The 250,249-nt window shown below is 50.2% G+C and overlaps 6 protein-coding genes, 2 long non-coding RNA genes and 1 other non-coding gene across 34 annotated transcripts; 6 read left to right on the forward strand and 3 right to left on the reverse strand.

Annotated features, from left to right (window-relative positions):
- Window positions 1–7,149: 7,149 nt before the first annotated feature.
- Window positions 7,150–92,889, forward strand: SPTAN1 (spectrin alpha, non-erythrocytic 1). Of its 14 annotated transcripts, XM_009188080.4 has the most exons (59): window positions 7,166–7,284; window positions 9,975–10,025; window positions 21,132–21,371; window positions 22,836–22,961; window positions 29,030–29,170; window positions 29,552–29,698; window positions 31,337–31,470; window positions 31,643–31,787; window positions 31,866–32,020; window positions 32,626–32,761; window positions 34,456–34,557; window positions 35,679–35,816; window positions 36,883–36,993; window positions 38,197–38,274; window positions 38,412–38,567; window positions 38,798–39,002; window positions 39,512–39,693; window positions 40,006–40,249; window positions 40,445–40,567; window positions 41,448–41,665; window positions 43,871–43,963; window positions 45,375–45,509; window positions 47,762–47,910; window positions 49,267–49,326; window positions 50,456–50,654; window positions 54,929–55,033; window positions 55,485–55,508; window positions 56,906–56,941; window positions 60,685–60,732; window positions 61,455–61,546; window positions 62,158–62,302; window positions 62,414–62,595; window positions 65,625–65,724; window positions 65,874–66,071; window positions 66,154–66,300; window positions 66,901–67,004; window positions 67,149–67,311; window positions 67,712–67,726; window positions 69,728–69,859; window positions 70,436–70,573; window positions 71,716–71,820; window positions 73,942–74,150; window positions 75,955–76,075; window positions 76,299–76,420; window positions 77,079–77,211; window positions 79,406–79,504; window positions 83,233–83,392; window positions 84,012–84,088; window positions 84,695–84,904; window positions 85,316–85,612; window positions 86,626–86,738; window positions 87,170–87,187; window positions 88,370–88,432; window positions 89,556–89,610; window positions 91,353–91,549; window positions 91,657–91,710; window positions 91,798–91,944; window positions 92,030–92,177; window positions 92,439–92,889. In XM_009188080.4, the coding sequence occupies exons 2-59, from the start codon at window positions 9,993–9,995 to the stop codon at window positions 92,562–92,564; spliced, it is 7,533 nt and encodes a 2,510-aa protein (XP_009186344.1). In that variant the 5' UTR covers window positions 7,166–7,284; window positions 9,975–9,992; the 3' UTR covers window positions 92,565–92,889. The 14 variants fall into 14 exon arrangements, with proteins under 14 accessions (XP_009186348.1, XP_009186353.1, XP_009186344.1 ...); XM_009188084.4 differs by lacking the exon at window positions 9,975–10,025 and having other exon boundaries at window positions 7,150–7,284; window positions 92,439–92,793; XM_009188086.4 differs by lacking the exon at window positions 88,370–88,432.
- Window positions 92,879–150,149, reverse strand: WDR34 (WD repeat domain 34). The gene is made up of 10 exons (XM_031654773.1): window positions 149,691–150,149; window positions 145,085–145,210; window positions 99,949–100,197; window positions 96,109–96,218; window positions 95,483–95,640; window positions 94,881–94,990; window positions 94,315–94,482; window positions 93,911–94,143; window positions 93,448–93,605; window positions 92,879–93,208 (listed from the first exon to the last, which is right to left on the reverse strand). Exons 1-10 carry the CDS (start codon window positions 150,147–150,149, stop codon window positions 92,970–92,972), a joined length of 2,010 nt encoding a protein of 669 aa, XP_031510633.1. The 3' UTR covers window positions 92,879–92,969.
- On the forward strand, window positions 144,017–157,619 carry SET (SET nuclear proto-oncogene). 2 transcript variants are annotated; one of them, XM_003911226.3, is made up of 8 exons: window positions 144,017–144,726; window positions 152,095–152,152; window positions 152,785–152,927; window positions 153,575–153,678; window positions 153,771–153,884; window positions 154,848–155,018; window positions 155,115–155,261; window positions 155,861–157,619. In XM_003911226.3, the coding sequence occupies exons 1-8, from the start codon at window positions 144,615–144,617 to the stop codon at window positions 155,882–155,884; spliced, it is 873 nt and encodes a 290-aa protein (XP_003911275.1). In that variant the 5' UTR covers window positions 144,017–144,614; the 3' UTR covers window positions 155,885–157,619. The 2 variants fall into 2 exon arrangements, with proteins under 2 accessions (XP_003911275.1, XP_003911274.2); XM_003911225.3 differs by lacking the exon at window positions 144,017–144,726 and adding an exon at window positions 150,192–150,622.
- Window positions 157,620–164,138: 6,519 nt separating this feature from the next.
- PKN3 (protein kinase N3) lies at window positions 164,139–181,567 on the forward strand. Of its 4 annotated transcripts, none has more exons than XM_003911223.4 (22): window positions 164,139–164,323; window positions 166,715–166,955; window positions 167,145–167,290; window positions 168,077–168,188; window positions 168,260–168,387; window positions 168,586–168,769; window positions 173,745–173,891; window positions 173,971–174,080; window positions 174,191–174,334; window positions 174,738–174,813; window positions 174,888–175,056; window positions 175,256–175,358; window positions 175,492–175,559; window positions 175,866–175,929; window positions 176,062–176,153; window positions 177,454–177,630; window positions 178,949–179,011; window positions 179,162–179,238; window positions 180,332–180,474; window positions 180,556–180,663; window positions 180,849–180,929; window positions 181,040–181,567. In XM_003911223.4, exons 1-22 carry the CDS (start codon window positions 164,300–164,302, stop codon window positions 181,250–181,252), a joined length of 2,670 nt encoding a protein of 889 aa, XP_003911272.2. In that variant the 5' UTR covers window positions 164,139–164,299; the 3' UTR covers window positions 181,253–181,567. The 4 variants fall into 4 exon arrangements, with proteins under 4 accessions (XP_003911272.2, XP_017805042.2, XP_021782833.2 ...); XM_017949553.3 differs by having other exon boundaries at window positions 180,849–180,885; XM_021927141.2 differs by having other exon boundaries at window positions 180,332–180,663.
- On the reverse strand, window positions 181,515–184,790 carry ZDHHC12 (zinc finger DHHC-type palmitoyltransferase 12). 4 transcript variants are annotated; one of them, XM_017949554.3, is made up of 5 exons: window positions 184,634–184,789; window positions 183,093–183,229; window positions 182,662–182,739; window positions 182,302–182,468; window positions 181,515–182,181 (listed from the first exon to the last, which is right to left on the reverse strand). In XM_017949554.3, exons 1-5 carry the CDS (start codon window positions 184,731–184,733, stop codon window positions 181,866–181,868), a joined length of 798 nt encoding a protein of 265 aa, XP_017805043.2. In that variant the 5' UTR covers window positions 184,734–184,789; the 3' UTR covers window positions 181,515–181,865. The 4 variants fall into 4 exon arrangements, with proteins under 4 accessions (XP_017805043.2, XP_021782835.2, XP_003911273.2 ...); XM_021927143.2 differs by having other exon boundaries at window positions 181,515–182,153; window positions 183,093–183,394; XM_003911224.5 differs by having other exon boundaries at window positions 181,515–182,153; window positions 184,634–184,786.
- A 32-nt stretch (window positions 184,791–184,822) lies between these two features.
- On the forward strand, window positions 184,823–191,436 carry LOC110741358. Its single transcript, XR_004178020.1, has 2 exons — window positions 184,823–185,254; window positions 189,795–191,436. It is a non-coding gene; the product is annotated as an uncharacterized LOC110741358 (long non-coding RNA).
- ZER1 (zyg-11 related cell cycle regulator) lies at window positions 190,069–233,397 on the reverse strand. 6 transcript variants are annotated; one of them, XM_031654617.1, is made up of 16 exons: window positions 232,526–232,874; window positions 216,304–216,555; window positions 214,662–214,812; window positions 214,017–214,453; window positions 213,522–213,698; window positions 212,313–212,427; window positions 212,023–212,169; window positions 211,522–211,689; window positions 202,363–202,578; window positions 201,585–201,626; window positions 201,320–201,439; window positions 200,560–200,675; window positions 199,417–199,605; window positions 194,933–195,030; window positions 193,690–193,792; window positions 190,069–191,674 (listed from the first exon to the last, which is right to left on the reverse strand). In XM_031654617.1, exons 2-16 carry the CDS (start codon window positions 216,459–216,461, stop codon window positions 191,617–191,619), a joined length of 2,295 nt encoding a protein of 764 aa, XP_031510477.1. In that variant the 5' UTR covers window positions 216,462–216,555; window positions 232,526–232,874; the 3' UTR covers window positions 190,069–191,616. The 6 variants fall into 6 exon arrangements, with proteins under 6 accessions (XP_031510477.1, XP_021782836.2, XP_031510475.1 ...); XM_021927144.2 differs by having other exon boundaries at window positions 211,516–211,689; XM_031654615.1 differs by lacking the exons at window positions 190,069–191,674; window positions 193,690–193,792; window positions 232,526–232,874 and adding exons at window positions 193,799–194,023; window positions 233,295–233,397 and having other exon boundaries at window positions 211,516–211,689.
- Window positions 210,254–210,357, forward strand: LOC116270177. The gene has a single exon (XR_004178103.1). It is a non-coding gene; the product is annotated as a small nucleolar RNA U13 (small nucleolar RNA).
- On the forward strand, window positions 232,116–242,694 carry LOC110741359. Its single transcript, XR_002517431.2, has 2 exons — window positions 232,116–232,493; window positions 242,391–242,694. It is a non-coding gene; the product is annotated as an uncharacterized LOC110741359 (long non-coding RNA).
- The last annotated feature ends 7,555 nt before the right edge of the window (window positions 242,695–250,249 follow it).

Raw genomic sequence — 250,249 nt, forward strand, 5'->3', positions numbered from 1 at the left:
AACTCTTGACTTTAATCACTGTACTGTGGTTATGAAAATGAGTGTTCTTATTCTTGGCAAATATGCCCTGAGGTAAGTGGGCATGATGTCTGCAACTTATTTATTTTTTTGAAACAGTCTAGCTCTGTCGCCCAGGCTAGAGTGCAGTAGTGTGATCTCGGCTCACTGCAACCTCTGCCTCCTGGGTTCAAGCGATTCTCCTGCCTCAGCCTCCTGAGTAGCTGGGATTACAGGCACATGCCACCACGCCTAGCTAATTTTTATTTTTTTATTTTTTTGAGACGGAGTCTCGCTCTGTCACCCAAGCTGGAGTGCAGTGGCGCGATCCTGGCTCACTGCAAGCTCCGCCTCCTGGGTTCACGCCATTTGCCTGCCTCAGCCTCCTGAGTAGCTGGGACTATAGGCGCCCGCCACCGCGCCCGGCTCATTTTTTGTATTTTTAGTAGAGACGGGGTTTCACCATGGTCTCGATCTCCTGACCTTGTGATCCGCCCGCCTCGGCCTCCCAAAGTGCTGGGATTACAGGCGTGAGCCACCGCGCCTGGCCTAATTTTTGTATTTTTAGTAGAGATGGCGTTCCGCCATGTTGGCCAGGCTGGTCTTGAACTCCTGCCTTCAGGTGATCTGCTCACCTCGGCCTCCCAGAGTGCTGGGATTACACGCGTGAGCCACCACACCCAGCCAGAAATTTATTTTCAAATGATTGGGGGGAGGGGGATATCTATGTGTATACATATATATGTATACACGTGTGTATGTCTATGTGTATGTAGACAGCTGTATGTGTGTATATATATTCAAACATAGAATAATAAAGCAACCATGGTAAAAGGTTGACAAATGGGGGAATCTGGGTGAAGGGTATATGGGATTTCTTTCCAGTATTCTTGTAACTTTTCTGTAAATTGGAAACTATTTCAAAATTAAAAGATACGCCTCTTTTCGCCTTGCAAAAAAACATGCTTACAATTCTGATGAGGTGACAAAATCAAGCTCTGGAACCTACAACCCTGAAAACAGGACCCTGGTGACTAAGGTTACCTTGAAGTCATCAACCTGTAGCAAGGATGGAATGTTGACTCTAAACAGGTTTTCAAGAGAGGTGACTTGAAGGCAGAATTTTAATTCAATCGAGAATGTGATTTAAGCACCTGGAGCACTTGAAGGGTTGACCTAAAAGTTATAGGAGTGCAGAGGATAGACTTATTTCATCTAGTCTAAGTCCAAAGGCCTGAGAACCAGTCAGCTGATGGTTTAAATCCCAGAGTACTTTTCTGCAGGGTTCAAAAAAAGGGTTTGGCAGTCAAATAAGTTTGGGAAATAATATGTGTGTTTTTTTTGTTTTTTTTGTTTGTTTGTTTTTAGACGGAGTCTCGCTCTGTCGCCAGGCTGCAGTGCAGTGGTGCGATCTCGGCTCACTGCAACCTCCACCTCCCGGGTTCAAGTGATCCTCCTGCCTCAGCCTCCCGAGTAGCTGGGACTACAGATGCGTGCCACTACACCCAGCTAATTTTTGTATTTTTAGTAGAGATGGGGTTTCACCGTGTTGGCCAGGATGGTCTCCATCTCTTGACCTTGTGATTTGCCCACCTCAGCCTCCCAAAGTACTGGGATTACAGGTGTGAGCCACCGCGCCTGGCCTGGAAATACTATGTTAAAAGTGAAGTAGGTAAGTAATCAATGAAATAAGAATGGCAGAATGGGCCAGGTCTGGTGGCTCATGCCTGTAATCCCAGCACTTTGGGAGGCCGGCAGATCACCTGAAGTCAGGAGCTCAAGACCAGCTTGGCCAACATGGTGAAGCCCTGTCTCTACTAAAAATACAAAAAAAAATTGCCGGGCGCGGTGGCTCAAGCCTGTAATCCCAGCACTTTGGGAGGCCGAGGCGGGTGGATCACGAGGTCAGGAGATCGAGACCATCCTGGCTAACATGGTGAAACCCCGTCTCTACTAAAAATACAAAAAAACTAGCCGGGCGTGGTGGTGGGCGCCTATAGTCCCAGCTACTCGGAGGCTGAGGCAGGAGAATGGCGAATGGCGTGAACCTGGGAGGCGGAGCTTGCAGTGAGCCGAGATCGCGCCAATGCACTCCAGCCTGGGTGACACAGCGCGAGACTCCGTCTCAAAAAAAAAAAAAAAATTAGCTGGGCGTGGTGGTGGACACTTATAATCCCAGCTACTCGGGAGGCTGAGGCAGGAGAATCACTTGAACCCGGGAGGCGGAGGTTGCAGTGAGCTGAGATCGTGCTATTGCACTCCAGCTTGGGCAACAAGAGCGAGACTCAGTCTCAAAAAAACAAACGGGAATGGCAGAATGTTGATAATTGTTGGAGCTGGGTGACAGGCATATGGAAGTTTGCTGTATTAAGGTCCCCAGAGAAACAGACCAATAGGAGATGGATGGATGGATAGACAGGGATGTGATGAGATTTAATTATGAGGAATTTATTCATGAGATTATGGAGACTGAGAAGTCCCACAATCTGCCATCTGCAAGCTAGAAACCCAGGAAAGGTGGAGTTGAAATTCTAGTCTAGAGATGGGGTTTCACCATGTTGGTCAGGCTGGTCTCGAACTCCTGACCTCAGGTGATCCACCCTCCTTGGCCTCCCAAAGTGCTGGGATTGCAGGCATGAACCACCGTACCCAGCCTATAATTCTTACTTAAATGGACTGAGTACCATTCATGTAACCTAAAATTCAGTAGCCACTCAAATGTTTTCTCAAGTCAGTAAATATTATATCATGGATATAGTCTTGAATTTATGAATCACAACCATTTTTCACTTGGTGACTAGGTGATGCCTAATTTTTTAATAATTATTAACACTTTTTTTTTTTTGAGACAGGGTCTCACTCTAGTGCCTGGGCTGGAATGCAGTGGCACAGTCATGGCTCACTGCAGCCTTGACCTCCTGCGCTTAGGTGATCCTCCCACAGCCTCCCGAGTAGCTGGGACTATAGGCACATGCCACCACATCTGGCTAATTTTGCATTTTTTTGTAGAGACAGGGTTTCGCCATGGTGCCCAAGCTGGTCTTAAACTCCTGGACTCAAGTGAGCCACCTGTCTCGGACTCCCAAAGTGCTGGGGCTGCAGGTGTGAGCCACCACACCTGTCCTGAATGAAAATGCATCTTGTCCTGCTTAAGGCAGATTTCTAGATGTAACTAACATTGCTGGGTCAAATGGCATGCAAATTTTATATTTTGATCCACATTGCCAAACTGCTCTTCCAGAAAAGTTCTACTTACGTATACTCGAAATGGGTAAGATTTTCAGGTAGAAAGGAGGCATGAGTGTTGGGAAGGGATGTTCTAATTGGAGGAAAAAATTGTTCACAAAAGCATGGAGTTGAAGAGACAATATGTTTTGCAAGAGACTAACCTCAGACCAGTAGAGAAGAACTGTAGGGAACGATGCTGTGAAAAGGTAAATTGGAACAAGATTGTGGAGGCTGCAAAGTTCGGCCTATTCCATAGGCATTGGGAAGTGACTGAAACTTGTTGAGAAGGTTTGACGTGGTTTGTGAAACTAACTGTAGCAGTGGGTTCAAAGTAAGCAGGAGGGACACAGACTGACCAGGCCTAGCAGGCAGCCCTGCAGGGGAACAGATGTGAAATGACTGGAGCCAGATTAGGAGGTTGGATTAGGGGACGGGAGGGAGGAATTTATATTTCTACTGTCACCTGGAGTCTTAAACCCTGGCAAGGCCACACTCCCAGAGCCTATCAGGCTGCTTCTCTAACATAGTGCTTGATTTTAGAAGCAGTGGCTTGTGTTTCACTTTTTTTGATTATAGTAAAATATATAGAACATAAAAGTTAAACTTTTTATTTATTCTTTTATTTGAGACGGAGTCTCGATCTGTCACCCAGTCTGGAGTGCAGTGGCACAATCTTGGCTCACTGCAACCTCTACCTCCCGGGTTCAAGCGATTCCCCTGCCTCAGCCTCCCGAGTAGCTAGGATTACAGGTGCGCACCACCATACCCGGTTAATTTTTGTATTTTTCGTAGAGACAGGGTTTCACCATGTTGGCCAGGATGGTCTCAAACTCCTGACCTCAAGTGATCCGCTCGCCTGGGCCTCCCAAAGTGCTGGGATTACAGGTGGGAGCCACCATGCCCAGCCTAACCATTTTTAAGTGTACAGTTTTGTGGCATTATGTACAGTCACAGTGTTATGCAACCATCACCACCATCCTCTCCAGAACTCTCTTTCACCATCCCAGATGGAAACTGTACCCACTAAACAATAATAACCCATTCCTCCCTCCCCTCAGCCCCTGGTAACAACAGTTTTTTCTGTCTCTATGAATCTGACAATTTTAGGGCTCTGATATAAGTGGAATTGTCATACAATATTCACCATTATGTGTCTGGTGTATTTCACTTAGCATAATGCCTTCAAGGTTCATCCAGGCACTGTGTTTTGAAGATCTGTGTTATTTCTTGCCAGCTCTGACACTGCAGAATGTCACATGGGAAGTGCAGTCCACTGGCCAGCATGACTCTTCCCAATCAGCTCCCTTCTAGGGAGGAAACACAGTGGAAGTGCTTGCCCATTATCTTTGCAGGGGGTGAGATGGGGTGTGGAGGAGAGGGGAGGGGAAGGGCTCTCTCCCAGGGAGAGTGGGCAAGTGACTTTCCCTGGCTGGAACATATGGACACATCACTACAATTAGTGTGTTTTCCAACAGTTGACCTTTTCAACAACCTGAAAAAGTTTTGGGACTATCTAGATGCTTAAGCTTAGGGTGCCTGTCAAACCTTCTGAGGACTGCTGAAACTAGAAAAAGGAGTTGAGAATTGAGTCCAACCCTCTGCTTTTTAGGAGGCCAGGAGGGGTGTGACTGAGAACATGGAGTTGATTGGTTACAAAGCCGTTACACTGTCCTGTGCTTTTTTGTTGTTGTTTTTTCCCCCAGCTTTCCACACCTACTAGGGTGTTAGGCATATGGTGAAACTGGTGGGAGGTGAGGTAGGCAGACAGCAGAACAGTGAAGAATGGCTTTTTAAATGGCTCATTTCAAGTGCCAAGTGCAGAGAAGGCAGGGTGAGTGGGTGGGAGGTGGAGAGCGCTTTCTTGGCCATGTCTCGGATCAGACAAAGGATCAAATAAGATTTTAGTTTCTCTATCAATACAGAGCTCTCTCTTAGGTCTCCAATTCGTTTTGCATCCAGCAAAAGCAGCAAAACCCCCAGTTCACTATGGAGCCAGGGCGATTTAATAGAAAAACCCTCCCTTTTTAATAGCTCCTGCCCCTCAGTCCCGAGGTGCTTTCTTTGCTGGAGCAGAAGCTCTTGGAAATTTTAGGGAGCTACAATTGTGTAAGCCATTTCGTACCCAGAGCTGAATACCTGATTAAACATTTTACTGCAACCTGCTGGAGAAGAGGCCACGGATACCATCAGCTGTTCCCAGAAATGCAAACCCCAGGGAGGAGCTGCCCAGCCCAGCTTTCTCTACATAGAAGATTGCAGGAAATGCCTCTCAGCTCCTACGTTTTTCCTACACAGATTCTCTAAAGCAGCTTCTGGGGTGTGGCCACTCCTTTTCTCACCACTCCAATGGAGTGAGTGGGTAGGGAAATTTTTCCTCAGTATCATGGCTACAGCCAGGGCAGCTTAGAAACCGTATTGCAGGTCCCGCGCATGGGGAAAGAAGCCAAACTGCAGAGGACCAGGAAGCTCAGGGCCAGGTCTGGGCCCAGGTTCTGGTGCAGTGCCCAATGACTTTGTATTTATTTAAAGAGGAGAGCTGCTTAGTAACCAGGAGGCTGAAGCCTTTCTGAGCTGCAGAGCTTCCCTTCTGCCTGACTGCACAGGAATGATCTGGGTGTTACTCCCGATGGCTGCGGCCCAGCTGTCACCGGAATGGGGATAGGGAAAGCGCTTCCTAATCCAGGGCTTCTGGCTACAGAGTTGAGAGCCAGGCCCTTAAACTGCTAGGACTTTAAGGATCAGAAATTCTGAGAATCTTATTTTTCTCTGTCTGCACCCCAGCAGCCACCCGCATCAAAATGCCTCCCTTTCCTATTCATTAAGGTTCTTTCTGGCACAATTAATTGAACTTTCCTTGTGTACTAGGCACTATGCGAAGTATTTCGTGTTACCTTTTCATTTCTTAATCTTTGCAATAATTTGATGAGATATTTTCCTATTTTACAAATGGGCACTCTTACATAATGCTCATGTAGGCTGTGTCTCTTGGCCCAGGTCAGGCAGCTAGCAATTGAAGGGCTAGGATTTCCATCTCAGCAGTCAGAACCTTCCATTTACAACCTTAATGTCTTGTTTATGAAATAGGATGAATATGCCCTATTCTACTGGCGACCTGTGAGAAAGCTTTTGCTGCAGGAATATAAGAAATTATTATTTTGCCGCTGCCGTTTCCCTCCCCCATAATATCCAAGAATGTAAGAAATTAACTCTCCAAATTCCAGAATAACAGCTTTATGCCGCAAATTAGTCGACTTAATTTTTTTTCTGATTCAGATTTCGCCTTTTCCTCTCACCGCCTCTTCAAACCCGGGGCCCCAAATCATCTGCGTCTTCTTGACCCCAGCCCCCACCGAAGTAGGGTGACTAGGGTCCCCAGCGCCAGCCTCCTCCTCGGGAAAGTGAGCAGGAAGAAGAGACGCACTCGGGTGATCTCCCCCTTTGGGACTGGGCGTTTTTCCGGCCGGGGCGCGCAGCATCCCAGCCAGACTGCAGCGATACCCCCCGCCCCGCCCTTCTCCGCAGTCCTGGAAGAGCTCCCAGGGCGTAGGGGTGCAGTGCAGACGACTGTCCGCAGGGCGGGCGGTGGCGGGGCGCAAGCTGCGCGGAGGGAGGTGAGGCGGTAGCGTCTCTGTCGGCCAGGGCGTAGTCAGTGACCTCACTGCACCATCACCCCTCACCCCTTGCGCGCGCCCCACTTCCCCATCCTCCCGCGGCCCGCCCCTCGCTCACCTCTTCCCCCGCATCGCCGCTTCGGCTCCTTCCGGGATCGCTCGGCCCTTTCCGCCGGGCGGCCGGGCGGTGAGCCGGCGGGAGCGCCGCCCCCTTTGCTCCGCCGGCGCGCTCCCCCGCCCCTCGCGCAGCGCCGGGGCGCTTCCCCTTGCGCTCGCGCCCGCCCGCCGCGGGAGCGCGCGTAGCTGCCTATAAAAAAGGCGGGGCGCGCGCGTCGCCGCCACTACCCGCTGCGGAGTGAACGGCGCGGAGCGGAGGCCGCGGAGGCTCCTCGGTCCTTCAGCACCCCCTCGGCCCGACGCACCCACGCCCCTCACCCCACGAGAGCCGGTGAGAGGGGCAGTCGGGGAGCTCCGGGAGGGAGCGGGGCCCCGGGCAGCCGACCCCCGGGCGGGAGCTGGGCAGCCCTTAAGGCGGGGCGGGGCCGGCGCGCGGACAGGTGAGTCGGGCGGGCCGCGGCGCTGCCTCCATTCGGCTGAGGTGCCGGGGGAGCCGCTGCCGCCTCTTTTGTGGCGCGTGGGCTGCGGAGGAGCAGCCGGGCGGACGTTCGGCGCCGCCGCTGGAATGTCACTGACGGGGGGAGGGGGCGCGAGGCCGCCGGGTCCCTCCCCGCCACCCCCAAGCCTGGCTGCGGCGCGGCCCTGCCCTGCCCCATCCGGCTGCGGCAGGTGGGTGGGGGCTCCCTCGTCGGGATCTTCGCCAGCCGCCTCCCTGCAGAACGCTCCCCGCACCGCCCCCGGTCCCTTCCCTCGGCCGGGAGCGACTTCTGCAGCTCGTTCTTCCGAATGGCACCAGCAATGCCGGCCAGCCGTGGAGGGAGGAAGAGCTCGGGGAGCCCGAGCATAGCGTAAACGGCTCTCTGACCTTAATTTCATCCTGCATGGCGAATCTCTGCCGTCTCTTTGAACGCAGAAGGGTCTGAGACTGGCCGTCTCCTTTTCTTTCCTTGTAATAAACATTTTTCTTTCTTCCCAGTTGTGATTTGCTTGTAAATAATAGGTAGATGCGGTGCTTGTATGGTATGAGGGTCAAATCAAATAACTTAATAGCTTGGAGTTCGTGTGTGTGTGTGTGTGTGTGTGTGTGTGTGTCCTGGAACTGGGTCTTTCGAGTCGAGATACAGTGTCCAAAATTCTACCATACCAGTGTTGAATGATAGAACAGTCTTTTGTTTGAAAGCTATCTCTGAGAATTTGATTAGACGCTTCCCATAGAACATCGCTTTAAAAAGTCTCTTTCATGTACTGGAGTAAAATATATTTTAAATAAGCGCCTTGTTAAAGTTAAGAGTTGAATATGTTTTAAATGAAAAACCTGAATAGCTCAGAAGGCTGGGTTGAGATGATGCTTGAACTGTTACAACATCTAATCAGATCTCTTTTATATAATAGATCCTAAAATATTTAAGCCCTTTGTTCTGTCTTCATCATGGTATTTTAGAAAAACTTAACCATCATGGCTGTTCGGGAATAACAGGAGAGAGGCCATATGAAGTATTTTCATAATGTGTTGAGAAATTGCGTCGTCATAGCAATTGGCCTTAAGTAAAACAGAATGTATCAAAGATGGAAGGGTGGGGGTGTCTTGGAGCCAGGAAACAGAAAATCTTGGGAATAGCAGCAGGAACACTCAGCTATATGAAGCCATTGAGCCAAGGTTCCGACTCCTTAACTAGTCATTTATTTTCCCTTTCATTGCAGCTAGCTAATGTCTTAGATTTTGAAAGGTCAAATTGAAGTCAAAGTTTAATATGTGCTACGGGGAGAAAGAAGTGCTGCAGTAAGGGCCTCTGTGCAGGAAATTAGCAATAAACCTTTTTCAGTAACTGGGCCAATAATTACTCAAAGGGAGCCTCAAAGTGTGTTAACTGGTATCCAGGGACCTAGATGGAGAAACTGGAAAGGAGGATTTGCTTCATCCTGGACAAGTGTGAAGCAGTTCTTATGGCAAACCATCAGCCTAGTAACTGATTCTCTGATACGCTTTGGTCTTGGCAGTGTGTTTTGTAGCCATCTAATAATTGGAGAAATTGGATATGTCATAGGCTACAGTGTAAGCCTGTCAAGCAATCTGATGAAGAGGTGGACATGGGGAGAGCCGTTTTAAGTATGTCTTTTGGTTCCCTGGGTTAGAGTTTTTTCTGCTTTTTCTTACCTGCCTTCATCCAAAGTGGGGGGTCAACTGCACATCCTGAAAAGTGGATCTCAGGAATAGTCCCCCATGTCCTGTCACTGCGGAATCTACACTAAGAATGGATAATGTGTTCAAGGCTGGCCTGCCTTTGTAATCAGTCCTCCGTGGGCTATGCAAGGATCCCGCTAGTTAGGCACTCAGGTCTGTTGCAGCATTATCAGCTGCGGCTGTACTGTAGAATGCAACGCCCTAGTGGCAAATGCTGACTCCAGGAATGCGGAGGAGGAGGAGGAGGACCGCATAGTTCATCACTTGGGGTCACTTGACTGGAGCAGCTGTGCTGTGAACCATCACCTCTCTTCCACCTTTTTTGCATATTCCTCTTGTACCAATTTTGAACAGGAAATAGTATTTTGTGAAGTAAGTGTACTGGCAAGCTAGGCCCAAGTCAGATCTTTGTGGCTTGAGTTCTACTTTGTGATAATTTCATGAAGTCATGCTCTTTTATTGCTGAATGGAAGGGGATTTAGGAATCATCTTGTCCTGGGATCCTCAGGAGGAGGGCGTGTTTAGTTTGAAAAAGTATATTCAGTATTATTACTTTGACAAGTGGGGAAATTGAGACCCAAAGGAGAGTGAGACTTGACCAGTGCAGCATATCCAGATAGTAACTGCCAAGACCTGGCAACCTTGGTTTTCTTTCCACATTTTAAATCCCTTGTGGGATTTAGACGCTATACAGAATGTCAGAGAGAAGACACTGAGAAAATATCTGAAGTTGGATTTTTAATCTGTATTTGTATGTTTTTAAATATCTGTTTTCTTCATAATTTTGTTCCATTTGCCCTTAGAAGCTTGTTATCTTGCTCTTCCCCCTCCCTCTTTAGACTCCACATTCCTCCATCATGTTGTCATCGTTTCGTAAACGCAGAGTCCAGGTATTTGACCAGCATGCAGAAAACGGGTTGCCTTTTTGGTTTTGCCTGGCTTGCAGTGAAGGCATATTTGTGTCAAAGAGGTTGAATGAACCAAAGAAAGGGGGGAAAAAACCCTGCCTGCATGATGTTTCTGTTAAACAAATTGTTTAGGATTTGTTTGGGGTTTTTTTGGTGTTAAATTATCAGAAGTATTAGTAAATTTACTTGAAAATTTTCAAAGCCTTCCCTTTTTTTTTTTTTTCTTTAACCTCTCTCTCTTTAAGGCATGAATATATTAATTTCTTATCACCATTATGGTGTTTGCATGTAGTGTTTGCTGACTTGTTATTGGTGGCTACTTGGTTTTTAAGAACCAAGGGACAAAACAGATTATCCTAGATATTTGGAAAAAATAATCTGAAAAATCATAGTAAAAATTGTTTTTAAAATTTGACAAATATTGTAAACTTGGGCTTGTTTCCTGTTCCATTGACTTCTTCCACCACAATTTCTATAATAAAATAGAGCTTCCCTTTTCATGTTTAAAAAACAGCTGTCTGGCGGGGTGTGGTGGCTCATGCCTGTAATCCCAGTGCTTTGGGAGGCCAAGGCGGGCGGATGATGAGGTCAGGAGTTCGAGACCAGCCTGGCCAGTATAGTGAAACCCTGTCTCTACTAAAAATACAAATACATTAGCCGGGCGTGGTGGCGGGCCCCTGTAATCCCAGCTACTGGGGAAGCTGAGGCAGGAGAATCGCTTTAACCTTGGAGGTGGAGGTTGCAATCAGCCGAGATTGCACCATTGCACTCCAGCCCAGGGACAGTGCAAGACTCCATCTCAAAAAAATAAGTAAATAAACAGCTCTCTTTGTTTTATTTGTGTACAGTCTTTGTTTTCTAAATTGGACCTTTTTTAAAAAAAAATTCAGTATCTTGATATCCCAAAATAAGAAATATAAACCTTGGAAATTTCTAGTGATTATAGGTGATAAATCCAAGGCAGGTCTTTTTATAAATCAGATGAGTTATTTATTTAAATGAGGTTTATAAAAATGGGCCACATTGTAACCATTTCCTGTTTTGAGTCATAGTAACAATAAGGAACTTAAATACCTCTCATCTGAATTTTGCAGGTTAAAAGGTAAGTAGCAGCAAGATAGTATTTGGGAAGCATTCAGAAGTAAGTTTTCTCAGTATTGCTCTGCATTTCTGGATTTTGATGCAATGCAGTATGAATCTTTTGCTTTCTTAAAGCTAAGTCCCTGCTCACCTCTGCACAATTGCGCTAACAAGTTGAAATGAATTAATCAGTTTGAAAGCTGACATGCTGATCCACAATCCTGATTTGGAATGTGGTTTAAGCAAAAATACTTGTTTTTATTTATGGTGTTCAGTCATCCTTTATGTATTATTGACCTCTCTGCTTACCATCAAATCTGCCACTAAAATCTGCAGCTAAGCTGGTTTTGAGTTAATTTTGTTTGACCTGAGAATCAACTGGTATACAATTTTATGAGTGCTAATCAATTCTTTGGTGGTTTGTTCTTAGGGAAGCCCTTCCACATCCATGGATATAGTTCTCTTGCTTTGCAAATCTAAAATTTAGTAATAGGCTGGCATCCTAAGCCACAGAAAAAAGACATTGTCGGTTCTGCACATTTGGGTTCTGACTAAGCAACAAAAACAACTGATGAATGATTTCTGTGACCTTTTGCTTTGGATGATGATTATGAATTTTTCCATAACCAAATGACCGTTCATCCTGTTAGTCCCTAAAAATCCCTTTCTTGCAAAACTGTATGTCTAGTGGTGTCCTACCTGGGAATCAGAATTCATTTTGTGGTATTCCAAGTGCCTCTTACATCCAGTACATTCAGCTTGCTGAAAGAATGGCAATCCCAATGCTTTGTTTTTAATAGAGACTCCTTTCAGTCTCGCTATGATTTTTTTCTCTCTTTTGGGATTCCATAGAGAAACTCTGCCGAATTCTTCTACTAAGGTCTGCGTGAGGGCATCCTAAACCATTCACTGCAGGTGCCAGGTTTACAGAGTCCAAAGCATTTGACCTTTGGTTCGAAAATGTTTGTATCTGCAGTCTTTTGTATTGCTTAACGCAGTGTGATTCCTACTCACTGCCTCTGCCTATACAAGGAGATATAGCTATATATCCCATAAATACCCCCAATTTTTTATACCCCCAAATTTTATGCCCCCAAATACCCCCAAATTTTTATTTGAGAAGTGAAAATTCCCCAAATACCAAGAACTGCCTGAAACAGCTGTCTCTTGGCATTCATCAAGAAGACAAAGATATTCAGGTCTAATCTCTTTTGTAGGAATCCATTTTCCGTTTGTGTTTGATATGGATCATTCTGAAGCATGCTATATCTTTGGATTAAATTAGAAATTTCTGGCCGGGCGCGGTGGCTCAAGCCTGTAATCCCAGCACTTTGGGAGGCCGAGGCGGGTGGATCACGAGGTCAGGAGATCGAGACCATCCTGGCTAACATGGTGAAACCCCGTCTCTACTAAAAATACAAAAAACTAGCCGGGCGTGGTGGCGGGCGCCTGTAGTCCCAGCTACTCGGAGGCTGAGGCAGGAGAATGGCGTGAACCTGGGAGGCGGAGCTTGCAGTGAGCCGAGATCGCGCCACTGCACTCCAGCCTGGGTGACACAGTGCGAGACTCCGTCTCAAAAAAAAAAAAAAAAAAGAAATTTCTAACCAAGATTCATATCTTTAGACCCCACTCTTCTGAGATCTGGCAGTATTGTAAGAATGCTGACAAGTTCATTTTATTTATTACAATAGAGGACATGGTTGTAATTCCTGTTTTATCCCCCTGAGATTCACATTACTTGCTGAATGATGCAGCTAACGTTTGCTGCATTGCAGCATTTGTAGCCTACGTCTTCAGTCTTCTCTAATAATATTTTGCAAATATATACCTTTTTTTTAAAGTTACCTTAAATGGGAAGTTGTCCTTAAACATGTAGAGAATATACTTAGCACTTTATTTCCCCTCCTTCAGTCTCCATGTGAACGGACTTGATTGGCAAAATCAAAGACAGCCGGCTCCTTTGAGATAAGCGGTCAGTTGATTGCATTCCTAGGAAGTCGTCTCTGTTGTGGTTTTTAGGCAGTTAGTGGAACTGATAAGATAGGCTAGTAAGATTGGAGTTTGTTTTTTAATGGCACGTTTCCCAGATTTTTCCTTTCTGGCGCTCTCAAAAGGCGTTAATCCCATATGGCTGGGAACAGCCTGGAACATTCTCTGTGAAGTCGGCCTTATCAGTCTGCTGCATATGCCAGGGAAGGGGTGGGGTGCGTGCAGCATGCAGCCTCAGTTGTGGAAGGAATGTGGCGCGCCCAGGCAGAGTTGACATTTCAGTAACTCTGACAGTTTCCGGTAAAAGGTTATGGCACCTTTGGATGGCAGGAATTCTTAATGATATTTATTAGAATTTTCCTGTGTTTAATGTAGTCTGCAGAAATGACCCTTTTAGGAGCAAAAAGAAACTGGAACTCGTGTAGATAAACGAGAGACAGCGCCCTATCAGGTTAAGAGGGGGGAAACTCTTACCCATAATCTTTTTTGGTGTCTCCTGTAATTGCACAAGTGAAAATACTGAATGCTGACTGCAGTGGGAGCACATTGGTGACTTTCAGATACCCAGCTCCCCAGAGACAGCCTGTTGTGGCTTGGCAGACCTCCCACCTACTGACGTCAGCTGATCTACTGCAGGAAAGAAAAGTCCATTATTGCCTGACCAAAGCACTTGGTATAGAATTGACTTGTTCTACTTCACTGGGGTGACAAAGAGGGCCTTTTAGGTTGGTTAATTTCAGCAGGGCCTTGCTGAACTGTCTCTCTGGATTGGTAGGATCAAATCAGCAAGCTGGGCCCAAGCAGGGGAGCTTGCTCAGGTGGAACCTTTGCAATATTATGATGGAGATTTTCTTCTCATCATAAAGGGATGCTCCCAAATGTGATTTCTTAATTTCTGTAGCAGTAAAGAATTTTAGAAATGCAGTGACTCCTGTGATAGGAGGCAGAACAGCACTGTACACTCGAATCCTGGAGACTTCCATCTCTTTCAGGAGCTCGTGTACAGTGTCGTTATTGTTCCATGTGTAGCTATACCTTCCCTGGAAAATTTCTTTACAAGAATATTTTGTAAGCAAACAAATTAGACGCATAATTTCTCAATGTTTTTCCATCTTAACTGTTTCCTGAGGGTTGAGAACAAAGGAAATATATAAATAAATGAGTCTAACCCTAATTGTTTACTAAGACTCAGTCTTAAATAATTTTGACTGTTTTTTGTTTTTGTTTTGTTTTTTTTTGAGACGGACTCTTGCTTTTTTGTCGCCCAGGCTAGAGTGCAGTGGCACGATCTTGGCTAACTGCAACCTCCGCCTCCCGGGTTCAAGCGATTCTCCTGCCTCAGCCTCCCAGGTAGCTGGTACTACAGGCGTGCGCCACTATGCCTGGCTAATTTTTGTATTTTTAGTAGAGATGGGGTTCCACCATGTTGCTCAGGCTGGTCTCGAACTCCTGAACTCAGGCAATCCACCCCCTTCGGCCTCTCAAAGTGGTAGGATTACAGGTGTGAGCCATGGCACCCACCTTTTTTTTTTTTTTTTTTGACACGGAGTCTAGCTCTGTCACCCAGACTGGAGTGCAGGGGCTTGATCTTGGCTCACTGCAAACTCCGCCTCCCAGGCTCAAGCGATTCTCCAGCTCCAGTCTCCTGAGTAGATGGGACTACAGGCATGTGCCACCACACCCAGCTAATTTTGGTATTTTTAGTAGAGACAGAGTTTTACCATGTTGGCCAGGCTGGTCTCAAACTCCTGACCTCAGGTGATCCGCCCTCCTCGGCCTGCCAAAGTATTGGGATTACAGGTGTAAGCCACCACGTCTGCCTCACTGTTTTTTCACTCCAAAGTGGGGATATGAAAAGGAACTAATAAAGAGGGAGTGAAGGCCGGGCGCTGTGGCTCACATCTGTAATCCCAGCACTTTGGGAGGCCGAGGCGGGTGGATCACCTGAGGTCAGTTCAAGACCAGTCTGGCCAATATGGTGAAACACAGTCTCTACAAAAGTACAAAAATTAGTCGGGCGTGGTGGCAGGTGCCTGTAATCCCAACTACTGGGGAGGCTGAGGCGGGAGAATCACTTGAACCTGGGAGGCGGATGTTGCTGTGAGCCCAGCTAGCATCACTGCATTCCAGCCTGGGCAACAGAGTAAGACTCCATCTCAAAAAAAAAAAAAAAAAGGAGTGAAAGGAACTAATAAATAACCAAACAGCCATCAATAAATATGTCGGCCAAGTGTGGTGACTCACACCTGTAATCCCAGCCCTATGGGAGGCCGAGGCGGGTGGACCACGAGGTCAAGAGATCAAGATCGTCCTGGCCAACATAGTGAAAGCTTGTGTCTACTAAAAAGAAAAGACATGCAAAAATTAGCTGAGCATGGTGGTGTGTAATTGTAGTCCCAGCTACTTGGGAGACTGAGGCAGGATAATCGCTTGACCCTGGAGGTCGAGGTTGCAGCGAGCCGAGATCGCGCCATCGCACTCCAGCCTGGCGACAGAGTGAAACTCCATCTCAAAAAAAAAAAAAAAAAAGACCGGGCAGGGTGGCTCACGCCTGTAATCCCAGCTCTTTGGGAGGCCAAGGTGGGTGTATCACGAGGTCAAGAGATTGAGACCATCGTGGCTAATACGGTGAAACCCCATCTCTACTAAAAATACAAAAAATTAGCCAGGCGAGGTGGAAAAAAAGAGTATGTCAACTCTAATCATGTTAAGAATCACTGGTTCTAGTGTGCCATATTCTGGGAACCAGAGGATCCCAGGTCACCCTGGGCTTTGCAGCTTGCTTGCTAGATTACCTGTCTCCCGACTACTTAATTATAAAACGATGGCAGTTTATTTCCAAGCTCTGAATATAATTGGATCTATAATATGTGCCAAGTCCTGAGTTCTGCGCCCAGACAGTAGCAGTAAAATATGATCTTCTTTATTGTTCCTTAAAGAACTTATGAATGTGGTAGGGAGAACATGATAATTTCATGGCAGAATGTGGCAGTGTTGTAAGGTGAATGATAGGGGTGGGTGGTCAGGGAGTGGAGACTTCTGATTCAGAAAGACTTCATAGAGGACGAGGCATTTGCTTTGGACTCTGAGAGATCTATATGATTTGTTTTTTATATATTTTTTTAAGAGGCTGGAGTGCAGTGGCGCGATCTTGGCTCATCACAACCTCCGCCTCCCAAGTTCAAGTGATTCTTCTGCCTCAGCACCAAGTAGCTGGGACTACAGGCGCATGCTACCACACCTGGCTAATTTTTGTATTTTTAGTAGAGATATGGTTTCACCATGTTGGCCAGGCTGGTCTCAAGCTCCTGACCTTGTGATCCACCTGCCTCGGCTTCCCAAAGTGCTAGGATTACAGGCGTTAGCCACCGCGCCCAGCCGAGATCTGTATGATATTAGATGGTAGGGTTGGGAGTGGGAGAGAAGATCGCACTCCTGAGAAAGGGAACTTTTTGAGCTTTCAAATGGACCCTGTCCAGGGCCTGTAATTGGGGTTGGTGAGGGAGTTTGATGTGAGATACAGCTGGAGGAGACAACTGGAAGGTGACTGAGTGAAGTCATGTTTACCTTCTAGTAAGTGTGATGATAGTGATCCTTGTCAGGATCCTCATCAGAAATCAACCTTCTCCAAAATAGGCTGACAGACTTAGGGCAGCAGTGTAAACTAGAACTGCCTGTTATCATTAAATATTATTACAGAAATGCTCTGAGCACACATTAAGCTTTTCAAGGTCACCCCCAGTTTTTAGTTTTAAGGACTTGACGTCTGTTTTAAGAGTAGAAAATAGGCCAGTGCAGTGGCTCACAGCTGTAATCCCAGCACTTTGGGAGACTGAGGCGGGTGGATCACTTGAGTCCAGGAGTTCGAGACTAGCCTGGGCAACGTGGTATAACCTCGTTTGTACAAAAAATATAAAAATTATCCAGGTGTGGTAGCACCCGCCTGTAGCCCTAACTACTTAGGAGGCTGAGATGGGAGGATCACTGGAGCCTAAGAGGCAAGGTTGTAGTGAGCCAAGATTGTATCACTGCACTCCAGCCTGGGCAACAGAGTGAGACCGTGCCTAAAAAACAAACAAAAAAATAAAAACCAGCCACTTTCTCAGAGTATACTGCCATGTGGTCAATCCAAGATTGGTAATTCCGATTTAGTCATTAGGTTGACACCTAGTTGTGTAGCTTTAGTCAGCACATTCTTTATTTGCCATTCTTGTCATGAAGCTAGCACTTAACTGGATAGAATTCCAATTTTACAATATGGGAACTGAAAGATTCATTATGGAGCTCTCTCCCTCCCCCTTACAAATGAATTCAGGTCTGCTGCTGCACAGCAGCTGCAACACTCAGCATGGACTTGATTATTTATTCAACCAACATTTCTTTTTTTTTTTTTTTTTTTTGAGACAGGGTCTCATTCTGTCACCCAGGCTGGAGTGCAGTGGTGCGACTACAGCACCTGCCACCATGCCTGGATAATTTTTTTTAAGAGCCAGGGTTTAGCCATATTACCTAGGCTGTTCTCGAATTTCTGGGCTCAAGCAGTCTGCCCACCTCAGCCTCCCAAAGTGCTGGGATTGCAGATGTGAACCATGGCACCCGGCCTATTTAACCAACATTTCTTAATGACCTCTGTATGCTAGAAATCAGGGATACAGGGCCGGACATGGTGGCTTACACCTATAATCTTAGCACTTTGGAAGACCGAGGTGGGAGGATCATTTGAGCCCAGGAGTTCAAGACCATCCTAGGCAACATAGCAAAACCCTATCTCTACAAAAAAAATTTAAAAATTAGCCAGTCATGGCTGTGCGTGGTGGCTCACGCCTGTAATCCCAGCACTTTGGGAGGCCAGGGCGGGTGGATCACGAGGTCAGGAGTTCAAGACCAGCCTGGCCAACATAATGAAATCCTGTCTCTACTAAAAATACAAAAATTAACCAGTCACCATGATGGGCACCTGTAATCCCAGCTACTTGGGAGACTGAGGCAGGAGAATTGCTTGAACCTGGGAGGTGGAGATTGCAATGAGCCAAGATGGTGCCACTGCACTCTAACCTGGGAGACAGAGCAAGAGTCCGTCTCAAAAAAAAAAAAAAATTAACCAGTCATGGTGGTGTGCACCCATAGTCACAGCTACTTGGGAGGCTGAGGTGGAAGGATCACTTGAACTGGGGAGGTTGAGGTTGCAGTGACCCGTGATTGCACTCCATCCTGGGCAGCAGCAAAGTAAGGCCCTGTCTCAAAAATAAATAAATAAATAAAAATCAGGCCGGGCGCGGTGGCTCAAGCCTGTAATCCCAGCACTTTGGGAGGCCGAGACGGGCGGATCACAAGGTCAGGAGATCGAGACCATCCTGGCTAACATGGTGAAACCCCGTCTCTACTAAAAATACAAAAAACTAGCCGGGCGAGGTGGCGGGCGCCTGTAGTCCCAGCTACTCGGGAGGCTGAGGCAGGAGAATGGCGTAAACCCGGGAGGCGGAGCTTGCAGTGAGCTGAGATCCGGCCACTGCACTCCAGCCTGGGCGACAGAGCGAGACTCCGTCTCAAAAAAAAAAAATAAATAAATAAATAAATAAATAAATAGATAAAAATCAGGGATACAGAGATTAGGTTGCTCGGTGTAATCATGCCTTAGGATATATGTACAAGTGCTTTGCAAATTTGAAGAGAAAAGTGATTACATCTGAGAAGGAGGGAAGGCAGGAACATTGGTTACAGTTTAGTAAAGAGTCAGGATCCTGCAGTTTACCCATTTCAGCCGGGTGTTGAGATATAAATAAATAAGCGCTATCTAGGCAAAGAAGAGTCATAGAATATTCTAGACCAAGGAAGCGTGTGCACATACTTGGGGTTTTAAAGGGAATTACGCATTTTGGAGCAGAAAGAATACTTCTGTCTGCCACAAGGGTAGGGGGCATGGGTGAGAGAGAATACCAGGCAGGCGTGTTGGGCCAGTTTGTGAAGGTCCTGCTCAAGAGGTGAGTTCTTACCTCTGTCAGAAGGAAGCCATAGGTTAGGCACGGTGGCTCACGCCTGTAATCCCAGCCCTTTAGGAGGCCGAGGTGGGCAGATCACGAGGTCAAGAGATCGAGACCAGCCTGGCCAACATGGTGAAACCCCATCTCTACTAAAAATACAAAAATTAGCCGGCCATGGTGGTGCGGGCCTGTAGTCCCAGCTACTCGGGAGGCTGAGGCAGGAGAATTACTTGAACCCTGAAGGCAGAGGGCAGTGAGCCGAGATGATGCCATTGCACTCCAGCCTGGTGACTGAGCGAGATGCCGTCTCAAACAAAAAAAAAAAGAAAGGAGCCATGAGAGGTTTGGGAGTGGCATGGCGAAGAATGTCTCCTTTTAGAGTATAAAAAATTTTGGACTGTGGAAAAACAATAATACAACAAAAATACACAGTTGATATGTAGAGAATAATTTATTTTTATTTATTTATTTTTGAGATGGAGTCTCGCTCTGTCACCCAGGCTGGAGTGCAGTGGCACGATCTCCACTCACTGCAAGCTCTGCCTCCCGGGTTCATGCCATTCTCCTGCCTCAGCCTCCCGTGTAGCTGGGACTACAGGCGCCTGCCACCGTGCCCAGCTAATTTTTTGTATTTTTCGTAGAGACGGGGTTTCACCGTGTTAGCCAGGATGGTCTCAATCTCCTGACCTCGTGATCCGCCTGTCTCGGCCTCCCAAACTGCTGGGGTTACAGGCGTGAGCCACCGCGCCCGGCCGAGAATAATTTAAAGGAATGGTGATATGACTAAAATCAGCTCATCTACACTTCTCCAGGAAGGCGGTCTCTTAGAAAGGCAGTCTTCAGAGCTGATCAGGCACAGACAGTGCCTTCCTACCACCAGTGAGAACTGCTTGAATCCCTACAGAGCTGGGGCACTAGCTGGAAACTGACCTCAGCCATCTCTTGCTGTTTACCTGCTAGGTGGATATGGGGCAGCACTCTTGACAGGTTTCATTCCTAACTCTTAGCCAACTCACCCTTTTATTTCTGTCTTGGGATAGGCAACAGGATAAAGGAAAGAACTCCCAGATGTTTCCAGGGTAACACAATTTTATACCTTTTATACATTGTAGAACAATAGCTGGAAGGGACCAGCAGGCTTATCTGTTCTGCTTCCTTACTGAACCTGGACACCTCTCTATAGACTGTAATTTTAAAGTTCGAAGAGACTTGAGACCATGTCGTTTTTCCTGACATTTTAGTCACTGTAGGAAATTGAAGCATGGAGAGGGAAGGTGGCTAATGTGAGGTCACATGTTACTGACAAATTCGGAAGCTTTTTGGCATTAATCTGTATTTCCTTCTGTGTTCCTTAATTAGTTAGACGATAAAATGGCATATTCTTTGTTTTCGGTTTTTGTTTTGTTTTGTTACCCAGCCCGGAGTGCAGTGGTGCAATGATGGCTTGCTGCAGTCTTGAACTCCTGAGCTCAGGGGATCCTCCTGCCTTAGCCTCCTGAGTAGCTGGTACCATAGGCACACACCACCATGCCCAGCTATTTTTTTTGTATTTTCACCTTGTTGCCCAGGCTGCTCTTGAACTCCTGGAGTCAAGCAGTCTGCCACTTTGGCCTCCCAAAGTGTTGGGATTACAAGCATGAACCACCACACGCCCTGCCTGAAAGGAATTCTGAATGGACTTATCAACAGTTATTTGAATACCACAGTTGCTGTTTCCTCTGAATCCTTGAATCCTTTGTAGAATTGACAGCACAAACCATAGTTCTCCCATTCATAGTTTTCACTTGGTTTCCTTGCCATGTGTGGGTTAGGCATCTTCTGAGGGCCCTATGTAGGTAGATGTTGCAGGGAAATGGATGGCCATTTTTAATAAAGGAATAAGGTCTGGGCTTCATTGTTCCTGAGAAGGAGCTGTCTTCTCAATTCATTTGGCTGCTGGGTTTACGTGATAATTTTTTCTTTCCTTCAGAGAGGCTAATTTCTTTTTATCTCTTTTGGTGCCTGTTGGTACTTACCTCAGGGCATTTTGTCATTTCAGAAAATGGACCCAAGTGGGGTCAAAGTGCTGGAAACAGCAGAGGACATCCAGGAGAGGCGGCAGCAGGTCCTAGACCGATACCACCGCTTCAAGGAACTCTCAACCCTTAGGCGTCAGAAGTTGGAAGATTCCTATCGATTCCAGTTCTTTCAAAGAGATGCTGAAGAGCTGGAGAAATGGATACAGGAAAAACTTCAGATTGCATCTGATGAGAATTATAAAGACCCAACCAACTTGCAGGTACGTCTGATCTCCTGGGATTCCTGCCAAAATTCAAGAGCCCAAATGTTCTTACCCAAAAATCAGACAAGGAAAGTTACTTAATTATGACCTTGAGAGATTGGACAAGAAGAATATAATAAGGAAGGACAAACTCAGTTTTCCCGTATTGTATTAGTGAGGGTGAATGTGGAATCTTACAGGTATTAATTGTCTTTTCTGAATGCTTTAGACTGATGGTTCTCAAACCTCTGCCTTGATACTACTGGTGATCTTTAAACATTTTTCGGGAAAGTTCTGGGTTAATCTCTTGGAATGAGGTTTTTGTTTTGTTTTGTTTTTGTTTTTGTTTTTGTTTTCTGAGACGGAGTTTCACTCACGTTGCCCAGACTGGAGTACAATGATATGATCTCGGCTCACTGCAACCTCCACCTCCCAGGTTCAAGTGATTCTCCAGCCTCAGCCTCCCAACTAGCTGGGATTACAGGTGCCTGCCACCTTACCCAGCTAATTTTTTTATTTGTAGTAGAGATAGGGTTTCGTCATGTTGGCCAGGCTGGTCTTGAACTCCTGACCTCAGGTGATCTGCCCACCTTGGCCTCCCAAAGTGCTGGGATTACAGGCATGATCCACTGCACCTGGCCTGGAATGAGTTTTTGAGAAAGGCATAACAGTGTTGTTGCTGGCAAAACTTTATAGTTATTCTGGAGTCAGATATCAAAAAAATGAATACTTACATTTTTGAGTCCCTTTCAGAGACTTGGTAAATCTTACCAAAAGCAAAGCGTGAATCTTTTGGTATGTAAATTATATATTTAAAACTTTTTTTTTTTTTTTTGAGATGGAATTTTGCTCTTGTTGCCCAAGCTGGAGTGCAATGGTGCAGTCTCAGCTCGCTGCAACCTCCGCCTCCCAGATTCAAGTGATTCTCCTGCCTCAGCCTCCCGAGTAGCTGGGATTGTAGGCATGTGCCACCACGCCCGACTAATTTTTTGTATCCTTAGTAGAAACAGGATTTCATCATGTTTGCCAGGCTGGTCTCAAACTCCTGACCTCCTGTGATCCACCCGCCTCAGCCTCCCAAAGTGCTGGGATTTACAGGCGTGAGCCACCGTGCCCAGCCAGAACTTTTTTTGTAAAAAGGGAAAGCCAATTTCTTCTTACTTATTTTGGTGAAAGATTTTTTTTTTTTTGAGACAGAGTCTCGCTCTGCCGCTGGGGCTGGAGTGCAGTGGCCGGATCTCAGCTCACTGCAAGCTCTGCCTCCCGGGTTGGACCATTGATGGCCCTCACTGGCCAGGCTTTCAGAGGGCCAGGAGAAATGCAGTCAGTATTTGAGGAATTGAGCAGGTAGAGAATGGGTGAGGTGCCAAATGATGTGTCCCTAACTAGAGGGAGCAGGATTGAGGAGGGAAGGAACAGGGGAGTAAAAAATGCTGATGCTGTGTGGTTGCGTCTGAGGCTCACTTCAAGGTCCACCAACAGGGAAAGCTTCAGAAGCATCAAGCCTTTGAAGCTGAAGTGCAGGCCAATTCAGGAGCCATTGTTAAGCTGGATGAAACTGGAAACCTGATGATCTCAGAAGGGCATTTTGCATCTGAAACCATACGGGTGAGTATGAGTAGCTTGTGGTGTGGCGGTTTCATCTGGGTGGAGCATTGTAGATTCATGCATACATGTCAGTTTGGGTTCCCAAAAAGATAGACTTTTCCAGCTTTTAAAAGAATTTATGAAGTCTCCTTAAGAAGTTACCCAAATCCTGCCTTTGTAATATGACAACATGAATATAAGCAAGGATTCGTATACTCAGTGAGGAAATTAATATTCCTTTTGTAGAGCAAATTAGAATGTGATTATACTTTAAAGAAAACTGTAAATTTAACATTTGTAAATGGCAATGAGATGGGAGAGCATATTAGTGAAACTGGCAAATTTAAGGACTCGAATATAAAGATAAATAGAAACAGTCACAGACACTATAAAGAAGGTTATCTGTGGGAAAGCTTGTTGTCTTGAATCTCGGCTTGCCCTGGGAGGGGTTTACTGAGGTCTAGGCAGCAAGCCTGTTAAAGCTCCAGCTCTAAGGAACGATTTGTGGCACCTATTGGTCAACGACCGTGGTGATGGGACTGACTTTGAGGCAGGAGTCCTCGAACTCTTTGGTCTGGCTGATTTTAGTGACAGTTTATTGGGGCTGAGGTAGTAATTGATGTTTCTCTGCTTCGTTTCACATTTCTAGTATGAAGATATTAAGGGAAAACAAACCTCTTGACAGTGAGGTGTGCACATTGAGTTTCTTATAAGTGGGTGCACTTATCTATCTTTGATACACATCATGTCTAGCTGTGTGTTCTTTTTGGTTCTTTGTCATCCAAAGCCACATTGCTTGAGGCCCACCCTTTTCTAGTATTTTACCTGTCAAAGCAGTCCTGAAGATGTAAATGAAAGCTGTACCCTTAAGCCCCAGCTAGAACTGTTTTGTCCCCCACTCTTCCTTGATAACTGTGTGGAGGATTCTTTCACTGAGGATCCAGTCTACTCATTTTCAACAATAAATATTTGTTTTCTCACGTTTGCTTGGCAATACTCTGCAGTCTCATATTTTTTTTTTTTTTTTTGAGACGGAGTCTCGCTCTGTCACCCAGGCTGGAGTGCAGTGGCCGGATCTCAGCTCACTGCAAGCTCTGCCTCCCGGGTTCACGCCATTCTCCTGCCTCAGCCTCCCGAGTGGCTGGGACTACAGGCGCCTGCCACCTCGCCCGGCTAAGTTTTTGTATTTTTAGTAGAGACGGGGTTTCACTGTGTTAGCCAGGGTGGTCTCGATCTCCTGACCTCGTGATCCGCCCGTCTCGGCCTCCCAAAGTGCTGGGATTACAGGCTTGAGCCACCGCGCCCGGCCTGCAGTCTCATATTAAGGACTTACAGTTAGCCCTAAGATGTATGATGAATAATTATTAACTATTACTAATAATGATGACTGTAAATAGGAAATAAAAGTGAATTCCAAATATCATATGACATTTAATAACATTTAACCCATTTGGGCAATGTAGTATGTGTCTGCAATTAAATACAGATATTTATCTGCCCATCTTCCCACTATTTTATATACAGTCTTAGAGTAAATGAGATCAGTATGTCTTATTATTCTATCCAGGGATAGAAGTTGTTTTCCCAGAGTGAATGAGGCACCTCTGTAGTAGAATATGTAACCAGCTTATAGATTGGAACATTAGACAGAGATCAAGTGTTTGGCTTCAGTAATTAATCAAGGGGGAAGGGAGGAGGACCCAAAGCTGACTTTATTTATGTCTATTAGTACCCTCTGCCCTGTTTAGACAGCCTATTTATTTATTTGTTTATTGAGACGAAGTTTTGCTCTTGTTGCCCAAGCTGGAGCAGAATGGCAAGATCTCGGCTTAATGCAACCTCTGCCTCCCAGGTTCAAGCGATTCTCCTGCTTCAGTCTCCCAAGTAGCTGGGATTACGGGTGCCTACCACCATACCCGGCTAATTTTTGTTTATTTAGTAGAGATGGGGTTTCACCATGTTGACCAGGTTGGTCTTGAACTTCTGACCTCAGGTGATCTGCCCGTCTCGGCCTCCCGTAGTGCTGGGATTACAGGTATGAGCCATCGTGCCCAGCCCAGATGATTTATTATTATTATTATTATTTTTATTTTTTTGAGATGGTGTTTTACTCTTGTTACCCAGGCTGGAGTGCAATGGCGTGATCCTGGCTCACTGCAACCTCCACCTCCCAGTTTCAAGTGATTCTCCTGCCTCAGCCTCCTGAGTAACTAGGATTACAGGCATGTGCTGTGCCACCACAGCCAGCTAATTTTGTATTTTTAGTAGAGATGGGGTTTCTCCATATTGGTCAGGCTGGTCTCGAACTCCCGACCTCAGGTAATCTGCCCGCCTTGGCCTCCCAAAGTGCTGGGATTACAGGCGTGAGCCACCATGCCTGGCCTAGACAGCTTATTAAAGCAACATTAACAGTACTGTTAACTGGCCAGGCATGGTGGCTCACACCTGTAATCCCAGAACTTTGGGAGGCCAAGGCTGAGGCAAGAGGCTCACTTGAGCTCAGGAGTTCAAAACCAGCCTGGGCAACATAGTGAGACCTCGTCTCTACAAAAAAATTAAAAAATTAGTGGGGTGTGGTGGTGCACACCTGTAGTCCCAGCTGCTGGGGAGGTTGAGGTGGGAGGATCACTTGAGCCTGGGAGGTCAAGGCTACAGTGAGCCATGGTTGCACCACTGGACTTCAGCCTAGGCAACAGAGCAAGACTGCCTGGGGGGGAAAAAAAAAAAGGCCTGGCACAGTGTGGCTCATACCTGTAATCCCAGCACTTTGGGAGGCTGAGATGGGCAAATCATCTGAGGTCAGGAGTTTGAGACCAGCCTGGCTAACATGGTAAAAACCTGTTTCTACTAAAAATACAAAAAATTAGCCGGGTTTGGTGGTGTGTGCCTGTAATCCCAGCTACTTGGGAGGCTGAAGCACGAGAATCGCTTGAACCCAAGAGGCAGAGGTTGCAATGAGCCGAGATCCAGCCATTGTACTCTGGCTTGGGCAACAAGAACGAAACTCTGTCTGAAAAAAGTAAAAAAAAAAAAAAAAAAAGTAATTTAAAAAAACTTATTAAATATAGTTTGTTGAGTAGGTATTAGGAGCTATTTATGTATAGATACTTTGTTAACCTCTAATCTTCACAGTAAGTGTGCAAAGTGGCCATTATTTCCCTATTATGTGAGAGTAGAAACTGAGTCTCAGAGAATTTCAGTAACTTGCCCAAAGTCATACAGTTGATAGATGACTGAACTAGAATTTCCTCTGTCCCCTTCTTTGTCCAGTCATCACTATTTTTTTAAATTTTAATTTATTATTATTATTAGTTTTTGAGACAGGGTCTTGCTCTGTCACCCAAGCTGGAGTGCAGTGGCACAATCTCAGCTAGCTGCAACCTCCTTCCCCCAGGCTCAAGCGGTTCACCCACCTCAGCCTCCCGAGTAGCTGGGACCACAGGAACGCACCACCATGCTGAGCTATTTTTTTGTATTTTTAGTAGAGATAGGGGTCTTGCCATGTTGCCCAGGCTGGTCTTGAACTCCGGAGCTGAAGCAATCCACCTGCCTCGGCCTCCCAAAGTGCTGGGATTACAGGTGTGAGCGACTGCACCCAGCCTGTGTGCTTTGTTTTTCCAACCTGTACTTCATTCCTGTCTTCTTTGCTTAATGTTTCCACCATCTACTTCCCTGAAGGCTCCTGTTGCTTGCTTATGTCCCTGTTGAGAAATCCATCTGAGTCAGAACCAGGCTTGCTTCTCCACCCCATCAGCTTTCCACATGTTTATGAAGCGCACCTGCCTCCCTGCCCACTCACACTCTCAAATAATAGTAAGGCTGTGAAGCTGGACTCTCTCTTACCTGCAGTATTTACAAGATCAGACACATCAGCAATGGGAAAATGGTTCCAGTACTGGGACAGGCCTTGCCCTAGTTCTTTCCTTGAGGGTGTAAAAATGAAATATGTGAGATGGACAGTTGACTTGAATGTGAGAGGATTTTCTCTAGTCTTCTGTGGCCTCATTTTTAATTTGAGCAGGAGCTCTCATTTCATCTTTACTTTCATGCTCACAGTTACTATGGTGATCTTGGCTTGGTCATTTATTTGGTCCCCTAACTCATTACTTAGTTTGGCAGGCAGTGGTAGTAGAGGAAGGTGGGTGGCGTGTGAGGGCATGTCTGTGTCCTGGATAACCTGTCTGTCACTGGTTTAGACTTTCACACCATACCGGACAGCGTGGCGCCCCATAGTCACCGCCACCCACATCGGGTCCCACATCCGAGTAGGTGGAGTATTGACTTGCTGTCGGTTGCCTTTGCCCCCTTGCTTTGGAGTGCCTTTCACTTCTTTCTCAGTGGTGGGGTCACAGTTTTACCAACAGAGGTGGAAGTGAATTGTGTGAGCATGTATTCCTCTGCTGCTTTCTCCTTTCAAGTAAAACATTCATACTTGTTTCTAAGAGAATCCACCCATGTTGACTGTCCCATGGTTTTCAAGTTTTCATTTTGCTAGGAGTGATATCTCAATCATGGGTGGATCCCAGACTTCTTTTCTGTTAGTGTTTAAATCTCTTTGTTTGTTTTACTTATGTCTGTCAGTGTTGTACAGAAACTCCCAGTATCTTGGGTAGGCATAATCAAGGCATTGAGGTTGGATTGGAATACCAGAATGCATCGTCTAATCTTGCATTGATTACCAGTTTCCTCCAATGCTTGATAAGTCCTTACTGGGCCTGTGTTATGAGAACCCAAAGATGCTGGGAGCTGAGTATGTTTGATCCTGTGGCTGCCACTTGGGTGAAGTTTGAAATAAACCTCACTTGAGATGTACTGCAAACTGTCTTTTCACAGAAGGTTCAAAATTTTTTCTATCAGGAATCCTTTTTGATAGCTGATGACTTTTCAGGACCCCATCTTTTCTACTTTTTTTTTTTTTTTTTTTTTTTCTCCGAGATGGATTCTTGCTCTGTCGCCCAGAGCTGGAGTGCAGTGGCACAATCTTGGCTCACTGCAACCTCCACCTCCCAGATTCAAGCAGTTCTCCTACCTCAGCCTTCCAAGTAGCTGGGATTACAGGCGTGTGCCACCACGCCCGGCTAATTTGTGTATTTTTAGTAGAGACTTTAGTAGCGGTTTCACCGTGTTGGCCAGGCTGGTCTCGAACTCCTGACCTCGTGATCTGCCCACCTCAGCCTTCCAAAGTGCTGGGATTACAGGAGTGAGCCACTGCACCCGGTCCTTTTCTACTTTTTTTTTGAGACGGAGTCTCGCTCTGTCGCCCAGACTGGAGTGCAGTGGCGCAATCACTACTCACTAAAAGCTCTACCTCCCTGGGGTCAAGTGATTCTCCTGCCTCAGCCTTCCGAGTAGCTGGGATTACAGGTGCGTGCCACCACACCCGGCTCATTTTTGTACTTTTAGTAGGGACAGGGTTTCACCATGCTGGCCAGGCTGGTCTCGAACTCCTGACCTCGTGATCCACCCGCCTCAGCCTCCCAAAGTGCCACTGCGCCCAGCTTCCCCTTTTCTACTTTTATAACAAGATTTTCCTGTTGCACCTCATAATTTTTACATTGATGATGCCTATAGGACCTCTTCTTTTGTTTTTTTTTTTTATCTGCATAAATTTGGAATACATCCTTCAGTAATTTCAGCTCAGTTTACACATTAATTCCTCATTTTTCCTTCCCCAGTAGTCTTCTGGATTAGGAATTCCACTCTAATAATTTAATAATAATTATTAATAGTATCAATTGTGTACCTATGAACTATTATATAATACTAAAATATATGTAACTTTACAATATAAATATATCATAAATATAATAAATAAATGAAATATAAATATATTATTAATAATATAAGTGATAATGATTTTCCTGATGTAAACTAGAGTAAATCTACCTACTTGTAACTTGAAGACCACCAAACCAGTCTGAACTGTGGACTTTTCCCTACTCCCAGTTAAATTTACTATTTCCTCTCAGTTTAGGGATTATCTTTTAAAAATATTTTTATTCAGAGCTCCATAAAGTCTCTAACTTCTCAGAGCCAGATCCCACAGAGCCACTTGTGATCTGATTAAAACTCTGATTTGAAACTTTCAGACTCGTTTGATGGAGCTGCACCGCCAGTGGGAATTACTTCTGGAGAAGATGCGAGAGAAAGGAATCAAACTGCTGCAGGCCCAGAAGTTGGTGCAGTACTTACGGGAATGTGAGGACGTGATGGACTGGATCAATGACAAGGCACGTTTTGAGAAGAAAGGTTTGCTAAGCCTTACTCAGAGAAAGGAAGAGACTCCTCCGTGATCTGTAGCGAGACCCAGTGTTAGCACAGATACGGCCATTTTAAGGGAAAGGGTGGAAGTGGGATTGCTGTCTCTCCAGCTGCTCTCTGGGTGTATGCGCTATTCTGTAACTCTGAAGCCTGGAGTCGCTGAGACAGAAATGCTCTGAGCTCAGCCTGTTAACTTTCTATGGGAGGAACTAAAATCACAAACCACAGAGAAAACCGTATCCATTAAAGCTAGCATGGCTCCATCCCTAATGTGTCTGTTTCATGCTTCTGGAAGCCATTGTTAACAAATGTTGGTTGGTGACTCTGGCTCTCTTATGGTCCCTGAATAGGAAGCAATTGTTACTTCTGAAGAGCTGGGCCAGGATCTGGAGCATGTAGAGGTTTTACAGAAGAAATTTGAAGAGTTTCAAACAGATATGGCTGCTCATGAAGAAAGAGTTAATGAAGTGAACCAATTTGCTGCCAAACTCATACAGGTAAATAGCAAAGTGCTGTGTGTTTCTCACAACATTATTATGTTAACTGTTTAGTATATTCAGGAGAAAATTTTGATGATTGGTCCCCTAATTTTTGATTGAGCAAGTTTTTGTAAGCATGTCTAAAGAGTTTTGTTTAGATGTATAAGGCACAATACTGATTAGTCCTAAATTGGAAGATGCTTTTTAATGTGTTGCCTTCGGCAGGAAGGGCAGAGTTCATGTGATCTGTTTCCTCCACCCACTTCTGGGTAGGGCTGGGTGAAGCTTTTAATGGGCTGCTGAAGCTAGGTCTCAGGGTTTCTCAGACGAGGGTGTGGTGGTGAATGCTAAGTTAGTATTGGCAGATGTCCACCAATGCCTTAGGGCTCTTGCCTTCCTTTTTTATTTGAAGCTTCCCTGGGCTCTCCTGGGAGCCTGAGAGAACCTTGTCGTGAATAGGCTCTCCACTCTGGCGCTGGAGCCTGTGAAGAGGGAATGATAACCCTTCCCCAGTGCCCACGTGTACAATCCTGTAAGCTGCTTCCACTCTGAGTGCAAAGGGTTCCACGGACATCAAGTACTCAGAACCCGAGAGTTTTTACTTTTAGGGAAATTTGATTTGGGGGGGTACAAATTTTAAATGTATAAATCTGCTTACAGGCTGGTACTTGTTTCCTTTTTCTGGTCTATGATTAAGAGAAAGAATACCGGCCGGGCGCGGTGGCTCAAGCCTGTAATCCCAGCACTTTGGGAGGCCGAGACGGGCGGATCACGAGGTCAGGAGATCGAGACCATCCTGGCTAACACGGTGAAACCCCGTCTCTACTAAAAAAATACAAAAAACTAGCCGGGCACGGTGGCGGGCGCCTGTAGTCCCAGCTACTCGGGAGGCTGAGGCAGGAGAATGGTGTGAACCCGGGAGGCGGAGCTTGCAGTGAGCTGAGATCCGGCCACTGCACTCCAGCCTGGGCGGCAGAGCGAGACTCCGTCTCAAAAAAAAAAAAAAAAAAGAGAGAAAGAATACCCAGCATTCCTCAGAAATATCTCACCCTTCCACAGTGACAGATGTGTTACCTTTCCAAACCCTAGGCTTTCCTACGGTTGAGCTTGAGAAGAGTAGTCAGGCCAAACCCATGGTATCCCAAATGGATTCAAGAACCCTGAATGCTTCACTTTATTACTTTATATCGTATTTTTAAAAACACCAAAATGTGGTTGGTAGGGAAGGATACTTTTAAAGAAATGTCTCTAAGCTGGATGCAGTGGCATCTGCCTGTAGACCCAGCTACTCTACTCAGACCCAGGCTGACAAGGCGGGATCACTTGAGACCAGCCTGGGTAACATAGCAAGACCCTGTCTCAAAAAAGAAAAAAAGAAATGTCTTCAGTCTAAAGCCAGGAACAAACTCTGAAGCCCTGAAAATTATGTTTATGTGCAAGAATGCTTAACAGCCTCATGAACATCTGAAATACCAAATTTTCAAGCAGTTAGGGTAGATGAGTACATGGATAAAGCTACCACAAAGTTACAGCCAAACTATTTATTAACATCAGAGTGGTGATTTGCTAAGATACGTCAAGGAACCAACCCCAGGGTAACTAGTTGGAGAAGCCAGAAGTTGTGTACAAATCCAGTCTCTTCTCTTCCTTGTTTAGGAGCAGCACCCTGAGGAGGAACTGATCAAGACTAAGCAGGATGAAGTCAATGCAGCCTGGCAGCGGCTGAAGGGCTTGGCTCTGCAGAGGCAGGGGAAGCTCTTTGGGGCAGCTGAAGTTCAGCGCTTTAACAGGTGTCAAGCCAGAGTGGGCTTTGGGGAATGGGCCTCAACCTGGAGGGGAGTTGTGAAGCACAGGGCATGTGCTGGTGAGCTGTCAGGGCTGACTGGGCCTTGGTCCCATGGAGTGTTCCTAGTTCTAGGGAGATGTCATTGCTGTGGATTAACTGGTGCCTTTGTTCTGTAGGGATGTGGATGAGACTATCAGTTGGATTAAGGAAAAGGAGCAGTTAATGGCCTCTGATGATTTTGGCCGAGACCTGGCAAGTGTTCAGGCTCTGCTTCGGAAGCACGAGGGTCTAGAGAGAGATCTTGCTGCTCTAGAAGACAAGGTGGGTTTTACAAGCAGCTGATTCTGTAAATAAGTTACCAAGGGTCAGGAGAATAGTTCTGACGGAGTTCATTTCTAGGTCAAAGCCCTGTGTGCTGAGGCTGACCGCCTGCAACAGTCCCACCCTCTGAGTGCAACACAGATTCAAGTGAAGCGAGAGGAACTGATTACAAACTGGGAGCAGATCCGCACCTTGGCGGCAGAGAGACATGCACGGCTCAATGATTCATACAGGTGCAAATAATGCTCCAGGTCTTAACCAGTATCATTTAACTTCTTTTTAGGAAGCAGGAATAACAGAGTTAAGGGTCTGTTCTGTGTTCTGTGGAAGTGTCAGGTATCACCTACCAATGCAAATCACTTCTTACCTATGTTCTCTCTGTTTGGAGACTGGCAACTGTATCATGTGTAGTATGTGTATGCTATTTACAACTTCATAAATTCTTCTATTCTGCATCACTGCATTATGACTAATAGAATGGAAATATCCCCTTAAGTATCTGAGTATCACATGAAATACCTTATTACAACCAGATTGGAAAGGAAAAGAATGCTTCTTACTAGCCAAGGGTTGAACCTGGGAATAACAAGGAAGTTGAAAATGTGGGACAGGATTGGGGCTTTATAGTGAGGGACAGAACCTAAGTTTTAAAGCATTGATTTCAGCCTTCTCTTGCTTTCCTTCACAGTCTAGATTGGTAGAATTTCATATTTCCCAGAATTAGAGTTTGTATAATTTGTTAGACATTTGAGAACATAGAATTCGGAGCTTTAGGGAGGCCATTTTCCACCCTGGAATCTCCGCTGGAAACATAATGTCTTCCTTTGGCTTTTCCTAGGCTTCAACGCTTCCTTGCTGACTTCCGTGACCTCACCAGCTGGGTGACTGAGATGAAAGCCCTCATCAATGCAGATGAGCTTGCCAATGATGTGGCTGGAGCTGAAGCCCTGCTAGATAGACACCAAGAGCACAAGGTAATAGTATCTCTAGCATCTTCCAGAAGTGAAGATTTTAGCTTATAATGCAACAGTATATCAATGTTGGGTGAGGCCTGTAGTTGGAGTTGGTACCACGTTATTCACAGGTGTCTCTCATCATAAGGATTGTGGTTGGTTTTGCCTTTGGAGACCTGGTCTACCTGCTTCTGATAGAGGCTTAACTCAGTTCAGTGTCAAGAAGTTCACTGTGGTCCATAAAAGCAAACAGACAAGCTCTGGCGAGATAGAAGTGCTACTACTTGGCACGTTGATCCTTTGTGATGTAAAAAGTATTTGTTGGGCTGAGCACAGTGGCTTATGCCTATAATCCCAGCACTTTGGAAGGCCAAGGCAGGTGGATCACAAAGTCAAGAGATCAAGACCATCCTTGCCAACATGATGAAACCCTGTCTCTACTAAAAGTACAAAAATTAGCTGGCCTTGGTGGCACATGCCTGTAGTCCCAGCTACTCAGGAGTCTGAGGCAGGGGAATCGCTTGAACCCGGGAGGCAGAGGTTGCAGTGAGCCATGATCGTACCATTCTACTACTGCCTGGACAACAAGAGTGAAACTCCATCTCTCAAAAAAAAAAAAAAAAAGAGGTTTTAATGTGCTAGATACAAAATCAATATACTGAAAGTCAAATGTTTCTCTACACTAGCAACAGAAACGTAATTTTTTTTTTTTTTTTTTGAGACGGAGTCTCACTCTGTCGCCCAGGCTGGAGTGCAGTGGCCAGATCTCAGCTCACTGCAAGCTCCGCCTCCCGGGTTTACACCATTCTCCTGCCTCAGCCTCCGAGTAGTAGCTGGGATTACAGGCGCCCGCCACCTCGCCCGGCTAGTTTTTTGTATTTTTTAGTAGAGACGGGATTTCACCGTGTTTGCCAGGATGGTCTCGATCTCCTGACCTTGTGATCCACCCGTCTCGGCCTCCCAAAGTGCTGGGATTACAGGCTTGAGCCACCGCGCCCGGCCAGAAACGTAATTTTTAAAAGTACTACTTATTAGAGCAGAAAATATAAAGTACTTAGGAATAAATCTAACAAAAGTGTGTAAGACATTTGTGGAGAAAACTATAAAACTTTGTTAAAAGGCATTAAATAAAAACTGAATAGATAGAATGATTTATCTAGTGCACAGATAGAACGATCTTTTGTGAAGGTGTAAATTCCCACCAGGATATATACAGTTAATTCAGTTCTAGTCAAGTGCTCAGCAGGTATATGTGTGTGTGTGTGTTTCTTTTTGCAATGAGATGAGCTGATTCCAAAACTGATTTGGAAGAAAAAAATTTTAAAAAGGTTGAGACAATGTTGAAGATCATGGTGGGGCCAGGGAGGGACTCACCCTACCAGGTTCTATAAAATAATAGTAAACAAGTCCATTTGGCACAAAGAAGACAGAGCACTGGAACGAAAGAGAGCTCAGACCCATGTGAATGTGTGGAACCTTGACAAACGACAGGTGACCTGAAAAGCCATTTGGAAAAGGACTTCATCAGTGAGTGATACTCTCACATTTGATGACCTAGATTGATTATGTATTAGGAAACCTGTCCTAATCTTTCATTTTGTTCCTTGTTTTAGATATCATAGTCTGGCTTATAATGCTTATGTAAAATGCAACACCTTGTTTTCATTTTGTAAGATGCTAGGCATAAATCATGGCTTTGTTTTTTTCTCCTGTAGGGTGAAATTGATGCTCATGAAGACAGCTTCAAATCTGCAGATGAATCTGGGCAGGCACTGCTTGCTGCTGGTCATTACGCCTCAGATGAAGTGAGGGAGAAGGTAAGAGAAGAGAAATGGAGCTTTTGAGGAGCAAATTACATATTTCACTAAGTCTCTGAAAGCTATTATTCATCCTTAAATATCCAGACATTGCATTCACCATGATATGTGAGAAACTTTCCTTTTTCTGCAGAGATTTAAAAAGAAGGTATATGTGTAGTGTGCTGATTTCCTGAGAGACAGTCCTCCTTATTTGGGGCATGTGTGGCACGTTTCCTACTTACAGGGACTTTTTGTATTGAGCTGAGTCTTGCATTAGGAGTTGCAGCAAAGAGGAAACACATTTTTATAAAATGATACGTAGGCCGGATGTGGTGTGACCCCAGCACTTTCAGAGGCCAAGGCAGGAGGATTGCTTGAGACTAGGAATGGGAGACCAGCCTGAACAACATAGTGAGACCCCATCTTGACAAAAAATTGATAAATTAGCCAGACATGGTGGCACATTCGTATAGTCCTAGCTACTCGAGAGAATTGCTTGAACCCAGGAGTTCAAAGTTACAATGAGTTATGATTTGCACCACTGCACTCCAGCTTGAGTGACAGTGAGACCCTGTCTCTAAAAAAAAAAAGAAAGTAAAATAAAATATGTATGTATGTAAGTTTTGAAGTATCTCAGAGTATAAAATTGCCTAGGAACATTAGATAAATAATGATTTCTATATTTTCTAATATTATATAGAGTAAAAGAAGACATTTCAAAGACTTGTCATTAGTAGCTTCGGAGCCTAAAGTCTCGGGGGTTTCTGAATTTATTTTCCATATGTTATAGAGTACCCACTCAGTTGACATTTCTCAGTGGAGAGTCCCTACTCCATTTATACTGCCTCACTTTTAAATGGATGCCCTATTTCTTCTACCTGGGAGTTTACTTACTATTTTTACCTAAAGTCATTTGTGATCATGTGGCAATAAATTAATTCTAGATTAATTAAAATAGGCCATCCCTTTTATATTGAACATGCACATACAACATGAATGTTGTTTTTCCCCTTTTGCAAATCAGAAAAAAGGCCTGAAGATTAGCACTAGGATTAGGAATTCCAGGCTAGCTGTTCTGTCTGCCTCAGAGGCACTGGGGCTGACCTCATCTCCCTGACCATGTCTCCTATGCCCCCAAGCTGACCGTCCTTTCCGAGGAGAGAGCAGCACTGCTGGAGCTGTGGGAGCTGCGCAGGCAGCAGTACGAGCAGTGCATGGACTTGCAGCTCTTCTACCGGGACACTGAGCAGGTGGACAACTGGATGAGCAAGCAGGAGGTAATCTGTGAGCAAAGCTTTGTCAGTGGTGGGAGAAGAAGGACCTGTATTTTGTCTCCTCGGGTAGTGTGCTTGTTTTGTTTTAGGACATCGGTACCATGTTAGTTCTGAATCCATTGAAGAGGGGGAATTGAGCAAGCTTCTCTCAGCTCTGCCGGCATCTCTCTCTGCTGAGATTGCAAGGCCTTCAGAAAAGGCCCCAGCTTTTCAGATTAGTGTGATGTAAAATGTTTTGAGATTTTTTTCTTAGAACTTAGCATTGCCGGGTGCAGTGGCTGTCTCCTGTAATCCCAGCACCTTGGGAGGCTGAAATGGGAGTATCCTTTGAGCCCAGGAACTCAAGGCTACAGCAAACTATGATCGTACCACGCACTCTAGCCTGTTCAGTAGACTGAGATCCTGTCTCACAAAAAAAACTTTAGCATTACATGCCATCTAAATCTAATAGAAGCAACAAAAGCTATGTAAGAGAAGTTTCAATAGAATGTGGAAGAAGCAACAAAAGCTATGTAAGAGAAGTTTCAATAGAATGTGGAACAAGGGGCCGGGCGTGGTGGCTCAAGCCTGTAATCCTAGCACTTTGGGAGGCCGAGATGGGCGGATCACGAGGTCAGGAGATCGAGACCATCCCAACATGGGCTAACATGGTGAAACCCCGTCTCCACTAAAAAATACAAAAAACTAGCCGGGCGAGGTGGCGGGCGCCTGTAGTCCCAGCTACTCGGGAGGCTGAGGCAGGAGAATGGCGTGAACCCGGGTGGCGGAGCTTGTAGTGAGCTGAGATCCCGCCACTGCACTCCAGCCTGGGCGACAGAGCGAGACTCCGTCTCAAAAAAAAAAAAAAAAAAAAGAATGTGGAACAAGGATTTCATGATATGACTTTACTGGATTGATTTTTAAAAAATCCAAAAGGACTTTAAACTTCCTAGAAGAGATCTTAGAAGTTTAACAGCCATAAAATCTCTTTCCTTCTTTTTGTATTTTGGCCAAAATACCCTTTGCTTCACAGTCTTAGAAGATCAAAGGAATAGGACATTATTCTGAACACTTTGTTTCCTTTGGCAAGGCGTTCCTGTTGAATGAAGACTTGGGAGATTCCTTGGATAGTGTGGAAGCACTTCTTAAGAAGCATGAAGACTTTGAGAAATCCCTTAGTGCCCAGGAGGAAAAGATTACAGTAAGATCCCTTCTTGTCAGTTCTTTCAAATGACCCTTATTATCGTAAGCCAGAATCTCTTTCCCTGGAAGGATTCTGAACAGATTTGGTGAAAGATTCATATGCAAAGCACTCCTGTGGCTGCTTAAACTTTCACAAGGATGACACGCTATCTCGTTGAAGACATAATACAACTTTATGGAAAAATGATTTCCTTAATGGAAACCTTCAAACTTCTTTAAGTTTGTACCCTTCATTAAAAGTAGGTCAGGGGGCCGGGCGCGGTGGCTCAAGCCTGTAATCCCAGCACTTTGGGAGGCCGAGACGGGCGGATCACGAGGTCAGGAGATCGAGACCATCCTGGCTAACACAGTGAAACCCCGTCTCTACTAAAAATACAAAAAACTAGCCGGGCGAGGTGGCGGGTGCCTGTAATCCCAGCTACTCAGGAGGCTGAGGCAGGAGAATGGCGTAAACCCGGGAGGCGGAGCTTGCAGTGAGCTGAGATCCGGCCACTGCACTCCAGTCTGGGCACAGAGCGAGACTCCGTCTCAAAAAAAAAAAAAAAAAAAAAGGTCAGGGTTAATATTAAGAGGTACTCTTGGCTGGGTGCAGTGGCTTACTCCTGTAATCCCAGCACCTTGGGAGGCTGAGGCAGGCACATCACGAGGTCAGGAGATCGAGACCATCCTGGCTAACACAGTGAAACCCCGTCTCTACTAAAAATACAAAGAATTAGCCGGGCGTGGTGACGGGCACCTGTAGTCCCAGCTACTCGGGAGGCTGAGGCAGGAGAATGGTGTGAACCTGGGAGGTGGAGCTTGCAGTGAGCCGAGATCGCACCACTGCACTCCAACCCGGGCGACAGAGCGAGATTCCGTCTCAAAAAAAAAAGAAAGAGGTACTCTTCCCATTGAAAATACATCTTAGAAATAAGAATTTGGAAAGCTGTTAACCTGTATTTGACCCCTGCCAGGAGATGGTGGCACAACTAGTGTCTCCAGTCTTGAATGGAGGTAGCGCAGTCTTAAGATATGTAACTGATAACATCAAGCAAAATCTCAAAAGTTATGAGAAAAATGTCATCACCAACCTTTGGGTGAAAACCTTGACCTATGTTAAAGTTTGGTGTGTTTTATGATCTGTTCAGCCGTTACTTTTCTCTAGAGGCCAAGCTCAGGACTAATGTGCTTACCAATGAATAACTTTTATCTTCTTTGCTAGGCATTAGATGAATTTGCAACTAAGCTAATTCAGAACAACCACTATGCAATGGAAGATGTGGCCACTCGCCGAGATGCTGTAAGTTTGTAGGTTCTTCATGCTTCTCCTTTTTGGTATGTGGTTCTCTCTTCTAAGATGTTCCAGTTAAGTCTCTTCAACTGGACATCCCTTTGGGCATAAACACTAGAGACTTACAGGGGATCCTTGTCTTTCAGCTGTTGAGCCGCCGCAATGCCCTTCACGAGAGAGCCATGCGTCGCCGGGCCCAGCTAGCCGATTCTTTCCATTTGCAGCAGTTTTTCCGTGATTCTGATGAGCTCAAGAGTTGGGTCAATGAGAAGATGAAAACTGCCACAGATGAAGCTTATAAAGTAATGTACTATTAGTGTTGCTGTGTAGCACTTGATTAGTAAGCTAAACACAGCTCTCACAAATAAATGATAGCTAAAGGACAAAATAAAGGATTCCAAAAACCACACTACTTAATGTAAGCCAACTGTTTTATACATTCCTCCATAAAGATAAGTATAAAGGTAACGCAAGGGAACTTGACATACTCACGTTTAGATAGAAAGAATCCCCTTCTTTCTTTTATGGGCAGGATCCATCCAACCTACAAGGAAAAGTACAGAAGCATCAGGCTTTTGAGGCTGAGCTCTCAGCAAACCAGAGCCGAATTGATGCCTTGGAGAAAGCTGGCCAAAAACTGATTGATGTCAACCACTATGCCAAGGACGAAGTAGCAGCTCGTATGAATGAGGTGATCAGTTTGTGGAAGAAACTGCTAGAGGCCACTGAACTGAAAGGTAAGAGAAGATGTTCCATTGGATTGTGACATGTATGTTTGAGGAACTAAATACCCCTTTCTATGAAGTATTTTAGGGACATATACCCCTAAAGTAAGGTGAAGTGGATGACTTTGGCGTTAGGGATAATTTCCTGTGTAGGAATTACTTGGCTTAAGTTCTTGATAATAGTTTGGTAAATGTAGTTGAGCATACTGGTTGGTGAGGGAGTCTGAGTGAGAAGGAACAGAATTGGGCCTCATTGCTGAAAATCAAAGTTCAGCTGAGAGCCAAGGGCATTTACTAATTCTCCAGTGTCCTTGTATCTCAAGGGGGTTAGAATGCTTCCAGTTCAACCTTGAGATGGTAGAGCAGAGGCTGCAATTGATATTTTCTTTCCCTTTGTGATGTAAGTGAAGGAATAAAATTCTGATCTATATAGTCCTTCACTAAGATGCTACTGTTCATGGGCAGTGTCGGCAGAAGGGTAATGCTAAGCAATACAAAATTAAACTTGCTTCCTTCCATAGGAATAAAGCTTCGTGAAGCCAACCAGCAACAGCAATTTAATCGCAATGTTGAGGATATTGAATTGTGGCTGTATGAAGTAGAAGGTCACTTGGCTTCGGATGATTACGGCAAAGATCTTACCAATGTGCAGAACCTCCAGAAGAAACATGCCCTACTAGAGGCAGATGTGGCTGCTCACCAGGTAGTGTGAGCTGGGGGCTGTGGTTGGGCAAGTGAATGCAGAAACCATAGGAGGGAGGAAAAGCCAGTAATTTCAGACTAAATGTGTTTGGGGAGGGATGAAATGTGTTGATTTTCTTAGATTACTCTGTGCTGCATGTGCTTCTGCTAAAATTAAATATCATCCCTTAGAGCTTTCCAGGAGCCTCAGATGAAGGAAGGAACTAGCAGAAACAATACTCTCAGGGGTGGGAAAAAGACCTTATCAACTTTTCTTTGTATACGATAAAACTACACCCAAAGTAAAGTCAGCTCTGTCCTTTCACATTGCCAGGACCGAATTGATGGCATCACCATTCAGGCCCGCCAGTTCCAAGATGCTGGCCATTTTGATGCAGAAAACATCAAGAAGAAACAGGAAGCCCTCGTGGCTCGCTATGAGGCACTCAAGGAGCCCATGGTTGCCCGGAAGCAGAAGCTGGCTGATTCTCTGCGGTTGCAGCAGCTCTTTCGGGATGTTGAGGATGAGGAGACGTGGATTCGAGAGAAAGAGCCCATTGCTGCATCTACAAATAGAGGTCAGTCTGCTTCCCTCAGGTAGGAATCAACTTGGGAAAGGCTATGCTGTTGTAGCATAGAGGGGATGCATGTCAGGATGGGCAGGGTCAAGTTTAAATTATCGAACTAGAACCATGGTGGTAGCTACGGATGACAAATCAGTGCTAACTTTTCTCTTCATGGTTGGATAACTGGGGAGTGGTGTCTGCTTTCAGGTAAGGATTTGATTGGGGTCCAGAATCTGCTAAAGAAACATCAAGCCTTACAAGCAGAAATTGCTGGACATGAACCACGCATCAAAGCAGTTACACAGAAGGGGAATGCCATGGTGGAGGAAGGTGAGTAATTGGCATCAGTGACGTGGCTTGGCGCTGCTCCTTGTATCTCCCCTTATTGCCAAGGGCGTGGCCATGTGGGTGTAATAGACTCTGGGGCTGAATACCATCCCAATTCTTTACTGACTGTACGACCTGACCAGACCTTATCTTTCTGAGCTTGAATTTACCTTTTTTTTTTTTTTTGAGACGGAGTCTCACTCTGTCACCCAAGGTGGAGTGCAGTGGTGCCATCTCAGCTCACTGGAACCTCTGCCTCCCAAGTTCAAGCAGTTCTCCTGTTTCAGCCTCCCAAGTAGCTGGGACTGCAGGCACACACCACCATACCCAGCTAATTTTTGTATTTTTAATAGAGACAGGGTTTCACCATATTGGTCAGGCTGGTCTTGAACTCCTGACCTCAGGTGATCCACCTGCCTCGGCCTCTCTGAGTGCTGGGATTACAGCTGTGAGCCACCGTGCCCGGCTCTGAGCCTGAATTTCTTATCTGTGAAATGGGGATGACAACACCTCTCCTGACTCAGTAGTGAGTAAGTGAAACCAAGTAGGGAAAGAGCTGAAAGAGGGCCTGCACATGCCAGTCTCAGTAACTGAGTGCTGCAGTGGTACTGTTACTAGTCTTTATGATACGGTCACTAATGCCAACTTGCAATATCTGCTTCTTAGAGTCTAGGTAGAGGTCATGGTTTGAGGAGGCAAAAAATGAAACAGTCCTTTAAAGGGTTAGAACCTGAGCCTCTCAAAAAAGTTGGAATTATGAAAGGGCACAGCTCACCAAAACATAGTAATGAAAGTGCCGTGAACACACAGAAAAACTTCTTTTTGTCCTTCTGTAATGTGTCAACATAGTTTTAGTTATCCTCTTTCCCTACCCGCCTTCCAGGCCATTTTGCTGCAGAGGATGTGAAGGCCAAGCTTCACGAGCTGAACCAAAAGTGGGAAGCGCTGAAAGCCAAAGCCTCCCAGCGTCGGCAGGACCTGGAGGACTCTCTGCAGGCCCAGCAGTACTTTGCTGATGCTAATGAGGCCGAATCCTGGATGCGGGAGAAAGAACCCATTGTGGGCAGCACTGACTATGGAAAGGACGAAGACTCTGCTGAGGTAACCAGGCTTGGGAAGCATCTTACCTGCCAGGGAAGTGGAACAGGGCTTGTACTGAGAAGGAAGTTAGGAGAAGTAGTGATGCATGGGAGCTGTGCATCACAATGATTGTTTTTAAAGATGTTTTGGAATCCATTTTTTACTTCGTTTTGTTTTTTTTAAGACAGGGTCTCACTGTTGCCCAGGCTGGAATGCAATGGTATAATTGTGGCTCACTGTAGCCTCAAACTCCTGGACTCAAGCGATCCTCCTGCCTCAGCCTCCCAAGTAGTTGGGACTATAGGCAGGTAGCACTAGGCCTAGCTACGCTTTTTAATTTTAATGTTATTTTTAGTAGAGATAGGGTCTCACTATGTTGTCCCATCTGGTTTCAAACTCCTGGCCTCAAACGATCCTCCTGCCAAGGCTTCCCAAAATGCTGGGATGATAGGAATGAGCCACCCCTCCTGGCCCATTTTTTACTTTTTTTTTTTTTGAGATGGAGTCTTGCTCTGTCGCCCAGGCTGGAGTGCAGTGGCTGGATCTCGGCTCACTGCAAGCTCCGCCTTCCGGGTTTATGCCATTCTCCTGCCTCAGCCTCCCGAGTAGCTGGGACTACAGGCACCCGCCACCTCGCCCGGCTAGTTTTTTTGTATTTTTTAGTGGAGACGGGGTTTCACCGTGTTAGCCAGGATGGTCTTGATCTACTAACCTCGTGATCCGCCCGTCTCGGCCTCCCAGAGTGCTGGGATTACAGCTTGCGCCACCGCACCCGGCCTTTTTACTTTTTATTATGAAAATTTAATCATACCTAAAGGAGAGAGAAGATGATTGTCACTCACCTTCAACCATTAACATTTGCCATTCTTGTTTCATCTATGTGAAACCATATGTGTGTTTACATACATACTAACATACCAACATGCACGCATATGCATATACGTAGCTACAAACATACCAGCATACACATGTACATACCAATGTGCACATATACGCACATACCAACATGCACACATATATACATAGATGTACTTGGTTTTTTTTTTTTTTTTTTTTTTTTTTGGAGACGGAGTCTCGCTCTGTCTCCCAGGCTGGAGTGCAGTGGCCGGATCTCAGCTCACTGCAAGCTCCGCCTCCCGGGTCCACGCCATTCTCCTGCCTCAGCCTCCCGAGTAGCTGGGACTACAGGCGCCCGCCACCTCACCCGGCTAGTTTTTTTTGTATTTTTTTAGTAGAGATGGGGTTTCACCGTGTTAGCCAGGATGGTCTCGATCTCCTGACCTCATGATCCACCCGTCTCGGCCTCCCAAATGTACTTGGTTTTTTATGGTTATCTGTTTTTTGACTAAAATTTTCAAATTTTATTCATAAAGGTCTAGGTATAGTTCCTGTACCTAGCTCTTTCCAATCTTCACAAAAACTAGAATGAGTTGAATTTTTCCTTTTTTATTTTTTTAGGACAGAGTCTCACTCTGTCATCCAGGTTGAAGTGCAGTGGCACAATCTCGGATCACTGCAACCTCTGCCTCCCGGGTTCAAGCAATTCTTCTGCCTCAGCCTCCCGAGTAGCTGGGATTATAGGCACCCGCCACCACACTCAGCTAATTTTTTTTGTATTTTTAGTAGAGATGGGGTTTCACCACATGGGCCAGTTTGGTCTTGAACTCCTGACCTGAAGTGATCTGCCTGCCTTAGCCTCCCAAAGTGCTGGGATTACAGGCATGTGGCACCGCGCTCGTTCTGTCTCTGAGGCTGGAGTACAGTGATGCGATCACGACTCCCTACAGCCTTGACCTCCTGTGCTCAGCAGTCTTCCCTCCTCAGTCCCCTGAGTAGCTTGGAATACAGGCACGCACCATTACATCTGGCTAATGTTTGTATTTTCTGTAGAGATGAGGTTTCACTATGTTGCCCAAGCTGGTCTTGAACTCCTGGGCTCAAGCTGTCTGCCTGCCTCAGCCTCCCAAAGTGCTGGGATTACAGGCATGAGCCGCTGTGCCCAGACCAGGATGAGTAGGCTATAATCATAATATATATGATTGTCCCAAAATATGGGAAACCTGAAAAACTTTGAAAATGGTATTAGCACTGTAAGAAGGGCAGGAGGTGATCACGTCATTGTGTAACTGAGAAAGGCTGTTGAGGCAGGATGGCAGGTTGGTGAGGCAGTGGAGGATGGGAGGCTTCAGCCCCTGTGCAGTGCTCCACGTGTGGTTTTGGTTTCAGGCTCTACTGAAGAAACACGAAGCTTTGATGTCAGATCTCAGTGCCTATGGCAGCAGCATCCAGGCTTTGCGAGAACAAGCACAGTCCTGCCGGGTAAACCTGTAACAGTTTATGGGTTACTGGAGGGAGGCCTTGGGGGCTGGGAAAGTGGAGGGATCCAGATGCTGTCAACAGGTGTTCCTATCATAGGCAACATTTGACTCTGCTATTAACTCATGTGACAAAGGTTTACAGAGAGTTTAGAATGAGATTTTTTTTTTTTTTCTGAGACAAAGTCTCACTCTGTCACCCAGGCTGGAGTGCAGCGGCCAACCTCGGCTCACTGCAACCTCTGCCTCCCAGGTTCAAGCGATTCTCCTGACTCAGCTTCCCGAGTAGCTGGGATTACAGGTGTTCACCACCATGCCCAGCTAAAATTTTTTTTTTTTTTTTTGAGATGGAGTCTTTTTTGAGATGGAGTCTCACTCTGTCACCCAGGCTGGATGGAGTACAGTGGCACGATCTTGGCTCACTGCAAGCTCCGCCTCCCAGGTTCACGCCATTCTCCTGCCTCAGCCTCCTGAGTAGCTGGGACTACAGGCGCCTGCCACCATGCCCGGCTGATTTTTTGTATTTTTGGTAGAGACAGGGTTTCACCGTGTTAACTAGGATGGTCTCGATCTCCTGACCTCATGATCTGCCCGCCTCGGCCTCCCAAAGTGCTGGGATTACAGGCGTGAGCCACCGCGCCTGGCGGAGATGAAGTCTTGCTAGAGTGCAGTGTCACGATCTCAGCTCAGTGCAACCTGTGCCTCCCAGGTTGAAGCAGTTATCCTGCCTCAGCCTCCTGAGTAGCTGGGATTACTGGTGCCCGCCACCACGCCTAGCTAATTTTTGTATTTTTAGTAGAGATGGGGTTTCACCATGTTGGCCAGGCTAGTCTCAAATGCCTGACCTCAAGATCCACCCGCCTCAGCCTCTCAAAATGCTGGGATTGTGGGCATGAGCCACTGTGCCCGGCCCTAATTTAAAATGAGATTTTTTTTTTTTTTTGAGGCAGAGTTTCACTCTTGTTGCCCAGGTTGGAGTGCAGTGGCACAATCTTGGCTCACCACAACCTCCACCTCCCAGGTTCAAGTGATTCTCCTGCCTCAGCCTCCCGAGTTGCTGCGGTTACAGGCATGCACCACGCCTGGTTAATTTTGTATTTTTAGTAGAGATGGGGTTTCTCCATGTTGGTCAGGCTGGTCTCAAACTCCCAACCTCAGGTGATTTGCCTTGGCCTCCCAAAGTGCTGGGATTACAGGTGTATGCCACTGCGCCCAGCCAAAATGAGATTTTTTTTTAAAGATACCAAAAATTTAAAGTTCTTGGATCAGATTTTATTGGTAGCTTCAGTGAAGAACTCTCATGAGTGTGTATTTGGTAAATTTGGTACAGCTGGTGACATTTGAAACTGCTGTGTACTTAGATGACTTAGCGTGGACCTGTTTTTACAATGTTTGCCCTTTCTTTGGATTTTTAGCAACAAGTGGCCCCCATGGATGACGAGACTGGGAAGGAGCTGGTCTTGGCTCTCTACGACTATCAGGAGAAGAGTCCCCGAGAGGTCACCATGAAGAAGGGAGATATCCTTACCTTACTCAACAGCACCAACAAGGCAAGGCACAGAGAGTGGCTGCGTGTTTGTTCCGCACTAGCACCTCCATGTATGCTCAGTTGGGTTTCTGTGGGTTGTGTGTCTCCCTGAAATGAAAAGGCTTAGAATTCAAAGACACAAGTTTCCTTACCAGTCCCCGACATGATATACATTTATGCAGTACTGTGTATGATCAAGAAGTTAATCTGTCTTCTTGAATACCTGCAAGAAGCATAGATAATCACGTTCAGAAGGATAGCTTATTTTCACCATTGAGTATCTCTAGGTGGAATTCTTGACCTGTCGAGCCAAAGTTTGCTGTATAACTTGGACCTGTTGGTTCTTACTCCAGACTACAGGCTACATCTCAGCCCAGCAGATCATTGAAGACAGCTGTGACCTCACCCTGCAGGCTTTGTCTTCTCCAGGCTAAATAATGACAATAGTAAATCCATCCTGGTCCATCAGCCTTTCTTCCCTAACACACTCTGAATTGACGGTGGCCTTGAAGCGTCCACAGATTATCTGACTGATCCTGAAAGAGGCCTGCCTTCCGTTTTAGTTAAGGCTGGAGAAATGTCGTTGGCCATTTTTAAGAGCCAATTTATTCCCACTCCCACACCTTATTTATCCTTGTCATGATACTTTGAGGAATCCTGTGATTCTTATCTTTCTATTGATTCTAATTTAAACTTAAACCAACTTGTGGTCTAGCTTTGGTTTATATAAAGCAGCATTGCCCAGTAGAACTTTCCGTGATGGTGGAAATGTAAGGTGTCTGTGCTGCCTCTGCAGTAACTACTAGCTACGTGTGGTAGTGGGCCCTTAAAATATGGCTAGTACAACTGAGTGTTTTATTTAATTGAATTATAACTCGATGAGGCCGGGCATAGTGGCTCACGCCTGTAATCCCAGCACTTTGGGAGGCCTAGACGGGAGGATCGCTTGAGCCCAGGAGTTCGAGACCAACCTGGGGCACATAGCAAGACCTCTTTTTTTTTTTTTTTTTTTTTTTTTTTTTTTTAACATGGAGTTTTGCTCTGTTGCCCAGGCTGGAGTGCAGTGGTGCGATCTCAGCTCACTGCAAGCTCCGGTTCCCGGGGTCACACCATTCTCCTGCCTCAGCCTCCCAACTAGCTGGGACTACAGGCGCCCACCACCACGCCCAGCAAATTTTTTGTATTTTTTATTAGAGATAGGGTTTCACCATGTTAGCCAGGATGGTCTCAATCTCCTGACCTCTTGATGTGCCCGCCTCAGCCTCCCAAAGTGCTGGGATTACAGGTGTGAGCAACCGTGCTTGGCCTGAGACCTCATCTCTATTTATATTTAAAAAAAAAAAAAAAAAAAGCCAGGCGTGGTAGTTCACGCCTGTAATCTCAGCTCTTTGGGAAGCTGAGGCGGGTGGATCACAGTGTCAGGAGATCGAGACCATCCTGGCCAACATGGTGAAACCCCGTCTCTACTAAAATACAAAAAATTGCCGGGCGCGGTGGCTCAAGCCTGTAATCCCAGCACTTTGGGAGGCCGAGACGGGCGGATCACAAGGTCAGGAGATCGAGACCATCCTGGCTAACCCGGTGAAACCCCGTCTCTACTAAAATATACAAAAAACTAGCCGGGCGAGGTGGCGGGCGCCTGTAGTCCCAGCTACTCTGGAGGCTGAGGCAGGAGAATGGCGTGAACCCGGGAGGCGGAGCTTGCAGTGAGCTGAGATCCGGCCACTGCACTCCAGCCTGGGCGACAGAGCGAGACTCCGTCTCAAAAAAATAAAATAAAATAAAATAAAATACAAAAAATTAGCTGGGCGTGGTGGGGCACGCCTATAGTCCCAGCTACTTGGGAGGCTGAGGCAGGGGAATCACTTGAACCCGGGAGGCAGAGGTTGTAATGAGCCAAGATGGTGCCACTGCACTCCAGCCTGGTGATAGAGCAAGACTCCATTTCACAAATAAAAAGTTCTAACTCAATGAAAGTTCAGTGGGCACATGTGGCTGGTGGCTCCGGTGTTAAATAGCACAGTTCTGGAGCATCTAAGTGGAGAGAAGCCTGGCCTTGGTGGCAGGCAGCATTGCTCTTCTGCCTATGACCCTCTGTGGGTGTGGTAGGTGAGGAAGGGACTGAATTATCAGACCTTATGCAAAGTGACTTTAATATTGTTTTGGGCCTCTTAAAACAATTAATGCTGTCTTGTGTGTGCACACACATGACCTCCTTGGATTCTCCGTCTCAGAGAAGGAATTTGTTTTCAGTTCTCTGTCTTTTTTCTTTAGGATTGGTGGAAAGTGGAAGTGAACGATCGTCAGGGTTTTGTGCCAGCTGCTTACGTGAAGAAATTGGACCCCGCCCAGTCAGCCTCCCGGGAGAATCTCCTGGAGGAGCAAGGCAGCATAGCGCTGCGGCAGGAGCAGATTGACAATCAGTAAGGATGACACCGGGGGCCACAAGGACCAGGCGTCTCACAGGCGTACTCTGTTCCACATGGGCCGAAGCTTAGGCGTGTCCTGAGGCTCCTGGAGCCCACCTGCATGCCTCCTGCTGTCTCCACCCCACTTTGAGCCCACAGACCTCCCTGTTTGGGCCTCAAATCCCTGACTGATGACTTATTTTGCTTTGTTTTTTTTCCACCAGTGTTCATGAGTTTTTCCTAAACAGAATTTTTCTAATCATTGCCATTTGTCTTTTGGTTCGAGATGCTTTTCGAAATTGGATATTCAGATTCTACACCCCTACAGCTCTGTCCCCTTTGAAAAGCTGCTTTCAGAGCTTCTCTCTCTGCCATAGCTTTGAGTTCTGAGAATGGAACTTTGTAATGAAATGGCTCTGTTCTCTTTCCTGTAGCTGAGCCCCCATATTGCCCTGTGTCCCTCCTTCAGGGTAATTCTGACTCCACTAGTGGAATCAGCAGTTTTGGACACTTGAGAAGTATCCAGGAAATACATTCCCACTAGAGTTTGGGTAGAATAGTGGGATTTTTGGATTCCAGTGATCCTCAGTAAGATCAGAGTTATTTGTCCACTTATAGATTCTGTTATTATTGAGATAAGAATGGAAGGTTTTGGTTTATATTCTTTTTTTTTTTTTTTTGAGACAGAGTCTCGCTCTGTCACCCGGGCTGGAGTGCAGCGGCATGATCTTGGCTTACTGCAACCTTACCTCCCGGATTCAAGCGATATCCTGCCTCAGCCTCCCAAGTAGCTGGGACTGCTGGCATGTGCTACCACACCCAGCTAATTTTTGTATTTTTAGTAGAGACGGGGTTTCGCTGTGTTGGCCAGGCTGGTCTGAAACTCCTGACCTCATGATCCGCCCGCCTTGACCTCCCAGACTGCTGGGATTATAGGCGTGAGCCACCGTACCGGGCCTTGGTTTGTATTCTTACCAGCAGTCTGGGTCATAAATATAAGAGGAAAAAGTAGATCAAATATATGGCTAAATTGCTTGTTAGCTCTCAGTAAAATTTCTTTCTAAGGGTAGTCCAGTCTGTTCCCTGACCTTGCTCTGTGAAGTTACCAGTGTTTTCAGTACAGGAAAATCTGCCTTAAGCATGGCAGACCTGTCAAGAAAATGAAGGTGAACTAACCCTGTAATTTTCCTGTTATTTCTTTACTGTCATTTCACTCATGGCTTAGAGTGCTCCTTAGAGCTGTTGAATGGGTCCGTATTTTCCCAACATTAAGCATCCACCATCATGGCACCGGTCGGAGCTGCCGCCTTTCATCCCTGTGGATTAATCCCACTAATTTGTGCATGCTTTTGCTGTGCCCCCTCTGTGCAGGACACGCATAACTAAGGAGGCCGGCAGTGTATCTCTGCGTATGAAGCAGGTGGAAGAACTGTGAGTAGGCTGAGAGTCTTGCAGAGCACCAGTGTCCACTGCTACCCTGTCCATTCTCCCTCTGCCGCTTCTCTTGAAGGCCTTTGTTCATCCAGAAAGATGAGGTGGTGGGAGGAACTGCCTGTCTGTGCAGCAGCTTTGCCTCACAAGGGAAGAGGTCGCGGTGCAGCTGTGTTGGTTGATGACTGCTTATCTCATTGGTTGCTTCCGTGTGCAGCTGTGTGTTCAGAGTGGTGTTGGTTCCCCCTCCTGTTGGTTTTTGTGGTGGACCAGCCGCTATCAGCAGCAAACCTGAAGGCTTGTTCTGTAGTTTTCCTTAGTAGGAAGGAAATCATATGCTTCTCTTAAAGTGTTGTGATTCTTGGTAACTCATTGCTTTTTTATTTCACTTTGGGACACTTAGATTTGATGGTGATTCTAGTTTTTTTTAACTTTTAGTTTTTTATTGTTTGTTGTTTTCATGTTCAAAGATAATATTTCAGCCTTTTGTGTTTTAGTTCCCGAGGGTTAGAATATCCTTTGATTCTTAAGAAATCTTTCAAGTAACAGAATGGCACAGAGATACTCAGTAATGTGCCTGATTTTCCTTCCGAACTTGCCAAAACTTTCTGAGAACTGAATGTATCATTTTAGAAATGTCCTACTACTATGGAGATAAAACATCCTGTATGAGGATATTTTAAAGCTCAGTGTACCTTCCCCCACCTCACCCCAGCCTGGGGGCTATTCAGAGAATTATAAAAGACAAAAAAAAAACCCTCTGTATACATTCTGCCCAGCAAATTCATTTCATCTCTCCACTGTAGTTGCATGAACCCTGTGTTACTGTGCTAAGCGCTTGGTTTCAGTCATTTGTGGTTGTGTTGTTATAAGTGCAGAATTGGCCTGGAGATAAGTGTGCCTGGCTGTTCTAGCCACCTAGTTGTGAACAGTGTGTGCATATCTCTTAGGCTGTGGCGTGGGTACTTGGGATCCTCATCTTCATCTGATAACTCTGTTACTAGGGCATCATCATTACAAACTCGTAGCCTGGAATCCATATCTTGGAGACACTTCGTGGTTTGCCTTTATGTCAGCATTTACAAACTGCCTTCTTTGTCCCTCTTGTCTCCCTCTTGAATTCCATCAGATATCATTCTCTTCTGGAACTGGGTGAGAAGCGTAAAGGCATGTTGGAGAAGAGTTGCAAGAAGTTTATGTTGTTCCGTGAAGCAAATGAACTACAGCAATGGATCAATGAGAAGGAAGCCGCTCTGACAAGTGAGGAGGTCGGCGCAGACTTGGAGCAGGTTGAGGTGCTCCAGAAGAAGTTTGATGACTTCCAGAAGGTATGGGCAGTCTTAGAGCTCAGCTGAAAATTTATTTAAAGATTTTAGTCTCTTGATTTTTTTTTTTTTTTTTTTTTGAGATGGATTCTCGCTGTCATCCAAACTGGAGTGCAGTGGTATGACTTCAGCTCACTGCACCCTCTGCCTCCTGGGTTCAAGCGATTCCCATGCCCTAGCCTCCTAAGTATCTGGGATTACAGGTGCCCGCCACCATGTCCTGCTAATTTTTGTGTTTTTAGTAGAGACAGTGTTTCACCATGTTGGCCAGGCCGGCCTCAAACTCCTAACTTCAGGTGATACACCCGCCTCAGCCTCCAAAGTACTGGGATTATAGGCATGAGCTTCTGCGCCCGGCGGGAGTCTCTTGATTTCTGACTGCAAATTACTGGAATGCAAATTACATAGATTATATTCCATCATCTATGTAGCTATTTTTTTTTTCCAATTTTTTTTTTCTTTTGAGACGGAGTCACGCTTTCGTCGCCCAGGCTTGAAGTTCATTGGCACGATCTCAGTTCACTGCAACCTTCTCCTCCCAGGTTCAAGCAGTTCTCCTGTCTCAGCCTCCCGAGTAGCTGGGACTGCAGGGGCTCGCCACCATGCCTGGCTAGTTTTTGTATTTTTAGTAGAGATGAGGTTTCACCATATTGGTCAGGCTGGTCTCAAACTGCTGACCTCAGGTGATCCACCTGCCTCGGTCTCCCAAAGTGCTGGGATTACAGGCGTGAGCCACCGCACCCGGCCTCAGTTTTTTTTTTTAAGACAGAGTCTCACTGTATTGCCCAGGCTGGAGTGCAGTGGCTCGATCTCAGGTCACTGCAGCTTCGCCTCCCAGGCTCAAGTGATTCTCATGCCTCAGCCACCCGAGTAGCTGGGATTACAGGTACGCACGACCACGTCTGGCAAATTTTTGTATTTTTAGTACAGCCGGGGTTTTACCGTGTTGGCCAGCCTGGTCTTGAATTCCTGGCCTCAAGTGATCCGCCCACCTCAGCTTGACCCAAAGTGAGCTACCACGCCTGGCCTGTGTAGCTATTTTTAAAAGACTTTAATTGAAACCTTTTTGGACTAGTTTAGTTTTAAGGAAGGATATACTTTTTCTCTACATGTTGTTATAAGAACTTTTCTAAGCCTAAACTACAATAGATGTGAATGTACTCTTTTTTTTTTAAATTGGGGTAAATTCACAAAGCTAACCATTTTAAAGTGTACAATTCAGTGGTATTGAGTACATTCACAATGTTGTGCAACCACCATCTCTAGTTCTGAAACATTTGCATCACTTCAGAAGAAAACCACATATCTATCAAGCATTCATTTGCCATTCTCCCTAACCCCAGTGGCCCACGTAGCCACTCATCTCCTGCTTGCCTCCATATTTACCTATTCTGGACAATTTATATAAATGGAATCACGTTATGTGACTTTTTGTGACTGGCTTCTTTTGTTTATGTTTTCTTTCTTTTATTTATTTATTTTTGAGACAAGGTAGCATTCTGTTGCCCAGGCTGGAGTGCAGTGGCCCAGTCTCAGCTTACTGCAGCCTCCGCTTCCTGGGCTCAAGTGATCCTCCTGTCTCAGCCTCCTGAGTAGTTGGGACTATAGCTATGTACCACTATGCTCAGCTAATTTTTGTATTTTTTGTAGAGACAAGGTTTCGCCATGTTGCCCAGTCTGGTCTCGAACTCCTGAGCTCAGGCTGTCTGCCCACCTTGCCCTCCCAAAGTGCTGGGATTACAGGTGTGAGCCACTGCACCTGGCCCATAATGTTTTCAAGTTTCATCCTTTTTGTAGCACATGTCAGTACTCCATTCCTTTTTATAGCTGAATAATATTTGACTGGCACACTACACATTGTTTATCCATTCCACCACTTAAAAGTATTTTTTTTTTTTTTTTTTTTTTTTTGAGATGGAGTCTCGCTCTGTCGCCCAGGCTGGAGTGCAGTGGCCAGATCTCAGCTCATTGCAAGCTCCGCCTCCCGGGTTTACGCCATTCTCCGGCCTCAGCCTCCCGAGTAGCTGGGACTACAGGCGCCCGCCACCTCGCCCGGCTAGTTTTTGTAGTTTTTAGTAGAGACGGAGTTTCACCGGGTCAGCCAGGATGGTCTCGATCTCCTGACCTGGTGATCCGCCCATCTCGGCCTCCCATAGTGCTGGGATTCACTTAAAAGTATTCTTACAAAAAATTCAAATGAGGAGGAAGAGCTTCTATCTCCTATAGTAACTGTGCATTAAAATTTTATCTCGTTTTTACTTATTTTTTAGAGATAGGGTCTCACTGTCTCGCACAGGCTAGAGTGCAGTGGGATGATTGTAGCTCACTGTAACCTTGAACTCCTGTGCTCAAGTGATCCTCCCACCTCAGCCACCCGTAAAGCTGGGACTATGGACGTAGGCTACCACATCCATTATTTATTTATTTATTTATTTTTTTTTTTGAGACGGAGTCTCGCTCTGTCGCCCAGGCTGGAGTGCAGTGGCCGGATCTCGGCTCACTGCAAGCTCCGCCTCCCGGGTTTACGCCATTCTCCTGCCTCAGCCTCCCGAGTAGCTGGGACTACAGGCGCCCGCCACCTCGCCCGGCTAGTTTTTTTTGTATTTTTTTAGTAGAGACAGGGTTTCACCGTGTTAGCCAGGATGGTCTCGATCTCCAGACCTCGTGATCCGCCCATCTCGGCCTCCCAAAGTGCTGGGATTACAGGCTTGAGCCACTGCGCCCTGCCTCACATCCATTATCATAATAGAAAAAAATTTTTCTGGCCGAGCCCAGCGGCGCATGCCTGTAATCTCAGCACTTTGGGAGGCTGAGGCAGGCGGATCACTGGAGGTCAGGAGTTCAAGACCAGCCTGGCCAACGTGGTAAAACCCCATCTTTGCTGAAAATACAAAAAGTAGCTGGGCATGGTAGTGCCTGGCTGTAGTCCCAGCTACATAGGAGGCTGAGGCACGAAGGTCACTTGAACCCAGGAGGCGGAGGTTGCAGTGAGCCGTGATCATGCCACTGCACTCCAGCCTGGGCAACAGAGTCAGACTGAGTCTCATTAGAAGAAAAAAAAAAGAAAAAAAAAATTTCTGTAGAGATTGGGGTCTGGTTATTTGCCCCAAGCTGGTCTTGAACTCCTTAAGCAATCCTCCTGCTTTGGCCTCCCAAAGTCCTGGGATTAAAGGTGTGAGCCACCACACCTGGCCTCTTCACATTTTAAAAACATTGTTTTGAAACCAAAAAGAGGTTTTAAAAAAGTCTCTATTTGATAAAAATATTTGCTGGGCATAGTGGTGTGTGCCTGTAGTCCAAGCTACTGAGAAGACTGAGGTAGGAGGATTGCTTGAGCCTGGGAGGTAGAGGCTGCAGATGATTGCAATACTCCACTCCAGCCTGGGTGACAGCGAGACCCTGTCTCCAAAAAAACAAAAAAACTCCAGTTAATGAAGTAAATTCGAGTCCAATAATTATCTGAGGGCTGGGAAAACCAATCCATAGGGATACCTGTTGAACAGATCCTTACAGCTTTTTTTCTTTGTTTTGTTTCTGTTTTGTTTTGAGACAGAGTCTTGCTCTGTTGCCCAGGATGGAGTGCAGTGGTGCGATTTCGGCTCACTGCAACCTCTGCCCCCCAACTCCCGCCACCTGTTCAAGAGATTCTCCTGCCTCAGCCTCCCGATTAGCTGGGATTACAGGCGCCTGCCACTGTGCCCGGCTAATTTTTGTATTTTTATTAGAGACGGGGTTTCACCATCTTGGCCTGGCTGGTCTTGAACTCCTGACCTTGTGATCCACCTTGGCCTTCCAAAGTGTTGGGATTACAGGCGTGAGCCACCGCACCCGGCCTTTTTGTTTTGTTTTGTTTTTGAGATGGAGTTTCACTCTTCTTGCCCAGGCTGGAGTGCAATGGTGCGATCTCAGCTCACCGCAACCTCTGCCTCCCAAGATCAAGCGATTCTCCTGCCTCAGCCTCCCAAGTAGCTGGGATTACAGGCAAAGGCCCCCACACCCAGCTAATTTTGTACTTTTAGTAGAGAAAGGGTTTCTCCATGTTGGTTAGGCTGGTCTTGAACTCCCGACCTCAGGTGATCCGCCCACCTTGGCCTCCCAAGGTGCTGGGATTACAGGCGTAAGGCACCATACCTGGCCATAGCTTATTTTTTTAATCCCTTTTTTTAAAATAGGCCCTTGTAGAAGACTCCTTATAGTTTCAAGCCATAGTTTGTGATGTCTCCTTTGACTTTGGCTTGCTATTTTGGGTTTTAGTTATTATGGCTTTTGCTTTAAAGGACCTGAAGGCCAATGAGTCACGGTTGAAGGACATTAACAAGGTAGCTGAAGACCTGGAGTCTGAAGGTCTTATGGCAGAGGAGGTGCAGGCTGTGCAACAACAGGTAGGTGTCTCCATCTTGGAGTGAGGCTCTGTTGCTGTAAGGATGCAGCTTTGTTCTTCCTATGTCTGTCATAGCCCAACCAGCAGTGTTTCATAGCACAGAACTGTGGCTTGACTGTAGGTCAGGTCCTCTATGTGACCAAAACCATTTTGATTAACTTCTTTATATCAATATCCCTCATCTCTATTTGGTTCTGGGGGGTCTTCTGTCTTCTCCGTAAGTCCATTAAATATTTAATGTTTATATAGCCATTAACTAATGGTAATTTCATAAGTTCCTCAAAGAAAAGGTTTATGTATGAATACTTGAAGTTCTGCTGGACATTTGGACTGGCATTTCCATTTGTCTTTTTGGAATTCTCTCCTGTGTTTCCAGGTTTGACCATAATGAGTATTCTTGAGAGATGTGTATTTCTTCTAACAATAAAACTGGTTTCTCTCTCTCCTTGTAGGAAGTGTATGGTATGATGCCCAGGGTAAGTTTCGGGTACTGTGTGTGGATCTTGAACATGAGAAGGGTTTAAACTTTGGTAAGAATATCCAGTCCAAGAACTTCATCAGAATTGCTGTTCCTTAACCTCCGATGCCTTTTGTGTGTAAAGATTTGTGGAAAACACCAAAAATTGATTTCTTTTTTTTTGAGACAGAGTCTCACTCTGTCACCCAGACTAGAGTGCAGTGGTGTGATCTTGGCTCACTGCAACCTCCACCTCCCAGGTTCAAGCGATTCTCCCATCTCAGCTTCCTGAGTAGCTGGAATTCCAGGCATGTGGCATCACACCCAGCTAATTTTTGTATTTTTAGTACAGACGGGGTTTCACCATGTTGTCCAGGCTAGTCTCGAACTCCCAACCTCAGGTGATCCGCCCACGTCAGCTTCCCAGAGTGCTGGGATTACAGACGTGAGCCACCACTTCTGGCCCAGAAATTGATTTCTATTTACCATTCTTCAAAAGACAAAAAAAAGTTGGGTTTTTTTGTTTGTTTTGTTTGTAAGTGATAGGGTCTTGCTTTGTTGTCCAGACTGGAGGTCAGTGGCTTTTCACAGCTACAGTTATAGCCTACTGCAGCCTCGAACTCCTGGCCTCAAGCAATCCTCCCACTTCAATCTCCCAATTATCTAGGACAACAGGCATGCAACACAAAGCGCAGCTCTTTAAAAAAAAAAAAAAAAAAAAAAGTCTTTATCTCTTCAGTTTTCTAAAACTACTTCTTTTTTTTTTTTTTTTTTTTTTTTTTGAGACGGAGTCTCGCTCTGTCGCCCAGGCTGGAGTGCAGTGGCCGGATCTCAGCTCGCTGCAAGCTCCGCCTCCCGGGTTCACGCCATTCTCCGGCCTCAGCCTCCTGAGTAGCTGGGACTACAGGCGCCCGCCACCTCGCCCGGCTAGTTTTTTGTATTTCTTAATAGAGACGGGGTTTCACCGTGTTAGCCAGGATGGTCTCGATCTCCTGACCTCGTGATCCGCCCGTCTCGGCCTCCCAAAGTGCTGGGATTACAGGCTTGAGCCACCGCGCCCGGCCCTAAAACTTCTTCTATAGCTATCTTTAGGTTTGTTTATTATCCCTTTGCAGACAATCTTATGAGTACAACATAAAAGTTGGTGGTTTTCTTATTAAATTTCTTTATTCTCTCCATTTCTTCTACTGGATAAAAAGTTGGAATTTGTCTCTCCTGTTTGTTGGCTTAATTTTTCTTAACTAGCCTTGAAGTTTGTTACCAGCCAAACTATGGAGGGAGAATGCTGTTTTGATTAGTGTATTAATATCTGGGATCTCCCCTGGGGGAAACTAGAGTCATTAACTGGAAAGGTCAGGTGCTTTGTTGTTTCATGCTCAATTGCATGGCTGCCTAAATTACTCTTTCTCTGAATAGGATGAAACTGATCCCAAGACAGCCTCCCCGTGGAAGGTAAGGACTCTTTTGCAAATTATTGTTTTCAGGAGTTTTGTGAGAGCATGAAATATGTTGTGTCCTTTTCTGGTGTGCCTTTCTCTGAATATTCAGCTTGTCTGAAGTCTTTAGTCATTTCTGGACTTGTTTGGGGTGGTTTCTTTCTGAATCCGTTATCTCTTAAAATGTGATGCTTAATATACAAAAGCAGAGTGTCTACGTCAAATGCTCAGTACAGTTAGGTTGCATTGATTACCCATGTTGGTGCAGCATATGCTGCAGCAGGGAGCACTGTGTGGTTGGCAGGGTCCCACCAGTAAGAGGCAGTCCAAAGGGAAATGACGTGAACACAAGAACAACTGCACCCGTAAAGGAGGGCAGGCCTTCATTCACCATCTGCTTGGCCTCTATCCTGTGGCCCAAGAAAGGCTTCAGAGATGCCCAGTGCAGAGATGTAAAGGGAGGAATGAGATGTTTCCCCACTACAGTAGACATTTTTCTGGACAAATCCAGGTGTGAATATGGCTTAACCAGAATGGGCCATCCCAGACCAAGAATACAGGGGAAACGGTGTTTGTTTTGTTTGTTTGTTTGTTTGTGATGGAGTCTTGCCCTGTCAGCCAGGCTGGAGTGTGGTGGCGCAATCTCCGCTCACTGCAACCTCTGCCTCCCTAGTTCAAGCAATTCTCCTGCCTCAGCCTCCCAAGTAGCTGGGACTACAGGCATGTGCCACCATGCCTGGCTAATTTTTGTGTTTTTAGTAGAGACAGGGTTTCGCCATGTTGGCCAGGGTAGTCTTTAACTCCTGACCACAGGTGATCCACCCGCCTCAGCCTTCCGAAGTGTTGAGATTACAGGCCTGAGCCACAGCGCCCAGCCGGGGAGAAGGTTTTTTTTGTTTTTGTTTTTTGTTGTTTTTTTTGAGACGGAGTCTAGCTCTGTTGCCCAGGCTGGAATGCAGTGGCATGATCTGAGCTCGCTGCAACCTCTGCTTCCCAGATTCAAGCAATCCTCCTTCCTCAGCTCCCCCTAGTAGCTGGGATTACAGGCATGCACCACCATGCCTGCTAATTTTTGCATTTTCAGAAGAGTTAGGGTTTCGCCACATTGGCCAGGCTGGTCTCAAACTCCTGACCTCAGGTGATCCGCCCACCTCGGCCTCCCAAAGTGTTGGGATTACTGGCCCGGCTGAGGTTTTTTATGTGATACATTTATAGCTGTGATTGTGTAACTGGTTGCGTGTGTCTCAGTTCTAGCATCTTCCCTCCTGACCCAGCTCTTCAGGAATACATCACTTAAGTTACAGGCAAGTTAGAGAGCAGATTCTGACTTTATAAAAGTAGATCTTTTGGCTAGGTGTGGTGGCTCACACCTATAATCCCAGCATTGCGGGAGGCTGAGACAGGTGGATGAGCCCAGGAATTGGAGACCAGCCTGGGCAACATGGCGAAACCCCAGCTCTACAAAAAACAAAACAAAACAAAAAAAAGTTTTAAAAAGAAAAAAGAAAGTAGGTCTTCTCCTCGTTAGTACAGTGGTGAGTTGACAAGCAGATAAAAAAAAAGTAAACTTTTTAAAAGTGTATCCCCAGAAATATGAAGAAAGCATGAAAACCTTAAAACAAAAAGCCTCCCCCCAACAACCCTTCCATGTCCACCTTTGAACCCGCTCAGTCACCTTGTCTGACCTCTCCTGAGGACCTAGGCTGAGAGGGATCTGTGTCTTGTGGCCTCCTTCCCTGACTGGCTCTGACTATCCTCCTTGTTAAGTAGGTTTCTAATTGGGCCAGGCATGGGGGGTATACTTTTCCTTCTATTCAGCTTTCTCTCCTTTTCTCACTCTTCGCTTTTCTTACATAGCAAAACTTGATCATTGATTATATGAATGGGCAACAGCCTTACTTACGCCCTCAGCAGAATGTTTCTGATAACATAAGTATTCTTTCAGAAGTTTATTTTAGATACCTTTATAAATCCCAGTACCTCTTACTGGAGACAGTGGGTCCACCTTCTGACTCCTATAAACACACCAGTTGAAAATGTCACCTAGGGATGCCATGAGGACGTCTGCATCCAAGCTCAGCCATCTTGGCCTCCTTTTTTTTTTTTTTTTTTTTTTTTTTGTGAGACAGAGTCTTGCTCTTTCCCCCAGGCTGGAATGCAGTGGCGTGATCTCAGCTCACTGCAACCTCTGCCTCCTGGGTTCAAGCAGTTCTCCCGCCTCAGCCTCCTGTGTAGCTGGGATTACAGGCACCCGCCACCATGCCCAGCTAATTTTTATATTTTTGGTAGAGACGGGGTTTCACCATGTTGGCCAGGCTGGTCTTGATCTCCTAACCTCAGGTGATCCACCCGCCTTGGCCTCCCAAAGTGCTGGGATTACAGTCGTGAGCCACCATGCCCTGCCTCTTGTTCTTTACTCAAAGGGTTGTGAGCATTGTAACCTGGGCCAATTTGAGTTTCTTTCCAGTGAATTGGATGGACTGTAAGATCCTAAGGGACTTTATTTATTTGTTTTTATTTAATTTTATTTATTTATTTATTTTTGAGACGGAGTCTTGCTCTGTTGCCCAGGCTGGAGTGCAGTGGCACAATCTCAGCTCACTGCAACCTCTGCCTCCCAGGTTCAAGCAATTCTCCTGCCTCAGCCTCCTAAGTAGCTGGGATTACAGGCTCACACCACTGTGCCCAGCTAATTTTTGTATTTTTAGTGGAGACAGGGTTTCACCATGTTGGTCAGGCTGGTCTCAAACTCGTGACCTCAGGTGATCTACCCACCTCGGCCTCCGGAAGTGCTGGGATTACAGGCGTGAGCCACCGTGCCTAGCCCTAAGGGACTTTAGATTTTTAGAAGGATCTATATTGTTGACAGCTATATTGTTGAAATGTACATTGTTGAAAGCTAATTCACTGCTTTATTTTTTCCCTCTGGTAAAGCCGTTGCCCTTCAATGGGGATACTGTTAAAAAGAACACCAACCCAATAACTATAATTAGAAATGAAAGTGATTATTAGTGCTCCTGACTGTTAAATAGTCTCAGCTGCCAGCATTTGTTAAATTAGGGTTTGTTTTTTTTTTTGTTTTTTTTTGTTTTTTTTTTGTTTTTTGTTTTTTGTTTTTTTTGAGACTGAGTCTGGCTCTGTCGCCCAGGCTGGAGTGCAGTGGCGGGATCTCAGCTCACTGCAAGCTCCGCCTCCCGGGTTCACGCCATTCTCCTGCCTCAGCCTCCCGAGTAGCTGGGACCACAGGCGCCCGCCACTTCGCCCGGCTAGTTTTTTGTATTTTTTAGTAGAGACGGGGTTTCACCGTGTTAGCCAGGATGGTCTCGATCTCCTGACCTCGTGATCCGCCCGTCTCGGCCTCCCAAAGTGCTGGGATTACAGGCTTGAGCCACCGCGCCCGGCTGTTTTTTTTTTTCTGGAATATTCTCCTGTAGTATAGACAAGAAAATGATATTAATCATTAGTCTTTTAGGTATGTTTCTGTCCAGCTAGCTGCTAGAATTGTGATTTTTACCATTCTCTTTTCACTCTTCATCAGATAAAATTAATTACTGAGCTGAGTCTAATTGTGCATTTTGGGTATTTTCATGACCTTCTAGTAGTTGACGCTTCTACTGATGTCTCTGTTAAGAGTGTTGCCAGTATCCCTTTAAGGTAATTTGGGTTGATCACAGGGACCTAGTCAATGACACTTGCAGCTCAGATCTCTAATTGCCAGGCACTTGATTAGTTTTGCCTTCTGCTTTCCTCCCTACCTAGTCTGCTCGTCTGATGGTTCACACCGTGGCCACCTTTAATTCCATCAAGGTAAGAAGCAGTGACCAGCTCCCCTAATCTCCCCTGGTTTTCTCCACTATCTTCCTTCCCTGTCTACAGTAGAGCTCTTGTTCTTGTCAACCGGGTGAACTGTGACATATCTCACTCTCCTGGGTCCAAGCATGTCCTAAGTAAACATCAGCATGCTCATGGTCGCTGGGTAGCTTGGTGGCTTTCCTGTCAAGAGCCCACCAGGGAAGGCAGCAAGCCTTCCCTCTGATTTCCAGTAGGTCAGGGAGCTAGAAGGAGCACAGTCTCAGGAAAGCAGTGAGTGGCTCCCTTGCCACCTGCAGTGCGAGGTCCTGTAGCATACTGGCTCTTCCCAGGCCTGCTGTGGCCTGTGAAGCTGCTGGTCAGGTGTTGGGAGGCAGCGAGCGCTGGGATTTCTCCACTCAGCTGTGACTTAGGAAGCAGTTGCTAACTGCCAGGCCCCAGGCTAGGAGATGAGAGTAAGGAAGAGTCAGCTATGTCTCCTGCTGCCTCAGAGGGGATGCCTAGGTCAGGTGTTTGTGGGTGTTGAAGCTGTCAGGCACAGCTAGTTTTGGCTTGCCTCTGACTGGAATGTTGTATACTAATTTATTCAGCGAGGAAGGTTGGAAACAGGAAATTATATGTGCCCTAGCATCTCCTTCAAGCAAAGTCATTTTCCCAAAGTCTGACTGGGAGCATGACGAGACGCGGTGCAATGGAGCTGATGTTTTGCTGTCCTGCAGGAGCTGAATGAGCGCTGGCGGTCCCTACAGCAACTGGCCGAGGAACGGAGCCAGCTCTTGGGCAGTGCCCATGAAGTACAGAGGTTCCACAGGTGAGGGGTCAACCCTGGGCTGGGAGAGGGAGAAACAGGTGACTGCTAGTTCCTGACAGCCCCCAAGCTTGCTGAGTGAGATCCTATAGGAACGACTGGCTCTTGTTGATGTTTACATCTGTCACAGGGTGGATGCTCAGTAAATCCTGCTAAGTGAATTATTTTGCTTTTTAGCGTTATTGGTGGTAGCCACAGACAAATATACAAATGTCAGCTAAATAAATTTTCTTAGGCCAGGCCTGGTGGCTCATGCCTATAATCCCAGCACTTTGGGAGGCCAAGGCAGGCAGCTCACCTGAGGTCAGGAGTTTGAGACCAGCCTGACCAACATGGGGAAAACCCACCTCTACTAAATATAAAAAAATAACTGGGCGTGGTGGCAAGTGCCTGTAATCCTAGCTACTTGGTAGGCTGAGGCAGGAGAATCGCTTGAACCCGGTGGGGGTGGAGGTTGCAGTGAGCCAAGATTGTGCATTGTGCTCCAGCCTAAGTGACAAGAATGAAACTCCGTCTCAATAAATAAATAAATAAATAAAATTTTTTTAGAGTCTGTCCTGTAATCAAGGCAATTGTACTCAGCATTTCTTAACGTAAATGTGTCTCCCCTTTAGAGATGCTGATGAAACCAAAGAATGGATTGAAGAGAAGAATCAAGCTCTAAACACAGACAATTATGGACATGATCTCGCCAGTGTGCAGGCCCTGCAACGCAAGCATGAGGGCTTTGAGAGGGACCTTGCAGCTCTCGGTGACAAGGTGAGAGGACCCAAAGTTATCTTCTGGCATTTTTGCCCCAGAAAGAGAAGTCTTCTGTTCTGCAGAGCACACCCCCTTACTGCAAGCTCATTCACCACTTTGTTCCCATAGGTAAACTCCCTTGGTGAAACAGCAGAGCGCCTGATCCAGTCCCATCCCGAGTCAGCAGAGGACCTCCAGGAAAAGTGCACAGAGTTAAACCAGGCCTGGAGCAGCCTGGGGAAACGTGCAGATCAGCGCAAGGCGAAGTTGGGCGACTCCCACGACCTGCAGCGCTTTCTTAGCGATTTCCGGTACGGAGCCATGTTCACTCAGACCTCTGGAACATAGAGCCTTCTTTGCAGGGGTCATTTTTATTGTGAAAGTAGCACATGCTCATCTGGGTACAATGGCTCACACCTATAATCCAGCACTTTGGGAGGCCGAGGCAAGCGGATCGCTTGAACTCAGGAGTCGGAGACCAGCCTGGGATACATGGCAAAACACTTTGGCTATTGTAAAATTTTAAATTTTAATTTAAGAATTAAAAACCTCCGGGCACAGTGGCTCATGCCTGTAATCCCAGCACTTTGGGGAGACCAAGGCGGGTGGATCACCTGAGGTCAAGAGTTCAAGACCAGCCTAGCCAACATGGCGAAACCATGTTTTTACTAAAAGTACAAAAATTACCTGGGCATGGTGGCAGACACCTGTAATCCCAGCTACTCAGGAGGCTGAGGCAGGAGAATCACTTGAATCTGAGAGGCGGAGGTTGCAATGAGCCGAGATCGTGCCACTGCATTCCAGTCCGGGTGACAAGAGTGAGACTGAATCTCAAAAAAAAAAAGAAAAAATTAAAAACAGAAAAAAGTAGTACGTAATCAATGTAAAATAGTCAAACTACTGAATTCCAGATTGTTAAAAATAATTCTCCACAGCCAGGCATGGTAGCTCACGTCTGTAATCTCAGCACTTTGGGAAGCCAAGGCAGGTGGATCACGAGGTCAGGAGTTCAAGACCAGCCTGGCCAACATGGTGAAACCCCATCTGTACTAAAAATACAAACATTAGCTAGGCATGGTGGCACGCACCTGTAATTCCAGCTGCTCGGGAGGCTGAGGCAGGAGAATCACTTGAACCCGGGAGGCGGAGGTTGCAGTGAGCTGAGACCGTACCACTGCACTCTAGCCTGGGCGATGGAGCAAGACTGCCTCAAAAAAAGAAAAAACAAGTCTCTGCTTTCCTATCCAAGTACAGGCGTACTCCCTCTCATCCCCTTGCCGTATGACATTATATTTTTCCCTAGACATATATATATGTGTGTCTCTTGTTGCCCAGGCTGGAGTGCAATGGCACAATCTTGGCTCATTGCAACCTCCGCCTCCCGGATTCAAGAGATTATCCTGCCTCAGCCTCCCGAGTAGCTGGGATCACAGGCATGCACCACCAAGCCCGGCTAATTTTGTATTTTTTTTTCAGTAGAGATGGGGTTTCTCCATGTTGTCCAGGCTGGTCTTGAACTCCTGACCTCAGGTGATCCACCCACCTCAGCCTCCCAAAGTGCTGGGATTATAGGCGTGAGCCACCATGTCCGGCCTTTTTTTTTTTTTTTGAGACAGAATTCAGCTCTGTTGCCCAGGCTGGAGTGCAGTGGCCCAATCATTGCTCACCGCACCCTCAACTTCCCAGGCTCAAGTGATCCTTCTGCATCAGCTTCCCATGTAGCTGGTACCATAGGCATGTACCACCACACCTGGCTAGTTTTTAAAGTTTTAGTAGAGACTAGGTCTCACTGTGTTGCCCAGGCTGGTCTCAAATTCCTGGGCTCAAATGATCCTCTCGCCTCAGCCTCCCAAAGTGCTGAGATTTCAAGCATGAGCCACTTCACCTGGCCTGTGTCTTACCTGGCATTAATGTCATTAGGACACTAGGCCAGTTGTCTTAAAATGTCCTGCAATCTTGTACCTCTGCCTATTTAATGACTACACAGCAATCCACTGGATGGGCGATTTATGACTTGTTCAACAGTAGCCATTGAGGACAGACACTTATTTTGTCTTTTTTTGTGCTCTTTAACAGTATTATTTTACACACACACTTGCACACTTGTGGTGCTTGTATCTGTTAGCTGGGGCATCTCCCCTGCTGCAGTGGGAGTAGGCAGATGCTGCTTTCTTTCACAGGCCTCTGGGAGGAGGTCCCAGTTGGCAGTTAGTTTTCTTTTTCTTTTTATTGAGGTAAGGGCCACACAACATATAATTAACCACTTTAAAATGTGCAATCCATGACATTTAATGGATTCACAGTGTTCTGCAGCCACTCCTCTCTAGCTTTGAAACATTTTCATTGCCCTAGAATAACATCCCTTAACTAATCACCCCCTCTTCTCTCTTCCCCACCCACTCGGAATCCTTTATCTGCTTTCTGTGTGCATGGATTTGCCTCTTTTGGACATATCATATAAAAGGAATCATACCATATCTGACCTTACACACTCAGTTTTGTGCCCTTGTGCTTGCACAGCTGTGAGAAACTGGATCAAATGCATGCACAGGCCTAGGGCTTCAAGGGTTAATCCTAAAGAAAGGCTTTTTCTTTTTTTTAGAGACAAGATTTCACCACATTGCCCAAGCTGGTCTGGAATTTGTGAGCTCAAGTGATCCTCCTGCCTCAGCCTCCCAAAGTGCTAGGATTACGGGCGTGAGCCACCATGCCTGGCCAACAAAGGCTTTTTCATTTGAAGCTATCAAAGACTTAATTGTAGCTAGAACTTGTTATTCTGGAGGGTGAAAAGATCTTAATTATAAACTTACTGACTTTTCCTCCAAGAAATTCGGACTTTTAAAAAAATAACTCAACAATGGCTGGGCACAGTGGCTCATGCCTGTAATCCCAGCACGTTGGGAGGCCGAGGCGGGTGGATCACAAGGTCAGGAGATCGAGACCATTCTGGCTAACACGGTGAAACCCCGTCTTTACTAAAAATACAAAAACATTAGCCAGGCACGGTGGCAGATGCCTGTAGTCCCAGCTACTCGGGAGGCTGAGGCAGGAGAGTGGCGTGAACCCGGGAGGCAGAGGCGGAGCTTGCAGTGAGCCAAGATTGCACTACTGCACTCCAGCCTGGGCGACAGAGTGAGACTCCGTCTCAAAAAAAAAAAACACCTCAAGAAGAACAAGAAGTTTTGAAACACTTTGCCCAAAGACCTAGCCTCATTCAGTAGATTAAATTAATCCAAGATAACTTTCTGAGGCAAGAATTACGTCATTCCCTGTTTTCCTGGGCAGAAGATCTCCTTACCAGGTAATATAATAGCTATTTTTCTGGGGTTCTGGTTTCCAGGGACCTCATGTCTTGGATCAATGGAATACGGGGGTTGGTGTCCTCAGATGAGCTAGCCAAGGATGTCACCGGAGCTGAGGCGTTGCTGGAGCGACACCAGGTAGGTGGACCTGCCTGCTGAATAGCAAAGACGTGACTGCTCTGCAGGGCCCTGGAGGGCCTCATTCCCTCCTTTTGTGGTGAGTCGATAGTTGACATCAGAGTGGGCATCTGCTGCCAGTTACCTAATCCCTTCCCTCCTTTTGGCAGGAACACCGGACAGAAATCGATGCCAGGGCTGGCACTTTCCAGGCATTTGAGCAGTTTGGACAGCAGCTGTTGGCTCATGGACACTATGCCAGCCCTGAGATCAAGCAGAAACTTGATATTCTTGACCAGGAGCGTGCAGACCTGGAGAAGGCCTGGGTTCAGCGCAGGATGATGCTGGATCAGTGCCTTGAATTGCAGGTATGTGTGCTCCTGCTTTCTGACCAAGCGTTTCCTTGCTGAAGAGCCTCATTTTCTTACCTGCCTCTTGCCCTCTCTAAAGCTGTTCCATCGGGACTGTGAGCAAGCTGAGAACTGGATGGCTGCCCGGGAGGCTTTCTTGAATACCGAAGACAAAGGAGACTCACTGGACAGCGTAGAGGCTCTGATCAAAAAACATGAAGACTTTGACAAAGCAATTAATGTCCAGGTGAGGCCTCTGGACCATGGAGTCAGTGTCTGGATTTTTCCTCATTGACATCTGTTTCTTGGCTTATAGAGTCACTGTTATATCTCCAAGGAATACCTGCATTGTCTAAGAAAAATGTGTACATAAATAATCTTTAAAACTTATAGATTCTGATATTTCTGAGATTTTAATAATGGGGATGCCACAGGAAAAAAAAATTTTATTATCAAAGGGAGGAAAAACAAATGTGTAGGTAGGTAAAGGAATACATGAACAAACAACAAGGAAGATGTAAGACTCTTTGATTTATAAGTCACTTTGCTGTAAATCTGATAGCATTTTCCTATTATTAAGCTTAATTTTGTTCTGTTCTGATATTCTAACACCTGCCCCACCTGAGTGACCTGGAGACTTCTTGAGTTAAACTATACTCTAGTAATGACTGAAATCAAGCTTGCTTTTGGCGTTTTACACTCTTGCTTCTAAAGTGTCAGTGTATTCTGATCCTGCCACCAGCTAGTTCTCAGTCACCCAAAATAACTGTCCTTTTCTCAAGACCGGCAATCCAGGCAGGGCCCAGCTGCAGGCCCACCTTGACCTCACACCTTTGTTTTCTGACAGGAAGAGAAGATTGCTGCTCTGCAGGCCTTTGCCGACCAGCTCATCGCTGCCGGCCATTATGCCAAGGGAGACATTTCTAGCCGGCGCAATGAGGTCTTGGACAGGTGGGTGTCCTGTGGCACTGACATAGTCACCAGCCCTGAGAGGATACATCCCCTCATATGAAGGCCCAGTCCTGTTCTATCTCCCCACTTCCTTCTCCACGGTAAGATATGTTCTTGTTGGATCTCATGGTTTCACTCTTTCAGGTGGCGACGTCTGAAAGCCCAGATGATTGAGAAAAGGTCAAAGCTAGGAGAATCTCAAACCCTCCAACAGTTCAGCCGGGATGTGGATGAGATTGAGGCTTGGATCAGTGAAAAATTGCAGACAGCGAGTGATGAGTCATACAAGGATCCCACCAACATCCAGGTAAGCTGAAGTGACTGGGTGTTGGTCTTGATGTAGCCTTATGTTATTGAGTAGATTTTGTTAAAGCATTTATAAAACAAACTCCTTGCACCCATGGGAAGTCAGTGAAAAATGTTTTAGTAAGTCAAGCCAGTGGGAAAGCCCTACTCACGTTTCAGAGCCATTTAAAATTCGCCTTCCTCATTTGTCTCCATTAAAACCATTTCTGCTGTAGTCTATAGAATCCCCTTTCTATTACTTTAATATATTCTATTAAAGTCTATAGAATCCCCTTTCTATTACTGTTCCCAAATGCTGAGCTTCCCCGGGGAAGTATGACAAAATGAGTTTCTATTTAATAGCTGATATGTGTGTCCACATCAGTGTACTGAACTCTTATTCTTTTAATCTATTTTTGTAGCTTTCCAAGCTGCTGGTAAGTTTTTAATTTTTTTAAGAGTTGTAGTTAAATGAGCTCCAGTATTTGTGTTCCTCTGCATAGATTATTGTTATTGTGGTCACACAGTCTGCTGGTGTCTCTTCATCCTTTTCATTTCTAATCATCCATTACACTCCATTCAAGTGTCCCTGTGGGATGTGGCTTTCTCTGTTGTAATTAGCCTGCAACGCCTTACTCCCCCCTCTCTCCCCCAGTTTATCACTTAGGCAAATTCTGTACAGTGTTTGATTTGCGGGGCAGTAGTTGACCACTTTCTTTCAAGGAGTGCTTCCTTTTGAAGATGGAATATCAGCTTCAGCTTTTTCTGTGTAGACCTTGGCTGAGACTTGCTATGAGCTCATGGTGTTCAGTGGCCCAGGCGAGGGAGGCCAGTCTGGTGTGAGGGTTTTAATGCATAGCCACTCAGGCATCCAGAGGTGCCAGTCAGGACAGGAACAGCTAGAGAACTGTAGAGAGACGTATGATCTATTAATACTTACAAATCTTCAAGGAATACAAATGAGAAGTTAAGATAAAAGCAGACATTACTCAACAGGTAGTGAAAGGAGACTTCTCAGTTAACATGTAGCTCAAAGTTGCTTAAGCGGGTGGAAAAAATGAAGATAGAGAAGAGAATAAATGGAATTTGAACCAAAGAGTGATCAGAACAAGGAACAGAAGAAGAAAGGAATGGGACTTTTGTCAGGATAGCTGAGTGTTTGAGACCCTTTTTGTTCTTGCCTTTGGGATCAGGCAGTGAGAGAACGTAACAAGGATATTTCATGTTAGTGTTGAATTGAGCCAGATGGCTCCATCCTTTGACAGTTGCTGCCTCTGAAATGAAACATTTGATGCAGAATTCCCCAACACTACTGCCTTTTAGTAGTTGTTTTTTTCCCCCCAAATAACACTCTCCCCTGAGACTCTGCATTTCTCACCCAGCCAATTGTTTTTCCCAGAATTGTGGCACAGCTGCTATGTCCTTGCAATTGTCTCTTGTAGCATTTCAGTACCTTCTGTTTCTTTATGGATTCATAAAAACCGTATCAGGCACCCAGGATCAGGAGCCCATCCTTCTTGTAGCCCTTTCGTTTCCCAGAAAATAAATTCCTTCTTGCAGTCAAGCCTGGGTTCTGACAGTATCCCAGTGTTTTGATTAATGACAGCTACCAAAAGATAAATCAACAAAGCCAATGTCTGTAGTAGCTGTAGATTTCTCCTCTGTCAACAGAGGGATAAGACTGACCATCAAATATTATTTTGCTAGTTAATACAATTTATGTTATGAATTTTGCTTAATGGTGATTTCTGCTTTAGATGATGAAACGTCCGTATGTATCTCATTCATTAGAGCCTGTCTCCAAAAAGGAGAAAGCCATGGATGGAAATTGATGTACAAGCAGATTCAAAACTGAAGTTGGCCATTGCCATCTTCTGGAAAGTGCTAGAAAGTGTTTAATTCTAGGGCTTCACTCCCAAATAACTAGCATAGCTACTTCAAGAATTGATTTTTTGGCCGAGCTTGGTGGCTCATGCTTGTAATGCCAGAACTTTGAGAGGCCAGTGCGGCTCAATTGCTTGAGCTCAGGAAACCCCATCTCTACAAAAAATAGAAAAATTAGCCAGGTGTGGTGGCATGCACCCATGAGGCTAAGGTAGGAGGATTGCTTGAGCTCAAGAGGTTGAAGCTGCAGTGAGCTGAGACTGCGCCATTGCACTCCAGCCTGGGCAACTGAGCAAGACCCTGTCTCAAAAATAAGGACTTCCAACTCATCTACTCCTGAGCTAGTACATTTCCTTTCTCCTTTGTTAACTCCCCAAGAGATGAACCCTAAAATATTTCATACAAATTCCAATTGCCTTCTGTAAAAAACGTTGGCATTTACCCCAGTTATTTATGTTTGCTGCCACTCCCTCCCACTGAGAACCCCTTCCCTCCTAAAAAGACATAACCTAGCAGGAACTGGTTTGGAAAAAAAAAAATTTTGGTATTTTTAGAGCAAGCACCAGAAGCACCAGGCTTTTGAAGCAGAGCTGCATGCCAATGCTGACCGGATCCGTGGGGTTATCGACATGGGCAACTCCCTCATTGAACGTGGAGCCTGTGCCGGCAGTGAGGATGCTGTCAAGGTATGGCCCACCAGCTCCCGGTGCCCGGGGAAGAACATGAGCAGCGTCACTATCAACGTGATATAATAACTTGGATATACAGTCTTAAGAAATTAAATGGATTGGCCGGGCGCGGTGGCTCAAGCCTGTAATCCCAGCACTTTGGGAGGCCGAGACAGGCGGATCACGAGGTCAGGAGATCGAGACTAGCCTGGCTAACACGGTGAAACCCCGTCTCTATTAAAAACATACAAAAAACTAGCCGGGCGAGGTGGCGGGCGCCTGTAGTCCCAGCTACTGGGGAGGCTGAGGCAGGAGAATGGCGTAGACCTGGGAGGCGGAGCTTGCAGTGAGCTGAGATCCGGCCACTGCACTCCAGCCTGGGCGACAGAGCGAGACTCCGTCTCAAAAAAAAAAAAAAAAGAAATTAAATGGATTAGAAGACTTTAGGCTGAATTACAGTTGGGGAATGCTAGTGAGAATGGCTCCTATGAGTGTTTTCCACCCTCCTCTCTTAGAAGTTCTCAAATTGAGCTTTAGGAGAGGGAAGATTCTTCATAGATTTCATCTTCTTTTTGGCTCCCTTCTGTTCCCCAGGCCCGCCTGGCTGCCTTAGCTGACCAGTGGCAGTTCTTGGTGCAGAAGTCAGCTGAAAAGAGCCAGAAACTGAAAGAAGCCAACAAGCAGCAGAACTTCAACACAGGGATCAAGGACTTTGACTTCTGGCTGTCTGAGGTAACACTGAGTGGTTTCTCTTCCCACCAGTGGGGAATTTCTAGTCATTTGGGACAGTGGGTTCATCAGTGAGCCCAAAACCATGAAAAGGCAGGGCTCACCAGACACCCCTTTTGACAGAAACCTTTATTACATATGAGTTGCTGTAATGCCGTAAGGGATTGATGTGCAAAGGGAGTGAATATTTAGAGAAGAGAGCTGACTTGGAGTGGCACTTGGACTGCAGATCACTCATGTCCATAGGGAAGGCAAATAGAAAGAGATTATGGATGGTTACACAGCGTGCAACTCTGACAAGCCTATGCCAGGATAGAAACCAAGATAGTAGCATCTAGGAAACCAGAGTCAGTCATGTATTCTCCTTGGAGAATGTTTGGAAAGCATAGACTATAAAAATATCATAGAGGTTTTAGTCAGGTGCGGTGGCTCACGCCTGTAATCCCAGCACTTCAGGAGGCCGAGGCAGGCGGATCACTTGAGGTCAGGAGTTCGAGACCAGCCTGACCAACATAGTGAAACCTTGTCTCTGCTAAAAATACAAAAATTAGCCGGGCATGGTGGCGTGCTCCTGTAATCCCAGCTACTCAGGAGGCTGAGCAGGAGAATCGCTTGAACCCAGGAGGTGGAGTTTGCAGTGAGCCGAGATCACACCATTGCACTCCAGCCTGGGCGACAGAGCAAGACTTCATCTCAAAAAAAAAAAATGTTTTTTTGAATAATTGTGTAAGTTTATCATAGAGCCATGCCATAATTTATTCCCATATTGTTGGACATTCAGGTGTTCCCAGCCTTTTGGTGTATATATTTAGCTGCAGTGAATACCTTTGAATATTAATCTTTGCCCACACTGCTGATTCTTTCCTAGGGGAGTTTCCTTGAACTAGGATTGCTGTGCATTTTGCCTTTAGCTGTAGTATTTACTATGAATAGACTCTGGAGTCTAGGTTTGACTGACTGAGTGGAGACAGTGTCTGAGGCCGGGCAGGCTGATCAAAGTGACTAGGAATCACAGTAACACATTGTGATGGAGAAGTATTCAGGTCCAAACAAGGACCTGGAATAACCACTGGGCATCCTGAATTTTCCAGAATGCTGAGTATACACCACACAGTAGCGTTTCCTTTTTATGTTTTCACTGCCAGGTGGAGGCCCTGCTGGCATCCGAAGATTATGGCAAAGACCTGGCTTCTGTGAATAACCTGCTGAAAAAGCATCAACTGCTGGAAGCAGATATATCTGCCCATGAGGTAAGCAAAGGGAGGCAGGCCAGGCCCAAGTGCCTGGGACGCGGCTGTGCCTGACTCCTAAGGAAAACTAGCATGTTTGAGAAGAGAGAGTGACTTCTTTCACTTAAAGCAGCCATTCTCAAAGGTTGTGGCCTCAGGATCATTATACACTTGACAGTTATTGAGGCTCTTAAGAGATTTTTATTATGTAGGTTTTATCTGTCAGTATTCACCATTATTAAAAGTTAAATAAATTTTAAGGCCTGGCGCGGTGGCTTACGGCTGTAATCCCAGCAGTTTGGGAGGCCGACATGCGGATCACCGGAGGTGAGGAGTTCGAGACCACCCCAGCCAACGTGGTGAAACCCCGTCTCTACTAAAAATACAAAAATTAGCCAGGCGTGGTGGCGGGTGCCTGTAATCCCAGGTACTCGGGCAGCTGAGGCAGGATAATCGCTTGAGCCCAGGAGGCAGAGGTTGCAGTGAGCCACGGCACTCCAGCCTCGGCAGCAGAGTAATACTCCATCTCTAAAAAAAATAAATAAAATGCTGAATTTAGGTTGTCGTGTTTTGTATTGGATGAAAATTCAGCTTTGAACAGGTAGGTAGATAGAAAAGACAGGAATATTTTGATACGGATAAGTGTGAATAATTTTCTTTGATACTATACCAAAGTTGTAGTTTCTTAAAGCTTGGCTGTGGTCAGGCACAGTGGCTCACACCTGTAATCCCAGCACTTTGGGAGGCTGAGGCAGGCAGATCATGTGAGCCCAGGAGTTCAAGCCTGGGCAACATGATGAGACACTGTACAAAAAAATACAAAAATTAGGCTGGGCGTGGTGGGTTATGCCTGTAATCCTAGCACTTTGGGAGGCCAAGGTGGGCGGATTGCCTGAGCTCAGGAGTTTGAGACCAGCCTGGGCAACACAGTGAAACCACGTTTCTACTAAAATATAAAAAATTAGCCAGATGTGGCAGCGTGTGCTTGTAAATCCCAGCTACTCGGGAGGCTGAGGCAGGAGAATTGCTTGAACCGCTGAGATCGTGTAACTGCACTCCAGCCTGGGCGACAGAGTGAGACTACGTCTCAAAAAAAAAAAAAAAAAACCCACAAAAATTAACCAGACGTTGGGGCACGCACCTATAGTCCCAGTTATTTGGAGGCTGAGACAGGAGGTTCACTTGAGCCCAGGCAGGAGGTCAAGGCTGCAGTGAATCATGATCACACCACCGCACTCCTGGATGACAGCAAGAAAAAAACAGTGTCTCAAAAAAAACTGTTTTTTTGAGTTGCAAAGTGGCCCCTCAAACCTTGTCAGTAAATTTTTTATACTGGCTTATATTAAAACCCACTGGTCCATCTTGGGCTTTAAATGTAGCTCTTACCTGTGCATGATTTTGTAACATCATGCATGGCTCATTTGGTAAATATTGCTTCTCTGAGCAATATTATGCCTGTTGGTTCTATATTTTGACATATGTGATTATATGATATCAAAACATTGCTGTTAATACCACCAATTTCATCAGAAAAATCTTCACATATTAGGAAGCCATCAGGCTTCTGATGGTGGATGTTTAAGTTTTCTAAAATTCTAACTTTCTCATAGAAGTTTGAATTTTATCATTAGTAACAAACTGTCAGTATTACTTGAAGTGACAGGCTCACTTTATTTGTTTTGGGCCATGTATCTGTGAGATACCAAGTATGAATGACCATAGTTTGTCTGTTGGTTGGTCTTTCAAGTACAAAAGAATGCCTACTCAGTAAAATTAACTTTCACTGCCTTAAGGACATTCTTAAGTGAAAAAGCAATTTTTTTTTTTACTGTGAGTGGGTGGCAGTGAAGAATCCACTTCTAGTAATTTGCCACTGCCTTGATTTGAGCTAAAGCACCAGCATGTCCCCTCCTTCTCCATTGCTTTTGTACTATCAGTGCAAATGTCCACACAGTAAAAAAGGCAAATAATGTCTTATAATGTAATGAAAATAGTTTGAGTTCATAAAATGCCAGAGGTCCACATAACATACTTTGAGAATATCAACACTCCACATCTCAGTAAGGAATTCCTGAGTTCTTAGGTTCAAGCAGATAGTTGTAAGAGACCCAGTTTCTGACCCTCTTATGTCCTCTGCCCCAGGATCGCCTGAAGGACCTGAACAGCCAGGCAGACAGCCTGATGACCAGCAGTGCCTTCGACACCTCCCAAGTAAAAGACAAGAGGGACACCATCAACGGGCGCTTCCAGAAGATCAAGAGCATGGCGGCCTCCCGGCGAGCCAAGCTGAATGAATCCCATCGCCTGCACCAGTTCTTCCGGGACATGGATGACGAGGAGTCCTGGATCAAGTACGTGTTCTCAGTGGCCTGTAATAGTGGGCAGCAGAAACCACAGGCTGACTATTGAGGCAGAAGGTTTCTATCTCCTGGCTGTAGTGGTGAGGCTGGAAACCCTGCTGGACTAGGATCCCAGCTTGGCCACACACTCCTGGGATGCCTCTGTTTTCTGCTTTCCGAGTTTACAGTGATGATGATTGGCGGTGGTGGTGATCCACGCTGGTTACGTAGGCCCTGTCTAGACCCTGCCCTTTAGATTCCCGTGAAAGTTAGTGAGTTTGTGTCTGACCTCCTGGAGAAGATCACTTCTCCAAGGAAGGAGCTGCTTTTTTTCTTATTCTCTATCTACCCCCCCAAAATGTCAGTCTACTGATCCCAGTTGACGTAGCATGTAAACAAACATCTTTTGTTTTTTGAGACGGAGTCTCGCTCTGTCGCCAGGCTAGAGTGCCACCATGCCCGACTAATTTTTGTATTTTTAGTAGAGACAGGGTTTCACCATGTTGGCCAGGCTGGTCTCAAACTGACCTCCCCTGACCTTAAGTGATCCACCCACCTTGGCCTCCCAAAGTGCTGTGATCATAGGCATGAGCCACTGCTCCTGGTCAGAAGGCTTTAAGGAAGTAAGGAATTAAGAGAGAGGATTTTGTTCTTAAAAGGCATTTCTGGCCAGGCACAGTGGCTCACGCTTGTGATAACAGCGCTTTGGGAGGCCGAGGCAGGCAGATCACTTGAGGTCAGAAGTTCAAGACAAGCCTGGCCAACATGGTGAAACCCCATCTCTACTAAATATACAAAAATTAGCCAGGTGTGGTGGCGGGCGCCTGTGGTCCCAGCTACTTGGGAGGCTGAGGCAGGAGAATCACTTGATCCGGGGAAGCGGAGGTTGCAGTGAGCTGAGATTGCACCACTGTACTCCAGAGCAAGACTCCGTCTCAAAAAAATAAAAAATAAAAATACAAAAATTAGCCAGGCATGGTGGTGCAGGCCTGTAATCCCAGCTACTCAGGAGGCTGAGGCAGGAGAATGACTTGAACCCGGGAAGTGGAGGTTTCAGTGAGCCGAGATCATGCCACTGCCCTCCATCCTGGGAGACAGAGCAAGACTTTGTCTCAAAAAATATGTATGTTATATAGCTGGGCGTGGTGGCTCACACCTATAATCCCAACACTTTGGGGGAGGCCAAGGTGGGAAGATCGCTTGAGTCCAAGAGTTTGAGACCAGCGTGGGCAACATGGTGAAAACTCATATCTACCAAAAATAGAAAAAATTAGCCAGGCATAGTGGCGCACACCTGTGGTCCCAGCTACTCAGGAGGCTGAGGTGGGAGGATCACTCGAACCAGGTAGGCGGAGGTTGCAGTGAGCAGAGATCATGCCATTGCAGTGTACCCAGAGCAACAGAATGAGACTCTGTTTCAAAAAATATATATGGGTTTATGTATGTATATATATAAATAAATATCTTCATATATTTACAGACATATATTGATACATATTTAGTATACATGATTGATATATATTGATATAATTTGATAGGGCTCCTCAGGGCAGCACCAGTGGTGCCTCCCATCCTCCAGTGCATCCCCAACCCTCTAGAATCTGGACACACAGCAGGGCTCATAGATGCATAGATGGACAGAGGTTCTTGGTCACTACTCACTGGGGAAGTAGAGGCTTTTGTTTTCCAGAAAACTGGCAAGGATTTTCCCAGAAAGATTAGTAGATGTCTGTGAGGTCCACAGTTGACCTGATGTCCCCACTTGAAAGCAGGGAGGTGCAGAGACCGACTGTGCCGTTCCCCGTCTCTCATTCAGGGAGAAGAAGCTGCTGGTGGGCTCTGAGGACTACGGCCGGGACCTCACTGGCGTGCAGAACCTGAGGAAGAAGCACAAGCGGCTGGAGGCAGAACTGGCCGCGCATGAGCCAGCTATTCAGGTAGGGGCCGCCTTCTGCCAAGAGGGCAGAGGTGTTTGAGTGGGCCCTAGGGGACAGACAAACCCCTTGCGCTTATTTCACTGAGGTCCCTAAAGTGTTCATGATCCCTCAGTCCAAACCTGGAGAAGTCCCAAATTTGATGTTGAGGACTTTTCCTGGGAGCCTCAAGACAGAGGCACCAGCAGAGCTACCTGCTGTTAACCTCATCGTCCTTACCTGTCAGGGTGTCCTGGACACTGGCAAGAAGCTGTCCGATGATAACACCATCGGGAAAGAGGAGATCCAGCAGCGGCTGGCCCAGTTTGTGGAGCACTGGAAAGAGTTGAAGCAGCTGGCATCTGCCCGGTGAGTAGTCAGAGGCAGGAGCTCCCGGGAACAAGTGGAAGGCCAGCACCCAAGGGCAGACTCTGAGCTGTGGGGTCCACTGGGCCCTCCTACCATCTCCTGGACCTTTGGCCTCACATGTGCCATAGTCGGTTTGCTCCAGAGCCACCTCCCACAGGCCATGCTAAGGTGGTCTCATTCTGTTAATCTGGAGTCTGGAATCACGGAGTGGGTGATTCATGGTGTTCCGTGGACGGACTGACTGTGAGGGCCCACTTTTTTTGTGAATTTTTTTTTTTTTTTTTGGTTGAGACGGAGTCTCTCTCCGTCACCCAGGCTGGAGTGCAGTGGTGCAATCTCGGCTCACTGCAGGCTCCGCCTCCCGGGTTCACATCATTGTCCTGCCTCAGCCTCCCGAGTAGCTGGGACTACAGGTGCCCTCCACCACGCCCGGCTAATTTTTTTGTATTTTTAGTAGAGACGGGGTTTCACCGTGTTAGCCAGGATGGTCTCGATCTCCTGACCTCATGATCCGCCCGCCTCGGCCTCCCAAAGTACTGGGATTACAGGCCTGAGGCACTGCGCCTGGCTTTTATGAATGTTTTTAAGCATATGTTAACTATCACAATCAAAGCTGGAGGAGATTATGGCTGATTTTCTTCCTGTCTGCTGTAATTAGGGGTCAGCGGCTTGAAGAGTCCTTGGAATATCAGCAGTTTGTAGCCAATGTGGAAGAGGAGGAAGCCTGGATCAATGAGAAAATGACCCTGGTGGCCAGTGAAGATTATGGAGACACTCTTGCCGCCATCCAGGTGAGACAGAAACCAAAGGTGTCACCTGCTCTCTCTCTTGGCAACTGCCTGCTGGTCATCATTTCCCTGTTGGTTTGTTAAAGGACCCTGCTCTTAATAGGAGAGCACACAGGGCCAGCAGCCAAGGCCTCAGTAGTTGGTTTTAACCCTCAAGATCTCACACTAGGGGACATTGCCCTTCAGTAGACACAATTGATGTGGCTTTATCAGTCTCGGTTCCCGGGCCCTGTCATTCGCCAGGCAGTGGTGGGCTTGGGTCTTTGTATTAGTTTCCTGGGGCCTCCATAAATAAGTACCACAGGCAGAGTACCACAGACGGAGTTCCATAGACGGAGTACCACCGACGGAGTACCACAGACGGAGTGGCACAGACGGAGTGGCACAGAGTGGCTGAGGACAACACAGGTTTATTGCTTCTCAGTTCGGGAGGCCAGAAGTCTGAAATCAAGATGCAGGACCATGTTCTCCAAACCTGTAGGGGAGGATCCTTCCTTGCCTCTTCCAGTTTTTGTTGGCACCAGGTGCCCTTGGCATGTGGCATCATCACTGTAGTCTCTGCCTGTCTTCACATGGCCATCTTCCCTCTGTGTGTGTCTTCACTTGGCATCACTCTGTGTGTCTATTCACATTTCTGTGTGCTGTTGTAAGGATATCAGGTGTATTGGATGAGGGTCCACCCTAATGACTTCATCTTACCTTTGCAGAGTATGTTTGCAAAGATCCCCTTTCCACATTCATGGGTACCAGAAGTTAGGACTTCATCATCTCTTGAGGGGGACAGAGTTCAGCCCATCACATACTCCCTAAATTGGTTAACTGTTGCCACATAACAACCTGCCTAAATGTAGTGGTTGAAAGCAGCACCCATTTCTTATTTTTAAGAATAAATGGATTCATTTCCCATGGATCTGTGGATCAGTAGCATCTGCAGCTGTCACTGGAGGTCCCTCATGCTCCTGCATTCAGGCAGAGCGTGGCTGGGCTGAGAGATCAGTCACACACTGGCAGCTGAGCCTGGGTGTCACCTAGCCTGGACATCTCTGTTCCCCTCCACGTGGCCTGTTGTCCGCCAGCTGGCTAGACCAGCCTCTTTCAGCAGCACTCAGACAGGCAAAGGCAGGAGCTGCAAGGTGTCTGCAGCCTCACACATCATCCTCACTGCCTTCTGGCCAAAGCAAGTCCCAAGACAGCCCAGAGGCATAGATGGACAGATTCGCCTCTGGAAAGGAGATGCTGCAAAACATCATGGTCAGATATGTCTAAATTCCTGTCCCCAGATGTGGAAGCAGGAGTATGCACTCCCGGGAATCGAGTTAGCTCTGAGCCACCTTCCTCACCGTAGGAAGCATCCTCCACTGGTCAGGGTGATTCAGGTAGAATTTAGATGGTCAGTCATTTCCCATCCTCTGCATAGTTTGAGTTCCCTGGAAGCAACGAAAAAGGCATTGTCTGCAGTGCTTAAACTGTACTGAAGAAAAGACATGGGGCCGGGCATGGTGGCTCATGCCTGTAATCCCAGCACTTTGGGAGGCTGAGGCGGGCACATCACCTGAGGTCAGGAGTTGGAGACCAACCTGGCCAACATGGTGAAACCCCATCTGTACTAAAAAATATGAAAATTAGCTGGGCGTGGTAGTGCATGCCTATAATCCCAGCTACTTGGGTGCCTGAGGCAGGAGAATCACTTGAACCTGGGAGGCAGAGGTTGCAGTGAGCCGAGATCACACTGCTGCACTCCAGCCTGGGCAACAGAGCAAGACTCTGTCTCGAAAAGAAAAAGACATGACTTGGAAGGCCTTTTCTGAGATGTGTTCAAGTTAAACCTTAAAAATGTGTCATTTTTGTTTGGGTGTGTATCTTCAGCTTGGTTTGTGTCATTCTTGTGGTCCTCTTGGGGGAGAGACCATAAGACACTGTTGATGGATAACAAAGGGTTTGACCCTTCCCAAAGGTCCAAAGACTGTCCCTGCCAAGGCCTGTCCCAACACCGCTGGTTACTCTCACTGCCTCGTGTTTTCCTTCCTTTTATGATTCTCTTTTTATTAATGTTCCTCTTTATTGTCCTCTTCCCCAGCTAGCCTGTAATGTGTGCATGGACAGGGACCATAGCGGTTTTGTCACTCTCTGTCCCTGGGGCCTAGCCCACAACACATAGCAGGCTCTCAATAGTGGGCCTTGGCTGCTTCTACTCCAGGGCTTACTGAAGAAACATGAAGCTTTTGAGACAGACTTCACCGTCCACAAAGATCGCGTGAATGACGTCTGCACCAATGGACAAGACCTCATTAAGAAGGTGAGTCCAGCCCATCGGTAAGACCTCCATCACCCACTGGGATACCCACATGTAGGTACCACAGAGGTCCCCCAGAGTTCACTTCCTGGGATGTTCAAACCAAGGTCTGCGTGGAAACCAGTAGCAATTCCATTCCTGTGTTTCGTGACAAGTTGGACGTTTCCCCCTTTTTAAAGCCCGTAAAGTTATTCTGCAGTGCTTATTTTTTCTGCGTTAAGCAACAGAGACACTGGCACTCCCAAATGCTGCTCTTAGTTTATTTCTCAAGCAGTACAATCTCTTTATAGGGACAGTAGAAAATGCAAATAAGCAAAGCATAAAATAAAAATTACCCATAAAACCCCACCCAGAGACTACACATTAGATCTTTGTGTCTTACCTGCCAGACCTTTTCTCTCCACAGGTATAGAGCTACCAACTAGATCAAACAGCCCCAGAGATTCCCATTTAATAGGATCATATCACTCCATAAATTATCAAAAACCTGGAGCCTGTACAGGGCATTTTAGAAATGAATCTACTTCATTCGCGGCCCTTTTGGGAGAAAACAAAATAAAGGGACTTGGTGCTTTCCCAGCAACAGTGAAGCCACATCCTTCCCACATGGAAGCTCTAGACTGAAGGCTGTGCATCCATGGGTCTGGAATTTACCAGCAGTCACTCACGTGCAGGGGCGCACCTGGAGTGCCTTAGGACAGAGGTGTTTTGTTTTTTTTTTTGAGACGGAGTCTTGCTGAGTAGCCCAGGCTGGAGTGCAGGGGCATGATCTCAGCTCACTGCAAGCTCCGCCTCCCGGGTTCACGCCATTCTCCTGCCTCAGCCTCCCAAGTAGCTGGGACTACAGGCGCCCGCCACCACGCCCCACTAATTTTTTGTGTGTTTTTAGTAGAGATGGGGTTTCACCATGTTACCCAGGATGGTCTCAATCTCCTGACCTTATGATCCACCCGCCTTGGCCTCCCAAAGTGCTGGGATTACAGGCATGAGCCACCACATCGGGCCAAGGACAGAGGTTTTAACAGCTTTGGTCTCCTGTCACACACACATCATGAGAAGGATTTCTCATCACAGAGGTTGCACTCAGCAGTCATGGCCTTGACACTAGGGTTTGATCCATAGGCAGCAACAATGTAGCTAAAATCCATTTCACTGGAGAGCTTTTTTTCCTTGCTCTGATCTGCAAATAAACTAGCACGAAACTAATTTCAGATACATGTGTAGATGTAGACGTGGCTCCTGCGCACTTAACCCCCCAACACACACCCAGACAACATTCCCAGTTCTTCAAGCCAGGAGATCACCGGTGTGAGTGTCCTTCGGCCTTCTAGCAATGAGCCGGCTGCTTTTTTTGTTTGTTTTTTTTTTTTTTGAGACGGAGTTTCACTCTTGTTGCCCAGGCTAGAGTGCAGTGGCGCGATCTTGGCTCACCACAACCTCCGCCTCCCAGGTTCAAGCGATTCTCCTGCCTCCGCCTCCCTAGTAGCTGGGATTACAGGCATGTGCCACCACGCCCAGCTAATTCTAATTTTGTATTTTTAGTAAAGACGGGGTTTCTCCATGTTGGTCAGGCTGGTCTCAAACTCCCGACCTCAGGTGATCTGTCCGCCTTGGCCTCCCAAAGTGCTGGGATTACAGGCGTGAGCCACCGTGCCCGGCCAGCGAGCCAGCTGCTTTGTCCTCAGCAACAGCCTGTTTCCTCCTTGAATTTCTCTTTCAATTCTTTTTTCTTTTTCTTTTTCCCCTTTTCACAGGTGTTAAAGAATTTCTCTTTAAATTTAATGTGACTTGCAGTATGTTGTTTTTTTTTTTTAATTTTATGTATTTTTTAAAAAATTTTATTTATTTATTTTAATTTTATGTATTTATTTATTTTAGACAGAGTCTCGCTCTGTCGCCCAGGCTGGAGTGCACTGGCGCAATCTTGCCTCACTGCCACCGCCACCTCCTGGGTTCAAGTGACTCTCCTGCCTCAGCCTCCTGAGTAGCTGGGGTTACAGGCGCGTGCCACCACTCCCGGCTAATTTTTGTATCTTTATTAGGGACAGAGTTTCACCATGTTGGTTAGGCAGGTCTCGGACTCCTGACCTCATAATCCGCCTGCCTCAGCCTCTCAAAGTGCTGGGGTTACAGGTGTGAGCTACCGCACCCAACCAATTTTTTTATTTTTATTTTTTGAGATGGAGTCTCACTCTTGTCACCCAGGCTGGAGTGTAATGATGTGATCGTGGCTCATTGCAGCCTCTGCCTCCCAGGTTTCAGCAGTTCTCCCACCTGAGCCTCCCTAGTTAGCTGGGACCACAGGTGGGTGCCACCACACCTGGCTTCTTTTCTTTTCTTTCTTTTTTTTTTTTTTTTTTTTTTTTAAGACTGGGTCTCACTGTGTTGCCCAGGCTGGTCTCCAACTCCTGGGCTCAGGCGATTCTCTCGCCTCGTGCTGAGATTACAGGAGTGAGCCACTGCACCCAGCCCTATATGTGTAGTATTTTAAGTGATAATATTCAATTTTTTTCTATCAAAAATAATACTAGTGAATATATCATTGTAACTTCAAATTTCAGCCCATTCCTTTTTGTTTTGTTTGAAACAGTCTTGCTCTGTTGCCCAGGCTGGGTGCAGTGGCACAGTCTCGGCTCACTGCAGTCTCCGCCTCCCAGGTTCAAGCAGTTCTTATCCCTCAGCCTCCTGGGTCGCTGGAATTACAGATGCGCGCCACCATATCTGCCTTTTTTTCTTTTTTTTTTGTATTTTTTAGAAGAGACAGGGTTGGCCGGGCGCGGTGGCTCAAGCCTGTAATCCCAGCACTTTGGGAGTCCGAGGCGGGTGGATCACGAGGTCAGGAGATCGAGAGTATCCTGGCTAACATGGTGAAACCCCGTCTCTACTAAAAATACAAAAAACTAGCCGGGCGTGGTGGCGGGCGCCTGTAGTCTCAGCTACTTGGGAGGCTGAGGCGGGAGAATGGCGTGAACCCGGGAGGCGAAGCTTGCAGTGAGCCGAGACTGCGCCACTGCACTCCAGCCTGGGAGACACAGCGAGACTCCGTCTCAAAAAAAAAAAAAAAAAAAAGAAGAAGAGACAGGGTTTCACCATATTGGCCAGGCTGGTCTTGAACTCCTGGCCTCAAGTGATCTGCGTACCTCAGCCTCCCAGAGTGCTAGGATTACAGGTGTTAGCCACTGTGCCTGGCCCATATTTCTTTAGAATTAATTCCTAGGACTGGCCGGGCACTGTGGCTGACACCTGTAATCCCAGCACTTTGGGAGGCCGAGGTGAGCAGATCACCTGAGGTCAGGAGTTCGAGACCAGCCTGGCCAACATGGTGAAACCCCATCTCTACTAAAAATAAAAAATTAGCTGGGCATGGTGGTGTTCTCCCGTAGTCCCAGCTACTCGGGAGGCTGAGGCAGGAGAATCTCTTGAACCCGGGAGGCGGAGGTTGCAGTGAGCTGAGATCACGTCACTGCACTCCAGCCTGGGCGACAGAGTGAAACTCTGTGTCAAAAAACAAAAAAAGAATTCCTAAAAGTAGAATTGCCAGTACAGTGTATTCATCTGAAGCCTTTGACTGTGTTGCTCTTACAAAAGCCTCACCTATCATTGTTTACCCAGCAATGGACAGGGGAGCAAGTGGCCCATTTTATAGAAGTTTAGAGCCTTTCCAGGGAGGGCATAGTCAGGTAACCACAGCAGGTGAGGCTGACCAGTGTGTGCCTCTCTCCATGGCCTAGAACAATCACCATGAGGAGAACATATCTTCAAAGATGAAGGGCCTGAATGGGAAAGTGTCAGACCTGGAGAAAGCTGCAGCCCAGAGGAAGGCGAAGCTGGATGAGAACTCGGCCTTCCTTCAGTTCAACTGGAAGGCGGACGTGGTGGAGTCCTGGATCGGTGAGCACTGTCGGAAAGGCCCACAAGAGCCTTCCCAGAGCTGCTCTTTGTCTCCTTCCATGTCATTGGTTTTCTTCTTTAGAGAAGAAACTGATCAATTGTGGGCATGGCAGAGAACCTACTACCAGGGTAGACCACTGACTGCCAGCTAGGAGGAGACAGTGTCCTGAGGCCAGAGCTGCCGGAACTGGGCTGGCACCAGGGTTAATAAAAGCCTGTAAATGCTGCTGCAAGCAGAGATGGCATAATGTGACGTCATGACATGAACAGAGTGGGCACAGCAAAGGCACCACTAGCTGCCCTGGTCGGGCACCACCCAGCTCCTGGGTGAGGGGAAACTGGGTCCTGATATCGGGGTCCCCGTGTCCTGGGTAGTCCTGGGTTGTAATAATAGCAAGTGAACTAGAGGACAGGCTACAAGGAGCTCCTCATGGCACAGATGGCGGCCAGGCCTGGGTGCAGGGAGGGGCCCGCTAATGTGGGTTCTGAGGCTGCAGTTAGGAATATTGGACTTTATGTGTACACAAAAAATGGTTTGTCTGGGTTTTGGCTTTTTTCTTTTGTAATCCATCTCACTCCACTGAGGAGGGCGGTATATTTTCCACACTTGGTTTTCTAGGTGAAAAGGAGAACAGCTTGAAGACAGATGACTATGGCCGAGACCTGTCTTCTGTGCAGACGCTCCTCACCAAACAGGTCTGCCCTGCCCCTTCATTGGTTGAAATGTATGCAAATAGCATCTCCTGCGAGATGACTGGGGACGTCTTTCACTGACGCATTTAACTATCTTCTATTAGCCCCTGGGGATCAGCAGGATAAAGATCCTGTCCTGGTCCTCAGAGAGCTTCCAGACTAACTGGGGAAGCAAACACAGAACCAGGCATCTCTGCAGCAGCCTGCTGGGTGCTGACGGGATGGGCACTGCAGGGGCACTCCCTCAGTTCTCAGTAGGCGAGGGTTGAAGGGGCAAGCCCTCCTAAGCGAAATCATGAGGGTGAATGAAAACGGTCAGGGAGAGAGGCAGGGCGAGTGTTCTAGGCAGAGCTGGCAGGGATCCCTGGGTCAGAAGAGCTGAAGGCTGGGGTCAGGGAGGTGGGAGGAGGCTGCCGCAGTGCAGTGATCTGCGGGCTGAAGGAGAGCAGGAAAGGGGGCGTGTGTGACCCAGTATCAGCAGTGTCCAGGCAGACAGTTTGGCTTGGGCATCTGGGGAACATGCTGGCGCCATCTGAGTCGAGGCACCTAGGAAGAGCTAGTTCCAGTCTTGTGGCGTCACCACAAATTGGCTTGTCACTCCTTGTTCAGGAAACTTTTGATGCTGGCCTCCAGGCCTTCCAGCAGGAAGGCATTGCCAACATCACTGCCCTCAAAGATCAACTTCTCGCTGCCAAGCATGTTCAGTCCAAGGCCATCGAGGCCCGGCACGCCTCCCTCATGAAAAGGTGGAGCCAGCTTCTGGCCAACTCAGCCACCCGCAAGAAGAAGCTTCTGGAGGCTCAGAGTCACTTCCGCAAGGTGAGGATGGGGCCACGCGAAGCTTAGCTGGCCCACAGCTCAGGGAAGGAAGCCCACTTTCTGTCTGCCCAACTCTGCCCCTCCTCCGTGAGGAAGCTGTGAGCTCAGTGCAAAGCTTTCGAACGTGGGTGTGGCGTCAGTTAAAACCAAGGCAAATGAGAGGGCCATGTGAGATCGACATTCAGAAGCACGCAGGACAGACTGAAGACAAGGGCAAAGGGTAGGAAGGGGAAAAAAGGCTGGTGAAGACTTGAAGAAGGGGGAGCAGGAGACAGGAGCAGAGGGGAGCTAAGCTCCCAGCAGGCTGTGTGCGCTTCTGATTCCCAGGAACCGCCCCGCACCCCACCTCCTGCACTGGGTCGGCATGTCCAGCCCTGACGACTCCGCTAACTCAGTCACTTCTGCTTCCAGGTGGAGGATCTCTTCCTGACCTTTGCCAAAAAGGCTTCTGCCTTCAACAGCTGGTTTGAAAATGCAGAGGAGGACTTAACAGACCCCGTGCGCTGCAACTCCTTGGAAGAAATCAAAGCTTTGCGTGAGGCCCACGACGCCTTCCGCTCCTCCCTCAGCTCTGCCCAGGCCGACTTCAATCAGCTGGCCGAGCTGGACCGCCAGATCAAGAGCTTCCGTGTAGCCTCCAACCCCTACACCTGGTTCACCATGGAGGCCCTGGAGGAGACCTGGAGGAACCTACAGAAGATCATCAAGGTACACCTCCCGCTGCCCTCAGGAGCTGCTCGGCCTCCCAGAGCCCTTGCTGGGCCCTGCTCAGAGCCCGCACTGAGTAACGACAGGACAGGGCAGGAGGAAGGAGCATGGTTTCATCAGAAGTTTCCATTTCTTTTTGTTTTCTTGAGACAGGGTCTCTGTCACCTAGACTGCAGTGCAGTGGTGCCAACATGGCTCCCTGTAGCCTCAGCCTCCCAGGCTCAGGTGGTCCTCTTTCCTGAGCCTCTTAAATAACTGGGACTACAAGCACATGCCAGCACGCCTGGCTAATTATTTTAATTTTTGTAGACAGGGTGTTGCCATGTTGCCCAGGCTGGTCTTGAACTTCTGGCCTCAAGCAGTCCTCCTGCCCAGGCCTCCCAAAGTGCTGGGATTACAGGTGTGAGCCACTGTACCCAGCCAGAAGTTTCCAGTTTCTCTTTCTTTTTTTTTTTTTTTTTGAGAGAGTCTCAGTTGCTTGAGGCAGTGGCCGGATCTCAGCTCACTGCAAGCCCGCCTCCCTGGTTCACGCCATCTCCTCCTGCCTCAGCCTCCCAAGTAGCTGGGACTAGAGGCGCTCACCACCTCGCCTCTTGGCTGTTTTTTTTATTTTTTAGTAGAGACGGGGTTTCACCGTGTTAGCCAGGATGGTCTTGATCTCCTGACCTCGTGATCCGCCCGTCTCGGCCTCCCAAAGTGCTGGGATTACAGGCGTGAGCCACCGCGCCCGGCCAGAAGTTTCCATTTCTGACAGTCCAGCAACTCCCTGCTTGACTGGCCAGTAGCTTCCCCACCAGGTCCACCCCTTCCTGAAGCACCTAGGGGGTGGGAACAGAGAAAGAACTACCAAGTGCTCTGAGCTGGCCTCATATCTCCCAGCCTCCTTCCCCTCTCATCTTTGGGGAGGTTCCTTGCAGGGAGGCCACCTCCATCCATCCTGAGCCAATCTGTGAAGGAGGGGCTGGTGTCACTGCCACAGCAGTGCATAGCATCTGCCCCCCTTTGGCCCTCAGGAGAGGGAGCTGGAGCTGCAAAAGGAACAGCGGCGGCAGGAGGAGAACGACAAGCTGCGCCAGGAGTTTGCCCAGCACGCCAATGCCTTCCACCAGTGGATCCAAGAGACCAGGTGCCAGCCCTCTGGGGCCAGGGGGCAGCAGCATGTCCCTGCTATGCTTAAGCCCTGGCGAGCCTCCAGCCCCAAGGAGGTGGGGGTGCTTTGTGTAAAACCAGAGGCAGCCTGGGAATAAAGCTGGGCTGGCAATGCCTGGTCGTGTTTGGAGCCGGGAGTGGGAGCATAGGTAGAGCAGCCTCCCAGTGCTGCATGTCCCAGAGGCCAAGTTGCTGGAGCTCCTGGATTGAGTGGGGCCACGCAGGGTGTGTGATCAGCCCCAGCAGTGATTTGGCGACAGACGATGCAGGGTCTATGCATTGAGTACTGATGTTGTTGCTTTTGTTTTCCTTTCTTTCTTTTGTCTTCTCTCTGTCCCCCACCTCCCGATTGCTGCTGTTGTCCGGATACCACCTTGTCTCCTGGCTGCTTGGATCTGCTCTCCACAGGACATACCTCCTCGATGGGTTAATATTGTTTTCTTCCTTCTCCGGGCTTGTCGTGTGGGGTCTCGTGCGCTTGCCCCTCTGCCCTTGTCCTGTAGCCTGGCTTGTGGAGGATCCCGGGATGGGCCTTCCTGCCCAGGGCAGGCTGCACTTCCCCTCCCACCTTTCCCGTCACCTGACAAGGAGCGTGTTCCTTGCCCCATAGCCCATGGTCCCGGGTCCCCGATAGAGCCTTCAAGCCAGAGGGAGCTACCCTTGCCTCACTGAGCGATTCCAAGGGCTCACTTTGGGTAGTGAAGGTGATGAAGCACGAAGGCCAGAGCTGGAGTCCAGGGGCCCTGAGAACCCCCGCGCCTGTCTAGTCCCCGGGCTCTGTTGGGCTCTCAGCGCTGCTTCCGCAGCGTGTCCAACAGTGGTCAATGGGCATGAAGCAGATGGCAATGTTGGGGGCTCAGGCAGGGTACAGTAAGTTCACAGCTGAGAAGGGCTGGGCACTGACACCTCCCAAGTAGCTGAGGCTGCCATTTGACTTTCCTGGGGTCAGGAAGGGTAAGAATTGTCTGCCCTAATAGAAGGCAAAAATGCCCCCGTTATGATGTGATAGACAGGACGTGGGAGGAGCAGAGCTGTCCCACCCAGTCCCGGCGGGGGCTTCTCTGCTCGGCCTGGGGCCTCTCCCTGGGCGGGTGACCTTTGTCATCTGCCAAGCCCGCTGTGAAAGCCAGGGCTGGTGGGACTGGAGTGGCTTAGCCTGCACTCCTGAGGCTCAGCACACAGGCATATCAAGCCTGTATAGGCGGCCAGGAGAAAAATAGACCCCTCCAGCCGGGCCACACATTCTGATGACAGAGCAGCTGGGGACGTAGGGATCGCAGTTTCCGGCCTGTGCCCGTAGGACACCCTGGCCACCTGACTCCCCTCCCTGCCCCATGGCTGTGTCTGCTGGTCTTGTTCTTGTCTCCATGAGGTCATGAGGTGCCATGCTCCCCTCACCTTATGGCTCCTTCCAAGCCCTGCCCTTCTTGCCCATTCCTAGTGTGAGCTGCCTGGGGTGAGCCATTGGGCCTGCTGCCTCCAGGTACCCGCCAGGCACCAGGTTGCCCTTGCCTGCGCCCTGCCAGCTTGGGCCTTGTATGTCTGTTGCAGTGTGCTCTTGCCTCCCCTCCCTTTGGTGTATTCATTTGGTTTCTTTTCTTTGACTAGCATAGCATATCGTCGAGTCATTCGTGTCTATCAGTATGAAGTTGGGGATGATCTGTCTGGAAGGTTTTTCTCCTTATTTCTCTTCTTACCTCACTGTGGCTTTACTGATGCACTCTTGACATCCCCAGGCGGCTCCACCCTGACTAACCTGCCGCCCTCGGCCGCTTGGGAAGGAGGGGTCTGTCCTCCCACTGCACCGGCACCCAGCCTCCTGCCCCCAGGTCCTGGGGGGCATTTTCCCCGGGGGGACATGGCGTGACTGTGAGTCTGACCTGCTGGGGTAGGAGGAAGCCTGGTGCCTTGCCTTGCTAGAGCACTTTGAACTTGAGGAGATTGCAGAGCTAACCCTGGCTCACTGGGTTTTAAAAGGGTAGGCTGGGGCGAATGTGGGTACAGGGGAGCTTGGGCTAAAACCCCACCAAGGCCATACACCCTGTGTGAATCCGTCCTTGCACGTCCCTAACTTGTTTGTCGTCTTTGTTTACTGGTAGCCTCTGTGACCTGGCACTGTGTTCTCTTGGGAAGGAGCTTCCCCAAAGCCCATCTGCTCTCAGAACTTGATCCTAGAGAGGAGGCTGCCTCCCTGACTGTGTCTAGAGGATGAAACCGGGATCTGGGGCTTAGTCACAGCCATCCCTCCTTTTGGCACAGTTGGTTGTGATCTCCCAGCACTCCACTTGTGTCGTTTGTCTGCAGGGTCGTGCTCATTCCCCCTAGAATGGGGCTCCCTCCTCAGGAACCTTGCCAGGACACTCCAGGGTTTCTATGGGGAGGCTGTCAGGTTCTCAGCCTCCCCTCTGCCCTGAGGTTTCCCGTCTGTCAGGTGTCAGGGTGTCCCATCCCCTCCAAGGCTGCAGAGAGGATGCTCAGACAGGCTTGCAGCTGCCCTGCACCCATGGGGGAATTTAAACTCCATTCCTGAGTCATCCTGGCCTTGGGAGCAAGACGAGTGGGCTCAGCCCTGGCCCACACCAAGGCAGCAGCTTCCCATCTCTAAAATGGGAGAAATGCTCCCTGCCCTCCCTGGATTCCTGGGGCCCATTAGATAAAGATGGCCAATTGCAGTTAGGTTCAGTGCCCTTAAAAGGAATGTGAGGTTGCCAGGTACTGCTCTGAGAGAAGGTTCATTCTGAGCGCTCGGCCAGCTGGGAGCAGGCCCTTTTCCTTACTGTCCTTCTGTGTCTAGGTCCTGCATGGTGGAGGAGTCGGGGACCCTCGAATCCCAGCTTGAAGCTACCAAAGTAAGTGCCCATGGGGCTGTGGCCCAGCAGAGACTCCTCACCCAGCCACCCCCCAGGCTACCCCTTCCCTTCCTGGTTTAAAGTCAGGAACCAGATGTGCTATTGTACTCTTTTCCCTTGGCCTAAAGCAGTCTAGGGCTCTTCACTCTCTCTTCTTTTTTCTTTCTTTCTTCATGGAGTCTCATTCTGCCGCCCAGGCTGGAGTGCAGTGGTGCGATCTTGACTCACTGCAACCTCCATCTCCTGGGTTCAAGCGATTCCCCTGCCTCAGCCGCTCCCAAACAGCTGGACTACAATGTGCCAGCACGCCCGGCGAATTTTTGTTTCTTTTTAATTATCTTTTGAGATGGAGTTTCACTCTTGTTGCCTAGGCTGGAGTGCAGTGGGCATGGTCTTGGCTCATTGCAACCTCCACCTCCTGGGTTCAAGTGATCCTCCTGCCTCAACCTCCCAAGTAGCTGGGATTACAGGCGCCCACCACCACACCTGGGCCGTTTTTGTATTTTTTGTAGAGACGGGGTTTCATCATGTTGGCCAGGCAGACTGGTCTCAAACTCCTGACCTCAGGTGATCTATCTGCCTTAGCCTCCCAAAGTGCTGGAATTAAGCGTGAGCCACCACACCTGGCCTAATTTTTATGTTTTTAGTAGAGACAGTGTTTTGCCATATTGGCCAGGATGGAGCTGCCATCCAACTCCTGATCTCCAGTGATCTGTCCGCCTCGGCCTCCCAAAGTGCTGGGATTATAGGCGTGAGCCCCCACTCCCTACCGAGGGCTCTTCACTATAAAGAAAGTCTGGGGCTGGGTGTGGTGACTCACGCCTGTAATCCCAGCACTTTGGGAAGCTGAGGCGGGTGGATTGCTTGAAGTCAGGAGTTCGAGACCAGCTTGGCCAACATGGTGAAACCCCATCTCTACTGAAAATACTAAATATTAGCTGGGTGTGGTGGCAGGCACCTGTAATCCCAGCTACTCAGGAGGCTAAGGTAAGAAAATCACTTGATTCTGGGATGCAGAGGTTGCAGTGACCTGAGATCAGGCCATTGCACTCCAACCTGGGTGACAAGAGCGAAACTCCATCTGAAAAAAAATTAAGTCTTTAGGCACAGTGGCCCACACCTGCCCCAAGTCCAGCATGGGCAATGTAGCAAGACCTTGTCTTAAAAATAAGGCTGGGTGCGGTGGCTCATGCCTGTAATCCCAGAACTTTGGGTAGGCCAAGACAGGCAGATCACTTGAGCCTAGAAGTTCAAGACCAGCCTGGTCAATGCAGTGAAACTTCACTTCTACTAAAAATACAAACATTTGGGTAGGTGTGGTGGTGGGCACCTGTAATTCCAGCTTCTCAGGAGACTGAGGCAGGAGAATCACTTGGACCCAGGCGGTTGCAGTGAGCTGAGATTGCCCCACTGCACTCTAGCCTAGGTGACAGAGTGAGACTCCATCTCAAAAAAAAATTAAAAATCTTTGGCCATTGCTTCCTGGAGTCCTCGCCGCACTTAGCCCCCTGGCAGGTCTACCAGCTGCTTTAGAACCCTCACATTGAAAGTCTCTCCTCCTGCTGAGGTGGTTGGGGTTTCTTCAGCTTCACCCCATCCCACTATTCCTATTCTAAAATGTTCTTGTTTTAAGAGGTCTCAGGCCAGGCCTGGAGCAGGAACCAGAGGGCAGTAAGTGGCTCCTGGGCTGGTGACTGAGCTGAGGGCCCCTGTCTGAGCATTTGTGCTCCCCGCCCCTGCAGCGCAAACACCAGGAAATCCGAGCCATGAGAAGTCAGCTCAAAAAGATTGAGGACCTGGGGGCCGCCATGGAGGAGGCCCTCATCCTGGACAACAAGTACACGGAGCACAGCACTGTGGGCCTGGCCCAGCAGTGGGACCAACTGGACCAGCTGGGCATGCGCATGCAGCACAACCTGGAGCAGCAGATCCAGGCCAGGTACCCGGGAGGGCTGTGGGCCAGGCTCAGCCTGGAGCCCAGGGAGGAAAAGACATGGTCACCTGCTGTGTGGAGGGTCTGCTCCCTAATTTCTGTTTTTCTTCCAGGAACACGACAGGTGTCACTGAGGAGGCCCTCAAAGAATTCAGCATGATGTTTAAGTGAGTTCAGCCCTACTCGCCCTGGCTGGGTGGGGGGTGTTCGGCAGCAGGGCTGTGTGCTGAGCTGCCCTCGGCTTTGTGCTGCAGACACTTTGACAAGGACAAGTCTGGCAGGCTGAACCATCAGGAGTTCAAATCTTGCCTGCGCTCCCTGGGCTATGACCTGCCCATGGTGGAGGAAGGGGAGCCTGACCCTGAGTTCGAGGCAATCCTGGACACAGTGGATCCAAACAGGTAAGCCTTAGGCCGGGTGCTGTGAGCCTGCACCCTGAGCACCCACCTGCCCTCCCTGCTCAGGCTCTTGCTCCTCCTCTCCTAGAGATGGCCACGTCTCCCTGCAAGAATACATGGCTTTCATGATCAGCCGTGAAACTGAGAACGTCAAGTCCAGCGAGGAGATCGAGAGCGCCTTCCGGGCCCTCAGCTCAGAGGGAAAGCCTTACGTGACCAAGGAGGAACTCTACCAGGTATGGGCCTCAGGAGGTGGGTGAAGAGGTGTCCTTTGGAAAACTAAAGCCACATTTGTGGCAGAGCCGAGTCTGGGGCAACAGGCCCTGTGCTGGGTACAGGAGTTTTCTCCCCATTTACAAATCAAACCCAGTATGGACTGAAGTCCTGGATCTGCTCGTAGCAGCAGCTCTGAGCCCCCAGCATCCTGAGACCTGGGAGGTCAGGTTTGAAGTGGGTGCAGCTGGCTCAGACACTAGGTGTGGTCTCTTACCCCATAGAACCTGACCCGGGAACAAGCTGACTACTGCGTCTCCCACATGAAGCCCTACGTGGACGGCAAGGGCCGTGAGCTTCCCACTGCGTTCGACTACGTGGAGTTCACCCGCTCGCTCTTTGTGAACTGAGCCACTCCCTGGGTCACCCGCCCCTCGCTGCTTGCCCCGCGTCGCCTTGCTGCATGTCCGCTCCTCTGTGTGCTCTCACTTTCCACTGTAACCTTAAGCCTGCTTAGCTTGGAATAAGACTTAGTAGAAAATGGTGCTTCACTAACCCGCTTCCGGTCCAGTCACAATCACCATGTCACTGTGGGGACCCAGATCCACGTCTTGAAGCAGCTGCCCTCATTCCGACTTCAGAAAATCAAAGCAGCTGGCTCTTCCCCTTGTTCTCCCGCCCTCCCCCAAATCTGTTTTCATGTAAAAGACAAATAAATGATGACTTCCCCCAAAACTTTGCTTTTCTTCATTCAGCTTGTTGTCAGAAACACAAGGCTCGGCACAGCGAAGGCTTGCACCCGCCTCCGGGACCCCTCAGGTGGCCACTTCCGCTGCCAGGCGGTCCAGGTCCTCAGCTTCCCGGGGCCCTTGTTCCACGAACTCTGTGCTCAGCTGCCACACCTTTACTGTGCCCTGGGCATCGCCCGCGGCCAAGAGCTGAGTCTGCTGGCTGTTGAACTCCAGACAGTAGACAGGGCTTTCATCCTGGGTTTGCTTGATCAAAACTGTGGGTTTCTGGGAGCTTTTCTGGAGATCAAACAGCAGCACGTCACCTGAAAAGACAGACACATGGAGTAAGAGAAACTCTAGAGACCCACCACATGGCAGGAGGAGGCTACCGCCTGGGTTCAATCCTGTCGTGTGCAGCCACGGTCGCTTTGAGTTGGGTTGCTGGAGGGAAGCCATCCTTACCCCCACGTGCAGTCTTTCTCCAACCCAGAACCCCAGGTACAAGCAGGGGCCAGACCACCCACCCCTTAAAAGAGATCCAGGCCTGGCGGCCCCTTCCTACCTTCCCCAGAGGCAGCTGCAAAAACCAAGGGCCGCACTGGGGACCAGCGCACAGCAAACAGATACTTGAGGGAGAGCTGCAGCGAGGTCAGGGGAGGGGCCTGCAGCATGGAGTACAGGTGGACATGCCCGTCGGTCCCAGCGCTCAGGAAGAGATTCCTAGATGGGATGCAGGGGGCCAGGCAAGGGAATCAGTGCTGGGGTCTGGGTGGTGCTGGCCCCCAACACCAGACCCCTCCTGGGCTACCAAGCTCATGAAGAGCCTCCCTGGTCCCTGAGCCTGGAGCTGGTCCTCTCTTAGAGGGACAATGCCTGGGCAAACCACCAAAGACCTGGACAGGGTCTCAGGTGGGCAGAAGGCAAGCACTTGAAGCAGTTCGTCATGAGGCTTGGCAGGCTAGAGACCCGCAGGGCAGGGATGCCCTGGCCCCACTAAGCCTCGGGCCCAGGCCTCCCCTGCCTACCTGTGGAAGGGGGAACAGCTCACAGAGTAGACAGGACCACCATGGGGGGAGAAGGTAAACTGTGCCGGGGCCCGCAGGGGCACAGAGCTGGGCATCCGCGTGAGGGCTGCCTCTCCAGCTGCCAGGGAACACTTGAGCGGGAAGCCACCTTCCGTGCCCAGAATGAACAGCCTAGGGTCAAAGCTGGAGAAGGCCACTGCCGTGGCGCCCACCTCGGTCTCCCCCCGGGAATGCTGTGGAGAAATGGCAGCAGCAGGGTCAGAGCCAAATGCATCAGATGGCACTGTCCCAACAGAGCCAGAGAACAGGAGGGACGACCACAGCAAGTCGGGCCCACTGGCCACACCTTCCCGCCCCCAAGGCTCTCCAGCGCAGGCCAAGGCAGTTTCCGGGCGCCCGCGTACCTTCTTTAGCTTGGTGCTCCGTGGCAGTTGCTGCATGACCAGGGCGAAGCCCTCCGTGAGCTGCAGCTGGCCCGCCCCGACGCCACGCCAGAGCAGCACCTTCCCGTCAGTGGCCACACTCAGCACCTGGAAGCGGTGGCTGTGCCCGGGCTCGGGCAACCACACCACCTGAAATGACAGTGTGCAGGGCCAGGATGGAGACAAGGGACACCTGCCCCAGGTGTTACACTCCACCCCTACCTTCCCTCTCTTCCAGGAAAAAAAGAATTATCAGGGAGGCCCAAGAGCCAGGCTCACCCACCAGGGGGCAGGCCCAGAGGGTTCCCAGGGCCCTCTCCAGTCCCAGAATCCCAGTGCCGCTCACTCGGTGCCTGCAGAGGAGGCTGGGAATGGCCACAGGGCCCTGGGAGTGGCTCCTGAGGGGGGTGACTCATGCTGTGGGAGCTCTGAGAATGCAGGAGGCAACTGTCCAATTGCCAACGCCCGGGTGACCTTCCTAGGAGAGTGGGCGCCCTCTGCCTAGCTCTGCCTCAGGGCCCACCCCGCCCGGCAGCCCCTGCCCTGACCTGGGACACAGGGTCTGTGTGGGTGTCATCCGTCAGGCCTGTGCGCCACAGCAGCGGGTCCTCAGGACGGCTCAGGTCCCACACCAGCACCTCGCCACTGTACAGCCCTCCTGCAGGGATAGTGGGCCTGGGCAGAGGCTCAGCCCTACCTTCAGCCTGGCTTCCTGGCCAAGCACCCGCCCTGGCCCACCCACAGGGCCAGGTGGCAGAGCCACTTGGCTGGAAGTCATCCCCACAGAGGGAGAGTCCTAGCCCCCAGCTCCCCTGCTGTACCCCAGGGAGGTACACCTCTGCCCTGCACCTGGCAGCTCCCTCCAGCGTTGTCTGCCCCGTACCACTGATGGCTTCCCAAGGGCACCTGCCTCTTTTGGCCTCTCCACAGCCCCCTAGCCCCGACCGTGGACCCTTTCCAGACTCCTCCTCCGAGTTCCACCCCCTCAGGCCTCACCACAGACCTTCACCTGGGCTCCACGCTGAGGGGGGTCAGGGCCTGCCTTTCTGTCTCCGGGCCAAAGGGCCCATGAAAAGCTCCCTTGTGTGCCTCTGCAGGGCGGGAAGCTGAGTCCTGAGAGGAGAGGAGGCAGAGGCAGCAGGTAGCTCACCTGCGACATGGGAGGGCTGCGTGGGGTGGAAGGCCAGACACAGGACAGCGCTGGGGACCTCCACCACGGCCAACGGCTGCCGGGGACTCAGGCCTCGCCGGTCCAGGTTCCAGGCACACACGAAGGACTTAAGCGTGCTCCAGTCCCCATGGTCCAGCCTGCACACAGACACACCTTAGCCGGCTGTGCCCCTGGGTGGGGCTCCTATCACCCACCCCACCTCTCTCCCCACTAGCCCTCGACACATTCGCTATGTCCTTGTCACCACTAGACACTACTCTGGGTATTGAAGTGGCCCACGCTCCACTCCAGCACCCCAAGGGCGTGACATTCTCTGGAAAACGGTCCCCCGGCACCAAGGATGGTCCATGCCATGCAGGATGGGGATGCAGCGAGGCAGGCAGGCCCAGGGCCGCCGGGCAGGGGGGAGGGCGGTCCTGGCACTCAGCCCCACTGCCTGCTCTTCTCCTGCCACTTGTTGTCACCCCCGCCCAGGAAGCCTTAAGAAGAGACTCCCAGGATGGCCAAGCTCTTAGAACCAACTCTTCCCTGTGCAGCTACAGAGACAAGGTCCAGCGAGGGTCCTGGAGTGGCACGCTGCCCTCACCCGCCCCACTGCCACTCACCTGCCGTAGGCACAGGCCACCACGGAGCCAGTGGAGTTCCAGGAGATGCCGGTCACATGCAGACCTTGCGCTTGGGCTGGAGGGTAGCCCAGGGTATACAGACAAGACACCTGCGGAGACGTCCCCAACCCTGAGTCCCAAAGCCACCAGCAGAGGGCCTTGTGACTGCCTAACCAAAAACCCCACCTAGGCCAGGCCACATTGGCCCTAGAGGCCCTCAAGTCCATCGGCCAGGCCTAGAGGAAAACGTGGAGTGTTCATCCCCACATCTGTCCCAGCAGGATGCTTCCAACAGCCCAGAAGGCATGGCCTGAGAAGCAAGGCCCACCAGGCTCCTGCCCAGAGCGGCAGCTGCCCTCACAGGCGCACTCCACAGTTTCCAAGCCTCAGGGGCTGTAGCAGGAAGGTAGGGATGGCTGCCAGCAGCATAAAAATGCCCAACATGGCCGAGTGGGACACTCGACAAGGGGTCAAGCAAACCATCCAACGTCATACTGTGCTACACGCATATGATTTTTTGGTGGTGGTGGTGGTGAGTTGGTTGGTTTTCTTTTTTGAGACAGAGTCTCACTCTGTGGTCCAGGCTGGAGTGCAATGGTGCAATGTCCACTGACTGCAACCTCCACCTCCCAGGTTCAAGTGATCCTCATGCCTCAGCCTCCCAAGTAGTTGGGACTACAGGCAAGCATCACCACACCCGGCTAATTTTTGGGTGTATGTTTGTGTGTGTGTGTGTATGTATGTGTGTGTGTGTGTGTGTGTGTATATATATATATATATATATTTTTTTTTTTTTTTTTTTCTCTTTTCTTTTTAAGAGACGGAGTCTTGCTGTGTCACCCAGGCTGGAGTACAGTGGTGCGGTCTCTGCTCACTGCAACCTCCGTCTCCTGGGTTCCTGCCATTCTCCTGCCTCAGCCTCCGGAGTAGCTGGGACTACAGGCGCCCGCCACCATGCCTGGCTAATTTTTTGTATTTTTGGTAGAGATGGGGCTTCACTGTGTTAGCCAGGATGGTCTCGATCTCCTGACCTCGTGATCCGCCTGCCTCAGCCTCCCAAAGTGCTGGGATTACAGGCATGAACCACTGCACCCAGCCTAATTTTTGTATTTTTAGCAAAGATGGGGTTTCACCATGTTGCCCAGGTTAGTCTCGAACTCCTGACCTCAGGTGATCCACCTGCCTCGGTCTCCCAAAGTGCTGGGATGACAGGCGTAAGCCACGGTGCCCAGCTGCACACAATTTTTTGTCTAGCTCTGGCATCTTGCTTTCAGTTCCCAGCCGGCCACAGCCACAAGTGAGGAGGCTGACAACCAGCCTAGTCAGGGGTAGGCACCAGCTGCCCAGGAAGTAGTGTGTGCCAGGAATCCAAACAGCCTCCCAGATCCTCTGACGTTTCAGATCTGTTGACCTCATGATTCTACATAAAGAAACTATCCACTGAAGGCTGGGCGCAATGGCTCCTGTAATTTCAGCACTTTGGGAGGCTGAGGCAGGAGGATAGCTTGAGCTCAGGAGTTCAAGACCAGCGCAGGCAAGATGGTGAAACCCCGTCTCTACCAAAAATACAAAAATTAGCTGGGCATGGGGGCCAGAGCCTGTAATCCCAGCTACTCAGGAAGTTGAGGTGGGAGGATCACTTGAACCCAGGAGACAGAGGTTGCACTGCTGCTCTCCAGCCTAAGCAACAGAGCAAGACCGTGTCTCAGGAAAAAAAAAAAAAAAAGGCCGGACCTGGTGGCTCAACACCTGTAATCCCAGCACTTTGGGAGGCCGAGGCGGGCGGATCACGAGGTCAGGAGTTCGAGACCATCCTGGCCAACATGGTGAAACCCCGTTTCTACTAAAAATACAAAACAATGAGCCAGGCGTGGTAGCGGGCACCTGTGGTCCCAGCTACTCGGGAGGCTGAGGCAGGAGAATAGCATGAACCTGGGAGGTAGAGGTTGCAGTGAGCTGAGATCGCGCCACTGCACTCCAACCTGGCAACAGAGACTCCATCTCAAAAAAAAAAAAAAAAAAAAAAAAACCCTTTTTGTTAAAAAAAAAAAAAAAACTATCCACTGGAAAGACTCCCCACTCCACAGCCATACCCCGGGCAGGGCTGGAGCACGTGCAAGAGGTGCCTCTGCTGTGGAGAACAAGCTGGCAGGAGACCAGGACTAGCAACTCCACTCCTAGGTTTAGACCCAAGAGAAATGAAAACTCATGTCCGCCGGACACAAGCGCATGACTCACAATACCCAAAAAGGGGAACAGCCCAAACGTCCATCAGCTGATGAGTGGCTAAATGAATATGGTCTGTCGATGGAACACTATGCAGCTGTAAAAAGGAATGCAGCACCAATCCAAGCCACAACGTGCATGAACCCATTATTTTCAAACAAGGCTATACAGTGGGCTAGGAGGTAGAAGGAAGCTCTTGCAGGCCTGGTAATGTTCACTTTGTTGATCTGTGTTCTGGTTCAAGAAATGTTTACACTTTGTAAAAAATCATCTCAGGAGGCTGAGGCAGGAGCATCTCGAGCCCATGTGAAGTGCAGCCTGGGCAACATAGGAAGACCCTAACTCTAAAAACATTTTTTTGGCCAGGTGCGGTGGCTCACGCCTGTCATCACAGCACTTTGGGAGGCTCAGGCAGGTGGATCACCTGAGGTCAGTAGTTCGAAACCAGCCTGCCCAGCATGGTGAAATCCTGTCTCCACCAAAAACACAAAATTAGCCAGGTGTGGTGGCGGGTGCCTGTAATCCCAGCTACAGGAGAATTGCTTGGACCTGGGAGGCGGAGGTTGCAGTGAGCCAAGATCATGCCACTGCACTCCAGCCTGGGTGAAACAGCAAGATTCCGTCTCAAAAAAAAAGACAAAGACACAAGCTCCCTCATCTCAAACCCAATGCTGTCTGCCCAACTGCCCATCAGTGTTTACAGGGTCATGACTCTGGACTGTACCTGGAGGGCAGATGACCTGGAGCATGGTAGTGAAACCAGAGAGACTGGGGTTCAAGTTCTGGCTCAGCCAGGGTATAGCTGTGTGGCCCTGGACAAGTCACTTAGCCTCTCTCAGCCTCATCTATAAACTGAAGATTATAATAGCACTACCTCATACAGTTGTTTTTTTTTGTTTGTCTTTTTTTCAGAAGGAGTCTTGCTCTGTTGTCCAGGCAGGAGTGCAGTGGTGTAGTCTCAGCTCACTGCAACCTCTACCTCCCGGGTTAAAGCAATTCTCCTGCCTCAGCCTCCCGAGTAGCTGGAACTACAGGCGTGTACCACCACGCCTGGCTAATTTTTGTATTTTTAGCAGAGACAGGATTTCACTATGTTGGCCAGGCTGGTCTGGAACTCCTGACCTCAGGTGATCCGCCCACCTCGGCCTCCCAAGTGCTGTGATGACAGGCGTGAGCCACCGCGCCCGGCCTCATACAGTTGTTTTGAGGAGTGAGTAAGATACCACAGGAGACATTCTTAAATTGGGCCTGGCCCAAAAGAAGGCCCTCACTGTACCATACATGGGGAGGCAGAGCAGCCGGGCCACCCGGGCTCCAGCCTCTGCCTCCACTGCTCACCCGCTCAGTTTCACCCTGGACGTTACTTCCACATAGGATGTCCATCTCCCTAACCGTAAAGTGGACAGGACAGAACAAAACCTACCTCAAGGCCAGCAGTGAAGACTCACTGACTTATTCTTAGGGAACCTAGTCCAGTACCAGGCAGGACGTTAGAGCCTGGTGACTGCTGACCGTGACGACCACTGGCACGGCTGTTATTTGTGGGAAGGAAAACAAGGGGAGACAGAAGTGGGGCAGGGGCTCCACCCGAGGCTGCACCAGCCCATCCCCTACCATCTGCTGCTGCTCGGTCCAGTTCACCTCGAAGCCATCAAACGCGTGGCTCTGCCAGTTCTTGTTCAGCTCTCGGATGACCATGGCCTCCACTCTCCGAAGAAAGGCTGCGAGCCGAGGCATGTCGTACCGGGACAGGGGCTGCACGTTGACGGGCACAGGGGCCTCCGTCTGCACCTGGGCGTCCACATGACTCCGGGCCTGGGCGGACGCGTTGGCAGTGGCAATGCTGGCCGTCTGGCAACTTTTCTGCGGGGAGGGTGAAAACAAGCATCACCACCCGGCTGTTCTCGCCCAGCCCCCGCCCAGCCCCCTGCCTGCCCCTCCTGCTGGACCTCCTCCTAGGTGCGATGGGTCTCCGGCTAGCGGCCTCTCTCAGTGAGGTCTGGGTTGGAGATGGCCCCTTGACTCTCCATGTCCCACAGTCAATCAATGCCAGCCAACAGAGCACTGTGTCCGCACTGCAGCCCCAGGGACCAATTCAGGGCTGGCCAAGGGACCCACACAGGCCAGTGAGACCCTGCCCCAGACTTCTGGTACAATTCGGAGGAGCCAGAGGGCTCCATTTCTGAAGACGTGGAGGGCAGGCAGAACCACGTCGGCTCACACCAGCACCCTGGCAGACACATGGTCTGATGCCCATGAACACCCCAGCTTCACACCACCCCAGCTGCCTCCCTCAGCAGGCAGCCCTCCCAGCACCTGGGCGAGCAATGGCAGCTCCGGCATCCACTATGAGCTGCTGGGCGGGAGGCAGAGCACCGCCCCCAGAGGCCTTGCTCTCCACCCTGCCACCACGCCTACTATTCCTGGTCCCCTGCTTAGCTGTACCTGGCACAGGTACAAACATCAGAAAGGGAAGGAGAAGCCAGCCTCCCTATCTTACAGACATGCCCAATCTTCACCAAACGAAGGCTCTCTGGGCAGAAGCAATGATTGCTGCTGTGAGGGGCTTTCCCCAGGTGGCCAAGGGACAATGACAAGGCCCTGGACTGCCACACTCCCTCCTTCCCATCTCATGCAGGATTCGAGCTGGGCCAGGAGGCAAGCCCGGAGGAAGGAAGGGGGCCGGACTCACCAGGACAGTTCTCTTCTGAACAGAGAGGCCTCAGCACTGGTACCCACCCTCATCTCCACAGGCCACTCAATTCCCTCTGCTTGTCTGTGTCCTAGTGAACCGCAAGTCCCCTCGCATAAGACTCTGTCTGATCTTTGAATCCCCAGCACTTTGCACAGTATTTGGCACAAAGCAGACATTTATACACATACACACATACACACACACACAAAAAAAAACGCTGGCGCAGTGGCTCAGGCCTGTAATCCCAGCACTTTGGGAGGCCGAGGTGGGCGGGCGGGTGAATCACAAGATCTGGAGATCAAGACCATCCTGGCTAACATGGTGAAACCCGATCTGTACTAAAAATACAAAAAATTAGCCGGGCGTGGTGGTGAGTGCCTGTAGTCCCAGCTACTCAGGAAGCAGAGGCAGGAGAATGGCGTGAACCCAGGAGGCGGAGCTTGCAGTGAGCCGAGATCGCGCCATTGCACTCCAGCCTAGGCAATGGAGCGAGACTCCGTCTCAAAAAAGAAAAAAAAAATTAGACGGGTGTGGTGGCGCGTGCCTGTAATCCTAGCTACTCAGGAGGCTGAGGCAGGGGAATCACTTGAACCTGGGAGGCGGAGGTTGCAGTGAGCCAAGATCACGCCACTGCACTCCAGCCTGGGCTATGGAGGGAGACTCTGTCTCAAAAAATAAAATAAAATAAAATTATTGAGGTCAGGCACGGTGGCTCACGCCTGTAACCCCAGCGCTTTGGGAGGCCGAGGTGGGCGGATCACGAGGTCAGGAGATCGAGACCATCCTGGCTAATATGGTGAAACCCTGTCTCTACTAAAAATACAAAAAAATTAGCTGGGTGTGGTGGCGGGTGCCTGTAGTCCCAGCTACTCGGGAAGGCTGAGGCAGGAGAATGGCGTGAACCCAGGAGGCAGAACTTGCAGTGAGCCGAGATCGCACTCCAGCCTGGGAGACAGAGCGAGACTCCGTCTCAAAAAAAAAAAAAAAAAATTACTTACTGAGCATCTACTTGCCAGGCATTGTCTGGGTAATGAAGATACAGCAGAAAAGAAAATGTGCAAGATTCTTGTGCCCCAGGTGCTTACACAGGGGCGGGGAGAGATGAAAAAACAAGAAATACCAAATCCACACAGCACTGAGCACATCCAGAGGCAAGAGAACAGAAGCAAACAGCCAGGGAGGCTGTCTGGGGACAGCGAGGGTGGCCTCTTAGGGAGAAGGCATTTGAGCTGAGAGGTGAAGGACACGAAGGAGCCAGCCAAGTGGAAAGCTTCAGGAAGGAGTGTCGTGGGCCAGAATAAAATGTTATAGAGGAAAATTGCCTGAGCGCAGTGGCTCACACCTGTAATCCGAGCACTTTGGGAGGCCAAGGCAAGAGGATCACTTGAGTCCAGGAGTTTGAGACCAGCCTGGGCAACAGAGAGAAACCCTGTACCTACAAAACAATTAAAAATTTGCCAGAAGCTGGGCATGGTGGCTCATGCCTGTAATCCCAGCACTTTGGGAGGCCAAGGCAGGTGGATCACAAGGTCAGGAGTTCAAGACCAGCCTGGCCAAGATGGTGAAACCCCGTCTCTACTAAAAATACAAAATTGGCCGGGCACAGTGGCAGGCACCTGTAATCCCAATTACTTGAGAGGCTGAGGCAGGAGAATCGCGTGAACTTGGGGGGCGAAGGTTGCAGTGAGCCAAGATCATGCCACTGCACTCCAGCCTGGGTGACAGAGGGAGACTCCATCTCAAAAAAAAAAAAAAAAAAAATTGCCAGGCATGGTGGCACATCCTGTAGTCCCCAGCTACTCAGAAGGCTAAAGTGGGAAGATTGTTTGAGCCCAGGAAGTGGAGGCTGCAGTGAGCCGCTGATTGTGCCACTGCACTCCAGCCTGGGCAACAGAGCAAGTAAAGCCCAAGAAGACGTGTTGGACTCTGGGAATCATGGAAAGAAGGGAATCCAGGGTGACCCTGGGATCTGCACTGAGAACCCGTGGACAGGGCATCCCCAGATGTGAGGTCACACTCAGACAGAGAACACAGGGCAGTTCTGTGGGGCCTGCTTTGGACTCAGATGCCTCAGCCACCCACGGGGAGGCATCAAGTATTCCCAGGGGAGGTTACAAAGCTCTGGAGAGCTTCTGACCAGACATGTGACTTGAAGCCACAGAGCTGGAGGAGGCTGCCGAGGGAGCATACACATCAAGGAATGAATGAATGCGCCAGGGGATCACAAAGGGCATGTGCCGAGTCAAGGGGACTAAGGGAGAATCTCAAACTCTGTGAAAGCCACAATTCTGACCACAGTGCCACTTGGTAAGAGCTCACTTCCAGGCACTGTGCCAAGAGCTTCACCCACATCACCTCATTCCTCCTCACAACCACCCTATGAAGTAAATCCTATGTTCATATTATTAATGTTGGCACTGGGGCACAGAGAAACTGAGGAACTCACCCAAGGTCACACAGCAAAAGATGATCGACTTGAACCCAGGCGGCCTTTTTTTTTTTTTGAGACAGGGTCTCACTCTGTTGCCCAGGCTGGAGTGCAATGGAGTGGTCATAGCTCATTGCAATCTACCTCTGCCTCCTGGGCTCAGGCAATCCTCCCACCTCAGACTCCCAAGTAGCTGGTACTACAGGTACAAAACTACACCTGGCTGATTTTTTAAAAGAATTTTTTTATAGAGACAGGGTCTCACTATATTACCTAGGCTTGTCTCCAACTCCTGGGCTCAAATGATCCTCCCTCCTCGGCCTCCCAAAGTACTGGGATTATAGGTGTGAGCCACCGCGCCCGGCCAACCTGACTTGCCACTAGACTGTCTGACCTGACGACAGTAAACTGCATCCCAGCCATAGTGCTCTCCCACACACGCACGAGGCTGGGCCAACCACGTGTCGCTGCACTCCGCTTCAGACGCTTGGCAGATACAGCACTCCTCACAAACTGAAGAATCACGGCGCCCTGCACTGCACAAGCCTATCGGGCCATTTTCCCTACAGCATGCGCTTAGTTCATGCCTCTGCCACATTTTGGCAATTCTCACAATATTTCAAACTTACTCATTCTTAGTATATCTGTTACAGTGATTTGTGATGGGTGATCTTTGATGTTACTACAATAACTGTTTTGCAGCACCACAAATTGCACCCACGTGAGACAGTGAACTTCATCGATAAATGTTGTGTGTGATTTGACTGCTCCACTGACCAGCTGTTCCCTATCTCTCTCTCTCCTTGGGCCTCCCTATTCCCTGAGACAAAACAACATTGAAAGTAAGCCAATTAGGCCAGGTGTGTTGGTTCATGCCAGTAATCCCAGCACTTTGGGAGGCCAAGGCAGGCAGATCACCTGAGGTCAGGAGTTCGAGACCAGCCTGCACAATGTGGTGAAACCCCATCTCTACTAAAAAAACACAAAAATTGGGCGGGCATAGTGGCTCATGCCAGTAATCCCAGCACTCTGGGAGGCCAAGGCGGGCGGATCACCTGAGGTCAGGAGTTCGAGACCAGCCTAGTCAACACAGCAAAACCCCCTCTCTACTAAAAATACATAAATTAGCTGGGCATGGTGGTGTGCACCTGCAACCCCAGCTACTCAGGAGGCTGAGGCAGGAGAATCGCTTGAACCCAGCCTGGGCAACAAGAGTGACACTCTGTCTCAAAAAAAAAAAAAAAAAAAAATTACCCAGGCGTGGTTACGGGTGCCTGTAGTCCCAACTACTTGGAAGGCTGAGCCAGAAGAATCACTTAAACCTAAGAAGCGGAGGTTGCAATGAGCCGAGATCATGCCACCGCACTCTGGCCTGGGCAACAAAGTGAGACTCCATGTTAAAAAAAAAAAAAAGCTAAGCCAATTAATATCCCTACAGGGACCTCTAAATATTCAAGGGAAAGGAATAGTTGCAGGTCTCTTAATTCAAAAGCTAGACATGATTAAGCTTAGTGAAGAGGGCATGTTGAAAGCCGAGACAGGCTGAAGCCAGGCCTCTTGCACCAAACAGCCAAGTTGTGAACGCAAAGTTCTTGAAGGAAATTAAAAGTGCTACTCCAGGGAACACACAAATTATAAGGAAGTGAAACAGCATATTGCTGATAGGGATAAAGTTTAGTGGCCTGGATAGAAAATCAATCCAGCCACATTTCCTTAAGACACACCATAACTCAGAGCAAGGCCCTAACTCTCTTCAACTCCATGAAGGCTGAGAGCGGTGAGGAAGCTGCAGAAGAAAAACGGGAAGCCAGCAGAGGTTGGCTCATGAGCTTTAAGGGAAGCAGCCATCTCCATAATGTACAAATACAAGATGAAGCAGCAAGTGCTGCTGGACAAGCCGCAGCAAGTTCTCCAGAAGATCTAGCTCAGATTATTGATGAAGGTGGCCGCACTAAACAGATTTTCTTTTTTTTTTTTTTTGAGACAGAGTCTCACTCTGTCACCCAGGCTGGAGTACAGTGGTGTGATCTCGGCAACCTTCGCCTCCTGGGTTCTAGCAATTCTCCTGCCTCAGCCTCCCGAGTAGCTGGAATTACAGGTGCCCGACACCATGCCTGGCTAATGTTTGTAATTTTTTTTTTTTTTTTTTTTTTTTTTTTTTTCCTCTGTCGCCCAGGCTGGAGGGCAGTGGCCGGATCTCGGCTCACTGCAAGCTCCGCCTCCCGGGTTTACACCATTCTCCTGCCTCAGCCTGCTGAGTAGCTGGGACTACAAGCACCCACTACCTCGCCCGGCTAGTTTTTTTTGTATTTTTTAGTAGAGACGGGGTTTCACCATGTTAGCCAGGATGGTCTCGATCTCCTGACCTCGTGATCTACCCGTCTCGGCCTCCCAAAGTGCTGGGATTACAGACTTGAGCCACCGCGCCCGGCCATGTTTGTATTTTGAATAGAGACGGAGATTCACCATGTCAGCCAGGCTGGTCTCAAACTCCTGAACTCAGGTGATCAGCCCGCCTGGGCCTCCCAAAGTGCTGGGATTACAGGCATGAGCCACCACACCCGGCCCAGATTTTCAAAGTAGATGAAACATTGGAAGGACATGCCATCTAGGAATTTGGAAACTAGAAAGAAGTCAATGCCTGGCTTCAAAGCTTCAAAAGACAAGCTGACTCTCTTGTTAGGGGATAATGCAGCTGATGACTTCAAGGAAAAGCCAAAGTTCATTTATATCCAGAAAATCCTAGGGCCCTAACAAATTATGCTAAGCCAGGCACAGTGGCTCATGTCTGTAATCCCAGCACTTTGGGAGGCCAAGGAAGGTGGATTATTTTTGAGTCCAAGAGTTTGTGACCAGCCTAGGCAACATGGGGAAACCCAGTCTCTACAAAAAATTTAAAAATTAGCCAGGTCAGCTGGGCACAGTGGCTCATGCCTGTAATCCCAGCAATTTGGGAAGCCAAGGTGGGCTGATCACGAGGACAGGAGTTCGAGACCAACCTGACCAACACGGTGAAACCCCATCTCTACTAAAAATACAAAAATCAGGCAGGCGTGGTGGAGCACACCTGTAATCCCAGCTATTTGGGAGGCTGAGGCAGAAGAATCACTTGAACCCGGGAGGCAGAGGTTGCAGTGAGCTGAGATCACGCCATCATACTCCAGCCTACGCAACAAGAGCGAAACTGTCTCAAAAAACAAACATTAATATGGCATCTGCCAATTTCCTGTGAATTGGTAAGAAGCCACAATTACTCTTTGTGCTCCGGGATACCTAAGTCAGCTTCCCATGGTTTGAGATCCCTTTGGGGATGAGGCCCAAGTCCATACTCTGCCACTATGCCAGGCAGTGTGTGACTGGCAAGAGGGTAAGGCTCCAATAAGCAGCCCCCAGGAAGTCAGAGAAAGAAATGAGGCATGGGAGACAGAATCCTCGCTTCCTAGGTTACTCTCAGAGGGGAGTGTTGAGGAAGCTGGGCCCCGGGCCAGCCTCCCACACCTAGAAAGTGTATCCAGGGACCAGGCGCTATGACTCACGCCTGTAATCCCAGCACTTTGGGAGGCCAAGGCGGGTGGATCACAAGGTCAGGAGATCGAGACCATCCTGGCCAACATGGTGAAATCCTGTCTCTACTAAAAATACAAAAAATTAGCCAGGCGTGGTGGCACACGCCTGTAATCCCAGGTACTCGGGAGGCTGAGGCAGAATTGCTTGAACCTGGGAGGTGGAGGTTGCAGTGAGCTGAGATCACACCACTGCACTCCAGCGCGGGCAACAGAGCGAGACTCTGTCTCAAAAAAAAAAAAAAAAGGTGTGTTCAGGGGAGTACAAAGGGCTGGGCCAGACTTTACGTAATGACACCAGGACGTCCTCGGAAGGAATCAGAGAACAGTAACTACCAAAGCAAGACCAGTAGGGTCCACCCTCTTGAGAGTCTGAGGCCCCAGGGTCCCTCTGCAGCCTGAAGGCCAATTCTTCCCCAAGAGAGCCTGCAGCCATGGAGAAGCCCAGAACATCAGCACTCCTGCCTCTCAGAGGAAGGAAACTGAGGCCCAGAAAGATGAGGAGATGCCTCCTGGAAAGTCCACCTGCCCCACAGGACCCCTTTTCTTGGAAAACCTCCTACCCAAGCCACAAGCTAGGCCCCAAGCCCGACTTCTCTGACTGAATGAAAACTGAACACTGGCCGCGCACAGTGGCTCACACCTGTAATCCCAGCACTTTGGGAGGTCGAGGCAGAAGGATCACTTGAGGCCAAGAGTTCGAGACCACCCTGGCCAACATGGCAAAACCCCACCTCTATTGAAAATACAAAAATTAATCGGGTGTGGTGGCACACGCCTGTAATCCCAGCTATCCGGCAGACTGAGGCAGGAGGATCACTTGAACCAGTAAGGCGGAGGTTGCAGTGAGCTGAGATCGCGCCATCGCACTCCAGCCTGGGCAACAGAGCCAGACTCCGTCTCAAACAGGGGGTGCCATATGCTAGAGAATCTCCTGGGCCGGGCCGGGCCAAGCCAGGCCCAGCCAAGCCAAGCAGGCAGAGCCAGGCATGGTGGCTCAGGCCTGTAATCCTAGCCCTTTGGGAGGCTGAGGCAGGCAGATCATTTGAGGCCAGGAGTTCGAGACCAGCCTGACCAAAATGGTGAAGCCCTCTCTCTACTAAAAATACAAAAAAAAGAAAAAAGAAAGAAAAATTAGCCAAGTCTGTTGGTAGATGACTGTAATCACAGCTACTAGGGAGGCTGAGGTGGGAAGATCGCTTGAACCTAGGAGGTACAGGTTGCAGTAAGCCAAGATTGTGCCACTGCACTACAGCCTGGGCGACAGAGGGAGACTCTGTTTCAAAAAAAAAAAAAAAAAGAGAGAGAGAGAGAGAGAATCTGCCGGGCCGGAAGCTACAGCCAGTCCAGAAAAGGCACTCACGTAGAGGCCCAGAGGTAGGCAGCGAGGTGAATTCAGAAGAGGGATGCAGCAGAGGCCTGCCAGGGGGTGAAAGCACACAAGAAACCATTCAGTTCAGCATTTCCTAGGCACCTCTGGGACACGGAAAACTACGGGAGACTCACCCCTGCCCTCAAGGAGCTAAATCAAGGGAGACAGACCTGAATGTTAAAAATGCACCCTGGGCGGGCGCCAGTGAGGCTCCATGTAATCCCAGCACTTTGGGAGGCCAAGGCCAGGCAGGATCACAAGGTCAGGAAATGAAGCCACAGTGAAACCCCGTTTCTGCACTGAAAAATACAAAATAGTGCTTGAGAGGCGTGGTGGTGAGGCCTGTAGTCCCAGCTACTCAGGAGGCTGAGGCAGGAGAATGGCGTGAACCCGGGAGGCGGAGCTTGCAGTGAGCCGAGATCGCGCCACTGTACTCCAGCCTGGGCGACAGAGCGAGACTCCGTCTACCAAAAAAAAAAAAAAATGCACCCCACTGGGAAACAGTTCAATAGATCGCAGTGAGGATGGCGCACTGGAATCATGCTTGATGCCTCTGAACTGCACACTTTCAAAAATGCTTAAAACGGGCCAGACATGGTGGTTCACAGCTTTAATTTCAGCACTTTGGGAGGCTGAGTGGGAGGCTCACACGAGGCCAGGAGTTCAATACCAGCTGGGTAACAAAGCAAGACCTCTGACTCTACAGAAATTTTCCAGATTAGCCAGGCGTGATAGTGTGCACCTGTAATTCTATCTACTCGGGAGACGGAAGTGGGAGGATTGCTTAAGCTCAAGAGTTTGAGGCTGCAGTGAGCTTTGATCACATCATTGCATTCCAGGCTGGGAGACAGAACTAGACCACCAGCACTTTGGGAGGCTGAGGTGGGAGGATCATTTGAGGTCAGGAGTTCGAGACCAGCCTGGCCAACATGGTGAAACCCCCTCTCTACTAAAAATACAAAAAATAGCCAGGCCTAGTGGGACACGCCTCTAATTCCAGCTACTGGGGAGGCTGAGGTGGGAGAACTGCTTGAACTCAGAAGGCAGAGACTGCAGTGAGCCGAGATTGCACCACTGCACTCCAGCCTAGGGAAGACAGTGAGATTCCATCTCAAAAAAAAAAAAAAAAAAACTGGGCCAGTGTAGTGGCTCACACCAGTAATCCCAGCACTTTGGGAGGCTGAGGCGGGCGGATCACAAGGTCAGGAGTTCAAGACCAGCCTGACCAATATGGTGAAACCCCATCTCTACTAAAACTACAAAAATTAGCTGGGTATGGTGGTGTGTGCCTGTAATCTCAGCTACTCGGGAGGCTGAGGCAGGAGAATTGCTTGAACCCGGGAGATAGAGGTTGCAGTGAGCTGGGATTGCACCATTGCACTCCAGCCCGGATGACAGAGCAAGACTCTGTCTCAAAAATAAATAAATAATTTTTTTTTTTTTAAGTAACTCTACTGGAAAGCAGCTGGATTAAACTAGTGGTTCTAGTGGTTCTCAAACTTCGCTATGCATTAGAATCATTTAGGGAGATTTTATAAAACCAGATTCCCAGGTCATACCACATGCAAAGTAAGCCACAGTAACTGCAAGTAGAACCCAGGAGTTCACATTTTTCAACACTTTCCAGGGCATTCCACTGTTGACTACCTTTGAGAAGAGGGATGAGGTACCCCTCAGCTGAGACAGCGGGGCCAGTCACTGACACTCAGAAACTCCACATGAACAGCACTGGCTTTCACTTGGCTTTCTGGTCAACAGTCCCATTCAATCCCATAAGAAGTATCCTAACAATCGCACTTCACAGAAGACAGACTGCGTTACTAGTCCAGGGCCAAGCCACTAATAAAAAGGATCTGCACCCTCAAACTCAGATCGAAAGTTAAGGTCCAGGACACCGTCCCTCTAAACAGATAGGGATGTGGCAAGAAAAGTCAAGTCAGGCCAAAAACTACATATATATAAAAATATATATACATAATATATACACAAATGTTATATATATTATATATTATATATAGTAATATATATATAAATATATATATATATTTTTTTTAAGACAGGGTCTCACTCTGTCACTCAGGCTGGAATGCAGTGGCGTGATTTTGGCTCACCGCAACTTCTACCTCCCGGGTTCAAGCGATTCTCCTGCCTCAGCTTCCCGAGTAGCTGGGATTACAGGCAGGCGCCACCACGCCCGGCTAATTTTGCATTTTTAGTAGAGACGGGGTTTCTCCATGTTGGTCAGGCTGGTCTTCAACTACCAGTCGACCTCAGGTGATCCGCCCGCCTCGGCCTTACAAACTGCTGAGATTACAGGCGTGAGCCACCGCGCCCAGTCCCATTTTTGTATTTTTAGTAGAGATGGGGTTTCACCATGTTGGCCAGGCTGGTCTCGAACTCCTGACCTCAGGTGATCCACCCGCCTCAGCCTCTCAAAGTGCTGGGATTACAGGCATGAGGCACCACGCCGGCCCATAGATTACCTCCACAAAGAAGAAAAAGTTAACTCAAAAAGCACCAGGCGGCAGTAGCGCAGTGGTCACCATGACTGCTGAGGGGCTGGGCGCGGTTCTGCCGGGCTAGGAGCACACCCAGCACCCAGAATCTCAGTGGTCGCTGCTTCAGCACAGCCTGTGCCATGGCCACCTCTGCCCCCTCCTTGAAGCATGTCGGGAAGCTGCATGAGATCTTTCACTGTCTCCAGGAAGGCCTACAAGGGGTGCCCAAGCAGCTGCTGGATGCAGTGGGGACCAAAGAGAAGCTGATCAGAGATGTTGATGAAAAGCAACAGGAAGGAAATAAAAAGCTGGCAGAGATGGAGGAGGAACTACATTATGCACCTCTATCTTTCTGTAACCCCATGATGTCTAAGCTTCAAAACTACCAGAAGGGCCAGGGGTAGTAGCTCACACCTGTACTTCCAGCACTTTAGGAGGCTGAGGTGGGCAGATCACTTGAGGTCAGGAGTTCAGGACCAGCCTGACCAACATGGTGAAACCCCATCTCTACTAAAAATACAAACATTAACCAGCTGTTGTGGCGCGCAGCTGTAGTCCCAGCTTCTCAGGAGGCTGAGGCAGGAGGATCACTTGAAACCAGGAGGTGGAGGTTGCAGTGAGCTGAGATTGCACCACTGCACTTCAGCCTGGACAACAGAGCGAGACTCTGTCTCACACACACAAAAAGAAAGTACCAAGAGTAGCCCAGGCGAGGTGGCTCAGGCTTGTAATACCTATACCTTGGGAGGCCGAGGTAGGCGGATGACTTGAGGCCATGAGTTTGAGACCAGCCTGGCCAACATGGTGAAAGGTCAGGAGTTCAAAACCAACCTGGCCAATATGGCGAAACCCCATCCCTACCTAAAATTTTTAAAAAATGGACTGAACACAGTGGCTAACACCTGTAATCCCTGCACTTTGGGTGGCCGAGGTCAGGAAATCAAGACTACTCTGGCTAACACGGTGAAACCCCACCTCTACCCAAAAAAAAACAAAAAATTAGCCAGGCGTGCTGGCATGCACCTGTAGTTCCAGCTACTTAGGAGGCTGAGGCAGGAGAATCACTTGAACCTGGGAGGGAGAGGTTGCAGTGAGCCAAGATTGTGCCACTGCACTCCAGCCTGGGCAACAGAGTGAGACTCTGTCTCAAAAAAAAAAAAAAAAAAAAATTATTAGCCATGCATAGTGGCTCATGCCTATAACCCCAGCCACTCGGGAGGCTGAGGCAGGAGAATTGCTTGAAGTCGGGAGGCAGAAGTTGCAATGAGCTGAGATCACGCCATTGCACTCCAGCCTAGGCCACAGAGTGAGACTGTGTCTCAAAAAAAAGGCCAGGCAGGGAACGGTGGCTCACGCCTGCAATCCCAGCACTTTGGGAGGCCAAGGCAGGCGGATCACGAGGTCAGGAGATCGAGAGCATCCTGGCCAACACGGTGAAACCCCGTCTCTACTAAAAATACAAAAAATTAGCCGGCTGTGGTGGCAGGCACCTGTAGTCCCAGCTACTTAGGAGGCTGAGGCAGGAGAATGGCATGCACCTGGGAGGCAGAGCTTGCAGTGAGCGAGACTGCGCCACTGCACTCCAGCCTGGGCAATAGAGTGAAACTACGCCTCAACAACAACAAAAAAAAAACGGCTGGGCAAGGTGGTTCATGCCTGTAATCTCACCACTCTGGAGGCGGGCAGATCACGAGGTTAGATCACGAGGTCCGGAGTTCAAGACTCACCTGGCCCACATAGTAAAACCTGTCTCTACTAAAAATACAAAAATTAGCTGGGCATGGTGGCCGCGTGCCTGTAGTCCCAACTACTCCAGGGCTGAGGCAGAAGAAGAATCACTTGCTTGAACCCGGGTTGTGGGGAGGCAGAGATGGTGCCACTGCCTCAGCCTGGGCAAGCAAGAGCAAGACTCGTCTCAAAAAAAAAAAAAAAAAAATACAAAAATTAAAGCTGGAGTGGTGGTGGCGTGCCTGTAGTCCCAGCTCAGGACTGGTGAGAGGCAGGAGGTCGCTTGAACCCAGGAGGCCCGGGAGGCTGCAGTGGCTTGAGATAAGCCACTGCCTCAGCCTAAGCAGCAGGCTCCATCACAAAATTTAACAGTGGCTGGGCACAGTGGTATGTATCTGTAATCCCCGCTACACAGGAGGCTGAGGCAAGAGGACGGCTTGAGCCTGGAAGTTGGAGGTTGCAGTGAGCCAAGATGACACTACTGCACTCCTACCTGGGAGACAGAGCAAGATCCTGTGGATGGATGGATGGATGGATGGAAGGAAGGGAGGAGGGAGGGGAGGGAAGGGAGAGAAAAGTAGGAGGTGACAGAGGGAAGGGATGAAAAAGTAGCCCCCACTAGCTGCAGCGCTGAAACATTCTTACCATATAAAAGAATCTCCTTAGGTAAGAGAGCTGGCTGTTTCAAGTGAACCATCCTCAGATGAAAGCCTTCACACCCAAGTATTAGAATCATTTTCTTGGGATTCTACAGGTTAAAGCTATCTACTAGAAAATTAACCGGACTCAATCTCATTCTATTAGAAAAAAAAAAAGTATTAAACTGAATCAATGATTCCTAGAGTCTACTTTTTTATTTTTATTTATTTTTTATATACAGAGTCTCACTGTCACCCAGGCTGGAGTGCAGTGGCACAATCTCGGCTCACTGCAACCTTCGCCTCCCAGGTTCAAGCGGTTCTCCCACCTCAGCCTCCAGAGGAGCTGGGATTACAGGTGTGCACCACCACATCCGGCTAATTTTTGGTACTTTTAGTAGAGATGGGGTTTCACCATGTTGGCCAGGCTTGTCTCCAACTCCTGACCTCAGGTGACCCATCAGCCTCACCTGACCTCAGGTGACCCACCAGCCTCCCAAAGTGCTGGGATTACAGGTGTGAGCCACCACACCCAGCCCCAACCTAGAGTCTTCTAAAAATGTTCAGCAAGGCCGGGCGCAGTGGCTCAAGCCTGTAATCCCAGCACTCTGGGAGGCTGAGGTGGGTGGATCATGAGGTCTGAAGATCAAGACCATCCTGGCCAACACGGTGAAACCCCATCTCTACTAAAAATACAAAAAATTGGCCAGGCGTGGTGGCGGGTGCCTGTAGTCCCAGCTACTCGGGAGGCTGAGGCAGGAGAATGGCGTGAACCCAGGAGGCAGAGCTTGCAGTGAGCAGAGATCGCGCCACTGCACTCCAGCCTGGGCGACAGAGCGAGACTCCGTTTCAAAAAAAAAAAAAAAAAAAAGTTCATGTTCAGCAAGAGCTATTCTGAGTACTGCTTAAAAGCCAGTGCATCTGAATCATCAGTTGACCTGTAATAAGGATAGACAGTTAACTAAACCACCCAGTGCCCTGGCTTTCCCTGAGAACTGCTCCCATGCAGCACAGCAAAGTGGGGAGTGCTTGCAAGCCAGATCAGATCCTGGCTTCAGCTGTGCAGACTTCCAGGCCTAAGGTAAGAAATCTGTCCTCAAGATAAGACTTCATGGAAACCTCACTGGCCTTGGGGAAGATCTGGGCTCTCTGCAGGTTCATGCAGCAAGCTAAGCCTCAGTATTCTCTTCTGGGACATGTGCAGCACCCAAGGCTGCTCATCTTCAGAGGAAAAGCATAAGTCGTTACAATACTCAGAGGCCCCACCTGACCTGCCTTTCCTCACCTTATCCTCTCTGACCTCACCTGGGACCACTCTTCGCAATCCCTCACTCTCTCCAGGCCCATCTGCCTCCTCAAACAGACAGATTTGTCCTAGGGCCTTTGCACTGACCTTTTTTTCCCCCTGTAGAGTCACGGTCTCTCACTGTGTTACCCAAGCTGGAACACAGTGGTGCAATCATAGCTCACTGCACCTTTGAACTCCTGGGCTCAAGGGATCCTCCCGCCTCAGCTGCTCAAGTAGCTGGCACTACAGGCACAATGCCAGGGCACCCTACTTTGCACTTGACTTTTCATCTCCCTCGATGACTCTACCCCAGGTATCCACTTAGCCCAAGCTCACTCCTCCAAATCTTTGCTAAAATGTCACCCTCTCACTGTAGTCCACACGGCAAACCACACTCTCAATCCCCAACCCAGTCCTTCCAATCTCTCAGCTTTTTCTTTTGTCCACGGCACTATTCACCTTCTAACACACTGCATAATTTACTTATTAAACATACTGTTAATGTTCCAGCCCCTGCCACTGCCCATGTAAGCTCCAGGAGGGACAGATGTCTGTCTTCTTTTCTGATGAGTCCCCAACCCTTGAACAGCTCCTGGCACACGGCAGGTACTCCAAGTCCGCACAGACCCCTCGGGAGAGGCCTTGAGCACGCAGCAGCCCCGCCCTTCATCTCATGAGAGCACCTCCTTTTCCAAGCGTTTGATTAAACACCTGGAAAACTGGCTTATCTAGAATTTACGATGCAGTTTGGTCATTTAAAAGTTAGCCTGGGCCGGGCGCGGTGGCTCACGCCTGTAATCCCAGCACTTTGGGAGGCCGAGGCGGGCGGATGACGAGGTCAGGAGATCGAGATCATCCAGACTAACATGGTGAAACCCCGTCTCTACTAAAAAATACCAAAAAAAAATTAGCTGGGCGTGGTGGCGGGCGCCTGTAGTCGCAGCTACTCGGGAGGCTGGGGCAGGAGAATGGTGTAAACCCGGGAGGCGGAGTTTGCAGCGAGCCGAGATAGGGACAGCTTAAGCCCAGGAGTTGGAGACCAGCCGAGGAAACACAGGGAGACCCCATCTCTATAATAAATAAACAGCCGCCGTGGTGGCGCGCGCCTTAAGTCTCAGCTACTCTGGATGCGCAGGTGGGAGGATCGCTCGTGCACCGGAGGCTGAGACGGCAGTGAGCCGAGATCGCACCACTGCACTCCAGCCTAGGCGACAGAGCGAGACCTTGTCTCGTTTTTCTCAAAAAAAAAACGAAACAAAACCAAAAAAAGTTGTTTTAAATGCTTAAAAACTGCAGTTCACACAAAATCCTTCAAAACGTGGGATCCTTGGAGGTGTTTGTTTTTCCACTTTTTGTTGTTAAAAAATGAGCCAAGAGCATCCTCCGGGTCAGTTTATGTGGAAGAAACTATAGAGGCAAACGATGGGACGCCCGAACCCGCCCGGCGGCCGCGCTGCGCCCGCGCCTTCCCGCCCGCGTCTCTCCGCGCTTGGCCCGCGCCCTCACCGTCTCCCCGCGGATGCCCTGGACGGCCCTCCACTGCGAGGGCACGGACGCCACACCCAGGGTCTCGTCCTGCAGTGGTCCTGGCCGCCCGGGCCCCGGGCAGCTCGCAACCCCGCCTGTCGCCAGCACCGCAACACCCGCGCTTCCCGCCTGGCTGAGTGGCCCGGACTGCGCGCGGGTTGCCGTGGAGACGGTTCCGCCCTCTCGTACCGACGCACTCAGGCGCGACCTCCGCCCCTACGCCGCCTTGAGCGGAAAACGGGGAACGTGAGGCTGGCGGCGCCATGTTTGAATTGGTCGCAGCGCCACCTGCAAGGCTTGGAAGAAAGAAAAGTAATGATTCTTCTCGGCCACAGAGAGAAGCATGACCAGTTTTGCATACCCTGTCCCTAGAAAAAGCAGGCTCGAGAAAGGCCTGACTACTCCTAGGCGAGGAAAACTGCGGAAATGAGGCATTGGTGCCAGGTTCAAAGATGGCGCTGAGCGGCCAAGCGCAGAGGCCAGGCGAGGGCTGGAGCCTGCGGCCGTGGCGGGCCCGCGAGTTCTGGGCCTGGGGGCGCAGATCTGGCTGAGCAACTGATGCTTCCAGAAGATCCGAGAACCGCGCCACTCGAACAGGCCACCTCGAAGCCAAGTGGTCTCCCTTTGATCCTCAGTCTCTGTCTCAATAGAATGATGATGAAAAATATCCCTACGGAGATTAAATGTGGTTGAAAAGCTGGGAAGCCCAGGCCGGGCGCGGTGGCTCACGCCTGTAATCGCAGCACTTTGGGAAGCCGAGGCGGGCGGATCACGAGGTCAGGAGATCGAGACCAGCCTGACCAACAACATGGTGAAACCCCGTCTCTACTAAAGATACAAAAATTAGCCGGGTGTGGTGGTACGGGCCTGTAATATCCCAGCTACTCGGGAGACGAAGGCAGGAGAATCGCTTGAACCCCGGAGGCCGAGGTTGCAGTGAGCCAGATCGCCCCACTGCACTCCAGCCTGGGCAACGGAGTGAGACACCGCCTCAAAAAAAAAAAGAAAAGCTGGGAGGCCCAAATGAGGTCTTCCACAGAAAAATGCTTATTAAATCGAAATTAAAAGCAAATAACCAAATAATGTGCCTACTGTATGTCGGGCAAAAAGTCCAGAACCTCTCTTATTAAATTCTCTCCCTGAGGAAGGAATTGCTTTTTTTTTTTTTTGTATTTTTTAGTAGAGACAGGATTTCACCGTGTTAGCCAGGATGGTCTCGATCTCCTGACCTCGTGATCCACCCACCTCAGCCTCCCAAAGTGCTGGGATTACAGGCGTGAGTCACCGGGCCGGCCAGGAATTGCTTTTGATACAGTATTATGTCGTTCTGCCATTCCCCACACCCCACCGCAATTAAAAAACACTGGAGACTCTGACCTGAGGACTAAAACAATAAAAATAAATAATAAACAAATAGACTGGGTGCGGTGGCTCACACCTGTAATCCCGGTACTTTGAGAGGCCAAGGCAGGAGGATCGCTTGAAGCCAGGAGTTCAAAACCAGCCTGAGCAACATAGTGAGAGCCCGTCTCTACCAAAAAAAAGTTTCAAAACGTAGCTGGGCATGGTGGCACATGCCTGTAGTCCCACTTACTCGGCAGGCTGAGGTGTAAGGATCCCTCGAGTCCAGGAGTTTGAGGCTGTGGTGAGCTATGATTACACCACTACACTACAGCCTGAGAGATAGAGCAAGACCCTATCTCTAAAAAAATAATTATAAGCCAAACGAGATGGCCAGCACTTTGGAAGGCCAAGGCAAGAGGATCACTTGAGCCCAGGAGTTTGAGAACTGCCTGGGCTGAACATAGCAAAACTCCCTATCTACAAAAAATTTAAAAATTAGCCAGGCATGGTGGCACACACCTGTAGTCCCAGCTGCTCCGGAGGCCAGGGTGAGAGGATCCCTGGAGTCAGGGAAGTTGAGGCTGCAGAAAGCCCGGATTGAACCACACTGTGCTTCAGCCTAGACAAGCGAGTGAGACCCTGTCTCAAAATAATAATAATAATAACAAAATAATAAAATTTTAAAAATTCTAAAAAATGATATGGAAGGATAGATGCTACTTTTTCTTTTTCTTTTTTCTTTTTTCTTTTTTTGACACAGAGCCTCACTTTGTTGCCCAAGCTAGAGTGCAATGGCGTGATCTCGGCTCACAGCAACCTCCACTCCCCAGTTCAAGCGATTCTCATGCCTCAGTCTCCCAAGTAGCTGGGATTACAGGTACATGCCACCACACCAGGCTAATTTTGGTATTTTTAATAGAGAAGGGTCACCATGTTGGCCAAGCCAGTCTGGAACTCCTGACCTGAAATGATCTGCCCGCCTTGGCCTGCCAAAGTGCTGGGATTACAGGCCTGAGCCACTGCGCCCAGCCTGTGTTTTTTTTTGCGACAGAGTCTCGCTTTGTCGTCCAGGCTGGCGTGCAGTGGCACTGTCTTGGCTCACTACAACCTCTGCCTCCCAGACTTATGTGATTTTCCTGCCTCAGCCTCTCGAGTAGCTGGGATTACAGGCACCCACCACAGCCCCTGGCCAATTTTTTGTATTTTTAGTCGAGATGGGGTTTCACCATGTTGGCCATGCTGCTTTGAAACTCCTGACCTCAGGTGAGCCACCTCACCTGGCCTAAATTTTTTTTTTTTTTTTGAGACAGGGTCTGGCTCTGTCACCCAGGCTGGAGTAGTGGTATGATCATGGCTCACTGCAGCCTCAACCTCTCCGGGCTCAGGCCATCCTCCCACCTCAGCCTCCTAAGCAGCTGGGACTACAGGCGTGCACTACCATCCCCAGCTAATTTTTGTGTTTTTGTAGAGACTGGGGGGTGGTCTCCCCATGTTGCCCAGGCTGGTCTCAAACTCCTGAGTTCAAGTGAAATGCTCACTTCTGCCTCCCAAAGTGCTGGGAATACAGGCTAAGCCACTCCCCAGGCCAAAGCAGATGATATTTGAAAACACAATTCAATCCCTTCAGGGTCCAAGATTCCCTCCCTGTTCCCACCCTCGCTCCACCTCATGGCCTCTGCCTCCAGCCCACCCCTCAGGCCTCAGTTTACCACCAGTTAGAAAGGCCCCTCCTCAAAGGTGGACTGAAGACAAAGGGACTTTTTTTTTGTTTTAGATGTAGTCTTACTCTGTCGCCCAGGCTGGAGTGCAGTGACCCGATCTCAGCTCACTGCAACCTCTGCCCCCTGGGTTCAAGCAATTCTCCTGCCTCAGCCTCCTGAGTAGCTGGGATTACAGGCACACACAACATGCCCAGCTAATTTTTGTATTCTTAGTAGAGACGGGGTTTCACCATGTTGGCCAGGCTGGTCTTGAACTCGACCTCGTGATCTACCTGCCTCCGCCTCCCAAAGTGCTGGGATTACAGGCGTGAGCCACCATGCCTGACTTTTTTTTTTTTTTTTTTTTGAGACAGAGTCTGCAGCTATGTCGCCCAGGCTCCAAATTCTGCAGTGGCGTGATCTGCGGCTCACAAGCTCCTTCCAGGAGGTTCGCCATTCTCCTGCCTCAGCCTCCTGAGTAGCTGGGACTACAGGCACCCGCCACCACGCCTGGCCAATTTTTTGTATTTTTAGTAGAGATGGAGTTTCACCGTGTTGGCCAGGATGGTCTTGATCTCCTGACCTCGTGATCTGCCTGCCTCAGCCTCCTAAAGTGCTGGGATTACAGGCATGAGCCACCACGTCCGGCCTTTTTTTGTTTTTTGTTTTTTGTTTTCTTTTTTTTTTGAGACGGAGTCTGGCTCTGTGGCCCAGGCTGGAGTGCAGTGGCACGATCTCGGCTCACTGTAAGCTGCGCCTCCTGGGTTCACACCATTCTCCTGCCTCAGCCTCCCAAGTAGCTGGGACTACAGGCGCCCGCCACCCCACCTGGCTAATTTTTTTGGTTTTTTTGTATTTTTTGTTTTGTTTTGTTTTGTTTTGTTTGAGACAGAGTCTCGCTCTGTCGCCCAGGCTGGAGTGCAGTGGCCGGATCTCAGCTCACTGCAAGCTCCGCCTCCTGGGTTTACACCATTCTCCTGCCTCAGCCTCCCGAGTAGCTGGGACTATAGGCGCTCGCCATCTCACCCGGCTAGTTTTTTGTATTTTTTTTTAGTAGAGACGGGGTTTCACCGTGTCAGCCAGGATGGTCTCGATCTCCTGACCTCGTGATCCGCCCGTCTCGGCCTCCCAAAGTGCTGGGATTACAGGCTTGAGCCACCGCGCCCGGCCTTTTTTTGTATTTTTTAGTAGAGACGAGGTTTCACCATGTTAGCCAGGATGGTCTCGACCTCCTGAACTCGTGATCCGGCTGCCTCGGCCTCCCAAAGTGCTGGGATTACAGGCGTGAGCCACTGCTCCCGGCCGACAAAGGGACTTTTAAAAACTGATTAAGGTCAGGTGTGGTGGCTCACACCTAGGAGTTTGAGATCAGCCTGGGCAACATCGGGACACCTCGTCTCTTAAGACAAAATCAATTTAAGCCGGGTACGGTGGCTTACGCCTGTAATCCCAGCAATTTGGGAGGCCAAGGCAGGTGGGTCACCAGAGGTCAGGAGTTCCAGATCAGCCTGACGAACATAGTGAAACCCCGTCTCTACTAAAAACACAAAAATTAGCCAGACGTGGTGGTGCATGCCTGTAATCCCATCTACTCCAGAGGCCGAGGCAGGAGAATCGCTACCCCACTGCACTCCAGTCTGGGTAACAGAGCGAGATTCCATCTCAAAAAGAAACAAAAAAGCCTGGCATGGTGGCTCACGCCTGTAATACCAACAATTTGGGAGGCCGAGGTGGGCAGATCACCTGAGGTCAGGAGTTCAAGACGAGCCTGGCCAACACGGTGAAACCCTATCTCTACAAAAATACAGAAATTAGACGGGTGAAATAGCGGATGCCTGTAATCTCAGCTACTCGGGAGTCTGAGGCAGGAGAATCGCTTGAACCCAGGAAGTGGAGGTTGGAGTGAGCCGAGATCGAGCCATTGCACTCCACCTTGGGCGACAAGAGTGAAACTCCATCTCAAAAAAAGATAAACTAAAAATTAGCCAGGCGTGGTGTCAGGCACCTGTAGTCCCAGCTACTTCGGAGGCTCCCATGCAGCAGGTCCTAATAACAATCACACTTACTTCATCCTCAGGGGATGAATGTCTGAAAAAAAGCCGTCTGGGCTCCGTGGCTCACACCTGGAATCCCAGCACTTTGGGAGGCCGAGGTAGGCGGATCACCTGAGGTCAGGAGTTCGAGACCAACCTGGCCATCATGGTGAAACCCCCGTCTCTACTAAAAATACAAAAATTAGCCGGGCATGGTGGTGAGTGCCTGTAATCCCAGCTACTAGGGAGGCTGAGGCAGGAGAATCGCTTGGACCTGGTAGGCAGAGGTTGCAGTGAGCCAAGATCGTGCCATTGAACTTCAGTCTGGGCAACAGAGCAAGACTCCGTCTCAAAAAAAAAAAAAAAGAAAAAATCGTGAATTGAAATCAGGGGTCTGGCATTGGGGTTTCAAACCTTGGCTCTTCTGTGCAGTCTGCCATATGACCTTATGCCCTTCCTGTCCATCTCTGCGCCGCAGTTTCCTGTGCCTAGAATGCTTGTCTTCCAGCTCTGCCAGGCATTGACTGTCTTTTATTAAGTCTGAAATGGAAGATTCTCTTCTTAGACAGACTGAATATTTGATTGAAAAGAGGCCAGCCCAGCACAGTGGCTTACACCTGTAATCCTAGCAATTTGGGAGGCTGAAGCGGGCAGATCACAAAGTCAGGAGTTGGAGGCCAGCCTGGCCAACATGGTGAAACCCCTTCTCCACAAAAATACAAAAATTGCCAGGCTCGGTGGCTCACACCTGTAATCCCAACACTTTGGGAGGCTGAGGCGGGTGGATCATGAGGTCAGAAGATCGAGACCACCCTGGCTAACACGATGAAACCCCATCTCTACTAAACATACAAAAAAGTAGCTGGGCATGGTTTCATGTACCTGTAGTCCCAGCTACTTTGGAGGCTGAGGCAGTACAATCACGTGAATCCAGGAGGCGGAGGATGCAGTGAGCTGAGATTGTGCCACTGCACTCCAGCCTGGGTGACAGAGCGAGACTCTGTCTTGGGGGGAAAAAAAAGGACTGTCTCAAGAAAAAAAAAAAAGGCCGGGCGCGGTGGCTCAAGCCTGTAATCCCAGCACTTTGGGAGGCCGAGACGGGCGGATCACAAGGTCAGGAGATCGAGACCATCCTGGCTAACCCGGTGAAACCCCGTCTCTACTAAAAAATACAAAAAACTAGCCGGGCGAGGTGGCGGGCGCCTGTGGTCCCAGCTACTCTGGAGGCTGAGGCAGGAGAATGGCGTGAACCCGGGAGGCGGAGCTTGCAGTGAGCTGAGATCCGGCCACAGCACTCCAGCCTGGGCGACAGAGCGAGACTCCGTCTCAAAAAAAAAAAAAAAAAAAAAAGAGCCTGAAATCTGAAGGGGGCTCAATCAATGGCAGCCATAATGAAAGTGCCATCTGCCCATGAGCTGTATGTTGGGAGGCTGGTGTGCCCTACAGATGGATACCAGACGTAAAGCAGCAGGATATTCATAGTTCCAAAACACAAGTGTTACAATCTTGGGTGTTTTGTTTTGTTTTGTTTGAAATGGAGTTTTGCTCTTGTTGCCCAGGCTGGAGTGCAATGGTGCAATCTTGGCTCACTGCAACCTACTTCCCAGGTTCAAGCAATTCTCCCTGCCTCAGCCTCCCGAGTAGCTGGGATTACAGGCACCCATTACCATTCATGGCTAATTTTTTTTTTTTTTTTTTTTTTTTTTTTTTGCAGGCAGTCTCACTCTATCCCCCAGGCTGGAGTGCAGTGGCGCGATATTGGCTCACTGCAACCTTCACCTCCTAGGTTCAAGCGATTCTCCTGTGTCAGTCTACCGAGTAGCTGGGATTACAGACAACTACCATCACGCTAATTTTTGTAATTTTAGTAGAGACGGGGTTTCACCATGTTAGCCAGGCTGGTCTCGAACTCCTGACCTCGGGTGATCCACCTCTCTTGGCCTCCCAAAGTGCTGGGACTACAGGCGTGAGCCACCGCACCCAGCCTTTTTTTTTTTCTTTTGAGACGGAGTCTCTGCCTCACAGGTTCAAGCAATTCTCGTGTCTCAGTCTCCTGAGTAACTGGGACTACAGGCGTGGGCCACCACACCTGGCTAATTTTTGTATATTTAGTAGAGATGGAGTTTGGCCAGGCTGGTCTCAAACTCCTGACCTCAGGTGATCCACTTGCCTCAGCCTCCCAAAGAGCTGGGATTACAGGCGTGATCCATCACGCCTGGCCCACCAATTCATTATTATTATTATTATTATTTTTGAGACAGAGTTTTGCTCTTGTCGCCCAGGCCAGAGTTCAATGGCACAATCTTAGTTCACTGCAACCTCCCCCTCCTGGGCTCAAGAGATTCTCCTGCCTCAGCCTCCCAAGTAGCCAGGATCACAGGCATTGGCCACCATATCTGGCTAATTTTGTATTTTTTGTAGAGTTGGGGCTTCACCATATTGGCCAGGCTGGTCTCAAACTCCTGACCTCAGGTGATCCGCCCACCTCAGCCTCCAAAGTGCTGGGATTACAGGCATGAGCCACCAATCCTGGCCAATTCATTCATTCATTCTTTATTTATTTATTTATTTATTTTGAGACAGAGTCTCGCTCTGTCACCCAGGCTGGAGTACAGTGGCGCCATCTCAGCTGACGGCAAGCTCCACCTCCCGGGTTCGCGCCATTCTCCTGCCTCAGCTTCCTGAGTAGCTGGGACTACAGGCGCCCACCAACACTCCAGGCTAATTTTTTTGTATTTTTAGTAGAGACAGGGTTTCACCAAGTTAGCCAGGATGGTCTCGAGCTCCTGACCTCGTGATCCGCCCACCTCAGCCTCCCAAAGTGCTGGGATTATAGGCGTGAGCCACCACGCCTGGCCCCAATTCATTCTTTTTTGTTTTTGTTTTCTTTTTTTTTTTTTGAGACGGAGTCTCGCTCTGTCGCCCAGGCTGGAGTGCAGTGGCCGGATCTCAGCTCACTGCAAGCTCTGCCTCCCGGGTTCACGCCATTCTCCTGCCTCAGCCTCCCGAGTAGCTGGGACTACAGGCACCTGCCACCTCGCCCGGCTAGTTTTTTGTATTTTTTAGTGGAGACGGGGTTTCACCATGTTAGCCCATATTGGGATGGTCTCGATCTCCTGACCTCGTGATCCGCCCGTCTCGGCCTCCCAAAGTGCTGGGATTACAGGCTTGAGCCACCGCACCCGGCCCACAATTCATTCTTAATGATCCAGATTAAACCTCTCTGATTTCTGCCAGTGGATTATTTATTTATTTATCTATCCTGGAAAATACGGGTTTTTTGTTTTTTTTTTTTTAATTCTAGTAACTACAAATAGGAAACCAGAGGGGGAGCCCTAGGCTGGGACGAACAATGGCCGCCCCCTCCTTGACATTACACTGGAACAACGTGGCCCTTACATCCTTTATGGTCAAGTCAGGCCCCACTCCTTCCTCTTCTTCTGCTGCAGTGTAGGGACCTCAAACCCCTCCTGCTTTGTTTCCTGTACCCCAAACAGGACTGTCTGATCTACTGCAGGGACTAGGGAAGGAGAGGAAGGAAGAAAAGTGGGTGTGAGCTCCATGGAGTGACAAAGACACAGGCTGGCTGGGGACGTTTTTGAGGCCAAGCACGCCCGCAGATGGCCGTACCTGCTGCTGCCAGGACAGTGGAGTACGGTGTGCTAGAATGAGATAGGGCTTGGGCTCCTTTTAACCTGGAAGTAGATGTATTTGTTCCATTTTCTGTAGTCCAATAAAGTTTTGTTCATATCTATTACAGTTTTTTTTTTTTTTTTTTTTTCTGAGACAGGGTCTCACTCTGTCGCCCCAGCTAGAATGCAGTGGCACCATCATGGCACACTGCAGCCTCAACATCCAGTGTTCAAGCGATCTCCCAGCTCAGCCTCCCTAGTAGCTGGGACTACAGGTACACGCCACCATGCCCAGTTAATTTTTTGTGTTTTTTGTAGAGACTGGGTTTCGCCATGTGGCCAAGGCTGTCTTGAACTTCTGGGCTCAAGTGATTCATCTGCCTCGGCCTTTCAAAAACCTGGAATTACAAGTGTGAGCTACTGCACCCAGCCCTTTTTTTTTTTTTTTTTTTTTTTTTTTGAGTTTTGCTCTTCTTGCCCAGGCTGGAGTGCAATGGTGTGGTCTTGGCTTACTGCAACCTCCGCCTCCCCGGTACAAGCAATTCTCCTGCCTCAGCCTCCTGAATAGCTGGCATTATAGGTGCCCGTCACCACGCCTGGCTAATTTTTTCTTGTATTTTTAGTAGAAACAGGATTTCACCATGTTGGCCAGGTTTGTCTTGAACTCCTGACCTCAGGTGATCAGACTTCCAAAGTTCTGGGATTACAGGCATGAGCCACCAGGCCCACCCTGTTTAGCATATTCTTCCCCTGATGGTCACAATGCCTCCTCCAAGCCCTTGATGTCTCCGTTCAAAAGCCAACTCATTAGGGAGGTATTACCTTATTTTGTGTATTTTACTCAAAGCACTGATTACAATCACTGCTGCCTCACATGTATTAGACCCTCTGTAAGTATTGTTTAAAAGAATGAATATGGTTCTGTGTAGGCAATTGTTCTAAATATGTCAATTCCAGTATTTCATTTTTCTTTTTTATAGACAGAGTCTTGCTCTGTCGCCCATGCTGAGGTGAAATGTCATGATCCTGGCTCACTTCAACCTCCGCCTCGTGGGTTCAAGCAATTCTCCAGTCTCAGCCTCCCAAGTAGCTCACTTTACAGGCACCTGCCACCACGCCCAACTAATTTTTGTATTATTAGTAGAGACGGGGGTTTCACCATGTTGGCCAGGCTGGTCATGAACTCCTGACCTCAGGTGATCCACCCACCTCAGCCTCCCAATGTGCTGGGATTACAGGCATGAGCCACCGTACCCCATCAGTATTTCGTTTTTCAACATTATACATGCAGCACCAATTCTGTTGGAAAAACATTAGCCAGGTGAGGTGGCTCACACCTGTAATCCCAGCACTTTGGAAGGCCAAGGGTGGAGGATCACTTGAGCTCAGGAGTTTGAGACCAGCCTGGGCAATATAGCAAGATCCTATCTATTTTTTTAACAAAAATAAAAATTAAAACAAGAAAAATATAACACATAAACAGTTATTTGGGTAAAATTATAACTGTGAAATTCTTTTTTTTTCTTCTTTTTTTTTTTTTGGAGATAGACTCTCTCTCTGTCACCCAGTCTGGACTGCATTGGTGCAATCTGGCTTCACTGCAACCTCTGCCTCCTGGGTTTAAACAATTATCCTGCCTCAGCCTCCTGAGTAGCTGGGATTACAGGCGCCCGCCACCATGATCAGCTAATTTTTGAATTTTTTTTTTTTTTTTTTTTTTTTTTTGAGACGGAGTCTCGCGCTGTCGCCCAGGCTGGAGTGCAGTGGCGCGATCTCGGCTCACTGCAAGCTCCGCCTCCCGGGTTCACGCCATTCTCCTGCCTCAGCCTCCTGAGTAGCTGGGACTACAGGCGCCCACCACCGCGCCCGGCTAATTTTTTGTATTTTTAGTAGAGACGGGGTTTCACTGTGGTCTCGATCTCCTGACCTTGTGATCCGCCCGCCTCGGCCTCCCAAAGTGCTGGGATTACAGGCGTGAGCCACCGCGCCCGGCCAATTTTTGAATTTTTAGTAGAGACGGGATTTCACCATGTTGGTCAGGCTGGTCTCAAACTCCTGACCGCCCTCCTCGGCTTCCCAAAGTGCTGGGAATACAGGTGTAAGCCACCATGCCAGCCCGGCCAAATCTGTGAATTTCAAAATTACTCAGCCAGAGATGGGTCATGTTAGTCTCACCGTTATATTTACCATGACCTTAAACTAGGGCTTTCTCTTAAAAAGTACTTAACATGTATTAAATAAAACAAATGTATTGGGGCCAGGAGCAGTGGTTCCCGCCTGTAATCCCAGTACATTAGGAGGCTGAGGCAGGTGGATCACCAGAGGTCAGGAGTTCAAGACCAGCCTGACCAATATGGTGAAACCCTGTCTCTACTAAAAATACAAAAATTAGCCAGGCATGGTGGCACAAGCCCATAATCCCACCTACTTGAGAGGCTAAGGCAGGAAAATCGCTTGAACTCGGGAGGCAGAGGTTGCAGTGAGCCAAGATTGAACCACTACACTCCAGCCTGGGCGACAGAGTGAGACTCTGTGTCAAAAAAAAAAAAAAAAAGGCTGGGCCCAGTGGCTCACGCCTGTAATTCCAGCTCCTTGGGAGGCCGAGGCAGGAGAATCGCTTGAACCCAGGAGGCGGAGGTTGCAGTGAGCCTTGATGTTGCCACTGCACTCCAGCCTGGGAGACAGAGCAAGACTCCATCTCAAAAAAAATAGAAAAAAGAAAAAAATGCGTTGGATCAATTGACAAATAATTTGGAAAAATAACTTTGGGAGCCTAAGGTGGGCAGATCACTTAAGGTCAGCAGTTCGAGACCTGCCTGGCCAACATGGAGAAAACCCATCTCTACTAAAAATACAAAAGTTAGCTGGGCGTGGGCGTGGTGGCGGGCGCCTGCAATTCCATCTATTTGGGAGGCTGAGGCATAAGAATCACTTGAACCTGGGAGGTGGAGGTTGTAGTGAACCAAGATTGTGCCACTGCACTCCAGCCTTGGTGATAGAGTGAGATCCTGTCTCAGAAAAAAAAAAAAAAAAAAAAGCCAAAATACATCCACACGTCATACTACAAAATTAATTCAGGTTGTTTATAAACTGGAATGCTAAAAATGAAGGCAATGCCGGGCGTGGTGGCCCACGCCTGTAATCCCAGCACTTTGGGAGGCTAACGTGGGCGGATCACTTGAGGTCAAGAGTTCAAGACTAGCCTGACCAACATGATGAAACCCCATCTCTACAAAAAAACACAAAAATTAGCTGGGTGTGGTGAGTGACTATAATCCCAGCTACTCCAGAGGCTGAGGCAGGAGAATCACTTGAACCCAGGAGGCGGAGGTTACAGTGACCTGAGATTGCACTACTGCATTCCAGCCTGGGCGACAGAGCAAGACTCCATCTCAGGGAAAAAAAAAAAAAACAAGATAAGGGCTGGCATGATGACTCATGCCTGTTATAATCCCAGCACTTTTGGGAGCTAAGGTGGATAGATCACTTGAGCCCAGAAGTTCAAGACCAGCCTGCGCAAAATGGCAAAACCCTGTTGCTACAAAAATCAAAAATTAGGCCGGGCGTGGTGGCTCAAGCCTGTAATCTCAGTACTTTGGGAGGCCGAGATGGGCAGATCACGAGGTCAGGAGATCGAGACCATCCTGGCTAACACGGTGAAACCCCATCTCTACTAAAAAATACAAAAAACTAGCCGGGCGAGGTGGCGGGCGCCTATAGTCCCAGCTACTCAGGAGGCTGAGGCAGGAGAATGGTGTAAACCTGGGAGGCGGAGCTTGCAGTGAGCTGAGATCTGGCCACTGCACTCTAGCCTGGGCCACAGAGCGAGACTCCGCCTCAAAAAAAAAAAAAAAGAAAACCAAAAATTAAGCCAGGCGCAGTGACTCACTCCTGTAATCCCAGCATTTTGGGAGGCAGAGGAGGGTGGATCATGAAGTCAGGAATTTGAGACCAGCCTGGCCAACACCATGAAACCCCATCTCTATGAAAAATACAAAAATTAGCCAGGTGTGGTGGCAGGCACCTGCAATCCCAGCTACACGGGAGGTTGAGGCAGGAGAATTGCTTGAACCCGGGAGGCAGAGGTTGCAGTGAGCTGAGATCGCGCCATTGCACTCCAGCCTGGACAACAGAGCAAAACTCCATCTCGGAAAAAAAAAAAAAATTAACTAGGAGTGGTGACATGTGCCTTTATTGCCAGCTACTAGGCTAAGGTGGGAGGATAACCTGAGCCCTAGGAGGTTGAGGCTGCAGTAAACTGTGATTATTTATTTTTATTTTTTATTGAGATGGAGTCTCACACTGTCGCCTGGGATGGTGTGCAGTGGCGTGATCTCAGCTTGCTGCAACTTATGCCTCCCGGGTTCAAGTGATTCTCCTGCCTCAGTCTCCTGAGTAGCTGGGACTACAGGCACGTGACACCACACCCGGCTAATTTTTGTATTTTTAGAAGAGACAGGGTTTCATTATGTTGGCCAGGCTGGTCTTGAACTCCTGACCTTGTGATCCGCCTGCCTCATCCTCTATTTTTTTTTTTTTTTTTTGAGACAGAGCCTCGCTCTGATGCCAGGCTGGAGTGCAATGGCTCCATCTCAGCTCACTGCAACCTCCGCCTCCCTAATTCAAGCGATTCTCCTGCCTCAGTTTCCCGAGTTACTGGGATTACAGGCATTCGCCACCACGCACAGCTAATTTTTTTTTTTTTCTTTTTTTTTTTTTTTTTAAGAGGGAGTCTCACTGTTGCCAGGCTGGAGTGCAGTGGCGCAATCTTGGTTCACTGCAACCTCCGCCTTCTGGGTTCAAGAGATTCTCCTGCCTCAGCCTCCCGAGTAGATGGGGCTACAGGTGTGCACCACCATGCCCAGCCAATTTTTGTATTTGTAATAGAGAGGTGGTTTCACCATGTTGGCCAGGATGGTCTCGATCGCTTGACCTTGTAATCTGCTCGCCTCAGCCTCCCAAAGTGCTGGGATTACAGGCGTGAGCCACTGTGTCTGGCCACAATGCCCAGCTCATTTTTGCATTTTTAGTAGAGACAGGTTTCACAATTTTGGCCAGGATGGTCTCCATCTCCTGACCTTGTGATCCGCCCACCATAGCATGAGCCACTGCATTTGGTTGTTAAGTCATGATTATTGTGCCATTGCACTCCAGCCCCAGCCTGGGTAACAGAGTGAGACCATTTAAAAAAAAAAAAAAAAAAAAAAAAAGGCTGGGCGCGGTGGCTCACATCTGTAATCCTAGCATTTTGGGAGGCTGAGATGGGTGGATCATAAGGTCAGGAGTTTGAGACCAGCCTGGCCAACATGGCGAAATCCCATCTCTACTAAAAATACAAAAATTAGCAGGGCGTGGTGGCATGCGCCTGTAATCCCAGCTACTCGGGAGGCTGAGGCATGAGAATCACTTGATCCCAGGAGGTGGAAGTTGCAGTGAGCTGAGATCATGCCACTGTACCCATGGAAAACAGAGTGAGACTGTCTAAAAACAAAACAAAACAAAGCAAAAAAGGAAAGATCAAGTGCCTTGAATACACAGAAATAAATTACTTACCAGGACAGTGTATATGGAGGTCAAAATCTTCTAAGGAGTGTATAACAACTAACCTGCCATATGGCCGGGTGCAGTGGCTCATGCCTGTAATCACAGCACTTCGGGAGGCTGAAGCGGGTGGATCACCTGAGGTGAGGAGTTTGAGACCAGCCTGGCCAACATGGCAAAACCCTGTCTCTACTAAAAATATAAAATTAGCCAGGGGTGGTGGTGCCTGCCTCCAGATACTGGGGAGGCTGAGGCAGGAGAATCACTTGAACCTGGGAGTTAGAGGTTGCAGTGAGCCAAGATCAGGCCATTGCACTCCAGCCTGGGTAACAACAGCAAAAGTCTGTCAGAAAACAAAAGAACAGGCTGGGCGCGGTGGCTCACACCTATAATTCTAGCACTTTGGGAGGCCGAGGCAGGCGGATCATGAGGACAAGAGATCAAGACCATCCTGGCCAATTTGGTGGAACCCATCTCTACTAAAAATACAAAAATTGGCCGGGCGCGGTGTCTCACGCCTGTAATCCCAGCACTTTGGGAGGCTGAGGCGGGCGGATCGCGAGGTCAGGAGATCGAGACCATCCTGGCTAACACGGTGAAACCCCATCTCTACTAAAAGTACAAAAAATTAGCCAGGCATGGTGGTGTGTGCCTGCTTCCAGATACTGGGGAGGCTGAGGCAGGAGAATCGCATGAACCAGGGAGGCGGAGCTTTCAGTGAGCCGAGATGGTGCCACTGCACTCCAGCCTGGGTGACAGAGTGAGACTCCGTCTCAAAAAACAAACAAACAAACAAAAAAAGACAAAACAAAAATTAGCCGGGCATGGTGGCAGGGGCCTGTAATCCCAGTTGCTCGGGAGGCTGAGGCAGGAGAATCCCTTGAACCCGGGAGGCGGAAGTTGCAGTGACGCGAGATCACACCACTGCACTCCAGCCTGGTAACAGGGTGAGACTCTGTCTCAAAACCAAAACAAAACAAAAAAACAAACAACATCAACAACAAAAAACTTATCTGCCATAAAAATAAAAATTAGGCCGGACGCGGTGGCTCACACCTGTAATCCCAGCACTTTGGGAGGCTGAGGCGGGCAGATCATGAGGTCAGGAGATCGAGACCATCCTGCCTAACACGGTGAAACCCCGTCTCTACTAAAAAATACAAAAAAATTAGCCAGGCTTGGTAGCAGGCGCCTGTAGTCCCAGCTATGGGAGGCTGAGGCAGGAGAATGACGTAAACCCGGGAGGCGGAGCTTGCAGTGAGCCGAGATCGCGCCACTGCACTCCAGCCTGAGTGACAGAGTGAGACTCTGTCTCAAAAAAAAAAAAAAAATTAAAAAAATTAAAAAGAAGGCACAGTGTGGTGGCTCCCGCTTGCAGTCACAGCACTTCAGGAGGCTGAGGCGATCAGCTCACCTGAGGTCGGGAGTTCAAGACCTGCATGACCAACATGGAGAAACCCTGTCTGTACTAAAAATACAAAATTAGCCGGACGTGGTGACACATGCCTCTAATCCCAGTTACGTGGGAGGCTGAGGTAGGAGAATCGCTTGAACCTAGGAGGCGTAGTAGGTTGCAGTGAGCCGACATTGCACTATTGCACACCATTCTGGGCAACAAGAGCGTAACTTCATCTCAAAGAGAAAACAAAACAAAAAAAAGGAAGAAAGAGAAAAAGGCTGGACACAGAGGATCATGCCTGTAATCCCAGCACTTTGGGAGGCCAAGGTGGGTGGATCACTTGAGGTCAGGAGTTCAAGACCAGCCCACCATGGGCAACATAAGTAGAGCGGCTAAAAGCCCAAAAATTTGTTTGTTTGTTTGTTTGAGATGGAGTCTCGCTCTGTAGCCTAGGCTGGAGATAAGTGGTGCAAACTTGGCTCATTGCAACCTCTGCTGAGGTTCAAGGGATTCCTCCCTACCTCAACCTCTTCTCTACTTTGACTACAGGTGTGTGCCGCCTTTTGCGGTTGCTATTTTATTATTTTTTTTTTTTTTTTTTTGGGGGCGGTGCAACTCTGTCGCCTGAACTTTCGTGCAGTGGCCGGATCAACTCACTGCGGCTTCGCTTCACGAGGTTCCTCTCCTGCCTGGCCTCCCTGACTGGGACTACTGGCGCCATCTCGCCCGGCTAGTTTTTTATTTTCAGTGAATCTGTTCACTGTCGTTAACTAAGATGGTCTCGATCTCTGTTTCTCGTCTGCCATCTCGGCACCTCTAAAGTGCTGGGACTTATTGTGGCTTTTATTGTATTTTACCTAGTAGAGACAGAGTTTCACTATGTTTGCCCAGCCAGTTATTTGTCCTCACCTTGTGATTCACGCAATGCCGGCCTCCACGTTACTTTGCGAAATTTCCAGGCGACTTTTCCTGGCTTAAAAATACAAAAAATTGACTGGTGGGTGGACCTGTAATCCCAGCTACTTAGGAGTCTGAGGCATGAGAATTGCTTTGACTGAGGAGGCAGAGATTGCAATGGCCAAGATCCTGCAGTACTGCGAGTATGGGTGACAGAGGACTCATACAAAGGAAAAAAACAAGGCTGGACACCACCAGTGGAGTCACCTGCAATCCCCAGCACTTTGGGAGCCCAGAGGCGGATCACTGGAGGTCAGGAGTTTGGGTTAAACCTGGCCAACATGGTGAAACTCTGTCTCAAATCCCAAAAATACTAAAAAGTAGGCCGGTAGCGGTGGCTCATGCCTGTAATCCCAGCACTTGGAAGCTGAGGTGGGCGGATACTGGAGTCAGTTTGGGACCCAGCCAAGCCAACATGGAGAAACCCGTCTCAAAGAGAAAATACAAAAATAGCAGTGTGGTGGTGCATGCCTGCTGGCCCAGCTACTCGGGAGGCTGAGCAGGAGAATAGAAAAACCCGAACCTGGGAGGCAGAGATTGCAGTGAGCTGGGGTGTGCCATATCACCCCAGCCTGGGCAGCAGGTGAGCACCATCTTAGAAAAAAAAAAAAAAAAAGAGGGGGCAGGGTGCGGTGGCTCACCTATAATCCAAGCACTTTGGGAGGCTGGGGAGGGGCAGATCCGAGGTCAAGAGATAAAGGGTGTCCCTGTATTGCCCATGGTAAAACCCCCATCTCTACCTAAAAATACAAAATTAGCTGGTGTGGTGAAAGCCCCATGCCTGTAGTCCCAACTATTCCAGAAAAGCTGGAAGCAGGAGAATTGCTTGAACCTGGGAGGAGGAAACGCAGTGAGCCAGATCACGCCACTGCACTCAGCCTGGCAACAGGGGAGTGGAGACCCCGTCTCAGCAGCAACAACAACAAAAAAAAAAAAAAAAGAGAGAGAGAGAGAGAGAAACACGGCTGGGTGTGAGGTGGCTCAGACCTGTAATCCCAGCACTTTGGGGCGGGGCATTCTTGGGGTGGGAGTTAAGAGACCAGCCAGCCTAGGCAATATGGGTGAAACCCGTCTAAAAAAAAAAAAAAAAAAAAAAAAAAGTTTAATCTCATTAATAATACCTGCTGTGAGATAAAATTTTCCACCTACCAGGAGTGTCTGTTCAGGGCAATTTAAATCTATGCTTCTGGAGAGAAAAAAAAAAAGGACAAAAATTTCCACCTGCCAAAATGGAAAGAAGCCAAGTTTAATGAAATATATTGAAATATACACAGACACTACAGAAGAGCAACTGGACAATTTGGGAACATGTTAAAAACCCTTTTTATTGGCCGGGCCCGGTGGCTCACGCCTGTAATCCCAGCACTTTGGGAGGCTGAGGCGGGCGGATCACAAGGTCAGGAGATGGAAACCATCCTGGCTAACATGGTGAAACCCCGCCTCTACTAAAAATACAAAAAATTAGTTGGGCGTGGGGGCGGGCAACTGTAGTCCCGGCTACTCAGGAGGTTAAGGCAGGAGAACGCCGTGAACCCGGGAGGTGGAGCTTGCAGTGAGCTGAGATTGCACCACTGCACTCCAGCTTGGGCTACAGAGCAAGACTGTTTCAAAAAAAAAAAAAAAAACTTTTTATTTTACATACTTTTTCACTTAACAATTGTAGTTCTAGCAACATACTCTAAGGAAACAATCATGTATATGTGTCAGGACTTAGCTGCTCAGATTTTATCACAGAGTTGCTTATAATGATCAAACAGTAGTAGCAGCTTAAATTTTCATCTTTGAGGCTTAAATAAATTATAGCACTTTTACCCAACAAAAATAAGGCAGGATTAAAAAATGCTGTCAATGCCGGGCGCGGTGGCTCAAGCCTGTAATCCCAGCACTTTGGGAGGCCGAGACGGATGGATCACAAGGTCAGGAGATCGAGACCATCCTGGCTAACACGGTGAAACCCCGTCTCTACTAAGAAATACAAAAAACTAGCCGGGCGAGGTGGCAGGCGCCTGTAGTCCCAGCTACTCGGGAGGCTGAGGCAGGAGAATGGCGTGAACCCGGGAGGCGGAGCTTGCAGTGAGCTGAGATCCGGCCACTGCACTCCAGCCCGGGCGACAGAGCGAGACTCCGTCTCAAAAAAAAAAAAAATGCTGTCAATAACAAAATGTTCTTATTTATACACAATGGCAAAAAGTTGTCAAAAAATGTGTTAATGGTTAAAAAATACAGTAAGAAACAGTTGTTTTGTTTTTTGTTTGTTCTCAAGGAGTCTCACTCTGTCGCCCAGTCTGGAGTGCAGTGGTGCAATCTGGGCTTACTGCAACTTCTGCCTCCAGGACTCAAGGGATCCTCCCTCCTCAGCCTCCTGAATAGCTGGGACCACAGGTACACGCCACCTCACTGGCTAATTTTTCTTTTTCTTTTCCAAGATGGAGTCTCACTCTGTCACCCAGGCTGGAGTGCAGTGGTACGATCTCGGCTCACTGCAAGCTCCACCTCCCAGGTTCACACTATTCTCCTAACTCAGCCTCCCGAGTAGCTGGGACTATAGGCATCCACCACCAAGCCCGGCTATTTTTTTTTGTATTTTTAGTAGAGACGCGGTTTCACCATGTTAGCAAGGATGGTCTCCATCTCCTGACCTTGTGGTCCGCCCGCCTCAGCCTCCCAAAGTGCTGGGATTACAGGCATGAGCTACCATGCCCAGCTGTGTTTTGTTTTGTTTTTAGAGATGGAGTTTCACTCTTGTTGCCCAGGCTGGAGTGCAATGGCTCAATCTCGGCTCACCGCAACCTCTGCCTCCCAGGTTCAAGTAATTCTCCTGCCTCAGCCTCCTGAGTAGCTGGGATTACAGGCATGCGCCAGCCGCCTGGCTAATTTTTGTATTTTCAGTAGAAACGAAGGTTTCTTCATGTTGGTCAGGCTGGTCTCGAACTCCCAACCTCAGGTTATCCACCCACCTCACCCTCCCAAAGTGCTGGGATTATAGGCGTGAGCCACCACACCTGGTCATCGCTAGCTAATTTTTTTTTTGTTTTTTTTTTTTGAGATGGAGTCTTGCTCTGTCGCCCAGGCTGGAGTGCAGGGGCACAATCTCGGCTCACTGCAAGCTGCACCTCCCGGGTTTACGCCATTCTCCTGCCTCAGCCTCCCGAGTAGCTGGGACTACAGGCACCCACCACCTCGCCCAGCTAATTTTTTTGTATTTTTAGTAGAGATGGGGTTTCACCATGTTAGCCAGGATGGTCTTGATCTCCTGACCTCGTGATCTGCCTGCTTCAGCCTCCTAAAGTGCAGGGATTACAGGTGTGAGTTAACTAATTTAAAACACCCGGCCGTCACTAGCTAATTAAAAAAAAAATTTTTTGTCCTGGCGTGGTGGCTCATGCCTGTAATCCCACCACTTTGGGAGGCCAAGGCCAGTGGATCACAAGGTTAGGAGTTCAAGAGCAGCTTGGCCAATATGGTAACACCCTTGTCTCTACTAAAAATACAAAAATTAACTGGCCGTGGTGGCACATGCCTGTAGTCCCAGCTACTTGGGAGGCTGAGGCAGGAGAATTGCGCGAACCCAGGAGGCAGGGGTTGCAGTGAGCCGAGATCACGCCACTGTACTCCAGCCTGAGAGATAGATCGAGACTCCGTCTCAAAAAAAAATAAAAAATTTCTAAGCATGGAGTAAACTATGTTGTGCAGGCTGGTCTCAAACTCCTGGACTCAAGTAATCTGCCCGTCTCAGCCTCCTAACGTGCTGGGATCCAGGTGTGGGCCACCATGCCCAGCCAAAAACTTTTTAAGGAATACTGAGGAGCCAGAGCTCAGTGTGAGGGGCAAGGAAAGACAAATCTCTATGGTAGAGAAACTCTACTAGGAGATTCCTGGGGCCCTGTCAGAGCTAGTCTCCCAGGGGACTCAGAGACCAGCCTTGCTTCACTGTCAGCCTTCCTGAGCACTCTGTTTTCATTACACTAAGGCTATGTTGGTACAGGGAAGCCAGAAAGACAGGTGTTGGAATCTTGACCCTTCTACTCCTTGCCCTTTGATTTTAGGGCAAGTTATGTCTTTGAGTCTTTATTATTTATTTATTTTTGAGACGAGGTATTGCTTTTCCAACCCAGGGTGGAGTGCAGTGGCGCGATTTTGGCTCACTGCACCCTCTACCTCCTGGGTTCCGGCGATTCTCCTGCTGCAGCCTCCCAAGTAGCTGGAATTACAGGCATGCACCACCATGCCCAGCCAATTTTGTATTTTTAGTAGAGACAGGGTTTTACCATGTTGGCCAGGCTGGTCTAGTCTAACTCCTGACCTCAGGTGATCCGCCCGCCTCAGCCTCCCAAAGTGCTGGGATTATAGGCATGAACCACCGAGCCTGGCGGAGCCTTGATTCTTCATTTGGTTTGATTCTCCCAACTGTAAAATAAGGGCATAATACTATCCTATAAAGATGTATGGGAGGATTCAAAAGGGTAATGCTTAGTCAGCGCCACATGTAGGTCCAGCTGATTCTCCATAAATGGTAGCTATCTACAGCCATCCTGAGCAGACAGGCGAACAGATAATGAAACAATACAATGTTTTGGAAACTTCTGGTTCCCAGAGGGAGCCTGGCCTCAGGGTTATGGAACATCTGGTACTCCCTGAGCCTGTCAACTTTTGGGTGGAGTGCAGGGACGACTTTTGCTTTGCCCCCAGCTGCCCTGTAGCCCCATTCTAGAACCAGGAAGAGTTGCCATAGTTGCCTAGTAATGCCCCTGGGAGTCCAGGAAGCTCAAACTTTAGAAGCTGGAGAGGAAAGGAAAGGTGGGCCAGGTCCAGCTACCCTGGAGGCTGAAGCAGGAGGATCACTTGAGTCTAGGAGTTCGAGACCAGCGTGGGAAATATAGCAAGACCCTGTCTCTACAAAAAAAATACAAAAATTAACTGATTTGGTAGAGCACGCCCGTAGTCCTAGCTACTCAGGAGGCTGAGGAGGGAGGATCACTTAGCGCCTGGGAGGTGGAGGCTGCAGTAAGCTATGATCACACCGCTGCATTCCAGCGTGGACAATAAACCGAGACTCTGTATCAATTTAAAAATAAAGAAAAAATATTAAAAAACAAACGAGGCCAGGCGCAGTGGCTTGCGCCTGTAATCCCAGCACTTGGGGAGGCCAAGGCAGGCAGATCACAAGGTCAGGAGATCAAGACCATCCTGGCTAACTCGGTGAAACCCTGTGTCTACTAAAAATACAAAAAAAAAAAAAAGAAATACAGGTGTGGTGGCGGGCACCTGTAGTCCCAGCTACTCAGGAGGCTAAGGCAGGAGAATGGCGTGAACCTGGGAGGCGGAGCTTGCAGTGAGCCGAGATCTCACCACTGCACTCCAGCCTAGGCAACAGAGCCAGACTCTGTCTCAAAAAACAAACAAACAAACAAACAAACAAACGGGCCAGGCACGGTGGCTCACGCCTGTAATCCCAGCACTTGGGAGGCCGAGGTCGGTGGATCACCTGAGGTCAAGAGTTCAAGATCAACCTGGCCAACATGGTGAAACCTGGTCTCTACTAAAAATACAATAAGTATCTGGGCATGCTAGTGGGTTCCTGTAATCCCAGCTATTCAGGAGGCTGAGGCAGGAGAATCGCTTGAATCCAGGAGGCGGAGGTTGCAGTAAGCTGAGATCCCACCATTACACTCCAACGTGGGCGACAGAGGGAGACTCAGTCCAAACAAACAAACAGGAAAAGTGAGGTCTTAGGTGCTTGAAATTTTTTTTTTTTTTGAGATGGAATCTTGCTCTGTTACCCAGGCTGGAGTACGGTGGTGTGATCTCAGCTCACTGCTACCTCTGCCTCCTAGGTTCAAGTGATTCTCCTACCTTAGCCTCCAGAGTAGCTACTGGAGACAGGGACTACAGGTACCTGTTACCACGCCAAGCTAATTTTTGTATTTTTTAGCAGAGATGGGGTTTTGCCATGTTGGCCAGGTTGGTCTCGAACTCCTGACTTCAAGTAATCTGCCCACCTCAGCCTCCCCAAGTGCTGGGATTACAGGCCTGAGCCACTATGGTTGGCCCCAGCTGTTTTCTGTTTGTTTGTTTGTTTGTTTGTTTGAGATGCAGTCTAGCTCTTTTTTGCCCAGGCTGGAATGCAGTGGCACGATCTCGGCGCTCACTGCAAGCTCCGCCCCCACGGACTCACGCCATTTTCCTGCCTCAGCCTCCTGAGTAGCTGGGACTACAGGCGCCCGCCACCATGCCCAGCTAATTTTTTGTATTTTCAGTAGAGATGGGGTTTTACTATGTTAGCCAGGATGGTCTCAATCTCCTGACCTCGTGATCCACCCACCTTGGCCTCCCAAAGTGCTAGGATTACAGGTGTGAGCCACCATGCCCAGCCAGTTTTATTTTTAATGTCATATGTTCACAAAAGGCCAGGTGCCATAGCTCACTCCTATGACTCTGTCTCAAAAAAAAAAAAAAAAAAAAAGTTCATAAGGCTCCAAATTCAAAATGCAGAGCAGAATTGGAGACAAGCTTGTCCAACATAGTGAAACTCTGTCTCTACAAAAAATACAATAAATCAGCCAGGTGTGGTGGCTTGTGCCTATATTCCCAGTTACTAGGGAGGCTGAGACACGAGAATTGCTTGAACTCAGGAGGCAGAGGTTGCAGTGAGCTGAGATCGCTCCACTGCACTCTAACCTGGGTGACAGAGTGAGACTCCATCTCAAAAGCAAAAACAAGAAAACAAAATGCACAGGCTAGGCACGGTGGCTCACACCTGTAATCCCAGCACTTTGGGTACGCCGGGGTGGGTGGATCACCTGAGGTCTGGAGTTCAAAACCAGCCTGGCCAATATGGGAAAACCCCACCTCTACTCAAAAAAAAAAAAAGGCCGGGCGCGGTGGCTCACGCCTGTAATCCCAGCACTTTGGGAGGCCAAGGGGGGGCAGATCACGAAGTCAGAAGATTGAGACTATCCTGGCTAACATGGTGAAACCCCATCTCTACTAAAAATACAAAAAATTAGCTGGGCATGGTGGCAGGCGCCTGTAGTCCCAGTTACTCGGGAGGCTGAGGCAGGAGAATGACGCGAACCCGGGAGGTGGAGCTTGCAGTGAGCTGAGATCGCGCCACTGTACTCCAGCCTGGCCGACAGAGCAAGACTCCGTCTCAAAAAAAAAAAAAAAAAAATACAGAATTAGCTTGGCGTGGTGGCAGGCACCTGTAATTCCAGCTACTCGCAAGGCTAAGACAGGAGAATCGGTTGAACCCAGGAGGCAGAAGGTTGCAGTGAGCCAAGAACATGCTGCTGCACTCCAGCCTGGGCTACATGAGGGAAACTCCATCTCAAAAAAATAAAATAAAATAAATGCACGGCAGGGTAGAGTAACACTTCTACCACCTATCCTTGTCCTCTCACCTCTGACCACCAAGTCCTTTCCCCGGGGACAGCCATGTGATTCGTTTCTTGGGAATCCTTCAATAGCTGTGTTAAAGGTATACTGGCAAAGTGTTTTAATCTACCCCTCTTTTACACAAATGGTAACATACTAACCACGTGGGTTTGGACTTTGCTTTTTTCCCTTCGCCTTAGCTACAGTTTTCTCTTTTTCTTTCTCTTTTTTTTGAGACGGAGTTGTGCTCTTGTTGCCCAGGCTGGAGTGCAGTGGTGCAATCTTGGCTCACTGCAACCTCTGCCTCCCGGGTTCAAGCGATTCTCCTGCCTAAGCCTCCTGAGTAGCTAGGATTACAGGCATGTGCAGCACGCCTGGCTAATTTTGTATTTTTAGTAGAGATGGGGTTTCTCCATGTTGGTCAGGCTGGTCTCGAACTCCCGACCTCAGGTGATCTGCACACCTCAGCCTCCCAAAGTGCTGGGATTATAGGTGTGAGCCACCACGCCCAGCCTAATTTTTTTTTTTAAGAGGCCAGGTGCAAAAAAATTAATTTTTCATTTTCAATGCTCATGTGTGGAGACCACAGGTAATTTTCTTTCTTTTTTTTTTTGAGACGGAGTCTTGCTCTTATCGCCCAGGCTGGAGTGCAGTGGCACGGTCTTGGCTCATTGCAGCTTCCACCTCCCAGGTTCAAGCAATTCTCCTGCCTCAGCTTCCTGAGTAGCTGGGATTATGAGTGCCCACCACCACACCCAGTTAATTTTTGTAATTTTAGTAGAGATGGGGTCTCACCCTGTTGGCCAGGCTGGCCTCAAACTCCTGACCTCAAGTGATTAACCTGCCTCAGCCTCCCAGAGTGCTGGGATTATAGGTGTGAGCCACCGTGCCCTGCCAGGTAATCTTATAATAAAACAAAGAGGGCTGGGAGTGGTGGCTTATGCCTGTAATCCCAGCACTTTGGGAGGCCGAGGCTGGTGGATTACGAGGTGAGGAGATCAAGACCATTCTGGCTAACACGGTGAAACTCTGTCTCTACTAAAAATACAAAAAATTAGCCGGGTGTGGTGGCGGGCGCCTGTAGTCCCAGCTACTCGTGAGGCTGAGGCAGGAGAATGGCGTGAACCCAGGAGGCGGAGCTTGCAGTGAGCCAAGATTGTGTCACTGCACTGCAGCCTGGGGGACAGAGCGAGAGTCTGTCTCAAAAAAAAAAAATTAATAATAATAATAAATAAATAAAACAAAGAGGCAGGTATTATTATCCATTTTACAGATGTATACACTGAGACAGGCTTGATAGCAAGCACATCCCTGTGATGAGGTGATCCTCGAATCTGGTTCTCAATGGAACTTGGTTATTCTCTTCATGATCTTAGGCAAATCACTTCTCTCAGGCTCAGCTTGCCCTTTGTAAATTCAAGACACCTGTGACTTTCAAAAATGCATTAGAAGGAGCCCAGAGTCTCAGCAGCTCAAAAAGCAGAGAGGGAATCAATGAGGGACATGGGTGGTGATGGCACATCCTCCACCTCTTCTCCACCAGAAACCTCAGCTTTTTTTGAGACAGAGTCTTGCTCTGTTGCCCAGGCTGGAGTGCAGTAAAGCGCAATCTGCCAAACCACTGCAAGCTCCACCTCCTGGGTCAGCCATTCTCCTGCTTCAGCCTCTGAGTAGCTGGGACTACAGGTGCCATCTAGCATACGACTGCTGCATATTTTGGGGTGGAGCTACTGTGTAGAATGGTTTTTGAGAGGTGAGTCTCGCTCTGTATCGCCCAGGCTGGAGTGCAATGGCGATCTCCAGCTCACTGCAAGGTCCGCCTCCCGAGGTTCCCGCCATTCTCCTGCCTCAGCCTCCCGAGTAGCTGGGACTACAGGCTTCCCCAGCAGCGCCTGGCTAATTTTTGTATTTTTAGTAGAGGCGGGGTTTCACGTGGTCTCGATCTCCTGACCTTGTGATCGCGCCTCGGCCTCCCAAAGTGCTGGGATTACAAGCGTGAGCCACAGCCAGGCGTAGAGATGGTTTTGTGTCTGACCTTTGTGATCTGCCGGCCCGGCCTCCCAAAGTGCTGTGATTACAGGCATGAGTCACCATGCCTGGCCTATTATGATTATTTTTGAGACAGGGTCTCACTGTCACCCAGGCCGATGTGCAGTGGGGCAATCTCAGCTCACTGCAACCTCAGCCTCCTGGGTTCAAGCGATTCTCCTGCCTCACCCTCCCGAGTAGTTGGGACTACAGGTGTGTGCCACCACTCCCGGTTAATTTTTGTATTTTTAGTAGAGACGGGGTTTCACCACATGGCCAGGCTAGTCTTAAACTCCTGACCTCAGGTGATCCACCTGCCTCGGCCTCCCAAAGTGCTGGGATTACAGGCGTGAGCCTCCCGCATCCCGCCCATTTACTTTCATTTCTTTGTAACATTCCTTTCCTTGAACGTCTCACAATGTATTTATTCCACCTTGTACAGACATTTGCATTGTTTCCAGTTTGTCTATTATGAATCTTGCTGCTGTGAACATTCTTGTACCAATATGTTATGTATATCTGTTGGAGATGTAGCGAGGAGTACCATTGCTGGGTCACAAAGCATGCACACATTCAGCTTGGGTAGTCGTGGTATGCAGTTTTCCGCTGCAGTTGTACCGATCTACCTTCTATTAGCTGTTGTGCTTTTGATTTTGCCTTACTCATTTTTATGCCCTGACAGACCCCCAATGACAGTGGCCTTTGCCACCCCCAGACAAGTGGCTTTCTAAAAATTCTTCTGGGTTGGGCGCGGTGGCTCACACCTGTAATCCCAGTACTTTGGAGGCTGAAACAGGCAGATCACTTGAGGTCAGGAGTTCAACAACATGGTGAAACCCCATCTCTACTTAAAATACAAAAATTAGTCACGCGTGGTGGCAGGCGCCTGTAATCCCAGCTACTCAGGAGGCTGAGGCAAGAGAACAGCTTGAACCTGGGAGGTGAGCCAAGGATCATGGCACTGCACTCTAGTCTGGACGACAGAGTGAGACTCTTTCTATAAATAAATAAATAGTAAAAATTCTTGTGGTCTGGTGTGGTGGTTCGTGCTTGTAATACCAGCACTTTGGGAGGTTGAGGTGGGCAGTTGGCTTGGGACCAGGAGTTGGGAGACCAGCCTGGGCAACGTGGCCAAACCCTGTGCCTACTAAAAATATAAAAAATTAGCCACCCATAGGGCGACATCTGTAGTCCCAGCTACTCAGGAGGCTGAGGTGGGAGGAACACCTGAGCCTGGGAAGTTGAGGCTGCAGTGAGCCATGATCACTAATGTACTTGAGCCTCGGAGACAGGATGGGACCTTGCCTTAAAAAAAAAAAAAGTCGGCCGGGCGCGGTGGCTCAAGTCTGTAATCCCAGCACTTTGGGAGGCGAGGATGGGTGGGATCGAGGTCAGGAGTCGAACCATCCTGGCAGCTAACACGGTGAGAAACCCCATCTCCCTACTAAAAATACAAAAAACTAGCCGAGGTGAGGGTGGCCGAGCCTGTAGTCCCAGCCTTCGGGAGGCTGAGGCAGGAGCATATAGGCGTGAACCGAGGCCGAGGAGCTTGCAGTGAGCTGAGATCCGACCACTCGCCAGCCCTGAGAGAACAGAGCAAGACTCCGTCTCAAAAAAAAAAAAAAAAAAAGTCTTTTTTTTTGAGACAGGGTCACGCTCTTAATGCCCAGGCTGGAGTGCACAGTGAGATCTCGGTAACCTCCGCCTCCCAGGTTCAAGTGATTTTCCTGCCTCAGCCTCCCCAGTAGCTGGGATTACAGGTGCCCGCCACCAAGCCCAGCTAAAATAAACCTCTTCTAACTCTTAACTTGTATCCCTTTCTAAAATAAGTGAAAAGTGAATAAACACTCCAAGCCTCCAAAGATTCCTGTTTTCCCTCTTCCTTTGTAATTCTTTCTTTTTTCTTTTCTTTCTTTCTTTCTTTTTTTTTTTAATGCAGGCATCTAATTCCTTTGTAATTCTTGATTGGGAAACCTTTTTTTCAACATTAATCTATCCCTTCAAGCAGAGACAAGGGAGGTCAGGAAGGAGTTAGCTAGACCGGGCGGTGGGGGTGTGGTTTACTGAGGAATGTTCCAAGCTTAGGTGAGGCAACAGCACGTGTTTAAATCTTCTGGAGGCCAAAGGAAAAAAAAAAAAAAAGAGGATAAGTTCTCAGTAGGGGCAGGCCTGTCCACCTGGGGGTTTGGGAACGAACTGGGGGATAGGCTGCAGGGGTTTACATGAAACCAGGAGGTATAGAAAGCACAGGACTGCTTTCAAGGAAGAACTTGCCCCCTCCCCCAAAGCCAAGAGTGCCCCTGCAGAGCCAGGCAGAGAGCAACTAAAAGAAATTTCTCCTGATTGGAGGGTGGGTGGGATGAGGCTGGGGGAGGGGGCTGGGGTGTGTGTCCCACTGTCATGTAAATATCCCTTACAGGCAGGGCGGCTCCAGTGCAGATTTAAACCGCTGGCACCTGGGGCAGTCTCAGTGTTCAGCCTGCTTCCGGACGGGTGAGGAGACTCGTGGTCTGGTTCTAGGACTTCCCTAACAGCATGGCCCCTAAACGCCAGTCTCCACTCCTGCCTCAAAAGAAGAAACCAAGACCACCGCCTGCTCTGGGACCGGAGGAGACATCAGCCTCTGCAGGCTTGCCGAAGAAGGGAGGTATGTTTCTGCGCTAAGTTTTATTGGAGATTTAAGGGATTTGCAAGGATTGACTCTCTGATTTTTTCCCCCCCAATCCCTCTTGAGATGTGACCCCTAAGCGCCCCTGAAGGGTTTTAAGCCTGGGATGGTGGATTAAGTTTACGTGAAGAACCAGAAGGGACTAGACTGGGAGAACGGGAGTGCACGGGAGCTCATCCCTGCCCCCAACTCAACACTGACCCCTGAGCTTGTCTCCCCAGCCTCCAAACTTCCTCCTCTGGGGGTCCCTTTCTTGGCAAGGGGCACTGCCAGCCAGCCTGAGGCCCCTCCTTCACCCCCCACATCCAGTCAAATGCCCGATTCCTGGTGGTTCTACCTCAGTATCTCTCAGATCTGTCCACCTCTCTCTCTGTTCTTGCTGCCGACGGCGGCCCACAACTCTGGCCTGAATCTCTGCCACCTCCTCATCTTGGCTTCCAGCTTCCTCCTCCTCCCCTTCAGCCTGAGCATAGCCAATCACGTGGCCCACTCCCCGGCTTAAACCCCTCCCTTGCCTCCCCACGTCCTCCAGGTGCTCAGAAACTTCTGGGGCCCGCCCACCCGGTCCCCGCCGACCTCTCTGGGTTCACACTCCTGAGACTCCCCACCTGGGGGCCTCCCTCAAGGTGGTACCCTTCACCTTGACCTCCTGGGACTCTACCCTCTGACCTCGGCCTAGATACCCACTTGTCCTTTCCTCTCCTTACCTGTGTACCACCTCCAGCTCTCTGCTGGAAAGTCACTTCCTGTGGGCATCGTGTGAGCCCCAGCACTTGGGAGTTAGGAGTCCCAGAGTCAGGCTGCCCTACCCTCTTGTCATTACATTATAACCAGCAGTTTCATGCGTGCCCTTCCCCCCTTTAAACTCAGAGGTGAGGGCTGCATTTTGGGACACATAGCTGGAGCTGGATACACAGTTGACTGTTCTGGTGATCAGGTCTGGCTCCTAGGGGAGGGTTGTGGTGGAGACTTCGTGGGCTGGGTGTGGATAGGCCCAGGGCCTGCAAGCAAGCAGGAAGCTTTGATTGGCTGAGGGCAGGCAACTCTTATGGAAGAAGCACTGACTAAGAGTCCTACCTCAGGGCTCAGTGTGGACCCTTTTCTTCCACATGGGATGCGGAGACCTCCTGCCCAGCTTGAAACCTACCTTGCTGGGTGAGTCACGTAAAACAACCTGTGCTTGTTTTCTCTTCTGTAAAATGGGATCCACAGTACCGATCGATCTCCAGGCTTGCTGTGATTTGAAATCTAAGGGAAGCACTAGACAGCGCCTAGCACATCATCAGTGCTCTAGAGCGCACTGTGCGCAGCAAAATGTGGATGAGTCTTCCTAGTCTCCTTCCAGTGAGCTTCCTGGGAGCATTAACAGGACTGGAAGGGATGGAAAGATGGAAAGGTGTGAGGGGGTTCATCTAAACCCAAATAACAGCTCCTGCTGCTTAGTAGGCACTGATGGCGTGCCAGGAGCTGTGCCAAGCACTTCTCTATCCTGACAGCCGTATGCTGTGGACATCCCAATTTTACAGATCAGAACAGGAGGCTCAAAGAGATGTGTGTGTTGTAGGGGGAGATGTTCCAGGCTCTGGAGATTTGTTGGTCTGTGCCTGGGACATTGCAGCACTGTGGGGAATGCCAGCCTCTCTCTGTTCCAGTGTTTCTGGCGGTGGGGTTCTGTCCTCTTCAAAGGGAGCCGGGGGCCAGGTGCGGTGGCTCATGCCTGTAATCCCAGCACTTTGGGAGGCCGACGTGGGCAGATCACCTGAGGGCAGAAGTTTGAGACCAGCCTGGCCAACATGGCTAAACCCTATTTCTACCAAAGACAGTTAGCCAGGCGTGATGGCGCACGCCTGTAATCCCAGCCCCTTGGGGGGCTGAGGCAGGAGAATCGCTTGAACTCCCGAGTGAGCAGTGAGCTGAGTTCGTGCCATTGCACTCCAGCCTGGGCGACAAGAACAACAACAACAAAAGAAAACAACCAGAGGGGCCAGGAAGGGGAGGAGAGAGGAGAGGGAGGAATTCTGAGTGAGGGGGGAGGCCAAGGAGAGAGAATGCAGAGCTACTGGCATTGGAGACGGGGAGAGAGCAGAGTCCTAAGTGTGGATGAATAACCTCTCAGTGTGCCCCCAGCTCGTCCGTGTTTACTGACACCCCTGGCCCTTTTGCTTTCTCTTTCTCTTCAACTTCCTAGTGTGCTCCTCACATTTATCTTGAGAAGCACTGTGTGGGGAAGGGCAGGAAAAGAGGGGCAGGGAGGGTTGGGAGGCTAGAAAGGGAAACTGAAAGCCCACTCCCCTGTCAGAAGACATTACAGGGTTCCCTGGGACCCCTGCAGGTGCTTGGGAAACAGGCAGATCAGGCACTCAGGAGATGTTGTGGGTCGGGAGTGACCGTGTGGGTCAGGCTTTGAGGATGGAAGCAGCAGCCCTTGGCATAGTGTTCTCAGACAGACTCAGCCCAGGAGTGGGTCGTGAAATCACTTTGGTGGGGTGTGCCCTGCATTTTAAATAGGAAATTAGAATCACACCACCCTTGGTAAGGGTAAGTTTTGGTTTGTGTGTGCTAGGTCATGATGTCAAAAGTACTTCTAACTAACTGTTGGTCACATTAAAAAAAATTGAGGCGGGCTGCGATGGCTCACTTTTGTAATCCCAGAGCTCTGGGAGGCTGAGGCTGAAGGATGGTTTGAGCTCAGGAGTTTGAGACCAGCCTGGGCAACATGATGATACCTCGTCTGTACAAAAGATAAAATAAAAAATTAGCTAGGCAAGGTGGCAGTGGTGCTTGCCTGTGGTCCCAGCTACTCAGAAGGCTGAGGTGGAAGGATCCCCAGAGCCCAGGAGGTCAAGGCTGCAGTGAGCCAAGGTTCTGGGCGACAGAGAGAGACCCTGTCTCATAATAATAATAATAATAAAATAAAAATAGAAAAACTGTTTTAAGGTAAGGGCTTTGTCCATTGCTACTTGGTTTAGAATCTTGGTTCTGTCACTTGCAACTAAGTTTAGTTTATGCTGGGCACGGTGGGTGGCTCAAGCCTGTAGTCCCAGCATTTTGGGAGGCTGAGGTGGGCAGATCACCTGAGGTCAGGAGTTTGAGACCAGCCTGGCCAACATGGTGAAACCCTGTCTCTACTAAAAAATACAAAAATTAGCTTGTTGTGGTAGTGGGCGTGTGTAATCCCAGATACTCAGGAGGCTAAGGCCCTCACTTAGCCTCCTGTCTAAGACATGCGCTGTCTTGAACATAAAAGATGTTGCTTGAACTTTAAGAGCTGATAGTGGGCTGGGCACAGTGGCTCATGCCTGTAATCCCTGCACTTTGGGAGGCAGAGGCAGGCAGATCACCTGAGGTCAGGAGTTTGCGACCAGCCTGGCCAACATGGTGAAAACCTCTCTACCAAAAATACAAAAATTAGCAGAGCGTGGTGACACACATCTGAGGCAGGAGAATCACTTGAACCCGGGAGATGGAGGTTGCAGTGAGCTGAGATGGCGCCACTGCACTCCAGCCTGGAAGACAGAGTGAGTCTCAAAAAAAAAAAAAAAAAGAGCCAATAGTAAAGTCTGAGTCTGGAAGGCAGAATTCCAACACCACGTTCTGGTTAAAAATGTCCAAAGAGGCCGGGCACGGTGGCTCAAGCCTGTAATCCCAGCACTTTGGGAGGCCGAGATGGGCGGATCATGAGGTCAGGAGATCGAGACCATCCTGGCTAACACGGTGAAACCCCGTCTCTACTAAAAATACAAAAAACTAGCCGGGCGAGGTGGCGGGTGCTTGTAGTCCCAGCTACTCTGGAGGCTGAGGCAGGAGAATGGCGTAAACCCGGGAGGCGGAGCTTGTAGTGAGCTGAGATCCGGCCACTGCACTCCAGCCTGGGCCACACAGCGAGACTCCGTCTCAAAAAAAAAAAAAAAAAAAAGTCCAAAGAGAGATTTCAGGTATTTTTTGTTTCTGTTTTAGAGACAGGGTCTTGCTCTGTCACTCAGGCTTCAGTGCAGTGGCTGCATTGGGGCTCCCTGAAGACTGGTACTCCTGGACCCAAGCGCCCAAGCGATCCTCCTGCCTTGGTCTCCCAAAGTGTTGGGATAACAGGAGTGAGCCACTGCGTGGCCAGGATTTGAAACTGGCCAGCGTACCACTAAAATCAACAAATGGTGCTGGCCGGGAGTAGTGGCTCACGCCTGCAATCCCAGCACTTTGGGAGGGCGAGGTGGGTGGGTCACCTCAGGTCAGTAGACCAGCCTGGCCAAGGTGGTGAAAATCCGTCTCTACTAAAAATACAAAAATTAGCCGGTCGTGGTGGCACGTGCCTGTAGCCCCAGTTACTCGGGAGGCCGAGGCAGGAGAATTGCTTGAACCCGGAGGCGGAGCTTGAGGTGAGCCGAGATTGCGCCACTGCACTCCAGCCTGGGGGACAGAGCAAGACTACTACCGTCTCAAAACAAACAAATGCTACTAATCAGGGTTTTTCAGGCTTTTTGTGGTTCATGTCTTGGGGCGTTAGAGGGACAGAGTGTGGGGCATCCGCATTACTTGAAAAGTATTATTTAAACAAAATGCTTCTGCCCTCCTTAGTGGTGCAGAGCTTTGACTCTCAAATAGACCTTGTTGGCCCCTTTCATCTCTGGGAACAGAATACTGCCTATCGCATGGGGCTGTTGTGGGGCCTCGGTGAGATAACCGTGCCATGCGCTGCTGAAAGTGGCACTTAACGCTCAGTCTGATTCTTGCAGGCACTGGGCACTGCGGACTAATGTGGTACTCCCTGCCTTCACAGGACTTCGAGTTTAATGTGGCTTCAGTGTCGTAACGTTTATCATTTCATAACAGAAACGGGTTCAGAGAGGAAGGGTGACTTGCTCAAGGGTACAAGCTTGCTGGGCAGGGCTTGGACTAAAACCCAGGAATGGCCCTGCGCGCGGACTACACAGCCTGGGGCTTCCCACACGAGCCCGAGTTTGAGTCCGATCGGCAGTTCCCCATCTGGCATCCAGGATGGGGTGCCCCCTGCTTTCTCCACGAAGTGGAAGGCGCCAAGAGGCCGGGCGGAATTCGGGGCCCCCACGCGAGGCCGGGCCTGTACTTTCGGGGTGGTGGGCGCCCCGCTCCCGGTGCCCCGTGGAGCAGGGAAGCCGCTCGCTCACCACGTGACGCCCCGGCCGGGGCACCCGCGCCTCCGCGCGAGGCCCCGCCCCCCGGCCCGCCGCGCGCCAGTGTCCTGGGTCGGGCCTGAGAGGGGAGAGCGGGGGAGGGGACGCGGCGCGGGGGGCGGCCGTGCGTCGCCGCGCGCCTTCCTCCCGCCTCTCGCCCGGCCCTGTGTCTCCGCGCCGCAACTCCGCCCCCTCATCCCGCCGCCCAGGCCAATGGCGCCGCGGCGCGAGCCTCCCCGGCCGGAGGCGGAGCATCCGCGCGGGGCCTGGCGCGCCTGCGCCCTGCGCCCGCCCCTCGCCGTAGGAGGAGGTGGAGGAGGAGGCGGCTCGGGAGAGCTAGCAGCGAGCTGGCTGGAGCGCCGAGCGCGAGTGAGGGAGCCGAGCCGCCCGCCGCCGCCGCCGCCTCCGCCTCCCCTCCGCTAACAGGAGCCCGGGCCGGGGCCCGGCACGCCGCCCCAGCCCGTCCCTCGGCGTCAGGCCGCGAGGGCAGCGCGCGCGAGCGAGCGAGGGGGAGGGAGAGCGAGCGAGCGCCGGGAGGAGGCGGCCGGACCGAGCGGGCGCCCGCGCGTGTGGCGTGAGGGGAGCCGCCTGCCCGCCCCCTTCGCCTTCCTTTCTCTCCCCCTCCCCGCTCCCCCCCCGACCGCGGAGCAGCACCATGTCGGCGCCGGCGGCCAGTCACAGTAAAAAGGAGCTCAACTCCAACCACGACGGGGCCGACGAGACCTCAGGTGAGAGCAGCGAGCCCGGGGGCCGGCCCGCGCCGCCATCTTCGCCGCCCGCCCCGGCCGCAGGCTGCCGTGGCCCGGGGCGCGCGGGGCCGGGCGGGCGCGGCGCGGCCGGCTGGGGCCCGCGGACCTGGCGCCCTTTTTGTGGGCGCGGCCGGGCCGGGGCCTGCATAAGTGGCGGCCGGCGCGTGAGGCGGGGCGCTGGTGGCTCGGCCGGGCGCGGGCGGAGGAGACCCCTCTCCCTCCTCGCCTCCTCCCTCCCTCCCTCCCGAGAAGCCTCTCTTTATTGTGCTCCGCCATGATGCCTCGCTCCCATCAGCCGCCGCCGCCGCCACATGGTGCGGCCGGACGCGGCCCCGCGCCCGACCTCCCGCGCGGTTCCGCTTCGCGCCCGGCCCGCGGCGGCGTCCCCGGCACCCCCGCCCAGAGGCTGGCCCCGGCGGGGCTTCTGCCTGGAGCTGGGGCTGGGTGGGGGCGCGGGGAGCACGCGGCCGGCCGCGCGCTGGGCCTTGGCCGGCCGGGAGGATGCTCTGGCCGGCCTGGGCGCACTCCCCACGTGGGGCGGCCGCCCCGTTGCACCAGCGTGCGGAGAAACCTGGCGCCGCGACCAGTGTATCGGGGGTCTTGGAAATGGCTAAGAAAGCTGGCCTCTGCCAAGGAGGCTCTCGGCAGGGGGGCTGCCAATCCCGGGATGGTTACCGGAAATGAACCGCGCGATCTGGCCCCTTCACACCCACTTAGCTTTGTAGGGGGGTTGTAGTCTTTACAGGACAAAAGGGCACCTATTCCAGAGCACACCCCCTTTTTTTCCTTTCCCTTCTGTGCCTCACTGCTTTCTGATCTAATATTTGCTCCCAGTAAGTGCTCCAAAGTCGTGTGGGGCCGTATCTGAGGTCCGCCCGCCTGAATTGGGTTGGAGGGGTTCCTGCTCTGAGAAGGTGAGGGCCAGTGTGTAGGATGGTGCCCGGTGCCTTTCCAGTCTTTGTAGGCGTGTCTGGTGTCTTCATTGTAATAGCAGAGTCGTCAACTTTCTATGAGAGGTAGTTTTACCTTGATAGGTGGTAGTCGTGGCCTAATTTGTATCATTGTCATGGCTTTAGTTTCCATATTCTAGTTAGCAGCTGCTACTGTTCTCTTGCAAGTGTATAATGTGAAATAATAAACGTGAAGACTTCTGAATAAGGTTATTCTGTATCTTTCATAGTAGAAACCTTAAGGATCGGTCTGTTGCAGTGAAACTCTTTAAAAAGGCGCTATAGAAAACCAATTTCTGAGTAACCCAGCAGACAGCATGACTTGTGAATGGTCTTTTAATTAAATAGAAATTTGTCAGCTACAAGCATGAACATGTGGAACACTTACCTTTGTAGTAGGCGTTTTTGTTTTAATGGCTTTTGGAATATTATAGTATTGACATCTGGAAAACTAGGTAAATTTATCGTAGAATTTAAGTTTTTTGCTCCTTTTTTTTGCAGAAAAAGAACAGCAAGAAGCAATTGAACACATTGATGAAGTACAAAATGAAATAGACAGGTAACATTTTTCTTAATATACTTTGGATAAATTTTCTGAGATGTGTCTAATGGCCCGGTAATCATTGAAGCTGTGGTCAAATCTATCCACCGTCAAAGGGGAAATGGTTCTAACTTGGTTGGAAATACTTACGTAGATTCAGTGTTTTTTGGTGAAGTGATTGTACAAAGTGTTTGATGAAAGTACATTGACCTTACAAGGTTTGGGTTTGCTTTCAAAGACTAAAAATTGCAGTGTAGGTCTTCTGATGGTTTAGCAGTGTGGCATCAGTGGTTGCTCTAACTTGCCTTACAACTTTGTTACGGAATTAGCCACTTTATTTAGAAATTGTGCTTGAGGGAAACAATTGAAATGGGACTGGAAATAGAATGGGTGAAGTAAATACACGCAATGTTACCAGAGTGTTGAGTTTGGGCACTCTTAATAGTCATTATTACTGAGTATTTATTGATAAATCAGACAAAATTGCCATGTTTTGATTTGAGTGTTTAAACTAGGTGATAATGGTTATTGTAATTTAGTATTTTGCATGGTTCCAAAGCTAGTAAGTAAATATACACATCTGTAATCTGAAGCAATTTTTTAATTTGTTAAATACTATCATTATCAACATCTCTTTTCATTTGCTTCAGACTTAATGAACAAGCCAGTGAGGAGATTTTGAAAGTAGAACAGAAATATAACAAACTCCGCCAACCATTTTTTCAGAAGAGGTCAGAATTGATCGCCAAAATCCCAAATTTTTGGGTAACAACATTTGTCAACCATCCACAAGGTATGTTTTGGACAGGGCATTATTAAAGGATAAATGGTGTTTCTTAGAATGGAGGAAGCTTGAAGACTTAGTCCAACATGTTGGGTCGCATGCAACAAAGACAGGCTGGGTGCAGTGGCTCACACCTGTAATCCCAGCACTTTGGGAGGCTGAGGTGGGCGGATCATTTGAGGTCAGGTTGGAAACCAGCTTGGCCAACACGGTGAAACCCTGTCTCTACTAAAAATACAAAAAAATATGCTGGGCGTGGTAGCGCACACCTGTAATCCCAGCTACTCGATACTTGGGAGGCTGAGGCAGGAGAATCGCTTGAACCCAGGAGGGGGAGGTTGCAGTGAGCCGAGATTGTGCACCATTGCACTCCAGCCAGGGCGACAAGAGCCAGACAGTGTCTCAAAAAAAAAAAACAAAACTCAGAAGATGGGAAAAGACTTGCAGCTACTGCTTTCTATTCTGTTTAGGAGAAGCTATATTCTAATTGCTTGATGAAAGATAGTGACAGTCTGACATTGAGCAATTGCCTTTAGTTAATAATGGGTTTATAAAACCAAAGATTCTAAGTTTGGAAAAATTTTAAAGGGATCAGTTAAATTGTTGTTAGTGTATGCCTGTTGAAAATTCAACTGACCTGTAATTTTCTGGCCTAGTGTCTGCACTGCTTGGGGAGGAAGACGAAGAGGCACTGCATTATTTGACCAGAGTTGAAGTGACAGAATTTGAAGATATTAAATCAGGTTACAGAATAGATTTTGTAAGTATCTCTAGCTTAATTTTGTTTGCCACTGTGGAATTTAATGTGAGCTTTGGTTGGACCTGTTCATATTTCTAATCTTTCAATTTCAGTATTTTGATGAAAATCCTTACTTTGAAAATAAAGTTCTCTCCAAAGAATTTCATCTGAATGAGAGTGGTGATCCATCTTCAAAGTCCACCGAAATCAAATGGAAATCTGGAAAGGTATGCTTTGAGGAATTATTTGACAAAAATAGCATTTTACCTATTTCACTTTAGTTTTAACCGCTTACAAAGTGCTTGATACATTGGTAATGTGGCTAAATAGAAAACCTTAAAATATAAAACGTTCCAGTGTGCTGAAGCCAAATATTAGAATAGTTTAAGTTCTCATTAGATATTACAGATGTAGGCAGGAAGATCTCTTGAGCCTAGGAGTTTACCCTGGGCAACATAGACCCTTATCTTCAAAAAAAAAAAAAAAAAGAAAATCTAGCTCAAGTTTAAGAATTGAGAACTGGGGCTGGGCGTGGTGACTCATGCCTATAATCCCAGCACTTTAGGAGGCTTAAGTGGGCAGATCACGAGGTCAGGAGATAGAGACCATCCTGGCTAACATAGTGAAACATGGTCTCTACTAAAAGTACAAAAAAGTAGCTGGGCGTGGTGGAGGGCACCTGTAGTCCCAGCAACTCAGGAGGCTGAGGCAGGAGAATGGTGTGAACCCGGGAGGCGGAGCTTGCAGTGAGCTGAGATTGTGCCACTGCACTCCAGCCTGGGCAATGGAGCAAGACTGCGTTTTTTTAAAAAAAAAGAGAGAACTGGACTAAATTTTTTGTTGTTGTTTTTTCTGCAATGGTGACTGAGTTCTTCAAATGGCTTGCCATTTCTCAAAATCATTTACATCCATATTTAGGTAGTAAGACATAATTTAGATATTTGAGCTGTGTTGTGCTAGTGGCTGTTACAGTGGAACAAATTTTATGGAAAACCAAATTTAGTTGATACTATTTCTACCTGCTGTACAGTTTTATAATTGCTCTTAGGTAATAATAATAGTGTATATAGTATACTGCTTTTTTTTTTTTTTTTTTGCTGAGCTTTTGGGGAAAATCTTATTTTTTAAATTATAGGGAGTTTTGGTGTTATAGAGAGATTGTATCAAAAGCTCTTCTGGTATTCATTTAGGATTTGACGAAACGTTCAAGTCAAACGCAGAATAAAGCCAGCAGGAAGAGGCAGCATGAGGAGCCAGAGAGCTTCTTTACCTGGTTTACTGACCATTCTGATGCAGGTGCTGATGAGTTAGGAGAGGTCATCAAAGATGATATTTGGCCAAACCCATTACAGTACTACTTGGTGAGTTGAAATACTCATTTATTCAAAGTTGGACTTGTCTCAGTTTAAAAATGAGTCCTTACGAGTCCTTACACTGTGGTGGTGTTTTTTTTTAAGGTTCCTGATATGGATGATGAAGAAGGAGAAGGAGAAGAAGATGATGATGATGATGAAGAGGAGGAAGGATTAGAAGATATTGATGAAGAAGGGGATGAGGATGAAGGTGAAGAAGATGAAGATGATGATGAAGGGGAGGAAGGAGAGGTAAAAGAAAATTTGGCTAACCCCGCAAAGATAACCTTTAAAGAATTCACCATGTTATTTTGGGGGTTGTATATATAGTGTGGTAGAACTGACCAGAACTGATTGTGGAAAAAATAAGCCATTTTGTTGTTCAAGAATTAAGGAAATGTTTGATAAGCATGTGGTACTAATGTTTAACTAGTTGGGTTTTCTTTGTTTTTTTCTTTTTTTTTTAGTTAGTCTTATGATCACCCAAGCTTGTTTTTCTCTAGCTAGTACTTAAGCAATATAGGCAGTGTAGCTGGTCAAATTCTGACATCTCTGAAATAATAAAGCTTCACATATTTTCGACAAACTGCACAATTCCTGAATAGTCGAATTAGGATAGGTTGGTTTTATTTCGGATTATTTGATCTGAAATGTGCCTGATTTGGTTAGAACCGAAAAGTTACTAATAAGCAACATCAACACGGGTGTTTCCTTCGAATGGATGCAGCTGACTTACAGGTTTAGAAACTGGAGTGCCCCCAGGGCATATGTTCTGTGGGGTCCATTGTGGTCCATATGAAAGCAAGTCTCAGCATTAATTGTGAAGATTAACTGCCCACTTTTTCTTTCAGGAGGATGAAGGAGAAGATGACTAACAGAACACTGATGGATTCCAACCTTCCTTTTTTTAAATTTTCTCCAGTCCCTGGGAGCAAGTTGCAGTCTTTTTTTTTTTTTTTTTTTTTTTTTTCCTCTTGTGCTCAGTCACCCTGTCCTTGAGGTCTCTTTTCTCTACTCCATGGTTCTCAACTTATTTGGGGGGAAATACCTTGAGCAGAATACAATGGGAAAAGAGTCTCTACCCCTTTCTGTTCGAAGTTCAGTTTTATTCCTTCCTGTCTCAACAAAAACTGTATGGAATCAACACCACCGAGCTCTGTGGGAAAAAAGAAAACCCTGCTCCCTTCGCTCTGCTGGAAGCTGGAGGGTGCTAGGCCCCTGTGTAGTAGTGCATAGAATTCTAGCTTTTTTCCTCCTTTCTCTGTATATTGGGCTCAGAGAGTACACTGTGTCTCTATGTGAATATGGACAGTTAGCATTTACCAACATGTATCTGTCTACTTTCTCTTGTTTAAAAAAAGAAAAAAAAACTTAAAAAAATGGGGTTATAGAAGGTCAGCAAAGGGTGGGTTTGAGATGTTTGGGTGGGTTAAGTGGGCATTTTGACAACATGGCTTCTCCTTTGGCATGTTTAATTGTGATATTTGACAGACATCCTTGCAGTTTAAGATGACACTTTTAAAAATAAATTCTCTCCTAATGATGACTTGAGCCCTGCCACTCAATGGGAGAATCAGCAGAACCTGTAGGATCTTATTTGGAATTGACATTCTCTATTGTAATTTTGTTCCTGTTTATTTTTAAATTTTCTTTTTGTTTCACTGGAAAGGAAAGATGATGCTCAGTTTTAAACGTTAAAAGTGTACAAGTTGCTTTGTTACAATAAAACTAAATGTGTACACAAAGGATTTGATGCTTTTCTCTCAGCATAGGTATGCTTACTATGACCTTCAGGTTTGACTTGTATAACATCACTGTCAAACTTTGTCACCCTAACTTCGTATTTTTTGATACGCACTTTGCAGGATGACCTCAGGGCTATGTGGATTGAGTAATGGGATTTGAATCAATGTATTAATATCTCCATAGCTGGGAAACGTGGGTTCAATTTACCATTGGTTTCTGAAAGTGTTCACATCATTTGGGATACCAGATTGCTCAATACTTTTCTGAGTATATTGTGCCCTTGATTTTTATCTCCAAGTGGCAGTTTTTAAAATTGGCCTTTTACCTGGATATAAAGTAATAGTGCCTGCCACCACCATCCAACAGACCTGGTGCTCTAATGCAAAGTTATACATGGGACAGTTGCTGGCATGTCTTCATTGGCTATATAAAATGTGGCCAAGAAGATAGGCTCTCAGAGTAAGAAGTCTGTGATGGTTAGCAGTAACTGTCCCTGCTCTCTGGTATAAAGCTCTCAAATGTGACTGTGAATCTGGGTGGGATAAGGGACTCGGCTCTGTCTGCTCAATGCCATTGTGCAGAGAAGCACCCTAATGCATAAGCTTTTTAATGCTGTAAAATATAGTTGCTGAAATTAAATGCCACTTTTTCAGAGGTGAATTAATGGACAGTCTGGTGAAATTCAAAAGCTTTTTGATGTATAAAACTTGATAAATGGAACTATTCCATCAATAGGCAAAAGTGTAACAACCTATCTAGATGGATAGTATGTAATTTCTGCACAGGTCTCTGTTTAGTAAATACATCACTGTATACCGATCAGGAATCTTGCTCCAATAAAGGAACATAAAGATTTTTTTTGGACTGGGGTCATTCTCCTTGTTTTGTAGAGGAATGTTACTTGCTATTGGATTTAGAAATTGTTGTATTTTTTTTTGTCTTCACATCATTAGTGACTGGGGAAGCGTGGGCTAGCACTAATGGGACAACATTGGTTTAGAAAGCTTCGAGCTGGTCGGTGTACAAGTAAAGGATAAATTCAAATATCTTACTTGGATACAGTTTCTGAGAGGGCGAGTATAGCATTTTCATTTTGAAGTCTCAAAAGGACTTTTTCACTGGGAAGAAAATCCAGTAAGGTGGGTGCTGTTATCTGCAGCTTGAGCTACACATAGTCAGCTGCAGTTCAGATATTTTGAGACGGTATACATTTACATGTGTGAATGTATACAGTTACAGTATATAATAGTTGTCAAAATGGTCCTATACTGTTAACCTCTTAACTGTGCTTAATTTGGAAGTTAAGATTTATAGGCATGTATAGGAAAAATTGTATGGAGCTTGGGACTCCTGTGGTTTCAGGCAGCCACTGGGGCATTTTAGAATGTATCTCCTTTGGATAAGTGGGGCTACTGTAGTCATTTGAATGAATATCCACAAGCCTGTGATACTTTTTCACACACTTAACAGTGAAACTTCAACTAGTGATTTTACATGCTGGTGAGATTCTAGGGCTGTCAGGTTATAGGTCACAAATAATGTTTATTTTGGGGAATGTCAAAAATTGGGAGCCCTTTAAGGTAGTAGTTCACTCTCAACTGTTGTGATCTCCTGAGGTGCTCCTAATATCTGTGAATCTGTAAGAGAACTAGGCTGTGAGAAAGCAAAATGGCAACCTTAATGTACCAAAAAATTTAGTACACAGTAGCCGGCATACCTTGTGTCCAATTGCAAGACAAATTCTTGGGCTCGTCTTTAGTGTGTATTAGAACGGGCTCAGCTCCTTTTCTCAAGGACATTTGAAAATAGAAAATAGAAGCTGGGCACAGTGGCACATACCTGTAATTGCAGTGCTTTGGGAGGCCCAGGCTGAAGCATCGTGTAAGCCCAGGAGCTCTAGGCTAACCTGGAAGACAGGGACATCCCATCACTACCATAAAAAAAAATAAACGGGTGTGGTGGCACTAGGCTAATTCTAGCTACTTGAGAAGCGGGGGCAGGAGGATCGCCTTAGCCCAGGAGTTTGAGGCTGCACTGAGCTATGACTTTGCCACTGTGCTTCAGCCTGGGTGGCAGAGCAGCAGTAGTTTACTTTTTAATAGGCCTGAGGCAAAGGGCTGCAGAATAGCAAGGACTTTTAAAGTGGAGGGTATGGGCCAACTGTAGTTGGTGACATTGTGTGCTCCGATTCTACCCAGACAAACCAAGATAAAAATGGACTGGTTTTAGGGCCAGGTGTGGTGTCTCACGCCTGTAATCCCAGCACTTTGGGAGGCCGAGGTGGGGAGATCATGAGGTCAGAAGTTCGAGATCAGCCTGGCCAACATGGTGAAACCCTATCTCTACTAAAAGTACAAAAATTAGCCAGGCATGGTGGCATCAGCCTGTAATCCCAGCCACTTGGGAGACTGAGGTAGGAGAATTGTTTGAACCCAGGAGGCAGAGGTTGCAGTGAGCTGAGATCATGTCACTGCACTCCAGCCTGGGCGATAGATTGAGATGGTGTCTCAGAAAAAAAAAACCAGAAATTGACTGGTTGCAACACTGAGAAGGAAAAAGCTGTACGCATGGAAGGGGGAAAATGTTTCCTCATGCAGTCTGTTGACAAGTTTTAGGTTCCTTTCAGTTGAGTTATAATTTTTGTTTTTTGTTTTTTGAGACGGAGTTTTGCTCTTGTTGCCCAGGCTGGAGTGCAATGGCGCGATCTCCGCTCACAGCACCCTCTGCCTCCCCGGTTCAGGCGATTCTGCCTCGATTTCCCGAGTAGCTGGGATTACAGGCATGTGCCACCATGCCAGGCTAATTTTGTATTTTTAGTAGAGACAGGGTTTCTCCATGTTGGTCAGGCTGGTCTTGAACTCCCGACCTCTGGTGATCCACCTGCCTCAGCCTCCCAAAGTGCTGGGATTACAGGCGTGAGCCGCCGCGCCCGGCAAGTTATAGTCTTTTAAGGCCAACTGGCTAGAAAGTTGGTTTGCACTATTCACAGTCCACTGAATGCTGAACACTAATTTCCTAAGAATTCCAGTCTTTTTTTTTTTTTTTTTTGAGGTGGAGTCTCGCTCTGTCGCCCAGGCTGGAGTGCAGTGGCCGGATCTCAGCTCACTGCAAGCTCTGCTTCCCGGGTTTATGCCATTCTCCTGCCTCAGCCTCCCGAGTAGCTGGGACTATAGGCGCCCGCCACCTCGCCCGGCTAGTTTTTTGTATTTTTTTAGTAGAGACGGGGTTTCACCGTGTTAGCCAGGATGGTCTCGACCTCCTGACCTCGTGATCCGCCTGTCTCGGCCTCCCAAAGTGCTGGGATTACAGGCTTGAGCCACCGCACCTGGCCTAAGAATTCCAGTCTTATGAAGTATTATCACCATCAGAAGTAAGATGCAGCTACCTGGTCAAACTCACCCAACAGTCTAGGACTTGGCTTCCCTGTGAAACACTCCCCTGTGAAAAACACTCCCCAGGTCGGGTGCGGTGGACCACACCTGTAATCCCAGCACTTTCCGAGGCTGAGGCAGGTGCATCACGTGAGGTCAGGAGTTCGAGACTAGCCTGGCCAACAAGGTGAAACCCCATCTCTACTAAAAATATAAAAAAATTAGCTGGATGTGGTGGCACGTGCCTATAGTCCCAGCTACTCAGGAGGCTGAGGCACGAGAATCACTTGGACCTGGGAGGTGGAGGTTGCAGTGAGCCAAAATTGGCACCACTGCACTCCAGCCTGGGTGACAGAGCAAGACTCTGTCTCAAAAAACCAAAACCAAAACCAAAAAGCCACTTTCCAACCAAACTTGGAAAACCATCGAATGCAGCTTCCTGCCTGCACTGAGTGGATAAATGAGCCAGGAGTTGAGATGTGTGCACCCTCCTACGGAGAGTTATCTCAGATTACTCTTGGCTTCCAGAAGTAACATTTAGCCATCACGGCAAATACACTTTTTTTTTTTTTTTTTTGAGACGGAGTCTCGCTCTGTCGCCCAGACTGGAGTGCAGTGGCGCGATCTCCACTCACTGCAAGCTCCGCCCCCCGGGTTCACGCCATTCTCCTGCCTCAGCCTCCCGTGTAGCTGGGACTACAGGCGCCCGCCACCGCGGCCGGCTAAATTTTTTGTATTTTTAGGACAGACGGGGTTTCACAGTGTTAGCCAGGATGGTCTTGATCTCCTGACCTCGTGATCCGCCAGTCTCGGCCTCCCAAAGTGCTGGGATTACAGGCGTGAGCCACCGCGCCCGGCCGCAAATACACATTTTAAAGGGTTAATTAGCTGGCTGGACTGACTGCACCACTGGATAATTCCTAAAAGGTGCGGAAGCCTTGTTAGTTTGATTCCTGGGTTTTTGATCAGCTGAGGTGAGAAGTTGAGGGCTTTTTTACTCCTTTATTTTACTTTTTTAAGAGATGGTGTCTCACTATGTTGGCCAGGTTGGTCTTGAACTCTTAGGCCTCAAGCAATCCTCCTGCCTCATCAGCCTCCCAGAGTTCTAGGATTACAGGCATGAGCCACTGGGCTTGATCAACCTTCTTGCTTCTAAATGATGGATAATAGCATTTCTTTGACCCCCATTTTATTTTATTGTATTTATTTTTCTCAAGACAGAATCTTGATCTGTTGCCCAGGCTGGAGTGTAGTGGCGTGATCTTAGCTTGCTGCAACCTCTGCCTCCCAGGTTCAGGTGATTTGCCTGCCTCAGCCTCCCAAGTAGCTGGGACTACAAGTGTGCGCTACCAGCTACCACACCCAGCTAGTCTTTGTAATTTTTTATTTTTTATTTATTATTATTATTTTGAGATGGAGTTTCGCTCATGTTGCCCAGGCTGGAGTGCAATGGTGTGATCTCGGCTCACAGCAACCTCTGCCTCCCAGGTTCAAGCCATTCTCCTGCCTCAGCCTCCAGAGTAGCTGGGATTACAGGCATGCGCCACCACGACCGACTAATTTGTATTTTTAGTAGAGACGGGGGTTTCTCCATGTTGGTCAGGCTGGTCTCGAACTCCGGACCTCAGGTGATCCACCCGCCTCGGCCTCCCAAAGTGCTGGGATTACAGGTGTGAGCTACCGCGCCCGGCTGTAATTTTTTATTTTATTCTTTTGTTGTTGTTGTTGTTGAGATGGAGTTTTGCTCTTGTCATCCAGGCTGGAGTGTAGTGGCGTGACTGGCTCACTGCAACCTCCACCTCCCGGGTTCAAGCAATTCTCTTGCCTCAGCCTCCCTAGTAGCTGGAATTACAGGCGCCCACCACCACACCCAGCTATTTTTTTTTTTTTTTTTGTATTTTTAGTAGAGATGGGGTTTCACCATGTTGGCCAGGCTGGTCTCGAACTCCTGACCTTGTGATCCACCTGCCTTGGCCTCCCAAAGTACTGGGATTACAGGCGTGAGCCACTGCACCCGGCTAGCCTTTTTATTTTTTTAGTAGAGACAGGGTTTCATCATGTTGGCCAGGCTGGTCTTGAACTCCTGACCTGACGTGATCTGCTGTCCTTGGCCTCCCAAAGTGCTGGGATTACAGGCATGAGCCACCACGCCCAGCCAACCCCCATGTTAAAGAACCTACTATGTGCCAGGTGCTTGTGTTAATGTCTAGACCTCAACAATTCTAATGTGTAAATGTCACATTTTGCCTCTGATTATTAAATCTGGGCATGTTTCACAGAGCCAGGTTGCCTTTGCTTATATGTCAATGCCACTTGGTTGACTTCCCATAGCGGGACAACCCAGCATTGTCCATGGCTCAACCAATTTCACTTTTTTCCCAGTCCATTGTGAGGGAAGTGATTAGTGCAAAGCACAACATGTGGCTTCCTTCAGTAAGAGCACCGGAGCCTGTCTGTTCCAAGTCACTGTCAGTACTTGACCCTTCATCACCTTTCCACCTCCTGGAGGACGCTCCTCCACAAAGTCCTGGCACAACCTCCCATAAACGCAAGATGCCAGGACGGGCTGAATGGCCTGCTATAGACTAGGCAGTGACCAGCACACCTCCCTTGGGCTGAGATAATGGCGGCTATTTCACCAGCTGTGTCTTTTCTCACATGTGGATGGATGGGTTTTTTAGGGTAAAGCCCTAAAAAGTGTCACCGGCTGAACCAGCAAGCTCAGTCTGATTAAGAGATGGGTCCAAGAGAGGTCTGGTTCATTCATCTGTAATTTGTAATTTATCATAATTTGGGGTGAGGATTTACTTTTTCCACAAGTATACGTGTTTTTTTGTTTGTTTGTTTGGTTTGGTTTGTTTGTTTTTTGAGACCGAGTTTCGCTCTTGTTGCCCAGGCTGGAGTGCAACAGCATGATCTCAGCTCACCGCAACCTCTGCCTCCCGGGTTCAAGCGATTCTCCTGCCTCAGCCTCCCGAGTAGCTGGGATTACAGGCATGCGCCACCATGACCAACTAATTTTTTGTATTTTTAGTAGAGACGGGGTTTCTCTGTGTTGTTCAGGCTGGTCTCGAACTCCCGACCACAGGTGATCTGCCCGCCTCAGCCTCCCAAAGTTTTGGGATTACAGGCGTGAGCCACCGCGCCCGGCAGACGTTCTTTCTTTTTTAAAGCTTTTTTCTTTTTGAGACGGAGTCTCGGAGTCTCGCTCTGTCGCCCAGGCTGGAGTGCAGTGGCAGGATCTTGGCTCACTGCAACCTCCGCTTACCGGGTACAAGCGATTCTCCTGCCTCAGCCTCCTGAGTAGCTGGGATTACAGGCGCCCGCCACCACGCCAGGCTCAGTTTTCTATTTTTAGTAGAGACGGGGTTTCACCATGTTGGCCAGGCTGGTCTTGAACTCCTGACCTCGTGATTCGTCCGCCTCGGCCTCCCAAACTGCTGGGATTATAGGCGTGAGCCACTGCGCCTGGCCTAGTATACGTTCTTGTGGTGACTAATATCTCCTCTGGGCCACCCACTCCGAGGAGAAGGGCAATTTTGGATTAGCCCACATTACACTAACAACATGCGAGACAAAGAGACTTGCGGGGCTTGGTCGAGGAGGCCCTGCGCGTTAGAGGCGGGAGCTAGGTTGTGGAGGGGCTCAAAATTAGAGGCGGCGGCCGGCCAGCTCTAAGGGCTGAATCCGGCTGGGCGACCCGGCGACCTTCAGGGGGCGCTGTCCACCCCCCCATCCCAATCCCCAACTGGCCGGCTCCTGCCGGCGTGCGGTGGGGAAGGCCAGAGGACTGGGCGCCGGCGATGAACCTCTCGCGCGTCCAACCCGGGGGTGCGGCGCGGTGACGCCCAGCGGGAACTGCGGACGCCGAATCCCGGGTGCTGGACCCGGAATCCCGCGGAATTTTGGATCCGAGGGAGGCGCTGGAGCGCGGGACCTCGGGCGTGGGGTCCGGGGCGCTGGACCGGCGCGGACGGGAGGCGGCGCTGGACCGGCGTGGACGGGAGGCGGTGCTGGCCCCGGGGGCCAGCGGGTCTCGGGAGGGGGCGCCCGATCCCGCGTCTCCGGCGCCGCTTCCCGGGAAGTTTCAAGTTTGAAAGTCCTGGCGGAGGGGCTGCGGCTTCCGGGACCGGAGTGGCGGAGAGGAGGGCCCCAAGCGGCCGGAGCGGCGCCATGGAGGAGGGGGCGCCGCGGCAGGTGAACGGCGCGGGAGGGGCCCGCGGGGCTGGTGGGGTGCGGGGAAGCCTCGGTCATCGCCCCGGAGCCCCGAACCGAGGCCGCGTCCCCCAACCCGCCCCTCACCCGCGCCCCTTCCCTGCCCTTTCCCTGGCCCCGGCCCCGCGACGCCCTTGCAGAGCAGACCTGAGCTCCGGGTTCGGTTGTTCCTGGACCCTGCAGCGTCTCCAAATTAGCCCGCGGCTGAGCCGGAGCCTGTACCTCAACCAGCCAGTGAGCGAGGACGGCTGAGTCCGCAGTGTGCGCCACGAGGGTGGTCCCCAGAGTGTCCTTAAGTCGGTTCTCCCCGGTGGGGCTCCAAGGCCGACTGGAATTAGCCGGGATAGAAGGGGGGACCACACGGGCCTGGGGGGATTAGAATGTGCGCGCTGCGCGGGGCGCAGTCTGTGCGCACTTGGCAGTGGCGGGAGTCCCTCTCGCAGCGCACGAGGCGCGAGGGGAGCGTGGATGAGAGGGGAGCGGCCTCCCCCGCCCCGGGGCGGGAACCTTTGGGTACGTATAGTGGGTTCCAGAACTTGGAGGGGGCCGGGTTTCCTGCCAGAGCTGGCAGTAGGTGCTGGTGCGCGTGGGCCCGGAGGACCGAGGTCGTGTCTGTCTGCTACTGGGGAGGGAGAGGTGGTGTGCTGCCCCGGAGCCAGTGGTGGGGAGGGGGGCATTTGCGGACAGGAGTGGGTCCCCGCAAAGAGCAGAAAGGAGGTGGTGTGTGTGTCCATGTTGGAGTTCCAACCCGGGGCAGACAGGACCATAGGGGTGTTTGGGGGTGCATATAGACTCCTTGAGTGCCCAAGCCAGTTTCTTAAGCCGCCTTCAGGGCTGGGGCTTGGTCTGCCCCTTCCCACCCCCTTCCTCTGGAGGTCCCTCCGCCTGTTCCAGACGTAGCTTGTACACATTTTCCGATTTCCTGCGGGGCTCCACCCTGCAGCGGCAGCGGCAGCTGGGTGACTCAGGACCCCGGTGGCCGGGCCCCCAGCTCCATGGGACCTTTGTTTGCTCCGGTCTTTGGCTCTGGCCCTGTGGCCTAGGGCGGTCAGAGGATTTCCTGAGCCTCGCCCTTGCCCTCTGACAGCTGGGCCAGCAGGCCCAGCTGAGGTCTGGGGCGGGAGGAGGGGGGGTGGTCCCTGAGTCTGGGGTTGCGGCCCCTTCCACTGGGCTCAGGAGAAGATGGAACACAGAGAGGTAAGATGGGGTCCCTTCAAGAACCCGTGTTGCGGGGCATCGTGGGTTACCCTGGCCTGAGGTCACCTTTGGCACTGGTTGGTTTGAAATACTGGCGGCTGGAAAGGAGGTGTTCCTGTTCCTGGCTCCAACCTGGGTGAAGCCGTGAGAGAGCTTTCTACTTCCTCCCAGGAGCTTAGCAGTGGGTGGGCACCCGGAGATCTCCCCAGTCCCTCTCCGTGCCTCCGCTTTGCTACCTGTGGCATTGAGACATTAGGGGAACAAGCCCTGGCTCCCAGACTCCTGGCTGCCTTCTCATATGGCTTTGTGTGAACCCCTGCTCGGCGTTGAGCTTTTCTGGCTCCTGGACTCTACTTTGGATCCCAGACATAGAGCAGCCTGATTACCCAGGGCTGCCAGGGACAGCTGGGGCCTGAGAGATGGTGGTCTCTCCTTCTCTGTGTCTTGACTGTGGGCAAGTTACTTCACCTCTCTGGGCCTCAGTTTCCTCACTAGAAAACAGAGGTAATAAATAGGCCATGCGTGGTGGCTCACACCTGTAATCCCAGCACTTTGGGAGGCTGAGGCGGGCAGATCACCTGAGGTTGGGAGTTCGAGACCAGCCTGACCAACATGGAGAAACCCCGTCTCTACTAAAAACACAAAATTAGCCAGGGGTGGTGGCGTGTGCATATAATCCCAGCTACTCACGAGGCTGAGGCAGGAGAATTGCTTGAACCCAGGAGGCAGAGGCTGTGGTGAACCGAGATGGTGCCACCGCACTCCATCCTGGGCAACAAGAACAAAACTCTGTCTCAAAAAAAAAAAGAAAAGAAAAAGAAAAGAAAATGGGGGTAATGACCGCTGCTACCGGGTGGGGTTGCTGGGAGGAGTGATGTGGTAATCTATACAAAGCTCTTAGAATAGAACCTGGCACCCGTGTACCGTGTGAACTATCCCCCCTGCCCCACCCTTCTCTAACGGGCAGAGAACAGGAGCCTGGCCTAGATGAGTGGCCTCGGAGTTTCCATCTGGCTCAGGCCTGAGCTCTAAAGGGAGAGAGGCTTCCCAAACCCTGTGCTTGTCAGCCCTGGGTGCCGTCCCTTCCTCCGCCTCCATCTGCAGTGAGCAGAGGCTGCCGGTGGCCGTTGCGCCCCGTGATTGCTTTCCACCCTCTGCTTTCCACCGGCCCTGCAGCCTGGGCCAACCCAGTGGCCCCCGGAGGATGAGAAAGAGGTGATCCGGCGGGCCATCCAGAAGGAGCTGAAGATCAAGGAGGGGGTGGAGAACCTGCGGCGCGTGGCCACAGACCGCCGCCACTTGGGCCATGTGCAGCAGCTGCTGCAGTCCTCCAACCGCCGCCTAGAGCAGCTACATGGAGAACTGAGGGAGCTGCATGCCCGAATCCTGCTGCCCGGCCCTGGGCCTGACCCGGCTGGTGAGTGAGGAGCCGAGACCCCTCTGGACAGAAGGCTCCAGGCCGATCTGGCCCCTGGCCTTGGCCCTGGCCACTGTGGCGAGACCACCTCATTTCCTGCCCATAGATCAGTCGGGGAAGGAGGAGAGGCCACAGTGGGGGTATCGGCTCTGAGTGACGGACTTATGTGCTTGATACCCCCGTGCACAGAGCCTGTGGCCTCAGGACCCCGGCCGTGGGCAGAGCAGCTCAGGGCTCGGCACATAGAGGCTCTCCGGAGGCAGCTGCATGTGGAGCTGAAGGTGAAGCAGGGGGCTGAGAACATGACCCACACGTGTGCCAGTGGCACCCCCAAGGTAAGGCCCCACAGTTTGATGGCAGGGGCACCCTGGCCCCTGGTCCGACAGGGAAATGCAGCTCAGCCATTGAGCCCATAAGGAGACACCATCCCAGCCTGCAGTCTGATGGGGAAAATATGGCCCCAGACCCCAGCTGGGTGAGGAAGGCATGGCTGTAGCCCCTAGTGTGACACAGAAGGCCTTGTCCTGGTCTAATGGGATCCTAGCTCAGCCCCAGTCCCAGCTCCCAGCATGATGTCAGGAACTGGGCCTCAGTATTTGTATGACAAGAAGGCTTGGCTGTGGTCCTGATATGATGAGGGAGGCAGGACCTTAGCCTTAATCTAATCCGGGAGGCTTAGCTTAGCCCCTGCCCTGATCTAGTGGGCGAGGCTTAGCCCCTGCCCTGATCTGATGGGGGAGGCTTAGCTTAGCCCTTGCCCTGATCTGTTGGGAGAGACTTAGCTTAGCCCCTGCCCTGATCTAATGGGGAAGAGTTAGCACCAGCCCTGATCTGATGGGGAAGAGTTAGCACAGCCCTGATCTGATGGGAGAGGCATGACCCCAGCCCTGATACAAAAGGGGAAGCTCGACCCCAGCCCTTGTTGGTTTGATGAAAAAGGCTCCCCTGACCCACCCACTAGTCCAACAAAGGAGATTTGACTCTAGTGTTTGGCCTACTGAGCGAGGTTTGACTTTAACCCTGTTCTGATGGGGGAGACCAGGCTTTCACTTTAACCCTGGTCTGATGGGGGAAGCTATGGCCCAGGCCTGCTCTGATGGGCTTGTGCCACGGCTCCATAGGAGAGGAAGCTCCTGGCAGCTGCCCAGCAGATGCTGCGGGACAGCCAGCTGAAGGTGGCCTTGCTGCGGATGAAGATCAGCAGCCTGGAGGCCAGTGGGTCCCCGGAGCCAGGTGAGGCCTTGAGATACAGGGAGGGCGGAGCAGGGCAGAGCAGAGGCTGAGAGCTGCCCTCCTTCCCACAGGGCCTGAGCTGCTGGCGGAGGAGCTACAGCATCGACTGCACGTTGAGGCATCCGTGGCCGAGGGCGCCAAGAACGTGGTGAAACTGCTCAGTAGCCGGAGAACACAGGACCGCAAGGCGCTGGCCGAGGTCAGGTCCCAGCCCTGGCCCTCTCCTAAGGCCGGCTTCTTCCCATACCACCCTCCGCAGGGGCGTGAAGGGAGGGTGGCCGTGTAGAAGCAGGACTTCTCTGTCGAGACTTCATGCAGAAGGTGACTCCGGGTGACCTGGGCTGCTGCCCCCTGCCATATAACCCACAAACCTGGCTCTACCTTGTCCCCTCTGCAGGCCCAGGCCCAGCTACAGGAGTCCTCCCAGAAACTGGACCTCCTGCGGCTGGCCTTGGAGCAGCTGCTGGAGCAGCTCCCTCCTGCCCACCCTTTGCGCAGCAAAGTGGCCCGAGAGCTGCGAACTGCAGTGCCTGGATACCCCCAGCCTTCAGGGACACCTGTGAAGCCCACCGCCCTGACAGGTAGCCAGCAGTTCCTCCCACTTCAGAGCTCTCTTTCTTTTTTGGGAGAGACCCGCAAGCACAAATAACTTTGGGGAAGAGTTCAAGAGTTTCAGTCCTGCCCCACCACCCACTAGCAGCGTGACCTTGGGAAACTGACATTCCTTCTTCAAACCTCAGTTTATCCATCTGTAAAATGGGGATGATATAGCACCTACCTCACAGGGTTACTGTGTTGCACGTGATGTGCTAAGCACAGTGCCTAGCAGAGTCAGCACTCAGTGTAGCTTGTATTTACATAAATAAGCAGAATAGCGCTTAAAGCACTGGTGTTAGGAAGCTCTGGAAAGCTTGATACCCAGCACTGGGCAGCTTGGACTATTAGAAAGTTTTCTAGGCTGGGCGTGGTGGCTTACACTGGTAATTCCAGCACTTTGGGAGGCCAAGGTGGGTGGATCATGAGGTCAGGAGTTCAAGACCAGCCTGGCCAAGATGGTGAAACACTGTCTCTACTAAAAATACAAAAATTAGCCAGGTGTGGTGGTGTGCTTCTGTAATCCTGGCTGCTTGGGAGGCTGAGGCAGAGAATTGCTTGAACCCCAGAGGCGGAGGTTGCAGTGAGCTGAGATTGTGCCACTGCACTCCACCCTGGGCGACAGGGCACACCCTGTCATGAAGCTCCGCCTCCCGGGTTCACGCCATTCTCCTGCCTCAGCCTCCTGAGTAGCTGGGACTACAGGCGCCCGCCACCGCGCCCGGCTAATTTTTTTTTGTATTTTTAGTAGAGACGGGGTTTCACCGTGGTCTCGATCTCCTGACCTTGTGATCCTCCCGCCTCGGACTCCCAAAGTACTGGGATTACAGGCGTGAGCCACCGCGCCTGGCCTGTTTTTGTATTTTTAGTAGAGACGGGGTTTCACCGTGTTAGCCAGGATGGTCTCCATCGCCTGACCTTGTGATCTGCCCGCCTCCGCCTCCCGAAGTGCTGGGACAGGCGTGAGCCACCGCGCCTGGCCAAAAAAGTTAATTTTCTTATCTTGTACCGAGATCTCCTTGTAGCAGCAGCCAAATTGTACTCAGCAAATAATCTGAGAGCATGGGCTTTGAAGCTGTATCCCACCGAGATACAGTGCGAGCTGGAAAGGCCAGCACCTACCTGCACAGAGCACTGCTACAGGGCCGACTGACCCCATTCCGTTGTGAGCAGAGCTGAGAAGAGGAAACGCAGGCTCTGGATGGAGCCCTCTCACCTGGCCTTGGGGAATCCAGGAATGCTTTCTTTTCTTTTTTTTTTTTTCTTTTTGAGATGGAGTCTCGCACTGTCGCCCAGACTGGAGTGCAGTGGTGTGATATCAGCTCACTGCAACCTCCACCTCCTGGGTTCCAGCAATTCTCCTGCCTCAGCTTCCCAAGTAGCTGGGATTACAGGCCCGCGCCACCATGTCTGGCTAATTTTTATATTATTAGTAGAGACAGAGTTTCACCATGTTGGCCAGGCTGGTCTTGAACTCCTGACCTCCTGTGATCCACCTGCCTTGGCCTCCCAAAGTACTGGGATTACAGGTGTGAGCCACCACGCCCGGCCCAAGGAGTGTTTTCTAGAGGAGGTGGTGTCTTGGCCTTGAAGGACTTACACAGGAGTACTTAAGGCCAAGTAGACAAGTTCAGAAATGCAGAAGAAATAGCTTGTTAAAAGGCCTAGAATTCAACTACTCAAGGCCACCCCATATCCTGTCTCCTGGCTAAACACCCGAGTTACTTGAGTTGTCCTTTTTTTTTTTTTTTTTTTTTTTTTTGGCAACAGGTTTTTTTTTTTTTTTTTTTTTTTTTTGAGACGGAGTCTCGCTCTGTCGCCCAGGCTGGAGTGCAGTGGCCGGATCTCAGCTCACCGCAAGCTCCGCCTCCCGGGTTCACGCCATTCTCCTGCCTCAGCCTCCAGAGTAGCTGGGACTACAGGCGCCCGCCACCTCGCCCGGCTAGTTTTTTGTATTTTTTTAGTAGAGACGGGGTTTCACCGCGTTAGCCAGGATGGTCTCGATCTTCTGACCTCGTGATCCACCCGTCTCGGCCTCCCAAAGTGCTGGGATTACAGGCTTGAGCCACCGTGCCCGGCCCAGAGTTTTGTTCTTATTGCCCAGGCTGGAGTGCAGTGGCACGATCTCGGCTCACCACAACCTCTGCCTCCCAGGTTCAAGCGATTCTCCTGTCTCAGCCTCTCAAATATGTGGGATTACAGGCATGTGCCACCATGCCTGACTAATTTTTATATTTTTAGTAGAGATGGGATTTCTCCACGTTGGTCAGTCTGGTCTCAAACTTCTGACCTCAGGTGATCCTCCACCCGCCTCAGCCTCCCAATGTGCTGGGATTACAGGCGTGAGCCACCTCGCCTAGCCTCTTTTTTTTCTTTTTTTTTTTTTTGAGACAGAGTCTTAACTCTGCCTCCCGGGTTCACGCCATTCTCCTGCCTCAGTCTCCCGAGTAGCTGGGACTACAGGCGCCCGCCACCACGCCCGGCTAATTTTTTGTATTTTTAGTAGAGATGGGGTTTCACCGTGGTCTCAATCTCCTGACCTTGTGATCGGCCCACCTCGACCTCTCAAAGTGCTGGGATTACAGGTGTGAGCCACCATGCTTGGCCTTTTTTTTTTTTTTTTTTTGTAAGACAGAGTCTTGCTTTGTCGCCCAGGCTGGAGTGCAGTGGCATGATCTTGACTCACTGCAACCTCTGCCTCCCAGGTTTACGCCATTCTCTTGCCTCAGCCTCCCGAGTAGCTGGGACTACAAGCGCCCGCCACCGCACCCAGCTAATTTTTTGTATTTTTAGTAGAGATGGGGTTTCACCGTGGTCTTGATCTCCTTTTTTTTTTTTTTTTGAGGCAGAGTCTTGCTCTGTTGCCCAGGCCGTAAGTAGTGCAGTGGTGTGATCTCGGCTCACTGCAAGCTCCGCCTCCCGGGTTCACACCATTCTCCTGCCTCAGCCTCCTGAGTAGCTGGGACTAGAGGCGCCTGCCGCCATGCCTGGCTAATTTTTTATATTTTTGGTAGAGACAGGGTTTCACCATGTTAGTCAGGATGGTCTCGATCTTCTGACCTCATGATTTGCCCACCTCGGCCTCCCAAAGTGCTGGGATTACAGGCGCGAGCCACCGTGCCTGGCGGTCTTGATCTCCTGGATTCCCTCGTGGATCCGGGCCACTGCCTCTCTCAAAGTGTTGGGATTACAGGTGTGAGCCACCATGCTGGGCCTTTTTTTTTTTTTTGAGACGGAGTCTGCCCACGCCCCAGGCTGGAGTGCAGTGGCCAGATCTCAGCTCACTGCAAAGCTCCGCCTCCCCGGTTTACGCTTTATTCTCCTGCCTCAGCCTCCCAAAGAGCTGGGACTACAGGCGCCCACCTCACCTCGGCCTCGCTAGATTTTTTTGTATTTTTTGGTAGAGACGGGGTTTCACCGTGTTAGCCAGGATGGTGTCGATCTCCTGACCTCATGATCCGCCTGTCTCGGCCTCCCAAAGTGCTAGGATTACAGGCTTGAGCCACCACGCCCGGCCTTTTTTTTTTTTTTTGAGATGGAGTCTTGCTTTGTCACCCAGGCTGGAGTGCAGTGGCATGATCTTGACTCACTGCAACCTCTGCCTCCCAGGTTCAAGCAATTCTCCTGCCTCAGCCTCCCAAGTAGTTGGGATAACAGGCGCCCACCACCATGCCCGGCTAATTGTATTTTTAGTAGAGACGGGGTTTCACTGTGTTGGCCAGGCTGGTCTCGAACTCCTGACCTCAGGTGATCCACCTGCCTCAACCTCTCAAAGTGCTGGGATTACCGGTGTGAGCCACCGCACCCGGCCTCAAGTTTTTGTTTTTGTTTTTGTTTTTTTGAGACAGAGTCTTGCTCTGTCGCCCAGGCTGGAGTGCAATGGCACAATATCGGCTCACTGCAACCTCTGCCTCCTGGATTCAAGCGATTCTCCTGCCTCAGCCTCCCAGGTAGTTGGGATTGCAAGTGCCCAACACCAGGCCTGGCTGGTTTTTGTATTTTTAGTTAGGACGGGGTTTTGCCATGTTGGTCACGCTGGTCTTGAATTCCTGATCTCAGGTGATCTGCCCGCCTCGGCCTCCCAAAGTGTTGGGATTACAGGTGTGAGCCACTGCGCCCGGCCGAGCTGTTCTTTCTAAGCTGATCTTTCTACGTTGGACCCCTGCCTTTGTTTACAAGTTCTCTCTGTCTGTAACCCCCAGGCCCAGACTCTCCCTAAATGATACTCTTGGGCCTACTTCGTGTCCTCAAAAGCTGCTAGATCCCCACTGCTTTCTCTACGCTTTGAGAGACAAACCTCTAGTGACGTGACACATGAACTTACTCTGTTGACAAAACATGTTTCATATCCACTGAGGGAGGTGGGGTAGAGCTGGGACTCACCTCCACTGTTCAGATGGGGAAACTGAGGCCCAGGTAGCAGGTGGGTCCGGACAGGAAGCCAAGCTTCCTGCTCCTTGTCCCAAGCTCTTGTCCTTGCCACAGTGCTTTCTAGGCCCCAGCTCTGGGCAGCATCTCATCATGTGCTGTGTCTGTGCAGCCTGGCTGAGGTCTGAGGTCTGAGCCTGTGTCCCTGCCGCTCTAGCATATAGACGGGAGAGCCAGTTGCTCTATCCTGGAAAGAGGTGGCTGCCACAGAGAAGCGTGCAGTCTGAAACAAGGTGGCTCCTCCCCTGGGAGTGGCCAGGTTGGAGGCCTCCCAGGCTGTCATCGGGGTCCAAGGGCACCTTTCGGGGGCTCATGGTGCTTGGAAGCTGCAGGGCAGTCAGCAGGCTCCTGTCCAGGCACTCTAGGCTGCCATACTGAGTGAGGTTTCTCAGGTAGCTGCCCTGGCCTCAGGTGGGTAGGGTCTGGGTTCAGCCACCTCCTGGAGAGGGTGGCCTTCCTGGGGTCCCAGGACACCTTGGTGGTAGCAGTGGGAAGATGGCATCTGACAACACCCCCCGCCCACCCTCACCACAGGGACACTGCAGGTCCGTCTCCTGGGCTGTGAACAGTTGCTGGCAGCCGTGCCTGGACGCTCCCCGGCGGCTGCACTGGCTGGCAGCCCCTCCGATGGCTGGCTTCGGACCAGGGCCAAGCAGCAGCGTGGCCGAGGCGAGCTTGCCAGTGAGTAGGGAAGGAGCTTCGGGGAGGGCAGGAGAGCCCTGCTTCAGGCCTGTGCTGAGCCCCAGCTCTGGCCCTGCAGGCGAGGTGCTGGCTGTGCTGAAGGTGGACAACCGCGTTGTGGGGCAGACGGGCTGGGGGCCAGTGGCCGAACAGTCCTGGGACCAGACCTTTGTCATTCCACTGGAGCGAGTAAGGCTGCTTTTGTGTGGTCAGGGGTGACCTTGGGCTGCGGGGTGGGAGGCTGCCCAGGTCGGGGCTCATTCTGCACCCCACCCTTCAGCCTGGCCTCCCCAATATAGGCCCGTGAGCTGGAGATTGGGGTGCATTGGCGGGACTGGCGGCAGCTATGTGGCGTGGCCTTCCTGAGACTTGAGGACTTCCTGGACAATGCCTGTCACCAGCTGTCCCTCAGCCTGGTACCACAGGGGCTGCTTTTTGCCCAGGTGCTCACCACCTCCGCCCTCTGACTTGGTGGGCCCCTGGGGGCGTCAGGGCCAGGAAGGCTTTCAAGACCAATGCACTGCATGTGGGTGCAGAGATTGAGGACCAGAGAGGAGGTCTCCAAGAATAAGGACTCCTAGCCGCTCTCCCAGAGCTGCATCTGGAGGCCTGGGTCCTTGTCCTGACTGCCCTGCCTCAGGTGTGAGCCTGGAAAAGTGCTGTCCTCCCGGGGCCTCTGTTTCTCCACTAGTCTCAATGAGGACATTGAATCTGTTTCTCTGGCTCCTTCTGGCTCTTGCATCTGTTGACCCTGGGGGCTTGGGCTGTGATCCCAGGGACAGAGGAGGTGCCATGGCAGGTGAGATGGGAGGCGACTGGTCCACAACCCTGCCCCTACCCCTGCAGGTGACCTTCTGCGATCCTGTCATTGAGAGGCGGCCCCGGCTGCAGAGGCAGGAACGCATCTTCTCTAAACGCAGAGGTGTGGAGGGAATGGGGGCTATGTGCGAGGGAACAGGGCTGGGGCCCCGGGACTAAGGTCCCCTTTTCTCCCAGGCCAGGACTTTCTGAGGGCTTCGCAGATGAACCTCAGCATGGCAGCCTGGGGGCGCCTCGTCATGAACCTGCTGCCCCCCTGCAGCTCCCCGAGCACGATCAGCCCCCCCAAAGGGTGCCCTCGGACCCCAACAACATCACGAGAGGCCTCTGACCCTGCCACTCCCAGGTGAGGAGCCCCGTCGCCCTAGACTGCACCCTCCTCTGTGGCAGCTGTGGGGCTCCAGATGCAGGCGGTGTCTGTCTGTCTGTCTGTCCATATTGCTCAGCCCCCAACCCTCTGTCCATCTCACTTCAGGTTGGTGTGTCCATCCTGCCAGCTCTTGCATCTGCCTGTGCTGGGCACTGTGTCTACTTTCTCCCTACAGTAATTTCTTGCCCAAGAAGACTCCCTTGGGCGAAGAGATGACACCCCCACCCAAGCCCCCGCGCCTCTACCTCCCGCAGGAGCCAACATTCGAGGAGACTCCGGTGAGGGGCTGGAGGGACTAGTGGCTCCTGGGACCGGCTGGGCTTGGCGGGCTCACCCAGCTGTGGGGTGACAGGCCTAAAGGGAAAGAAAGAAGGAAGCCCAGCCCTGCCCTGAGCTCTTCTGTCCTCACAGCGCACCAAACGCCCCCACATGGAGCCTAGGACTCGACGTGGGCCATCTCCACCAGCCTCCCCCACCAGGTACCCACATCCTGCGCACCTTCATGTTTGAGACATTCGTCTGCTTACTTGAACATTTGTGTATCCATCACACATTACTCCGTGGCTCCCTGGCACACGCGCTGGCTGGCTCTCGGGGTCTGATTTGCTAAACCCACATTATTGAGCTCCAGCTCTATGCCAGCTTCTAGGAGCCCTTCCTGCAGGGGTTTCTCGAGCCCATAGGTTGAGACAGCCCAGGACTGGGCATGGGAGGCTTGGAGTGGCTCTGGGTAGGGACCCAGCCCTTGCTGTAGGGGACTTCCTATACCCTCTCTTTCTTTGCAGGAAACCCCCTCGGCTTCAGGACTTCCGCTGCTTAGCCGTGCTGGGTCGGGGACACTTTGGGAAGGTAGTGGGCTGAAGAGGGTGCTATGGGACAGGATTGGGGGCCTCATCACATGAGCCGGGAGGACCTGATCTGTGTGAGTGGTAAAGGCTCCCTGGTGCGGCCCACCTGGACCCAACCTATCTCTGGCCCCAGGTCCTCCTGGTCCAGTTCAAGGGGACGGGGAAATACTACGCCATCAAAGCACTGAAGAAGCAGGAGGTGCTCAGCCGGGACGAGATAGACAGGTGTGTGAGGGCACCGCAGGGCACCCAGGATGGCTGGCCTGGGCTGTGGCATCCAGAGGGCAGCTGAAGTTTCCTGGGGCTTTGGAGAGGTGACCCCGTGGGGCCAGTCAACCCGCATTCTCTTTTGACACCTGCAGTTGTTAACCGTGTTTCCTTGGGCAGGTCCCTTCTTCTCTCTGTCAGTTTGCTCTACTGTAAAATGGGGGCGTTGGTGACTGTGCACATTCAGAGCCCCTGGTGAGCCTCTGACATATAGAAACCATCACTCTATGGTCAGGCACGGGAGTTCACGCCTGTAATCCCAGCACTTTGGAAGGCCGAGGCAGGCGGATCATGGGGTCAGGAGATCGAGACCATCCTGGCTAACACGGTGAAACCCCGTCTCTACTAAAAATACAAAAAATTAGCCGGGGGTGGCGGGCACCTGTAGTCCCAGCTACTCAGGAAGCTGAGGCAGGAGAATGGTGTGAACCCAGGAGGCAGAGCTTGCAGGGAGCCGAGATCACGCCACTGCACTCCAGCCTGGGAAATAGTGCGAGACTTCATCTCAAAAAAAAAAAAAGTGGGGGACCTGGGCACAGTGTGGCTCATGCCTGTAATCCCAGCACTTCAGGAGGCCAAGGTGGGAGGATTGCTTGAGCCCAGGAGTTCGAGGCCAACCTGGGCAACATGGCGAAACCCCCTCTCTACAAAAAATACAAAAATTAGCTGGGCATGATGGTACACATGCAGCTACTTGTGAGGCTGTGGTGGGAGGATCACTTGAACCCCAGTGGTGGAGGTTGCAGTGAGCCGAGATCGTACCACATCACTCCAGCCTGGGCAACAAAGTGAGACCCTGTCTCAGAAAAAATAAAAAAAAGACTGGGCGCACTGGCTGACGCTTGTAATCCCAGCATTCTGGAAGGCCGAAGTAGGTGGATAACTTGAGGCCAAGAGTTCGAGACCAGCCTGGGCAACACCGCGAAACCCTGTGTCTACTAAAAATACAAAAATCAGCTGGGCGTGGTGGCACACTCCTATAATCCCAGTTACTCGGGAGGCTGAGGCACGAAAATCACTTGCACCCAGGAGACAGAGGTTGCAGTGAGCTGAGATCATACCACTGCAGTCCAGACCAGGTGACAGCAAGACTCTGTCTCAAAAACAAACAAAAAAACGAAAAGAAACCATCAGTCTACCAGTCTACACGCCTGGCACTTTGGCTGAGGGCCCAGTGAGCCAGGGGTGTTGTGCAAGGCACAGGGCACAGCCCAGGGGAAGTTTTCCTTCCCTCTAATACTCTTGCTCTCTCCTGCAGCCTGTACTGTGAGAAGCGGATCCTGGAGGCTGTGGGCCGCACAGGGCATCCCTTCCTGCTCTCCCTCCTTGCCTGCTTCCAGACCTCCAGCCATGCCTGCTTTGTGACTGAGTTTGTGCCTGGTGGCGACCTCATGATGCAGATCCACGAGGATGTCTTCCCAGAGCCCCAGGCCCGGTGGGTTCCATCCCTCCTGCCTGCCTCTTCCAGCGAACTTTACCTGGTTCCCTACACCCACTGTCTATATCCTGCTTTCCCCCAAGTGCCCAACAGCAGGGGAGCAGGAGTCAGAGTCTTTGGTTTATACCCTGGCACCAACTGACAGCATTTATGACCCTGGGCATCAGCTTATGAAGCTGTGCATTAGTTTTGTTTTTTTTTTTTTTTTTGGAGATGGAGTTTCACTCTTGTTGCCCAGGCTGGAGTGCGATGGCACGATCTCGGCTCACTGCAACCTCTGCCTCCCTGGTTCAAGCGATTCTCCTGCCTCAGCCTCTCAAGTAGCTGGGATTACAGGCATTGGCCACCACACCTGTCTAATTTTGTATTTTTAGTAGAGATGGGGTTTCTCCATGTTGGTCAGGCTGGTCTGTAACTCCTGACCTCAGGTGATCTGCCCATCTCAGCCTCCCAAAGTGCTGAAATTACAGGCGTGAGCCACCACACCTGGCGAGTCTAAGATATTAATTTGAAAAATAGGCACGATTGGCCAGGCGCCCGTAATCCCAGCACTTTGGGAGGCCGAGGCGGGCGGATCACCTGAGGTCAGGAGTTCATGACCAGCCTGACCAACTTGGTAAAATCTTGTCTCCACTAAAAATACAAAAAATAGCTGGGCATGGTGGCACGCACCTGTAATCCCAACTACTCGAGAGGCTGAGGCCGGAGAATCACTTGAATCCAGGAGGCAGAGGTTGCAGTGAGCTGAGATCCCGCCACTTTACTCCAGTCTGACGATGGCAAGACTCCGTCTAAAAAAAAAAAAAAAAGGCCGGTGCGGTGGCTCGCACCTGTAATCCCAGCACTTTGGGAGGTCGAGGCAGGTGGATCACGAGGTCAAGAGATCGAGACCATTCTGGACAACATGGTGAAACCACGTCTCTACGAAAGCTAAAAAAAAAACAATAGCTGGATGTGGTGGCACGTGCCTGTAATCCTAGCTACTGGTGAGCCGAGATTGTGCCACTGCACTCCAGCCTGGGTGACAGAGCGAGACTCCCTCTCAAAAAAAAAAAAATAAAAAATAGGCATGATGAGTATCAACTGCAGGGACCAACACTTGGTCCCTGGCACCATTTAAGGGCCCAGGAAGCTGGAAATCGAGGTGACCTTGGGACTGTTAGAGCACCCCCACTCTCAGCATGATGCTTGTCCCAGTCTCACTCATCTCTGACTGGCCGGGACATCCACGATCCCCCAGCCATGGCCATCCTGGTGCCTCCCTGCCCTGCCTCCCTGGTCTTGGGCCTGAGTTCTCCCATAACCACCCCTGCAGCTTCTACGTGGCTTGTGTTGTCCTGGGGTTGCAGTTCTTACATGAGAAGAAGATCATTTACAGGTGACTTTTGTCCCAGGGATGCCTGGGGGTGGGGGTGGGGTGGGTGAGGACACAGACGCTGCCTCTCCTGCCTGGGCTGCTCCAGGCGTCGTTGCTGTTTCCTGGGTCTAAGCCCCCCTCATTCCGTTTGATCTGCACCCTTGCCCTCAGGGACCTGAAGTTGGATAACCTTCTGCTGGATGCCCAGGGATTCCTGAAGATCGCAGACTTTGGACTCTGCAAGGAAGGTGGGGGCTGCCCATTGGGATTCATATCTCCAGCCTTGTTTACCCAGCCTGGCCAATAGGATGATGGGCACATGGCATCTCCCAGGAAATCTCACCCACGGATGCCCTGGTTCCGCCGCTCCAGACCTCATTCCAGGGGACAGCTGGGCACACTGGCCCTTTCTTCCCAGTCCTAGAGGCTCGTATAGAGTCCCAGCCTGCACCTGGCCCGAGGGAGAGTCTATAGTCAGGGCTGGGAGAGGAGACTGAATTCTGCCTTTTGTTTTTTTCTTTCTTTATTTTTTATCTTTTTTTTTTTTTTTTTTTGAGACGGAGTCTTGCTGTGCCGCCCAGGCTGGAGCGCAGTGGCGTAATCTTGGCTCACTGCAACTTCTACCTAGTGGGTTCAAGCAATTCTCCTGCCTCAGCCTCCCAAGTAGCTGGGACTACAGGCGTGTACCATCACGCCCGGCTAATTTTTGTATTTTTTTTAGTAGAGACGGGGTTTCACTGTGTTAGCCAGGATGGTCTCGATCTCCTGACCTCATGATCCGCCCACCTCGACCTCCCAAAGTGCTGAGATTACAGATGTGAGCCACTACGCCTGGCTTCTTCTTTTTTTTTTTTTTTTTTTGAGACGGAGTCTTGCCCTGTTGCCCAGGCTGGAGTGCAATGGCACGATCTTGGCTCACTGCCACCTCTGCCTCCAGGGTTCAAGAGATTCTCCTGTCTCAGCTTCCCAAGTAGCTGCAATTATAGGCGCGTGCCACCACACCCCAGCTTATTTTTTGTATCTTTAGTAGAGACGGGGTTTTACCATGTTGGCCAGGCTGATCTCGAACTCCTGACCTCATGATCTGCCCGCGTTGGCCTCCCAAAGTGCTGGGATTATAGGTGTGAGCCACCGTGCCCGGCCGAGTTCTGCCTTCTGTGACCTTAGCCTGTGAGCTTGGCTCTCGCATGCAGTCAAATGGCGTCATAACCGTTCCCACCTCCTTGGGTACAGGGCAGGGCTTGGCACAGTCTAAGCTCCCTGGCATCATAAGGCTTGGCTGTTGAGGTTATTATGAATAGGCCACACCAATCTGCTTTTGGCGTACCTGTTGATTTGTAGGGATCGGCTTCGGGGACCGGACTAGCACCTTCTGCGGCACCCCGGAATTCCTGGCTCCCGAGGTGCTGACCCAGGAGGCGTACACACGGGCTGTGGACTGGTGGGGGCTGGGCGTGCTGCTCTATGAGATGCTGGTGGGTGAGGTGAGTGCTGGAGTGTGCTGTCTGGGCCTCTGGGTTGGAGTGGGGTGGCCCGTGCATCCTGCTGAGCCCCCATCTCCACAGTGCCCTTTCCCAGGGGACACAGAGGAAGAGGTGTTTGACTGTATCGTTAACATGGACGCTCCCTATCCCGGCTTTCTGTCGGTGCAAGGGCTTGAGCTCATTCAGAAGGTAAGCACTGCAGGGTCTGGGTCTGGGATGGATGGCCGCTCAAGGCCCATGTGCCCTCTGCCATGGGACAGCAGACCCCCTGCCACCCATCCGTAGAGCGCTCTGGGCCAGCGTGCTTGGGGCCTGTGGATGATGGCAGTGCCTGGGGCTGAATGCCCTAAGTGAGCGCCTGTCCTGTTGCCCAGCTCCTCCAGAAGTGCCCGGAGAAGCGCCTCGGGGCGGGTGAGCAGGATGCCGAGGAGATCAAGGTCCAGCCGTTCTTCAGGGTGAGTGGCTGGGGTGGCGGTGGTCCCCTGTGCCTGGCAGGGTAGGTGACACAGAGTGACTCATGGAGCTGCTGTTCCTGCCATCTCAGGCGCCTCTCCTTTTCCCCCAGACCACCAACTGGCAAGCCCTGCTCGCCCGCACCATCCAGCCCCCCTTCGTGCCCACCCTCTGTGGCCCCGCGGACCTGCGCTACTTTGAGGGCGAGTTCACAGGGCTGCCGCCTGCCCTGACCCCACCTGCACCCCACAGCCTCCTCACTGCCCGCCAACAGGCCGCCTTCCGGGACTTCGACTTTGTGTCAGAGCGATTCCTGGAGCCCTGAGGGCATCTCTTGGCATCTCTGTCCCCTTCCCCCACAGACTGCTAGAGCCTCTGCTTGCCTACCTGTGTGCCCTGCCTGGAGGTCCAGGCCTTGCCGGGTACTTATGAGCCCTTGGGACTCGAGGTGGCAGCCATGGGGCCACTGTTGTGGGCTTTGCTCAGTGTCACTGGGCAAAGTGTGTCCCCTCCCCCTCCAGCTCGCCCTCCTCTACCTCCCAGCGAGACCTGGCCCAGAAAGGGCGCCGCAACAAGGAGTGATGTGGTTTGTCTTTTTAAGACTAGACTTGCTTTATAGACTATTAAATTTGTAAAAGTGTGCACTGGCAGTCGCCTGGGTGGGGCTGGGGTGGAGCCCCGGGTCTGCTGGGGCCTGAGCTGCCCACAGGTCCTTTTTTCCCTTTCTTCCTTGGAAGGCAGAACTGCCCACCGAGGCAGGGATCTGTCTGTCTTGAAGTTCAGTTCTGGGGCCTGGGAGGGGTGGGCAGGAGTGAGCGGCCCCAGGCCCTCCGAGGGCTGACCCTAGCTGGGGACAGGTCCCCTGGTTTTCAGGCACAAGATAGTAGCCCAGCCTCTAGCAACCCTAAACAGCTGGGCTGCTGCCCTCCTCCTCCTCCTCAGCCCAGAGGGTCTCCCAGGACCCCGAGGGCCATCCACAGAAGAAGTGGGCCAGGTTGCGGGTCAGGCCTCGGTCGAAGGGGTTGCCGGGGCGCTGGCGGAGATAGGCAATGCGGTGTGAGGAGATGAATTCCCAGGTGGTGGTGTTGCTGGCCACCAGGTAGAGGTGTGAGGCGAGGAGCAGGCTGGCCACCAACGAGAGGAGGGACAGCAGCAGGAAGGTGGCGAACAGGAGCCCGCTGGATCGAAGCCACAGTCCCCAGGGCTGGAAGAACTGGAGGCCTGACCTGCAGGGCAGGGGACAGGGGCCTGGTGCTGGGGGAGGGCAGGGGAGCCCTTCCCTCCCTGTGCTGGATCCCTGGGAGTCCTGGCTCTGTCCAGCCCTGTGGGAGCATACATCCCACCCTCCCCCTATGCCCGGGCAGCAGCACCCACCATGCCAGGTACAGGCCCCAGAGAAGCACCACCAGCTGCAGTGCCAGGTAGACCACAAAGAGTGGGTGGTTGCGCTCCCCTACACAGTTCTCCATCCAGGGGCAGTGGTGGTCGTAGCGGCGGACGCAACGGCGGCACTCATGGCAGTGCCGAGCCCTCAGGGGCTGCTGTGGGCATGGAGGAGAGTGGAGGCTCAGTGCCAGCCCTGCTGTGAGCCCACCACTGAGGGGAGGAATCAGGGCCTGATGATGGAAGGCCTTCTTGGAGGAGGGGTGAGGCCCCGGCACTGGGGCAGGAGGAGGTCGAGGAGTCTCAGCTTTGGCCCAACCTCTCCCAGGTGAGTGTCCCTGCATCACTCACCAGCACCAGGCAGTATCTGCAGCGCCGAAGAGGGATGGCTGGAGGAACCATGGCTGTCTGCTCCTCTTTGAGCTCCTCCTGGAATGAGGGGTGGGGTATAAGACAGGATCCCCTTGGGAGACAGGTGGCATTGGCGGGCAGCTCCCCTAGGGGCCGGCTTAGCTCTGGTTGTGGAGTTTAGGACCCATCCCGTGCAGAATGGAGGTGTGGGGTGCGGCGGAGCACCCTGGACTGAGGGTGGCTGTGTGATGTTTGCAAGTCTCTTCCTTTTCTGGGCCCCAGCAGTTTCCTCACTACTGTAGGATGGGGCTCTAGGGCTGGCAAGAGGATTCACTGAGCTGCCCCCACGAGAGCCTGCAGCACAGAGCCTGGCATGGAGACTGGTGGTGGCTGTTGAGTCCCTGTTGGTGAGAGTAAGGGCCCCTGGTTACCTGAGGCTGGGGCTGCGCATTCACGTAGCCGGGGTCCATGAGTGACACAGCGAGGTAGAGCAGCAGGGAGCCCAGCACCAGGAGCAGGAAGGTGAGGGGCAGGAGCAGCTCGCCCTGCTCCTCCCATTGCCGCAGCTCTGGAGAGGCCGGGAGAGCACAGTGAGGCTGGGCCGGGTAGAACAGGAGTGGGTGGGACTGGGTTGCAGTTGGAGGTGGGGAAGTGTGTTCCTGGCCCAGCAAAGACCTGGAGATGTTGGTTCCATGAGTGGTTGTGTGTGGCCAGCAGTTCATCTGAACTTTATCTGGAGGGTCAGAGGGAACCATGGAAGGTTATAAGGCCAGATCTGTTTTGGAAAACCTCATCGCTAGAGAAATGGATCAGGGGAAGCCTAGGGGCAGAGAATCTGGCCAGGAGGAAGAAGAGGGGAGCTGCAAAGGCCTGGCAGGAAGTGAGAGAGGAAGGAATGGACAGAGGGGGCTGCTGGGTGAAGGGAGCCAGACCTGACTGGATGTGGGACAGAAGGAGGAGGGGTCCAGCGTCTCTGGCTCTGCAATGGTGAGAGACTGGCCAGGTCTGAAATGCCTGAGAGAGATATGGGAGGGAGGGTGCAGCTGGCAGGCTCAGATGCTGCAGAGGGGCATAAGAAAGGGTCCAGTGGCTTCAGCTCATGGAGGTGACAGGATTTTGGGGAGGTAGGGTGCAGGGCAAGGAATGAGGGGGCATGAGACCACCAGACAGCGGAGTGTAGACAAATCCTGTGTCCCTTGTAAGGGGGAGCAGAGAAGAAAGGGTGGCTTTTGAGGGGGGTCGTTTTCTGATAGGGAGACCTGAGCAAGTTTTTAGGCTAAAGGGTGAAGGTGGTGGAGGAGGTCTGAGGTCTTGGGAGGAAAACCAGCAGGGGCCCCAGTCCAGAAACTGAGGCTGGACCACCATGGAAGGAGGGCTGGGGGCTGCTGTGGGTGACAGTGAGGGAGGCTGCCCGTGGCAGGTGAGGTGCTGGGTAGGGGGCTACTGAGGGGAATGAGGGAAATGGAGGTGGTAGGTGGGTGAATCTGTGGGAAGATGGGAGACAGGCCTCACCCCGTGGGGTGTTCTCTTGCCTGAGGGGTTGCCTGGACTTGGGGGTGTGGAGGGTGTGGGTGTGGACACAATGCCAATCTTTGCATCTAGTTGAGCCTCCTAATCGTAAGGATGGGAAGATTTGGGGTCAGTTCCTGGGAAGGAACTGGTGGGTCCCAGGATCAAGGGACATGGGGCTTAAGTCGGTCCTTGGATCTGGTGGGCACCGGCTGGGTCCTGGGATGGACAGGGCATTTGGCAATGATCAGGAAGATGCTGGGATTAATCAGGAATCAACGGGGTATCAGGCGGAGAGCGGGTGGCTATTGGAATGATAGATGGGGAGGGGGCTTCAGGAGCTGGCAGAGATCGGGCCAATCCCAGGATCTCCAGGGATTAGGCGGGAGACCCAGTGAGACCCGAAAGTCCGGGGAACCACGCGGGATCGGGTGGGTCCGGGGTCGCTTGGGGTCCGGCTCACCGGTATCGTGCAGGAAGAGCACCAGCGTGATCCCCCAGGTCAGCACGGTGTGCCCGGTCCGCACCAGGACCCCAGGGCTGAGGAGCGCCCAGGGGGTCATCGCCTCGGCCCGGGGCCCCACCCGGAAGAAGCGCCCAGAAGGGCGGGCCCTCCGAGGGAGGGGCACGCGGTCGCCCGGGGATTGGTGGATCTGGGCGCTGGGCAGGGCCGGACTGGATCAGGGAGTCTGCTTATTGGATGGCCGCTGCGGCCGAGTGGACCCTCAAGCCAACAGGTGCCTGAAGAGGCTGAGGGCGGGGCCGGCGCGCGCGCAGCTGGTAACTCCCCCAACTCCAGCCCCACCCGCCAGGTAACTTTTGAAAGCCCAGGCGCGCGCGCGCACCTCCCCCGCGCTCCCCTGTGCCCGCCCTCGCAGCCCTCGCGCATGCGCGTAGCTCCCTGGGCGCTTAAAAGATCCAGCGGTTTGCTGTGAGTCCGAGAGGCAAATTTGTGCCCATTTCGAAGATGTGATGACTAAGGTCTCCAGAGGGCCAGGGCTCGCCCAAGGTTGGTCTGTGGTGACAGCTTTACCTCCTTGCTATTTATTCTCAGATGTTGCAAACGGAGGAGAGAAAAGTGGAGGTATGTGGTGCACATTCTGACTATGGGTGATCCAACTTAGGCGGGAGTCAGAAATCCCAGCACTGCCCCTTCCTACCTGTGTGACCCTGGGCGAGTTACTGAGCCCCTCTGAGCTGTTTTCTGTCTCTATAAGAGGGATAACAATAGTGTCTTAAGGTGTTTGGGAGGACTAAATAATGGAAACGCCTTGTCTAGCACGGGGCTGTCTTGCCTCTCCTGCTGTGAGCCACCACCTACAGGCGGACTTTCCCCGCCAGAGGCTTCAGGCTGTCTTCCTTCCCTGTGTCCCCAGGGCCTTCCCCACTCAGCCCTGCCTTTCCACAGCACCTCCCACTGATACCAGCATCCTCCTCCGCCTCCATCTGATTGGCCCCATCCCAGCTCCTCCAGGGTACTCCTCTGACATCTGTTGTTTTTCTCAGCTCAACATCCTTTTTTTGATTGGGGAATTGACTTCCCATCCCATGTGATTGGAGGGACTGCCCCTCACCCCTTAGGATGGCCAGCGGTAGGCTGTGGGCGTTCGACTCTGCAGAACCAATCACAGGCCTTCCATGAGATTACTGTCTAGATGCTGAGAGGAAGGGGCATTCTTTTGGATCTCAAGCCTAAGGAATGGGATATAAGGCAACCGAGAGCCATCTTTACGCTGTGCGGTGAGGGCCTACCCTGTCTGTGGCTGGAGAAAATGAGACTAACTTATAAAGACACATAGAGATGGATAAGCAGCACTAAAGGAGGGAGCGAGCGATGGTCTGAACAATATTGTCTGAGCCCTCCAGATTCAGCTGTCCCTGAAGCTGATACTAACTGCATCCCCTGGTTGCAAGTCAATTCCCACCTTTTTTTTTTTTTCCCTCCCCCCAGACAGAGCCTCACTCTGTTGCCTAGGCTGGAGTGCAGTGGCACGATCTGGGCTCACTGCAAACTCCGCCTCCCAGGTTCAAGCGATTCTCCTGCCTCAGCCTCCCAAGTAGCTGGGACTACAGGCGCCCGCCACCACGCCCGGCTAATTTTCTGTATTTTTAGTAGAGACGGGGTTTCACCGAGTTAGCCAGGATGGTCTCGATCTCCTGACCTCGTGATCCACCCACCTTGGCCTCCCAAAGTGCTGGGATTACAGGCGTGAGCCACCGCGCCCGGCCTGTTTTCTGCTTTCTTGAGATGGGGTCTCACTATGTTGCCCAGGATGGCCTCAAACTCCTGAGCTGAGGCAATCTTCCCCCTCAGCCTCCAGAGTAGTTGGGACTGCAGGCGTGCACGACCATGTCTGGCTTAAAGGGAGAATGAGGGAGTGGAGGGAAATGGTGAGGGCTTCAGTAGAGTAAGGGAAATGAAAAATTCCGAAGGGTTGGTCATGGTAAATATGATTAGGCAGCTCTGTGTGCTCGCTAGCAATTATGAAAGTTAGGACTCTGTTCTCCTGCAGAGACTAGGAGACAGAGGCTCCAATCTTCCTGATATTACACTTCAATGGAATGGCCTTCAGGTCCTTGAATGGCCTTCAGCTCCTAAATTGTGACATACACACACATCTCAAATGGACAGAGGAAGGATCACAATTTTAAGTTCCCATCCCACCACACTTTTCTTTTTTTTTTTTTTTTGAGATGGAGTTTCACTCTTTTTGCCCAGGCTGGAGTGCAATGGCACTATCTTGGCTCACTGCAACATCTGCCTCCCAGTTTCAAGCGATTCTCCTGCCTCAGCCTCCCAAGTAGCTGGGATTACAGGCATGTGCCACCACGCCTGGCTAATTTTGTATTTTTAGTAGAGACAGGGATTCTCCATGTTGGTCAGGCTGGTCTCGAACTCCCAACCTCAAGTGATCTACCTGCCTTGGCCCCCCAGAGTGCTAGGATTGCAGGTGTGAGCCACTGCTTTTTTTTTTTTTTTTTTGAGACAGTTTCATACTGTCTGCCTGGTGTGATCTCGGCTCACTGCAAACTCCACCTCTTGGGTTCAAGCGATTCTCCTGCCTTAGCTTCCCAAGTAGCTGGAATTACAGGCATGCGCCACCATGCCTGGCTAATTTTTTTTAATTCTTAGTAGAGACAGGATTTCACCATGTCGGCCAGGGTACCCTTGAACTCCTTGTGATCCGCCTGCCTCGGCCTCCCAAAGTGCTGGGATTACAGGCGTGAGCCACTGCGCCCGGCCAGAGGTCACATTTCTTAGGGAGACTCAGTAAAATGACTTCATGGTTTAGACATCAGTCTGCTTTTGGAGAGGTAGGTCATGTTTGAAGGTGCTAAGTGGCAAAATATAGTTTCTTTTTTTTTCTCTCCAACTTTCATTTTAAGCTCAGGGGTACATGTGTAGGATGTGCAGGCTTGTTACATAGGTAAACGTGTGCCACGGTGGTTTGCTGCACAGCTCATCCCGTCACCTAAGTGTTTTGTTTTGTTTTGTTTTGTTTTTGAAATGGAGTCTTGCTCTGTCACCTGGGCTAGAGTGCAATGGCACGATCTCAGCTCACTGCAAACTCTGCCTCCTGGGTTCAAGCAATTCTCCTGCCTCAGCCTCCTGAGTAGCTGAGATTACAGGTGCGTGCCACCACACCAGCTAATTTTTGTGTTTTTAGTAGAGATGGGGTTTCACCATTTTGGCCAGGCTAGTCTCAAACTCCTGACCTCAAGGGATCCACCCGCTCTGGCCTCCCAAAGTCCTGAGATTACAGGCATGAGCCACTGCACCCAGCCTGGCCACAAGTTTTTAAAAGGAGAGCCCTCGATATGCCAGGTTTTGTGCTGGGCTACAACAGAGCCTTGATGTGGCTTGCTGTTCACAGTCCAATGGGGGAGACAAGATAAAGCAACTTCAGCCCCATGAGATAAGTAGATGCTGTGATGGGATGAGCAGGAACTAGAGTGTTCCTGACACAGGAAATGGCAGGTACCAGGCCAAGGAGCTAGAGGAGGAGCACCTGGCACCTCTGAGGACCTTGTTTTCCCTCCTTTACTGTGGCAACCTTGAGGAAGTAAGTCATTTCAGGCCAGGTATGGTGGCATATGCCTGTAATCTCAACACTGTGGGAGGCTGAAGTGGGAAGACTGCTTGAGCCTGGGAGTTTGAGACCAGACTGGGCAACACAGTGAGACCCCATTTCTACAAAAAACACAAAAATTAGAAATTCATGGGGTGCACGTTTGTTGTCCCAGCTACTTGGGAGGCTGAGGTGCAAGGATTGCTTGAGCCCAGGAGATCGAGGCTGCAGTGAGCTGTGATCGTGCCATTGCACTCAGCCTGGGCAACAGTGAGACCTTGTCTCAAAAAAATAAAAAATAAAGTCACTTCACCTCTCTGAGCCTCAGTGTCCTTGTCTGTAAAATGGATTATTGCCAGGGTTCTGAGGAAGCGGAAGGTACATGAAGCACTTAGCCTGGGGCCTGGCACACAGATGAAGGTTCAGCAGTGTTGGCTGCTGCTGGCAGGCACTTCCCTCATTCCCTCCGAGGCACCGACAACCCACCAGGGTTCTGAGGCAAAGTACTCGAGGCCCTTCCTGCCCAGGTCCTGTGGGTGGCCAGTGGCAGGGGGCTCTCAGCCAGGGGAGAGAGAGAGGCCAGATCCAGGCCCTGCAGCAGGTGGAGAAGAGGGGACCTCGGCTTCACAGAGGCTGTGGGAGGAGTCAGTGCTCAGCTTCCAGAAACGCTTAATTGAGTCCTGATGCCCAGGCTTAAAACCTCACATAGAAGGTAAAATCCACACACTCACGGTGGTCTATAAAGGGTGTGACCGTATCATTTCTTTTTTGTTTTTTGAGACAGAGTCTCGCTCTGTCACCCAGGCTGGAGTGCAGTGGTGTCATCTGGACTCACTGCAAGCTCCGCCTCCCAGGTTCACGCCATTCTCCTGCCTCAGCCTCTCGAGTAGCTGGGACTACAGGTGCCCGCCACCACGCCCAGCTAATTTTTTCGTATTTTTAGTAGAGACGGGGTTTCACCGTGTTAGCCAGGATGGTCTCGATCTCCTGACCTCGTGATACGCCCACCTGGGCCTCCCAGAGTGCGGGGATTATAGGCGTGAGCCACCGCGCCCGGCTGACCATATCATTTCTTATTCCAACTAGGCAGCTCTTGAGGATGACAAGGCACTGTCGATAGAGCTGCGGGGACCACAGGTGTCAGCCAGGACGGCCCTGGGCCATGCTAGAGTCTGGGCACCTCACGATTTGGCCCCAGCGACTTCTTGGTCCCGTCCCACTCCACCCTTGTTCCTCACGCTGCCAGAGCCACATGGGGCTGCTTCTCTGTCCACCCTGGCAGGACCCTCTGCTGAGGATGCACTTTTCCTCCGCCCCTCGGACCAGACCTGGGCAGCCTCCGTCTTTTCACTGGGTTTGGCTGCACTCTGCCTCTTGTGAGACGCCTCCTAGACACATGGGGACACCGTGCTGGCTCCTTCCCCTCTCCCTAAAGCACTGTGGCCCATCGGACTCCAGGCTTCCCTGACCTGCCTGCCCACTCCCTCCGCTGCCTTCTCCCTGCTGGTGGCACAGAGTCATTATCTTCTATTTGCCATCTGTCTCCCCCATCAGGCTGAGCCATCCTGGGCAGGCACCCTGTTGGTCTGGTTGCCAGCTGTGTCCTCAGTGGGCACAGGGATGTGAAGAGAACGCACAGGAAACAGGTACTCCAGCTCAGTCCCCTGCCACCTGTCCCCAGCCTGCAGCCCTTTAACCTACCAAATGCACACCTCCCTACCACAGAACTACCCACACTGCCGTCCCCCTGCCGGGGGTGGCTCAAGTCCTGCTCCAGAGCCTGGAAGCCAGGCTAGCAATCCCCTCCACAAAAAAAGACACTCTGTTCTCCATTTTGCACAAAAATGTATTTCTGTGACATCCCAAAGTACAGACATTTCCCCAGGCCCCAGGGGATAAAGCAATGAGGTGTGAACTCTGCCAGGGTCTGGCCGGGGCCGCTGAGCGTGGGATGGAAGGGAGCGCTGCATGCAGCCCATCTGCCAAGCTGGGGGAACACAGGGCTACCGCCCACTTCCCAGGACAGGGAGGGAGAGGCTCCGGGAGAAAAAGGCCAGGTGTCTCTCCCAAAGCTGCTCACCCATCCCGTCCTGCCTGGAGGCGGAAATGCTAGGAACACCTGAAAGCAGGCCGGCAGAGGGAAGAGGGAAGAAAAAGCCATCATCCAAAGGCTGCCTCCAGGGTTAGCGCTGCTCCCCAGGCCCCTGTGATCCACAAGTGTCCGATGAGAAGCAAGGCAGCGTCCACCGAGGGAGGAGCACAAGAGAGCCGGCGCCTCTCAGGCTTCCAAGGTAAAGCCGAGGGCAGGGTGGGACCGCCAGAGAGGCCCAAGCAGCCACTGCAGGGCAGTCCGAGTGCTGGTCTGGAGGCGGCTGTGTGGCCGCTGTGGGTCAAAGGCTGGCGTGGGACCTCTGCCTCTGAGAGGCGTGGGGTCCTCTGGGCAGCGGGGCAGGCTGGGATGAGGAGGCAGGCTCAGTTCTGCTGGTGGGAGCGCCTGGGCAGTTGAAGGCTGTGGAGCAAGGAAGCAAGCCCCTGGCCCCAGAAGATGCTGGCTTCCAGGGCAGGGGGCAGGTTCTGGATGTGTTTTGGCAGAAGGGGCAGTGGAATCTGCCCCCGAGTTCTGACCATCCCTGGGCTGGGGCTTTCCACAGCCTGGGACCTGGTGGGAGACTAGGAGGCAGCCTCCATAGCAGCGTGGCCTCAGGCAGGCCTGGCCGGACAGCAGCAGGGCCACTGGGCACCCTGCTCCTGGAAGGTCTTCAGGGGCAGGGCTGCCTCGACCTTAGCCTCGGAACAGCTCACTTTCTTGCCCCAGATGGCCCACAGCTGGGAGCACCAAGGCTTTTGGGAGACCCAGTGGGGTAAGTTCTAATCCCCAAACCCCATCAGCTGTGCCCGGGAGCCGAGATGGAGTTCTCAGGCATGGGCAGTGGGTCAGGATGCTGGATACGCTGTCCAAGGCCTGCTCCTCTCATGAAAGGAAGCCAGACTGGGGTCTGAGTTTCCTGGACAAGGACTGGACACTCACAGCGTTATAGGCATTTAGTCTGGTTGGGGTAGGAGTGAGTGTGTCAGCGATGAAGGCTGAGTGGGTTTGAGGATGGCCAAGGAAGCTGCAAGGACTCAGGAGTGTTGCTTTTGTTTTTGTACAGAAATCATACACACAAAACTTCACACTTCCTAACCAAAAAAAAAATATATATATAATATATATATCTCACTAATGTTAAGGAAAAGCGTCGGTTGTGCAAAAGTCCCCCATGTCTCTTCACTCCGTGGGGGGCTCCCTCGGAAGGGGACTGCCCGCTGGGCTGCTTGAGCACGCTTCCTCCCCGCCTGTGGTCCAGAGCGGTGGTGGCCATGGGGGTGGAGGCCTCTATCTGGATGTGTCCATGTTTTCCTCTTTAAAGTTACTGCAGTGCTCAATCACCTTGCTGGAGACAATGAGGGAGACAGGATTGGAGGGTGGGCTTGGGTGGGGTGAGCCCAGCCCCTCCGAGGTCATCACGCAGCTGGGTAAACACGTGTTCACAGTGATGGTGATGCTGACTGAATGATGTGGATGGAGGGGTTGGCAGAGTGGCTGGCATGTGCAGGGGACTCAGGGAATGGCACCTGTGGCCGTGAATGCCATCACCAGCCGTCCTCCGCTTCCTTCCTTCCCACCACCCCCAGTTCCAGGGCATCTGTGGATAGGGGTCCCCAAATCAGCTCAGGCCTGACCTCCAGAACCCTTTGGAACTTTCTTCAGTGACCTCTTCCTTCTTCATTTTCCCTGCACACCAGACCCTTCTCTTTCCAGAAGTCCACCAGTGGTCCCCAAACTGACTGCACATCAGATTCCCCCAGAGGCCCGGATCCAGTGGCAGGTCCAGGGTGGGGTGGGGGCAGCTGTGTTCGCACAAGGGCCCCCACTACCCTGTGGCAGCTGGGGCCCAGCACTCCAGCTCAGATTTCAAGTCTCACCCGCCCCAGCCTGACCCCTGCCACCCATCACTGTCAGTTGTCACCTTGGAACCCGGAGAGCTTGCCCATTCAACACCAAGCCTGTGGGTTGGGGGCTTCACTGCAGCCTCTGTGTGTTAAAGGGGTGCCCCAATACCTTTTAGGAAGCAAATTTCCAGAGTGGGAGAGGGGCCAGTGGACAGGCCGAGGGCCTTCTCCTAAGCATCATCCAGGGTCATTTACTCCTTGCTGTCAGATAGGCCAGTGCCTCAGATTCCCATCACAGGCCTTGGACACATGTTCAAAGTGACTGTGGTAGGTAACTGGTCAGTCTTACCCAGTGCTTCTCAAATTTCCCGGGAATCCCTGTTAACCATGAAAATTCCAGGGCCACCTCCCACCTCCCAGATGCACTGGAAAAGAAAACCTAGGGGTGGGTCCTGTCCATTTATACTTAAATTTTATTTTTTTGAGACAGAGTCTTGCTCTGTTGACCAGGCTGGAGTGCAGTGGCACCATCTCGGCTAACTGCAACCTCCCCCTCCTAGGTTCAAGTGATTCTCCGCCTCAGCCTCCCAAGTGGCTAGGATTATAGGTGCACACTACTACGCCCAGCTAATTTCATATTTTTAGTAGAGATGGGGTTTTACCATGTTAGCCAGGTCTCGAACTCCTGACCTCAAGTGATCCACCCACCTCAGCCTCCCAGAGTTCTAGGATTACAGGTGTGAGCCACTGTGCCTGGCCAGCAGTGCCTTTGGGCAGATATAGTAGAACCAGGTGACATTTCCCTGCCCGGGCCCAGGAAGTGGCTGTCTGAGGAGACTCTGAGTTCCAGGCCCCTCCTCCATGTGACCTTTTGCTCTATACAGAGACATGAAAAAGTGTGCTGGGTCAGCTTGACCGTTGTCCCTTCTAGAATGAATCCTGGAGAAAACAAGGTCGTTTCTGACGATTTCGACATGTCACATCCCTGAGAGTCTCTCCTGTCCTGATTGACTTGAGAACTGGAGGGAGTGGCATTTCAGACACTGCAGTGAAAGCCACACAGCCACAGAAGGCTGGGACTCTACCATGTTTGCGACCTTCACATTCAGCAAGCTCACTTGCACTCTGCCTCGTCTCATCTCTAGAATGTATTTGACCATACCATGTCCCTTCTTTAGTGGGAACGTCTTTGGCCAAACGTAATGAAAAGTTCTGACCTCACTTGCTAATACCCGGTGATAAAAGGATGGAATTTGTTGGGAATAAAAGAAAACGAAGCTTACAAACGAGGGCCCTGATGCTCCGTTCAGAGCTTGGTCATCTAGTTTCCAGCCATACTGTGGTCAAGATGACATTTGGAGAGGCCCCAGCTGGACATCAATACACTGTCAACCTCTGTACTCAACCCCAAGCTGCCCTGGGAATTTCAGTCATTCCTAACCTCCAGAGGGCGCCCGCTATGCCCTTACTCCCCCAAATCAAGGTTCCAGGCAGAAACACACTGCTAGTCTCTTACCGGGCCATTTCCTTGGTCTCCTGCCGTGCGGTCGCCATCTTAATTATGTCCCTCAGAAGGGGCAACCCCCCTTCTTTGATCAGCAGAGGGCAGTACTTGTCCGCTGTGGGATAGGAGCAGACAGCAGAGGATCAGGATGGTCTTCTGATCAGCCCGAGGCCCAGAAACCCACCCTGTCTGTGAGGACTATCCTGGTGCTGGGGGTGTGAAGGCACAGGCCTTGGTGGGGGCAAGACATGTGTGTCCAGCCCCATGGGTGGGAGTTCTGCATCCATGTAGGGGAAGCAAGAGGTGACTCCTTGGTTTGAAGTTGCTGTATTTATTTCCAGAGCTCCTAATTTAAAAAAAAAAAAATTTTTATATATATAAAATCTTAAAATATATATATATTATATATATAATTTTTTTTTTTTTTTTGAGACGGAGTCTTGCTCTGTCACCCAGGCTGGAGTGCAGTGGCCAGATCTCAGCTCACTGCAAGCTCCGCCTCCCGGGTTCACGCCATTCTCCTGCCTCAGCCTCCCGAGTAGCTGGGACTACAGGCGCCCGCCACCTCGCCCGGCTAGTTTTTTTGTATTTTTTAGTAGAGACGGGGTTTCACCGTGTTAGCCAGGATGGTCTCGATCTCCTGACCTCGTGATCCGCCCGTCTCGGCCTCCCAAAGTGCTGGGATTAGAGGCTTGAGCCACCGCGCCCGGCCTATCCGTATTTTCACCAGGTGATTCTGGTGACCTGCCAGGTTGGAACCAGCTGGTGGTATGGGTGGTTTTTTTCATGCAGAAAGCATGGAGACTTCTATTTTATTTCTGGAGATGGGGGTCTCGCTATGTTGCCCAGGCTGGACTGCAATGGTTATTCACAGGCATGATCATAGCTCAATGCAGCTGGAAACTCCAGACCTCAGGCAATTCTCCTGTCTCAGCCTCCTGAATAGCTGTGTGCACCACTGAGCCCAGCAGGCATGGAGATTTTGGACTGTTCCTGCACATGGAAACGAGAAGCATTAAGAAAGCTGTCTGGGAACTCTGCACAGGTGTTTCGCCTGCTAGGCCTGCTTCTGGTGAGGAGGCAGGAGTGGGCCGTTAAGCTGGGTGTCCCACAAATGCTGGAAAGTGGAGGGTTCTGCTCCGAGGCACAAAAGCGGCAGCAGCAATTAATGCTCCCCCCTGGACTACAAACTCCCTGAGGGCACATCTGCTTTCAGCTGGATGAGGGTCTGAACCCAGGACCAGTCAGCACTCACGGTAGACAGACACGAGGTTATACAGGGCCCAGGTTGCCCAGTGCTGGCTGACAGGAGAGATTCCCTGGGGAAGGAGGCGGAGAATTGGTTCAAATGACCTGCAGGAAAAGAAATCAAGGTCACTGTGGATACTGGGGGTGAGGAGTGTGTCTTTTCTTGTCTGAGGTTTCCTCCCACTGGGGAATCCTAGTGACCAACCATGACAGGCTGGCAGGATGCCAGGGAGAAGGGACAGCTGGCCCTGCATCCCACTGGCAGGCTGCACAACGAGGCTCCCTTGGAGAGAGGATAAAGGCACAAGACATGAGGGAGGCAGAGGGGACCCAGATTAGGAGGAGCAGAAAGCTGGAGACCTCAGCAAGGAGCGGAGACCCAGCCTGGGGAGAAGGGGAGACGCACCCTGGGAGCAGAAGCACGTGTGACTGTTTTTTTTTTTGAGATGGAGTTTTGCTCTGTCGCCCAGGCTGGAATGCAGTGGAGCGATCTCCACTCATTGCAACCTCTGACTCCTGGGTTTAAGCAATTCTCCTGCCTCAGCCTCCTGGGTAGCTGGGATTACAGGCGTGTGCCACCACACCCAGCTAATTTTTTTTTTTTTCTTTTGAGACGGAGTCTTGCTCTGTCGCCCAGGCTGGAATGCAGTGGAGCGATCTCAGCTCACTGCAAGCTCTGCCTCCCGGGTTCACGCCATTCTCCTGCCTCAGCCTCCCGAGTAGCTGGGGACTACAGGCGCCCGCCACCACACTCGGCTAATTTTTTTGTATTTTTAGTAGAGACGGGGTTTCACCGTGTTAGCCAGGATGGTCTCGATCTCCTGACCTCGTGATCCGCCCGCCTCAGCCTCCCGAAGTGCTGGGATTACAGGAGTGTGCCACTGTGCCTGGGCTAATTTTTGTATTTTTAGTAGAGACAGAGTTTCAGTATGTTGGTCAGGTTGGTCTCAAACTCTTGACCTCAACTGATCCGCCTGCCTCAGCTTCCCAAAGTGCTGGGATTATAGGCATGAACCATCATGTCTGGCCCTTTTTTCGTTTTTGAGACTGAGTCTCACTCTGTCACCCAAGCTGGAGTGCAGTGGTGTAATCTCGGCTCACTGCAACCTCTGCCTCCTGGGGTTCATATGATTCTCCTGCCTCAGCCTCCCGAGTAGCTGGGACTACAGGCGCATGCCACCACGCCCAGCTAATTTTGGGTTAGAGCATCATTTTGCTGTTGGCCAGGCGGGTCTTGAACCCCTGAGCACCTGCCTTGGCCTCCCAAAGTGCTAGGATTACAGGCCACTGTGAGCCACTGCACCCAGACTAAATTTTTTTTTTTTTTTTTTGAGAAAGGGTCTCGCTCTGCTGCCCAGGCTGGAGTGCAGTGGCGCGATCAGAGCTCACTGCAGCCTTGACCTTCCAGGCCATGCAAGTGCTCCTCCCACCTCAGCCTCCTGAGGAGCTGGGACTACAGGTGTGAGCCACCATGACTGAATAATTAAAAACAAAATTTTTTTGGCCAGGCGCAGTGGCTTACGCCTGTAATCCTACCACTGTGGGAGGCTGAGGCAGGTGGATTGCCTGAGCTCAGGAGTTTGAGACCAGCCTGGGCAACACAGTGAAACCCCGTCTCTACTAAAGTACAAAAAATTAGTTGGGCATGGCAGCATACAGCTGTAATCTCAGCTACTTGGGAGGCAGGAGAATTGCTTGAACCCGGGAGGTGGGGGTTGCAGTGAGCCAAGATCGCACCATTGCACTCCAGCCTGGGTGACAGTGTGATTCTCCGTCTCAAAAAAATACATTTTTTTGTAGAGGTGAGGGCTCAGGCTGGTTTCAAACTCCTGAGCTCAAGTGATCCTCCTGCCTCGGCCTCCCAAAGTGGCTGGGATTCTAGGCGTGAGCCACCGCATCCAGCCTATGACTGCTCTTCTGACAAGGGCCTTCTGTGGGCCAGCATGGAGTCATGGTCCAAAAGCCTGAAACACGTGTGTGCAAAACTCCTGGGCCAGCGATTCTGCTTCCTTTCTCCCCAAGAACTATAGTACTTCGCGCATTGGCAAAACCGTCAGTGTCAGCCTGTTCCTCCCAACATGGGTTTTCAACTGAAATGTCCATCTGTACAGGATGGTACAAAGAGAGTGACTCCGCCCTAAAATGACGAGGGAGATCCTTGCCTGGTGATTGGCCATTCAGTCACAAAACAGTAGGAATTGATGCCAGCTTGACTTAAAGTAATGAAATCTGTGCATAGAAACGCTGCTGGAAGAAGAGACACCAAAATGTCAACAGGGGTTCTCTTTCAGGGAGTGAGATTATGAACAATTCCTGTTTTCTTCTTTTTGTTTTGTTTTTTTTTTTTTTTTTTTGAGATGGAGTATCACTCTATTGTTGCCCAGGCTGGAGTGCAGTGGTGAGTTCTTGGCTCACTGCAACCTCTGCCTTTTGGGTTCAAGCGACTCTCATGCCTCAGCCTCCCAAGTAGCTGGGATTACAGGTGCCCGCCAACGTGCCTGGCTAATTTTTGTATTTTTAGCAGAGATGGGGTTTCACTGTGTTGGTCAGGATGGTTTCGAACTCCTGACCTCAGGTGATCCGCCTGCCTTAGCCTCCCAAAGTGCTGGGATTAAAGGTGTGAGCCACTGTGCCTGGTCCTGTTTTGTTTTCTTTTTCTTTTTCTTTTTTTTTTTTTTTTTAAAGGAGTCTCATTTTGTCTCCCAGGCTGGAGTACAGTAGTGTAATGTCGACTCACTACAGCCTTGACCACCTGGGCTCAAGTGATCCTCCTGCCTCAGCCTCCCTAGTAGGTGGGACTATGGATGTGCACCATCACGCCCAGCTGATATATATTTTTTTTTTTTTTTGAGACAGAGTCTAGCTCTGTGGGCCCAGGCTGGGAGTGCAGTGGCCGATCTCAGCTCACTGGAGCCCGGGCCTCCGGTTCACGCCATGCCTGCCTCAGCCTCCCCGGTGCAGCTGGGACTACAGGCTTCCACCACCTCGTCCTGCTAGTTTTTGTATTTTTAGTAGAGACGTGGGTTTCACTGTGTTAGGCCAGGATGGTCTCATCTCCTGACCTCATGATCCGCCTGCCCGCCTCCCAAAGTGCTGGGATTACAGGCTGAGCCACTACAAGCTTGGCCATTTTTTTTTGTTTTTTTTTTTTTGAGACAGAGTCTTGGTCTGTCGCCCAGGCTGGAGTGCAGTGGCACCATCTTGGTTCACTGCAACCTCCGCCTCCCAGGTTCAAGCCATTCTCCTGCCTCAGCCTCCTGAGTAGCTGGGATTATGGGTATGTGCCACCACTCCAGGTTTTTGTATTTTTAGTAGAGATTGAGTTTCACCATGTTGGGCAGGCTGGTCTCAAACTCCTGACCTCGTGATCTGCCCACCTCAGCCTCCTAAAGTTCTGTGATTACAGGCGTGAGCCATTGCACCCGGCCTGAATTTGTGGCTCTTTTTGAGACAGAGTTCAGCCCTGTCGCCTAGGCTGGAGTGCACTGGTGCGATCTAGTTCACTGCAAGCTCCGGCCTCGGTTCACACCATTCTCCTGCCTCTCAGCCTCCTGAGTAGCTGGGACTACAGGCACCCGGCCATCATGCCCAGCTAATTTTTTGTATTTTAGTAGAGATGGGGTTTCACTGTGTTGGGGCCAGGATGGCCCCAATCTCCTGACTCATGATCCGCCATTTTGGCTCTCCCAAAGTGCTGGGATTACAGCTGTGAGCCACGGCGCCCGGCCTAAATTTTTAGTAAAGAGGAAGTCTCACTATGTTGCCCAAGCTGGTCTTGAAATCTTGGGCTCAGCCGGGCGTGGTGGCTCACACCTATAATCCCAGCACTCTGGGAGGCCGAGGCGGGCAGATCATGAGGTCAGGAGATGGAAACCAACCTGGCTAACACGGTGAAACCCCGTTTCTACTAAAAATACAAAAAAATTAGCTGGGCGTGGTGGTGGGCACCTGTAGTTCCAGCTACTTGGGAGGCTGAGGCAGGAGAATGGTGTGAACCCGGGAGGCGGAGCTTGCAGTGAGTTGGACTGCGCCACTGCACTCCAGCCTGGGTGACAGAGCAAGACTCCATTTCAAAAAAAAAAAAAAAAGAAATCTTGGGCTCAAATGATACTCCTGTCTCGACTTCCCAAAGTGCTGGGATTATAGGCAAGAGCTATTGTGCCTGGCCCATCTGTATGGTTTTCTGTTGTGTGTCTATTTTCTCCCCACCTTTCCCCACAAATCAGTAGGTATCAGTAGTTTGCAAAGAGCAGGCTTTGGGTACATGCAGATGTTGGCATGTATGACAAATGCTCCAGGCTGCATGGGTGAGATCGTGCCTTTATTTATGCTCTGTGCTGTGTGCAGCTACACATCAGTGAGTGAAAGCAGAACCCCACAGAGGACCAGAAGAAAGGCGGGAGCTCTGAGCAGACCTTAATGGCATGAGCATCCTGCCCAGCACTTACCCCATATTCCACACTGCATCCCCGCTCCGCACCCTGCCCGCACCTGTAATTGATGTTTCTCCGAGAGTTGATGTCCCAGCTCTGGATGGCGGCCCACATGCGTTCCTCCACCTCCTCGCGCTGGGGCTCACAGACGCCCCAGGCCTCGGGTCCATCAAACATGATGTGGGAGAGGACGCCACAGGCATTGTAGGAAACCTCGATCCCATCGGCCTTGCTCTCCAACAAGTTGCTGCCAGGAGAAAGACAGAAAAATGGAGTCCCACTCCCCGAGTTTCTCTTCAGATACCAGCTGCAGGACCCCAACTTAAAACAAGAAGCAAGAGGTGCTAGTTATTTCTTTATCACATACTGTCTATATATCCAGATTAGTTCTAAAGGGATTTGAGGTCATTTAAGATATAATTACAGGCTGGGCGCGGTGGCTCACGCCTGTAATCCCAGAATTTTGGGAGGCTGAGGCGGGCAGATCATGAGGTCAGGAGTTTGAGACCATCCTGGCTAACATGGTGAAACCCCGTCTCTACTAAAAAATACAAAAAAATTAGCTGGGCATGGTGGCGGGCACCTGTAGTCCCAGCTATTTGGGAGGCTGAGGCAGGAGAATGGCAGGAACCCAGGAGGCAGAGCTTGCAGTTAGCCTAGATTGCGCCACTGCACTTCAGCCTGGGTGGCAGAGCAAGACTCCATCTCAAAAAAAAAAAGATATATAGGCCGGGCGCGGTGGCTCAAGCCTGTAATCCCAGCACTTTGGGAGGCCGAGACGGGCGGATCACGAGGTCAGGAGATCGAGACCATCCTGGCTAACACAGTGAAACCCCGTCTCTACTAAAAATACAAAAAACTAGCCGGGCGAGGCGGCGGGCGCCTGTAGTCCCAGCTACTCGGGAGGCTGAGGCAGGAGAATGGCGTGAACCTGGGAGGCGGAGCTTGCAGTGAGCTGAGATCCGGCCACTGCACTCCAGCCTGGGCGACAGAGTGAGACTCCGTCTCAAAAAAAAAAAAAAGATATATAATTACAAAAGGGCCACTTATGAAGGATTGAATGAATAAGAGACCATATTATCGATGGAAAACGATATTTATAGCAAACCTAGGCTAAGAGCAGTTGTGCAACTGAGGAGACACTAGAGCTCTGAGCATCCTGGCAGCCAAGGCAAAAAGGGAAAGGATTAAAAGTACTAACCTGAAGACGCTGATGAACTGGGAAGTCATTAGTTGAGGCCGCAGCTCCTTCACTTCTGCCACATTCCCCAAGAGTCCTAGCATATTCCTATGCAGTTCCTGCTTCTCTGGGAATTCCTGGGAAAATGAGAGCCAGTGGGCCACATCAATTAGTACTTAATGACTTAGTATCTGGTATTGTTAACCAAAAAGCTTTATGGGCATCTGGCCATGCCAACTAGATAAAGGGGGCATATAGGCTGCCCTCCTACCCTCCAATGCACCTAGGTCAGTGCAGGGTACACACACTAAGGGATTAAAGGGGTGGGATTCCTTGCCACAAAGGCAAAGGCTGATTAGAGATCTGACCTATGGGACAGACGTGGTTGTGTTCACCAAAGCTCAAAATATTAGTTTAAGGGACCCTCCTAGAAATCAGAGCAGGAAAACAGAGCATGTGTTTAAGGATGAACAGACCTGCTGTCTAGCTCGTAGCGTAGTGGGCTCTGGCCAGCTGTGGGCAGACTGAGAATGACTGCTGAGGAGACAGGGAGGGGCTTTCCCTTGGAGTGGGCGCTCCCAGGAGGCCCCACCAGGCCATCTGGGTCTGGAGCTTCTGTCAGCAGCAAATCCTGGGTGGGTGGGCCTGAGTCTGTCCCCACTGCCCTTCTCCGGAAGCATGGGTGAGGGGTGCTACAGATTTGGTTGCTGGGAAGCCTCGGGACAGCAGAGGGGCCATGTGGGCAGCTGAGGCAGCTGCTGCTGAAGGAGGTGGACACTACCTTCAGGCAGTCCAGGAAGAGCTTCATGCCGTTGAAATTGAGGAACATCTCACAGTTGTCAGGAGTTTCATCTGTGATGTTCCACAGGGCGCTCCAGGAGAACTCCATGACCTGGTCACACTGTGAGGGCAGGACAGGGCTCAGCCAAGGCTCCTGGTACCCAGGGAGGGGGGCCCCTGACAAAACATGGACCTCCCCCAGGGGCAGCCCAGGCCCCTTGCGGGCTAGGGAAAGGGCAGCGCGACTTCGTGAAGATTTGACTTACTATCTTGTCCAGCAGCTTCTTCTGAATCAGCTTCAGCATAGTCTGCAGGCAGGGACAAGACTCTGCTAGAGTGCTGGGGCTCAAGAACTCCCACCCCCATGAACCCAAGATAGAGGGGAGGCTCAGCATGGCTAGTTCAGGAGTCTTGACAGGAGTCTTGAGGCTCACCACGGCTAGTTCAGGAGTCTTGACAAGATCAAGTCTCCATATCTTTGGGGGAGGCTATTTGAAGGCATCCACTCCGCAGCCCCTTAGTATTGGCATCAGGAGGCCCGGGTGCCATTCCTGGCCCTCGGGTGACTCCCCTGTGACTTTGTGCACAGCCCTTCCCGCTGGGGCTTGAGCTTCCCTAACCATCAAATGAGACCAGAAGCTCTTGAGCTCCTTTGTCAATCTTTCCTTCCTTTCACCAGTGATATTTATCACCTCCCCACTGGCCTCCAGGGCCCATGCCAGGAAGTGCTGGGGACACAAAGACAGAAGGACAACATGGCATCTTTCCCTATGGAGCCTATGAAAGCAGGATGAGTGCAGGGACTGGGAGAGGATGATAGTATGCTGTAGGTGGAAGAAATCTATGAGGCCACCAGCAACGTTCAGCATTAAGAAATTCTTCCTTTGGTCTAGCCTAAAACCCTCATGCTTCAGCACACTCTCCCTCTCCAACTCCCAGTTCCAGGCCCTGCTCTGAGACTCTCACTCAGGGTAGAGGAGTGGTGGAGAGGGGTGGGGGAGAGTAGTGAGGCTCAGGAGGAAGGGGGCACCCCCCCACACGTACCACGACAAAGCCCATCTTGCCCACAGCCTCCTTGTGGTCGTTGTCCACCTGGCAGACCAGGGCGTTGCACAGGTGCACGGCGATCCGCTGGATGGACTCGTCCTGCCGCGTGGGGTTGAGGATGCTGAGCAGGAGCTCGTTGACCCGGCGGTACTGGAATTCCAGCTCCTCGGGGATGCTGAAGTTGCAGAGCGTCAGGCAGCAGTTCCGCTGCACCTGGGCCGGGACAGGACACAAGCGGGGCACATTCAGTTTCAGACTCAGGAGCAGGGCTCTAGGAACTCTCTAGAGGTATGAGATCACCCAGAGTTCTGGCAGTCCAGGCCGGTTTTCTGGAAGAGGAGGCTATACAAGTGTTCTTTTAAAAATGTTTTATTGGCCGGGCGCGGTGGCTCAAGCCTGTATCCCAGCACTTTGGGAGGCTGACGGGCGGATCACGCAGGTCAGGAGATGGCGGCCATCCTGGCTAACACGGCTAAAACCCCGCCTCACTAAAAATACAAAAAAAACTAGCCGGGCGAGGTGGCGGCTCTGTAGTCCCAGCTACTCGGGAGGCTGAGGTGGAGAATGGCGAACCCGGGATTTTGCAGTGAGCTGAGATCCGCCACTGCACTCCAGCCCGGCTTGTGACAGAGCCGAGACTCCATCTCAAAAAAAAAAAAAAAAGTTTTGGCCGGGCGCCGGTGGCTCAAGCCTGTAATCCCAGCACTTCTGGGAGGTCGAAGGGATGGATCACGAGGTCAGGAGATCGAGACCATCCTGGCTAACACGGGTGAAACCCCGCCTCTACTGGGTAAATACAAAAATCCTAGCCGGGCGCAGGTGGCAGGCTACCAGTCCCAGCTACTCGGGAGGCTGAGGCAGGAGAATGGCGGAACTCCGGGAGGTGGAGCTTGCAGGAGCTGAGATCCCGCCACTCCACCCAGCCTGAGTGAGCGACCCGCCCTCAAAAAAAAAAAAAAAGTTTTATTAGCCGGGCGCCGTGCTCACGCTCTTCGTAACCCCAGCACTTTTGGGAGGCTGGGAGGCGGCTGATCACGAGGCCGAGACGTGGTGAGCACCATCCTGGCCAACACAGTGAAATCCCCGCCTCTACTAAAATGCAAAAAATTAATGGACGGGCGGGCGGGCTCTGTAGTCCAACCTACTCAGGAGGCTGAGGCAGGAGAATGGCCTGAACCCGGGAGGCGGAGCTTGCAGTGAGCGGAGATCGCACCACTGCACTCCAACCTGGGCGACTGAGCGAGACTCTGTCTCAAAAAAAAAAAAAAAATTTTATTAAAATGTGAAATATTCATACAGAAGAATGCATAAAACACAAATGTGGAAGGGCGCGGTGGCTCACGCCTATAATCCCAGCACTTTGGAAGGCCCAGGTGGGCGGATCACGAGGTGAGGAGATCGAAACCATCCTGGCTAACATGGTGCAACCCCGTCTCTACTACAAATACAAAAAATTAGCCGGGTGTGGTGGTGGGCGCTTGTAGTCCCAGCTACTCGGGAGGCTGAGGCAGGAGAATGGCATGAACCTAGGAGGTGGAGCTTGTAGTGAGCCCAGATCACGCCACTGCACTCCAGCCTGGGCGACAGAGCAAGACTCCGTTTAAAAAAAAAAACAAAAAAAAAAACCCACAAATGTATAGTTTTATAAATAACATAAAGTGAACTCAATGTAACCATCACCTGGGTCAAGAAACAGAACACTGTCAGCACCCAGAAGTCCCCATTGTCCCTTCCAGATCATAAGCCCCTTAGCCCTTAGACCCCCCTAGAAAGAACCACTACAATATCCCTGCTTTTTTCTTTTTTTTTTTTTTTTGAGATGGAGTCTTGCTCTGTTGCCCAGGCTGGAGTGCAGTGGACCTATCTCGGCTCACTGCAACCTCCACCTCCCTGGTTCAAACAATTCTCCTTCCTCAGCCTCCTGAGTAGCTGGGATTACAGGCGCGCCACCACGCCTGGCTAATTTTTGTATTTTTAGTGGAGATGGGGTTTCCCCATGCTGGCCAGGTTGGTCTCGTACTCCTAGCCTCAAGTGATCTGCCTGCCTCGGCCTCCCAAAGTGTTGGGATTATAGGTGTGAGCCACTGCACCCAGCCTTCTTTTATTTTTATTTTTTGAGACAGGGTCTTGCTCTGCTACTCAGGCTGGAGCGCAGTGGCACCATCATGGTGCAGCCTCAACCTCTGGGGCTCAAGCGATCCTCCCTCCTCAGCATCCTGAGTAGCTAGTACTACAGCTGTGTGCCACCATGCCCAGCTACTATTTTGTGTTTTGTAGAGATGGGGTCTCACTATGTTGTCCAGGCTGGCCTCTACCTCCTGGGCTCAAGAGATCTTCTTACCTCAGCCTCCCAGAGTTCTGGGATTCTAGGCATGAGCAACTGCACCTGGCCCCTGCTTTCTTTTATTTTTTGAGACAGGGTCTCACTCTGTCACCCAGGCTGGAGTGTGGAGGCGCAATCTCAGCTCACTGCAACCTCTCCGTCCTGGGCTCAAGTGATCCTCCTACCTCAGCCTCGCTAGTAGCTGGGATTACAGGTGTATCCAATAGCCCCTGTTTTTTTTTTTTTTTTTTTTTGAGATGGAGTCTCACTCTGTCACCCAGGCTGGAGTGCAATGGCGTGATCTTGGCTCACTGCAACCTCTGCCTCCAGTGTTCAAGTAATTTTCTGCCTCAGCTGCCTGAGTAGCTAGGATTACAGGCACCCGCCACCACACCCAGCTAATTTTTTGTATTTTTAGTAGAGATGGTGTTTCACCATTTTGGCCAGGGTGGTCTTGAGCTTCTAACCTCGTGATCCACCCACCTTGACCTCCTGAAGTGCTGGGATTACAGGCATGAGCCACCACGCCTGGCATTTTGTGCAGTGGTGCAGTCTTGGCTCACTGCAACCTCCGCTTTGTGGGTTCAAGTGAATCTCTTGCCTCAGCTTCCCAAGTAGCTGGGATTATAGACGTGTGCCACCACGCTCAGCTAATTTTTTTGCATGTTTTGTAGAGACAGGGTTTCACCATATTGGTCAGGATGGTCTTGATCTCTTGACTTCGTGATCCACCAGCCTTGGCCTCCCAAAGTGCTGGGATTACAGACGGGAGTCACTGTGCCCAGCCTTTTTTTTTTTTTTTCTTTTTTTTTTGAGATGGAGTTTCACTCTTGTTGCAAAGGCTGGAATGCAATGGCGTGATCTCAGCTCACTGCAACCTGTGCCTCCCAGGTTCAAGTGATTCTCCTGCCTCAGCCTCCCAAGTAGCTGGGATTACAGGCTCCCGCCACCATGCCAAGCTAAGTTTTGTATTTTTAGTAGAGATGGGGTTTCGTCATGTTGGCCAGGCTGGTCTGGAACTCCTGACCTCAGGTGATCCACCTGCCTCAGCCTCCCAGAGTGCTGGGATTACAGGCGTGAGCCACCACACCTGGCTGGCCCCTGCTTTTCATAGATATTCTATAGGTTTGCAAGATTAACGGTTGTTATACATAGCTGAAATGCATTGATTTTTCATTACAGTATAGTATTCCATCATGACACCCCAATTTATTCATCCATTCTACAGCTGATGGATGTCTGGGTGACTCTAAGAGTTGGCTACTGTGAACCATGTATTATACCTGCATCCTGGTGACCATAAGCATGGGTTTCTTTAGGGCACACATGCCTGGTGACTTCTGGGTCACAGGGTGTGCATGTCTTCAACCTTATTAGGTAACACTAGACTGTTTTCCACAGTGGCTTTAGCAGTTTACACTCCTATCAGCAGTGCAGGAGCTCCTCAGTTGCTCTACATCCTCAGTTTTCTTTGTACCGTCTGCAGGTTTATTTGCTTATTGATTTGTTTGGGGTTTTTTTTTGAGACAGTGTCTCATTCTGTTGCCCAGGCTGGAGTGCAGTGGTGCGACCATAGCTCACTGCAGCCTCAAACTCCTGGGCTGAAACAATCCTCTTGCTTCAGCCTCCTAAGTAGCTGGGACTACAGGAGTACATCACCACACCTGGCCAATTTAAAAAAAAAATTTTTTTTTTTTTGAGATGGAGTCTCATTTACTCTATCGCCCAGGCTGGAGTGCAGTGGCATGATCCTGGCTCACTGCAGCCACCTTCTAGTGCAAGCGATTCTCCCGTCTCAGCCTCCCCAAGTAGCTGGGATTACATAGGGACCCGCCCTCATGCCTGGCTAACTTTTGTATTTTAGTAGAGACGGGGTTTCACCACGTTGGCCAGGCTGGTCTTGAACTCCTGACCTCAGGTGATCCACCCACCTCAGCCTCCCAAAGTGCTGGGATTACAGGTGTGAGCCACCTCGCCTGGCCCTATTTATTTGTTTTTAAGATGGGGTCTCTCTGTTGCCAGACTGGAGTGCAGTGGTGCCATCATAGCTCACTGTAGCCTTGAACTCCCGGGCTCAAGCAATTTTCACACCTCAGCTTCCAAGGTGGCTGGGATTCCTAGGCATGTGCCATCACACCCGGCCTTTTTTTAAATTTAAATTTTATTTATGTATTTATTTTTTGAGACAGAGTCTCACTCTGTCACCGAGGCTGGAGTGCACTGGCACGATCTCGGTTCACTGCAACCTCCACCTGGATTCAAGCGATTCTCCCACCTCAGCCTTCCTAGTAGCTGGGATTACAGCTGCCCACCACCCCGCCTGGCTAATTTTTGTATTTTTGGTAGAGACAGGGTTTTGCCATGTTGGCCAGGATGGTCTAGAACTCCTTGCCTCAAGTGATCCATCTGCCTCAGCCTCCCAAAGTGCAAGGATTACGGGCATAAGCCATTGCGCCCGGCCTTTTTCAAAAAAATTTTACAAGTGAGGATGTATGCATATTTTTTTCCTCTAAGAACAGTTCTAATTGCGGAATGGCTAGGTCAAAAGATAGATGCATTTACAATTTTGGCAGGTTCTGCTGGTTGCCCTCCACAAAGGTTGCACGACTCATCCCTCACCAGTAGACAGGGTGTGAGGTGCTCTTGCCTACCTATGCGACATTGGGTATCACCAAGCTCTTGAGATGAAATGTGACTTCCTCTTATTTTGATTTCCATTTCTGTGACAGATTTATTAATTCATTTGGGAGTCTCCAACTAGTCTTCTTTTTCTCTTTTCTTTTCCTTTTTTTCCTTTTTTTCTTTTTTTTTTTTTTTTTAAGACAGGGTCTCCTCTGTTGCCCAAGCTAGAGTACAGTGGTAGAATCAGAGTTCACTGCAGCCTCCACTTCCCAGGCTCAAGCAATCATCCCACTTTGGCCTCCAAGTAGCTGGGGCTACAGACGCATACCACTACACCCAGCTAATTAAAAGAAAAAAAAATTTTTTTTTGAGACAGAGTTTCAATATCATCACCCAGGCTGGAGTGCGATGGCACCATCTCGGCTCACTGCAACCTCTGCCTCCTGGGTTCAAGCGATTCTCCTGCCTCAGCCTCCTGAGTAGCTGGGATTACAGGTTCCCACCACCACACTCAGCTAATTTTTGTATTTTAAGTAGAGACCGGGTTACACCATGTTGGCCAGGCTGGTCCTGAACTCCTGACCTCAGGTGATCAACCTGCCTTGGCCTCCCAAAGTGCTGAGCCACCATGCCAGCCTAAAAAACTTTTTTGTAGAGAAGGGGCAGGTGGGCATGTCACTTGAGGCTAGGAGGAGTTCCAGACCAGCCTGGCCAACATGGCGAAACCTTGTCTCTATTAAAAATACAAAAATTAGCCAGGTGTGGTGGTGTGCTCCTGTAGTCCCAGCTACTCAGGACGCTGAGGCAGGAGAATCACTTGAACCTGGAGGGAGAGGTTGCAGTGAGCCGAGATCGCGCCACTACACTCCAGCCTGGGCAACAGAGAGAGACTCTGTCTCAAAAAAAAAAAGAAAAGAAAAGAAAAGAAAAGAAAAAATACACACACTCAGATATTGCCCCTGAAATTCTACAACTCGACTTCTAGATATGTATTATAAGGATAACTAACTAAGTATAATTAACAAAGCATTGCTTGGGAGCACAAAAGATGAAACAGCAACCTAAATTATTCGACTCTGGGGGCTGTTTCACATACTGGGCAGAGCCCTGACCTTGGCCACTGCCTCCAAGCTCCAGCAGAGTCCTCCACACAGTGGCCTCTCCCTGGATGAGGACACTGAACATATGCTGGTGTCAACAGTTATGGAAATGAACCTTAATACCAGCTGTATCTAGGGGAGGAGAGGTAAGACTGTGAGTGGCTTTCGCTGTATTGAATACATTCTTGTATCACTTGAATTTTTTCATCTTTTAAGCATTAGGTATCATTTTTTTGTTTTGTTTTTGTTTTTGTGTTGATACAGAGTCTTGCTTTGTCACCCAGACTGGAGTGCAGTGGCACAATCTCGGCTCACTGAAATCTCCACCTCCCGGGTTTAAGCAATCCTCCTGTCTCAGCCTCCCGAGTAGCTGAGACTACAGGAACCCGCCACTATGCCCGGCTAATTTTTGTATTTTTGGTAGAGATAGGGTTTCACCATGTTGGCCAGGCTGGTCTGGAACTCCTGATCTTAAGTGATCCGCCTTCCTTGTCCTTCCAAAGTGCTGGGATTACAGGTGAGGGCCACTGTGCCTGGCTTAAGCATTAGGGTATCTTTTGTAATCAGAAAAGAAACATTATTAAACAATTTTGGGGCCTAGTGCAATGTTCATGCCTACAATCCCAGCACTTTGGGAAACCAAGGCAGGAGGATCACTTGAGCCAGGGGATAGCAAGGGCAACATAGTGAGACCCTGAGACCCTGTCACCACACACACACACACACACACACAAATTAGCTGCGTGTGGCCAGGGCGCGGTGGCTCACGCCTGTAATCCCAGGACTTTAGGAGGCTGAGGCAGGCAGATCGCGAGGTCAGGAGTTTGAGACCAGCCTGGCTAACATGGTGAAACCCTGTCTCCACTAAAAATACAAAAAATTAGCGGGGCGTGGTAGCAGGCACCTGTAGTCCCAGCTACTCGGGAAGCTGAGGCAGGAGAATGGTGTGAACCCGAGAGGCGGAGCTGAAAGTGAGCTGAGATCGTGCCACTGCACTCCAGCCTGGGCAACAGAATAAGACTCCATCTCAAAAAAAAAAAAAAAAAAAAAAAAAGCTGGGTGTGGTTGTACATGCCTTGTTGTCCCAGCTACTGGGGAGGCTGAGGCGGGAGGCTTGCCTGAGCCTGCAAGGTGGAGGGCACAGTGAGCTGTGATTGTGCCACTGTACTCCAGCCTTGGCAAGAGTTAGACCCTGTGTTTTTGTTTTTCTTTGAGACAGAGTCTTGCTCTGTCACCCAGGCTGGAGTGCAATGGCTCGATCTCGGCTCACTGCAACCTCCGCCTCCCAGGTTCCAGCAATTATCCTGCTGTAGCTCCCAAGTAGCTGGGACTATAGGCACCTGCCACCATGCCTGGCTAATTTGTATATTTTTAATAGAGACGGGGTTTCACCATGTTGGCCAGGCTGATCTCGAACTTCTGACCTCAGGTGATCTGCCTGCCTCGGCCTCCCAAAGTGCTGGTATTACAGGCGTGAGCCATCGCACCCAGCTAATTTTTGTATTTTTTAGTAGAGACAGGGTGTCGCCATGTTGGCCAGGCTGGTCTTGAACTCCTGACCTCAGGATCTGCCTGGCTCAGCCTCCCAAAGTGCTGGGATTACAGGCATGAGCCACCGCGCCCAGCCTGAGATGCTCTCTTAATTAAAAAATGTATATATTGTGGCTGGGTGCGGTGGCACGTGCCTGTAGTCCCAGCTACTAGGGGAGGCTGAGGCAGGAGGATCGCTTGAACCCAGGAGGTGGAGGTTGCAGTGAGCCGAGATCGTGCCACTGCACTCCAGCCTGGGTTACAGAGTGTGACTCCATCTCCAAAAAAAAAAAAAAAAAAGGGTTATTGTTTGATCCTTTCATAGTTTATAAGATTGATGATCAGGTCTTCATGCTCATGTGTGAAATATGCCTCCCTCAAACCACGTTAGGACATTGGCATATTGCCCGTCTGAAATGAAAAAAGTTTTTTCGTTATATAAATATGTTGGCTGGGTGTGGTGGCACACGCTTGTAATCCCAGCACTTTGGGAGGCTGAGGCGGGTGGATCACCTGAGGTCAGGAGTTCAACACCAGCCTGACCAACATGGCAAAACCCCGTCTCTACTAAAAATACATAAATTAGCTGGGTGTGGTGACATGTGCCTCTAGTCTCAGCTACTTGGGAGGCTGAGGCAGGAGAATTTCTTGAACCCGCCACTGCTCTCCAGCTTGGGCAACAGAGCAAGACTCCATATGAAAAATTTGTTGGCTGGTCAGGTGCGGTGGCTCACACCTGTAATCCCAGCACTTTGGGAGGCTGAGGCAGGTGGATCACCTGAGGTCAGGAGTTCGAGACCAGCCTGACCAATATGGTGAAATCCCATCTTTACTAAAAATACAAAATTAGCCAGGCGTGGTGGCGCATGCCTGTAATCCCAGCTACTTGGGAGGCTGAGGCAGGATAATCACTTGAACCCAGGAGGTGGAAGTTGCAGTGAGCCAAGATCGCACCACTGCACTCCAGCCTGGGCAACAAGAGTGAAACTCTGTCTCAAAAAAACGAAATGTTGGCTGATAAAGGAGATGTTCATGTTCATGTGACATAGTTGAAGTAAAAATCCACTGTATACAAACAGTATGCAGTTTGTGTATCCCATTTACAAAATATGTGTGCATAGGCTAAAATCCACAATCGATAGCCCATGTTAATGGCGCCTAAATCTGGGTAGTGGGTTTACGGGTGATTTTTATTTTCTGTATATCTATAATTATAACTTTTCTATAATAAAAGCTTTTATTATTTTTATTTATGGTAAGAAATCCCCCAGCAGAGTGTATGAGCAGAAGGGCTGAGGAAACAGCTCAGGCAGGGAGAAGGGCAGGGTCCCTGGGCCCCCACCCCCACATGGGGCAGGGAGGAAGAGGATGGAAGGCAGCCAGGGGTGATGGACTGTGGGAAGGGCCAGGTCCCGGGGACCCTGAGTGTCAGGTCCCAAGAGTCAGGGAGTGCGGCCGTGGGAAAGGGAGCTGGGAAGGATGCAGCCCAGAGCCGGGGGAGCCCTAGCGGGATGCAGGAAGCAGGAAAGGGGTGGCTGGGTCAGAGCATGCAGGCCGTGGCAGGTGGGGGCTCACCGTCACCTCCTGGTAGGATTCCATGCCATTCAGCACCACCTGGATGACTTGCCGGCGCAGCTTCACACTCTGCTCTGAGCGGTACTCGGAATTTGTTAGGTAGAAGAGGGCGGCACTGCCTGTTACTTGAATGTTTCTGTCATATTTGTGGCACTTGAGGGCCGTGATGACCAGCTGTATGAAGACAAGGGGGACCTGGGCTGGCAAGTGCAAGGAGAGGCCTGGGCTCTGCAAGGGGCTGGAACAGGCTCTCTGGGGCAGGGTTTAGCCTGGTCTTGCTCTCTAAAGGCAGACGTGGGGCCTCGGGAGCAGACACCAGGGTGGGGACTGAACAAGGCCAGTGCTGAAGCAAGTCAAGTGCTGTGAGGCCCAGGCTGGGGTTTCCGGTCCTGGGGCCCTGGGGACAGGGTGCAGAGGGACAGGGGCTCTGGGGACATGGCTCAGCCAAGCCTGGCACCCTCCAGGTGGGGAGGGACAGGAGGCCAAGGCCCTAGGCTTGGAGCTGACCTTCAGGGCCCGCAGCAGCTGGTTGCAGCGCTCGATGCGGGCAATGTCAAAAAGCAGGTTGATAGCCCGTGAGGTGATCTCGGGCCGGTGCTCCGTGTAGGCCTCGATGGCATTCAGCACCTGCTCTTCGTTTTTATCACCACTTACCTGTGGGTGGGACATGCTCAGAACAACCCAGAAGAGGCCAAGGGCTGGGAGGCCAGATCCCAACTCAGTCTCCAGCCCCAGAATCCAGCTCCTTCCCTCTCCCAAGGCTCCCTGGCCCAGCCCCATCCCACTTCCACGCTCACTTTGTAGGCCGGAATGTGCGTGAGGCGGCACAGAGAGTTCTCGAAGAGCCCGAGGAACTGCAGCGGCCTCTTCAGAGCCCGGAAAGGTATGATGCTGCTCTTGGAAGGCTCAATGCTGGGGAAAGAGGGTGCCGGTGTCAGTGGCTTGGGGCCCAGGCCTGAGCTGGGTCTCCCCACTGGGGGTGGTGAGGCATTTCCTTGCTTTCTCTTCTAGGCCCTCCAACCTCATCCCCGGTTCCTTTTGTTTTTAATGGTAGGGGACATAGGCACCACCTCCTGATGGAAGGGTAGCAAGGTCACATAGTAGGGGAACACGTAGATGCAGCCACCTTTGGAAACCACCTGCCATTTTAGTAAGGACACGGCACTTTTAGGTCTCACCAACAATCACAAAGGGACAAGCTCAACTGAACACCATTAAAGTAGGCTGGGGCCAGGGCTTATGGGTGACCTAGTGTCCAGCTCCATAGGGTTTGGTCAGACACTGCCAGCCTCGCCTCTTCCCCCAGGAACTGACCTATGTCCACTCCATAGGTGGCAGACACTGCCAGCCTCGTCTCTTCCCCCCATGGCACTGTGCTCTGGTCAGGCTGAGCGTTGGGTAGTTCCCCTGTCGCTCCTCATGCTCTCACTTACTGGCCTTTACAGGTGCTGTTCCCTCTGCTAGAACACCTTTCCTCTGGCAAAGGCAGAATGAGCTTTCAGGACAGCCAGGATGCGTCCCTCCTCCTCCTTCCTTCCTGATCTTCAGGCCACCCTGGGGCCCTGGATTGCCCCTACCATAGCCCTTGTAATGACTTGACTGTCCCCACCAGCTCACACAGACTCTGAGAGGGCAGGACCTGATTTGTTTCCTTATCTCTAGCACACACCACAGCACTTGGTAGAGGGGTACTTGGCAAATACTTTTTTTTTTTTTTGAGACAAAGTCCCACTCTGTTGCCCAGGCTAGAGTGCGGTGGCGTGATCTCGGCTCACTGCAGGCTCCGCCTCCCGGGCTCAAGCAATTCTCACACCTTAGTCTCCCAAGCAGCTGGGACTACAGGTGTCTGCCACCATGTTGGCCAGGCTGGTCTCCAACTCCTGGCTTCAAGTGATCCGCCTATCTCGGCTTCCCAAAGTGCTGGGATTACAGGTGTGAGCCACTGCACCAGCCTAAATGCTTATTGAATGACACCCTACCAGTAGCCATGGAGGGCGGGGCCCCACCTGGTCTGCCCCGCTTCCTCTTCCATCTTGGAGATGCTGCAGTTCTCTAGGATCATGTGGCCAGAGATGTCCAGAGACATTAGGTTCCCCAGCTTCTGCACAAAGAGGCTCAGCACCTCCCGAGTCAGCTTGAACTTGTAGTAGCTGGAGAGGCGATCTCGGGAGATGTCCAGGTGTCTGAAGATCGGGGTAGGGGATGCAGGTCAGGAGCTGGGTACAGGGTGGGGCTGCCTTGCAGACCCCGGCTCCTTTAACCTCTAGCAGGGGATGGCCCATGCCTGCCATGACTTCTCCAGGGCATTCTGGGAAGAAACCCCGAACAGCCCCAATCCAGGTGAAACACTGGGTTTAAGGAATGGGACTGTGTCTTCATCCCTACCCTCTGCCTAGCCAAGGGCTCCTAAACCCTGAGGGCGTGCATGACAACACTCACCCCTACTCTTCCCCACCTGCCCACCCATCCCCACCCTGGTGAGCTCTGGGCCAGGAGCTCACCGCAGCTTGTGCAGCTGCACGATGACCCGGATGTGGTCGTCAGACAGGTCCATGTTGTAGAGTACGAGGGACACCAGGCTGTCTTTCCACTGCGTGAGGAAGGCGGCATCGCTCGTCTGAATGCCTGAGAGGTCCAAGGCTGCCAGGGAGTTGAGCGGCCGCAGCAGGGACTCCACAGGGACCCAATCAATCATGCGGCCCAAGTTGAGGAAGCGGAGGCGGCTGAAGCCCTCAAAGGTGAAATCCTTAACCAGCACCTGGCAGGTGGGGTTGACGAGGTACTCATCTTCACAGCCCCCTGGGTTCTCCTCCTCATAGAAAATGTTTGTACAGCCGAAGAGGCTCAAGGACACCAGGGTGTGGCTGAAGCTCCTCAGTGTCTGCAGGCTCTTGGCAGACAGCTTCTCGCAGTTGGTCAGGTACAGCTCCACCAGGTCCTGGGAATGGGCACAGCTCCATCATCATCACCGCCCCTGCCCCTTCCCCCCGCCCCAGGCCTTGTCCTGGGCTACAGGTGGGTTGGAAAGGGTGATGTGCACAGTCAGGGTGTGCACTGGCTGGGCTGGGGATGGCTGGGCTAGAGGAGAGCAGCCTGGCCCCTGCTTGGCGTGGGCCCTCCCGGTGCTGTGGCGGGGCAGGTCTCACCTGCTTGCGGATGGCCTCCAGGTCCTGGTCCTGCACCAGGTCCTCGCGGAGGTGGATCCGTGTGAGGCGGGTGCTGCGGGGGTCTGAGAAGAGGCTGAAGAAGCTCTCGTGTGGCTCGAAGTTACAGGCAGCGTTCACCAGCTCCACATACCTGGGAGAGGAGAAAGCCTGGCTCAGGGGAGGGCCACAGGGACTCTCATCCTCGCTTCAAAGCCAAGCCCTCCTCCCCCTGAAGCTTTCTTGGATCACCCCAAGTAGCAACCTCCTTCTCCTAAGAGTATCTGGTTGGATCTTAACTAAACTACCAGTAAGATTAAGGGTGCCCAGGAACCAGGAATCTAAAGGCAGCTCTCTGGGAGACCTTCTAGGTGATGCAGGGGGCATCTCTCCCAATGCACATGCCTGTCACACAACCTCCACGCACACTGCAGGGGCAGCAGCCCCCCTGGCTTGGCCACTCTCATCACCTTCTTTAAGCCCCTCCTGTGACCCTTTTAAACAGGCAAAGTAAGCCAAGTAGTTCAGAGTTCCCAGCTGGGTACAGGGCAAGCCCTTAATTAAGCCCTGTTGAGACATCAGCTCATGCAAGAATCCTGGTCTGCTGGGAAATGCTTTGGATTCAAACGCTTTAGAATCTAAATCATGGCTTGGCTGCTTCCTACCTGGGCAACTTCACACAAGTAAATGAACTTTCCCAGACCTCAGTTTCTTCATCTGTAAAGTGTATATAACTCTGGCCTCTCTGGCCTGCAAAGTATCCAACCTAGAGCCTGACCCACAGTAAATGCTCAGGACGTTATTACAGGTCCACCTCTGTCCTCAGGCCCACATGGGCTTCTAGTTTCCTATGCAGCTGTCTACCAATTTCCCTTCTGGGAATCTATTTTTTTCTTTTTCTTTTTCTTTTTTTTTTTTCCATAGAGACAAGGTCTCGCTATGTCACCTAGGCTGATTTTGAATTCCTGGTCTCAAGTGATCCTCCTGTCTTGGCTTCCCAAAATGCTAGAATTACAGGTGTGAGCCACCATGCCTGGCCACCATCTGGGCCTCTAGATTGAACTCCCAGCATTCAGTGACTGCATAGCATGCTTCTAGGAGCCCCTAGGAGTAGGGAGGCCCTCGGAGGGCCATTCAGATTTTTTCCTTGAGACCCTGTCTCAAATGAGTGACTCTGGATGATTCACTCCCTGGTCATGGATCCGTTATTCTGGCACTGGCACCTAAACCCTTATGTGGCCATGCTCACTGAATTCACAAGCACAGGTGTGTGCATGCGAATGTACATACACACGTGGGACAACACTTCATTTATATGCAGATTTTGACACAATCACATCTCTAAATGCACACATGCAGTTTTACCCTCAAAAATAACCTATGCTGCATAAGCTTACATGTGTACACACACCCATGCCTTTACATGCACACCCCTCCACATACACACCAACACACACACATATACACCTTTACGGTTATGGATACACCACAATTCTCTTGCACCCATGAACATCCATGTGCAAATACACACCCTCACACATTCGTCTCCATAGCTACTCCCCACGTAGTGCACACATGGTCCCAATCTCTCTATACACATTCATGGGAGGACCCCTGCCCCTCCTCTGCCCCTGGGTCTGCTCACTCATTGACGAGCCGGTCACAGATCTCGCTGGGCAAGAAGATGTCCGGATGTAGCCGCAGGGTCTCCTTGTCCAGCAGGTAGCCCAGGGTGCCATCCAGGTTGCGCAAGCAGAAGTCAGTACAGAGGGCCATCAGCGACTCGGGAGTGTCAGACGCCATGCTGGAGGCAGGCAGGTGGGCCACTCCAGGACAAGGGTCCCCAGGGGCAACAGTGATTCCTGAACACTCACAGGATCATTGGCAGAGCCACTGCCTGGGGAGTGGACAAGATGCCAAGTGAGCCACACACAAGGGCTAGAACCATCAGTGGCCCCATGTCCACACTCTGAGTAGGGAAACTGAGACCACACTCCAATTAGCAGCTTAGCAGGGCCAGGCCCAGGTCTCCTGACTCCACCTCTCACCCGCCTCTGCTGTGCCACTATCTATGCACAATTTGACCTGCAAAGAACATAGAGCCTTGTCCAAGCACTTATTTGCCTGTGGGCAGACATGTGTGTGCTGGGGACTCAATGCTTGGGTGGGGGTAATAGGGATTTTCACTCTTCTGCTTCCCACAATCTTTTTTTTTTTCAGAGTCTCGCTCTGTGGCCCAGACTGGAGTGCAGTGGCCGGATCTCGGCTCACTGCAAGATCCACCTCCCGGGTTTATGCCATTCTCCTGCCTCAGCCTCCCAGTAGCTGGGACTACAGGCGCCTCGGGCCACCTCACCCAGCTAGCTTTTGTATTTTTGTAGTAGAGGACGTGGTGTTTCACCCGTGAAGGAAGCCAGGATGGTCTCTCATCTCCTGACCTCGTGATCCGCCTGCCTCGGCCTCCTGCTGGACAGGCTTCTTGAGCTTCACCTGCCCGGCTGCTTCCCACAATCTTTTTTTTTTTTTTTTTTTTGAGATCTGAGTCTCTATTTCCGTCAGCTTCAGGCTGGAGGCGGTGGCCTGATCTCAGCTCACTGTGCCTCACCCTGGCTTTACACATTCTCCTGCCTCAGCCTCCCGAGTAGCTGGGACTACAGGCTCAGCCCACCTCAGCCTCGCTAGTTTTTGTATTTTTTAGTAGAGACGGGAGCTTCACCCATGTTAGCCAGGATGGTCTCATCCCTGATCTTGTGATCCGCCTCTGCCTCTGCTCCCAAAGTGCTGGGATTACAGGCTTGAGCCACCGCCACCGGCCAACATAGGGTTTTTATACAAGAAAAACAAAGTGAATTAAGCCGTTAAAAAAAAAAAAGTGAAGCCTCCTACTAGCTTCATGACTTTAGCATAGCTAAAGATTTCTTAACTAGGACTCAAGAGGTGCTAACCAGGAAGTAGAAAATTATAAACTTATCTACACTGAAGCAAAGAAACTTCTGTTCATGCATACACAAAAAATTAATTTGAGATAGATGACAGATATAAGTGTGAAAGGTAAAACAACAAGGTTTCTAGAAGAAAACACAAGAGTATATCTTTATGACTTTAGAATAAGCAATGATCTCACATGAAGAGAAAGAAATTGATAAATTGGACGGCCTCAAAATTAAAAAGTCTGTTCATCAAAAGATACCATGAAGAACCTGGGTGCGGTGGCTCATGCCTGTAATCTCAGCGCTTTGGGAGCCAGAGGTGGGCAAATCGCTTGAGCCCAGGAGTTCATGACCAGCCTGGGCAACAGGGCGAAACCCTGTCTCTACAAAAAATACAAAAAGAATTAGCTGGGCACGGTGGCATATGCCTGTAGTCCCAGCTACTTGGGAGGCTGAGGTGGGAGGATCACCTGAGCCCAAGAGGTTGAGGCTGCAGTGAGCTGTGACTGCACCACTGCGCTCTAGCCTGGAAGACAAAGACAAACCCTGTCTCAAAAAAAAGAAGAAAAAAAAAAGAGTGAAAGATTTGAACAGGTATTTCATAAAGGAACATAGCAAAACAGACAATAAAAATGTGAAAAGCACTCAGCTTCTTTACTATTAGGGAAATGCACAGTAAAACCACAAGGAGATGCCATTTCCCACGCCCACTGGCTCAACTGAACACAACAGCAGCAACAACATGGGCAATACCTGGCATTGGGGAAGATAGGGAACAGTGGGAAATCTCCCACAGGGCTGGTGGCAGGGCAAATTGGTGTGAACTGGGAATATAATGGGAACAGTGTTTAACACTATTCACTATTTACTAAAGCTGAACATACATGCGTTCAACATTTAGCAATTCCACTCCTAGGTATATACCCAACAGAAATGCATAAGTAAATGTGCACCAAAAGATCTACACTAGAATGTTCTCAGCAGCACTATTTTTAATGGCCAAAACCAGAAAATAACCTAAATGCCCACTAGCATTGGAATGGATAATTATGGTATATTCATCTACTGAATACTGCATGGCAATGAGAAGGCACAAACTCCTGTTAACAGCTTGGATAACGCTTACATGGTTTTTTTTTTTCCCCCTCAATTTTTAGTTTTTTTTTTTTTTTTTTTGAGATGGAGTCTTGCTCTGTTGCTCAGGCTGGCGTGCAGTGGCATGATCTCGACTCATTGCAACCTTCACCTCCTGGGTTCAAGCGATTCTCCTGCCTCAGCCTCCTCAATACCTGATTACAGGCATGTTATCACGCCCAGCTAATTTTTGTATTTTTTTCTTTTAGTAGAGACAGGGTTACCCATGTTGGCCAGGCTGGTCTCGAACTCCTGACCTCAGGTGATCTGCTTGCCTTGGCCTCCCAAAGTGCTGGGATTACAGGTGTGAGCCACTGTGCCCGGCCTTAATTTTCAATTTTTGAGACAGAATCTCACTGTTACCTAGGCTAGAGTGCAGTGGTGTGATCTCGGCTCACTGCACCCTCTATTTCCCAGGCTCAAGCAATCCTCCCACCTTAGCCTCCTGAGTACCTGAGACTACAGGCATGCACCACCACACCCGGCTAATTTTTCTGGTGGTTTTTTTTTTTTTTTTTTTTTTTAGAGACAAGGTCTTGCTATGTTGTCCAGGCTGGTCTCAAACTCTTGTGCTCGAGCAATCTGCTTACCCCAGGCTCCCAAAGTGCTGGGATTACAGGCATGAGCCACTGTGCCTTGCCAACCCTTACTGTGTTTAATGAGAGGAGTCAGAACACAAAAGGGTCTATACTGTGTCACTCCACTAAATTCAAAAGCAGGGGAATCTCATCTGTGGTGGGAGAAGTGAGGACTGTGGTCACCTGGGGAGGTGACTGCAAGGGAGTTTCTGGGTGCTGAGGAGCTTCCAGTCTCCTTGATTGGAGTACTGGGTATCCAGGCTTGTTCACTGTGTGAATCTTCAACAACCTGTGTATCATCATGTGTGTGCTTTTTCAAGTGAATATTGGGGTTTTTGGTTTTTTGTTTGTTTGTTTTTGTGAGACGGAGTCTCACCCTCTCACCCAGGCTGGGGTACAGTGGCATGATTTCAGCTCACTGCAACCTCCGCCTCTAGGGTTCAAGCTGTTCTCCTGCCTCAGCCTCTGGAGTAGCAGGGATTATAGGTGCCTGCCACTGCACCCAGCTAATTTTGTTTTTTAATATTTTTGGTAGAGATGGGGTTTCATCATGTTGGTCAGACTGGTCTCGAACACCTTACCTCAGGTGATCTGCCCAACTCTGCCTCCCAAAGTGCTGGGATTACAGATGTGAGCCACCGTGCCTGGCCCGAATATTGTAATTGAATAGAAAGTTAAGAAAATGGCAGCGGGCACGGTGGCTCACACCTGTAATCCCAGCACTTTGAGAGGCCGAGGCGGGCGGATCACGAGGTCAGGAGATCGAGACTATCCTGGCTAACACGGTGAAACCCCGTCTCTACTAAAAAATACAAAAAAATGGCCGGGCGTGGTGACTCAGCCTGTAATCTCAGCACTTTGGGAGGCCGAAGCGGGCGGATCATGAGGTCAGGAGATCGATACCATTCTGGCTAACATGGTAAAACCCCGTCTCTACTAAAAATACAAAAAATTAGCCTGGCGTGGTGGCACGTGCCTATAGTCCCAGCTACTTGGGAGGCTGTGGCAGGAGAATGACATGAACCCGGGAGGTGGAGCTTGCAGTGAGCGGAGATGGCGCCACTGCACTCCAGCCTGGGCGATAGAGTAAGACTCCCTTTCAAAAACAAAACAAAACAAAAATTAGCCGGGACTGGTGGCGGGCGCCTGTAGTCCAAGCTACTCAGGAGGCTGAGGCAGGCAAATGGCTGAAACCAGGAGGCGGAGCTTGCAGTGAGCCAAGATGGCGCCACTGGGCTCCAGTGTGGGCAACACAGCAAGACTCCGTCTCAAAAAAAAAAAAAAAAAAAAAGTTAATCCGACTCCATACTGATATTTTGTGTATCATTCCTTATGTATGTATTTCTTTGTTTGGTTTGTTTTTGTTTGTTTGTTTTTCTTCCCCGAGAAAGAGTCTCATACTGTCACCCAGGCAGGAGAGCAATGATGTGATCACCGCTCACTGCAGCCTTGACCTCCTGGGCTCAAGCGATCCTCCCACCTCAGCCTGTTGAGTTGCTGGGACCACAGGCATGTGCCACCACGCCCAGTAAATTTTTTAACTTTTAGTAAAGACATGGTCTTTCTGTGTTGCCCAGGTTGGTTTCAAACTCCTGGGCTCAAGCGATCCTCCCACCTTGGCCTCCCAAAGTGCTGGGATTGTAGGCGTGAGCCACCTGTGCCTGGCCTCTCATGTATGTTATACTTCATAAAAGTTTTTTTTTGGGCCGGGCGCGGTGGCTCAAGCCTGTAATCCCAGCACTTTGGGAGGCCGAGACGGGCGGATCACGAGGTCAGGAGATCGAGACCATCCTGGCTAACACGGTGAAACCCTGTCTCTACTAAAAAATACAAAAAATTAGCCGGGCGAGGTGGCAGGCGCCTGTAATCCCAGCTACTCGGGAGGCTGAGGCAGGAGAATGGCGTAAACCCGGGAGGCAGAGCTTGCAGTGAGCTGAGATCCGGCCATTGCAGTCCAGCCTGGGCGACAGAGCGAGACTCCGTCTCAAAAAAAAAAAAAAAAGTTTTTTTTCAGAGGAGTCTCGCTGTGTCGCCCAAACTGGAGTGCAGTGGCGCGATCTCAGCTCACTGCAACCTCCGCCTCCCAGGTTCAAGCGATTCTCCTGCCTCAGACTCCCAAGTAGCTGGGACTACAGACGTGTGCCACCATGCTCAGCTAATTTTTTGTATTTTTAGTAAAGACGGGGTTTCACCGTGTTAGCCAGGATGGTCTCGATCTCCTGACCTCATGATCTGCCTGCCTTGGCCTCCCAAAGTGCTGGGATTACAGGCGTGAGCCACCGCACCCAGGCCCAAAAGTTTTTTTTCAAGTGCAGGCTCTGTAGTCAGACAGATCTATGTTTTGACCCAGTTGTACAATCACTGTAAAATTACTTAACCTCTCCATCGAGGCCAACATGGTGAAACCCCGTCTCTACTAAAAATACAAAAAAATTAGCTGGTGTGGTAGTGCACACCTGTAATCTCAGCTACTCAAGAGGCTGAGGGAGGAGAATCACTTGAACCCGGGAGGCGGCGGTTGCAGTGAGCCAAGATTGCGCCACTTCACTCCAGCCTGGTGACACAGCAACACTCTGTAAAAAAAAAAAAAAAGTACTTAACCTCTCCAGACCTCAGTTTCTTCATCTGGAAAATGGGGATAATAATCTCTACTTTGCAGGGCTGTGGTAGTAAATAAGATAATGTTGGGAAAATGCTTAGTCCCAGCCCAACAGACTAAGTACACAACATGGTGGTTATGATCCCACCTTTTTTTTTTCAGACGGAGTCTTGCTCTGTCACCCAGGCGGAAGCGTAGTGGCACCAACTCGGCTCACTGCAACTTCCACTTTCCAGGTTCAAGTTATTCTCCTGCCTCAGCCTCCTGAGGAGCTGGGACTACAGGTGCCTGCCCCCACACCCGGCTAATTTTTGTATTTTTAGTAGAGATGGAGTTTTGCTATGTTGGCCAGGCTGGTCTCAAACTCCTGAGCTCAGGTGATCCACCCGCCTTGGCCTCCCAAAGTGCTGGGATTACAGGTGTGAGCCACCACGCCTGGCCCTATGACCCCATTTTTTTTTTTTTGAGACGAGTCTCGCCTGTCACCCAGGTTGGGGTGCAGTGGGTGGCCATCTTGGCTTCACTGCAAGCTCCTCAGCCCCTGGTTCACACCATTCTCCTGCCTCAGCCTCCCAAGTAGCTGGGACTACAGGCCTGCCACCACACTTGGATACCTCTTGTATTTTTTAGTAGAGCCGGGGTTTCACCATATGTTAGCTAGATGGTCTCTCAACTCCTGACCTCGGATCTGTCTCGCCTCACCTCCCAAAGTGTTAAGGGCAGGCGCATTTCTCACCGTGGGCTCAGCTGACCCCCATCTTATAGAGGGAGGAAACCCAGTCAGCGCAGAGGGAGCTGTGTAAACTGGGACTGCAACCTGGTCTTGTGGAATTCCTCACATCTCTTAGAGCAAGCTTGTCCAGCTTGTGGTCCATGGGCTGCATGTGGACCAGGACAGCTTTGAATGAAGCCCAACACAAACTTGTAAACTTTCTTAAAACATTATGAGATTTATGGACTTTTTTTTTTTTTTTTTAAGCTCATCTGCTATTGTTAGTGTTGGTGTGTTTTATGTGTGGCCCAAGACAATTCTTTTTCCTGTGTTGCCCAGGGAAGCTAAAAGATTGGACACCCCTGTCTTAGAGGGTTCTGGAGTTCTGGGGCCCAGCATTGTCCCAGCTTCTGGGAGCCTCCCTCTGTGTCCATTTGTGAGCCTTCCAGACTGCTCAGGAAATCCAGTGGGAAGCCACAGGGCGCTTTGGGCTTTGGAGTCAGCCAGTTCTGAGTTCAACTGTGGCACCACTGTCTTACTGGGGTCTATGTGTGGATGAGCTGTGAAGTCAGGCAGGCCTAGCTCACATTTCAGGCTTGCTGCTCACGAGCAAACAAACTTGGGCAAGTGTCTCCACCTCTCTGTGCCTCAGTCATTTTTCCTCTAAAATAGAAGCAGCACAATACCTCATCCCCAGCATGGTGTGAAGATTCCATGGAATAATATCAAAAGGACTTAGAACGCTGTCTGGCACGTAGTCATTGCTCAATAAAGACTATTATTATTATTGTTGTTGTTATAATCATCACCTTCTCCTATCTCATCTGCCCTGGCTCCCACAGAGTAGAGTCTGTTCTAGCCCAGCTCCAGGGCCTGGGTATCCCACAACAAGGCTTATTGTGTCAGCTGTCCCACTGGCAGCATGGCACCCTCAAGGGAAGGCACAAAAGCCAGGATGCCTGGGCCCCGGGCATGGCCTTCCTTTGCCTTCATTTACTTCCAGATCTTCAAAAGCCCAGTAGCCTCTCTTGCCTGGGAAACTGGAACCAGAGGGAGCACTGCTGGCAGAGTGTCCCCACTCTTGGAAAGCAACTCTTTTCAAGTCCACTGGAATTAGAGTCAGCTTTCTGGCCTACTTGGTCCCCACTAACCCTCTACTCCAGCCAGCCTGGCCTCACTGTCCTGGCAAAAGGCCGTCGGCACAGGTCACCTTCAGACCTTTGCCCAGTCTGTTCTCTTTCAACAAGGACCATCCAAATTCAACTAATTACTGTACTTTCTACTTTAAATACTGCCTTCTCCCCTCCCCTACCCAAACACAATCCATGTCCTTCCTCCAGGAAGTATCTCCTGGCCACTCTAGCCCACATGATCTTTGAACTCTCCTTTCACATAGCTGATACCTATGGTCCCAGTGTCAAAGTTACTTCCTCTGGAAGCCATCCTTGACCCACCAGGGTGTGCCTGCTGAGTGCCCCCACAGGCCCGACCTACCACAGCAACGAACGCTTGGTATTGATGTGGCTTTGATCATTAAGTGTCCTTGATGGATGGCCAGGTCCATGAGGGCAAAACCAGGCTGTCTTGTTTGGTATCACATCCCTGGACCTGCTCACTCAGTCCCTGCTGAGCACTGGGGGTCCTATGGTGAGCAAGCAGGAAGAGGTCCTTGACCACATGGAGCATACTGGCTCCAGAGAGAGACAGATGCACCTACGGAGCCCACAAGTGGCCGTCGTGTAACTGGGACCAGTGTCTTCCAGGAGGAGGGGCCTGGGGCTCTGGGTACCCCATCAGGGGACTTGCCCCAGACTGGGGAGTCAGAGCAGGTGTCCTTAGAAGTGACATTTCAGGCCGGGTGCGGTGGCTCACACCTGTAATCCCAAAACTTTGGGAGACTGAGGTAGGTGGATCACCTGCGGTCAGGAGTTCAAGACCAGCCTGGCCAACATGGTGAAACTCCGTCTCTACTAAAAATACAAAAATTAGCCAGATGTGGTGGCGCATGCCTGTAAACCCAGCTACTCGGGAGGCTGAGGCAGGAGAATTGCTTGAACCCAGGAGGTGGAGGTTGCAGTGAGCTGAGATCACGCCATTGCACTCCAGCCTAGACAATAAGGGCAAAACTCCATCAAAAAAAAAGAAGTGACATTTCAGCTGGGACCCAAAAGATGAGTCCTAGTTAACTCTGGTGAAGGGGGAAAAGGGAAGGCGCTTCAGGAGGAAGCAAAGAAGTACCTAAGCTGCAAGGAGAGGGAGTGCATGGGACATTGGCACTATGGGCCCAGGTCCATGACTATTTGCTAAATGAACAAAGGAAGCACTGAACACTCAATGTGGGGCCTGCCACAAGGTGAGGTTTCAACAAAGGCCTGCGGAAGGAATGACGAAGGACTCGCCAGCTGGGGTCTGCACGAGGCCTGGGAGGTACAGCACATTCTCGCATTCTCCCTGCTCGTTGCGCCCAGGACACTGCTGGGCGCCCAGTGGCTGCAAATGATGCCTCTCGACTCGGAGGCTCTGAATGAGGGAGAGTCACTGGGGTTTTGCCTTTTCTGCAGGTCTGAGCCCAGTTACCTAGGCAGCTACTCTGCCCTTACCATGCTCCCCAAGTGGAAGAAAAAAGCCCCCAAAATACAAGCCAGGTAGATGGTGCCATCTGCTAGCCTCCCCTTAGCAGTGTTGACCTTGCCACTCAGGGCTGGAATGAGCTGGAAGAGGAAGGAGCCATCCTCCATCCTGGCATGGAGACTGAAGGGCCCTGGGGCTACCATGCCCTGAGCCCCATCCAGCTGCAGGCCCGGCACCTGCCAGAGGCAGCCATCTCTACCTACTCCACTCTACCTACTCCTCTCTACCTACTCCACTCCTTAGGGATTGTCATTCTCAGGGCAGGCACAGGACATCTGGAATTGCAGCCACTGAGGACAGAGGGAACTCTGGTTATGACCGACCACCACACTGGGAGAACCCTGTGTCTTTCTCCATCCCTTTTCTTGCATGTTCTCTAACACTAGATCTATCATGAACTTACGATATCCTGGGGCATGGGGGCAGTGGGAGAGAAGAGAGAGAAAAACAGTAGCAGCAGCAGCAGCAGGCACCGCGGTACCACGTCCATGTTGGCTGCTTCCAGATGTGGTCCTAAGCTCCTTACAGGCTTTACTCCCTGGAGTCTCTTATTTAACTGACAAAACATTTCCTAGTACCCTGTACTTGCAACTAATTAATCATTTACATAACAATTTGTCTACTGACCCCCTCCCACTGCCTGTGAGCTCTGGGAGGACAAAAGCTGTATGCTTGCTTGCATGCCTGCATCCATGCACATGTACACACACACACACACACACACACACACACACACGTGCGTAAGTGCGCACGCACGTGTATCCTTGGTGCCTGACTTTGGTGCCCAACTTATGCCTGGCATTTAACAGAACAAAGGTTTGCTGTGACTGGAATTATCTGACTCTAGTACTACAAGATAGAGATTGTTACTCCATTTTTTGATGAAGATACTGACGCATACACAACTAAGCAGACGCTTGCCTGAGATCACAAAACTGATGAGAGTGGGATGCAAATCTAAAGCAGACCCCTGCTTCTCACCAAACATTTGGTCTTCAGTCCATCCATCCAAACAATGGGAGAGAAAGAGAAACCGAAGTCCGGTGGGGGGAGCATGGGATCCCACCAGTGTCCTGATACCCAGGGGACAGAGAGGTTGGGGGAGCCAGAAGCTCTGAGCCTTGGAGCCGTGCTCACCCTGTGAAATATTAACCTAGGAGCTGGAGGGAAAACCCAAACAAATGCCCTATTTACAGAGGCTAGACGCTTTCCAGGAGGCAGTAGATCAAGGGCCAGAGCCTGGGGGTGTGAGGAGAGGCAGAGCAAGTGTGGGGATCTCCAGGCGGTCGGGAAACAGGTGAAAACCAGATGCCACCTGGCTCTGAAAAGTCTGCAGAGATTAAATCCATGAGGTGGGTTATGTCAGAAAGATGCAGACACGCAGAGTGGGGAGTGTGCCTCACGGCTAGGTGGCTGCCAGTGATGCTGGAGACAGAGAGGCCTTGAGGAGCTGCATTCAGCTAGTAATCAGACTGGCTGGGTTCCACTCTTGTAACCAAATGTATTAATGATCCTACCCATACTGATACGAAGTATATACCAAGAATTCTGGCCGGGTGCGGTGGCTCACACCTCCAATCTCAGCACTTTGGGAGGCCAAGGTGGGCGGATCACAAGGTCAAGGGATCGAGACCATCCTGGCCAACATGGTGAAACCCTGTCTCTACTAAAATACAAAAATTAGCGGCCCGGCGCGGTGGCTCATGCCTATAATCCCAACACTTTGGGAGGCCGAGGTGGGCGGATCACGAGGTCAGGAGTTCGAAACCATCCTGGTTAACACGGTGAAACCTTGTCTCTACTAAAAATACAAAAAATTAGCCGGGTGTGGTGGTGGGCGCCTGTAGTCCCAGCTACTCGGGAGGCTGAGGCAGGAGAATGGCATGAACCTGGGAGGCGGACCTTGCAGTGAGCCGAGATCGCGCCACTGCACTTCAGCCTGGGCGACAGAGCAAGACTCTGTCTCAAAAAAAAAAAAAAAAAAATTAGCAGGGCATGGTGGCGCATGCCTATAGTCCCAGCTACTCAGGAGTCTGAGGCAGGAGAATTGCTTGAACCCGGGAGGCGGAGGTTCCAGTGAGCCAAGGTCACGCCACTGTACTCCAGCCTGGTGACAGCGAGATTCCGTCTCAAAAAAAAAAGAACTCTGCTAAGTATTTTATATGTGTTAATTAATTGAATTCTCTCAACCCCCCACAAGGCAGGAGTTAACATCTACAACTTACAGAAAACGCAGCTGGAACGAAGGGGTTATGGCTAGGTAATTTGCCACAGACTATGGATGTGAACAGACAGATATGTCCACAGGTAGTTCATTAGTTCAAGACGCAGTGTGGCAGGGCAGGCACAGTGGCCTACACCTGTAATCCCAGCACTTTGGGAGGCCAAGGCAGGTGGATCACCTGAGGTCAAGAGTTTGAGCCCAGCTTGGCCAACGTGTTGAAACTCTGTCTCTATTAAAAACACAAAAATTAGCCGGGCATGGGTGACAGAGTGAGACTCCGTCTCAAAAAAAAAAAAAAAAAAAAAGAGACCCAGTGTGTCCAGCTTTCCATCCATGTTTGCATCAAAGCCACAGATAACTTACTTACTTACTTTTTATTTATTTATTTTTATTTTTTGAGACAGAGTTTTTCTCTTGTTGCCCAAGCTGGAGTGCAATGGCACGATCTCAGCTCACTGCAGCCTCTGCCTCCAGGGTTCAAGCAATTCTCCTGCCTCAGCCTACCAAGTAGCTGGGATTACAGGTGCCCACCACCACGCCCGGCTAATTTTTGTAGTTTCAGTAGAGACGAGGTTTTGCCATGTTGGCCAGGCTGGTCTCAAACTCCTGACCTCAGGTGATCCATCTGCCTTGGCCTCCCATAGTGCTAGGATTACAGGTGTGAGCCACTGTGGTCGGCCTATTCATTTATTTTTCTTTTAAGACAGGGTCTCACTCTGTCACCCAGGCTGGAGTGCAGTGGTATGATCTCAGCTCGCTGCAACCTCCACCTCTCGCGTTCAAGCAATCTCACACTTCAGCCTCTGGAATAGCTGTCACTACAGGTGTATACCAACAGACCTGGCTAATTTTTTTATTTTTATTTTTTGTAGAGATGAGGTCTCACCATGTTGCCCAGGCTTGTCTCAAACTCCTGGGCTCAAGCAATCCACCCACCTTGGCCTCCCAAAGAGATGGGACTACAGGTGTTAGCCACCGCACCCGGCTGCCACAGATAACTTATGAGGTACATATTATCATTTTGTTTCCCAGATGAGGAAACAGTGGTTCAAAGATGCGCAATGAGTTGCACAAGGTCCTCCAGTAAATGCCTGACCCTAAAGTTCAAGCTCCTTGCCATTATGCTATGGGGAGGGATCTTTCTCCAACCTCAGCTTTCTCTTCTGTTCCATGAGCCTCCACCACTTCCTTACAACTTAGGCACTGAGCTCACATGATCCAGTACTGCTGGTAACCACTCCGTGGGCATATGTCATTTTTTGGCCACAGCATTGAAAGCTTCCTGAGGGCAGAGTCCCTGTGTGATTCCTGGGGTCTCCATTACAGAGTATGTGAGTGGCTCAATGCCGGTGACAGAGCGTCAGCTCCACAAGGTCCCCAGCCAATGTTTTCCAGCCTCAATATTTATCAAGGTCCTTATCTATCAGCATGCTGCGAGTGGCACACGCTGTGTTGCGTATGTTGTGAACAGGGTTGCTGAGGAGATGCCATGAAAGGATGGCAGGAAGGTGGTGACCAATAATTATGAAGAGTGATGTTCCTGAGAATAATGCTTCGAGAGACCCTTCTGCATCTCCGAAGCTGGAAAATCAGTTTCAGCGACTGCGCCAGATACAAGACAGTGGTCCACAAATAGATAACCAGATGGGGGTCTCTGCACTCACCTCTCAGGAGTCCAGAACAGGTGAGTTACTGAAGCCAAGCAAAAAAACCACAGTGCCAAGAGCAGTCTTCCAGCTAGTGGACTCCCCAAACGTGTCTGCAGAATCCTGGCAGTACTAATGATAACACCTTTGCAGACAGCTTCAGAGCACACCTAATTCTTTCACAACCTATGTCTCAGTTCATCCTCCCAACAGCCTTCAGTTAGTTGGAGGCAAGGAAAGGCTATTATTCTAAACGTACAGATAGGAAAACTAAGGCCCAAAGAGGGGATGGAACCTGCCTAACTCACACAGCAAGCCAGCAGCAGAGCGGGGCTTGAACCAGGTCCCCAGGTCAGCAGCCTGGGGCTCTACCCACAACAGCCTACCCTAATATGCTGGCTCTCAGCTCCTAAGTGCTCCCACCTTTCATTTTCAAACCCTCTGGCCCAGTTGCCCTGCTCAGCCTGTGTCCCAGCCCTGAGGATACAGTCCGGGCTTGGGGTGTAAGGAGGGAGATCAACTGTGGTTCTGCCTCCTATAAGGCAGGCTGGATAATCTCAGCCTCTGCCGGGCGCTTCAGGATCAACAGCCTCTACCCATAGATCAGCCACGCACACCCAACCACATATCTAGGCCCAGCATACACTGCCCCTCCCCACCTGTCTCCAAGTCACATTCATTTCAACACCCTCATTTTGCTATTTTATGTGGTAGAATGCAAGAATGGAAATTTGCTGGGCTCTTTTTAAATTTTTTTTTTCTTTTTTTTTAGAGATAGGGTTTCCCTATGTTCTCCAGACTGGTCTCAAATTCCTGGCCTCAAGCGATCCTCCCGCCTTGGCCTCCCAAATTGCTGGAAGTGCTGGGCTCTTTTTTAAAAGTCCCCATCACCTTCTGCTGCTGTCAAAAAAAGCTAGGACCAAGCTAACCTCCTCCCTGCAGACTATTAACCCACTGTTACCTCTGAGGGGTGTCAAGAAGTTTCTATCTTGCCTTCCCCAATATTGCTTCAAATCCTGCTAACTGATGGAGGCAGCTAGAGCTGGTGACACCACCAGCTAGTGCTAAAACGAACGGCTCTGAGGCAGACATACATGCCCACATTTCTCATCATCACATCATCATCAGTGTGGCTGCTATTGAGCACTTTGTGTGAAATATTGCATTTAAGCACTTCAGTCCATGATTTTATTTAATCCAACAGCCCTAATTTATTTTATTTTATTTTATTATTTTTTTTTTTTGAGACGGAGTTTCACTCTTGTCGCCCAGGTTGGGGTGCTGCAGTGGCGTGATCTCAGCTCAGTTCAACCTCTGCCTCCCAGGTTCAAGCGATTCTCCTGCCTCAGCCTCTCCAGTAGCTGGGATTACAGGTATGCATCACCACACCCAGCTAATTTTTGCATTTTTAGTAGAGACGAGGTTTCACCATGTTGGCCAGGCTGGTCTCGAACTCCTGACCTCAGGTGATCCACCTGCCTCCCAAAGTGCTGGGATTACAGGTGTGAGCCACCGCGCCCAGCCTGCCGTATTTTCCAGATGAGAAGATTGAGGTGGAAAAAGCTCCCATGCCCACATTCTCACAACCAGGAAGCTGCGGCATAACTTAACTTGATTTAATTGCAGTTCTCTGTGACCATGATTCTTCGTATTTATTCCATCAATGGTCATTACAAAGATGGAAGAAGGGTACTTATAACCGAAGCCCCAAGCACAATGGCCATTTGTCATCTAAAACAAATCTGTATTTTCTCCAACCACCAGACACTTCAACAAGTACAGTTCTGAAAGGGTGTCCCCATTAGACACCCTGTGGCCCTATATCACAAGGGCAGTCCCTGATGTCTTCCCCACCATTATCTGGTCCCCACTGTTCTCTGACTTTCTTGCCAACCACTCTTCCCCTTCTTCAACCTGCTCCAGTCCCCCATCGTCCCGCTGTTTCTTTCTTTTTTTTTAAGACAGAGTCTCGCTCTTGTCACCCAGGCTGGAGTGCAACGGCACCATCTCAGCTCCCTGCAACCTCCACCTCCCGGGTTCAAGCAATTCTCCTGCCTCAGCCTCCTGAGTAGCTGGGATTGCAGACATGAGCCACCACGGCCAGCTAAATTTTTTTGGTACTTTTAGTAGAGATGGGGTTTCACCATGTTGGCCAGGCTGGTCTTGAACTCCTGACCTCAGGTGATCCAGCTGCCTCAGCCTCCCAAAGTGCTGAGATTACAAGCGTGAGCCACTGTGCCTGGCCCTCGTGCTGTTTCTTCAACTCACCAGGCATATGACCACAGGACCTTTGCATTTGCTGTGGAATGCTCTGCCACAAGAGAGCTACCTGGCTTGCTCCCTCACTTATCTCTGCTCAAAGGTCACCTTACTAGAGACCTTCCCTGAACACCCTCTATAAAAAGACAACTCCCAACTCCATTCCCATAGTCCTTCCTTCTTTATTTTTCTCCAAAGCACTTATTACCACCTTACATATCATGTTTATTATTTGCTGAATGAACAAATGAACCAAAGTAGCGAGGCCCTTCACCCCGGCCACCACTTTCTGCTCTAAGTATAGCCTCCTGTGACCCTTTTCAAAGCTATGCTTTCATGCTCATCCTCACCAGTTTGAAGCCTGAAGAGAAACATTCTGTGAAAGATCATATATGGGAGGATTTTCCCAAGACATCAGATATTCCCCTCCCCTTAAAAATCAAATGCACTAGCCGGGCGCGGTGGCTCATGTCTGTATTGCCAGCACTTTTGGAGGCTGGAGGGGGCGGATCACTCAAGCCCAGGAGTTCGAGACCAGCTTGGGGAACATAGTGATACCCCACCTCTATTTAAGAAAAAAAAGGAAGAAAAGAAAAACAAAACAAAACGAATGGACTGACAAACACAGGCAAAGACTGGGGACCTGGGGCTCTTTCGGTCAAAGAGCAGCCAAGACAAGTTCCACCCACAGAGCCATAGTGGCCAGCACAGTCAGTTTCACTATCAACTCACCTGTCGGGCCGGCTCCCTTGGCCCTCCGGTTGCAACCTCACCTTGTTGGATTTCCCTATACTTTGTGTCATCCCTTTTGGGAGCTGATCCAGAATCCAAGTCGTCCCTGAGCTTCTAAGCACTTCTCTGGGGGAACTTAAGCTCATCCAACAGGTAGGAGGGGCAGAGGGTGGCCCTTTCAGCCTACACCGATCCCCCATCTTGTAGGGGCAAACGACAGAGCGTCATTTTCTTTCTGGAGGAAGGGAGCTCAGTTTTAAAGACACGATTCTCAGACCTGGCGGCAGCGATAGAGAAAGGAGCCCTCCCACCACTGGCCAAGATGGACCTCAGAGAGTGGTTGCAGCGGCGATGCTTAGGCCCAGTAGGCAGGAGACAAGGAGGACGCAGGTACATCCCTTGGCCCGGGGTACGGGACCTACCCTGGATGGGGCTGCCCTCAGCGTCGGCAAGCGGACGTGATGCTTCGCAGGCGAGGAGGAGCGAAGAATGCAGCCCAGGAGAATCCGGGGCCAGAGCACCTCAGGAGGTTGGGGATCTCGTCAGGCTAGACCCAGGGTCCAGGGGAGACGGGGGTCGGCGGGGCGGAGCTTGGGATCCCGGGGACGGGAGCTCCGGGAGGAAGGGGGTCGCGACGGGGACCCCGTGGCGGTTACCTTGCCCTCAGGGCTGCCGGCGGGGCTGAGGCTCCCGGGCCCGGCCCCTCCCCCGATCCGGCTCCTACGGCTCGGAGGCTGCAGCCGCCGCCGCCTCCGCTGTCAACAAACCTGGGGCGCGTCACTTCCGGGGCCGCCCCTTAGCAACAGCGAACGGGTTCCCCCGATTAGTCCCGCGGCTAACGCTGGCGGCGACGGCAGAAGGTTCCGGCGACCGGCGGGCGGCTCCTTTCCCGGGCTCGGCAGATTAGGCCGGTGGAGGAGGCCGCCGGCTACGCCCCCAGGCCGCCTGAGAGAACGCGTCATTCAGGGCTCTCCCTGGCCTCCGAGGGGCCCATTCGTGGGACCCCGGGATCAGTGCCCGCCCGGGCGCTGCGGTTCACCTGAGCCCAACACTGCTGAAGGGCAGGACTGACTCTGGGCGCCAGCCCCCTCCATCCAGCGCCCTACTGAACATGTCTTGCGTTCTCCACGGGTGGCTCACACTCGCGTGTCCACCCGCAGTCATCACCGTCCCCCAAAACGTGCTACTAACCTCCATCTAGGGCATGAGCCACCAGGCAACCGAGCTTCCAGATGGGAAATTGGGAGGCGACGTCGGCCCCTGCATTTCCCTGGGCCCCTTGTCCAGTCTCCAAGTCCTGAGGATCCTCTCAAACCAGTCCCTTCTGGCCGAGCGCAGTGGCTCACGCCTGTAATCCCAGCGCTTTGGGAGGCCGAGGCACGCGGATCACCTGAGGTCAGGAGTTGGAGACCAGCCTGGCCAACACGGTGAAACGCCGTCTCTACTAAAAACACAAAAGTTTAGCCGAGCGTGGTGGTGCGCGCCTGTAATCCCAGCTACTCAAGAGACTGAAGCAGCAGAATCGTTTTAACCCAGGAGGCAGAGGTTGCAATAAGCTGAGATCGCACCACTGCACTCCAGCCTGGGCGACAGAGGGAGACTCCATCTCAAAACACCATCATTTCTTTTCTGGATTTATATTTTTTTCTTTTCTTTTCCTTTCTTTCTTTCTTTTTTTTTTTTTTTTTTTTTGAGAGACGGAGTTTCCCTCTTGTTGCCCAGGCTGGAGGGCAATGGCCCTCAGCTCACTACAAACTCCCCGGGTTCAAGCAATTATCCTGCCTCAGCCTTCAAGTAGCTGCGATTACAGGCGCCTGCTATCACGTCCGGCTAATTTTCGTACTTTTAGTAGAGATGGGGTTTCGCCATGTTGGGCAGGCTGGTCTCAAAGTCTTGGCCTCAGGTGATCCGCCCACCTCAGAAACTCTGCCTTTTACTTGAAGTGTTTAGACCTTTACATTCACTGTGATTATTTTCCTGGTTGACTCTAAGTCCATTTTGCTATTTGTTTCGTTTCTTTTTTTTTTGAGATGGAGACTCTCTCTGTAGCCCAGGCTGGAGTGCACTGGTGCGATCTTGGCTCACTGCAAGCTCCGCCTCCTGGGTTCACACCATTCTCCTGCCTCAGCCTCCCGAGTAGCTGGGACTACAGGTGCCCACCACCACGCCCAGCTAATTTTTTGTATTTTTAGTAGAGACGAGGTTTCACCGTGTTAGCCAGGATGGTCTCGATCTCCTGACCTTGTGATCTGCCTGCCTTGGCCTCCCAAACTGCTGGGATTACAGGCGTGAGCCACAGTGCTGGCCTGCTATTTGTTTCTTATTTCCTATTTGTTTTCTGTTTTCTTTCTTTCTGTTTGTTTGTTTGGGGTGGAGTCTGTAGTGTTGCCCAGGCAGTGCGGTGGCCACGTCTCACTCCGCAGCCACCTCCCCACCCCTCACCCCGCTTGAGTTCAAAACAATTGTCACAAGCCTCCAGAGTGGCTGGGACTGTTTGTACCACACAACCTATTATTGTGTGCTGTGTTTAGTAGAGACAGGGTTTCCTGGTGAAGCTAGTCTCGAACTCTGAGCTCTCGGCAATCAAGGCCACCTGAGTATCCAAGCCTGCTGGGGGATTACAGAGCCTATAGGCGGGCTTTTTTTTTTTTTGTGAAGCGAGGAACCACTCTTGTTACCAGGCTGGAGTGCAATGGCACAATCTTGGCTCATACAAACTCACCCTCCCAGGTTCAAGTGATTCTCTGCAAGTCTCCCAAGTAGCTGGGATTACAGGCGTGCACCACTAAGCCCAGTTAACTTTATATTTTATTGGTGGGATTTCACCATGTTGGCCAGGCTGGAATGGGGCTCACTGACTTTGTGATGTGCCCGCCTCGGCCTCCCAAAGTGCTGATATAACAGACGTGAGCCACCACGCCCGGCCCAAGTGATGTATGAATATGAGAGTTCCCATATAGCCACATCCTCATCAACAATCGTTATTGTCTCTCTGATTATATCTATCTTAAGGAGTGTAAAACTGTACCTCCACCTCCTAAGTCAAGCAGTCATACTCTTCCCGAGTAGCTGAGACTACAGGTCTGCTACCATGCCCAGCTAATTTTTGTATTTTTTGTAGAAATGGGGTCTCCTTATGTTGCCCAGGTTGATCTCCAACTCTTGGGCTTAAGCCTCAGCTTCGACAACCCCATCTGCTGAGAATATAGGTTGAGTCACTGCGCCAAGCCCAACAGCTTTGTTAAGGATTCAAGACTGTACGAACATAGCTGTAGGTGGTCAAAGATTAAAAGGTACTATGCAAGAAAAAAAATCCACAGCAGTTCTTGGGGCCGGGAGGAGCTGTCAGAAAGGGTTCCTCAAGAAAAGAGCGTCTAGGCAGGGCGTGGTGGCTCGTGCCTGAAATCTCAGCACTTTGGGAGGCTGAGGTGGACAACACCTCAGATGGACAACATAGTGAAACCCTGTCTCTACTAAAAATACAAAAAGAGATCTCAAGTCGTCAACATCAGATCAAACTAAAACCAGACCGTCATCGAAACCAGTAATCTTTCGGAGACGGCGGATCAGAATCAAGATCAGGACCAGGTAAATCTCAAGAAGTCGGGTCAGGCCTCGATCTTCAGGAGAACTAAAACAAGGAGGTCATTTCGGTAAAAAAAAAAAAAAAAAAAAAAAAAAAAAAGGCCAGATGTAGTGGCAACTGCCTGTAGTCCCAGCTACTTGGGAGGCTGAGGCCAGACTGGGTGACAGAGCAAGACTCTGTCTCAAAAAAAAAAAAGAAAGAAGAAAGGAAGGAAAGGAAAGAGAAAGAAAAAGAGAGAAAGAAAAGGAAAGAGAGAGAGAAAGAGATAGAAACGGAAAGAAAGGAAGGAAGGAAGAAAAAAAGAAAAAGAAAGAAGGAAAGGAAGGAAGGAAGGGGGGGGCGGGCGGGCTGAGTGTGGTGCCTCAAGCCTGTAATCCCAGCACTTTGGGAGGCCGAGACGCGTGGATCACAAGGTCAGGCGATCAAGACCAGCCTGGCTAACACGGTGAAACCCTGTCTCTACTAAAAAATACAAAAAACTAGCCAGGCGAGGTGGTGGGCGCCTGTAGTCCCAGCTACTCGGGAGGCTGAGGCAGGAGAATGGCGTAAACCCAGGAGGCGGAGCTTGCAGTGAGCCGAGATCACACCACTGCAACTCCAGCCTGGGTGACAAAGCAAGATCCCCTCTCAAAAAAAAAAAAAAAAGGAAGGAAGGACAAGGGAAGGGAAGGGAGGAGGGGGAGAGAGAGAGAGAGAGAGAGAGAGGGAAAGAGAGAAAAGAAAGAAAAAGGAAGGAAGGAAGAGAGAGAGAGAGAAAGAAAAAGAAAAAGAAAAGAAAAAAGACAAGACAGGCCAGGCGCGGTGGCTCAAGCCTGTAATCCCAGCACTTTGGGAGGCCAAGGCGGGTGGATCACGAGGTCAGTAGATCGAGACCATCCTGGCTAACACGGTGAAACCCCGTCTCTACTAAAAATACAATAAAAATTAGCCGGGCGAGGTGGCGGGCGCCTGTAGTCCCAGCTACTCCGGAGGCTGAGGCAGGAGAATGGCGTGAACCCGGGAGGCGGGGCTTGCAGTGAGCCGAGATTGCGCCACTGCATTCCAGCCTGGGCGACACAGAGAGACTCCGTCTCAAAAAAAAAAAAAAGAAAAAAGAAAAAAGACAAGAGCGAGCCGGGCACAGCAGCTCACATTTGTAATCCCAGCACTTTGGGAGACTGAGGCAGGCAGATCACCTGAGGTCGGGAGTTCATGACCATCCTGACCAAAATGGAGAAAACCCATCTCTACTAAAAATACAAAATTAGCCTGGTGTGGTGTCGCATGCCTGTAATCCCAGCTACTCAGGAGGCTGAGATAGGAGAATTGCTTAAACTCGGGAAGCGGAGGTTGCTGTGCACTGAGATGGCGTCATTGCATTCCAGCCTGGGCAACAAGAGCAAAACTGCATCTCAAAAAAAAAAAAGCGGGGCACAGTGGCTCATGTCTTCATGCCTGTAATCCCAGCACTTTGTGAGGCCGAGGCTGGCGGATCATGAGGTCAAGAGATCAAGACCATCCCTGGCCAACATGGTGAAACCCTGCATCTCTACTAAAAATACAAAAATTAGCTGGGTGTGGTGGCGCATGCCTGTAGTTCCAGCTACTTGGGAGGCTGAGGCAGGATAATCACTGGAATCCAGAAGGCAGTGAGCCAAGATGGTGCCAGTGCACTTCAGCCTGGACAACATGAGCAAAACTCCATCTCAAAAAGAGAAAAAGAAAAGAAAGAAAGAAAGACAAGCCCTCACTTTGGGAGGCTAAAGTGGGAAGCTCACTTGAATCCAGGAGTTTGAGACCAGCAAGGGCAATGTAGTGAGATCCTGTCTCTACAAAAAATTTAAAAATTAGTGAGGTATGGTGGCACGTGCCTGTAGTCCCAGCTACTCAGGAGGATCTCTTGAACCCAGAGGGTTGAGGCTTTAGTAAGTCATGATGGTGCACTGCACTGCAGCCTGGGTGACAGAATGAGACCCTGCCTCTAAAAGTTTTTAATTCCAAAAAAGCAAGCCTCAACAAAATGCTGCCTATAATAAACCTACTTTAAATGTAAAGACAGAGATAGTTTCAAAGTAAGAGGCTGAAAGAAGATATAGTTTTGATATAGCAAGCCAAATTCAGCAGCATATTAAAATAACAATATCCTATGACCGAGTGAGATGTGGGAGTGGGATTTATTGTTGGAATTCAAGGACGGTTCAGGGTATGAAAATCAAGCACTGTAGGCTGGGCTCAGTGGCTCATACCTGCAATCCCAGCAATTTGGGAGCCTGAGGTGGGCAGATCACCTGAGGTCAGGAAATCAAGACTAGCCTGGCCAACATGGTGAAACCCTGTCTCAACTAAAAATACAAAAATTAGCCAGGTGTGGTGGCAGGCAGCTGTAGTCCTAGCTACTCAGGAGGCCAAGGCAGAAGAATCGCTTGAACCCCAGAGGTGGAGGTTGCAGTGATCTGAGATCGAGCCACTGCACTCCAGCCTGGGTGACAGAGCAAGACTCTGTCTCAAAAAAAAAAAAAAAAATCGGCCAGGCGCCATGGCTCATGCCTGTAATCCCAGCACTTTCAGAGGCCGAGGTAGGTGGATCACCAGGTCAGGAGTTCGAGACCAGCCTGAGCAAGATGGCAAAACCGTCTCTACTAAAAATACAAAAATTAGCCAGGTGTGGTGGCAGGTGTCTGTAATCCCAGCTACTTGAGAGGCTGAGACAGGAGAATTGCTTGCACCCTGGAGGCAGAGGTTGCAGTGAGCCGAGATCAGGCCACTGCACTCTAGCATGGGCAACAGAGCAAGACTCTGTTTTTAAAAATAAAAGGAGAAGGAAAACCTTAAATAATGCACAAAAATTTATTAGAGCCGATAAATGAATTCAGCAGAGTTGCAAGATACAAAAGCAACACACAAAAATCAGTTGCATTTCCATATACTTTTTTTTTCTTCTTTTTGAGACCGAGTTTCGCTCTTGTTGCCCAGGCTGGAGTGCAATGGCGCGATCTCGGCTCACTATAACCTCCGCCTCCCGGGTTCAAGCAATTCTCCTGCCTCAGTCTCCCTAGTAGCTGGGATTACAGGCACACGCCACCACGCCCAGCTAATTTTGTATTTTTTAGTAGAGACAGGGTTTCCCCATGTTGGTCAGGCTGGTCTCAAACTTCCCACCTCAGGTGATCTGCCTGCCTTGGCCTCCCAAAGTGCTGGGATTACAGGCGTAAGCCACCACTCCCGGCCGCATTTCCATATACTTTAAAAAAAAATCTGAAAAAGAATTTAATAAAACCAGTTCCATTTACAAGAGCATCAAAAAGAATAAAATATAATAAATTTAACCAAGGAGGTGAAAGACTTGTACACTGAAAACTACAAAACATTGCTAAACAAAATAAAAGAATACCTAACTAGGCTGGGTACAGTGGCTCACACCTGTAATCCCAGCACTTTGGGAGGCCGAGGCTGGCAGATCACCTGAGGTCAGGAATTCAAGACCAGCCTGGCCAACACGGTGAAACCCCGTCTTTACTAAAAATACAAAAATTAGCCAGGCATAGTGGCAGACGCCTTTAATCCCAGCTACTCAGGAGGCTGAGGCAGGAGAATCATTTGAACCCAGGGGGGCAGAGGTTGCAGTGAGCCAAGATTGTACCACTGCACCCCAGCCTGGGCAACAGAGTGAGACTCTATCTCAAAAAAAAAAAAAAAAAAAAAAGGCGGTGGTGGCTCAAGCAAATCCCAGCACTTTGGGGGAGCCCGGGAGGAGCCAGGCGGATCGAGGTCAGGAGATGAGAGACCATCCTGGCTAACACAGGTGAGCCAGTCTCTACTAAAAATACAAAAAACTGGGCCTTGGTGGCTCAAGCCTGTAATCCCAACACTTTGGGAGGCGAGGCGGAGAGGATCACGAGGTCAGGAGATCGAGACCATCCACAACAACCAGGGTAGAAACCACAACCTCTACTAAAAAAAAATACAAAACCTTGGGCTAGGTGGCGGGCCTGTGGTCCCAGCTACTTTCGGGAGGCTGGAGAGGCAGGAGAATGGGCGTAAACCCGGGAGGCAGAGCTTGCAGTGAGCTGAGATCCGGCCACTGCACTCCAGCCTGGAAGCTGACAGAAGCGAGACTCCCGTCTCAAAAAAAAAAAAAAATTCCCACGCCCGGGCTCAGTGGCTCATGCCTGTAATCTCAGCACTTTGGAAGGCTGAAGAGGCGAGGGCCGAGGATCATGGTCAGGAGATTGAGACCAGCTGGCCAACATGGGTAAAACCCATTCTCTACTAAAAATACAAAAATTAGCTGGGCATGGTGGCACATCTGTAGTCTCAGCTACTCAGGAGGCTGAGACAGGAGAATCACTTGAACCCGGGATACAGAGGTTGCAGTGAGCTAAGATTGCACCATTGCACTCCAGCCTGGGAGACAGGGCAAGACTGTCTAAAAAAAAAGAAAAGAAAAAAAAGAAAAAAAAAGTCCCAATGGTGGTTTTTGAAATACAGAAAAATTCATTCTAATATTCCGATGGAATCTCAAGGTACCCTTGGTAGCAGAAACAACCTTGAAAAAGAACAAAGTTAGAGAACTCAAATGCAAATCAAAACCACAGTGAGATGCCACTTCTCACCTACTAGGATGAGTATCATTTAAAAAAAGAAAGCTGGCGTGGTGGCTCATACCTGTAATCCCAGACTTTGGGAGAGCCCGAGGTGAATGGCGGATCACCTGAGAATCCGAGTTGAGACTAGCCTGACCAACGTGGAGAAACGCCGTGGCTACTAAAAATACAAAATTAGCCAGGCATGGTGGCATATGCCATGTGCCTGTAATCCTCACTACTCGGGAGGCTGAGGCAGGAGAATCGTTTGAACCCAGGAGGCGGAGGTTGCAGTGAGCTCAGATTGCACCATTGCACTCCAGTCTGGGCAACAAGAGCGAAACTCCGTCTCAAAATAAAATTAAAATAAAGAGTCATGGTGGCTCATGGCTGTAATCCCAGCACTTTGGGAGGCCAAGGCAGGCAGACAACTTGAGCCGAGGAATTCAAGACCAGCCCTGGGAGCAGCGTGGGTGAAAACGCATCCCTACAAAAAATACAAAAATTAGCCAGGCGTGGTGGCACTTGCCTGTGGTCTGAGCTACTTGGGAGGCTGAAGTGGGAGGATTGCTTGAGCCTAGGAGGCAGAGGTTGTAGTGAGATGAGATTGTGTCACTGCACTCCAGCCTGGGTAGCAGAGTAAGATCCTGTCTCAGAAAAAAAATAAAAATAAAAAAATAAAGCTTATTAACAATAACAAGAGATTGGAATCACAGGGAATTGGTTAATAAGAAGTTTTTTAAAAAAAACTCTAAAGAATATAGGAATAGCAGATACAAGGCAGATATGCCTTGGGGTAGGGTCACAGCTCTTAAAGCGGACTTCCCCAGAGATCAAACCTTGTTAGAAAGATAAAGCGGGCAGGCATGAGTGGCTCAAGCCTGTAATCCAAGCACTTGGGAGGCAGAGGCAGGCGGATCACAAAAGTCAGAGGTCAGAGACCATCCACAAGCTAGCATGGTGAAACCCGTCTCTACAAAAAGCACAAAATTAGCCCAGGCTGAGTGGCGGCGCCCTGTGAGTCCCAGCTGCACTGGGAGGCTGAGAGGCAGGAGAATGCAGGAACCAGGTGAACTGCAGTGAGCTGAGATCACAGCCCTGCACTCAGCCTGAAGCTGACAGAGCTGAGATCGATCTCAAAAAAAAGAAAGACAAGGCAACTGGGGCCTTGGTGGCTCCTTGTAATCCCAGCAGCAGCACTGGGAGGCCAAGGAGGGCAGATCACAAGGTCAGGAGATTGAGACCATCCTGGCTAACCGCGATTGAAACCCCGTCTCTACTAAAACACAAAAAATTAGCCTGGTGTGGTGGTAGGCGCCTGTAGTCTGAGCTACTCAGGAGGCCGAGGCAGGAGAATGGCGTGAACCCTGGGAGGCCCGGGCTTGCAGTGGCAGGCGTTAAGCCACTGCACTCAGCCTGGAGCTACAGAGTGAGACTCCGTCTCAAAAAAAAAAAAAAAAATTAGCTGGGCTTGGCATGTGCCTGTAGTCCCAGTCACTTGGGAGGAGCTGAGGCAGAAGAATCTCGCCCTGAACCGGGAGGTAGAGGTTGCAGGGAGGCTGGGGGGTGTGCGCCACTACACCGGCCCTGGAGACAAACAAGACTCTGTAATCAAACAAACAAAACGAGGTATGATTGGCTCAAACCTGTAATCAACAGGAGGCGAGGATAGAGGCGGATCGAGGAATCAGGAGATCCGAGACCATCCTGTGGCTGGCACGGTGAGAACCCGTCTCTGCTTGAGGCCGAGGTGGGTGGGCGCCTGTAGTCCAGCCTCAGGAGGCTGAGGCAGGAGAATGGCTGTCCAGCCCAGGAGGCGGAGAAGCACAGTGAAGCTGAGATCCGGCCACTGCCTCCAGCGGGCGACAGAGCAGAACTCCGTCTCAAGAAAGAGAAAAGGCTGTGGCTCAATGAATGGTAACAAAGTCATGGGTGATGCTGTGGGTGACTTTGATGAAACTTTCTGGAAATCTACCTTTGAAACTTGCTGGAAATCAGCTGTGGTGTCATGTTGAAACCAACCCAATTGTCCCACAGAACTGATGTATATGGTTTATTTTGAATAAATGTAGAAGTTGACCTTCAGGAGTCTTGAAACTTGAAAATGTTACACTTGTCTTATCTGAATTTCTTTCCCAGAAAACCAACTATCAGGCCTCCCAGATAGATAGTATCAAGGAACTGAAGCTTCCCAGATCACAGCATCTGTACCATGAGACACCAGACCCTTCACTAGTCATGATTACCTGACCACCTGCCACCTGCTTCCTGTTGAACAACTCCTCTATCCTATCCTCCCCTAATTCCTGTTTTCCTGTATGTAGCTACTTTTCTTTCCTGCTGTATAAACTCCTAATTTTAGTTGGTCAGTGAGATGGATTTGAAGCTGATCTCCCACCTCCTTGGCTGCAGTACCTGATTAAAGCTTTCTTTCCTGGCAGTACTGGTTGTCTCAGTGATTGGCTTTCTATGCAGCCAGCAGCAAGACCTAGACGAAACCCCTGGTGTTTTGGAAATAATGTCACAGAACTTGCCAGAAACCAGCCATCTAAGGTTCTTGGGAAAGCTATTTACGGGGAAGTGTCCCACTAGAGGCTCCTTTCTGAAAATAATGCCAGAGAAGAGTGTTGGGAGACATTCCTGGCTACTGGCAATGAAATAGTAGGCAGGCGCTGGACAAGTCCCTTGTTCTGTAGAAGCCTGCCTACCAAGCACACCGGAATTGGAAAGGAAAACCCATTCCATGCAGGAAAAAATAATTAAAGGTCCTAAATCCATTTCCTCAGAGCAGGAAATAATGACAGAATTTGAAGCTGAGAGTCAAGAGGTGATTACTTTGGCACATAGTGGCGTCTTTTACATCATTACGGTTTTATGTTAGCAGCTTTCGAAACTATTTATTTCCAAAATTAGTTTGTTGTTGTTTGTTTGTTTTCGAGACAGGATTTTGCTCTGTTATGCCAGCTGGAGTGCAGTGGTATAGCACAGCTCACTGCAGCCTCAAACATCTAGGTTCAAGCAATTCTCCTGCCTCAACCTCCCAAGCAGCTAGGACTACAGGTGTGTGCCACCATGCCCTGCTAATTATTTCTGTTAAATTTTTGTAGGCTGGGTGTGGAGCTCACTCCTGTAATCCCAGCACTTTAGGAGGCAGGTGGACTGCTTGAGCTCAGGAGTTCGAGATCAGCCTGGGCAACACTGGCGGAAACCCTGTCTCACAAAAATGTCTTTAAAGTGTGGGCATGTTGCCACAGGTATGTGCTCCCAGCTACTCAGGAGGTTGAGGCAGAGGATCTCTTGAGCCCAGAAGGTTGAGGCTGCAGTGAGCCAAGATCCCACCACTGTACTCAGCCTGGGTGGCACAGTGAGACCATGTCTCAAAAAAAAAAAAAGAATTTTTTTTTTTAAAGATGGGATCTTGCTATATTGCACAGGCTAGTCTTGAACTCTTGACCTCAAGTTGTCCTCCTGCCTTGGCCTCCCAAAGTGCTGGGATTACAGATCATCTTGTTCAGCCTATTTCCAAAATTTTTCATTACCCCAAATAGAAACTGTAACCATTAAGCCATAACTCCCCATTCTCCATCTCCATAGTCCCTGATGACATCTAATCCACTTTTATTTTTTATAAATTTGCATATCCTAGCTACCTTATACAAGTACAATCATATAGTGTTTGTCCTTTTGTGACTGGCTGTGATAGTTAGCATAATGTCTTCAAGGTTCATCATATTGTAGCATGTAAAAACCATGATGATGCTGAGGCCGGGCTTGATGGCTCAAGCCTGTAATCCCAGCACTGGGAGGCACGAGGCAGTAGGATCCACGAGGTCAGGAGATCCAGCGAGACCATCCTAGCTAACCCGGTGAAACCCGTCTCTACTAAAAAATACAAAAACTAGCCGGGTGAGATGGCATGTGCCTGTAGTCCCAGCTACTCAGGAGCTGAAGAGACTAGAAGAATGGCACAAAGCCAGGGCCCGGGCTTGCAGTGAGAGCTGAGATCAGAAGCCCTGCACTCCAACCTGGGCAGCAACAGAGCCAGACTCCGTCTCAAAAAAGGTAAAAAACGTGATGATATAGAGGCCGGGTGTGGTGACTCATGCCTGTAATCCCAGCACTTTGGGAGGCCAAGATAGGCGGATCATGAGGACAGGAGATCCAAGACCATCCTGGCTAACACAGTGAAACCCCATCTCTACTAAAAATACAAAAACATTAGCTGGGCGTGAATTAGAGTGGGCGTCTGTAGTCCCAGCTACTCGGGGAGGCTGAGGCAGGAGAATGCATAAACCCGGGAGGTGGAACTTACAGTGAGCCGAGATCATGCCACCGCACTCCAGCCTGGGCAACAGAGCAAGACTGTCTCAAAAAACAAAAACAAAACAAAAAACCCCATGATATGTATATACAACATTTTGTTTATCCATTCATCTGCTGATGGTCACATGAAATGTGTCCACCCATTGGCTATTGGGAATAGTGCTGCTATTGGCATACAACTATCTGTTCCTGCTTTTTCTTTTCTTTTTTTTTTTTTCTTACTCTGTCACCCAGGCTGGAGTGCAGCAGATTGATCATGGCTCACTGCAGCCTCCAACCTCCCGGACTCAAGTGATCCTCCCACCTTAGCCTCCTGAGTAGCTGGGACACCAGGTGTGTGCCGCCATGACTGGATACATTTTAAGATTTTTTGTAGAGGTGGGGGTCTCATTATGTTGCCCAAGCTGGTCGGGAATTCCTGCCTCAAGCAATCCTCCTGCCTTGGCCTCCCAGAGTGCTGTGATTACAAGCATGAGCCACTGCACCCAGCCCTGTCCATGCTTTTAATGCCTAGGAGTGGAAGTGCTGAGTCATAGGGTAATTCTATGTTTAGCTTTTTGAGGAACTGTCATGCTATTTTCCATAGCAGCTGCACCATTTTACATTCCCTCCAGCACATGTGTGGGTTTCTATCTCTCCACATGCTTGTCAGCAATTATTACTGTCTCTTTTTTTTTCTTTTTGTTTTTTTGAGACAGGGTCTCACTCTGTAGCCTGGAGTACAGTGGCATGATCTCAGCTCACTGCAATCTCCGCACTGCAGCCTGGGGACAGAACAAGGCCTCGTCCCGGGCTAGGGGGGGAATGTGGTGGTGGTGATTGAAAAATGTACAATAGGCCAGGCGCAGAGGCTGGCCTATCTCAGTACTTTGGGAGGCCACAAGGTCAGGAGATCGAGACCATCCTGGCCAACATTATGAAACCCCGTCTCTACTAAAAATACGAAAACTAGCCGGGTGTGGTCGCGGGCACCTGTAATCCCAGCTACTTAGGAGGCTGAGGCAGGAGAATCGCTTTAACCCTGGAGGCAGAGGTTACAGTGAGCTGAGATTGTGCCATGGCACTCCAGCCCAGCCAACAACAGCGAAACTGTCTCAAAAAAAAAAAGTACAATAAAGAATGCAGTGAGGCGGGCATGGTGGCTCAAGCCTGTGGTAGCACAGGAGGCCGGTGAGGTGGATCACGAGGTCAGGAGATGGGAGCCATCCTGGCTAACATGGTGAAACCCCGTCTCCTAAAATACAAAAAAAAACTAGCCAGGCGTGGTGGCTGACCTGTAGTCCCAGCTACTTCCCGGAGGCTGAGGCGGGAGAATGGGCGTGAACCCGGGAGGTGGAGCTACGAGTGAGCCGAGAGATCCCAGCCACCGCCTCCAGCCTGGGAAGCGACAGAAGCGAGACTCCGTCTCAAAAAAAAAAAAAAAAAAAAAAAAAAGAAGATGGGCAATGGGACCAGGCACGGTGGCTCATGACTGTAATCTCAGCACTTTGGAGGCCAAAGGTGGGGAGATCACGCCTAGGAGTCCCAGGAGTTCAAGACCAGCCTACCCAACACGGAGAAACCCTCTCTACTAAAAATACAAAATTAGCTGGGCATAGTAGGCATGCCTGTAATCCCAGCTACTTGGGAAGGCTGAGGTGGGAGGTGCTTGAACTCAGAGAAGTGGGAGGTTGGGGTGTTGGAGATTGCACCACTGCACTAAAAAGAATGGGAATAGAAGGCCAGGTGCTGCCGGACACAGTGGCTCATGTCTGTAATCCCAGGACTTTGGGAGGCCAAGGCGGGAGAATCACCTGAGGTCAGGAGTTTGAGGCCAGCCTGGCCAGCATGATGAAACCCCAGCCTACTAAAAATACAAATTTTTTTTTAAAAGGAAAAAGATATAAAAATCAGCCAGGCATGGTGGTATGAACCTTTAATCCTAGCTACTTGGAGGCTGAGGCAGGAGAATCACTTGAACCCAGAAGGCAGGGTTTGCTGTAGGCTGGACATCACCCCGGCTGCACTCCCGGCCCGGCAACAGAGTGAGGTTCATCTCAGAAAAAGCAGGCCGGTAGCAGTGGCTCAAGCCTGTAATCCCAGCTGGGAGGCCGAGAGGCGAGGATCCGCGAGGTCAGAGGTCCGAGACCATCCTGGCCTATGGTGAAACCCGTCTCTACTAAAATACAAAAAACTAGCGAGGCCCGAGGAGTGTGGCAGGCGCCTGTAGTCCCTTCACTGGGAGGCTGAGGCAGGAGAATGGCCCTGAACCACCTGGGAAGCGGAGCTTACAGTGAAACCAAGGATCAGCTCACCACCTCAACCTGGACATAGAGCAGAGACTCCGTCTCAAAAAGGGAGTAGCATAGTTCATGCTTCCCTTGTATATAAAATTCTGGAAAAATACAAACTCGTAATGATGACAGAAAGCACATCAATGATGGTTGCCTGGGTATAGAATTGGGTGGGAATTGGGCAGAAAAGAGGGTAGGGAAAGAAATACCAAGGGCAGGAGGAATGTTTTGGGGACTAATAGGTGTGTTTATTATTTTGCAACTGTGGTGATGATGGTTTCATAGGTATCTATACACCATATATAGAGAAATTGTAATCTTAAAATGTGTGCTTTAGGCGGGTGGTGGAGTCAAGCCTGTAATCCCAGCACTTTGGGAGGCCGAGGCTGAGACAGATCTGAGGTCAAGAGATCCCGAGACCATCCTGGCCAACATAGGTGAAACAGGTCTCTACTAAAAATAAAAAATTAGCTGGCGTTGGCAGGTAGCGGTGGCTCAAGCCTGTAATCCCAGACTTTGGGAGGCCCGAGGCCAGGCGGATCATGAGGTCAGGAGTCCCGAGACCATCCACCACAGGCTAACAGGGTGAAACCCGTCTCTGTAGAAATACAAAACTAGCCCGGTGAGGTGGCTGAGCCTGTAGTCCCCAGCTACTTTCGGGAGGCTGAGGCTGAGGAGAATAAGCGTGAACCGGAGCTTACGAGTGAGCTGGAGTCGGCCACTGCATCAGCCTAGGCGTGGGCGGCTGATACTCACGATCTTAAAAAAAAAAAAAAAAAAAAAAAAAAAAAAAAAAAAAAAAGTGGCGTGGTGGTGAAGCCTGTAATCCTAGCTACTTGGTGATGGAAGCAGGAGAATGCAGCAGCCCGTGAGGTAGAGGTTATGTGAGCTGGAGATCTCACCACTGCACTCCAGCCTGGGTGACAGTGGAGCTCCATCTAGAAAAAAAAAAATTAGCCAGTGTGGTGGTGCGTGCCCGTAATCCCATCTACTTGGGAGGCTGAGGCAGGAGAATCGCGAACCTGGGAGTCGAGGAAGGTTGCAGTGGTACAGATCAGGCCACTGTGCTCCAGCCCTGGGATTCAGAAGGCTGAGACTCCATCTCAAAATAAAAATTTAAAATATTCAAATAAAGGCCGAGCCACGGTGGCTCACGCCTGTAATCCCTAGCACTTTGGGGAGGCCAATGTGAGGGGTGGATACTTGAAGTCAGGAGATGAAACCATGCTGGCCAAAATAAGTAATCCATCTGTACTAAAAATACAAAATTAGCCAGGCATGGTGAAGCGTGCGCCCTGTAATCCCAGCTACTCAGGAGACTGGAAGCAGGAGAATGCAGCTTGAACCCAGGAGGTGGAGGTTGCAGTGAGCGAGATTGCATCACTGAACTCCAGCCTGGGCGACAGGGTGAGACTCCATCCCTCCAAAAAAAGAAAAAAAAAAAGCCTGCGGTTTATGGAATGTCAGGTTGGCTAATCTCAATAAAGCTGTTAAAATTATGCACTAAAATAAAACTTCATTGGAAACTGGGTGAAGAGTACAAAATAACCTCCTGTATTATCATGTAGCAAAAGGCAACTTTCTGTGCAATTACAATGTTTCAAAAATAAAATTTAAAGGTTTTAAAAATAAGCATTACAAGGCTGAGGCATGAAGCCATGCCTGTAACACTTTGGGAGGCCGAGGTGGGTGGATTACCTGAGGTCAGGAGTTGGGAGACCAGCCACAGCCAACATAGTGAAACCCCTGTCTCTACTAAAAATATGTCACAAAATTAGTTGGTTGGTGGTGGCCTTGAATATAATCCCAGCTACTTGAGAGATTGAGACAGGAGGTGCCTTGAACTGGGAGGAGGTTGCAGTGAGCGAGATGGACCCATTACATTCCAGCCTGGGTGACGAATGAGACTCTGTCTATAAAAAAAGCATACACATTTTATTTAAAAAATAGCATAAATACTTGTCGTTAACATGAAAGGCTGTATCAGTTTAACTCTTTTATTTATTTATTTATTTTAGATGGAGTTTTGCTCTTGTTGCCCCAGGCTGGAGTGCAGTGGTGCACTGGCTCGGCCTGGCTCCACCTCCTGGGATTCAACATTCTCCTAGGTAACTGAGACCCTGAGCTTTCAAGCCCAGCTAATTTTTCTGCCAGCCATTTTTTGTGATGGGATTTCTCCCATTAGTCAGGCTGGTCGGTGCAACCTCAGGTGATCCTGTCTCAGCCTCCCAAATGCTGGGATTACAGGCGTGGCTCACCCTGTTAACCCACGAGACAAGGTCTTCCTCTGTCACCCCAGGCTGCAGTGCAGTGGTGCCAATCATGGTTCACCCTATCCTGAACTCCTGCCCTCCAAGCAATTCTTGCAGTCTCAGTCTCCCAAGTAGATGGGACTACTGCAGCTATGGGCCACTATACTCAGTTATTTTATTTTTTTTTTTTTGAGACTGTGTCTGGCTCTGTCACCAGCTGCAGTGCAGTGAGTGGATCTCGGCTCACTGCAGCCTCTGCCTCTCAGGTTCCAGGCAATTCTCCTGCTTCAGCCTCCTGAGCTGTGGGATTACAGATCTTTCCGATAATTTTATTATTACAAAGTAGAGACAGGGTTTCACCTTGTTGGTCAGGCTGGTCTCAAACTCTGACCTGCAAATGATCTGCCCGCTTCAGCCTCTCAAAGTGCTAGGATTTACAGGCATGAGCCATCGCGCCCGGGCCAACCTATTTTTCTTTTTTTTTTTTCTTTTTTTTTGAGCCAGTCTCTATTAAGCCAGGATGAAGTGGAGTAAAGTGACCAATCTCGAAAGCTCACTGCAAGCTCTGCCTCCCGGGTTTACGCCATTTCCTGTTCCCGGTAAGCTGGGACTACAGGCATGCCCACCCTCCTTGAAGCTAGTTTTTTTTTTTTTTTTTTTTTTTTTTTTTGAGACGGAGTCTGGCTCTGTAAATACCCAGGCTGGGAGTGCAGTGGCGGGCTTAGCTCACTGCAAGCTCCTCCGGGTTTATGCATTCTCCTGCCTCAGCCTCCCGAGTAGCTGGGACTATAAAGCCCGCCACCTGGCCCGGCTAGTTTTTGTATTTTTTGGTAAGTGGGGGGTTTCACCGTGTTAGCCGAGATGATCATCTCACAGTGACCTCGTGATCCCGCGTCTCACCGGCCTCAAGTGCTGGGGATTCAGGCAAACTCCCACCAGCCAGTCCCCAATATTTTAGTAGAGGCGGGGGTTTCACCGTGTTATGCAAGATGGTCACCGATCCTGACCTCGTGATCCGCCGTCTCAGCCTCCCAAAGTGCTGGGATTGGGCTTGAGCTACCGCGCCCGGCCCTATTTTCTTAAAGATGTGCTGTGTGTGTGTGTGTGTTTCCCTGTCTTCCTAACGGATGGCAATGCAGCCAACTTTGCA

This window comes from Papio anubis, chromosome 13, assembly GCF_008728515.1.
Source record: "Papio anubis isolate 15944 chromosome 13, Panubis1.0, whole genome shotgun sequence".
In the NCBI taxonomy this organism is placed as follows: Eukaryota; Metazoa; Chordata; class Mammalia; order Primates; family Cercopithecidae; genus Papio; species Papio anubis.

Bases quoted from the DNA above. Each gene is read 5' to 3' on its own strand.
- SPTAN1 (XM_009188080.4), top strand. From the start codon at position 9,993: ATGTTGTCATCGTTTCGTAAACGCAGAGTCCAG. The intron at 65,725-65,873 runs GTAGGTGGACCT...TCCTTTTGGCAG, and splicing joins CGTTGCTGGAGCGACACCAG to GAACACCGGACAGAAATCGA. The intron at 88,433-89,555 runs GTTTTTCTCCTT...TTCTGTGTCTAG, and splicing joins GGGGATGATCTGTCTGGAAG to GTCCTGCATGGTGGAGGAGT.
- SET (XM_003911226.3), top strand. From the start codon at position 144,615: ATGGCCCCTAAACGCCAGTCTCCACTCCTGCCTCAAAAGAAGAAACCA. The intron at 144,727-152,094 runs GTATGTTTCTGC...TTTTTTTTGCAG, and splicing joins AGGCTTGCCGAAGAAGGGAG to AAAAAGAACAGCAAGAAGCA. The intron at 155,019-155,114 runs GTGAGTTGAAAT...TTTTTTTTTAAG, and splicing joins ACCCATTACAGTACTACTTG to GTTCCTGATATGGATGATGA.
- WDR34 (XM_031654773.1), bottom strand. From the start codon at position 150,149: ATGCTCCGCCTCCGGCCGGGGAGGCTCGCGCCGCGGCGCCATTGGCCT. The intron at 145,211-149,690 runs GTGGGAAGCCCC...GGCTATGCTCAG, and splicing joins GGACTCAAACTCGGGCTCGT to GCTGAAGGGGAGGAGGAGGA. The intron at 100,198-145,084 runs GTAGAACCACCA...CCCTCCCCGCAG, and splicing joins CAGATCTGAGAGATACTGAG to AAAAGTTGCCAGACGGCCAG.
- PKN3 (XM_021927141.2), top strand. From the start codon at position 164,300: ATGGAGGAGGGGGCGCCGCGGCAG. The intron at 167,291-168,076 runs GTAAGGCCCCAC...ACGGCTCCATAG, and splicing joins GTGCCAGTGGCACCCCCAAG to GAGAGGAAGCTCCTGGCAGC. The intron at 168,189-168,259 runs GTGAGGCCTTGA...TCCTTCCCACAG, and splicing joins CAGTGGGTCCCCGGAGCCAG to GGCCTGAGCTGCTGGCGGAG.
- ZDHHC12 (XM_021927143.2), bottom strand. From the start codon at position 184,733: ATGACCCCCTGGGCGCTCCTCAGCCCTGGGGTCCTGGTGCGGACCGGG. The intron at 182,469-182,661 runs GTGAGTGATGCA...CCATGCCCACAG, and splicing joins GCAGATACTGCCTGGTGCTG to CAGCCCCTGAGGGCTCGGCA. The intron at 182,154-182,301 runs GTGGGTGCTGCT...CCTGCCCTGCAG, and splicing joins TGGGGCCTGTACCTGGCATG to GTCAGGCCTCCAGTTCTTCC.
- ZER1 (XM_031654615.1), bottom strand. From the start codon at position 216,461: ATGGCGTCTGACACTCCCGAGTCGCTGATGGCCCTCTGTACTGACTTC. The intron at 213,699-214,016 runs GTGAGCTCCTGG...CCCGATCTTCAG, and splicing joins GTGCAGCTGCACAAGCTGCG to ACACCTGGACATCTCCCGAG. The intron at 212,170-212,312 runs GTGAGCGTGGAA...TCCCACCCACAG, and splicing joins CGCACATTCCGGCCTACAAA to GTAAGTGGTGATAAAAACGA.